Raw genomic sequence first — 240,191 nt, forward strand, 5'->3', positions numbered from 1 at the left:
GATGGGTAGCACAGGGTCACGGGCAAGAGCATGGACTCTGAAAGCCGTCACCTGAGCTTGAATCCCAGCTCTGCAATGAACTAACTGTGTGCACTTGAACAATTTATTTAATCTCTCTGTGCCTCAGTTTCCTCTTCTGTAAAAGGGAGACAATAGCCCTACCTCATAGTGTTCGTAGGAGACTTTAAGGAATCAATATATGTAAAACTCTTACAACAGTCCTTTGCACTTAGAAGTGTTAGTTTTCATTATCTATTAATAGGATCTCAAAATCTTTTGTAAGCATTCAAGCCTTTCTTCCTCATTCTCTCCTCCTCGGTAATCATGATGCACAGCAAACATTATGGCTAAATGTACCCACAGAGCATCACCCTCCTCAGGTGGATGCGAAAAAGGAGCATTTGCCCCCTTCACCCAAAACACATAGGAAGAAAACTGCACAACTTCTACATTTCCTAAGCCTTCCCTGAAAGTGCTCTCCCTCTCTCTGGTCCCCTTCCCTTTCTCACAGCATCTTCTCCAAATCTGGATCTGACCTTCTTGAACTAAGCTGCAGATACCCAAGCTCCCCAAGTCTAAGGTAAGCTCAAAGAACAGACTAAATATTAAAATGGAGTACTTTGAAGAAAGTATCACTCCCAACCCACTCTAACTGATGGGATCTGCAAGATTTGGTGGCCTCAACTGTCACATAGTGATAATAGTACCTACCTGTAGCAGACAAAGCTGGTGTTTCTGTCCCACTCCTCTCAGTGCACACCTGACGCAGTCCCTTCACAGATCACACGTACACAGTCCTTGCCATCAGGGACTGTGCTGCAGGGTGGATGCCACACTCCCTTTCCCAGCCTACACCCCAGACTCGTCCTATGGAACCAGGCTGAAACTACCCCTGAGGGACTCTGGCCTGAGCTAGACCCTTGCTTGGCAGCCTCTCTTTCCCTGCCCTACTTTTCCTATCCTATTACTGGTCTCTCCTGGAACCACCTCAGGGATGCATCTCTTGCATTTGAACCTCATCCCAGTGTCTGCTTCTGGGGACCTGGGAATTAACATTTAGCCCTTTTAGAGCTCGGAAAGAATGGATTGTGATCAGACACCTAAAGCACCTAAAGCAGTGCCTGGCATATAGTAAATGCTATAGAAGTGTTAGCTATTGTCATTACCTCAAGTTGGACCTACAGTATCAAGGAGAACCAAAGGAGCTCTACAGGGACTTCAAACAAACATAAACCACAAACATGCAAACTCTTGAGAAATGTTGAGGGAACTGAATACTCCATTTAATTGCTTCAGTTCACATCACTGCTTGCACCCTTGGCCTTAATTACAGGGAATAAATGTCTCTGGCTGGGCTATAATATGAAGAGGCTGCTTCTGTGCACTTCCATGAGGCCCACCGCAGGCATTTGATTTAGTTAATAAGTATGGGCCTTGGAAGACTTGAGTGTTCTCTCTCCCATGTGCTTTTTTTTTTTTTTTTAATAAGTGAAACTCTTTGGTTCGTCCTTTAACGGGGTTTCACAGAGTAGTTTCAAGGTTGCTTGTTTGAAGATAAGCAGCAGGAGTCTTAAGAACTTAATTTTAAGATATTCAAAGAGCAAAGAATGCACTTTGTTCTTTGAGTTTCTTAAACCTATATTTCACATCCTTTCATAATAATTTGGCTTTTATGGATAAAATGTACACAAATCACTTAGAAAAAAAGACATGTGAAATGACCTTGGGCGACCAAGTTCTTCTGTTTTTAAACGGCATGCACAGAGTATAATATTAAGATTTCTATGTGGTAGCATTGTTCAAGCACACAGAACAGCTCAGAAAGAGAATTTACTATTTCTTTATTTTTCAGTTCAAAAATAAAGGCAAAGAAACTTACTCATAGGATTTCTTTTTTTTAAGGTTTTCATTTATCAGTGTCCGGGGGAAAAAAAAAACGGATATAGGCAAAATCCCAACATGATAAAACCAGAACGAAAGTAATAGTGGCTGGGGGGGAACTGCTAAGTGAATTATTATGATCCTGGGTCCTACAAAAATTATTCTTCCCTGGTTCTCTCATCTGACCCCACTACAGACTGGCTTTTGTCCACTTCACAGCACTTGAGCCATTAATGATCTCCTCCAGGCCAAATTGAATGTTCTCCCTTCTGTCCTTATTCACTTTAATCCATTTGTTGCCTTTGTTCGACTCAACCACTATCTTCCTCCTCCTCCATAAGCCTCTCTTCTCCTAATTTTGTCTGATCTTTTAGTATGTCTTTTCTTTTCAACTTTATCGTATATTTTAAAAATAAAAATGAAAATGGTAATTAGAGAAGAGGGAAAAAAGAACCCAATCCAAACACTATTATTTTATTGTATTTTTCCTCCGGTTTTTTTCTTGCTGGTTTTTAGATATAATGAATAGGGTTTTTGTATCTTTCTTTTTCTTCTGATTTTTTTTAGTTATTTCACATGTTGCTGTATAAGTCTTCATAACCTCCCTTCTTAATTCCCCTCAGTGTTTTGCTCTCTCTCTCTCTCTCTCTCTTTGACTTTCTCCTCCTAATCTATTCTCTTTCCTCATGGGAATTCACTCCTCTGCAACCCCCAACAAATCAACTAATGAGCCAAAAACTATTTTAGATCCCACACTCTCCTTTTATGTTTAAGTATCCCTTTTGTTCTAATGATATGAATATTATTTAAAAAAAAAAACAAATAAGTCTCCAGTGTTCTCCACCAAAATTGTCATACCAAAATACTACTTACTCTGGAAGTTAATCTGGCAACTTAGATTGAAGATGTATTCTTCTGAAATGCCTAAAACATATCTTTCCTCTAAATAATCCCCACGATTTTTCAGAGTTCCTAGAAAAGTAACAGGTAGATACAAACATTTACTTAATTATTTCATAGTAGTTTTTCAACAAGATTGATACTAGATTAGAGTTTTTCAAATTCTCTTCCAGATAAAACTAGCAAAATATTAGTAGATACTCTATTTTTAAAAATGGGTGGTTCCATGATCAAAAAAGGTTGGGAAACGTTAAGCAGAATTTTAAAAGTTTTTTTACTGTAAGAATTCTGAGTCATTAAAATATTAATCCCAGCACCTAGCGTAGTTGGTACGTAGTCAGTAAATATCCACTGATTACATGAATGTACATTGTGAAGCTCCACGAAACAATACTACCTGGAACATTTCCCAAAAGAAAAGCAGTTAATTTATTAGAGATATTTAAACAACTATTTAAAAGATTGTTTATTGCAGTATTGCTTAGACTAGTTAAAAACCTCAAGCAATCCTAAATGTCCATAAATTTGGGGTTGGTTAAGCAAATTAAAGTACAAGACTATGTAATCATTGCAAACTATGATATAGGTCAATAATTGCTGACATTAAAAGATGTCAATGACAGTTGGGAAAAAGCAGATTATAGAACAGTATGAAATTTTGTATGCTATCTCTCTAGATACATAGATCATATATAGTTTATATATGTATAAGACAACATGGATAGATATATACCAAAATAGTAATATAATGTAATTATCTTTTGTTGGTGGGATTATATATGATTTTTACTTTGTATTTTATGTTTTTATTATTGTTTATTATTGTTTTTACAATGAATATGTCTCATTTAGTTAGAAAAAACAAAGCTATTTCCATCTTAAATAAATAAATGAATATAAGCAGCATGGAGTAGAATTATACAGCACTTGGTGGCCATTGGTATAAGATTACAGATAATAAAGCAACTTTTTAGAAACCTTTTCTGAGCTAAGCATTTTAATCACAAAATAATTTTTAAATATTCTCTCTTGCTAATAGCATCAACAACAAAATTAAGGGTGAGACATGTCTTAGAGTCTACTTAACATCTGTGCATTCAAATCCTCAAGGGTTACTTGGATATTTAAAGAACAACTTGAACTTCCCTGAGCATGTTGCGAGGAGAAAAGAACACCTGCGTCCAGGATTGGACTAGCTCTGCTCCTTGGTAGCTATGACTATAAACAGGATACACAATGACTTCGGCCTCAGTTTCCTCAACTCTAGAATAAAGCTTGTGGACTACATGATACATAGGATCCCTTTATCCAAAATTTGATGATTTTATCTAAAATGTTTCATATTTGCTAGGATGAATTTTTTTGAAAATTAAATGAAATTGAGGGAGTGATATGCAATGAGTTCAATTATTCTTTCTGGTCTATAAACATTATAATAAATAAATATGCAGATAAATAAATGCATACATTTTTGTATCAGTTCCATATAATGAATGTATCAGGTTTTACAAATTTGTATACACTTTACTTAACCATTCTAATTTCAGGACTTACTCTAATGAATTATTCATGAATATAAACAATTTCATTTAACTTGACAAAGATGCTTATTTCAACATGATAATAGAAAAAAATTAGACAAGGAACTAGTTAAATAGATGATAGTACATTATAGAATATCACAATATGAAGCCACTAAAATGATGTAGAAAAATATTTACTGTCGTATAAAGAGCTTACAACCTGTTTTTAAGTTGAAAAAGCAGGTTATGAAACAGTTTGTACAATATAATCCTCTTTTTGTTGTAAATATATGTGCATAAAGAAAGGCATAGAAAGATCTACAACAAAAACTTCACACTAGTAATCACTGGGTTTATATGTGTTTTCTAAACTTTGTAAAATTAATATACATTGCTTATAGAGCAATAAAATATCAGTGGCCTTGTGGATTTTTTCCATAGTGTGTTTTCTTAGCACTCTGGGTAACATAAATAAATCATTTATAGTCAAAGAAAAAAGTAGGATTCAATAAAATTACATCAGTAAATGCTTGTTTAATATGGTAGTGTTAATAACACTGTCATCAAAGATGTCTAATCTCTTTTCCAAAAATAATGAAATAATGATAAGGACAGAAATGAATTATTTAACTATCCTTAAAGAAATGACAGTTTTCTATTTAACTGCATGCCACTTTATATTTCTTGATCCACAGTAGTCTGGTATATTAAACAGTGTAGACATGCACTAATGTCCATGATCAAGACCTAAAATAAATCAAGGTGTCATCATTCTGAGCATTTAGCATAAATTTATTTGAAGACTCAACAATCTGTGTTAAGAAATAACTCCCGAATAGTCTCTGTAATGACACTGTAACGCTATTCATAACATTCGTGCCTCTACATGTCAGAGACTAGTACAATGTTTTTTAAAAGGTAAGGGGATGCAGAAAGAATTGGCAATTTTTATTTTGCCCAGAACATTAAAAAGAATACCACCTACAGCCTCCGTTGTTTAACAAGAAAAGATATACTAACCTTGAAAATGTCCTGATCGCAGATTTTTTTTAAAAGCCCTTTAAGATGAGTCAGTTTAGCCTTTTAAGTAGCGCATTGTTCACGTTTTTCTCATTTTGCTGCAGACAGGTGAAAACTTCAGCAGACACTGGCACGACTTCTTAAGAGACACAGTTAGAGTAAAGGGATCTCTGTAAGAAAACACCCCAGGACAAATAGACACTGTGTGTATTTAGTCAAGCATCCGGAACGTTCTTGGAAAAAAATTCAGAGGAAATAAGAAAGTGAACTAAATATAACATTATTTTGGTGGGGTGAAGGCAATTGTTTTTGGTTGATGCTAATTTAAATAATAAAACATTAAAACCCAAATGACCTTAATGATCTGCCTTGCCATGTTTCCCAAACTTCATTTATGTCTTGTTTTTACAGTTTTTGGCATGTTTGCATAACATCTTTACTATTATTTATGTACTATTGTTCCTTTAAGTCTCCATCAAAGGTAATAATAATTTATGAAATCAGGAGTTTGATGGGCTAGTGGTACATTTAATCATTCCACTACCCAAAAGGACCCCACAAACACACATCTAGTCTAACTTCCTTGTTTCACTGAGGAAATGTGTTAATCACATTGAGTAGTGTGTTCATGATCCGACATGAAGAGGATGACAGAGCCTTTGGTGGATTTGAACAATAGCAATGCACAGGAGCTTCTGTTTACAGCCTAAGTGCCGGGTTATTTATCTATAAATTACATTTATAATTTCAAAGATGCAGGAAGTTACCTGTCTATTCTAATAGTGATTTTACTTTTTTTTTTTTTAATTCTAATACAGCTCAACACTCTGCCTTATATTATCCCTTCATCCAACAAATATTTACCGAGCACCCACCTTGCAGCAGGCATTGTCTGGGGCTACAGCAGTGAGCAAAGCAAACATCCTTGGCCTCATGAGGTTTTCAGTCTAGTAGATTTTTTATAGTGCTCTAAGTATAGGTCATGTCTCCTCTTCTAAGAGCCTGAATTCCTAGAGGACAAGATCTGACTCCAATTTAATTTTGGCTTCTCCACATAACCCAAGAAAGCATTTTACACAGTGAAATCAATAAATGACTAATAATGAAGAGATGGGAAAGGTTTTCAGTTGGTTTATCCTTTGGCCCTGAAAGCTACACTTATTAATCATTTTTTCCCACTTAATCTATATTTTTCAGTATTCTTTTGTCTGATTTCATTTTACAAAATGCTGATGATAAGAGAAGACAGAGATGTAGCTTGTAGTAAAGGAAAACAAGCAATTGATGTGAGGAAAAAATTTCACCTGCTGCATTCGCAGAGCTATATTTCAGAAATACAAGCCAGCAAAATAAAAGCCCGAATTTTAAAAATTTCATAATCAGACAAAATATTTGTTGGACATCTCAGTACTTTCCAAAACATTTCCAATGGGCCAGTCACAGTGGCTCATGCCTATAATCCCAGCACTTTGGGGGACTCAAATAATTATCTGGGTTTTAAATTAGCTGTATTTACAGATAATGTTGTACAAATTCATTTGTTATCAAGCAAACAAGAAATTCTCTTTTTCCAGATTAAGAAAATGTGTTTTATCTAGCTTAAATTTTAATTATTTCCGAAATAACAAACATTTAATGTTACTAATTTTTAACCCTTATTAAGAAAAAAAAATAACTAAGCCAAAAAAACTTTTTCCAAGTGTTGCAATAGCTCCCACTTGAGATGACAACATTTGACCATGTTCAGCTTGCATGGATTCTTCCTCAACTCACAGCTATTAATAACTTTGTCCCTCCTGTGTTTTTCTTCTCTTTGCATATAAAAGAAATAAACTTTACTGATGTATTCAAATTTTATGTAAAGATTAAACCTATTTTTAAAAAGATAGAATAAGGCTTTAAGGCTTCGAATATCACTTCTCACCTTTTTTTGGTGGAACTTCTCTGCCCTGGAATAAAATCAGTGGGGATTTCACAGGAGGTACAAAGCACTGAGAATCTGGCTCGATGGCAGTTGCTCAAGGTCACCAGCCTTTGGGAGCAAAGTCAGATTCTGCACCCAGCCCTCCTCCTTCCACCACTAGATGACACCACTGCCTCCCCCCAAATAAGAAAGTTGTCAGTTCTTAACAAGATGGAAATATGCAAGATTTCTGAACTTTGTTCCATTTGCTATTTTTTTTTTTCATTTTTGAATGGGGAAAAAATATAATGAGACTTTCTAGAGATAAAGCTTTAAAAGGTTACATGTCTAGTTCAGGACCAAATAGCAGCGCTGGAGCTTTTTCTTGGGTCTTTGTTGCCTCTTTATTCAATTTTTAGTATCTGGTCAGAACTATTACATTGCCTGAATCATAAGGACAAAGTCAGCTTAGGCTTTTTCTTTTTCTTTCTTTTTTAACCTCAAACACAAGGGAACATGGTTGGTAGTTTAAGAATTGATCAAATCTGACCCTCAATGAGTTATTTATTCACGATTTCTTTGGCTTTCTTACTTCTTGCACTGATATAAATAGCTTCTTATTCTGGAAGAACTGTGCCTCTAGTAAAAATGCTGCAATGCAGCTCAGATGCTGGTGTTAGGACTGTAAATTATGCATTAGGGAATTTTGCTCTTGCTGCACTTCAGCCTGGAAGCAGAGGTTTATTTCTGTTGCAGTCCAGTGAGACGACGGAGCATCCCTTACCCTAACCCTGGAGAATCTTTTCTGGGCAGAGGGAGTCCTTGCTCCTGCATCATCATGAATTTGCTAAGATTGGAGTCCTGAGTCCCCCGAGGCCTCAGGCTTTTGCAATCTAAAACCCTAGGCTTGTGAAGCCCAGGAGCCTTTTCACTCCTACCCTGCAATCTCCTTCTTCTCCAAGTCAATGCCACTGACTAAGTGGGAGGTAATGGTAAGGGGTGAAAGGAGAGGGAGAGCTGGATGCATGATCCTCGGCCAATATCTCAAAGTATCACCCAACCAGTGCCTGGCCACAGCTGCTGGTGTCTCACTGGGTTGTGTGCACCCCAAGTCCACTGGCTCTGAGCCAGCACTGCCACAGAAATCACCCACGGACTGTAGTCCTTGTGGCCCGACTGCCTTCGAATTTAGTCCAGGGCCCAGGCTGCTTTTTGTCGGCCCGTGGTGGGGTTGGCAGGATCTTGCACTTCTGGGCAGAGGATGTCCCTCTGGCCGGGCTGGTCCAAATGCTCCCTGCATGGGCACCAGCAGAATTCTGCCCTGTGCTGTGTTGCCCTGTGCCAGGGCGGCCCTGAGTTTCCATGCAAAGCCCCACAATCACTTCACTCTCCCCCGCCAGGCTCACAGATTCTCTCTCCACTTGGGGCGCTGGCGAGGCACTGCCAGGGGACTGGGGCAGGTGGAGGGTAGCATAGGAAATGCAAGACTGTTTTCCGCACTCTTCAGTGCCTCTTTCCTTCATGCAATGTCAAAACCAGGGAGTACGATCACTCACCTGATTTTTGTTCTCCTCAAGGCGCTTGCTGGCTTGGAGAATTGTTGAATTATGTGTTTGTGCAGAGGGACAACTCTTGAAGGTTTCTATTTGGCCATCTTGCTCCGTCCCCTCAGGTTCAAGTTATTCCACTTCTGTGATTCAGTGTCCTCATCTATAGAATGCCGTTAGGAAGATTAAATGAGAATAGATTTTAAAGGTGTGTCTGGTATATAATGACAGCCATGTAAACATTTGTTTAAAAAGTTCCCTGAATTGTCGAATTCTCTCCTACCCCCGTGAATTTGTACCTTAGTGTCTTAAACCCGTTTTGGGAGCCCCTTTCCCTTGGTCAATCTTTACTCTTCCTTCTAGAAGGAGCTAAAACGCCAGGTTCTCTGTGAAGGCTTTCTACTGCAGTTTGTTCAGCCCCCTATTCAAATTTTATTGTCCTATAATTTGTATTAGTGTCCGGTGGCTGCTGTGACAAATTGCCATGGACTGGGTGGCTTGAAACAATGTAAATTTATTCTATCATCGTTCTGGAGGCTAGAAGTCTGAAATCGGCAGCAAGCAGTGGGCTGAAATCAGGGTGTTAGCAGGGCCACACTCCCTCCAGGGGCTGTAGGGAAAGGAAGCTCTGTTCCTTCTTGTCTCTTCTACCTACTGGTGGGTACTGGCATTCCTTGGTTTCTCACCAAATCACTCCAATCTCTGCCTCGGCGGCCTCCTGTCTGTGTCAAATCTCCTAATACCTCTCTCATAACAACACTGTGACTGTACTGAGTGCCCAGCTGGCTAATCCAGGCCACCCTCACTATCACAATGGAAGCACATAGTATGTACTCAATAAATGAAATACATGTAGAGGAATTGCAATATAGGGTATAGGTCCTTTGTTCATGTTCATTGGTATTCCTTCTTTGCTAAGGTTTTATTTCCCTGGGCCAGAGCTATTTCTTTCATGTGCTAATCTGTGGTTGGAAGGATATTTTACTCACGCGTCAGATCAACCTCTAGGCTAGAGAAATTAAGCAAAGGGCGGCCTTTGTCCTTTAAACACTTCTTTTCCTGAGTTTCAATGAGACAAAGTAACCAAAACACTCTTTTCAAACTCTATTCCTTCCAAGTTATGGGGCAGAGGGAGCGGAAAAGGCCGATGGGCCCTGGAAGCTCGAAGACTCCTTTCACGGAATGTGAGAATGCAGAGTGGCCGAGTGACAAGTATGAGCTTCATGAAGAGCCCTGTCATCGGTCTGCCCCAGCTGGCTTGTTGCCATTTCTTGGCTGTTTATTTTAAACACAGTTTTCTTTGTAATTTAAATTCCTAAATTTGTGGCCATTGCTTCACTGACCATTTCTCCATCTCGAGTCACTTAAATTCAGCACAGGGATTTTTCTGAAATGAAGCTGTTTCTTTTCCAGTGTTCTCAAATCAGTCACCTCTACCCTGGAGAAAGTCTCTTGCAGACACTACTCATCTGGAAAAACATCTTAGTAGCTGTGCTATTGTTTTATTTTATTTTTTCTCAGCTGTGGAAATCTTTCCCAGTGAAAGAGAATATTACTTGTAATTAAAAAGATAAATAAATAGATTACTCACACAATCCTTGAAACAGCAAACTTCCTACTGTATTATAATTGCTTCTTTATTTCTCTCAGTCTTTTCATCTTTGTACTTGGTTAGAGGCCCCAGGAATCAGAACGTTAAAAAAAAACTAGAGTTCAAAAATGCATCCAAGATTTGCCTAGGTAGGTGGGTATTCAGAAACGTCTAAGGTTTGAGAAAATTCTTTCCTTTACATGTAACCATCCACCTGTAATAAAACACAATTGTCAGGGTCAATTTATCTAACACAGTAGTCTGGAACCTGTCAGCAGCTTTCTGTTGCTCAAGTAAACGCCTGTAGCCTGGCCAAGGGGACCTATTATTTCCAAACATCATCCCGAACAACGCTCTCCTTCCAGCTCTGTCCCGTCATTCTGTCTTTTAGCCTTTTATACATATGTCTTACAAACAATGGAACTTTACACGTGCTGTTCCCCCTGCTTAGAATGCTTACCCTACCTCCCCTTCTCTTGGTTAGGTTCTATTCATCCTATAGAGTGTAGGTCAGGCATTCCTCTCTCAGAAAAGCCTTCCCAGACTAGGTCAAATCCCCTAAGCGCTGCATTAGCACTTGAGACCACTGACAGTTTGCATTTGTTTGTGTGATGATCTGATCAATGTCTGCCTCCTCGACCAGACTGTCACAAAGCTCTGTGAGGGCAGGGGACCAGGCAGTTTTTGTTACTGTTGTATCACCAGCTCTTACCACTATTCCTGGAACACAGTAAGTTTGTAACAAATAAAGGTTGAATGAATACATCATGGAATCTAGAGCTAGTTCTGCCCTTGCAGAGGAATGCCTGACCTACAATCTAAAGGATGAATAGAACCTAACCTCACGTTGCATTGTTAGGCAAGGTATTTAACTTCATGGAGCCTTGCCTTCCTCATTGGTAAGAAAATGCCTCTTTCTTTCCAAAAATTCTAGGATATTTATGGTTCCTGCACTTGAACCTAAAAGATTGATCAGGCTAAAGCTAGAAAACCAACACTATCTGCTATCTCTGCCTGCCTTACATCTTCCCACATAGAGAAACTAACTACATGCCCAGGCAAGAAATTGGAGTTACCCAATTGGAGTTACCCTTGATATCTCCCTTTCCCTGATACTACTGCCTCGATTCCAGCTTTCTTCACCTCTCCTTTAAGAAACTGCAAATGCTTCCTTCACTGGTGGTCAGGTTCTGTCTCTCCCCGCTCCAGTCCACCTGCAATGCTGCCAGCAGCAGTCAGTCTAAAACACTGGACTGATCGCGGTACCCCACTGCTTAAACACTTTCAGTGGCTCCCCCACGGCCTCTAGGACAAAAGTTACTTCTGGAGAAGATGCCCTTCCACAGCTCCTGCCTGACCTCCTGTCCTCCCTCAAGAACCCACACTCTACTCAGAACTGCTAAGGGGGCCTCAACTACACGCTTTGTAGTTCTCCCTGCCCAGAAAACTCTCTTCCCCTCTTCCATTTGCAAAGTTCTGTCCATCCTTCAGGCTGCTGGAATGTGACGCCTACCTTGACAGTTCCCTGGGCTGAATTTGTCACTTACTGCCTGCATTGCCACGGAAGATTTTGTATAATTACACTTATTCCGGTGAACTGTGCTTGTCTGCAGCAGAACATTGTGGTTAGGAGCATGGGCCTCAAATTCACACTGACTTTGAAATCAAATTCTGCAATGTATTGCATGACCTTGGAAATCATTCTTTTTGATCTTAGTTTCCTAATGTTGGGAATGGGGGACACAATGCCTAATTCATTAGGTTGTTGCAAGGATTAAACAAGATAATGTGTTTAATGACTTAGCAGGATGCCTGGTCCATAATACTCAATAACTAATGGTAACTTATCAGACTTGAATGTGTCAAATGCAAGGACCTGGGGATACATTTTATCCATCTTTCTATCCCAGTGACTGGCACAGTCAATGCTTCTTAAAATGCAAAAATGAAATAGTATCCATATCTTCCTTGAAAAAGGGCTAGAGGCTTATTCATTTTGCCACTAATAAAGAAATTTTATCGGAGTGCCACATGTTACATTGATCTAATGACACACTCCAAAGCATCTTTATCTTTCCCTTTGCTAAACTAGTCCTGAACTTACAGGGGTAATATAGTAGTTTGAGATCATAGTTTGAAGTAGTGTTTTCTGCTAAATTATCTATACTGCACGTACAATTTCAGTTTTTACATAATCCTATGTGAAACACAGATCATATTCTTTCTCATATGAAAAGCAATAGCATGCATGTGTCTAGGGCTTATGTTTCGGGCTTTAAGCGCTTGAAATCCTGTATGTGACTCACAACTGAAATGATTTTTCTAAGATCACAGTTGGTGGGTGGTCAAGCCTATTGACACCACTGCAAATTCTAGCGCAGTGTTCTTGCCACGGCATCATTCGGGCCGCCAGTAAGAGTCTAAGTTCCTTGAAGGCAAGGTTATCCCCTGCTTCCTCTTGTCCTTCACAGCACGCGAACTCTGGGAGCTGCGCTGAGCACTGCATTTCCTCTTCGTCCATGTAACTAACTTCCACTAGAGGAGCAAAGGACAAACTACGTTCACGTTAAAGCCTTACAAGGTTTAAAAATCTTTAACCTTGGAAAAGTACACTTTAACCCTCAGCTCACCAAACTTTTCTACCCTGGTTCCCAGTCTGCCAGTTTCTCTCGGCTTCCCAGATCATTCCCTCCAGGGTCCGTGACAAGGACATAAGAACACAGGGTGGAGAGACGTCTTTGCCCCCTTCCATTTGCCAGGGGTGGGTCACCCTTCGAGCCAGGCCGATCGGCCCGGAAGGCCCTGGGATACCTGGCCCCCGGGCGACACCATCCCCCGCACCGGAGAGGACAGAGCGTCCCGCTCACTCCGTGGAGACGCCGCGGAGGCGCAGACGTCTCACGCCCTCCTCGCAGGAGCCGCCAGGGCTGCAGCTCTTTGTTGCGGCCACACCGGAAACGGCCCCGAGCGCGTGCGGGGCGGCCACCGCGGGTCCCGCGCGCGGGGCGGGGTCGCCGGGTGTGTCCCCCTCCCCGGGGGCCGCGCGAGGCCCGGGCGGGGCGCCGTCCCTTCCGGGGAGCGGGCGGCTTCCCACCCCGCCCCCCGCAGCTCGGGGTGACGCGTCTCCAATAACAGCTCGCCGGGAGCCGCAGCTCCGGGCACGGCCGCGCCGGGCGCCCCGCCGCGCGCCGCCACCATGAGGGCGGAGGGCCACGGCGGCCTGGAGCGCTTCTGCAGCCCGGGCAAGGGCCGGGGGCTGCGGGCCCTGCAGCGCTTCCAGGTGGGGGACTTGCTCTTCTCCTGCCCGGCCTACGCCTGCGTGCTCACGGTGAACGAGCGGGGCAACCACTGCGAGCACTGCTTCGGCAGGTAGGGCGCGGGCGGCGCGGGGACCGGGGGCCGGGGACGCCGGCGGCGGCGACCGCGGCGGCAGGAAGAGCGCGCGGCGCGCGGGGTCCTAGCGCCGGCGGCTCGGGCGGCGGCCGTGGGCCGGGCGGGGAGGGGACCCGCCGGTGCGCTCCAGCCCCGCGCCGGGCCGGGCCACGTGCGTTAGGAAAGAAGAGCCGAGTTCCCGCCGCACGCCCCGCGCGACGCGATTGCAGAGTTGCTTACGCAGGATGTGCAAACCCAGGAGCGCAGGTCCCTGCCCGCAAAGTCGGGCTCGGAGCCAGGCGTGTTCCCAACCTGGGCACGCGCTGTCCACTAGCGCGCATTGGCGACAGGGCCCGGAATTTAGGCAGCCACGGACTGTCACCTTTAATTTGTGCTTCCTGCGGTGTGTACTATCCCCCACGGCCCAGCCCTGCCCCAGATTGGCCGTTTCCTTCAAGGAAGTTAATGACTTAATATGTCATGTTAAAGTACTAGAGCCCCTCTCTCCTCTCACTCTCTGCAGGGGGTGTTTGGAGAGGAGCCAGTGGGCACAGACCCCCACACCTGGGGTTCTGAGGCGCTGCAGTGGTGAGCCGAGTCTAGCCCTGGCTTGGGATTAGGAAAAATGGTCGCTGGGGAGATCAGGCGAAATGTATGGCTGGAACCAGCGTTTAATTGTAACATGTCATGTGTATAGATGTCTATATTCATATATATGCTATATAATATCTACTCACACGCACCCAAACATAATTGTATCCTCAAGTCTTGCGACAGTTGCAGAGCTGAAAGGCACCTTAGAAATCACCAGTCCAATCCTGTCTTCTTTCACTTTATGGATTAGAAAACTAAAGCCCAGAGAGGAAGTGTGGTTGTGTATATCCATCCATTCACCACCAATAAGGAGGGAGGGAAGCCTGGCCTCATTCAGTTCTGCCGGTTTCCCACCTGGTCAGGTGCTCAGTAAATTTACTAAGGCAGGAGGTATGGCATTGACGTTACATTTATACCAGGCCTTCCCCTACTCACTGAGGAAGGGACTGGTGTCTGCTGCTTTCTTTGAACCTCAGTTTCTTCATCTTTGAAATGGAGATTCCTGGGCTGGATTAAGCCTATTGGAGGTCCTGCAGGTACCTTCTGAGTACAGGTCTCAAGTCCAGCATACTTAATCTCCGAGACCTGCGTGCCTCATTCTACAATAAGACATAGCAAAAGAAGGGACAAAGGCTAAATATTATAGTAATCTTGCCCAGACTCCCTGCCAGAACTGTCTTCCGCTTAGGGGGACCTGGAAAGGAACTAGACACGGAATCATGCCGTGGGCAGCTTAAGGGCTGTATGTGATGTGGCTCTTTGAATTGGCGAGCCAAGAGCTAAAGGGTCATGGCACCACTTTGCAACGTTTGAGTGAAGTGAGCATTGGGTTTTCCCAAAGTTAAAAAGGCTGCTGTGACTGGTCCCTTGATCTTCTGAGCCTCGCTGTGGCTCGGAGTCTGCAGCAGCGTGGGTGTCTGCAGTGGCAGGAGCAAAGCAGGTCACGCAGCACAGAAGGAGCCTCTGTCGGGGATCCTGGTGATTCCTGGAAGCCATCGCGTGAGATGAGATCGGGGAAGCCAGGCGCATAGTAGGTACTCACATGGTAGTTGCTAGTCCTCTCGCTCGTCTCCAGTGAATTAAAGATCAAATCCCTCTGGGTTTAGAAGGGAGAAGAGGAACTGAGAGATGCTTCTCTTTAGCTGTGAATCTCTTAATTGTTTCTACTGTGTGCACCCCAACCTTAGAGCATTAACGGATGGTCACATGCAACTTCACAAATCATTCAGCTTCAGTTATTCTGCCATATGTGACAAAATTTGCTGCCCTTTTTTTTTTTTTTTCGGTATTTTTCTTATTGACATTCGTTAATGTCACCAGCCGTTGGCTTAGGCCCCTCACCAGGGCTGCCACCTGCAATGAGGTGGTGCTACTGCACACACACACCCCTTCTCTGTTTGGCTTAGGTGAACTTCTTTCAGCACTCATAGTTCATTTCGGCTCTCTCTGCAAAGAGTCATTTGAAATCAACTAAAACAATACTCAAGAAATAATACTCATGATACCCATGCAATTAGAAATAGCTTTGTATTCCACTTTATGATTTCTATTAAATCCGATTAATTTAAAATTAGTGCTTAGATCATCGTTCTGATAGATTCAGCACCAGTTTCCTCTGTCGGATTATTTGCATATGACCTAGGACAAATCAGCCTGTCCAGCTGTGCCAGGGGACGTCTGTGTGCTTGCGTATGCCTCCGTGGGGCATCAAAACAGTAGGAGTACAATTCTGCAAATGTTGATGCGTACAGGTCAAAATCTGCCTCCTCCTGCCTCACGCACCCAAAAGAAAGCCAGCCCCTTATCTTTTCTTTTGCCAGAAGTTTACTGTAAACAATATTAAGATAAATAAGCAACCCAAGATTGTTCTAAGTCCTATTAATTGGATCAGGATTTCACTTATTTTGGAGGAAAAAAAACTGATTTCTTCAGGAAGACGTATACTCTATAAATTGACAAATAATGGGAAATTTCTTAAGTCTCAATAGAATGGGATTCTTTCGTTAGGGCAATTCAGACAAAGGTTTATTTCTGGGAGTTTTAAATTTACGTCACATTTCTCAGCGTGGTGGGTGACACTTGGAAAGATGTGTACCTTGCCTTAGCTGCTAGAAGACAGCTCCTAAAAATATAAATGTCTTCCAGTAGGGAGCTGTCCCTATTAGACCTCTTAGATACAGTTTATACACACACACACACACACACACACACACACACGTTGTGGCCGTTTATCAACTATTGTGGCAGGGTATTTTTTAAGATATGTGGGTACATTTCAAACTGAGTATTGAACATATTTTAAAGCTTGGTATTATTTGCCTGGGAAAGGGAGAAATCTGCTATAACCCGGTGTTCCATCTGAATATTCATTCTGTGTGCGGTTCCTAGGTGGGCAGATGTCTCCCTTTTGATCTTTTATTCTCTTTGCTCATGGGTCATTTAAGAGTGAGGATATTGTCTTTTCTTTGTTCTGGGTAGGGGGGAAAAGTAGGAAGGCCCACTTAGCCTCTTTGGAACAGAGCTGTTAGAACCCAGTTTCAGGGAATTTGAATCATGCCAGGTTCACGCAACGTGGTTGTTTTAAAAATTTAAATGTTTGCATGAGCCAAACACTGTGATTAAGATGTCCTATTTTAGACATGAAGACTTTTTTCCTAATGTCCCCTAGATTTATTATTTAGCAGTATTCATCTTGCCTTTCCTGTTGTTTCACCAAACTGGCAAAATAATCTTTAATTGATCTTAGTCAGTATCAAGGACCATGAGATCTTGATGGCGTTTTGCAAAAGTTCTCTGAATTAGCCCTGGTCCTGGCTGCCTGAAGTACATTAGAAGGGGACATCGTCACCAGGGCTGCTATGACTCTGGTTATGCTGAGAATGTTCTCTATGTATTGTCTAGGGGGATAAATGGTTTCAAAGGTTCTTAAATTGTCATGTTTTCTGAATAAAAAATTGGACACATGCTGTGATAAGGGGTTCCCCCCTTCTTTTTGGATGCATTTTTAGAAAATGGGTAATAAGATTAAAATACATAGACAACAGATTGCCTCTAAAAAGTTACATTAAAGAATACAAAATTCAGCTTTCTGTATATTAGGTAAGGAGATACTGTGTTGTCACTTTGAACATTTCAGAATTTCAAGTTTTTCATGTACAGTCATGCATCGTTTAACGATGAAGATATGTTCTGAGAAATGCATCGTTAAGCAATTTCATCCCTGTGCAAACATCATAGAATGTACTTACACAAACCTAGATGGTGTAGCCTCCTACACACTTAGGCTCCTGTTGCTCCTAGGCTACAAACCTGTACAGCATGTTACTGTACTGAATACTGTAGGCAATTGTAACATAATGGTAAGTATTTGTGTATCTAAACATAGAAAAGGCAAAAATATGCTATTATAATCTTATGGGACTACTTTCTATATGCTGTGATTGACTGAAACATTACTATGTAGTGCATGACTGTATTTAGATAGAAACAGCAAAGCAGAGACTCTCCCAGATTGACTGGGTTTGAATAATGGCTTTATCCCCTCCTGATGACTTGTCTTTAGGCCAATTATTACTTAATTTCTCTGAACTCCCAGGTTCTGTTATCTGTACAATGTGCATACTAATACCCACCCTACCAAGCTAGGCCTGAGAACTAAACCAGAGAGTGGAAGTCAAGCACTCAGCACGACTCTAGCCCGTAGTAAGCTGTCAACATCAACCTGGTCTCTGACTCGTACTTGTTTGATGAACTCTGCTGGCTGAATGTTTCTGACTTAATTAAATTGTGTGATGGAATATTGTAATTTCAGGAAAATTTTTATGGAGGTGGGGTTGGGGTAAGGAATACTGGGAAGGAAATACTGGAAATTGTTAGCCAGTGGCGTCACAATTAAGATGGGACGTTGACCAATAGCTAAAACCAGCAGTTCCCAACCTTGGATCCCCCAAAGTACTAATGACTGTCTGGGATCAGTGTTCAGTATTTTTCAAAACCTAATGGAAATGATATAACCCAACTACATAGGTAAAGCTTCTTTGTAAAAGAGCCTTTTCCAACTCCAAAGTGCTTAGATACTTTAATATTCTTTTAACGAGATTAAACAAGTATTTGTAGAGAGAAATGTAAGAAAACAGAAATTTTCACAGTACTAGGATTCGCGGCTCCCCTCTGCTTTTTACCTTCGACACGATTGTTTCAGCTGCAGCAAGGAGCCGTCCTTTAAAACTTCAAATGCGCCGGGTGCCGTAACGCGCATATTTTTCATATGCGGAGAACATAATTTCTGTTCCAGCTTATAGGGGCTCAGTGACCAAGCTGCACGTTTGGAAACGATTTCAGATGAAAGAGACAGAATAGCAGCAGGATATCCTGAAGTGAAATTCAAACCCTGGTGAGTTAAAACCACCATCTAACACCTTTCCCTCCCAAAAGCAATTGCACAGAATCCTCTCACTCAAAAAAATCTGAAGATCCCGTATAAAATGACATTTCTTTAAATCATATGGCTTTTTGCAGCTCATAAAGTATTTCCAGATACATTCTTATTTTGATCCTTCTAAGGATGGCTGGTATACACAGGGCCTTATTCCATGTTACCTGGAAAGAAACTGAGTATTGGAGAAGTTAAGCAGTTTTCTTGAATTTCATACCTTTTTTTTTTTTTTTTTTTTGTCAAATATTTATTAAGTGTCTCCTACGGGCCAGGCTCTGTGACCCCAGGGTTGGAGCTAAATCTTCCTATTCCTGTGACCTTCCTTCCTGAACCCCTTCTGACTTCAACCTACCTTGCGGTTTACCCAGGCATTTAATCCTACTTACACCTACTGTGTGGTTCTCTGGGGACTTAATCCCTCTAAGATATCTCCTAGAGTGAATATAATTTATAATCACCTCTTTTCTGTCCATTCCCAAACAGATAATTCGACAAACTAATATGTTGTTTCTAAAAGTTTAAAAAATAATTCATCCTGCTGGCTTTGACCTGTATCTTATGTTACTATGGACTCAGACAGATTGGTTTTATTATAATGCTTTGCAATTTGTGTAAGAGCTACATATATTCCTCTATATGTACCAATTATTACATAATAAAACGTAAAAAGAAATAAGGCTGGTCCTTTTGTGGGTTTGGAATATTTTGAATATTTTGCTAGAACTAAACCAGAGTTTGCCATCTCAGTCTTTATACCCATATATACAGAGTTTGTTTCTGTCCTGATAGCCTGTAACCGCTGTTCTTTTTCTTAAACAAATCCATTCTTCAGACTCTCTCTCTCCAAAAGTTAAATTGGTGAGGTTTGGAAATGTAATTTATGGTGCAGCTGTACTAGGAGGCCCCTGCATGGTATTCCTGTAGGACAAGCAGGCGGCATATTCCCTGTCAGAAGGTTCTTTTTAAAATGTCTTACATTTCTTTGGAAAGATCCAGGGTTCAGTGCTACAGTTTTGCAGGATCCTGGTTTTCAGGAAAACTCAGAATTGGTGAGAACTCAGGACAGCAGAGTTGTCCGTTTGATAATTTGATATGGTGAGAGAATTGCAAAGGAAGTTTCTACTTCATTTGGATGTGTTAGGCTTACCTCTTTGGACTCAAGTTAATATCCCCTTTCTTTTTCCTGTCAATATAAAAACTACAATAATTTTATGCACTTTATTTTTGGCTTCCAAGGAGGCAATCAATCTTTATAAGTATCCTTTATAGTCATGAATGACTAAACTCACTCCCCCACCACACACACCTTTGTTTTGGACCTCAGATGTACAGTTGAGGTAATCATACTTCTGAGTTGAAAGACATGCTTTTATCTTGCATGTGCAAGGCCATTTGATTTTTTAAAATGTTCCTTCCCATTTCCTGTTCTTGCCACAGATAGTCCCTCTATGGATTTGGCTACATGTGTTTGAATACATATATATATGGGGGGGTATTCGTATATATGAATATGTATATATGTATTCATATGTGTGAATATATGTATTTATATATACCCAGAAGATCACCAGGGAACTAGACAGACCTAGAACCAGGGCACCCGGATTGCACTTGGTGGATTCTGAACTTGAGCAGATTTCTGTAGCTATATCCGAGGTGGGAGCCCTCCACTCCGGCCCTTTCCCCCTGGCAACCAGCCTATTCTGGGACTAGAGGGAGGCAGGGCACTGTTGAGGTCTCCTTTCCCTCTCAGGGACTTGCATTGTCAGCCCACCCACATCCCCGACCCTCACATCTTTGAATTTCCAGCAAATCTGCAGTAGTTTAGGGGTGCAGTCCTCTGGCAGGGAATTGACTGAAGTATCTGCCTTTTCAGGGTTGAACCCGCGACCTTGGCCTCATTAGAGCTCTAACCAGTCACAAAGCGCACACCTCACTTTGTGTAACTTCTGCTGACTCGGTCCTGCCACCCTCCGCGGCTCCCTTTTCAATTGCAAAGGCGTTCACACCTACACAATAGAACAGAAGGAAATCAGATCGCTTCAAGACTTCTCTGAAGGACAGAAATATGCAATTTAGCAGGAAAATAATACAAAAAAAGTCTTGAAGGTTCAGGAAACAACTTATCTTTCTAGCCCATGCCTTCGCCCAGAATCCAGCTGTGTCTCTCGGATTCTTCTTCAATCAAAAATTTAAAAATAGTGTGGCACTTCTTGTGCTAATTTGTTAACGTATAATTTGGTGACTTGTTCATAAAGTGGAAGGTTTCAGATGACTAAGTAGAAATATTACATGGATATTATTAAAATGGATGGAATTAGCTTTTATAGGAAAGAGCAGATCTGAGAATTCGTAAGTGCTTATCTTTGGCAAGTTCATAGTCCCTAGAGACCAAATTGAATACTTTCTGTAGTAACTAAGACACTGTTGTGTATCAGCTATTGCACTAGGATACTCAAGGTGTGTCGGTTCCCCGGGGGATACAGAGTCGCCATGGAGCAGAGGACAAACAAGGACAACTCACTGGAGAAGTAAATTTCATGCCAAGGCTTGAAGACATGGGCATATCCTGGGGGAGGGACTGGGAAAGAAATTCTGGCTGCCCAAGAGATGCAGTTGTTCATCCAAGCCAAATGAAAACCTCGAGGATTTTATATCTTGGCACTTGAAAGGAATTATTTTGAAATCTGTGTTCTCTTCGATCTGTGAGTACCCAGACAGACTCTTCAGGGATGTGAGTACTGGCTCATATTTTGGTGATTTTTCTCACTCTGGTGACAATACACTTGTTTGTGTAAGAAACACCTGCCCGTTTGCCATCTGAAAAATCTCTTACCTGTCAATTCTGCCGATCTGTATAGTACAGTGACAATTGCTGTTCACAGTAACAACCTTGCATGTGCTTAAAATCTCAGCAGTAAGAGACATTTAATTGTGAGTGGATAGTAAACTTCTTAAGGGTAGGAATTCTAGTTTTTAACTTATTCACAAAATATGTATGTTTAGGGCGCACTTATTCGGCTCTATATTTCTGGGAAACAACTGTGAAGAAAAGGAGCAAACATGCCTCGCACCATGGAGCTTATTTTCCAGTGGATTTTATTCATCTTTATTTTACCCTCAGTGCCTTGAACTTCGTAAGGCTTCACCAGATGTTGGGTAGAAGCAGTAAGGTTTGGGGGTTCTTTTCTTTTTCTTTCTTTTATTCAATTGAAAACTGGTAATCCATGGATGCCTTGAAGAACAACATTCTGTTAACCAGAATGTTTAACCCTATTGGGACTCAGAAAATGACACCCCAGGGTCTGGTGCTTGGCAATATTGACCCTTTGAACTGAGGGTCTTTGGAAGGGCTCAGAAGCAAAGTCTCCCTGACGTGACGTTCTCCTGCCCTCCTCTCTCCTACTCCCTTTGTTCGCTCAAGGCAGGTCATAGAAACTAAACATAGTACCCTAGGCTTCCTCTGCCTTTCTGTGTAGGAGCTGGCCATGAATTCTCTGGCCTCCCCTGTCTGACAGTAGGTCGTAAGACCCCCATTCTAGAAGGGGTCCTGCCCTGGGCCCAGGAGGAAGGAATGCCGCACAGTAAGATCAAGAAGAATCTGAACAGACAGGCCTTGCTGGGTCCCCCCCTCCCCAAATCTATTATCATTAGCTGATATCTTTTTGTCCATTCTTCATCGAACCTAAGCATAAAAATAGACAGCTCTCCCTGAGTCTTTGGGCCTTCATTCTGAAGACTCCCATGTCATAAATTTGTTACACTTTTCTCTTGTTAACCTGTCTTTTGTTATGCGAATGTCAGCTGTGACCCTTAGGATGGCTGAGGAAAGGGGTCACACCCCTCCACCCCTGCAACCCCAACACCCTGTCTCATGACTTATACAAACTAAGAGAGAGCTTTGGCCAGGTCATACTTAGGGCTGATGAAATGGCAACATTCCTACACTGTGTGAAATAGCAGCAGCTCTGGGTAGACATCTTTTGGAAGTTAATGAGATGTGGCCTACCCATACACGTGAGTACATACCTCTAAATATCACTCTATAAAAACCCTGTAGGGTTTTTTTCAACCTAAAAACATTCAGGTTAACAAAAAAGTAGGGATTTAAAAACAATCTACTTATTTTGTGCAATATTTAATTGATTTCTGCACATGTTCCAGTTTTACAAGACAGCCATCTACTAAGTATTTTGTAGGTGCAGAGAGGGGGAAGGAAGCCCACCTTCACCTTCTCTGTCCTTGAATCTGACAATGGCCCTGATCAATTCCATTGCAGAGTCAGGGCTTCCTGATGGGGTCCCCTCACGCTAAGCCTCAGCAGCCCTGTCTGAGTGCGGCTTGTTCTGCCAGGTTAGTTTCTCGGCATCCTAAATTGCTGGTACTGATGCACACACACATGCACACACCTGCAAGCCCCTTCTCTTGTCCATTCGTCACCTAGAATGCTTTTCTCTGCAATATTTCCTTCCTTATCCTCAGCCTTCTTCCCAGGTAAGGCCTTACTCTAAGTTTGTTCATACTCAAGAAAAATCCAGCTCAAATTGCATCTCTTTGATGAAGCTTCTTAACTACTTCAGTCCAGAAATCTCTTCATTTATTTGCTACTTTATATTTATTTTACGATAGTTCACTATTTACATTTATTGAACATCCTACTATTCCAGGCATTGTGCTCTAACCATGAGGTTTCAAAGACGCATAAGACAAAATCCTCAGTAAGTGCTGTCGTTCTAACTTCTGTGTCTTCAAAGAGCTCAGGCCTAGGCATAGCTTCCTGTTCTCAATTCAGTGTCATCTGGGCCATTTGGATGCTGAATCATTTTGCCTGATATTTATATTTGCCGTTGTCACGTAGGCAGGGCTTATTTCCCCAAATAGCTCGTTTTTTTACAAAAATATCATATCCCAGAGCCTAGCACAGTACTTTGTACATGGAAAATAGTACTTTTTTTAATAGAAATTACTTGGCTATGGTAGATTAACATATCTCCTTACTGCCTCATGTGCAAGCTTTTATAGTATAAAAAATGTTCTTTATTCAGAAATATAAGTGAACCCATAAGGACTGAAAGAAAAATGTCTGTTCAATCTGTTCAGACAATATCTGTTAAGTTCAAATTCTCAGGGTAAAGTCCACAATTGCAGTGATTCACCTAAACAAATAAGTAATTCAATTTTTTATTGTTTGTCTACAGGAAAATAAACTGAGGGGATGAAAGAGTGTAAACTCTTTAAAATTCTTCTGTAAGCATTTAAAAGGTGCATTTTCCTGTATGTGAGATTCAGAACAGTCAGTCTGGCCAGGGAGTTAATCCCATGTTTGGCTGCAGAGGACCCGACCATCTTTTGGGAACTCACATTTAGCATTTAGGTTATAAAGGAATTTTTACCATGGTTTATTTCTACTTTGTGGACAGAATGTTGAAGGGAGAAATATCGTTAGGAGTATTTTAAGTTCTAAAATAGTTTAATTTATATTACTTTGGTTTTGTCATTTTCCTTGATATTTAATCATGTGTGTTGTACAACAGCAGTCATAGGGGAATTTTAAAATATCGGTATTCTGTACTAAGGATGACATCTATCATTTATTGTACGATTGGAAGAAGTGATATTTATTGTCAGTTCCCTTACAAGAAAACTGAGTAATAAGATAGGCATTAGTTGTTTCTTTCCTTTTGACTTCTCAATCAGAAGGCATTAGAGAAGTAAAGATAAAAGCAACAAGGAAGTGTCATTCTGATCTTGCACAAAAGTCAAGACAGTATTTTCAGAAGAAAAATGTGAAATTTTAAAAGTGCATACCTTCATTCCTCGAGAGAGCTTTAGCTGTTGGAGATTGTACAGGGCCTACAAGATGAGGTTTGGATGTAGGTGTCATTCAGTGCCTGAAGAGAGTAATTTAATGTTCACTGTTCCATAGACGAAATAGCTCACTCCTATATTCATAGGCTAAGTGAATTTTTTTTCTTTCTAAGGCAAAGGTAAATTTTGTCTCAGCCAGAGGCTGCATGAAAACAAATCCATGTCATCATTTTATTACAAAGTCAGCCATTGTTAGCCCAACCACCAAGCCCAGCTTCCTCTTTGCAAATCACAGCTCCAATTCCAATAGTTGGGAAAAACCTATTAGTTGCTACCTTACTGCCCTAAATATTTCCCGCCTCCCCTAGAGGACATGGGCTCAAACTTTTAACAAGCCTCAGAACAAAGCCTGGTGCTAAGGCGAAGAAGGTTCAACACAGCTCTGGGAAGAAGCCCCCGGCTACGTGTGGGTCCAGTTTCACTGTTACATTGTGGATTAAAGTGACGATACATGGAGCATCTTTCACTGTTACACAAAAACCTGTAGCCTGAGTATTATCCTTGTCCCCTGACCAGGGTTATAATAGGGTTCTGCCACAATTCCTCCAATTTTTATTTCTCTTAAACAAGATTGGAGGCCTTGCTAGTGTAACCGCCCTCGCTGGGTGGGAGGCTAACTTTGTTTCTGGTTGTCTTATTTCAACCTATGGTGAAGTTATGTTGCGCTGCTGGGCTTTTTTTCCTTTCTCTTTTTCATTTGGCTGGGGCTGCCTCTGTTCAACAGAGCAGCATCCTTGTCACTTCTTCTGTCCCCGTTAGTTAAAAGTAATTGTTATTGCAACCCCCCCACGCCAGTGTCATTTTCTTTCATGGTGAAACCCACTAAGCATTCATCGCAGCGGCAGAAAGTAGGGAGCTTACAGAATCCAATCCTTTTTATCTAGACCGACAGCACCTGCGGCAATGCATTAACTAGCAGGAGTTGTTAATTACATTTCTAACTTGTTGATCTTCATGGCTTGCGATTCTTAAAAGCAGGGAAAATGATCACTGTGTGTGTCTCCTCCGGTAGGAAGTGACAGGAGCGTGTCTTCTAAGTTCTGTTCCAGTCACTAACAATCAAATAACTTGCGTTTTTCCTGTAACATTTCTTTTCCCCCTTTGTGGCTAGAACCATTTCTTCAGTTCAAAGAGCCCTTCTATTCACAGCAGGGTAGATATTTGCCTGTAAAACAAAAGCTTTAGAAACATAAATCCTCTAGCTGTGAGTCCAAGTGAGATTGTACTGAAGGTATTTCAATAGTTGACATCATTTAAAAAAAAAAACAAAGGCACAGAGACTAATTAAAAGTGTAATGGTGGTACCCAACATTTATTCAATATTTACAGTGTTCCACGCAGTGTATTAAATGCTTCGCTTGTATAGTCTCATTGAACTTTCATAGCAAACCTATGAGGGAGAAACTATGTCTTTATTTTACAGTGGAAGAAACTGAGGTTCAGGAAGGATTAATAACTTGCCCAAGATCACGTGGCACACGAGAAAGACAAAAGGATTTGAGATAGGGCACGTGGGAAGAGTAAGTCATCATATTCATCCTAAATTGCGAAACGGGAATCAGAAAGGAGCAGAAAGAAAGCTTAAAACTTGCACCTGGCTTCTAGAATACTTTCTGGCATAGTTAGAAAATTCATGTCAACCACTTTTTTCTTACTGAAGCATGCATCGTCAAGGTGGTCAAACAACCCAATACATCCTGTGTGTGAAGAATCTCAGAACAATTGAAACAATCTGCCTTGCCAAGTGCTTCAACACTATACAACCATTTCTGCACCAACAAAGCCACTCAGCCCGAATGTCTTACTGTAAGCCTGTAGCTCTGCATTCTGGAGCACGTGAGAATCTCCTGGGGAGTTCTGAACGTCCCAGTGGCCTGGCCCAACACATACCAGTCAAATGAGAATTGATGGGCCCCCTGTCCCAGGCAGCCAAGGTTGAGAACCACTGGGAGAGGTTATTAGTGATTCACTTCTAACTTCCCTTTTAGTTCCAATTCCTTTTGGGTTATTTCAGTTCTTGTTGGGAGGGAAATTTTGTTTTCTTTATTTTGTGCAATCTTAACCCAAACCTCCTGGACAATTCAGATCAGGTTATATTGCAAATGAAAGATTTACGACTGTGTCCTTTTGTAGGAACAGAGTTTATTCCAAATGCCTTGTATATTCCTACAGTGAAAATGGATAGCCCATATGAAGTTTCTCTCTGGCTATAACTCCTCAGTCAGCAGTAGTCAAACACTCACAGGATCTCTCTCTCTCTGTCTGTCTCTCAGGCACACACACACACACACACTCTCTCTGCAGGTCTCGGCTCAGCAAATTTTAGTTTGTGTTTCAACCGTGAGACTTATGCAGAGTTTATATCTCTCCCTAGCTATGGAACGAATGGAAGCATGTGACTGAATATCTTAAACAGAGCTCCCCCGCCCACCCCTACCCTACGCCATCTAGAATTGCTTCTACCAAAATAGATCAAAGTAGATTCTTACGTTATTTACAATCAGTATCAGTAGCTATCAAACACTGTTAGCTTTTTGCCTTCCATGCGCTGAAGGCAGGTAGGCTCAGGAGGATCTGTGTTAAGAAAATTCACATTTAACAAGGTAGTTGCTTCGGTGAGCATGAATATAGTAAAATCTGCCCTCTAGCCAGGCAAGGCTTTTGAGTTTTTAGGGAAAAATGCAGCTAGAGGTTTCTAGAGGACATGATCCAGCTTGGACTCCCCAGGTGTCTGTCTGAGAAACATGCAGGTTCACCACTCTGAATGGGAGGAGGGAACCTTCTTTGTATGGAATCAGTACAACGTCAGTCTTTGTTTCTTTCCAATCTGTTTCAAGTGAAATGGATTCCTATGTCACGGTTGGTTGAGACCCCTCTGTGGGAACACTCCTTCCCCAAATCCCATTTTGAAAAATGGCTCTGGAGCCCCTCCTTATGGCATCCTTTGAGGCAAAGTGACATCGGTGGGTCCCCACTGGAGCTGGGACATAGGCAAACCAGCGTCAAGAATGCCTCTACTTCGGTTTTGTTATTTCTATTAGCTTATCCAGGTACACAGATGATTGTTGCTGCATGTAGCCAGTCCTCCTGGACAATCCTCGTGGTACTCAGAGAAGGATGCTCTTGCATTATGAGGACAAAACGTGTGAATTCAGATTCCGCCACCTATTTCCTGGGTGACCACATTGGATTAGTTATTTCACCTCTATGATCATCATTATCCTCATTTGAAAAGTAGGAATAATAATAACTTCTTCATCGACCTGATGGGACTATTAAGATAGATGAGCAGTTTTCAGACTTTCCATTGTCAGGGTCCCTCTATACTCTTAAAAATTATGGAGAACCCCAAAGAACTTTGATTCATATGGGTTATATCTGTCAATATTTACCATATTTGAAATTAAAACAGAGAAAATTATAAAGTATTCATTTTTAAATGAGAGCAACCATTACTGTTAATATTTTTTAATGAGAAATATTTTCCAAAACAAAAGAATTAGTGAGAATAGTGGTATTGTTTTATGTTTTTGCAAGTCTCTTTAAAGTCTGGATTTATAGAAGACAGCTGAATTTTCAGATATGCTTCTGAATTCAGTCTGCGGTGTTATGTTGTTTTGGTTGTAGTGTATGGCAAAAATAAAACTTCACACAGATGTGGAATCGGAAAGGGAAGAATATTTTGATAGTCTTTTCAGTTAAATGTGGCTATTCTTATTTGATTCAACACTAAACCTCGACAAGTATCTTAAAAGTTAGTTTTAATGTGTAATCTGAAGCCATGTTAGTGAACTCTATATACTCTATTACATTAAAATCCATTGGATTATCTTGCACTTTGAATGACTCTTTTAGCCATGCATAACTTTTACCATATCATACATTGGTCATTTGGAAAATATTAGATCACTAGATTATACAGATCTTCTAAAAGTTGACTCATTTCATCAAACCATATCAAAAAAATCATAATTGTTAATATAACCACCAGTCTCATCAGGAAGGTCTTAAGTATTGAGAAGCTGTCAAGCTCAAGGATGCCAGATACATGGTTTCCAAAATTCAAATTTCTGCGTGAAAGCTCAAATTTTATCAGTGGCAACAAATAATTGTTTCCTTGAAAGCGACAGGCTCACTTAATTCATTTCAATAATATATCTGAAGCAGGCACAGTGGCACATGCCTATAGTCCCAGCTACTTGGGAGGCTGAGGAAGGAGGATCACTTGAGCCTAGGAATTAGAGGCTACAATGAGCTATGATTGGGCCACTGCACTCCAATCTGGGTGACAGAGCAAGACCTCATCTCTAAAAGAATAATAATAATATATCTGCCAAATGCTCAAGTATCAATAGCCATACTTTGTTTAAACCTATTCTTTCAAGTAAAAATATGGTATTCCAAGAAAAAGATGACTTGTTCAGTTTGCAACACCAGCAATCACACGAGTGCTTTTCCATGAGATAGCCATTGTACGTCGACATGAAGCAGAAATAACTTTCTGTGTTTTCCCCATTTCACCATACGATGTCATAAAAATATGTACTTAAGAATTGAGATGTGGCCACACCACCGGGGCAGACGAACCAGCAGAGTGGTCCCCCCACCAAAAAAAAAATAAGAAAAAAAAATTAGAAAAAGAAAAAAAAAAGAATTGACATGTAATAAAATTAATATTTGTTACTGCTTCATCAGGGACATTGTTACATGAAAGTGGCTTTCTGCCCATGTTACTGTGAGTACGTCGCAGTGAAGACTACAGTGACTGCTCGGTCAGTTTGGTGCCACTGCTTTGATTCGTGCTCAGGCACCTTTACCCCTTACGCCTTCTGCAGTGCAGATGTCAAGACTATGGAGAAAAAAAGGAAATAATGTCTTAGTATTATTTCGAAAATAGTTTTGACCTCCCCAACTCCCTGAAAGGGTCTCCAGGACCCCAGCAGTCAGCAGACCCCAACTTGAGAACCACTGAGGTAGACAGTAGAAATCACGTAACATACCACCAACACTGAGAAGTTAGCCTTTTCTTCCTGTTCTTCATGGTTTGTGGCTGCAGACTTGGTGACTAGCTGGTCCAAGTGAAGGCTGGCCTTTGGGAGATGTATTATTGTGACGAAATCCCACTAGAGTTCTTTCCTAGTTCCCTAGAGCCCGGTTGTTTTTTCTGTCCCTGGGCTGTTAGTGGAAGCTGCAAAGAAGCCTTGGTTGCAGGTTCACTTGACTGCCAGCTTCTGTGTGAGACCTGTGTAATCCTTGCTTTTTTGTATGTTGTGGAGCTAACAGATATATTTTTAAATGTGGTGATTTCCTAATCTTTCACATTAGAGGGTCTTAACACTGATTGCAGAGGCTCGTCAGTGGTCCGTGTGTGGGCTTTAGGTGGCACATGAGCCCTTGAAATTTTACAAGCAAACTTTTCTGTTATTTCTTTGGGGGTGGGGGAGAAGGTGGGTTGTGGGGGAAAGTTAATGGCTTCAATCAAGTTCTCAAAGAAGTCTGTGACCCGCTTTCCTGCAAAAACAAATGTTTAAAAATCAGTTTTCAGATTGACATTCTTAGGGGGTGACATCTCCCCATGCATTGCCCATTTTCTGATGCACCTCATTTTGGAAAGAAGTTTGGAAGCTCCCTCCCTGGCTCTGCTCATCCTTGGTTATTCCCCAGGGCATTTCTTCACAGTCCAGGTAGGTCTGTGCCGGCAGGTGCTTCACTGTTGTTTCTGAGTGCACCTCCTGAGAGAGGGGGAACTGGGCCTCCCGTTTCTTTCATATTCCAAAATGCGAAGCTGGAGCTGGATCCCTTCAGAGGGTGGTGGGTATTTCAGGCCAGAGATTACACTCCGCTAAATTAGTGGGTCCCTTCTTGAACTACTGAAATATGCAAACTTGGAGTGTTTATTTATGCCTCAACCCCAAGATGTGTTTTTCGCCCACACATTCTTCAGTCTGCTTCTTGGAATCCAAGCGCTGTCATGAAAGCTGCAAGGCAGTCTGTTTAGTTCCAACAGTAGCATTTTTGGAAGACTTTCTCGATTCCGTGGGAGGAGTGTGGTGACTACCACTTGCTGACAAGAAGCAGCGGAGGATTCTGCGGCGTGACAATATGTATCGCCTAAGCTGTCAGCCCCGCCACGTGCACCGCTCTTTCGGCGTCAGCTCTGCTGGGCTGCAGAGGAGGTGAGACGAGGTGGCACCAGGTGGCTCTGCAGCAGTGCAGAGAACGTGGTGGGTGAGAATTAGATGCCCAGGTCTACAGATCGTGCTCTGACTTAATAATTCAGTTGTTCCTCACTTCAAAAAAAGTTAAGAGTTTTGTAGTATGTGGCCTAATCCAGTGGCTTTACAGCTTCTGAAAGAGCTTTGGCTCGTCTCACACAAGACGTACCCCGGCACTTAATAGCTGGGAAGCAACAATTTCCTCGTCCTTTATGGGAAGCAGGAAAATAATACAACAATGGACAAGTGGAATTGACCTCATTATGAAGAGGCAGAAGAATCACTAACTAGCACCCTGACAAAACAGGCGTGTATACCAACCAGATGCAATGGTATTGTGTTCAAGAATCTATTCTCCACATGCTAGGTTGTGTTATTTTTAAACAGCTTACAGCTTTTTGGACATTTGAATAGTACTGGCATGCTAAATTCGATCGGCATTTCTTGCAGTCTCTGAGTAATGAGAGTTGTCACTCACATTGTGCGTTCGCCGGTGTAGTTGTACCCCAGTACTCCATCTTCGTGGGGTCAGCCGACACTGTGGTTTTGTTGATTTCTGTGCCTCTTTAGCAGATGAGAAGATCAGAACGTAAGAGCCTTTGACTTGCTCCACACTACTGACTAGAGTAGCACAGATGATGTTAATAGCCAAGTGTCCCCAGGGTCACTGAGTTGGGGCGGTTGTCCCTCCTGTCTTGGGACAGCGCCCTTCACAATGGGGGGGCTTGGTAAATGTCGGCGCATGTGCTGTTTGACTCACTCACTCCTCCTCAAGGGCCGAATCTGGTCAAAGTGCCCTTTGGGAGGATGCTACTTGTCGGTGGGAGAGTAAGGTAAGGTGGACCGTGGCTCTGCTTTCCAACCGGATGGCTTTTGCGCTTGCATGACAAAATGCGCAGCTTCGCGTTTCTGTGCCTCTCGCCACTACAGTGCCCTTTCTGTTTTTAAGGAAAGAAGGCTTGTCCAAATGTGGAAGATGCAAGCAGGCATTTTACTGCAATGTGGAGTGTCAGGTAGGTGCTGGGCCAGCTGGCAGGGAGGGCCAGCTCTGAAGGAGGTGGGACCAGGTGGCACCAGGCAGCTCTGAAGTCCTCTTCCTTGTCGTGGCAGGGCCCTCCTGCAGCCGCAGCTGGGAAGTTTAGTTGTGGTGTAGGAGGTGGCTGAATACCCTTGTGTGTGTGCTGCCCCCGGGGCCCGACAGGCAGCCAGGGATAGGCGGTCACAGTGTGGGGCCACAGGCAAGGTGCAGGGGAAACAGGAAAGACAAGGGGAAGCCATGTTAGATACAGGCAGGGATACTAGCAAGGTTGAGAGTTTGCCCCACAGAATCCCAGCAACAGATGGAAAATGCAGAGATGACGAATAAAGACTATTAAAATGCTGTCTTTAAAATTCTTAAATTTTTACTGTTTGGGCCTGTGTTTTTAAGAATCCCCATAGCAGGCTACACCTCAGTCTTGGACTGCTTGAACCCAGCCTGGTGGCAGCTAGACTTGGGTGAGCCCCGGCCCAGCCTCTGCACAGCTAGAGGGTGGCTGCTCTGAATGACCAGTGCTGCAGAAGCCGCCAGGGCCGGGGGGCTCCGGATGGATGTGTCTCACGTCGGGGTGGGAAGTTGATAAGGGGGATGTTGGAGCAACTCTTGGCAGGCTCTCTGAGGGCCTAAGGATGGTGTTTCCCAAACTATTACAGTAAACACTAGTTCCGTAAGACATGGATAGGTATTCCGCAGAAAATGCATTTCACATTCATACAATCTAGGGGAACGTGGTCTCTTTACTTCCTTTAGAACCTTTCATAGTCTTTAATATGCTAGTGTGCATTATGAATTTCTAAGTCTTCTTATTTGACCTCTGGAAACCCTCCCTGGCATTTTTTTAAAAAGGGAACCTATTAGTACGCCTTAGGGAAATGCTGATGCTACGAAAGGGTGGCTCCAAGGGACGGGGAGGATTTTCTCCACCTCTGCACCTCTTTGTGTCGTTATTTTTCTTCCTGTACGTGGTGTCATCCTCCCCCTGCCTCCCAGTCCCACCTTGGCCTGCCTCTGATTACCCACTGTTTCATTCTTGTTCCTTCTCACCTCCCTGCGCTGTTGGCCTCTGAAAGGCCTCAGAGAGCATTATTTAGCCGTGGGAGAGATTGCTAAGCTGGTGTCTCATGTGACCGGAGCACTCCCGTGACATTGGCTTGGGAAGCTGAGACTCTGCCTCGGCTCTGAAGACCACCCACAGACCCCTCCCCTGTGCTCCCCACGGCAGGCTTCCTGAGGCTGTGGGCCCGCGGGGCAGTGAGAACACAAACAGGGCTTGTCACGTTCCAAGTTGGGATTTTGAGGTGCCCATTGTGGTTCCTTGTCCCCAGGACCTCATCTCCCAGACTTGCAGACTCAGAGACCTCATTTGTGAGCATGCGATGAGGGGGGTCCTCCCCTGGGGGAGGCTCACATTAACCAGACCCCCCAACCTGTATGTCCCAGAGCGTCAGGTTATTACTTTGCAGCAAGCAGTTGGCCAGTCTGTGGATCCTCCCCATGAAGACAAGCTATAGGTGCTCGCCACATAATGAGAAAATTTCTTGGGGAGCAAGGAACCCCCGGATGGAGGAAGGAGTTACGGGGTTCTGCTGCTCAGAGGCTGCAGGCCAAGAGAACCTGCTGGGTCTCTAGCCTGGAGATGGAGAGTTTTTCCTGCTAGTCACTCAGTTCCTGACCAAGGGCACCCTGAGCCCTGGGGGGTGCTTCTGCAATTCTATTTTTCTATGCTTCTGTTAAGTGTCCGGTGACCAAAGTCCCCTCCTAGGAGGCAAGCTATTGATGACACACCTCCCGAAGCCTCTTGTTTCTAGAGGTGACAGGCTGGATTTGACCCTTAAGTTTCCTTTTTGTTTCATCTCTCTGCCATTGCTGAAGGAAGAGGCAAATGGCCATTAAGGTTTTTCATCCTTTAGTGTGAAGAACTAAGTGTGGGGCAGTGTACTGTAATGAGATAGAGCGGGCATGAAGGCTTAATAAAAGTAAGTGTCTAGAAATAAAGGCTGGTACAGGCGCTTCATGTGGGAAATCATCAGGGAGGAATCTGGGGCATTTGCTCCAGAGAACAGTGTATTCGGGGTTCAGCTTAAGGGAATGCTTGGGTGGGATCAAAGTGGAGGCTCCACTAAAGGGTAAAACATGGCGCAAAACAAGGACAGCAATGAGGAAGGTCATTGAGTGATTCTCCACCTAAGAAAGCATGGTCCCAGTGGCTAGTAATGAACTTGGCCTTCTTCAAAGGTGGACCCCATGTCCCCGGAGTCACCAGGGGGTCAGTGCCACACAGCAGATGCTGCAGTTGGTGTGGAGGCTATCAAGTCCAACCTGTCTATAGATAAGAAAACAGTGTCCCATGTGGTTGGGTGACATTTCCAAAGTCCATCAGTGGCAGAACCGGGGCAAGACTTTACAGACTGCTTGAGGAGAGCTTTCACCCTTGACAACAGGGTGCTTGGGAGACCCGAGGGCCCTCCAGGAGAGGAGGCACTGTGGGAATGTGTCAGAGAAAGACAGGTGGCCTTTAATGGATGTGAAAAGGAAGAGCGTCCATTGTTGTCTTGGCCAGACATCTGTCCACGAGTGCTAAGGCACGTTGCTTCCTGAGAGTTTCCTCTTTCCATGGAGTAAAGCATTTTGGGGGATCCTAGCCACTGTGTATAATCTCCCCAGTCCTCCTCCATCTGCAGTGCTCTGGGATTTTGCTTGATTTGATACAGTTTGGTTCTATCTTCTCCCGTTTACATCACACTTGACTCAATGTGATGGTGCCAGAGGAAAGGTTTTAATTGCTGTTGCATGAAAGGGTAATGGGAGGAAATATAAAAGAAATAGAATTTCCTTTTTAGTTAGGTGTGTTATTTTGTAACCTGTATGTATGTTTTAATGAACCGTATTTATTTTTATAAATATGCCTGGAAAGCGAAGTATGTTATTCATTCACTTAGGTTAAATCATACCATGATATTTTCAAGTGAATAGTTTTAGAACGTTATTATATGGAGTAATTTTTGTGCAGCAGAACATTCTAGGGTATATTTCTTTATTTTAATGAATATAGGAAAGAAAAACCTCTTTGTGTTTTGTAAATGGAGGTGGCGGGGTGACATGCTTCCGCAAGTAGGAAGGGATTTCAAGAATGTATGTGAGGAGCATGTGGGAAAATTCTAGACTTTTATCATTGACTAGAAAATAACTGAAGTATAGAAAATGCCTAATCAATGCTTGGCAGGCCCTGTCATGGGTGATTAGCGAGTGGGGCCAGAGTCCGATCCTGGTTAAATTTGCCCTGGTCACCCATAGGAAGCATCTTAAACTTGGGACACTCTTTTTTTTTCTCTAAATGCTTAACATCACCAGCAGGAAAAGATGTGTGTGAGTGACTAGTGCCTCTTATCACTCTTGTATTGAGAATGCATGAAAATGTCCCAGGGGTGGTGGCTCAGCAGTCTCTGTCATCTTCGTGTAGGGTAGTCAGTATCCACCTGGGTGCCTCTGTCGTCTTCCTCGCAGAGACATGTTGGTGGAACGCAGCAGTGCTGTGACATCTTCTCCCTCTTCCACATTTTAAGAAATCGCATGTGAATGTGTACAGGTAGGCTGTGCTTGTTTTGAAAGCTCCATTAGAACCATAGAAACACCAAGTACTGAAGGAGGCTTCATGTTGGCAATCCAATCTCCTTATCCAGGAAGGCAACGTAACATTTGCTCAGCAGAAAGCAGGATACTGTAACAATCACTCTTTTCTTCCAGTGTTGGAAATGCTGGTGCACCATGAGACAATTTAACAACTCTTTATGCATCTTGAAGCATTTTTGTCCTTACACAGAAAGGAAAATCAGGCCCAGCAGTTATTATCTTGGCTGAAAATGAATTAGAAGTTTAAAAAGAGGATCATCAGTACAAACACTGCCATATCTTACTTTTATATAGATTTGATTGCTTACATTTATTACACCAACAATCTGTGCTCACTAAAGAAAAATCAGAAAGTACAGACTAAAAGAAGAACAGAACAAGTATTCATAACCTTATCCCTCGAGAGAAAACCACTAGTAACACACACTTTGGTGTTACATGTGTCTTTCTGAATCCTTTCCATGCATGTATATGCATACTATTTTTTTGAAAAATGGGATCCTAGTTCACATAAAATTTTATAAGGATTGCACTCAGGGCAGGACTACCAGCTTGAATTTTAAAGAAAAATAGTGGGAAAAGTTGTAGAGAAGCTGATAATGTTTTTAAAAGCATAAAAAGTTGCAGAATCATTGTGTGTACAACAAAAAAACTGCTGATATCCCAAAACAAAACAATTAACAACATTCAATGCTACTTATCAGGTTAGCCTATTTTTTTTTTAAATTTTATCCAATCTGGTTGTTTATAATTTCTTAGGAGCAAAATTAGGGCAGTTGCCTTTGTCAGCTAAGATATGTGGGCCATCTCTATGCTAGAAGAGAGTATCATTGTATCAAAATATGCTCAAAACCTATCATTTCTAGTAGATGCTATTGCCCCTCCTTTTTTAAATTTTTTTTTTTAAGAATTAAAGCTGAGAAGTACCATTGTGGTGCATCTCTGCCTTTCCTCCTTTAATCCAGGTCTCTCACCACCTTCAGAAAAGAAAGTGAAGCTGATCATTATTATGATAAATTTTCCCTTATGAAACTTACTTGATTCTGCATTTCCTCGAATTTATCCAGCTATCTGATTTAACTGCTGTGTGTGGGACTGTATCTAACTATAGTTGTTCTTTTACCTTGTGTTCTGACATAGTCATAAACTTCTTAAAGTCAAAAACGTTTATCTCCCATCCTTGCCTCTAGGGTCAGTTGTGGCTCTCCTTGAAGGAATGAATGAATGAATGAACGAATGAACAATCACCGTTTGTTGAGAGTTCACTAGGTGTCAGGCACTGTCGTAAGTGCTTCATGTGGAGTAGCTTATTGGATCCTTTGTGTTCATATGAATGCCTGATTATTCCTATTTGGTCTAGATTTGTTGGTAGTCTTCAAGCTTGGTATCTGATTATCACTGTTGGAAGGTGTAAAATCATAGACTCAGAATTCTGGAGCTGCTAAGTAACTTAGGGATCATGTTATTTACAGCCAAGGAGACAGGCGCGAAGGGATTAAAGAGTCCTGCGTAAGGGCAATTAGCTGCTTCACTGGAGAGCGGGGACAAGAATGCAGGTTCCCTGAGTCGCAGGCCAGTGTCCCCATGTCCCTCCCAGTTGACAGCACTCTGCTTTCCTCGCAGAGCCTTCCTTGTAGTTAGGTTCTCTTCCCTTTGAGGACACTTACATCAATACATATCAATATTATGTATTATTTATAGTAACATTGGTTTTAAAATCAGTTACATCAATAAATTGATTATGTGAATAAATAATGTGTAAATTATGTTAATATCGAACTTCTTTCTCCCAGGAGTTCATTGTTACTGGTAGATACCAAAGAACCACCACCTACAATTCAGAAAACCAACAACTTAAAGACCCATCGAGGACAGAGATCATGTCTTAAATTGGACTTCTTTTTTTTAGAATTCTGGGGTCATAGTGGACACTTGTCTATGGTTGTTAATTACCCATCTGTCCCCAGCTGGTGGTCCCCATTTCCCCCCAGATGTCCCGAGGGCCTGCTCTGCCTTTTCCTCTTTGCTTTGCAGCAAGGAGGGAACAGATTAGTCTGCAGGGAGCCGGACCCACCTGTTCCCACCTCTCTGCCTCCTCACCCGGCTCTCTCCTTTTAGACTTTGGCTAAAAACAGATCCTCTTCTCCCTTGAGTGTATCTTGTCATTTCTTTTTCTCCCTGCTGTTAGTTATATTCGGCATGGTGTTATTTAACTCTGCAGAACATCTTGGCACAGAACTTGAGCTAAGGGGCTGTGCCACATACTGCATTAAATCATGGAGTGACATTGTGTGCTTCCTTCTTGGGACTGAAGCGGAGGGAAGGGGATAGAGACATCTTCATTCCTTTAGCAGTTTATGGAGTGTCTAGTAAATTCCAGGTGCTCATGTAGGTTCTGGGTTACAGCTATAAATAAAACAGACTAAGTTCCTTTATTTTAACAAGGGGAGATAGATATTATACTAAGCAAAAAAAAAAAAAAACAAAACTAATAAATATGTAACATATCAGGTGGTGAGAAGTACCAAGAAGAAGCAGAAAGCAAGGGAAGGGAGGGTATGGGAAAGTGCTATTTTTGGCAGGGTGACCACAGCAGGTGTCTTGGGAAGGTGACTTTAGCAGCAGAGGCTGGAGAGGTGGACGGAGGGAGAAAGCCCTGTGGATCTCAGGGGAAGAGAGCGCCGGCCAGGAAAGAGAGCAAGTCAAAGGCTTGGAGGCAGGAGCATGGCTGCTCGCTGGAGTGTACTCTGTGGGGCCAGGGCAGGCGCGGGCATCTAGCTAGTAGGCAGCAGCAGCCATCACTGGAGAGACGTGGGGGCTGCAGCGGGGTAGGCAGGTGGGGAGGTCAGGAGTGATCCGTGTCCAGAGGGCAGAGCCTGAGGATTTGCCAGAGTTGAATGTGGAGTGTGAGAGAGAGAGCCGTGCCAAGGGGGACTCCAGGTCTCCGTCCTGAGCATCTAGAAGAACAGACCTGGCCGTTTTCTGAGCTGGGGAAGGCTGGGCAGGACAGTACCCACCTCCACTGTGAGAGATGTGGTGTCTCAGGGCTCCCACCGGTAGCAAGAGCTCTGATATTTCCCATGTAAAGAAAAAAATCCCCTCAACCCCTTGTGTCTCCAAGCCTGGGCACCTTCCTCCCAGTTTCCGTGTCTCCTCTCACTCTCTCTCAAATCCACTCCCAGCGGCCTCTCTCCTGCTCCTTCCACCAGAATGATTTCTACCAAAGTCAGTGAGTCTTCCCTGCTGCCAAGTGGCTTCTTGGTCGTGTCACACAAAGCCTGTCTCCAGCACTCATTTCCTCCCTAGTCCTCAAAGTACTTTCTTTCCTTGGCCCCCAGAACACCCTGTGTCCTTCTCTTCCCTCCACCTTCCCATCTCAAGTAATGGCATCTGCGCCCCTCCAGGGTGCAGAAACGGTTCACCCCTTTCCCTGGGGCATAAAAGCTTCAAGACGCGGGACAGCAAGGAATACAGTTGTTTTAGCAAATGAATCTTTGGGAAGTCTGTTTCCTAAACATCCCCAATAGTTGCCCTTGACAAAACCCTCATGTATGCTTTAAAAAAATTTTGTTTAAATCATCTATGAAAGGGGCCTAATTGCTGTATAAGTCACCTATCCCGTATTTGCCCTGCTGTGAGAACAGAGCCCAGGCAGAACTCGGAAGTAGCAGAGCCAGATCGATGGCTGGTACCCAAATCGTTCACCCCTGCAACTTGACAACCTGCACAGAGAATGGAAAAGGATATGTGTTGTTTGGAATAATGAGTACCTGCAAAAGGCCATGAGATGCTTGATTAAAAAAAAAAAAAAAAACAAGCAAATTTTCACATCTAAACAACCTTGACCAGGCCCGAGTGAAGGTTCTGCAATCCTGTCTATCTTAAAAGATGTTTTTATCTCTAGCATTTGTGAGCATCCTCATGTTTTCCAAAAGGAAACATATTTTACTTGACCTTCACTAGGGGGACTTATTGCATCCTCTCTTCTCACACTTTATTGCAATGTGTGGTGTTTTTAATAATTTTTTTTTAATCTTCCCAGAAAGAAGATTGGCCCATGCACAAGCTGGAATGTTCTCCCATGGTTGTTTTTGGGGAAAACTGGAATCCCTCAGAGACTGTAAGACTAACAGCAAGGATTCTGGCCAAACAGGTGAGGAAATGGGACAACGTTCAAGTGCACTTTATTTTTATTTTGCTCTTAAAGGTCAGAAAGATGAGTAACTGACTGTCTCTCATTGAACCTCCTTAGACTCCTATTTCCTGTCATATCCATATGGACAGGGGGTGGGAAAAATGCTCCAGGCACAGTCTGGTTTGTCGTGTGCCCTGTGCAGTTACCTTAGACCAGGAACATGGCCACAGCTATTCAACTCCGAGCTTTCTGCGAGACGGGTTTACATAGGGAAACACAGCGTGAAAAACCTGACCAAAAATAATTAGAGCCTCCTGGGGAACCAGACTGATCGGAGCAGCATTGAGAGTTTTCCCTCTTTGCTTTCTGACGTAGAGAGTGCACCCCGTTCCCCTTTCTTCTGCAATATTCTGTTCTCCTCTGTCTTGTTCTTGCCCGTGCATAGACAGGCAAGGAATTGGATGGAACAACCGGGATCATGGCGTATGCAAAGAAGAGGAAGAGTGGAAAAATAGAAACAGAGGAAAGGGGAGAGGAAAAGAGAGTAAACAAGGGGGGACAAAGGAAAGAAAGAGGTGCCCCTGGTGGGAACAGGTGATGCCAAGACTGTTCTCACCCTTACTTGGTCGGTCCTTCCTGACTGCGTGATAATTAGACATTTGATCTATGAAGGCCCAAACTAAAAAGAGGACAGGAAAACACCACAGGACTTGTCCTTGTAACCCAATTAAATTGACAGAATGGAGCTTAGAAGGCATATGTCCACGCTGGTAAACAAGTTGGTGGCAAGACCTCTGGCCTGGAAGTCTTTTAAAGCTGGAATTTTATCCACATCTACGATAGGCCTACTAGGTGCCCCCCCACCTTAAAATTTTCCTATGTCTTTATCTAGGCCAAACGTGATTACAATGATTAGCCCCCGAACCGTGCTAGGATCCAGGCCCGCATAAACAGGACTAGAACGTTTCTGAACTCTGAGGTCATCTTCCCACTATGTTCAGCTTAGGTCAGGTGCCTGCTGAAATGCCACCTCGGCAGCTCAGATTCACCAAAGCCATTCAGGGGTTGCCCGTAGAGGGAGATCGAAAAATCAGAATTGTTTTCCCCTAGAGAAGGTTTTAACTTTTGGATCTTTACCAACAGTTATCTTTAAATTTATGCAGAGTAGTTGGGCTGAAAGACAGCGTGGGAGGAGACGGTGTGACTGGGGGAGGTGCCAGGGTCAGTAAGCTGTCACCTTCGATCTGTGCACATCTCGGGAGGACTGGTGACCAGTCTGCTGGTTTATTCTTTTTTCCTCCTGATTATTGATGTCACTTACAGGGTTGTGTTAAGAGCTCAGAAGAAGCTGGTATACTTTCCTGAATGAAAAGCTCTCCCAGGCGAGATGACTTATTAATCTTATAGAAATGCATCCTGTGAATGGAAGATTTCTGCTCTAAAAAAGAACGATTGAAATATTTTGGCACCAGGAGGGTCGTCTGAACGCTATGATGAGTTTATTCTAGTTTCATTCAACTTTTATTATAATTACTGCTACGACTAATAGTGTCTTAAATGAAAGTTACCTGCCCATCGTTTCATCTCCCTAGGAGTTGATGATTAAAAAAACAGACCATTTGTATTCTAGTAGCTTGCAAAGGATTAGGGGAGACAGGCTACCAAACTACCAAGGGGAAGCTTAACATGTTAACTAGGGAGGTGAGAGCGCCCTGCTAGACCACCTGTATCCCCAAATTGAATAGCCAGATTACAAAGACATGGCCTCAGGCCAGCTCCTGAGCTCTGCCTTTGAACTCTTGTCAACACCAAGTTTATTCATGTTCTCAAAGCCTAGCGGGTTTACTATTGTTAGCTCCTCTTGGGGTGTCTAGAACAAAGCCAGCAACACGTTTAAAGTGAATCTGGGCTCACAGATTCAACCAAAAGTGTTCTTTTTGAAACACAGAATTTGAGATCATTTTAGCCTATGCTTAAAGAAAGTGTAAAATGGATGGGGGGTTTGATTTTGTTCCTTTTTAGAAGGAGAAATAATAAATAGGATGGTTTGTCTGTAGACTCGGCCCTTTTAAGTAAGGGCCCTGGAAAGTTGTTTTCTGGCCCTGTTCTCTCCCATAACAAGCATTTTTGAGCCTACTGTGTGCACGGTAACCATCAGGGTATTTGGAGCACGGCAGATATTTTAAAAAGCTCTTTAAAAGAGTCTTTTGGATTTGGATGTTAGTGACCCCAAGAGGGGGACTCCTTGGGTAGTAGCTTTCTCTGCTTCCTTGGGAATCGTTGCTCTCTCTTCATGGTGATGCGAAAGTAAAAGCACTCCTGTTTACGCGAGTTGTTAAAATCCGTATCTGTGTGATTTCTTCCCCAATTACTAGAAAATGCACCCGGAGAGAACACCTTCAGAAAAATTGTTAGCCGTGAAGGAGTTTGAATCACGTAAGTGTTTCTGCGACCGGCCGGGCTGCTCTTTCAGCCACAGGTTTAGTGTGGATTAGGCAGAATAGAAGAAAGGAAGGTATGCCTTGTGCTCTTGGTGGGGCTGATGGCTTTTTAATTACTAGTTTTTATTTTGACAGGTGTACTCTTTTGAAAAATGCTTTTTACCTTTTTTCCTGAGTTGACAGGATTATTAGGAAATAATTAGGGGAGGTGGGAGCTCACAAAATGGATTATTGCATCCGAAGCTGTCTCCCGCTGCCTCTGCTGGCATGCTGAATATTGCTGCATCTTTGCTGAATTGCAGAGCTGGGGACAGCTGGTGTCCTTACAGAAGGTTGTTCCATCAGGGGCCTATCCAGTTGCTTGACCATGACACAGAGTCCAGGGCCAACTGGGGGCCCTTGACTATACATTGGCTGGTTTTGTGTCATTGCCACTCATTCCTGACATCATTGCTAATGGTCAGGTGAAATCCCACACCCTAAGTGACTTCCAGTTGTCCAAGGAAGAGGAGAAGAAAGGGCATGCTTGCCTTCCCTAGCGTTTGTCAGGTAGACAGAAGGAGGAGAAGATGTTCTCTGGGGGCTCCACATGTTGGCTTTCTTTTCCCTCTCCTGGTAAGAAAAGGGTGTAGCTGGAAATCCAGAATTTTCTGCAGGGTAAATACTGGATTGTGTATCCACAGATCTGGAGAAGTTAGACAATGAGAAGAAGGATTTGATTCAGAGTGACATTGCTGCTCTCCATCACTTTTACTCCAAGCACCTGGAATTCCCTGACAATGACAGCCTCGTAGTACTGTTTGCACAGGTAAGGATGGCAGTGGCAGGTGACACTTAGCCTGGCCTTTCCCTCCCCAGCGCCCTGCCCCCAGCACACACTCAGTGAAGATGAATGGAAACAGGACGATGGCATCTACCTGACCACAAGGCTGTGGACCAGTTGGACCCTGTGTTGCCGTAGCCTTGTTGAGTGACCTGGAGCAGATCCAGGTCCTCTGTGCACTGGCCCTCCTTAACGGGTGGAGTGTAGGAAATCACCTCTGCCTCCGTCTCACAAGGAGTTCATGAAAACAAAGGGGTTACCAGTGCCCTGGTACTCTGGCATACTTTAAGCTCTTTGCAAAGAAAAAAACATTTGAAGTTCTTACATTAAATTTTACTTTTCTTAAACCTTCTATTCCGACAGGAAATGTCTTACTATCTGTGGTGGTTTTTCACTCCTACACTGATAAGAGCGAGGCACGGATAAAACAGAAGTGTATACAGGTGCCCCCGAGAGGGAGGCCTTCTCTGATGGCCCCAGGAGGGCCGCCAAGAGGAGCCCACGTGGGTCTAGGTGCGAGAAGCCTTTCCTGACAGTCACTAAGAAGTCTTGTTTAGAGGAGCCTTGGTTTACCAAAATCAGATATAATAAAAATATTCGAGAGGCTTCTAAGCCAGAGCAACTCGAGAGTGATTAAAGCATTGGAAACTAGGCCACTGGCAAGACAAAGGCGTGGGCATGGCCGAGACAAAAGAGGAAAGGTACAGCCATGCTTCAGGGAAGGCACAGTCTTCCCATTATTGCAGGGGTGGCTCTTCCTGCCCTGACTTGCTAGACTGGATCTTTCTCTCTTGTATCCCCTTGAGTTTTCCTCTACACGCTGGGCATCTAATTGAAGGTGACTTTCCCAGAGAGGGAAATACTATTATATAATTCTGCTTCATGGGTGCAAATAGCTGTATGTTCCCCGACCAGTATCTAGATGTGTAAAAGATACATCGATACTTACATGGTTTTGTCTTAGAATAGAGTGAGCATCACCTATACACCTTGTACTCAGTAATTCCATTTGCAGGAATCTGTCCTAAGGAAATAATCAGGGATTATGGACAGAGATTTATGTACCAGTTGTTTATTGTAGGATTCTTTTAAAAGCCAAAGGAAGGAAGGAGAAAAGAAGGAAGGAAGAAAGGGGAGGAGAGGGCAGAAAGGACAGAAGGAGAGAGGGAAGGGGGAGAAAAAGGAAGGAGGAAAAAGGAAATACTACAAATGTCCAGCAGTAGGAGTTTGGTTAAATAAGTTATGGTATAGCCACGTGATCGAAGGTTATTGTAGCCTTTAGATAATTCCTTTACACACTTTATATTTGTCGAATTAGTTATCTATTCCAAGATTGTATGTGTACACACAAACATACGCACACACTTTTCTCATATGTAAATTTGAAAAGTTTGGTATTCTCGCTTAGTTTTCCCCAAAAAACTCTAAAGCAAACATGGAAAGCACCGCTGAAGCCCCATGCCACCCGCTAGTACCCCCTCTCAGCCCCCAGCTGCAAGTCTGCTGTCCCAGCCTCTGAGCCCTTCCTCTGCCTGGTCCGGGGGAGGCTATTGTGGGTTAACTTGTGGCCCAGCAGCAGCTGGCAGTGGAAGGTGACTGCACTTTTCTGACAGCATCAAGGTGCATTTTAATCACTGGGAACATATGCATGGTTGGGAAGCGTATTTTTGGTGTGCAGCCTACATCTAGTCTAAATGCTAATTATAAGAATAGCTTTAGCAAGGCACTTACGCCTGATTTGACTTGAAAAAAAGGACTATGGCCCATGCATTTTTCTTAACATGCAAGTTCACTTTTCTTCTCTAGGGATATTTCAGAAGGGAAAGAAAGCTGGCAGGAAAATTGCTATGCAATTTGGCTTAAACACCATCACCGCCTCCCTGAAAGGAGCAGTAATGACTCTTTAGCTCCTGGGAGCCTTAGCTTATGAAGAAACACACGCACTCGTCCACAGTGAGAGGAGGAGGAGAAGGGACTGAAGAAGGGACTGATGGTCATGCAGTGCTCAAGCCTGGAGGAGTCTGGAGCCACAGATTGGTCTGATTGGGCTTGCTGCAGAGGAGGTTCGAAAAGCAAAGAAGCAAGAATCCTGTCTCCCAGAGTAGTCAGGAGCTGTCTGTCCCTGGGTCCCTTTTGAAAATTGTTGCTAAATTCTCTCATTCATCCTTTCATTCTGCAAACATTTGTGGTCCTTAGTGGGTACCAGACACTGCTGAGGCATGTTAATATCCAGTCTGAGATTATGTATAGATCATTAAGTACCTAGTAATGTACAGGACACAGGGCACGCTCCAGCACGTTTTGTTGAATGAATGAAAACCTTAATTTACTCGTATCTAATGTTGGCTGATGGTCATTGGTTAAGAATTGTTGGTTAATGGCCCTATGGCGGAATTGGTCAGGTTACTTGGAGTTGGCACAAAAATTAGTATGCTAGTCTTCTACTGAGAAATGCCCAAGCCTGCAGGATTTCAAAGGCTATGTATTGTTTTACTAACCCACAGCACCCTCCCATTTTCCTGTTTCTGTTTTGAATTATAAATACTACAAGTCAAACCCATTGTGGCCCTTACTTCTGTGTGTACCAAGATCTCCAAGCCTTTGCCATCGGCCCTTTAATTTTAAGTAAAATTGCCACTTTAACGTTTAGTATACCTGACCAATTTTAGAAGAAACATGGTATAGTGTGAAGAAACCAGACTTTGCTGTCAGAATGTCTAGTCTGAATTCTGACTCCTGCCACTCACTGCTTCTATGTCCTTGAGAAAATCACTTAATTATCAAAGCTCCCTAAGCCTCAGTTTCCACATCTGTAAAGTAGGTTGCTGTAATGGTGCTGGAGTGATACTGCAGGTTTATGAGATGGTAAATGTGCAGTATCTAGCACAGTGCCTGGCCCAGAGCCAGTGCTCAGAGGATGCTGGTTTTACGAAGCCCATCTGTTGGCTGGAATTACAGCAATGGGGTGTCTCCAGCTGTAGAAGAGAGTGGGGTGAACCATTCAGTGTGGGTGCTTCACAGACAGAGCCTGCAGAGCACTGTGGGATGAGCAGGGCTCTCAGCCTTTGTTACCAACTGGCTTTGTGACCTTGGGTAAGTCACTGCACCTCTCTGACCTCAGTTTCATTATCTAAAAAGCGAAGAGACTGAGTTTTCTTCCAGTGCTGAAATTTTAGATGCATATGAAGCACACCCACTGGATTGTCTCCCAATAGACTGGATGTTCTTTGAGGCCACAGATTTCGGCTATTTATCTTTCTGTGCACAGAACCCAGCACACAGGGCTCTCAATAAATGTCTGGAAAGAATGAATTTATAGGACAGGACAGAAACTGGGCACACACAGTCCTCATTTTCAGCCTGCTTGCTCTAAGTTAGACTTCCTGAATGGTGAGCGTTGCCCTTGGTATTTTTCGAGGCAACATTTCTTTTAAAGGATGAGAAAGTGGCCAGCAGTTGGATTTGGCTGACACATGAAAGGCAAGTTCCTGGTCCCTTAGCTCCAGGCCCTCGATCCCTCTGCCTCTCAAGTGGAGGGACAGCCATCAGAGTAGATGAATAAGGGTTATATTAATAATATTTACCATTTCACCTTATGAGGCTTTGGAGGAAGTGATTCCTTTCTCAAGGACAGAGGGACTCAGTGATGGGCTCAAGATCACACAACAAAGCTGTGGCATAATTGGGATCAGATTCCAGGTATCCTAACTCCCATGGAAATATGCAGACTCCAGTCCATGGAACTTGGGGTTCTGTGGCATTCTTGGGCTACTGTATTTAGATGATAGTTAGGCTACACTAAGGAGTGCTTCAGCCCTAACACTTTTGCTTTTATTTATTTATACATGGGGCTGTAAATAAATTTTTTTTAACAAAGGATACCATGGCCAAAATGAAGAGTTTAAAACCACTAAAACTAGAACATTTTCCTAGTTAATTTGTTAAAGGTCAAAATTAAAGAAATGATCAGTATCCAGAGAGAAGCTTTAGCTCATTTTTTTTCTTTCTTTCTCCCCCTTTCTCGCTGCAGGTTAACTGTAATGGCTTCACAATTGAAGATGAAGAACTGTCTCATTTGGGATCAGCGATATTTCCAGAGTAGGCTGAGTTTGACTTCGTTTCTTTCATTTTTACTTACTTAACACTAATTTGATTTTTTTTTTTGATTTTTAAATAACCTACCTAACTGCATGTGGCAGACATGAAACTCCAAGTGAATTAAAACAGCTTTTTAATCTGCCAGATTTCAAAATATTTCCCCCACACTTAAGGATCCGAAGGTAGTAGTTAAGAGAACAGTTGCTTGTTAAGTCCTGCTAGGCAGAGAGCTGTTATTAAAGAATATTTTACAGTGTGCATGGAAGGAACAGCCCATGCCCTGCTGAGAAATTTGCTTTCTGCATCTCTGTGGTTGTGGAAATCTTTGGGTTTCTCATGCTCAAAGTGAAACATTAATTGCCAACCAAGAATTGGCCATAGGCTTGTGTAGAGAATGTATGAGCTGCTTCTCCATCTGTCCTTTTTGAAAAATCCCGGAAACAGCACCATTCGGAGGGAGAATATGCTAAAGTAGTGAACTAGAGAAAAATTTCGAAGAACTCTAGCATTTTTCTCTCTGCTTCAGGATTACTCGAGTAATTCAACAAAGGCTAGCCACTTGACAAATGGAGATCTTTCTGGATCTGACTTTAATAGCAAAGAATGGCTTTGCCATTGTGTCTCTAATGGAGTGGGTATTTCCAAAATGCTTCAGTCCCCTGAAATCAAACCCTTGTTTCACAGATAGAGCCAAGGAACCCTTCCTGTATCTCTGTCTGAATTAATCCACATTGGAGATTAGTTCCATCTAGAGGGAGGTTGCTTAATATATACTACAGGGGCCTTCGGCTTTAGTTTGAAGGACACGTAGGAAACCCTTAACAACTCATGCATTTGCCCTGAATGATGGGCGGCCTCCTGGTGTGTGTGTCGCTACCAGGCAGTGTGTATCGTGTGGGTTAGAACGAGAAGAATCTGCACAGGCCTGTGTCTCATGAGCAGCTGTTTCAGGCTTAGTTGAACCAGAGAGACAAGAAAGTTTACTCATGTGACATTACTGTCCTCGAGGCCAGAACGGTGACATCTGCAGTTTGAATTCGGATAGTGAGGAAAGAAGCATTTTTTGAGAGAGGCTCTTTTAGACTTTTTCCCCTGGGAAAAGGAAGAAGAAAAAGAGAAAGGGCACATTGGACCCTCAGAAGAGGCTCGTATTGACACCTGCAGAACTGAAATGAACTCTGGAGTGTCTCTGTTCTCTGTATCTTAAAGACTAAAAGAAAGATTAAAAGTGCTATCGTTTGAGGCTTCACCTTTTTCAGTGGTTGCCAAGAGAATTACGATACCACGAACATGAGTTGTTTTAGATTCTTTGCTTGAGTGCATTTCCCCCACCTCCATTAAAAAGGTATCCAAAAGTCTGTCTTAAAAGGAATTCTTTAATACTTTTTCTGCAAGATGGCTCTAGAAATCTGCTTTTCTTTTAATACAACTACCCTCTGGGTGCATTTGTTTATCAGATTTCCTAGGGCCCGGTTCCCTTGCATCACTTGCCAGGAAGCGGGTGGGCCTTGGTGCAGGGCGGAGGTGGCCCTCCCCAAGGACAAGAGCAGGAAGTGCCTGCATGTTTGTCCAGGGCACAAGGCCAACCGCACACTTCGCTCAGGCCTCTAGCTGCCAGGAGGTGGAGGAGGGCCACTCCCCGTGGCCACAGCAAACCCAGAGCAGCTCGTCCTCACCAAGCTTCGAAACCCCTTTGCTTTTTTGTATTCTCGGTGGGGCAAGCAGCAAGAGGGGTTGTGGTCTCTGAAGGGTTAGGCCGGTGACACTGGCCACCAGAGCAGTGATACACATGGCTGTGAGTGCCCATAGGAGAGCATGAGCCCCAGTTTCCGGGCAGTTTTAATTGGGGGAAAAATCCCTTTGGGCTGAAATCATATCGGCATTGTGATTTCAAAGGCAGCATTTTCAGAGATCAAGCACTTTTTCCCTGTAGTTTAGAAATTTCTGTTCTCAGAACTTTGACCTTGATATAATCAGAAAGCTCAAAGCACCTCGCACAGGTGAATCTCTCTCTCTCTCCTTCTCGCTGTCCCTGAAAAGCAGACAGTGAGCAGCAGGAGCAGTAATGTCCCAATTTTCCAGATGAGGAAATTGAGGTGCAGAGAAAGGCAGGCGTCTCTGGGTCTCTCGGGGGACCACACGCCCTCCCTTCCGTAGGAAGCTGGCATTTCTCAACATCTGAAGAAAACATGTGAGAAATAACCCACGAATACAAAAAGCTGCTTGAAAATGACAAGCTATTTGTCTTTGACAGAGTACAGGGGAGTCGCAATTAGCTGGGGGCCTTGGGCTCTGAGACCTGCATCCATCAGGAGGGAAGATCTAGCATTTGTTGTTGTTTTTATTGTGTGTTTTTTGTTTTGGGCTTAGGTAGCACCGTTTTGGATTGTGGATTTCTGTTTTCAATATGATTAAAGTTTTAGATGTTCGATCGGATTATAAGTACATGCAGAGCAACCTCTTAGAATATGTTGCCCAACTATTAGATTTCTTTTTAATGTCTTGCAAAGATCCAGTTCTTTTAACGTAGCAAATTAGTAGCCAGGGTGACTAAACAGTCTGTCAACCTCATTAAGAAAACTGGGTTTTTCTCTTCTGATTGACAGTGTCGCATTGATGAATCACAGTTGTTGCCCCAATGTCATTGTGACCTACAAAGGGACGCTGGCAGAAGTAAGAGCTGTGCAGGAAATCAACCCAGGCGAGGAGGTGAGTTCGTGTCACAGGTGGCTGTGACATTGGGCTTCAGGCAGCTCTTTTAAAAGGCAGTGTAGACACATCCACATGGTGTCACTCGACAGTACTAGCGGTGAATGATTCCAGTGGTCACACCGTACCTGCGGCTTGGAGTCCCACACTTTGGGGCTCCCATTGGTGCTTACCGTTTCCATCTTTGGTCAGGAAGAAACAGGGAAGGATACATCTGAGTTCAGTTCCTCACAAAGATTTGTAGAGATTGAGAGTGAAAGGAGACAGTCTCTGTATCCCTAGTGCCAAACGATTGAGTGTGAGGGTTTTTTTTTTGGTCTGTTCCTTTCCCTGCAAAAGATCCACAGTGAAGGGGAACAAGCAACCCAGCGGTAGCTGCAGAGCACCCAACCCAAGTGGCCCATCAGCCTTCACGCCATGTCAGTTCCACAGCTGAACTTCAGGTTGGAGGTTACTTTGGAGGAGTGTCAGACATTGGCCAGTTGTCAGCGCTGATGGGAGAAGTAGTGGCAGTCTGTGGCCCTCCCGAACTGGGGGATGTGGAGAGAACTGGGTGTCCGGTCACCTGCTCAGTGACGCTCTTTTCCTTTCCCCACGATTCCGTCACTGCCTTGTAAGACGTCTCATCGGAAAAAGCCTGGCCTGGCGAACTGCTGTCCTGTGCTCTGTGCTCTTAAGTAAATCCCTAGTAAGACACAGGAATTTTTAGGGACTGTAATCACACATTTCAGGTTACATTCCAGGTTAATAATTTGTAATGCTCTTTTAAGATGCATGTCTGGATATTTAAAAATTTTAATATGATTATCCGTGTGCTAGATGCTTTGATTTCTCTGGAAGGTGGTACCTAGTGCACAGCTGAGCTGGGAGCCGAAGCCCAGTGCACGGGTTGGCCTTTCTACCCCTCACTAAGTCTGTCATGACGAGGGGGCGTCCCTCTGGGGCCAGGTGTCTAGGTTTCCTGACGCCATGCAGAGCCTAGCCTGATGCCTCTTGCCGAAAGGACAATTGCAGTGTGGTCACCAGGCCCCAGCACTCCGTGGGCTGGCTGGACAGAGGAGAGATTTGTCACCTAGACTGGCTTGGTCTGGGCCATGAGCAGTGGTACTGGAGTGGCCTTTGTCGCCATCTTCTGGAACCTTCTGTGTGTTGCACTGTGTGTCCCTCAGCCCTGTTAGAGACGATCAGACAGGCTCTCGCCCTGAGGGGCAGGGCAGGGCTGGCTGCTGCCTCCCTCTGCCCTCGTGTTCCCGCACGTCTGAAACAGTTACCTCGTTTGGGAAACGTCAGTGCTGTGGGGGTTCCTTGCCCTTCAGAGCGGAAGGGACCCGTTCCCCAGCTGTCAGAGTGAGCCACGACGTGGCCGTGGGTCGGGGAGAGCTTGGCTGCCCCCGCCGCACGGAGCCCCTGGCGGTGCCCGCGGTCACTGGCACGCTGGTGGCTCTGCGAAACCCATCTGTTCAGTCAGACGTTTGCCTGATTGTGGGGGACGAGCAGCCAGTGCTGTCCCCGTGAGTGAGATAACGGACATCCAAATGCCGGTCTCCTCCGTATGCTCCCAGTCTCAGTTACGACCCCGGTAGGAAAAGGCAAGGACGGGAGGACCCCTGGAGCCAGAGGTGAGCCTGTCCAAGTCCCCAGCCCCGCGGAATCGGGAGCCGCCCCCTGGGCCAGGCAGCAGCTCCGCGTGCCCTAAAAGCTGGGTGTTCCCTCCGCCGCCTGCTGGCCCACTCGGGCTGCTGGTCCCAGCCTGCGACGAGCCGAGCTCCTTGCTCTGTCGCCGGCTGATGTGGGAAGAGGAACTCAGTAGCAGCCTGTGTACGTCCATGCCCCGCCTCGCACGCACCTGGCAATGACCACCTGGCAATGACGGCAACCAAAGCACCTGAGCCATTCCAGGTTGTGAAATAAAAGAGGCCAAACAAGGCCAGGCAGAGGCAGCACAGGCCTGACCCCGAGGATGAGTTGAATCTTTGCCCACGGGGCCTTTGCTTTTGCATCGGAGACCAAGGCATCTCCTGCTGGGACAAATCCCCAGCTTGCTGTCTTTGGGGAGGAAGGAGCTGGGGATCCTTTCAACCCCCCAGGTTCCTGTTTCAGGGACTCCTGGATTCCGTGGACTCTTTTCTCTGCACCATGAGGAGGTGGACAACATCCGGGGGCTGCTCAGTTTAGGAATTCAGTGTGTTAAAGTAAACAGCACAGTTCTCAGCTGTGGCCCTCCTTATCCTCTGTCCCTGCAAGGGGACTGCCACAGGTGACTGCAGAGGCACAGCACGATAAGGATCAAGTTTACCTGCAGCAGACTGAAGCTTCACCTTTTTGGGCCCCGTAGGTTTTCACCAGCTACATCGATCTCCTGTACCCGACGGAGGACAGGAACGACCGGTTAAGAGATTCTTATTTCTTTACCTGCGAGTGCCAGGAGTGCACCACCAAAGACAAGGTAAGGTCACTGATCTGGCAGGGACATTGACTGCACGCTGCTCTCAGGACCTCTCTGCTGAATGAGCTTCCCTGTCTGACGTGCGCTGTCTTCTCATATGATATTTTTAACCCTTTAAACCCAACATACAAAGACAGCCAGAAAGGAATCCAGTTTGACCAGGTCTCTGTTCAAACCTGCTCCTAGTAGCCGATGAAAACATTTCCATTACACCGTACAAAAAACAGAAGGAGCTGCCAAATGACTGTTTCTTGAAAAAAAAAAAAAAAAAAAAAAAAAAAAAAAAAAGACTGCTCTAAAGAAAGGGAGAAGGAAAAAGAATTTAAAGAATTTTCAGGCTTTCTAACCTGTTCACCAGAATACTTAGACGTTTCCTTGGCATTGTCCAAATGGTTGTTTTGGCAATGCCACCGCTCCTTGTTCTATCCTCTTGATTAGTAGGTGTGTGAATATATGTATCTGCCCATAGCAAACACATTCTGGGTAAAGATTGTCTAGAAAATTAATGCAATTGTTTTTGTTTCTATAAAAAGGCAGTGGAGTATTGAATTTCTTTTAGATCCATTGCCTGGTTTCCTTTCATTCTTCTGTAACCTTAAAAAAATGGGCAAGCCTGTCCCTCTGCATGGGAATATGTGTTATTTAAGAGGTTTTCCCATCACCATGGTTTCCGTGGGAGGTAACTGCTTACACTTGTGGACATTTCCTTCAGGATAAGGCCAAGGTGGAAATCCGAAAGCTCAACGATCCCCCAAAGGCAGAAGCCATCCGTGACATGGTCCGATATGCACGCAATGTCATTGAGGAGTTCCGGAGGGCCAAGCACTATAAATATATCCTTTACAACCGTTCGGGCAGTTTATCAGTCCCTCACCAACAAGACGTGGTGGGAAGTGCAGAAGTGGAGCAGGAGAGGGATGGGCTTAAGATTCTGAATATTGAAGGAAGAATGTCTTCTGGTAAATGCATGAAGACGCTGACCACCCGTGATGGGGTATCAACGCTGTCAAAAGTTGTATGATGTTGTTCTTGTGTCTCCTTATTTGCCTGATTTGGCTGGGAGCTCCATCTGGTGGGAGGTTGAGAACAGAACCTTGAAGACCCTCATGTGTTGGGTATTTTACTTTGGGCAAGGCACAGTGCCAAGAACCTTGCTTATTTCAACTCTCTTCACAAGGACACGCTGAGTGGGGACTGTTGTCATTCCCATGTAGCAGATGAGGAAACAGCCTCGTTGATGTCAAGTAATTTGAAACCCAAAGGACACAGCTGATGGTGGCAGATCTAGGATTTGCCCAAGCTCTGCTATCAGAATCCATGTGCTTAACTACTACATGGTAGCATTCTCTTGGGAGCTGAAAAGGGATTAGGTTTGAACCCTAAAGGGTAGAACTTTAAACCAGTGAAAGGAAATTAGAGAAAGGCACACTGCTTCTCAACATAAGAAATAACTTTGCCCTGGTAGGAGCTGTGCTCAGGGTTCTAGCTTGGTGAGGATTTGGAGACTGAGGATTTGCGATTCTAATCCACAGTGTTTACATCAGAACTGCGGGTGTGCACCCTGTGGCTAACATTTTTTAGTTTTATTTAGCAGTTGAGGTCATCAAGTTTTCCCAGTTTGTTTCTTCGAGAAAAATGTCATTCCTTTCACTTTTGCCTGGCTTTCTGTAACTTACTTTTTCAGGGGGTGAGGGTGTGAGCGGAGTGGACAGAGTAACTCCTTGAACCCTGTCCGGGGAAGTCTCCCCGCAGCCTGGGCCCCCTCAGTCATTTCCTTGACTCCCCAGCACCCCCTAGTGAGCTGCTGGAGATCTGCGAGCTCAGCCAGGAGAAGATGAGCTCCGTGTTTGAGGACAGTAACGTGTACATGTTGCACATGATGTACCAGGCCATGGGTGTCTGCCTGTACATGCAAGACTGGGAAGGAGCCCTGCGATACGGACAGAAAATCATTAAGCCCTACAGGTGATTGCAATGGCTGTTCTGATCGTCCTAGCACAGGATGGAATTTGGTAGCTCGGAATTCGTACAGTAGCTGCGCTGTTGTCCTCCTGTCCCGTGTTGGAACATGCCTAGGACAGCTGCCTCTTCTCTGCACCTGCATCTGGAGGTACAGGGACAGGCACGGGGCACCGCTCCCCTGAGTCAGGCCTGTTCTCGCCACCATCTCGAGGAGGCAGGCTGAGGTTATGCTGGGGGCACTGGGGCCAGGTCCCTCCCAGGTCCCCCCCAGGGCCCATATCCATAGTAGTTACCTCAGGCTGGTATTAGAAAGCCACCACTTTGCTGCTTTTCCCACACACTTTTCCAAGTTAAATGGCACCTGTGAATCGGTAGGTGGTCGTCTCAGAAACTCTGCTTTTCATCATTACTCACACCTTTCCCTTCTTTTGCTTTTTCAATTGCAGCCCCAGTTTGCAAATGGGGAAACTCTGGGACCAATGGTTATACCTAATGTCCTCCCACTCCAGGTTTGAAAAATACAGGTTGATACGTAATTTGTAGTAATAATGATTAGCTGCGGGCAAGTGTACTGTCTGAGAAGGTTATTAAACCTTCAAGTGGTGACAACAGGAAATCGTGGCTCTGGCCACTTCAGGGCTGGGATGGTCTAGATCAGATCACTGGGGCCCTTGTTAAAGGCATCGACTTTATGCATTTACAGCGTCTGCCCAAGACCAAGTGGACCGGTAGATCAGAATCTCTGGGCATTAGACCCAGAAATGCCTGCGTTCCAGAAGCACCCAGGTGTTTCTCATAAGTTTGAGAAACCCTCAGGGCCCCTTCAGGTTCTGAGTTCGGGGGACGGTGAAGTTCATCTGGTCTGAATGTCCACGGCCCAGCCCACCCTCCACTTACCCCACTGTGCCCTGATTGACCAGCAGGGGGAGCCCAAGGGGAAGCCAGCGCCTAGACCTGCACTTGGACACAGACTTTGTTAATTCGGGGATGATCTCCAAGCCTTCCCTTCCTCGCGGAGTGGGTGAGGAGGTCCTCTGGCCTCATGCAGCTTCCCTGTGTGAGATCTGTAGGGGGACAGACAGACGGACGGACAGACAGCATTCCAGCCTTGTGGGGGTTCTCCCGGCGGGGCCCTGCTGTGCTGGAGCCTTCCTGAGCTCAGGGAGCCCCTCCCGGAGGCCCAGCCCTGGCCTTCCGTGGGGCTGGTCCCAGGGCCTCTCCTGAGCAGCATGTGGCCTCCCGCCCGGGAGTACGGCCAGGACGTGTCTCCTTCGGACTGACTTTCAGGATAGACAGGGTGGCGCAGCCCAGCGTGTAGACAAACAGCTCCTACACAAATAAACACACACACTTGCTCACCCGGGAGCTGCTTCTTGGGGCCTGTTCTTAGAAAGCAGGGGTCTTAAAACACATTGGGGAGTGTGCGTGTGTGTGTGTGTGTGTGTGTGTCAGTGTGTAAAAGCACACTGTCTTTCCACTGTGAGGTGACAGGCCTAATCGCTGCCCTCACAAGTGGGGCATTTACTTTAAAAGGTGTTTTCCCAGGGCCTTGCTTTGGGTACTCCTGAAATAGAAAAATCCAGACTGGGATTGAATGTTATGTTTACAAATGCCTCCGTATGGGATTTCTCCTGCGGTTTCTTAGAAGCACACACACTGCACGACAGTGACCAGGCAGCGTTGAGCCATCCACATGCTCCACCCAGCACTCTTCCTGCTGCCGCGGAGGCTGGGCTGCCCCAGGGTCACCGGGAATGCCCGGCACCTGTGACAAGGTGGCCTGTGGTCTCTTCTCTCCTTCCACAGCAAGCATTATCCTTTGTACTCGCTCAACGTGGCCTCCATGTGGCTGAAGCTGGGAAGACTGTACATGGGCCTGGAGCACAAAGCTGCGGGAGAGAAGGCCCTGAAGAAGGTACGTCTGTGGCTCGAGGTTAGGGCCCCAGTGGCTGGACGGCGTCCTTAGCTCACCTCCTTCATGCCCAGCAGGCTGAATGGCTGAAGTAGTGGAGGGTGACCAGCTGTCACCCACCCTGTGGCCATGGGAGCGTCAGGGGGTGGGTTCAGCAGTGGGGGAGGGAGTAGTTGAGCCTGTGCCCTGCCTACGCCCAGGCCCCACTGTAAGGACAGGGCTGTGACAGCAGCGGGGCTGGCCGGGGAGAAGGGGCACCGCCCCTCGCCTCGTGAAGCCATGGAAGTGGACGGAGGCCACTGGCGAGCGGTTCTCCCACTGGCGGTTTAGGAGACAGAATTACGAGCCCGATTGTGGTGAAATCAAGGCGGTTGGATATTGAGAGTTGCTCCATGTTAGGATCGTGCATTTGCTGCTTCCAAAATGCACTTAATCATGATCGCAATTCATGGAGTGCCAGTTACATACGAAGACCCTCTTGTCTCTTTTTCAATTCTCACAAAAATGAGACAGGTTGTCGTGATGAAGAAAGCGAGGTGCGAGCAGGTTAAGTGAGTAACGAGCCCAGGGTACGTGGTGGAGCCTTCGTTCAGGTGCAGGGGCTTTCTAAATTGAAAGCTTCAGCTCCTCCACGTGTGCTCTGAGCAAACTCCAGGGGGCCGGGCCCCTGGGCAACACTTGCCCTCAGTGTTGGAGGGCTGCCCTGCACTGCCTGCGGGCCGGGGTCGGGCCACCACCCTCGAGTTTTACAGCAGTGCAGAACCATCATCCTGTGTGTTGACAGTTAATCCAGTGTCATTTGGGGGACAGTCCTGTTTGTAAATGTTGGGGCCCTGGATGCAGGCTGCAGGCCTAATCATCCCCATTCTCTGAAGCTTCCCGATAGACGGTTCGAGAAGATGGAGTAAGGCCCCACACCCCAAAATAGAAGGCTCAGGGCCCAGCCAGGCTGGAAGTGAGAGACAGCAACTTTGTTTTTTTTTTCTTCTTGAGACAGAGTCTCACTCTGTTGCCCGGGCTAGAGTGAGTGCCGTGGGGTCAGCCTAGCTCACAGCAACCTCAAACTCCTGGGCTTAAGCGATCCTCCTGCCTAAGCCTCCCGAGTAGCTGGGACTACAGGCATGTGCCACCATGCCCGGCTAATTTTTTCTATATATATTTTAGTTGGTCAGATAATTTCTTTCTATTTTTAGTAGAGATGAGGGTCTCACTCTTGCTCAGGCTGGTCTCAAACTCCTGACCTCGAGTCATCCACCCGCCTCGGCCTCCCAAAGTGCTAGGATTACAGGCGTGAGCCACTGCACCTGGCCCAGCAACTTTGTTTTAAACCACGGAGTCTGTCTTCTAAGAGAACATTAACTACTGTCTTAGGTTGGAGGGAAAAGTAACCAGGTAGGTCACAGTTGTAAAGTGCTGGCAGGTAATTCACAGATCAGTGACGGCTGGAGCAGATCTGAGCAAGGAGCATGAGTCTGGATGTTCATGCCGAGGGCAAGGGCAGGTGTCTGAACCGTAGTGAAGGTGTGCGCTGTTGCTTGGCCTGCCTTCTGTTGGTTTGAAATCTAAGAGTAAAATGTATAATGGAAAGGAATGGCTGTCATAGTCACAGGTCATCAGAAACTCCCTGTTTGGGAAGTGACTTAAGTTTTTCTATCTGTGCGTAATACAGTTGAACCAAAAAGAACAAATACATCCTTATAGATTAGATTTGATATATACTTCCTATATGCTATGCACTATTTGAAACACTGTGCATTAACAACCCTGAGAGGTAGGTATTATTCCAGTTTATAGAAGGGGGAAATGAGGCACAGAGTGGTTAAGTAAATTGTCTAAGGTCACACAGCTAAGAAATGATTGAGCCACCTTATACTGCCTCCCTATAAAGAAACCTTATTAAATATGTTCTCTCTAGCATCCCCCCATGAAACCTGCACCTGCTTTTAAGTTTTTTAGAATATGTATTAAAAGGAAAGAATGACCAACCAGCGCAATAGCGAGACCCTGTCTCTACTAAAAATACAAAAACTAGCTGGGCATGGTGGCGTGTACCTGTGGTCCCAGCTATTGGGAGGCTGAGGCAGGAGGATTGCTTGAGCCCAGGACTTTGAGGTTGCAGTGAGCTATGATCACGCCACTGCACTCTAGCCCAGGCAACAGAGTGAGACCCTGTCTCAAAAAACACGAAAGAATATACTTTTTGAACAGGAAAGATGGTTTAGCCATGTCTTACAGATTAGTACTGTAAACTAAAATGAAGATAGGTTTGATGTAAAGTTCACTATGGACTTTTCTTTTCCAGTATTACCTGTTTTCTTGGTTGAACATAGTCAAATTAGTCCTTAAAGCATTTTTGACTGAAATACCTAGAACCCTGGGGCAAAAGAATGTCATGGAAGTCAGTTTCTCTACATCATCCCTCCAGCTACTACCTGGATATTTTCACGGATTTTTTTACTCAGCAATAGAGACTGGGTGACTAGTTGGTTACCAGATGATCTTGTCTCCTTTTTTTAAAAAGCCAGATTACAGAGAAGAACCTAGGCTCTAAAAGCCGGTTTGCATCTGTGCCGTAAAGCGGAGAGGTTGACCTTGAACGAAAGCAGGGTGGGGGCGTGCAGGGGATTACCTTCCAGGCTCATCCTTTATTTGTCTCACTCTTTCCTAGGCCATTGCAATCATGGAAGTAGCTCATGGCAAAGACCATCCATATATTTCTGAGATCAAACAGGAAATTGAAAGCCACTGAAACTATGCACCATTTTAGTTTTCATTTAAATACTTAGCGGAAACCTTAAAGACTTTGCATATTTCAAATCGTGCACTTCACTCCAGCAATTCTGTAAAATAATCGGAATGAGAACACTTATTGCACTTAAACCTTGCTCATGCCATGCTTTGAGGTTGGTCTTAATCTTGAACTTTAATATCAAATTAATTTTGAATGCTTTTGTTTTCCTAAGAGATTATGGCATGGTTTCATATATAAAATACTTTGGACAGAGTTTTAAAAATGCAATTATTTTTCCCTTCATGCCTCTTGTACTGTTCTGAACAAACTTGAATGATGAAAGAGAATAAAAGAGATAACCATATATGAGGTTTGTGTATTCTGTCTGTGGGGAGGGTTTCGAAGTGGTGGTGAGAGCCCCGGTCTTGGAGTGGACGTGACACCTGTTTCCCATAATTCACTGAGCCCAGGTTTCCTCCCTGGGAGTGGGGTCAGGCAGCCTCTTTATTCTACAATTGCTTTCTTGAGACAATGCCCATGCAGGAGGAAAATGGGGAGAAAAGGGAAAGGTGCAAGATGGAAAGAAAAGTCTCCATGGTGGAGAACATTCACGGGCCCCGAGTGTCCCTCCCGGGCAGGAGAATGTTTCCAATCTTCTCTCTGGTGCCTGCTGTCCCTTCAGGGTATAAAGGTGCTCAGTGCATGCTTTGCTTTCTTGGCCTTTTTTTTCCTCATCCCTCTGACAGCAGAACTTTCCATCTCTCATTCTGTTGATTATTCTCTGTCGTGCTCTCCTTTTTTGGGAAGACTCCAGGGTAAGCTTGAGAAGGAAAAAATTTTTTCCTTACCAACCAACCCTGTGTTGTTGAGCAAACACTGATCTCTACCCACACGGGCAGCAGGAATCCAGCTTTCTGCAACCCCGCAGCCCTGACGGCAGCAACCTGGGGGATTGTTTGTTGGCAACCGCTGCACAGAAGGGCCCAGACGCACTCCTGAGCGCAGGGATGTTTCTCTTAGGAAAGTGGCTTGGAATCCAAAGACAGGAACTTCCCCATTGGTTAACAAGGGAAGCCTGTTGGAGTTTACATGTCAATTAACATGATCTGAAAACAGCTAGAATAGCTGTAAACCTGGTGTTTGCCTCCCTTTCTCATCCATACACATGTGCACACACACACACACACACACACACACACACACACACACACACACACACCTTTCACGCAGTTTTCTGCACACAGTGGGATTTAGCAGGTAGAATGCTTCTCTTGTCCCGTGAGACACTGATTGAACATCAGCTACTGAATATGCAAATGCTCTTCGTGCATAGGGAGGAGTAAGGCATGGTCTCAGGTAAGGGGAGCTTAGTGTTTTAAGAATGCTAATTTACTATATATTTTGTGGCTATGCCTAAAATAAGCCTGGCCCACCATTTCTACAGGTTCTATAAAATGGATGAAAGTAATACTTGCTCAGTAAATTCAAATAATACAAACGTGTATCTAAAAGGGGAGCTGTTCTTTCTTTCTCACTGCCCTACTCCACGGTGGTAACCACTGTAAAGAGATTTCTTTACGTGGTCCCAGTGTTTTCCATGCCTGTGTGATGTATTAACACCTATGCAAACAGATTAGAAAAACAAAGCCAGAATGGTAACAACATAACGATTTTTTCATGTGCTTCTCTGACTAAACAATGTGGATCTTGGTTCATTCCAGCACTTATAGATTAGTCTCTTGATGTTTGGAGGCAGAATATTGCATTGAATGCATATGTGATAAGTTACCCTTCTCTTATGGATGTGTGGCTTTTCCCCTTTTGCTGCTATTACAAACAATGCCACAGTGAATAATCTTAAACATAGAACTTTGCTGTCATGTTGGTAACATTTTTGAGAATAGATTCCTAAAAGTAATTTCAGGATCAAATAGTGGGAACATTTTTTTTTATTTGAATAAATATGGTCAACTATCCTTTAAAAAGAAAACTTCATTATATACCACTAAGATATAATAGTATTTGTTTTCCTCTCCCTTAGAACACTGTATTATCATTAAAAATATTTTTTGACAATCTGTGTGAAATATTTTGCTTTATATGCATTTAATACTGAGGTTGGATGATTTTCATACACTTGGAATTATTGTTAATGCTTCAGTGAATTGATATTCATGGTTGAGCTGTTTTTAGTCACAACAGTTCTTACACCAAACCACCCATTTTCTAACTCTTCAGACACCAAGTGAGCACCCTCTGATTCATTTCGGTTCTGACACTACCTGCGGTTAGCGTCACGCTCCGTAGGGTTAAGGGTTCAGTTTCCCAAGACTGTCCTCACTTCAGGATGCCACTTGCAAGTAATTAGCTCCCCAGGTCACCCAATTTCTGTCCGACTTGGCTGCAAAATCAGGGGGTTCCCATGATCCTCTCCCCCTCATATTTGATCATTTGCTAGAATGGCTCACAAAAATCTGGAAAACATTTTACTTACCAGTAATAGTTTATTATAAAGGATACAAACGAATAGGCAGATAAAAGGTACATAGGGTCAGGTCCAGAAGGGTCCTGAGCACAGGAGCTTCTGTCCCCATGGAGCTGGGGTGTGTCACCCTCCTGGCACACAGGTGTGTTCACCAACTCAGAAGCTCTCCAGACTCTAGCATTTAGAGGTTTTTAATGATTGATCATTTAATGATTTAAATGATCGTCAATCATTAAATTAAATCATTGGTTATTGGTGATTAATTCAATCTCCAGCTCTTCACTCTTCCCCAGAGGTTGGGGAGTTGAGGCTAAAAGTTCTAAGCTTCTAATCAAGGCTTGGTCTTTTGGGAGACCAGTCCCCACCCTGAAGCTATCTAGGGGCCCAAGAGTCACCTCATTAGAACCAAAGAGGCTGCTATCACCCATGTCACTCAGGAAATTCCAAGAGTTTTAGGAGTTCTATGCCGGGACTGGGGACAAAGGCCAAATATCTTTCCATGATGCCACAGGGCATCACAGATCCCTCAGAGCAAAAGGATTATGACAGTTAAAAGTTACCGGCACATTTCCAGATTCCCATGCAGTCACTGGTAGTCTAGTCTATTGTCATGTTGCTTGAAAATGTCTCCCAGGCTGAAGGCCACTCAGGTTTGTGGGCTTCCGTGTGATCGTGTCAGGTTCCAAATGCAAGAGTGATCTCTGCAAGGTACGTCCTCACCCTTTCAGGCCTCTGATATGATTGAGCTAAGAGACAGTATCATCCCTTTCTCTGAGCCTCTTTCAAGATCTTATTGTAATACTGGATTTCCCTTATTCCCTAACTCATTTACTCATTCCTTTGCCTTCAGCTACTATTCCTCCTTCCCTCCATTCATACTCTAACTTTTTCTACCATTGCAAGAGACATTAGGTTCCACCACTGTGCTGGTCTTAGAGGTACTCTCTGTTGTCCCTGCATAATTCTACCCTTTGCGGGCAGGTTCGAGGCTAGTGGCCAAAGCTCAGACTGACCAAAACCAGGGACCATCCAGCACTCTCATTTCATTTCATTTTAGCTATTACAGATAGCAAAGCCCAAGGGATGATATATTTTGCTTTTTTCTTATTAGTTTTCATTTCCTTATGCATCCAGTGAACCAGTTCCTCAGGAGTTAGATCCAACTCCAAATTCCATTAGTAGCTTTCACATTCAGTCACTGATCACAGCCTAGCTGCCGGTCCATGTGACCACCCAGGAATCAAAGTTTCTGCACCACCCACCCTTCCATCCTTTCTCTGTCCAAACCGCTTTTCCATTAGCTAGAGCCATTCCAGTGAGTCCCACATTTTCTGACACCAAATACCAGGTTCTTTCAAATCCCAGTGACACCAAAATAAGGTGTTTTTACTCACAACAGTTCTAAAACCAAGTGTGTCTGTTTTTTTTTTTTTTGTTTTTTTCCGCCCACTAACCAGTTTTGAACTCTTTGGATGCCAACTTTTGTGTCCTACAATTCAATTCAACTCTGACACTGACACCTAGAGTTAGTGTCACACTGCATAGGTTTAAGGGCCCAGTCCCACAAGACTGCCCTCACTTCAGACAACAGTCACAAGTATCGGGTTCCCAGGTGACCCACACTTCTGTCTGACCTGGCTACAAAGTCAAGGGGTTTCCACAACACCCTTCCTCCCCTTATTTCACATTCAGTAATTTTCTAGAAAGGCTCACAAAACTCGGGAAAACACTTTACTTTCTATTACCCACTTACTATAATATAAAGAATACAAATGAACAGGCAGATGAAGAGGTACAGAGGGTGAGCACAGGGTGAGGTCTGGAAGGGTCTGGAATGCAGGAGCTTCTGTTCCCATGGAGTTTTGGGGGGCTACTCTACTTGCATGTGGATGTGTTCACCAACTCACAAGGTCTCCAAACCTCATTGTTGTTTTGTTTCATTATTTTTAGAGACAGGGTCTTGCTATGATGCCCAACCTGGACTTGAACTCCTGGGTTTAAGTGATCCTCCTGCCTCAGCCTCCCAAGTTGCTGGGACTACAGGCATGCACCACCACACCCATCTTTGAAACTCATTGTTTAGGAGTTTTTATGGAGGTCCCATTACACAGGCATGATTGGTTAAATCATTGATTGTTGGTGATAGCTCGATTTCCAGACCCTCTCCCTTCCCCAGAGGCTGGGGGTGGGGTTGAGAGTTCTAAGCTTCTAATCAAGGGTTGGTCTTTCTGCAGACCAACCCCTGTCCTGAAGCTGCCTAGGGCCCTGCCAACAGTTGCCTCATTAGAACAAAGGAGGCTTCTATCACCCTTATTACAAAATTCCAAGGGTTTTAGGAGCTGTATGCCAGGAACTGGGGACAAAGACCAATATCTTTCTATGACACTGCAATGGCCACTGCCCATTTTGCTGTTTGTTCATGTCTTACAATAATTTATGAGCTTAATGTATATTGGGGTATTAGCTCTTTGTCGTGTATTGAAAATATTTTTCCTCTGGTTGTCCATTAACTTTACTATTTATGACACTTGCTGTACAAATGCAGACTTTTCATCTTTAAATGAAGAAATATTTTTAAATCTTTGATCTGGAATTGTTTAATAAGGTATTCCATTGTACTCTAATAACTTTAATTTTCAAAATTGCTAGCCATCTATGCTAACATCATTTACTGGATGATTTATTTTCCCTGGCTGATTTGAAATAGTGCTGTTATCATTCCCCTAATTCTTTGGTTTATTTCTGCATATTTCATGCCATTGAGCTGTCTATTCTGGTGCCAGCAGAATACTCCTTTAATTATTGTTGCATTGCAAAACTTTTATTATACACTAGGGCTAATTCTTGTGTTCCCTTGAATTTTTCTGACCATCCTTCCATGTTTAGCCACCCAAAGTAACTTCAGAATCATTTAGACAAGTCCCCTCGTCACCTTTTCTTACCTCACCCAAAGTGCTATTGTGATTTTTATGGGACTCGCGTTAGAGTCAGTCGTATACAGAGCACTGACCTCTTCGTGAATCTTCCTACTCAAGAATGTGGTCAGTTTTGTCTCAGTTTTGCTTCAGGAGGTGTTTAGTTTATGTTTACACAAGTCTTACACATTCTTAATTCCTAGATTTTGTTTTTCTTTAGCTATTATGAATTCTTTTTTTTCCCATTATCTTTCTTATTATAACTGGTAAGTCTGGTTTTTTCCCATTTTTATTAAAGAAAATATAAAATCACATAAAATAGACATGTTTGATCCTGTTGTCATTTTATTGTATATTCTTGTGTTCCTTGTTACTGTTTCTTATATATATCTTTAGTTTTGGGGGAGTTTCTTCTGTTTCTAAAATTTTCTTCCCCAGCTCTGTTAATAGTGTATTTGAAGATAAACAGGTCTCTTAGCAGTCACTCTTTCATCTCTAAGTTATACGATCTCTACTTTTTCTGTCAACGAAAGAAAATAAAATGGTCTATTTACTCATGAATGAGAAAACAAATCAGTGTACCTATTCTCCTGCCATTCAATCTTTCTCTCCAATTTCCTTGGCATTATTTTATCTATTCTTTTTAAACATTACGTAGTCTTTCAAGAATTGTAATTGTTGCATTGCCGCAGGATTATTTATATGTTTAATGAGATGTACTTGCCATCACCTTTCACTCCAGATTAGCCTCCAGTATTCTCACTTTTATGATGTGACACTAGTTGGGATCTCTGGTAGTCACAAACCCCTTGTGTAGTGACAGAGGTAGTTCCTGGGTTACTGGTAGAGTTGTTACATTTGCCTGCTACATAAAGAAAGTGTCTACCCACATTACAGGGGGCTCATGGTGTACGTGCTATGGCAGATACTGGGTGAACCTCTGGGACAGGGCAGCAACCTTAAACCTAGACGTTAGATGAGCTGCTAAAAGGTGAAAAGACAAAAGCAAGAATTTGGATTTTCTCTAGCAGCCCGGTGCCTGCCTTTCCCACATCAACAGTTTGGTACTGGAACAAATGACAGTGGGGACGGGGGGCGGGGGGCCCTTGGAGCTTAACGAAGGGCTACCATTGCACTTGTGAAAAAGACCCATTTCTATGTATCCTTCACTCTACTCACCTAGCGATCGCCCCCTTTCAGGTTTCTTCCAACCATGAGGACTTTGTAAATTTCAAACCAAACCTTCAGTATGATCGTTATGTGGGACTAAAAAGTGGGTAGCAATAAATGGGCTTTAGAAAATTAAGAAAGCAGATTTTCCTAGTCACTTTCGCCTAGGAAAATAATCCTAAAAGTAACGGATATAAGTGCTTTCAACTAATGCAAAAATATACAGTGAAGAGTTAGAAGACATGTTTTCTCTGAAAAAAAAAACTGGTTTATTGCATATGGAAATCAATAGATATCTTTTACAAAAAAGGTTAGAATAAAGATCTCACATTTGGAAAGGCACATACGAAACATTTTACAGAAATGACAAGGGCAGTGAGAATATCGACTCAGACCAATATCTAAATAAGACTTTATAAAAACAGATAGGAAACAGTGCAAAAAATACTGTCAAAGTCAGTTTTATACACCTCATAATTGTGTATAAAGCTGGCAAGCATAAGCTTATTTACTGATATGAAATAGCACATAGAATAGCATGCATAGTTTTATTTAAGGCTTTTAATATTATTAAATTGATAGGGAGTCTATACCAAAGTACAGTTGACATGAAGATTGATAAAAGTCACTCCCCAACTTAGGGAATGTCCTATAAACCTCTCATCCCTCTCCCCCCTTACAACTGCAGTTTGGTAGTTAAGAGATTGGGCTTCCATCTTGCAAGGTAGCAAGTGGCCACCATAAGGAAGAAACTGTATTCTCAGGATCCCAAGTCCCAACCTGGAATGCATTTCTTACAGCCACAACATAACAGGTGGTGGTTAAATTTCTAGGTCAGCCGACAAAAGCCAACCAGGTCTGACTGACATAGCCCTACCATTCGGCTATGTTGGAGGTCAGTCAGCTTCTGTGGGCTGACCCAACAACCTTAAGAACAAACTGGTTTTCTAAGGTTGGGACTTGTCTGTGCATCGTTTCAAAACAAAACCTATTCAACATCAACTGTTTTGAACGACACCAAAATTCACAACATTTTACAAAACATAGAACAAGAAAAGCATCAAAATACTGAATTGAGTAGCACAAAAACAGTCCAGTGAAACAAACTAGGTTAGTTTGATGTAACCTAAGTTACATAAGGCTATACATTTAATAGTCATCTGCATATGTAAACCTTTTTTTTTTTTTCCCATTTAGGTATCCTCTAGCAGGTTACTTGACTATTGAAGGAACAAAGGACATGCACAGGAAATCATCTCTAATGAAGAGTAACTTTATGTTCGCAAGGATAAAGTTAATGGATTTTTAAGATTCCAAACAGTGGCAAGAAAGTTCAAAGGAAATTGCAATAAAATTTTACACTGTTCAAGTGGGGGGAAGAAAATGGCTCCGATTTATAGCTTTCCGTTCTACGCTGAAGGTATTTACTAGATAACCCTGCAGTTGAGGGAGGTGGGAGGGCCCCTGAGAAACACTGGGAATGCCAGGCTCTGAGGGCCACCCCAGCTAAACTCAAAGCAGCATTCCTGAGATTTTAGCAAAAGGTTCCACCCCGCAAGGCACAAAAAGATCCCAACCCAATCTTTTCAGCTTTATCCTCAAAACCTTTTGTCAGATGAGATGGCATCTGTTTCCCTGGAGGAGGAGGTTGGGGAAGAAAAAAGAGGATAACTTACATGCAGATCGGATGGACAGCTTATCCTACCCCTTCCTAGGGACGTGAAAATGGATCTAATGCAATGTGTAAAAGCTCAGAGGTTTACCTGCTTCACCAGAATGGCCAGACCGTTCCCTGTGATGAAGGGAACGTGGCCCAGCAGGAAGCAGCTAGAAACAGCTCAGTCTTCAGTACACGTCGTGACGCCAAGTGCAGCCCTTGTGAATCTATATAAATTCACCTTGAAATAAACAACAAGTACTCCCGCAATCACCGTTTTAAACAGAACCGATACTATCTTTTCTTTCATTTCTTCTAGTACTGAGTGACAGTTTCTATCAGCAAGGGAGCAAAAGGCTAGTAAAGTGCAGCGTCCTGGTGGTTGACAGCTTTCCAGCTATTTTTCATTTGCCAGATCTTATTCCTTGAAACGCTACACACAACTTTTTAAAAACTAAAATTTCCTGATTACATATTTTGGTAAGGTTTAAGCTAGTGATTCTCTATGACTAGATTTAATTCTTTTTGCAGGGGTTGCACTAACAGGGTAGGTAAAGAAAAAGTGTGCTGTTGAGAGTTGACCCATAAAGCAAATGAAAACTCATGACCAGTCGGCAGAGCCCTAAGGCACTGAGCTGCTCCGGTAATGCAGACGGCGGTCTTGAAACGGCCCAGCCCACTCCCCCCAACAAGGCAAGGAATGCTATAATCGCTGTAAGTGCATTCCTCCCGGTTTTTGTGCCCCAGTTATAAATGTGACTTGCTGTAAGGAGAAGACGCTCTCTAGCACCCGAGATCACAGGCGAGAGGAATCAGGGTGCGCAGGAGCTGGGTTGCGAACTCCAGGAGCCACGTGGTCAAGCAGAACCCTCTACGGACAAAGCTGCAAGGCAAGGAAGGGCAGCAGTAGCTGGAGAGGGGAGATGGTGCAGGAAAACCAGGCAAATACGATAAACCAGGTGCCATAACCCAAGACACGCATCAAGCCCCAACTCAACAGTGAGGACACAGTGTAAAACTCGAGCCGGGGAGAAACGGATCCCAACACTGCAGCCGTCTTTCCCAGCGGGGCCACTTCATAGTTTCCGTCACTCTTAAGTCACAGAAAGGGAGGGAGTAAGGAGACGTTCCAGAGTTCAGAAAATCATTTGTGAATCAAAGAACATTTAGATAGCACTTAGATAGCAACTTCAAGGCCGATCTAAAAGCCCTTCCTCTCCCCTTGTATAGGTCCTCTCTGGGCCAGCTTAGGGCACTTATGGAAAAGAATGATCCCGGTGGCCCGAGGCGTGGCAGGAGGAGCGATGACTTTCTACGCAGGCTGCCGTAGTTGGGCTGCCCAGCAGCTCCAGCCCTCCTGCCTTGTAACTCAATGTCCTTGAATTTACTTTTAACATGGGGAGGCTGAACAAAGCTCTTAACACGGGGACCTGAAGCACATCCTCCCCTTTGCTGTATCAAGCAACAATAACTTTTCCAGTCTATGAAATCGATTGGCGGCAGATATTTAATGCCAGGTTCATGGACATTTTAACAGGGAACTTCTTAGTTTGGCCTGGAGAAAGAAGATGTAGCTCTATTCAGCTAGAAAAGATAATAAAGGTAGCCCTCGGGATAAAAATTCTCACCTACCTGAGTTTATAATGAAAACACAAAAAGCGGAGAGCCGGCAGGATGAAGGTTGAGTACTGACTGGGCAAGCAGGTGGTCAAGTTTCATAAAACCACCCAGAGAGCAGTGACTTCTAGACAACACATTTGGGTTGGCAGGAGCTGCCTACGTGCACCCTTCACGTTTCTCCCAGGCAACTTGCTGCCACTTTTGACAGAAGCTTCAGTGGGGTCTTTTGCCCGCGAATGTCTTAGAAGCTGAGGTTAAGGCAAGAACCACTCTGCTTCTGTGGCTCAGAATTCAAGGGAATTGCCAAATGCACTTTAATATCTTAAGAACTTTATTTTCATCATATAGGGCCAACTAGGATTATTTCTACTGTATGGGGCCAACTAGTTTGTCCCCCATAAAGCTGTAGGGCCAGAGGAAAATTTGTGCAGTTTCCATGGGAGACCCAAATTGCTCCCTTTGGAGGCAATGCTGGATGCGTTGTTATTCTGCTCGTGAAAAGAAATCACCAGATAAGAGCATGATGAGTTAAACCCACTGGCAATGAAATAAAACACAGCAGCAGCAGCAGAATCTTTGGTAAAACGTGGGGAAGCTGCATTATCAAGAAGGGCCAATGTTGAGAGCCCAACAGTGATTATGTGGTGCTTCTGGAAATGTCTAACTCTAAGAGCCGGAGAGAGTTATTCCTAACACGGAGAAGGAATGACAGATTATCACCAACACAGGGCTAACTCAATCCCATCCCTTGAATCCGTGCTCCCTGGCACACATCTCGGGATGCCCCGTACTCTCTCCTGCCCACCTCAGAGGATTGACATATCTTCCCCAAATGAACACCAGTAACTATACAGCCGTCCCTTGGTTATCTACAGGGGACAGGTTCCAGGATACCAAAATCTGTGCATGCTCAAGTCCTTTATATAAAATGGTGCATTATTTGCATATAACCTATGCACATCCTCCCGTATACTTTAAATCATCTCTAGATTACTTAAAACACCTACAACAATGTCTACACATCACTTCATTCATGTGAATTCAACGTCGTACACAGCAAGCGGCAAATTCCATTTGCTTTTTGGAACTTTGTGGAAATTTTTTTTTCTCTGAGTATCTTTGATCTGCGGTTAGTTGAATCCATGGATGCAGAAGCCACGGACACAGAGGGCTGACTGTACTCATTTTTACTATTAAACACCAGTGGAAGCAGGAGAGATTGTTTTTTGACTGAGGACACCTTTGGGACCCATACGTTATGCTCTGTACCAAGGCCGAGGTCAGCTAATGCAGACTGTTCACCAAGAAAGGACGGCTGCTGAAAACCCCACAGCGACGTGCCTGCCGGCCAAGCCAGCCTGTGAGAGCCAACAGTGCACTGTCACCTCTGTGACTTCTAAGTCCCAGAAGACAGCCACTCAGCAAGAGGCAACGTTCACTATAACAAGGCAGCAGATTCATAAAAAGAGCCACGTTGCCCACTGCAAATGCTTTCGTGTCCACTGGGGTGTTGACATATGGTGTTGGGATCCATACTACATCAGGGGGAAGAAACAAACTACATATTAGGTTGATCCACGGGAACCTTCTATATATGGTCAGTTGTTGGAAATTTCATAGGGGTAAACCTACATTAAGCTGGAAAAGATAAGTAGTCAGCTAGATAAAAATGCTGACCTACTATACTCACCAGAGTGTTTTTAGTTTTTTTTTTTTTTTTTTTTTGGTAAACAGGGTCTCACTATGTTGCCCAGAAAGGAGTGCAGTGGTGTCATTGCAGCTCACTGTAACCTTGAACTCCTTAATCCTCCTGCCTCAGTCTCCCAGGTAGCTGGGACTACACACAGGTATGTGCCACGAAGCCCGGCTGATTTTTCTCTCTTTTTTAGAGAGGGGTCTTGCTCTTGCTCAGACTGCTCTCGAACTCCTGTCAGCTTATAACTGACAAGCCAAAGCTGAGAGAAGGCAGGATGGGGCTAAGTATTAGCCGGGGGTAAAGTCCCTCAGGGCCGTGCCCAGCAGAGTCCACAAAAACCCTCTACTCAGGCTGATGGAGGAAGGGGCCATTGATAGCCCAGTGACTCTTAGGCAAACAATGACAGTTTATTTATAATTTAAAAGGTAGTTCCTCTTTTTAATTGAGAGCCACAAAGGTTGTAAAGGTTGTAAAATTCTCTCAACTTCCTCAAAAGCTTATTACTCAAATATTCCATCTTCCCTGATCTTGTTGCTCACCTCCAAAGAGTAGAGAAGCCCGTTCTCCTTTACTCTCATGTGGAAAAAGAAAAATCAGTGTTTGACATCTCTAATATAGGTAAATCCTCCCTTACTTCCTATCCAAGGAAAGGGGTGTGCATAAATGTCAATGGTATCTGTAAACACTACCAGAGACTCTTACTAGGGTGGTATCTCCTTAGAACCCAAGGAAACCAAATGAAGTTCAGCAGGACACACCTCTGAACTGCTCGGCCAGCAGGTTCATCTCATCTCGAGGATAAAGGTATCAAATTCAGCCCCATGATCCAGGGACCACAGTAAACAAGGATGAACACCTTGGGTCGGTATAGCCAAACGAGTGCAGGCGAAGGAAACAAAATAGTTCAACTGGAAAATCTCAAAACCAGAGGCCGGAAAATGTTTGATGACTTTGTTGAGAGATGGTATCTTTTTTTTCCCCCTCCATTTTTAATTTTCTCCCTTCACATTCAAACTGCAGCAATAGACGCTGACAGCTCTAGCTGCAGACTTGATACATCGTGGGGAAATCATTCCAAAAGCTCTAACTAGGTAACTAATTTAATACACTTTGCTTCAAGGTTTATTTGTTGGCTCGCTTCCCAGATATAAAGCATCTCTGGGCAATTATTATGCAGATGCCACTGAAAGGACTTTCAATGGCTGCTGCTAATTTCACAGGAGCTATGTTGGCATTTACTGGAGATGTGGAAAAGAATGCAAAATGCGCTACAAAAACCAAAAGCATTTGTTTTTAAAAATGAAGTATGTGGAATAACTTTTCAATGTTTTCCTTTGGGTTTCAATACAAACTTTGGCTAGGAAGTTGGACAGTTAACCTACTTCCTCCCTGCATTTTGTGCATTAACCAATATTCCCAGAGCAAACAGTGGGAACAGTGGATGAGTTAAAAGGAAGCCCATGAGTGATGAGCTCAAAGAGATACCAGATCTACACGCTGCCCACATGAGACATTTAACAGCTCCCACGCCGGTGCTCAGAGATGACAGATAAATAGTGATGTTCTTCATTGTGCTACAAACCAGTAACCGAGACCAATCATTAAAACGTCCCTAATAGTAGAATATCCCAAGGATGAAAAAACTCTCTAAGGAAAGAAAACAAACACCTTTTTGCCTGTTGATGAGCTTCTCATAGTAACGGTTAAGGACTCTGCACTGATCATAGATGTGATACTAATGGTTTTCTTTCAGAACATACACGAAAATTCCAGAGTCTACAAAGCTCAGCTGAAGTCATACTCCTTGACTGATTCTTCACACCTTGAAGTGGGGGGGGGGGGGGAGAGAGAGAGAGAGAGGGAGGGGGGAGAGAGAGAGAGAGAGAGAGAGAGAGAGAGAGAGAGAGAGAGAGAGAGAGAGAGAGAAAGTCCTCCATCCTTAGATATTCTGAGTCTAAATACAGAGTACAACCACCACGACAGCTGGCCAGATGTGAGACTGGGTTGATTCATATTCGAAAGGAGTTGATGGGGAATCTACTTTGATAGGCGTCTGTCGGTACTTGGTGACAAGAAGTCACAAAGGTGAGCTCTTCCTGGTTGATGTGATACCATGCCTTCTTTGTCTTTTCAGCTCAGGGAAAAAAAAAAAGGCAGCAATGGAACAATAATTAAAAAGTTATAGTCAAGAAAAACTAGAAGTCGAAAAAAAATTTAATTGTGGTTTTGTTCTAAGAAGTGAGCACTGCAGGGTTCCATGTATCCTCCTCATTGTCGCCAAATAGACCAGAAAGAGCTTGTCTTTGTGACTTCCCGTCACCATCCACCAGCACATGTGTACCAAAGCTGTACTCAAGAAAAACCAGATGTAAAAAGGACATTTTCCAAAAATTCAGTGGAAGAGAAACATGAAGAATATGATTTATTGTGTATGAACCTAAGAAATTCAGGCTGGGCACAGTGGCTCACACCTGTAATCCCAGCACTTTGGGAGGCTGGGGCAGGAAGATTGCTTGAGGCCGGCATGGGCAAGAGTGAGACCTGTTCTTAACAAAAAATAAAAAAATTAGTTGGGCATGGCAGTGTGTGCCTGTAGTCCCAGCTCCTCGGGAGGCTGAGGCAGGAGGATCGTTGGAGGCTGCAGTGAGCGATGATGATGCCACTGCACTCTAGCCTGGGTGAAAAGAGTAAGACCCTGTCTCAAAAAAGAAAAAAAAAATCAGAAGGACATCAACCAATGAAATCACAAAAAGAAACTAAGAAATAAGCTTCAAATTGAGGGTAAGGAACACCAGAACTGACCAGAGAGTGGGTTATATGGAGCAAAGGACTTTGTGAATGACAGACTCTACCATCTTTCATCGGTAGGCCAAGATCTGGACTACAGCGTCCTGAGTGGGATGAGTTCTGCTCTTGCAGACTGAAACCTGAAGATGACACCAGCACAGAGTGGGGGTCACACTTTGTGTGGCTCCCGGACAGGGCCCCCCTCTGCCTAAGTGCCAAACAGCTCCCATAAATCATCTTCCCCAAGTGCTTCCTTTGTAACATTTCTCATGACTTAGTGACTGGAGGAAAGATGGAACACACCCAGCCCTTTGACCTCAGGTCTCAGTCCAGCACATGCATCTTATTTAACACATTAACTGCCATGTGAGTTGTATTTAACTCACGCTAGTGAGCGCAGGGCCTTGTGAAGCACAGGTAACTCACACGTCCCTTCACCTTGGGAGCCGTGAGAACTATTTTTCAAGTTGCATATAACTCATGCACAGAAAACAATAAAAAATAACAAATTTTTCATTAAATTAGAAAGGATCATTTTGTTTTCAAAGTTTTTATTCTATTTTTGTAATAAAACACCGTGGCCCGCAGGAAAAACATTCTTTCTTTTCTAGCATGGCAGTCAATGTGTTAAATGAGACCCACTTATCACAGCCCAGCCTGACTCCTTTCTCTTCCCACTCTGGTCAACTGTCCCCTCTCCCAATCAGTCAAGAGGCTGAGCTGCACAGACGGCCTGGCCCAGGCCTCAATGCCACCAGACTGGGGGTCTATGGTGCAAATGGGGAGAAGTAGCGAATACCCAGGAGACAGTCCCAGCAGGAATGCACAAGCTCCAGGGGCCAGAGAAAGGGGAGGTCAAGAAAAACACAGCACAGAGCTCCTCTTGCAGCCCGAAAGACGGCAGCTCCCGCATTGTAAAGGGAACATGTTTTCTTCATCTGTTGCCACCTTTAACTCAAGCTTGCGGGGAAGTCGGGGTGGGGCAGCGGGAGAGGAGGGAAGAGAGGTTACTGAGATGAGGGCAGAAAGGAAGAAGAGAGGAAACCGGCTGTCCACCAAGTTCATGAGCCCCCAAATATAAAAGAATAGTGGTTTTTCCTTCAGGAAAGAGTCTTGGCCCTTTGCTTTACATTTCAGGACGAATTCATTTTCTTGCCATCTTTGATCGGGACATAAGCAATGAAACTGATTAATTTCAGGGCTGGTTACAAATGTGGCTGCAACTTCACTAGAGATGTGTTCCCTTATGCCTCTGTCCCCAAAATGATCCACCGGGCAACCTTCCCTACTGACGTGTTACAATGCAGATCAGTCAAAACGTGGTTCAAATGGAAAGTACTACATGAGCGCAAAAAACTGCATTATAATAATTCACAAAAGTTATTCCGAAGGGGGAAAAAAATAAATTATCTCATATAAAATAATACATGGGTTGTGTGAATCATCTGGGCTCCTGCCTTCAGAGAGCCGTGGCCTGCCTGTCGCCAGCCCCCTGCCCCCCCGCCAGGAGCGCAGACGTTGTCCGGAGGGGCCTCTCAGCCTGCGCCGTGAGGCTGGGCCCCCTCTCCGTGAGCTTAAATGAGTCTGGAGTTTTGGAGGAACTGGATGAGGACCTGGTAGACGAACTTGTACTGAGCGATGGTCTGGATCATGAACATCCTCTGCTCCCGGAGGAGCCTCAGCATCATGGGAACTTCCACCTTCTGCAAGAGAAGAGAAAAAGCACAGGCCCCTGAGACAGGAAGCTCCCCCTGGGCCACACCCTCACGCAGGAGTGGGCATTCACCCTCCACCCATGCCCGCCAGAGAAGGACTCTGTCCCTGCTAGTGTTTGAGAATCAAAGAGTCTGAACCGGCCACTGGAGAAGCTGGTCGCCGTGTGCCAATGGTGTGCTCTTTTAGACACAGCCCAGTCTGCTGGATAAAACAGAGAGGCTGGAGTTAAACCCGCCTGGGACTCTCAACTCCACTACAACCCAATGACGGGACTGAAGACATCTAGGGAGCCTCAGTTTCCCCATCTGTAAAATAAGGATAAGAATGCTTTCCTCTAACAGCAGCGTGGCCTTGCCCGAGTTAGTTACCTTTCCAATAACATTTCCAATAACTGTTTCCAATAAATAGTGCCCACCTCGCCGGATCAAAGGATGAAATGCATGTAAAGCATTTAGCGCACAGTGAGTGCTTAATAAAAATTATTCATTGCTCCTTTATTAACATTGATAAATATGTTACTAATGCAATTATACCCCTCCTGCTATCTCACAGTATTGTGGTCATGATCAAGTGAGATAATTTATGTGTAAGGCTTTAAGACATCAATGCATGATCTCTGAACACCAATCACATCTGGAGTAAAAACCTTTAACTGAAAACATCTTGAGTGTCAGTTAAATGAGATTGCCTATACGTGAATTCTTGGAGCATATATAACTGTCATCACTGGGAGGACATTAATATGGTGGGTCACAGACAGGTGCTTGCACAGCCCAGAGGCTATCTCGGCGTCCCCTCGACCTCACTGTGTCCGTCCCCCCTGGACCAGCAGCACATGCGTGGCTGAAGCACCTCCATGCTGCCGAGGCCCTGGTGGCTTCAGGACACTCACTCTGCTCCGGGAGCTTTTAACCCAGGGCAAACGATGACACCCACGAAGTTATCGAGGACTGAGCAAGCACTTAAAGTAAAATAATAAAAACTAAGCTGCACACCTTCCTTTGTCATCTTCAAACCTTGAAAAATAATGTCGGCTATTTCCAAATTCTGGGTAGCTATGATACAATATGTGCCATCCCTAATAGTTGCTCTTTTTCAAAAACAACTAAGAAATGCACACCACAGACTTAAGAGGGGCAAAGTCAAAGTCCCTTGGTAATAAGAAGAGAAAAAAGGGCAAGTGAATCTTCAAACTACGTCAAAATATGGAACCCAGATTATAACAAGTGGGTCTTTGCCTGAATTATATTCCAAAGTGACAAGCATCATGACATAAACTTAGAGCCACATAATAATGAACCCTACACCATGTTTGATGAGCATTACTCTGTGCTGGGCACTAAAGACACAGGATGGAGGGAATGAGGCTGTTCTCCTCCCACACCGACCAAAGGCTTTAGCAAAGAGAGGCAGGATCGCACAGGAGTTAAGAACAGGCTCTGGGTCAGCTTTCATCTGCTGAATCTCAGCTCCCCCACTTCTGAGCTGCGGGACATGGGCACATTACTTCATTCCCCGGTGACTCAGTTTCTCTTATGTTGTACAAGGGTACTAACAATAGGACCTATCTCACGTGCTATTGCGAATGCTGCTTGAGTTAATAGTGCAAGGCTCTCAGAAAAGTACTTATTACATGATAAATACAAAATACAGGTTAGCTGTTATTATATTATTTTTATCTTTGTCACCACCACTACCCCACCACCATCAGCCCTCTGCATCCACCACCATCAGCTCCCTCTCGGTAACCTACAAGACTCAGTCCAAATTACAGCATATTATTGTCTGATATGGAGCAGTTTGCAGACAAGGCAAAGAAGCTTCCCCTGGTCCTCAGTGCAAGGGTCCTAGCTGCCTTAAAGATTCATGCCCACAGGCTCTGCTGTTAACTCCCCTAAGCCAAGGATTCACGAGGCAGCTGACACTTGCTCAGTCTTGCCTGGAAGACATGCTCTTCTCCCCACTCTAGGAAGGAGAGAGAACTTACTCAGAGAAGCGGCAAGATCAAGACTTCTGCTCTTTGGCTAGTGAGAACCTAACCATTTGTCATTAGCTATAGCTGGGACAGCTACATCCAGGCGACCAAGAGTTTACTGCAAATCATAAAACCAGTGATTTCTGAAAAAACTGTACGGGCCATTAAAACATTCCAGCTAACACTCAGTGACCAAAAGTGCTGGGCCTTTGGGAGCAGCCGGGGAGAGCTGTCCCCTCCAATCCTCCCTCACTGCCACCAACCTCACCGCAGGCATCTTCGTTTCATTGTTCCTGCTCAACTTGTCTGTGTTTAGAATGAGACTAAGAGGGAAGAACCCGGGAAAAAGAAAAGCCATTTCACTACAAAATTAAAACTGCATGAATTACAGACTAAAATATAAGTATGCTGAATGCAGAAGCGGTGGAAAGAAGGCAGGGAGGTTTGGACAGGAGAAAAACGGGACATAAGAGTTTCATATTTATTTGTCACAATCTTTGTTTACCAAGCAAACTAAACATGTCCCACTCTTCTCCTGAAATAGGAGCTTGAATCTTATAAGCCAGGCCTGCAAGAGCATCCGAACAAAGCAGAGAATCCCCCCCCCCCTCCCCCGCAACCACCTACCCATAGCAACCATGGGAAACGGGGCAGATAAGGCTGGCTATATTTGTGCTGGGCTAAGGGAAGTGAAAAATATGAGTCATCTTGCTATCTTTGAATATCAATGGGAACAGAGGTTCTTTTTGGACTGACCACGTTCCAGCAAAGAATGTTCTGGCGTGCAGTCGGGCATTGAGGAAATCCGCTATGTTTGGACACACGTAGAAAATATGACCAATCTGAGCCTTCACCAAGTCCACTGGAGGCCCTGCTGGCCAAATTCCTCGCTCCTACCGTTCTGGCTGATACGTGTCACCTGTGTTCCACTGGACCAGTGACACCTGGTGTTGAGTGGGCCCCCACACTGGCACCTCATTGAGGCTCAGCCTCCGATGGGTCTCCGAAGAGCTCAAGAACCACCTTCCATGTCAGATGGGAGGGACAGAAAGGCTTCTTGAGTTGAAAAGGGGTAAAGGGGAACAAATGAAGAATGAAGAAAAGAAAGAAAATTTGGTGACAGAAGTGACATGACAGGGAGGAAAAGACAACTAAGTGGGGAGGTGAAGAGGAGGGCCTCCTTCCTCCCCGGAACCACCAGTGTGAGCTCGGATATGCGTGAGCCACGTGCAGACCGATTCCGCTCCCCTTATTCCATCTTCCTAGCTCTGAGTAGACTGGGACATGGTGGGCAAGTTACTCACTGTACTAGAGACTTCTTTCTCATAGTGACAAGGCACAGGAAAGCAAACAAACAAGAAATCCCACGTGGGACAAAATGGTCAAAACTCAGAAGACTGAAATTTCTGTTACATCATCTCAACTGATTCCACGATGGGCATTTTGCTCCAGCTTTGTTTTTTGTTCTTCTGTTTTTTACCATTAGGCTACGGTTGGGATAACCCCTCTTCTACGTTTTAGCAGCATAAACATTCCCATGTACAGACTGAAAAGTTTCCAAAGTTAACTTTTTATAGGCAGGGCATTTTTAAAAGCCTCTGAACATGTTTAAACTTAGCATTTATTGTTTTCCCGGAAGTTTCAATATGACAACCTTCATGCAGCAATATTTAATCTGATTTTCAAACCATTGACACTATCGAGTAAATACATACATTAGCATGTAAATTTCTCCAGACAGTTGCATTAAAACACCCTGTAATTTAAAAACTATCAAACTACTACAAAAGTTTCTTTTCATTTTCCAGGCAATATAATTTGGCAACTGAACAAGAACCAAACTGCATTTGGTATGTGGAGACAGAGTAAAGACAGGAAATATTAATAACTCTGGAGCAGGATGTGGAAGAACCTGCTTCTTGCCTTGGTCCGCTGCTTGAGAGCCACATGGCATTAGACAATTCACAGAACTGTTTCTGGGCCTCAGTTTCCTCATCTGTAAAATAGGACATGTGCACAGTTCCTCTGTATGGCTGATATGAGGACCAACCAATGAAAAGGAAAAGGGGAAAGCCCTTTAAACCAAAAATAAGATTAACAACTCTACAGCCCAATGTAAACAGAAGGCAGAGCTAACTATTCTATAGCCTTTGGCTGGTGTTTGTCTCATCAACACAAAATCAAAAGTCTCTAAGAGTAACTCCCTAATCTTATCACAGCAGCAAAGGAAAGCCACGCAAACACTGGCTCAGTGGTGGCCACTTCTGCAGGGAGACGGGCTAAGGTGGCAGCTGAAGTGCATATAGGAGATTCTCGTGTGTATGGAGTATTCACCCTGCTCTGCCACACCACACAGTCGCCAGTCCAGACAACCCCTTCAAATAAAAACCTGACCCTGAAGAATGAAAAACATTTTCCAAGATGACACATTTTCACATAGGATTTAACCCAAAACACATCCCGGAAATGCCAGACACAGCTAAACTATAGGGGACCAAATAACTCACCATGGAAAATTACCCACGATGAAACCAGACTATCTACCAAATGCTGTGGACTTCTGGAAGTAGACGCCAACTAAAATCAAATTTTCTAAGTGATTTCTATTGCACACTCTCATTTCTTCTTCTACGTTATCTGGGTATCTACACGGAGCAGTGAGAGGCCAAAGATAAGGAAGGATGGAAATGTCAGGGTCGCACAAGGAACCAGGGCTCTGGAAAACCCTGGTCAGGAGAGAGGAAATTAACCACTGAAAACGAAAGGGCACCGGCAAAGGTTTGGCCTGGGTGTAGATTTGTCCCCAAGGTGGAGTTTTTGGAGAGAAAACCAGAATGACTCACTTCATTATGCTCCAGGCAGTAGATCATCAGCTCAGAGAGAATGACCACGCCGGTCCTCCCCACCCCGGCGCTGCAGTGGACCACGATGGGGGGGGTGCCGGTTCTTGGTGCCTTCCAGCATGCTGTTGGTATGGCGACGGACCGACTGGATCTCCTCCAAGTAGGCTGCCGGACAGAATGCAAATCTCGTCACCAAAGTCCTACATGGCTTTGCATGCGCACGCGCGAGTGTATGTGTGTGTGTGTGTGTGTGTGTGTGTGTGTGTGTGTGTATGTGTGTGTGTGTGTGTAGGTGGGTGATGGTGAATCATTTCTTTTTTAAGTGACAATAATTTATAGTTCTTACAAGACACTAATTATTTGGCTGGTACCCACTGTACAGTCCTGGATGCAGAGAGGACCAGCTGGGAGTCAATTAGTCCACGGGAGAATTTGTTCTTTAAATTAAATAGGTCTTTTTTTAAAAATTAAATTCTGTTTTCCCCTCTGCAAATCCCTAAGTCCCCCAAGCAGATGATTCTAGACATTACTTACAGCAATTCCTACTATTAACAGACTGGGATCAGAACAACAGCTCAGTCCCCTTGAAACGCCCGCCTGTCGGAGCCAATTTCTGGTGGGGAGAGAGCATCCATCTGCCCCTTCTTTCTTCCCCTCGCTGATGAGTGAATGTCAACTGAGGCTTGACTTCATTTTTGGATTTTAAAGTAGACTCTGGGGAGCCTGCTCTTCGGCATGGATTCCAGGGGGTTATGTGAGTAACTCAAGATAAGCCCCCCTTCTGGAGGCGATGTGCATGTGAGGTGGAGGGGGTCACCATAGCTCCCCTGCACCCCACAATCCCTTCCAACATCTGCCCAGCTCAGCGGGGCTGCGCAGGGTCTGTGCACAACACCAACTGGGCACAAAAGAAAAATTACAGCCCTACAAGCCGTGATGACTTTTCTTCATAACCATGACAAAAAATTGTATAAATGTAGTTCTCAGACAGTCCAAAAAAACCAGAAAAAGTCAATCAGCAATTTAGATTTTGCAGTAGCTCAGGGGAGAAACAGGTTTAAAGGTTCTATGATGCTTGAAGAACCTCCTCCTAATGCAACAGTTTAAACAAGACGAATAGGGGAAATGCTTAAATTGTTAAAGAGAAAAGCACATTCAAACCATTCCATTAATTTAAAAGCATTTGTTTACATATGCTTTTAATAAGAAGCTGTACTTTCCTTTATAACCTTATCTACTTACAAAATAATCTGAAGTAGCTTACCAAATAAGCAAACTACGACTACAATGATGACGACTACTAGTAGTAATAATAGTACTATTAGCAGTACTCACAGCAGTACTACTAGTAGCAGTAATGTAAAATGAAATAGAACAAAACAAAAAAGAAAGAAGAAACCCAAGATGAATAGAGTAGTTACTACAGGTAACCAAGATGAGCTAAAAACTGTGCACGGAATTCTCTTTACAATTTTTCTGCAGGGGAAAAGGCATTAGGAAACTGAGTATTCTGCCTGATAAAAGGCAATGTTCACATACAAGAGACAGCTTTACTTGAGCCAAATTTAAGAAGAAAAATAAAAGGAATGTTGGGCAATACAGCAGATGCCACTTTCAAATGGAGTTTTTCATGTAACGCTGAGAAAGTGGATTCAGATAGATGCTTCCTCTGTCAGTCATATTAACACAGTTCCTTAAGCTGTAACTCCATGAAGAGTTCTAGAACGTGGGAGACAATTTGGCTTAGGTACTCTGCATCCAGGTAATCTAATTTAAACACGTGCAAAAATCTTTAAAACCTAGAAGAGATGAACAGCCAACATTTCTAAGGCCCTAAGTAGCATACTTGTATTGAGTTTCCTAAAAACATAACTTAAATAAATCACATTCTTTAAAAAATTATCTCTCTATATTTTTTAGTAATTCAGACTGGCTTCCCTCCCTTAAATCGGTTCTGATTTAAGACATCTGACTTGCAAGATGAAAAGTGTTCTGGAGAAAAATGGTTGTCATGGTTGCCCAACAATATGAATATACTGAATGCCCCTGAACTGTACACTGAAAAATGGTTAAGACAGTAAATTCCATGTTTTACAATAAAAAAAACTGGAAAAAAATAAAATTAAAAAAACACACTTGACTATACTTTTAGACACTTTATAAACTCAATCTTTCATCAGTGCTATTAGTCAATCAGTAAACTGATTTACTTTTATTGTTTCTGTTTTCTGCTTCCTGGAGAAAATTTTAGTAAGTCAATTAACAAAAGAAGAGCTGAAAGGATTAAAAAGAGCACTGTTAAAAGGAAAGAAAGTTCTGCAAAGGCCCCTGCCCTCCTTATTAATGTTCTGAACTAAAGATAACTGGCCATTTGACCTCAGACAAATCACTTGATCTCTCTGGATCTTGCTTGAGATCCTTTGGTTCTAGTCATCTTCCTATTGTTCTCTATTTTGAGTGTCCAGCCCCTCAAGGACCATCATCACTGTCACGGAAAGGAAATGCTTGTACTGGTAAGAAGTAAGCATAACGATCCTTTGTTGGAACTTGTAAATCAGTATCTTTTAGGTCTTGAAAACCTCTTCTCTCTCTCCCCTCCTCTTCTCCCATTCTAAATAAGTATAATAAAATCAAGGTTTTGACATCATCCAAGGTGTGGATGACAGTCCCTTCGTGGTGGTCACAGGTCTTCCGCTAGCAAGCACAGATCTGCAGGGAGCCCCGGGGGGACTCCTTCCCAGTTGGGTCAGTAAGGAATGGGGTTTTCCCACGAGCACAGCCACCACTGAAAAGCAGAGGACAGTGTCAGATCTCATCCCTGGATGGTAATGACTGGCCTGTCTTTCCCCTTAGGCCGTGAATACCTTTAAAGCTAAGACTGTGAACTCAGTTCCAACCCTGCAATCCAGAGCCCTGCCTGGCACATGGTGGGCCCACACCCAATTTTCAGCCTTTCCAATAAAATACTGCGTATGATCTTGTGAATTAGCTTCTTAAATAACAACAATGTGAAAATATATCTATATAAACTAACGAAATAGTCTTTTGAGTACATTTCAGTTTCAAAAACTGTAAGCTGATTTCAGTAATTCTTAGTTATCTTAATCGAAGGTATGAGAAAGTAATGAGATTTACTGCTGTAGGGAAATACAGGCCTTGTGAGTTATAAACTTTCATGAGAAATTTAAATAAGTTATTTTTAAATTTTTTCTGTTTTTTAAATTATTGTAACATACACACAGTATAAACTTTACCATTCTAACCATTTTTCAGTGTACAGTTCAGTGGCATTAAGTATATTCACAATGTTGCATGACCATCACCACTATCCATGTCCAAAACTTTTTCATTTTCCCAAACAGAAACATCGTTGGTACTGTTGTACCCATTAAACAGTAACTCTCCATTCCCCTCAGCCCCTGGTAACTTCTCATCTACTTTCTGTCTCTCTGAATTTGCCTACTCTAAGTACCTGGTATAAGTGGAATCACACAATATTTGTCCTTCTGTGACCGGATTATTTCACTCAGCATAATGTCCTCAAGGTTCATCTATATGGTAGCATGTGTCAGAATTCTTACATGAATGAGTAGCTAAAGGTCTAAATCAAGGGGGAACCAATTAGTTTATCATGGTCTTAGCTTGTTTGCATAAAAGGTAAACAGAACAAGTGACGTGTATCAGTCTTCTCTGTTCTACATAGTAACGAAGAGACATATACTTCAATGTTATAATACTTTTGCCACTTAAGAGACATCATCCTCTCTCTCCATTTCATCTCCAGTTGACAGAATGTTGATCCAGTTGGTAAAACCTAGTCTAGTAAAACGCAGGCGGGGAAGAAAAAACTTACACAAAAATCCTTGGACATCTTCTGGGCAACCGTGATCTGGCCAGTCGGTATACTGCAAATGCCACACCGTTCTTTCCTGACCAGACAAAAGGTGCTTGACCTTTAAGCCTGTGGTTGCATAGCAACCAGAATCCGTGCGGAACTTTGTGGTGACCTTGAACTTGCCATAGGTGGCCGAGCTGTGCTTGGAACCCAGTTTGGGCCAGTATCGGTGGCTTTTGGTTCGTCCGCCCTCCTAAATCACACACAAAAGCAAAATTGGAAATAAGTCGGGGGAAGCTCTCATCTTCTTAATCCTAAAATCTGAAGACAGAAGAAAACACAAATAGCTTCTAAGTCACTAACTCGGTAGCACTGCGCACTGCCTGTTACAGGGTGGATCCTATTCGTTTTAGCTGAGACCAATCATAAGATTTACCACAATAGTTACATGAGGTGCAGTTGAATATTAGAAGGAAGAGCAAGTGCAAAGTCCATAGGCAGGAACAAGCTTGGTGCCTTCAAGAAACAGATGTCTTCAGGGTGGCTAAAATGTGGCACATGAGGGGGGCGGCAGCTGGTAGGAGAGGAGGTCGGGAAGGCCTCACAGTCCATGGTAGGGAGTTTGGATTTCACTCCACGGACGATGGAAGCAACCCTTAGGTTTTAAGCCAGAGAGCAACAGATGCTAATAATCGTTCTAGGTCACGCTTGTCCTTTCTGATGTTCAGCCCAGAGCTCCTTGTACTGTAACACGCTGACTACCGACACTGCCTCTGTCATCTAATGTCAATCTCACGTTTTTCAGCCTGACCAAACTTTTTCGGTTCAACCTACAACTAAAATCGAATAGCTGGTTACACGACCCTTCTTTCTTCCCTGATTTTACAATCTTTTCTGAGGATATGCATGTTCTCAACCATTTACAAAAGGTCTGTGTTCACCTTCTGCACAGTTTTGGAGTCACTAGAGTGGAGGGGGAGAGTGTGGAGGAGGTGGGTGCCGTGGAGGAGGTGGGTGCCAAGGAGGAGCTGGGGGGAGGGGACATGGAGAGAGACAGGGACCACTGAGCATGCACAGCCGCAGTGGTGGGGACAAGCTCTGGGAACCCTAATGGCTGTTTGGAGGAACCTAAAGGCCTGCCCACTTGGAAAGCCGTGCATCTCTTGGGAATACAAATCATCCTGCCCAGATTTATTGGCTTAATTGGGTCTCCTTAAGTTTGAAGCACACCTTCTCATTTATTTATCAATCCTGTGAAAGTCTGACGCTTTGCATTTACATTCCTGCTGAGTGTCTAATTCACCTACGGAGTTTAAGAGACTCTAAGTCCTTGCCTGACCCACGGATCACTAGACTCTACTTTGTCTCGATAAGGCTGGCCCCTTCTTCTCACTCAGGTCTCGCCTCAAATGCCACCTCCTCAGAGGGCCTTAACTGTCACCCAATCTAAAGTGGCCCCCAATCCCACCTGCCACTCTCCTTCCCATCACCTCGCTCTGTCTTCTCTGTGGCACTTAACTGCTATCTGAAATTATTTTTATTTGTTCACCTTTTACTGTCCCTCCCACAAGGATGTAAGCTCCATGGGGACAGGGATAGTGCCTGTCTCATTCATCACACACCCCTGAGGTTAGCACAGATGGGATGTTATATTTAGTTAAAAGAATCCCTTGCAATCATGTGATTCAAATAAGGTGATAAATCTATACATCTAGAGGCTTTAAGGAAGATTTATTCTCCTTGTGTGAAGGTCAAACAAAAGGTCAGCCCAGGGAAGTGCGACTGCCTTTAAAGAGCTTCAAGTCCCTTTCACCTCTGTCTTCTAAGGGACTGTTCTGGAAAGAGCAACTGCTCAGAACAGTAGTGAAGGGAATATGATTTTTCCCCCAATTATCTCTGTTCCCAACCCCTTTAACATAGTTAGGAAAGGAGTACTGTGATACCATGGATATTGGTAAAAGACACGAAGCTAGTCCCTCAAATGACTTTAAAACATAAGCTGGAATTTAACGAAACGGACAAAACAGGTGGTTAAAAAAATTTTGAGAATGCAACGAGAGAAGAAACAACAATAATTCTTTCCCCAAAGATAGGACGCTCAGAGCTGAATGGATGGACTGGCAGCCTATGCCAGTTTTTAAAACACTGCATAGAGTTCTCTAGTTACAACAGAAAAACTGTGTTTGGTTTGGCAAAAGAAGAAAAAGATGTTTTTTTTTTTCTCTTCCCCAAAGAATAAAGGTCTCTCCAGGAACAACAGCTTCTGGTCTCTTTTCAGCTGATAAGCACGGTGGCATGTGGAACTTGCGTGCCCAGGGTTGGGGATCTATGTCGACTAACCCAGAGCAGTCTGAGCTTCTCAAATTCCAGTGGAAAGATCACTGTTTTGTTTGGCACACAAAGTCAGCTGGCTGAACTAAAGTTTGGTTGTGTTTGGTTTTGTGTTGTTTTGTTTTGTTTTCATTTCAGTGCATGGCAATCCAAGGAAGAGAGTTAAAAGCCAGATGAAAACAGGAGAAAAAGGCACAACAATAAATTATCTCTGGGGGGAAAAAAAAACCTACCTGAAAGTAACAAGAGAAAATAGATGTAAGAGAAAAGGATTTTCAGAGACACAGTACTGCAGGAAGGAGGATGAGGCTACAAAGTTGCCAACACAAAGCCCATCTTCCGGCCACCTTCACCCGCCCCCTCCCCGGGAAAGGGACGCTGAGGGCCATTCCCCTTACCTCTTCTGCAGTGACCATGGCGATCACGTTCACTCCCTGCTCCCACACCATCTGCCAGAAGTCATGGCACGTGTGTGGCAGGGGCCCCTGGGTGGCTATGTAGTGCCATTCTGCACCACCAACCACCACCTGGAAACCAAAGAAAGCATCGGTAAATGAACCCCAAGTCCAAGACAGAATTACCTGCTGACTGTATGTCCACTTGTATCTACCTTAAAACCTTGGATAGTATTTTGGGGGCCAAATGGGTTAGTGTAATTAAGAAAAACCCCAAGACCATAAATGGCTAGTGATATATCAATGAAAACACTTTTTGTCACTCAAGCCTATTAAAAACATTTACCTGATCTTTTGTTTTTGTCTGCAACTCACATAGTATGTGCAAACTAATGCACATTAAAAACACATGTATATATGCATATATATACACACACAGGCAATATTGTATGAACATGTATATGTATACTTAGGATTTGTTACAAAAACAGTAGTTATGCTTACTATGTGCAATGCATTCTGATACTTTCCATTCTTTTCTCTTCTCTATTCTAGTCTATTTCATTAAAAACATACACACATACACAAGTGGTCATGACTGCTAAATTGATGTCACACCCCACCACCGTGTTGCGATTTATACTTTGAAAAACAGTGCTCCATGGCATCCTCTTCAACAATAAAAAAATCTACCATGGATAAACATCCCCTTTGGAGCAGTATCTTTGTCCTGCTGACCTAATATGAAGTATCATAAACCTCCATTGTCATTGCTGCTCTGTGGTGCCACCTTTGGCAGAGATGTTATGAATGCAATATCGACAATACATAATATTTTATCAATAACGTCACCTTGCACAGTACCCACAGCACCCAACTGAACTGTGGAGTCATGAGATGATTTCAGATGATAAAACTATTACCCTACGTAGCTCAGGGTGATTACGGGAGGGTAATTCTGTAGCTATAAATTACAGCTGCAGAGAATAATAAACAAGTTGTATCCAAAGTGCTGAAGGTCATGCTATCAAGGTGAAACGGAGGCCTTTGCAGGAATTCTTTCTCTTCTCCTTCCTATTCCTGTGCCTTGATATTGCAAAGTCAGGCCCCTTATACATCCATGCAATGCAAATGTCTAGAGAGTTCTAGGAGCAATGAAGTGATCATTGTTTGAAACTTTTTTTCCCTCATTTATTTTATGAAACTATAGATGAACTTGATTCAAAACAATGTCGGTTATTGTCTCATTACACAAGACATGTTTAGGTCAAAGCTGGCAAGAAAAATCCATTTTCCAAGTACTGGCGGGAGATAACATTCATACATTTGCTGGCTAGGAGTTTGGTTTATCTGTGGAATTGTGATTTTAAACATTAGCCTCTCTGGCACCCAACATATAGGAACCATAAATACTTCCAGAGAATGCTGTTGCCTAGGGCCTTTCAGCATATTCCAAGTATTGACAGGAGGGCATTAAACACTGCATTAAAACACAACAACTAGCGCTACTGAGGCAGATTTCACAGATGTGATTCCACCTCTGGAGCAAATAAATCTCTGTTCTGTGTTAACAGCTGCTTGGAACCCGGGAGGAAAACATTGGCAAAACATACAGCTCTATTCCAAAAACACAAGGACAAGTTCTCGCAAGCTCTGTGGGTCTATTAAATGCACCCATGTCTAACCCGGATCCACAAGATGAAATGTGGGCCGCAGAGAATACTCAGGAAGGGAATGCTTCTCAGTTAACAATACCCAGTGGGGCACAGTTTATGCAGAGTGACAGCTTTTTCCGGAGAGCAGATGGAAAATGGTGGAAGAGACTAGGCCAAAAGAAGAAGATAGCATAAATAGCGCGATGTAAGACTTCCAGAGACACTATTGAGAAGCAGCTGTGGGATTGGCATCTTTGTTGAAGTGCGTCATTTTGGTCATTATTTCATCACCTAAACAAAGCCTACGAAACACCATCGCCAGTTTACTCAAGAGTTTCCTGGGGTTCGTTTCTTGTTTTAGTTCTCACTCTCAAAAATAAGAGTAAAAATGAGCGATCTGATCTATCATACTGGTTCTTTCATATTTCTTTTGGGAGCACTTTCCAATTATTAAAATATAAATATATATGGTTATCTATGCTCTGTGTACAAACACACTATACCCAACCATGGTATCCTTCTCATATTCTGTATCAAAATTGGCTATAACTGATACACAAGCCTAGATACCTAACTATACTATAGGGACTTCAAAGGAATGTACTAATAATTCTGCTACCGTTTCTTTCCTATTTCCAGTAAGGAAAGAAAATAATTCTGGACTAGACCAGAAACAGGTTTCTAAGGCTATTGATCACAATGGACTATCAATGTGAACCTTGTGTTATTTAAAAACTTCCTGTAACAATTGCTTTAACATTACTATATGAAGAAATGCTCCCACTTCAGAGTTCAAAGCAAATGGTGACGTTCTAAATATGTATGCTCTGTTCTTAGGGACACTGAAGAAAGCAAGCTATTTAGGAAACATTTAACTGTATGTACACGTTTCCATAACTAAATTTTAACTAGTTTAAAATTTAGAGCTAGGCTATGAAATACAGAGCTATGAAGGTCTGAAGTATTTGGAACATTAACAAAAACTTAACCACACTAATTCATTGCCTAACGTGGCAAATCTTGTAAGATTCGATGCTAACCACACTTTTATAGTTTCAGTGTAAATTATACCAACTCTTATAAATATCAGGCAAACTTGGGGCTTTAGCTGTAAAATGCATAGCCCGTACTATTACCAGGGAGAAACAATAGTTTCTGTTGCTATGCAACATGCTAAAAACTTCAATGACAGTAATATAACACCTGTGACTTCCAAAGTCTCCTCACCTGCTAATCACAAACTGAAAAAGACAATTCTTAGTTTCTCCCATGAGTTTAGGGAGAGTTGCAGCCCACAGAGAAGAAAAAGCTAAAGTCTGTGTAATGAGCAAACTTCAGAAACCGCTGACCTGAGGTTTTTCCTGAAGCTGCCAGACTTCCTTCTCTCTGCAGTGACAGACATGCCCTTCCACTTGAATAAGAAAAGCACAGGAGTTCAAAAACACCCCCTGAGGGACTGGGGACAAGCCAAGAGGCACAGTGGCGGCCTATACATTGTTTTCTCCCTGCATTTTTACCTTCCACCCAGCAACCTCCCAACACGCTCGCCTCCTTACCTTGATATGGGAGGCATTAATGTATCCTGTGTTATTCTCTTTGGTTGGGATCAGCTCCACCCGATTCTCCTCGTAGGGGACCACTTCTCGGATTCGGCTGCGCTCGGCATTTTCTGGCAGAGCTGCGGTGCTGAAGATGCCATTCGCCTTTTTCTTTGGGATTTGCTCGTATTCTGTGAACACCATTCCCTCTTCTAGCTTCTTCTTCAGGGTTCTGAACTGCAGCAGAAATTGACCTTCAGCTGTCTGAGTTATCCAAAAACTTCGATACAACCACCAGATTTCTTTACATATTGACAGTGCTAATGTTAATAAGGGGTGTCGGGATGTACAAGCAATATTTGATGATGTGGTCTCATCATGAACCATACTGCTAGTATCTCTTAACCATTTTCCTTGTCACTCATACTATAAATAGAACAAACCTTCAAGAACTGGCAGCAGTTTAAATTCAAAAATCAATATTTTTGCTATTAACACCTCCGTTTAAAGTCCTAATGATAAGGAGACTGTTAATCTTAATTATCCAAACATCATTTTCTCCACATACATCACCGTTCTTACTGAGCCAAACTTTAAGATGATACTCGTCCACAGTTCTACAGCTCTGAGGATGAAATTCTTTCTCCCCCCCTTTCTGGCCAAACCACTAATTACAATAATATGGTATTAATTGGATTAAATGATCCCTCTAAATTCCCTTCTGGCTCTAAAAACCTTCTAATACTGGATACAGACCAGCAGAAATGGAACACCCTAATGCTATTACCACTCTATTAGTTTTACACAACCTATTCATTAACCTTCTGACAGCAATTTCAGGAACTAATGGGACACCTTTTTTCACCTCTAAAACATTGCCGTGCAACTTCTGCTTTGCAAAACCAAAGGCCTCACAGTGTGCTATCCTAATAATTAATTATGAATCAGTCACATTTTACAGCCATATAAAGGGACTGCACATGAAGAGAACTCTATGAATGCATGGATAAAATAACCACTCCCTAACAAGTGGTAACTGTTCACAAAAATCATAGAAACTGAGAGCTATATAGCAGTTGTTTAACTTCCTCCTTTTAACTTGCAAAAAGAGGAAACAACAGGCCCAAAGAAATCGAGTGACTTGACCGAGCCATCAGGCTTGTCAGGGGCTGGTGGTTTCAAGCAAGCACCGATCCCCACCAACCTGACAAAGTGGGGAAGACGAAAATGAAGAAACATTAGATGTTGCAAAGGATTAATTTAAGATAACACAGACCAGATCTTCCTAACCTCAAAACTGAAGAATCAATGCACCCAACAAACCTTAGTGCTGGCATGTCTGGGCAAGGAGGGTGCTTTGGGATTTTGAGACCACAGAGAATGAAGCACGTTTGACAAGTTTCGCACTTACCCTCTCGTCCATGGGAACGCGGGTGGCATCAACGCGACTCTCTTCTCGCCCCGAGACCCGAGCCACCGAGAGCCCATTCAACGCTGCCAACATCAGCGGCCTCTTCTGTGCCTCCAGGCCCGCCATCTTCTGCTTCTCTAGATTCTTGTGGCAAGAAAAGGCATGTTCTCATTGTTTATAATACCAGTAGAATGTTGGAATGTGTTTTAATCTCCCCAAATCTGCAACTCCCCCGCCAAGGAATGCAGACAATCACCCTTAGTGGGGCAAATTCAAACACAGCCTTCTCGGTATTCCCACTGTACCCATGTGAGCCAGTTCCTACAGGACTCCTCAGCTTTTATGTTTAATTAATCCATTCATTAGCTAGATAGGTACATAAATAAAGTAAGAAAAAAGACTTCCTATAAATGCACTTTGCCATAGGGCTAAAAAAAAAAAAAATTACATGCAATACAGTTTAGAAAGCTAAGGGCTGCAGGAAGTTAGGACGAGGAAAAGAGAACCCGTTACAGGAACCATCTTATCCAGTCACAGTGATGGGCCTTTCTGCAAGGTCCATGGTGTAAAACTTGCAAACCAGTTTGTGGTGGTGTTGACTGAGAGATCCGGACACGTGAACTGTAGAGAAAAATCTTCCTAAGTTTCCATCGTGAGGAGCTAAGACTGACTTCCCCGAAACCGCCTGCAGTATGAAAAATGTTTCTGTCTACTCAATTCAGGCAAGCCACAAACATTTGCCAAAAGTAATTTTGTCTTAGATGTTAAGGGAAGAACAGAGGGACTCCCAAAAGCACGGAAACAAATGAGTTTTACAGAGTGTAAAATTCTGACCCAAACTGAAGTGCAACCAATTTGCAGATTCATTTCACTGCCACAAATGAAGGGGTCACATCTTATCCTGGGTTTCTTTTCAAAGCTCTATAATTTATAAATTTACGCCCCAGGAAGATGTCCTGATGGAGCCATGACACAAGGCAGTGGATTATCCTAACCGTGGTGGAGGGGACTGTGCCACACCCTTCCATGGGTCTGTCACCGCTATGTCCCCTACAGTCAGACTGGGGCCTTAGTGAGTGCCGTTGCCAGTAGGAGGCTTGTTCCAAGGACAAGGCTAACCCATCACACAAACCAAAGGAGCGGCTCAGAGTAAGAAAATTACTCATTGATTCACAGCCAAAAGGTATAACACTCTACATGGCCTCGGTTTCTCAATTCCAGGTATTACAGTGAGGGGTGGGGGTTTGGATTTAAAAGTTTAGGTTTTTTTTCATTTGTTGGCTTATAGTTTTTGTGAGAGAGATTCCCCTCCTCTTTCAGTTGGGAATCTGTTTCCCTCCTCTCTGAAGTTTTGAGAAAGCAGCAACTCTGGAAAAATGGTCCTGGGTCCCTCTCGACAGTGTCTGTTTTCTTCCTACCTGCACTGCAAGGTGACCCTATCTGGGCCTAAGACAAAAAGCAACTAACTTGTCCTTCTTGGGAAAGGATTATTGCCTACCTAGTGACACTGAAACCCAGTGATAAGTCAAACTATGTCTCTCAGCTCCTTCTAACTCACCCTATTGGCTTTTTTTTACCAGAGATAAAAAACCAAATGACTCAAAAATCTGATCTGGCTTTTTCTCCTCACTGCATCTGACTTCTGGTGAGGGGCTACAAGCAGTGAAGTGTCTTCAAGGCAGCAGCAGGAGCCAGAAGGAGGAACCATAAAGGCAGTAGGCCAGGATCAGACATCCAACAGACAAGCAGCTCAGAATTACCAAGAGGTGCCCAGAGGGAAGGTTTTCAGAGGGCCCCAGGATGGCCATCCCCTCCATCCATTCCCACCACTCCACAAAAGGTGCCCATGGTGAGGAGGGCAGAGGAGTATCTGAGACATGGGGATGCTGCTTAGACCAGGGGCTGAGTTGGACAGTCATCTTGAGCTCAGAGTCACTGGCACTGTTACCATCTTGCATGGCCCTCCGGCTCACCAAAGAACCTCCTAATCTTCCTCTAGGGTCTGTTGCTGTCCTTGAGCTCCTGAGTATATGGGATTTCAGGAAAAAAAAAAAAAATCGATGGGGAAAATGAAATAGAAATGGGGTAAATCACTTTCCTGAACTAAAAGCTAGCCACTATTATCCACATGGATGAAAACGAATAGCATATGGAGGGAAAATAGCAGTCAAAGAGCCCTTGCTCCTTTGTGATAATTCAAGGAGTTCTAAGTAGAGACCAGTGCCGTGATTTTGCCTATAGGCTATTTGTTTCATGTGGGTAACAAGAGTGATGAATATGACCAAAATGAGGTTATGGGACCATGTGGAAATCATTAAGTATCAAGTTGGCAGAGGAAATAGCTAAGCTGAATGCTTAGACTGATAGGTTCTTGATGCTAATGTTGCTTTTAAGAGGCCCAGGGCCAAGAAGTGTTGAAAAATCCTTTTCTACCAATGAATGACTTTTTTCCATACTGGGGAAGCTCTCCCCCACCAGCGTCCACCCACACATTTCCCTCCATTCCCAGCCAAAGGCTTTCTTTGCTAGAGGCACAGGTATATCTTTCATAATTTCCCTGTAGGAGTGCAAAAAGTAGAAAAAGTCATGTCTGTATAAAAACTCTTTTAACACTTTCCTGACCCAAAAGTGTTCAGGATATCCAAAACTGTGAGGTTGAGAATGGAGAATGTTCTCAAGGTTTTTCAAAAGCAACAAAGTTGTTACAGATTGGATTTCTGAACCCAGGAACTTGGCTTCCTTAAAACTGTGGCCTCCATTGTTCTTTCCAGGCTGATTCCCAATGAGGTGAAGAAGACCTATGCATGAAGGGAGGCCAATGAACCCCATCAAGGCAAATGTTAAGTTACAACTGTCCTGGAGTTCCTAAAATAAGGCCCAGCTACCTTATGGTACAGCTATGGTGAGTGAAGAAAAGTCAATCTGCATTTGATTAGCTGTAATTAAATGACTTTTTTTAAGGCAGTGAAAATTTCCAGGACAATTAGCAATGGAGATTTGGAAAAGTTGCAACAATCCAACAACGTTCTCATTAGTAAGAGGCAGATTCGCTTTGTTGCTCTATATGGACATCTCTTACCTGCACAGCCTTGCTCTGACAACATAACTGGGCCCCCTCCAGATTGTATTTTTTTTTTTTTTTAAGAGACAGAGTCTCACTATGTTGCCCAGGCTGCAGTGCAGTGGCTAATCACAGGCACGCTCTTGGCACACTACACCCTTAAACTCCTGGCCTGAAGCATCCTCCTGCCTCAGCCTCCCAGGTAGCTGGGACTACAAGCATGTGCCACTGCATCCTGCTGGGGACAATGCTGAAGATGGGTTATTCATGTCTCATGCTAGGATGTACCTTCAAATATAATAAGTATGCATATATATGTGTATATATGTGTGTGAATTTTTGATAGAATAAGTTCAATGGGAATTGAAGCTCAATGGTAAACTTCTGAGTTATAAATTCAATGACTCTAATTTTCTTGAATTTGTGTTAAACATCTATTGAAAGAAAATCTGAAACTAAAGCTGGACATACCCCAGTCCAGACAATACTAGCCAACTATCCTGACATGTGGATCTAAACAGAAAGCTGCACAGGGATATTGCTCTTTTAATATCTAATGTGGGGGTTGGGGGAAAGCTTTCCCCCCAAGAAAACAAAACACTAGGAGCTGTAGGGAGGCGAGCTCCTAGCAGCTCACACAATTGGAAGTCTCAGCCTTGAATAAACAGCCAAATGCTGGCTGAAGCATTGACCTCAACACCGGACCAAATATAGTATTAGCAGACACGAACAAGAATGGCACATTTACGTGAAAGGGCAAAACCCAACATTTTGTGCAATAAAATACTACCTGTGTAAATGCCCGATAATCCTTTAAAAACCTACCACATGCCCCGATTGAGCCTTGCACCTTTTTCAGCGCCTAAAGCACGTGCGCCTTCCGGCCAGAGAAGCCGCGGGGGAGGAAGCCACTCACCCTAACCATCATCTCCCTCTCTATAATGCTGTCCTCCAGGGAGAACATCTCGGACACAGGTCTCTCCTTCACGGGCTCCTTTTTGACCCGCTCCTTCACGCTGGTCAGGTCGGGTTCGGAGATGGACGGGCCCAGGGAGGCCCCGTTGACGGCGGGCGGGTCCGCCCGGGCCACGCCGATGGCCTTGGCCGGCGCGAGCCTCGGCAGCCGGGCTCCGGCCGCGGCGGGAGGAAGGCCGGGCGGGTCCTGCCGGAGCGCCCCGTTGCTCACACTCTTCCTCGGGCCGGGGTACTCGGGCGGGGGCTTGTTGGGGATGCGCGCCAGGGCCGCCTGCAGCTGCGCGCTGTACTCCACCTTCTCGCGGAGCCCGGGGATCCGGGGCCCCGACTCGGGGGCCGCCTCCTCCTCCTCCTCCTCCTCCTCGCTCTCGCTGCTGTGGATCAGCATGGTGGCATCGGAGAAGGTCTTCCGGTGGTGATACCGGGGCAGCTGGTGGAGCTCGCGGCTGCCCGGCCCCTCCTCGGGCGGGCCCTGCTCCCGCAGCGTGTTGCGGCGCGCCATGGGGAGGTGGAGGGACTTGAGCGTCATGGCCTCCATGCCGCGCACCATGCTGTTCATCACCTCCAGGCTGTGGCGCTTGTTCCCCGTGCCGGGGTGCTTGGTGGCCGTGAGGGGCTCGCTCACCTCCTGCAGAGACTGATGCACCACCGGGGAGCTGTCCTCCTGGAAGGTCTTCACCGAGAGCTGCACCTTGCGGGTCACCAGGTCCGGGCTGCTGCCGCTGACATACTTGTGGCGGTGGCTGGCGAGGTCGGGGGTGCTGGTGGCAGGGCGTGGCCGTGGGTAGGGGGGCGGCGGCCTGAAGAGATAGTTCTTGAGCATGTGCGCCGTGCTGTAGCTGGGGCCCCCCTGCAGCTGCATGTTGGCCAGCTCCGGGGTGCTCACCGTGTGCGAGATGGCACTGGCCCCCGGCTTGCTGGGCACCACGGTACTCTTCGGGTTCATGTGGTCGGAGGGGCCGACCAGCTTGTTACCATAGCCTCCCTGGGGCCCGTAAGGGACGGTGTAGGGGTGTCTCTCCCGCATCTCCGGCTGGCTGTACACCAGATCCTCTGGCTGGTTGTAGGCGTGCGTGTTGAGGATGTTGAGGTTCCGCAGAGACTGGCTCTGGCTGTCCGTGTGCACGACGCCCCTCTTCATCTGCCGCATGACCGTCTCGTAATCCGGGGTCGGCCTGTAGGAGGGCACGATGATGGCACTGTGCCGGTGGCTGGGGATGTAGTCAGCCCGCATGATGTCGCTCCCAGGGATGCTGAGGTTGGAGGACACGGGGGAAGCCTGGATGAAACTCTGTGAGCAGCTCAGGGAGTTGACGCTGTGAACGCTGCACACGCTGCCGTTGGTGACTGTGCCGTTCACGTAGTTCAAGTCCAGGCTGTTGTGGGAGTTGCAATACAAGGCTTCTTCGTTCCCGTGGAAAATGCTGTCTACGAGAAGTCAAACAAAGGCACGTGACCCTCCAAGCCATCCTGCCCCAGGGAAGTCCATCCTCACACTCATGAGTTGACTTTTAATATAAATAAGTCACAAAAAGGGAAACCCCATGGTCTCCACCCACACAGTCCACAGAAAAACCATAAATATCTTGGAGGAGATGCCAATATACAGAAAGAACACTATAAAGCAGACTGAAAAGAAAAAGGAAACCAAGACAAAGAAAGGGATGCACATGTGCAGTTACGTGGGGCCTGGGTAAGTTCTCGATTTTTCCAGGAGACTTGAAGTCAGGCACCAACACTGGCCCTCGTGCTGGGGAGACCTGGATTTCTGTGCAGGGCTCAGAAACAGGACCGGATATTTGGGCCAGGAAGTCAAGAACTTTAATAGGGCGACAGATTTAAATTACTGACCACTTGGAGCTGCTCTTCCTGATGGCAGCAGAAACGGTCCTTTTACTCGAGGGACCACTGAGCATTCGTAAATAAACAGGACAAATGATGCAGCCAGGACGTCAGCACGCCCAGCTCGTTCTGAGCAGCAGTGGAGGGCAAAATTAGAATCAAGAGTTCTTTTTAGCCGTTTCTAAAATCCTTCTTTAGATCTGGTGACATTGAGTTCAATTCAAGTAAAAATTAATTATGGTTTAAAGAGGTACCTAGAGAGATAAAAAGTAGATTTCTAAAGTCAGGCCCATTCTAGGTGTCTAGCGCTCTTTTAAAACATACACACACACACACACACACACACACCCTGAGAAAGGCAACTTTTTGCCAAAACACTTTTCTGTGGCCAAAGTCTATTCATTTTCATGCCATAGATTTAAGCTGGACAAGAGGAAGACAAAGTCAGAAAAGGTGAAAAACAGAAAAGGTGACCGAAAATATTCAACTACCTGAAAAGGAGGAGTGTGGACAAAGACCTGATGGGATGAGATAGGCAAGAAAAACCAGGCGACAGAGACATAAACGTCTTGCAATTTATCCACCTTTCATGGGGTTTGCTGCCTTCCCATAGGAGGAGGGTGACTTTGGTACTCTGTTTATAAAAAGTGCTATTTCATTAAGTTAAATGGTCTTGATCGTCTTAGTTTTCATGCTCATACTTTTATAACACAGAGGTCCCAAAATAGCCAGGAGTTCATAACCTAGAAACTAATTATCCACTTAATATATTGCCAACATCCAAGGTTTTCTACCATCTCCTTTTTTGAGATGCAGTCAGTATACGATGACTAAGAGATACTGATTTTCATATCCAAGCACCACCACTAACCTCTCTGTATCCCAAATTCTATATACATAAAATAGAAATAATAACAGTAGTACCCATAGGTTTAAACCCATAGGTTTATTTTGAGGATTAAATGAGACAATATACAGTGAGTACTTAGAAGAGTACCATAATTACTCTAAAAATGTTCACTGTCATCATTCTCATTGTTATTGCTATTGGAATGGGCTTTTTCACCCATTTTGCATGGGAGATGTTGCAGGAGAGAAAGAGGAATACAACAGATTTCCTTTATAAGCAACATGCAAGTGTACTGAGAAAGGGGCTGGAGGGAGGGGTGAGAAAAACACTAAAAGAGGCTGAGGCTGTGCACTTCTCCCGCTTTATTCTGGATGCCTGTATTCACTGTCACCATGAACACCTCACTGACCTGCTATGAGCTTTCTGACAGTGGCCATGACAGTGAAGTGCACTCAGCTGGTCTGGGCTGTCACCCTCCTCTACGCTCGCTTACGAAAGGGAGGAGAAAAGGACGTGCTTGCTGCCTTGGCCCCGACTCCCTGAGCAGCCAACTCTGGGGACATTGTCCTCTCAAGGGTCACCAACACTCGATGCCTTTCACAAACGAAAGCTGCTGGCTGCTGTCATTCAGTGACAAAGTTAGAACGAAAGCATTACTGTCATCTTTAAAAAGAAAAAGCCCTCTTTACTGCTCCCTGGTATTCAACCTTTTGCCTTCAGGAGGGAAGACGGAAGCCCGAGTTACCTTGCGAGGTGTGTGTTTCCGAGTAGTGCTCCCCACACTGGACGTGCACGGGCGGCAGGATGTACGGCTGCTGCCTGGGCTGAAACAGAGAACACGGCAGAAGTTGGGGGGCCTGGGCAGAAACAGCTATCAGCCCCCCACACACACACACAGAGCCAGCCTGAGCACACGGCAGTCCCCACCAGCACAGCGCCAGGGAGGCACGGGGCAGCCGCCCTCCCAGCCACCGCTCTGACCCAACCCTCTCCTCCCCATCTGTACCCTCAGCTCATCGCTACGTCTGGGACTGAAAAAATGACAAGGGGGAAATGAAGTTGGTTCAAGGTCAGAAAGAATCAAAAGACTGAATCCTGTTATCTGTTATGTTCTAATTAATACACCTGCAAAGGTCTCTATGCCTTCCTTTACAAGAACCACCTAGAACAGGTACATTGTTATAACCCATCTAAGAAATGAGAATGAGGGGGACGCCTGTTTTGTTCTATTCAAATTCTGTTCGCCAGCTCCTACACACCTGCGCAGCTGTGCCTGCGACCCAAGTTCATGGCTCCAAGTCAGCCTCAAATGGGAACAGGGCTAGTGTTAAGCCGGGCCCAGTGGCAACCAATATAAATATCTAAAACATGACCTACAGTGAGCCATGTGGTTCTCTCCAGACCACTTACTGACCCACCCCACCGCAGAACTAAATGTGGAAAGGCCCCCAGGCAGGGAATCAAGTTCAACCGTCTACCCCCATGTACCCCCTTGCCCTCAGGGCAGAGCCTTTGCCATTAGTCTCCTAAAGTTGGCCATTTAGACCCAACCCGAATAACTTCCTGCTGCAGAAGAGAGTAAAACTTTTAGAGGGAAGAAAAAAATATTTCGATGAATTAAACATTTGAACAAAGGCAGTATGATGATTCATGAAGGTTGATCTAAAGCAAGTGATTTAAACCTCAGTAGGTCTCAGCTTCCTGCCAATCAAACCAAACTCCTCCCTGCCCTCAAGCATTATCCATTTTATTTCTATGTTGGGGTTGCAGATAAGAGTTTGTTTGAAAAAAGTTTTGATATGGGAAGAAAAAAAAAAGGCCCTTAAGTTTATAAGCCACTAAACAGGATGATATTTCTCTTAGGCTTTCAGGTATTATTTTAAAGGTTACTATTCTAGGGGATCAAACTAAGAAACCAAAAGCCAGCAGGGGTCACACTTTCTCAGCATCCCTAGATGGAAAAAGAGCACTCACCAAAGCTGGATATCATTTTCTCTGCTACAAACAATGCTTGGGCATCAAGAGGGCAAATAAAGAAGGTAATAAAGGCAAGGGATCCCCAAATTAAAAAGGAACCAAGAGAGTGGAAATAAAGAATTGAAACTAAATTAACCTAAGAAAGCAGTTCAGGGTACCAAAGAGAAAGTGCTAAATCAGTTCTAAATATCCCTAAGTCTCCCTTTGCCTGATTTTTGAGTTGCAATTTAAAAATATTTTCCCTTTTCTTGGCAATACATAATTCAACTCAATTTTTCCAGAGTAGGACTGCCAGTTTTAAGGGTTTATAAAAAATAGTGGGGAGGGATTTGTATAAGGGAAGAGAAATACATGGCAAGGCAAAGTTGGTTTACTGCCTTTTCTTGCTCTTATTAAAAAAAAAAAAATCAGTGACTATTTATGAACTGGCATAAGTGTATAGGCAAAGGACAATAACAGCTAATCCTCTGAGCACCATTTCAGGATTATATTATTTATTTCATTTTTTTTTGTATATTCTAATATATGATTTCATTTCTTTCCAGATTTGCTGATGCAGAAACAAATTATATAATAGATGCCATCATATAGGCAGGAGGCAGGCAAGAGAAAATCAGCACTAGGCAGTCCTGTTTCTAGCAAGGAAGCCAAGAGACAATGTTCTCTGGTCTTACTCTGGTTCACAGTAAGGAACTCCAGGTGAAACCAAAAGGGCAGGGGGGAGGGGGAAGCTTCCTGCAGACTGTCTTCACCCAAATAAAACAGGTAAGCCTCTGCGTCTTCTCTAGATAATCAGGACAAGATCAGACCATGCGAGAGCCATTTTGTCTCCCATGGTGTTTCATGGCCACAAATGAAAAATTATCTAAGTAAGACATTTCAACCCTAAAGAAAGGAAAAGGAAAATAACACTAAATAAGGAGAAAAATAAAGAAACCAGCACCACGAACAAAATCTACTGGTGTTGGGGGAAAGCCAGGGCAAAGTGCCACATGGGAAATATTATGCATAATATTGAGGTTAATAATAATCAAATGGGCACCTCAGGAATTATATTATGTGATAACAAAATGGTTCAACTCAAGAATTCTAAGAGTCCATGTCTATGTATCTTTCAGAAAAAAAAATTTCTCAAAAGTTTTCTTTTAAAAGACAAGTTAAAGACATGCTATAGGGCAGTGGTCCCCAACCTTTTTGGCACCAGGGACTGGTTTTATGGAAGACAATTTTTCCATGGATTGGGAATGGGGGGAGCTCAGACCTGTTCCTAACAGGCCAGGGACCGGTACCTGGCCGTGGCCTGGCGGTTGGGAACCACAGCTATAGGGTGTACATTGCATATGAAGAAAAATTCAGTTGTATTCTATCAACTTGAAAGAAATGTTCATCAAGAAAAATTAAAAAACATATCTCTATTTTGATTTTGTGTAAAGCACTCAGTTAAAACAAGCAGAAAACTTTAAAGGAAACCTACTCTTCACATCTTTGTACTATATTATCCTTGAGTAACCTTCAAAAGAAAACTTAGCTAAAGACAGAACACATGTATTAATATTAGAACGGTGTTTCCTTATTCACACAATGAGGACAACAATTAAAACAGAAACAGCAGCAGCTAAGGCTAGGTAGAAAAGTGGGGCCAATTAAAATTTTGTTGACCAATTAAAGCCTTCAAATTAGAAAATGTGCATTAATTTTCCCCATTGGATACTCTACCTGAGACCGTCAACTAGACTCATTCAATTTTTGCTCATTTAAAAAGCATTTTCTGACTAGTTTATTAAGCTCCATCTATGGTACTGAATACAAAAGAATTTGTGGAGCTTATAACTGAAGACATGTCTTCACACAACAACCAGAACAGAGGAGCAAGTGGATAAAAACACAGCATAGGTTGCATGTATTCTGAAGGACCACGGTCTCATTGGCCTGGAATAAGAGGTAAACCTTAAGCCATGGTTAGAGTCATGATGGACATGGATGGGTACAGGGGACAAGGGGACAAAATGAGTGGGTGGCACACCTGCTTGGCAGAACCATGTTCTTCTGTGTTCTCTCTCAAGATGTCACCTGGTCATGATGCCCTAGTCGTCTCTCCTCTCAAATTAATAATAAAGAATACTCAACAGTCAGACCACGTGATGACGGAAGATTCTATACATACCAGAGAGGACCGGCTCCAGGTGGGCTGGCGTCTGATGGGGGGTGGAGAATTTGACTGTCTACGTGAAAAGTTGAAATAATGAGAATGGTCATTATTATTTATCAGATATGAAAAGACCAGATAGACAAGGAGGGAGAGGAGAGGAAAATAAACAAGACTGGTTAAGACTTACACCAAACATAAACATCGCTTACTTCTGGATGGTGATGCTAAGAACAGTTTTGATTTCCTTTTTTTTCTTTTTCTTTTCAAAACGTTTGGAAAATATAATAATTTCGTAATAGGTTTCACAAAGTAATATTAAAAGAATAAGGCTTATTTCTGTACAAAGATTATGAGGGAAATAAGCAAGACTGAAAAATATCACCATTTTTAAATATTGTATACTTTGTACTCTTGTGTATGTGTAAAATCTTTCATAATTAAAAAAATGCAAGAAAAAATATTTTTAAAATGCTTCCAGTCCAATGAAAATCCAAAATAGATAAAATATTTGAGTTTGACCATATAAAGATACCTTTTATTAAGATAGCATATCTTACAAATATTTATCTGATCAGATCCTTTCCAGACTGAGAACATAGAATTTTTTTTTAATGTGGAGATAAAAATCAACTACAAGTATTATCGAATTCTCGAGAACTGAAATCAAAGTTGCTTTTCAGCAATGGTTCCCAAATGCCTAACAATGTTTTCCCTAGTCCTCAGTGTTATCATTAAAAAACAAAACAAAACAAAAAAACCCAAAACCACGACAATATATAAGTTTTTCGTCAAACTAAAGTTCTTCAATTTAAAGGACTCTTCATAATCTGAGATTTCATCCTCCCTATTTTTTTGGTGATAAAATTTCTTTTATGAAATGATGGAGACAATATAGTTATGTTGGGTTTTTTAAATGATTGGCTAAATATACAATCTTATCAGATCTATGTTAAACACAATCCCCCCATTTATTCTCCCGGGTCAAGATGTCCAGGAACCACTCCCTGGGGCTACACCTCCAGATAACAAGCAGTAGCTCTGCAGGAGCAGAAAACCCAGTGATGGTCTTTTAGAGGTCAGAGAGTAGAGACCTCTGGAGAAGGACGCCATTAAGGTGACACTAGTTTTGTAAAGCTCCAGAGGGATACGCAGGTCTTAACATAGCGCTGAGCCTCTGAAACTGTGTACAGAAGAGTGTGTGCGTGTGTGTGTGCGCGTGTGTACTTTTTAGAGAGTGTGCCCCAGGTTTTAATCAGATAAGAGGCTAGAAACCTCTGATACCTCATCAGGAAGAAGAAAGGAATAGTTATTATAGAAACAGTAAAATGAAAAATAATTTCTTCTTAATTTTCAGTCTAATATGTGATGCTCACTATCATCAGAAGGAAAGACAAGAGAAATATAAATACTCAGTAAGTTTTATAGTAAAACCATTGGCTGAGAAATGGCACTTCTCTGACAGTTTTTTATTCGTCCTCCAGTTTTTTATTCACCCTACTATCGAATTCTTGTTACCATCAAAGACACCCCCACAAGTCAAAAGCAACAGCAGAGCAGAACTGCACAGAAACAACCTACGGGGAATCTGCTCAGAAGAATGGCATGTGGGGTTGCAGGAGAGAAAGTGCTAGAAGAAAGCTACGGCTGCTTAACTTGCCACTCCTTGCTCAGCCCTTCCTCTGATTTCTATTTGCAAACTTTGCTGGTAGACCTGATACTGTGCAATAGACTTTCAGACCCTGACAGTGACTAATTGCAGCGACTGGTTTGAAAGAGCTTCCACCGCATGCAGAAAAAAGTCTGCCATGACCCGGGGCTCCAGTTTTAAAGCAGCCGCATTCTTCAGCGGGAACTGCTCTAGGACAATACTCTGCATACTCTTGGATGTGTCCACGGTGGGAGTGGAAAGGCAGTTCTTCTCTTGCATTGACAAGCCTGGCGCTCTTTGAAACCAAATTAAACACATGGGGCGCCCAAACCGCTGAATGTACTCTGCTCAGGAACGTCTTTTGAAGGCAACCAAGGTAAAGACAAGCGGTAGAGTGAGCCCCAGCACGCCGCATCTGAGGTCAGGCCCCATTTAAGTGCCCTCATCACACTCCCCTTTATCACTCTTTATCTCCAAATTAAATTAAAAAAATACACACGGATCTGTGACATCTATGGGTGTCTTTCCAAATCGGCCTCTAATTACCCTGGCCTCTCATTTGTAGTCAGGTGACATGACCCAGGAGCGCACACAGGGTTAGCCAACTGTGTGAGCGAAACGGGGCTGAGGATGACAGGAGCTTCTTCTCTTTCAAGTTGGCTCGTCACTCTGTTACCCACTTCTGAACACACTCCACATCTGACACGAAGGGGCACCCTGGCAAATTGGGAACCGCTCGGCTCCTCCAAACTCATAGCAGAGGGTTGGAAAGGCACTAATGTGGGCCAACCCATCCAGGCAGTCAAGCACGCGCAGTCAATTTGTGAATCCTTTTCTCTCTAGGCACACGGACTACGCTAGACAGTCTTCATCATTAAAGTTCTTTCATTCCTGCCCAGCTTTAAGTTACTTCTTTAGCCTCTACAAGGAACAAGGAAAAAGAGCGAACGGAAATAGGGATCTACAACATCCCTAAAGCACACGCATTGCATCTGCCCAAACCATGTAGTGAGAGGGTGGACTCAATGTTTACTTACTCCGTGCAGATTTTGTTCTGTTTGTAAAACTTGTGCCGTGTGACAAACAACCGAGAGATATACTTGGCATTTTCGATATCATCCTTAAAAAGAAGAGACAGAGAAAAAAATAAACACTCGTTTGACTAGATGTACATTTCATTAAGATTCCTCTGAGCTGGGGGATACAGCCCTTCCTCCCTTCATCTCAAGCACAAAATGACACACTGGGCCAGTGAGCAAACCAACCTGCCAAATGGCAGCGACAGCCATGCCTACAAAGCCTACCAAAGAATGGCAGAAAATGCTGTCTGCTAAGGAACCCTTTATGTCCAAAGTGCTGGGGTCACACTGGTGAACCGGCATGTCTGTACATAATTCCAGATCAAGTGCTTTAAAAATAAATAACTGAATCGAGGCAGAGTGTAGAATAAACAGCAGACATCATTAGATTGGGGGCGGTGAGGTGCATGAACGGCCTTGGCTCTGGAGGAGACACCCAGCAGAAGATCAATCGCTCAGCTTACTTCAGATTAAGCTGGGGCTATGATGGGGAAGAAAATGCAGGTCAGCCAGCAAAAGCAAATGCAATGCAATGGCATCAGGGGTGACGCGATGAGGGCTGTAACCAGAGCGCAGAGGAGCGCGGCACGCCAGACAACGTGATGCACTGAAAGTTTAGAGTCAAAAGTCAGCTTGGAAACCTGGTATTGTGAACATGGTAGTTTGCCATCGCTATCCCGAAATGAGCAATAGCAGCACTGGGCAAATACTCAAAAGCATTCCTTCAACAGCACATTGATTCTCTCAAGACAGGAAGAGCAAGGAAAGGACATTATGAGTGGAAAAGTCCAGCAGTGAAGCTGCTTGTCGGGCCCGGCCTGTGTCCACCCACGTCCCCCGCGTTGCTTACCGTGTGAAAGAGGGCAGTCTCTTCCTTGTTGATGAGCTCCACTAGAATAGCTGACTTGTTATGAGTGATATTCCCAATATCGTTCCACCTGGTCAAAAGAAATGCAACCGTGTCTGCCCAGAGGTGGCCCACGCATTTACAATCCGGCATGGGAGTTCGTCTGCTACTGTCGAGCTTCACTTTACAAATTAGGATTTAACTACTTTTCAAAAAGCTCAATGTTTCTTCTCCAAAGGAGAAAAGTAAAGAAAATGCAACATGTATTCAAATATCTAAAAAATTCTATGTAAAATGTCTAGATATTGCTGTGCATAAAGTATAGGTTCTCTTATGATCGGCAATGAGGAAAATTTGCAAAGGACTTTTGCTGCCTTTTCCCCCCTCCATTTCCAAACTGACAAAACATTTCCCATGACCCCCATTTTTTAACGATGGAGGAGCATAGATTATTAAAAAGTCGTGTGTTTCCAGGAATCTAGGCGGAAGAATTCACACATTCTGTGTTGTAATGTGCACTACAGATTAATTACGTCATCTTGGAAAAAACACCTAGGGACTATTTAATGTGCCTGTGCTTTTGTGATCTAACATACGCACACAGAAAAACAGATTTTCCTTTCCTGTCCTCCTGGAGACCTTATCTAAAATGAGATACACCGAAATCAGCACTGGACGAGGGAAGAAAAGCTACTGCTTCCCATTCTACCCAGAGCCAGTTTCCAAGCTCTGGAGCCACCACCTCCCCTGCTCTCAGTGCCCCGACCCTGCCCACTGCTACTTCGCTCCATCACACACCTGCGAGTCACATTTCCAGCATCCCCCGCCTGGGTAATTCCTTTGAGACTCAGCTCAAGAGTCACCTTCCCTAGGAAGCCCTTTCTCATCCCCCCCTCAAACCACATGCGAGAAGAACCCACTGTCCTCCTCTGTCGGTCACCTGGCTGTCTTTCAATTTTTACTTCTGTGACTAGATCTCTAACTAGACCAACTAGACCACAGGCCCCACACCCTGTGTAGAGTTCTACTCTCTTGATCTCTGTATTCCAAGCACTGAGCCAAGTGCCTGGCACAGAGCACTGCATAAATGTCTGTGGGAAGAAGGAACAGTAATAATATCGCCTGTCGTCTGTACAGAGTACGATTCTTGTATCAACTGTCTAAGGCAGAAAAGACAGCTATTTTTGCTCCTTCTTTAAAGAGGAGGCAATTCAGACACAAATGACTACCTGATGTAGCCACATTCACTCTGTTCATCAGGGATGGATGGATTCTTTACCTGGGCTTTCCAGACTTTCCGCCAATCAACTTTGCATCACACCAGTCCCAGATGTTTTTAAGACCATCTGCTAGTGCAATACTCTCCCCATGTGCTCCGCCCAGCTTGCTGCCTGACTCTCAGCTCTACCAGATTAACATCTACATGGACTCATGGCTACATGCTCCTCAGTGAAGGTCTCTCTAGATAAGAGGTATTTGGTTTCCTGGCTCCATTCCTTCAAATCAACTGCCAAAACCCTAGATACACTCGGAGCCCCACAGCATGATTTCACCCAGTAGCATAATTAACACGACACTGGAAGTAAGTTCCCATCTCGTAGGGGTTTCAAGATAAATGAAAAGGTCTGGAGGCAGTTCCTAAGAAAACTGAGCAAAACCTGTGAGTGCCCTATGCCCATCAAACCTGTAAAATGCTATTTTCTTCTATTCCACCTCTACAGCTGGTAGTAAGACCTGTTTACTTCTCTTCTGTAGGCTCGAAGAGAAACTCAAACATCGATTTAACTGTGTGGACAAAAATGCCTGGATAACTTTGAATGGGCGTAAAGATTCATGGTTACAACTCTGCACACATTTACATGTTTTATTCGGTTAATTTACACTTTGTGGCAGGTATATGGAGTTGACTCCATGTCTAAAAGTCAAAAAGTTCATTCTATAGACCCAAAGATCTCGCTCTCTACTGCTGTGCTCCATACTGTCTCTAGTCAAAGAGCAAGGGAAAATCATAAAAATAATGGCAGGGTGGGGACCTAGGGAAATAAAAGCCAACCAGGAAGCTTTTGGTTGGAAAACCGTCTCAAAATGACCTGCAGTAACTGCTGATGCAGAGAGTACACGGCTGGCCAAGATTCACTTCCAGAAGGTGGGCTGTGCTTGCCTCTGAGAGCTGCCTGTGATCACCTGCCCCGGATGCACAGCTCTTCCTATCAGATGCACACACAGGAAAGCTGCTCTTCTGATAAATAATGAGCGACACTGCCCTTGGAAATGAAAGCAGGCACACAGTGTTTCAGATCACTGACATGACGATGGAATCTATGGGCACCAATACAAAGCAAGCGTGTGGACACGCAATGTTGGGGGGAGACTTCCACATCCCCCCACCAGTACTATTCCTGTTAAATGGTTAAAATGTCAAAATAATTAAAAAGCATCAGAGTCCTTTAATTTATCATAATACAGTGAATGCTTTTTCAAAACACACTTTTTCAAATAATCATCTTTTGTTAACCTAAAAATCAGTTTGCCCTCTCGTGGTACATGCATCTGGTTAGGCAGAGGGTACAAGACCATGGAAAGAAGCCAATTTGGATTTAACAACTGGCTGGAGAGCTGGTTTCCAACCAGACTCATAGAGTTTAGTTCCACTCTTCTGACTCAATGGGGTTCAACACACGTTTCCTGAAGTCAGGTGGGAAGCAAGGATTTCCTCTCCCCCATCAGGCCTCCAAGAAACGTGAGATGAATTTCCCCATAACTTCTTAAATCCCGAAGAGGGCTGGCCTTATCTGAGTTGAGAAAAGCTCAACTCTGATCCACGGTCTGGCTCTTAACTCATGTGGGTAACCTTAATACTCAGTGTGGTTTTCTGGAGTCCCTCAAGGGAAAAAAAGAAAAAGAAAAAGAAAAAAAAGACAAATAAGACTACCTGTATATTACTGCTTGTCTTCCAATTCTGTTTCTCACGAAAATCCCCATAAAGAAAATGCCAAGGTGCACACTGTTTCCATGATTGTCCTGCAGAAGATCAACAAAAGATACTTGTGATGACCCAGGTTTGTTGCAGCACTATTCACAATAGCCAAGACAGGGAATCAACCTAAGTGTCCATCACAGATGAACGGATAAAGAAGATGTGGTATAGGTGTACAATGGAATACTATTCAGGCTTAAAAAAGAAAAGGAATTCTGTCGTTTGAAACGACATGGATGGAGTTGGTGAACATTGTAAGTGAAATGAGCCAGGCACAGAAAGACAAATACCACATGTTCTCACTTATATGTGGAATCTAAAACAACTGAACTCATAGAGGTGGAGAATATGATGGGGTTATCAGAGGCTAGGGGGCGGGAAGAATGGGGAGATGATGGTCTAAAGACACAAAGCCTCGTTAGGGGGAATAAGTTCAAGAAATCTATTGTATATCGTGGTGACTATAACAATGTATTGTAATCTTGAAAATCACCAAGAGTAAATTTTAAGTGTTCTCACTGCAAAAAAAAAAAAAAACCAAACCAAGTATATGGCATAATACATAGTTAATTAGCCCAATTTATATATGTATATGTATTTCATAACATTTTGTACACCATAAACATGTACAATTTTTGTCAACTAAAAAAATTAATTAAAAAAAATATTTCTGATGAAAGAGATCACCAATGGGTTTACAGCATTTGGCTATAGCTCACCCATGGGTCCCATACCCTGTTTCTCATCCATAAGTGGAAGGAATCACAGCCTCAGGGCAAGGAGACAACGAGCTGCCTGGGGGCCGGGTCCTGAAGGAACTAACCCACTGCACATCCTCGTGAATTTTTTATATATATACATAAACATATATATGTAAATTTTTGTGTCAATTTGTCACGACACATTTCCAGTTTAAAAGTGAATTTTAAGATTTTTCTCAGATCCACTGGCCATTTGGATTTTCTCTTTCCTGAATATCTATTAAACTTCTTTTTAACCTTATCAAAGTTTTTGCTGTTTAAATCAAAGTTACACAAGCACATAGTTTAAAGGGTTGAATATTCTTCAGGGCTTGCTTAAAGGAAGCCCATAGCAGACCCGGCCCCACCATCTCCTCTCCCCAGCGGCGGCAACTTTCACCTCTTAAAGCCCTAGTATGTGTCTCTTTATAGCCACTGTGCACGGCCCTTTCAATGGAAAACCACATGTTCCTTAGCTTGGGGATATTTTCTCAAATTACTATTCTCCTGTTTTCTTGGTTCACTCTTTTTAGAACTCCCATTATTCAGATGTTGGACGTCCTGAACAGGGTCTATCTCCCGCCCCGCCCCCTTTGCCATTACTTTGGTTTTTTTGGTGAGATTTTATCTAACCTGCCTACTAAGTTTTCCATTTCTGATATCATACATTTAATTTCTGAAAGTTCTTTTTCATTTTCTAAATGTTCCCTTTTTATAAGCAACTTATTCCTTTAAGGAGACAATTTTTTTTTTTTTTTATTTCTGAGACTCATCGGATGGTGTTTTAAGCAGGTGGCTCTCCCTGCAGAGTCTCTGCACCTTCCAGTTCACTTTGTTTCCATGGTGCTGGTTTCTGTCATTCCTACTGAGGCACTGGGTAGGGTGTCTTGGCAGTTCACATTCGAGGGTGGGATGCTAAACGCTGGTTGGGAACTTCGTGAGCACAGGAGGGGCTTGGGGACTTCACTGTCCTCTGCTGGGGACTCCCAGATGACTTATCTTCAGTCTGGTCTCTTGGTCGAGTCAGGTGCTTTCAACCTCCTGCCCGGGAGAGCATAACCTGGCTGCCAGGTTCTGAGAGTGGCGTGGGAATAAGACAAAACATCTAGGAGATGTTCAGTCACTTGGTCCCCAAAGTGAAGTCCTGTTTTCCCTGGGGGCAGATTCTCTTCCTGAAGTGAGAGGGGGCCATACACGACCAGGACTAAGATGGAAAGGAAGGACTTCTCCATTCCCTGGAATACTTGACCCCATTCAAGAAACACAGATGGGGCCCCTTCTCAGTGACCTCTTCTCAACCCACCCACCAAAGTTTACATTAGAATAGGAGTCTTCAAACAGGGACAGAGAAAGGGTAAGTCCACTGGCTGGTGGCAAAGCAGAAAGAGTGTTAAGAGAGAAAGAACTGGGTAAGAAGGAGAATGGTCTTGGTGATTAGGAGAGGTTGAAAAGGTAAGTTACAGAAGTTATACGTGGGAAAAGAACATAGGAGATAGAAAGAGAAAGGAAAATGTTGCAGGGAGACTTCCCTGGGCACTCTGCCAGTAGATCTGTGCTGATGGGGATTGGGGAGAGTCGTTCACCAGGGTGGAACATCAGAAAAACACAGAGGAGATGGCTCCAGGTTGCCATTCCACCCCGTGTGCTGGGGACCGTGCATTGGTCAAACCTTAAGGGTTCTACGTCCAATCTTGCAACAGATCGAGGTTCCAGGTTCCAGAAGCACCCTCCCCCACGTCCATGTGCTCTGACAGTACAGAAGGACTCAGGTAGCAGCCACACCTGTGTACGTGGAGGAGGAGGGGCACACCTGCCAGGAAATGGATTGGTATTCTTCCAGTCTTGAAAATTTTTGAGGAACCACTCATGGAAAAGCCCACGCTAAATAGAAGGATTCTTCCCCAGGGTATATCAAAACTTTCACCTTATTTGATCAATAACGTCCTATATGAACCCAAAGGGGCTTTTCCACAGCCTTTCCCTGCATACTTTCCTGTCTGCTTTGTCACTTATCTCAGAGCTGATCGCGCCACCACCCCCACCGGTACTGCTGCTCCCACCCTCATCCTTGGGTCACCAGGCATCATGTGCTCTGTAGGTGGTCGCCTTAGTCATGAACGGATACACGAGGAGAAAGCAGCAGCCCAGCTCAGTTGCACCCTCCCAGCAGTGAGTCAGCAGTGCTTGTCTTCCCACTCAGAGGAAGGTATAATACCCCCTTGGTCCCACTAGAACATCCTAAAAAGTGCATCAGAACCAAGCACAGCAGATTGCAGCATTACCTCAATTGTTCCTATTTCCCCCAGTTCAGAAATACTAAAAACAACATAGGCAAATCGCCACCACAACAAAACCCCCAACTTCCAGGGATGGAGAAGTCAGTCTTCTAGAAGTGGAGAAAAGTTTACTCTGATTTTTCAATGACCCGAAATATCATGACTATATATGGGCTGCCGAAATGTAAGTGGGATGCAGATGGCTTCATAAGGCATTATTGCAAGGAAAATGGATTACAACCCTATGAAGGGCAGCCATTAGAGAAGCAAAAAAAAATTAAACAAATCTAAAAAAGAGCCATTTAGCCCTTTTCACAAGCTGCGGCCACCCTGCTCGCTTCTCCTTGATGCACATGGGCAGTTCTCATTAAGGCAAATTGCAAACGTGCAACACAGGGGGAACCGAACACTTATAAAACAGCCAGTGGAGCCAGTCTGGAGTGAAATGTTTGCGCGGAAATTGCAGGCGTCTCCCAAATTGCTGAAATGTGCCATTTGCTTTAGGTTTCTGACAAAACTCCATTTTTTTGTAAAGTTGGTCATCAGAGAACAGAAAATGAGTTTGGATTATGGGCTCAGCTCTATAAATGACCATGCACCATGACCCTCCCCAACCACACCCACTTCAGAAGGTGGATTTGGTGCAAAGCATGTGATATGCTATAACAGTTTCCCAGGCATAGTTCCTTGCAAAATCACCAAAGGGGCCGGAAACCCACCGTGCAGGGCCCCACAGAGCTGGAGAAATAAAATATAACTGCATGCAAGAAATGTTTCATTCTACCTCACAAACAATTATCCCTGTATCAGCTCAATGACGAGAAAAGAGAATAAGCAAGGGGAGGAAAACTCCTGGCTAGAGTCTTGATTAACCCACACAGGGCATTAGCTACCTGTCCTGCCGTAAGACCAGATATGAGCTTTGATACCTCCAAGGCACCAAATGGGCTGGTGCGAGGCACTCACTTAGATGGCGGTCTTCTGCTGAAGACCACAGAAAGCCTCAAAATTTTCTAGCTAAGCAAAAGCATTTGTTTTCCCTAAAATCAGCTGGACTTGCCAACTAATGTCACGTAGCGATAAGAAGGCCAAGCCATGCTGGCCCACTGCGACTGGTTCTCTAAATGCCTGTGCTGTTCTGAGACGGCTAAAGCAAGGACAGGGCACAGCACGTTACCTTCACAGGGAAGATTTCCTGTCCAAATCCATCCAAACGTTCTACTTCGTTGATGTACATAAGCTCGGCTTCGGCTGGCAGGATTCCACTAAAACCAAAATAGCATCAAAGGAGGAAATGGTTAGGGGACAGCCAGCGGAAGAGCCTACCCTCCTGATGGCAAATTCCAGAGCTGTGGTTTAGCTCTGGCTTCTGGGAAGAGCAATCATTACCCAGCTGTGAGGGTACGGTGTGTTACTAAGTAATTCATTAACATCTTGCCCAATAGCCTTTTACTCAACAGGGAATAATACGAGGAAGGTAAAGCACTGAATTAAGAGCCACAGCCCCATAAACACTAAACAATTCTTCCAGACATCCCTGTGAACAATGCTGCCTGCTTTAAAACGAAGTTATTCTGCTCCTACCTGGGAGAAAACTCAACTTGAAAAAGAAAAAATTAAAAAAAAAAAGAAAAGGTTTATTATAATACGAGGACAATATTTTGGGAGCCAACTGGCCACATGAGAGCGCCTCAGATCTTGCAAAGATCCTCCAAGGCTGGACAGGAAAGGTGTCTGTTTTCCACTGGTACAAATCAGCCCAAGTGGCTCTGATCAAGCTCTCGGTGCTTCCTTAAGTGAAAATCTCCCTCCTTTTCCCACCTTCCCACCCAAGGCAGCATCTCAGGGCTTCACTCTTAGCATAGGCTGCCCAGATGGGAGGGCAGTTTTCAAGGCCAGAAGTGCAGAACTGAGTCAGATGGTGGAAGACACACAACTGTGTTGACTCAAGCCAGGAGTTGGGAGTAGGAAGATAAATGCCTCCTGCCCCGTGGACACCAGATAGCTGCTGGCCAGGCTTGCCCTGTGCCTGCCTTACCTGTGGGCTTTGTGTTCTTGGGCTACCTTCTGGGTCAGCTCCTCCAGAACAGCCTCCTCCAGGGCCAAATCCTGTAAGAACGAAAAGCACTCAAGGTCAAGACTGTACGGGCATTTGCTATCTCACTTGCAAACCTTAAAATCTCCCTTGTCCAGAAGATGCTCCTCATTAGCCTCACGTCCTCGTCTCTCCTTTACTCTTGCAGAATTAATGGCTGTAATTTTCAGGACTGAGTTCTGATTTTTATTGTTATGACATGGCTCTCCATTGTAACTTAGGTTATTTCAAGGTATATTTTGTGTCGCTACCTAAATTCCGTAGGACCCAGGAATAGCTCTGTTTTCATTTACCCTCTGCGCTATCTGCTTGCCTCAGATGCACTTTTACCAGCAATGCTTTGCATGTACTTCTATATTTTTAATGATCGGGTTATAGGCCAGTGAGTTTCCAGGCCATCACCCCTTCAAAAGTTGAGCCTGGGAAGGGATATGCAAGGCTTTTTTGTCCACCTGCACAATTCCAGGAAACTGAAGCCAGAGCAGACCCATTCTGATGTCACCTTATGGTTAGGGGAACAGAGGAGGCCACAAAGGCTAAAACATCGAGAGAGCTCTGTGAGACAATAGCTATGTAAGTCACCAGTTAGTGAACTGACCAACGGTGAATCAACCAACCGAATCACAGGGCCCTGGGACTGTGGACCCTTCCCAACTCCCCTTCAGGGATACCAGGGGGGGAGGATTTACACCATGGCAAAATGGAAATCGGGGCTTGTTAGACATTTTCCAGGAAGCGCTATTTAGGATGGTAAGATGGCATCTGGAGAAATAAATCCAAGATGAGGAGACCCAGGCAGTTCCTGAGAGCCTGACGGATGTAGTGATTCTAGAACCTGTCTCGTCCCTTTGGTGACCTGGTGAGGCCTGGGGAGGGTCAGGCCAACAGGCCAGCTGCCTCTAAGCTTTCCCAGGCAGCAGATTCCACATATCCCAGACCGGGAAGCACCCAGGTGGGCACAGGTATGTACCGTCTTCCTCCGAGCTCCAGACAGGATGGCAGGAGGGACGCTGGGCTACATGAGGCTGATGTTTCGGTGGAAATCATACTGAGCGCCTCATTCCCTTGCTTCTAAAATACCAGTTATATGAAGGTCGACCTGCAATTTAACAACTTTTCATGGACGAAACACTGTCCTCCAAAATGTACACCTCAAAACTGTAAGAAACATGCCATCTCAAATCATCAAAATATGAAAAACCAATGTTTTTTAAAACTGGAAAATGAGGCCAGAACTATGCACTAGACATCCGATAGCTCTGCCGGTCCTGCTGACTTCATAGTTCATGAGAGATCTCTGAGAAGACACAGTGACTTATGGCCACTCCTATTCTTCAGGTGTTAACTGAGTAATTTGCTGTTTCCTGTGTAGCCATCCACGGAAATGACTCCAGTCCATGAGAGGGAACAAGTGCGACATTTTCAGTTTTACGCTGTGGAGTAACAAAGATACGTGTGGCTTAGAAACTGAGCTACGTGTGCACACCTAGGTACTGAGTAGTGGTAATAACCTGACATTAATTTTGAAAAGCTAATGAAAGGCAAGTGACAAAAGAATAAAATAAAGATAAGTGAAGATGGAAAAGCGTTCCATTAAACCTCTGCATCCTAGTTTTAAAAAAGGAAAAGCCCAAAGGTACTCCTCTGCTATTGTACTCAGCTCAACCACCTCGGTCCGCGTCTGGGGCCTCCCTCAGGTATGCGTCCTGCCAGAGAGACATGCAAGAGGGGCCCCACGCGAATGAAAAATGGCAGAGTGCGTGCCTGTACACAGCCATGCACCTGTGGAGCGTCCTGTGCACTTGACTTTGTTCTTTTCTCTGCTGAAGAAATGCCATTTAACAAATTCAGTTGCTTTATAAGATCAAACGCAGCCATTCATCCCATCTTCCCTCCCCCGCCAAAGGAATGCATTCTTCTCTTTGAAAGCTCTTGTGGAACCAAGCAGAAAGTTTACAACCTTCCATGGCTCCCCACTGCCTACTCAGGTAGGTCAACACCTGGGCCTGGCATTCAGGCCATTCTTCAAGGTGACTCAGACTTCCCTCGGAGAACTGCTGTCCTAAGGGCCAAAGGTCTCGGTAAACTCCTCTTAACACAAACTGCTTTTACACCTCCGTTCACACTCCCGCCCAGCCCTCCTGGAAGAACCCTGTCCAGTCACATTACACAGTGTGAAATGTCACAGCATCCTTCCGGGCTTATCTCTGCTACCATTTTTCCCCAAGGGGCTGTCCTATTCCCTCAGCTGGACGTAAGCCCTTCCTTCTCTTGACTAGTAATAGCTCTTCTGCTCAGCGTGTGTCTCCTAGAGCCCTCCTCGTGGCCTGCCCACTGCATTTCTTACATAGTTATGTGTATACTCATCCTTTATCCGTGCCTCCCTCCCTCAGTGAGATTACAGGCACCAGCAGCAATTCCTCTTCATATCACAGGGCTCTTATGTAATGACAGCTTGTAAGTTCTCAATACATAGTAAGTGACCAATAAATGTTCATTGACCTGAACTCACAATGCAACGTGTAAGTTTCATACCATCAAACAGGAGTTTTTAATTATGCAGAGCTGGTTAACAATCATTTATACCTTCTGCCTGTGCTCTGTCTGCATACATTTCAAAATGCGTAGAGTGATGTTACCAGGAAAGCACACAACTCAACGTCCTTATGTTTGCATAAGATAGAGACACGATCATAATAACACAACTAAACAAACAGTTATTGAGAATTACCATGTGCCAAGTCAAATACATCACATGCATTATTCTCCTTTAATGCTTACAATGGGATGAGGCTTGTCATCCACATTTTTAGATGAGAAAACTCAGGCTCAGAAAGGTTAAATAACTTGCCCACGGCGGTACAGCCAGTAAGGTCACAACCAGGATAGGGACACAGCACTGCTTGGCAACAGTGCCGTGACATTTCCAACCACAGCCACGGTGCACCCAGGATACGATGTGGCAGAGGTGAGGGCGATGAATGTGGATGGCTGATGGCAAAAGCCTAGGAATGAATATTCACGACTCAGATCCACACGCCGACAACGATCAGCTCCTGCCACGCCATCGTCAGCACTGTCCTTTCCAGGATGACGGAAATGGTCCCTCTCTGGGCTCTCTCACACAGCAGTCAATCGACACATGTGGCTGCCGGGTACTTCATCTGCAGCCAATGCAACTGAGGAACTGAATTTTTAATTTTATTTAATTTTAATTAATTTAAATTTGAATGTAAATATCTACACATGGCTGGCGGCTACCATCCTGAAGAGAGCAATTTTAGAGCCAAGAATAACAATGTCAGTACTTGTCTGTCCAATGGTGAGATTTACATAGTCTATGCTGTTTAAGTACCTGATGTGCCTAGAGCCCAGTGGGAATATAGTCTCATTCTGAAGAGAAGCACAAAATAACTCCTTTACTACTCCACAGCACTTTAACCTGTCAAAGCATTTTACCGTCTATAAACTTTCTAACACCATGCAGGTAATCACCTTTGAAAACTCTGACCGGTACCCAAAGCTGGTCCCTTCCTAAAGGCAATGGGATAAAGGCCATTCATGAGAGTAAGGTAAAAAAAAAAAAATGTGGGTAGTTATCAGCCCTCCATTTTTCAGCCACTCCTTTTGACCCAAAAATGCACACTCTCTCAAATCCTAAGGTTTGAGCTTCACTTTTCTCCCACCAAGCACACTGAACAACATCCTGACTTCGGAGATATCAGAGATGTTGATTCAAGCACATTAACACTAAGCCCTAGGAAGAACTTCTCTAAGTAACCTGCTAATCCCTGAATGGAGTTTGAGTTAATGGGTAGAACTAATAAAGTATAAAGACACTAGTAAAGTATAAAGACAGCAGGCACAGCGGATAATATTGCTGTTTTCCTTTTAGGGAAGAAAAATAAGGATAAAGTTATTCATGAAAAGTCAGAGACTTGTATTAATATTATTTCCCCAGCCTCTAAGAACAAAGTAAGCTCTGGACCAATATGGATTTATCTCATGCACTAACATAGATAATTCCCACCTTACTTATACTAGTCTCTCAAAACTTAAAACCTTTGTCATCAGAGACTCCACTTTCTCCCATGCAATAGCTAATAAGATGCTGAGTTTTGCCTGTTTTACTTCCAAAATATCTTTTGCTTTGCTTTCTTGTTTTTATCTCATTGCTAACACCCATATGATATCTCTGGCCCAAACCACCACAACAGATTCCCAGCTGACCTCCTCTTAAAAATGGTCTCATTGCTCAAATCCAGCAGTTCTCCAAGTGTGGGGTTGGCAGAACCCTGGAAGGAGAACATGCATTCTACTAATTCCTCAGAAGGTCTCAGTCTCATCTGCCACGATTCCCCTTCCAGCACCCGAGTCAGTCAAACTGGCCAGATGCCACGTTTCCAAACACCCAGGCCACCGTGCCCTGTTGCTTTTCTCCCTGTCCAGATCATTCCTTGCTCCCTACTTCTCTGCCTGGTAGAATCCTGCCCATCCTTTAAGACACAGTTCCCACTCCATTAGCCTTGCAGCCTTCCCTGATCCCCTCCCCCACAGCACACGTGACCTCTCCCCACATAAAATCCCGATCATACTTAATTATACTTGGCTTTGCATTCTGATTTTGCAAACTTCCTATTTACCCAACCTCACCATAGTCTCTTTGAAAACAAGCACCATGTCTTGTACAATTTCATCCCCTGGGGGCTGGTTACCCAGGTCAGTGCTTGGGGCAAAACAGTTGATCAAAAAAATAAGTGGTGATCCTAATTTCTAAAACCAAAGTCAAAATGTTGACTGGTGATAGCTCTTCTCTAAAATGGCTTTTAAAATGTTTTACTCCTTTCTCATGAAAACTCTTCTCATTTACCCTGAAGCTACCAACCAACCAACCAACGAAAATTCTCCAGGGGTTAAAATCTAGCCTCATCCCTACTTCAATCCAGGAAGCAGCATTTTTCTTCATTGATTCTTTCTATGAACTTTACTGAGCACAGACTGTGCCAGACAACAATGGACAAGACAGGGCCCCTGCTTAAGGACCACAGAGCTGACATTCTAGCTGACAGTAACACATACACAAGAGTGCACAATTTCAGATACAGAAGCGCACACACACACAAGGTGATATAATAGGAAGCGGTTGACAGGGTGTATCAGATAGGTGGTCAGAGAAAAGGAAGACCTCTCTGAGGAGCTGATATTTGAGTCAAGACCCGAATGACATAAATATCTGGGGTACAGTATTCCAGGCAGAGAAAGCCCAAGTTCAAAGGCTCTGGGGTGGGAACCAGCTCAGCCTGTTCAGAAAGGAGCCAGCACACCAGGGGCAGTGACAGGACTATGGAGGGAGGGGAAGGCAGTGGCAGGTAATTCTGTATTTAGTTTTTTGAGGGACCTCCATACTGTTTTCCAAATGTTGCTGCATTTATTTACATTCCTACCAACCATGTACAAGGGGTTTCCTTTTTTCCATATCCTTGACAACACTTGTTATCTTTCATCTTTTTGATAATAGCCATTCTAACGGGTGTGAGGTGAGATTTCACTATGCTTTTAATTTGCATTTCCCTGATGATAATGATGTTGACTACTATTCACATACCCGTTTGCCTTGTGTGTGTCTTCTTTTGAGAAATGTCTATTCAAGTCCTTTGCACATTTTGTAATAGGGTTATTCATTTTCTTATTATTGAGTAGACTGAGTTCCTTATATGTTTTGAGCAAATATTTTCTTATATGTTTTGAGCAAATATTTTCTCCCAATCTGTGGGTCTCTTCACTCTGTTAATTGTTTTCATTTGCTCTGCAGAAGCTTTTTAGTTTTATTACAATCCTATTTGTCTATTTTTTCTTTTGTTGCCTGTGCTTTTGGGGTCATATGCAAGAAATCATTGCCCAGATCAATGTTGTGTAGCTTTTCCCCTAGGTTTTGTTCTGGTAGTTTTACAGCTTCAGACCTTACTTTAATCCATTTTGAGTTGTATAATAGGCAAGATAAGGACCCATTTCGTTCCTCTGCATGTGGACAGCCACTTTTCCCAGGATCATTTATTAAAGACACTGCCCTTTCCCCATTGCGTGTTTTTGGCCCCTCTGTAGAAAAATCAATTGACCACAGATGTGTGGGTTTATTTCTGGGCTCTCTATACTGGTCCACTCATTGGTCAATGTGTCTATTTTTTGCCAGTACATGCTGTTTTAATTACTAAAGCTTTGAAATATAGTTTGAAGTCAAGTAGTATGATGCCTTCAGCATTGTTCCTTTTGTTCAAGGTTGCTTTGGCTATTTGGAGTCTTTTGTGGTTCCATACAAATTTTAGGGTTGTTTTTTCTATTTCTGTGAAGAATGACACTGGGATTTTGATAGGAATTGCATTAAGTCTATAGATTGCTTTGGGTAGACATTTTAACACTATTGATGCTTCCAATTCATGAACATGGGATATCTTTCCATTTGTGCCATCTTCAATTTCTTTTGTTAGCATTTTCTAGTTTTCAGCATACAGATCTTTCATTTCCTTGGTTAAATTTACTCCTAAGTATTTTATTTCCTTTATGCTATTGTAAACGGGATTGTTTTCTGCCCACTCTTACCTCTTTTATTCAACACAGTACCGGAAATCCTAGGCAGAGCAATTAGGCAAGAAAAAAATAAAAAGCATCCTAAATAGGAAAAGAAGAAGTGAAATTGTCTCTGTTGGATGATGACATTATCATTTATAGAGAAAACCCTCAAGACTCCATCAAAGAACTGTTAGAACTGATATATAAATTTAGTAAAGTTGCAAGTTACAAAATCAACATACAAAAATCAGTAGCATTTCTATATAGTAACAAGGAACTATCTGAAAAAGAAACCAGGGAAGTATTTTGAGGCAGAAGGAGGCATCTGTACTTTCTTAATGTGTTTTTATAAAACTTATCCCTACTTTATAAATGCATGCACTTTTCCCCCCAGGGAATATGTGTATGTAAAATCCTCTGAGCTTTTCAAAGGAAAGAATTAAATGTCCAAAGAAAATTAATTACATAAAAAGGAAATTACACTTACCATAGGAAATAGCACATACTCTCTGAGGAAATCTTGAGAATCGAACTGATGATAGTCTCCAAAATCAGCTGAGAAGAAAAGAAGGCAGAAGGGTGGTGTTTATTATATGAAATTAAAGATGAATTAAAACAGGGTAAACTTATCACCACATTTACTCTTCCCACTTCATCCTATTTCTGCACTATTATTAAACAAAAATAGTGCCAAGATGTGTTTGACATAGTTACCACTTTTACCTAACAATATGATAAATATCAACATGTAAGCACCAACGCACAATTTTTTAGGAAGAATGGGGAAATTTGAAAATGATTCTAAAGGCTATTTAAAAAATTTTAAACAAACCTATGTTTGTTAAATATACGTCAATTCATATCGTAGCAATATCTGCCAAGGGGACTTTTTAACTCAAGGTCAATTTGGAACACTGAAGAGCCAAACCCATGTGCATCTTTTCATATATTTGCAGCTGGAAATTCCCACTACAAATCACCCTTGGCAAGCAACCTCAAAAATCTTTACACCTCCTAAACAACTTCACATGTTACAAGTTGCCAAAAATTCTGTTCCATCCTGTTTTCATCTCACGATGGTATGTTTGAGCACATGCAAGATGAATACAGGGAGGCTGTGTTACAAATATAGAAATGTTTTGCTTCTTATCTCACTTGCTCCCACAAAAACTGAACCTGCATGAAAATTTGACTTCAGGTAAATGATTTAGTATCAGATAGAAATGGATTCAGGTATCCTTGAGGCAATGATAAATACAGAATGGGAGGACAGACAGACAGACAGACACACACACACACACACACACACACACACACACACACACACGCCAATGTTAAGAAGTTGCTGAGAAGGTAAACATCAACCTACAAACTCAGCACATAACTAATTATCAATTAGAAGCAGCAAACAGGAACAGCAAAAATCACTCACTCTGCTTATTTTCAAGTTTGATCATCGGTCACCACATTCCATCACAACTTACATTTCTGTTGATGTGCCCCTTTCTAATGATCCAATAAAGGTTCTCAAAAAAAGTTATTTTAAAAATATTACAGCTAGTGGAGGTTTCATCAGACTCAATAGCTAGCTTCAAGGACCCAATGAAAAAAGAACCCATAATAAGTCACTAACTTCCTCCAGGGTCCTCCAATACCCAGGATACCAATAATAAGCCTAATGATTGAGTAGTGAGAGGAAAAAGAATAAATACAGTAAAGAAAGCAAGCTTTTTTAAAAGAGAAAGACCCAGTTTGAAGTTGTGGGTCATACTGGATCATCTTTCTCCTCTATCTGTGAAAGGTGTCTTCTCCATTATTTCAGTGATGCTACCAGGGACTTTTCTATCATAACTGGCCATCATTTTGTCCCCTCTGGTCTATAAGTAGACAGATGTGATACATCAGAGTTCACCCATTTCCATCCACAGAGTAACACAGGAGCTAACTATATAGGAACTGCATGTCTAACAGAAACTGCTAAACCACTAACACCCAGGAACGAAGGAGGTTAAAGGAAAGCTGCCTCTTCAGACTTCAGTCCTAAGCGTGGGGTGGAAAGTGTCACCTCACGGTTTCTATGACAGCAGTCCCCACAGCCAGAACTCAGCTGCCGGCTGGCTCACGCTTGGATATTAGCGGATTTTCAAGAAAATAATGACCAAAAGGAAAAGTTTCTTTTCAAAAATTATATTACCCTCTTCTTGTTTTCGACACAACTGAAGGCAGTTAAGCTACCACCCAACAAACAGTAATGTATAAAATATAAAGTACCCACATACAACAATTTAGAGAAGGTGAGAAATGGCCGTCTGATAAATTTAAACAGGACAGGTTGAAAGATAAATTTAGCCCAATACACATGTGTTGTTTCACATTTGTGGTTACAGAGATTTTAATTTACCTCTGTAACCGCACTGGAATAAATTATACTATAATGTTTAAAGCTATCACACTTGAAGCTGTTGTGACAGTAACACATTCATTGCATCAAGCCACACAATATGACCACATTGTGCGGTGGAATAATTATGAGAAAATGTTCCACAAACCCTGAAATGTAGCCCTAAATAAAAGCAGGAGAAAAGCTGCTATTTCTTCAAATAAAACTGTAATTATACAAGCAGGAGCAGTTTGCAAACAGCTTTGGGAAATCTACCATCCTGCCACCAAAAATCACTAACTTTGCATTTTTAATGCAAGATATCTTGAAATGAAAAGGGAGCATTACTGAGCGGGATCATTTAAGTAAATCTAACTTTTTACTCTGAGAGGCTGACACCAGCATAATCCAACAGAGAAGGGGCTTTCACAGCCTGGTCTTACCTTGCACAGCTAAGCCGGCCAGCCGAATCACCTGTTCCAACGTGCACCGTAATCGCCCTTCGAGCACATCTTTTTTCACTTGCAGGTAATACTGATATCTGTTCGTGGGAATAGAGGAACAAACAACCTTAAAAACACATACTTGGAATATATTCCAACCACATAGATGTCTCTAGACGCAAAACCTTGTGTATACAGCAGGATATGCAGGTGAGGTTGATAAAGGTCATCTCTATAAAAGATGGAAAGTGACCTCTGCCTGTGTTTATCTTTGTTTGATGTGGCAGGTGCCACATCCTGTTCATTCTGAGCTTGAAAGCATTCTCATCAAGTCCCTTATTTGCTGGCCAGCAGGATGAATTACTGATAAGGACCAGTTCTTCACAACAGGGATCAAGAATGAAAATGCTCTCCTACACCTGGACCCCCACAACAATAGGACTGCTAAAGCTACACTCAATAGTGTGTGTAGCTGAAAAAATTCTAGAAACACATCATCTTTCAAACTCAAAAGTTTGGTAGGGCAGATCACAGAGAGGCCAAATAATTTAGAATTCTGCTACGTAACAAACAGGATAAAGCTTCTCAGAGCCAGGCTTCACCTTACACATCTTTGACTCATAAAAATCTGATCGGATGGAACTTTTCAACCTGAAGTACATTCTCAAACCAGCCAAATGCAGATGGACAGAATGCACCCAAACACAACACCAAGTCTCAGACTAGACCGCCGTTCCCAGCAGCTAATCCACTGTATTGTTTCATTGCCGATACAACAGAATTTTCTTAGAATAATAAATAATTAGAATTACCTAAACATCCAGAAATTTCCTCACTCCAGACTTTCACTTCCTGGGACTCCACTTCCTTCAGCCACACTCTTCACACATAGTCACCAGTACAATGGTCACACTTTTCTAGCATTTATTCCTGACAAATGCTGACAACCCTTTTGCTCCTGGTAACTGTAACTCTACTGTAACGTAACTTTGACATCTCAGTCAGGGGAACACAGGTGACCCAAAGCCCAACTCTCCTGGAGAGAGACGGTTGGCGACGAGAGCAAATCACCGCTGGCTCTTTCCACGATAGCACAAGCATCGCTACATTTCAATCCGACACCCGTTGGAAGGAAGGAATTGGGCTCTCTGCACACTCTAGCAGGGGCCCCTACTTCTCTCCTCTTGGGTCTACTGGACAGGATAAAGACACCATGTCACTCTTCAGCGAGAAAAATCCCATACTGAAATGAGAAGGGCAAACATTCGGAGTTGCTTAAAAGTCCTTTTTGGTCAGACTTAACGTAGAATAGAAAAATAACTCTTTTTCCTACTCCCATTCTATAATTCACATGAGAATTCACAATCATTGTACAGGTTCCATTCTTCGATTAGTAATTTTACTTCCTGCTCACATCATTTGACTCAATGAATGAATGTATATCACAAGTGTCTCCAGTGATTTTTAGAGATTAAGTCCCCAATATGTGCAGAAAACCTTTGTGCTCTGAGCTGGGGTCACTCGCCACTCTGAATGCAGTGGACACTGCTCTATTCCAGCCTCAGACCCCGTGAGCCCTCTGACCAGCTGAGTCCCAACGAGCAGGAACACAGGCTACAGATAAGAGCTTGCAGTTAACACTGAAACATGAAATTATATGAACTACTTAAAAGTTCTGTGAACTACTTCAGAATTGCTTTGACTGAGAACAAACATGCATCAGTGAAAGCACTATGCAGGATAAAGACGACTCAAGAAGATGTTTCTGAGAGATTACATTTTGTTTATATCCAACTTACAAAATTGGCCAAAAAATGATTTAAAAAACTAACACTGTAAATGAAATCTCATAGAATTTCTAGATGTTCTGGCATGGAAATAAACTGGGAAGTGATGAGTTGGCTTTAAAAAAAAAAAAAGAGCTTGTGATTGAAAGTCTTTTGCTGGTAGTGAAGTGGCACTTCTGCCGGGGCTGGATGAGCACAAGCTAATATGGAGGAAACATTAGGCGGGGTCATTCAAAAAACTGTGTGAAATCAAAGGTACTCTATGCATGTGTGTGTTTATTTAGGAAGTTCTGGGGAACAATATATGAAGGTAGGAATAGGGGAAGTCACGACCTGCCTCTGCATTCTTCATAGGAGAGAATCAGAGAACATGAAAATGTTTTTGAAGCAACAATTTTATATGAATTTCACGAAACATTACAAGAGTAAATCAGAATATCCAAGACTAAAGAATTCTAAATGGCTACAGTAAAATATGCCACATGAGTATCTTCCAGCTCCCTATTTTCCCCCAGCTCACTATAGTCAGGTACCCAGCTCAGGCGTATTTTCAAATATTTCACTCAAGGTGCGTAGACGTTACAGAAGGGTGGTCCCACGGATTCCCATGGTCCCAGTGCCTGCCATCCGCCTGCTTGTCTCCCATTCCAGGGGAATAGGAGCCGAGAGCACGTCTGCACATAAAGGTTACATAGTTTCATGCAGCAAACCAGGATCTCCAACGAAAATGCCTTCCATTAGCACCTTTGCTTCAAGAAGGGTGAGCCCCATCGATCACAAGCAAAGCTCGGGGTTTTATGGCCTTATTTACAATAAATAATTGATGCATGTTTAAAAACTAATCTAATGATACAAAGTATTAGCTTACTTCCTGGGAGACAGCTCAGTAAAATCTGAAATAGGAGGGAAGATGTGGGCTCTAGAAGATTGCGTCTCCTTCCCGTCTGCATCCTTCACCCTTCCTTTGAGGCTTTTCCTCCGCACCCTGTGCCATGCATGGTCTTTCCTTGTCACCAGCGTGGTTCTTCCTAGTTTCCCTCGAACACCCATCTTGTTCTCTGGACCAGTTCTCAAGGAAATGGTACAAGATCCACACATTCACGCAAGTAACCTTCTCTTCAAGAGACGTTAGGAATGGCCTACAAGCTTTTTATGAAAGATCTTTTATGTTTATAAACTACTCAGTTCTTAGATAGGAGGAACCTAGGCAAGTAAGGGGGTCCCTAAGTTATCAAAACCTCTTTTAAGTGCCCAGAGTTCATTGTGAAAACAGATACATCTTTGAATAGGAACCACTTGGAATCTGAAGACCACACTTTGAAAACTGGGGGAATAAGAGCAAAAGAGTGATGAGGAAAATTGTTAACTTCACCCTCTTGCCAGAAGGCCCCACAGTGCCTTTCTTCACTAAAGTTAAAGGATATCAAAACAAACAAGCAAACAGAAAAGCCCTGAGACAATCTAAAAGCAGAATCTCAGGATAGGAAGGAAATATAAAGCTTAGTAAAGAAAGGTACAACAGGATTCTTAAAACACAACAAAAAAACCAGAAAACAAAATCTCAAGGTAGGAAAGGCTGGGTGAGGTTCACCTATTCCTATTCATTACACAATGTTTGAATCTCTCCTACATACCATTAATTCCTCCCCATCTTGAGTGGTTCTGGCTTATTTGCCGCTGTACAAGCCAGGGAGACAGATGCATATTTTAACCCATAGCTATTAATATCATGCACTTCTTGTGAACATACATCAGCTAGATGCCAAGGGGCACCTTGGAGGGCACTAAAGCACATTCTCCGCTTTACAAGGACGCACATCATCTCTGACCACTGTGGTCATCGTTCTCTAGCGCACTATCGAAAGCAGTGGTCCCCAACCTTTTTGGCACCAGGGATTGGTTTCATGGAAGACAATTCTTCCATGGATGGGGGGTGGGGAATGGTTTCAGACAAATTCTCATAAGGAGCGAGCAACCTAGATCCCTCACATGCACAGTTTACAGTAGGGTCCATGCTCCTATGAGAATCTAATGCTGTTGCTGATCTGACAGGAGGTGGAGCTCAGGCAGTGATGCCAGTGATGGGGAGCAGCTGTAAATACAGATGAAGCTTCGCTGGCCCTCGCTGCTCACCTCCTTCTGTGCGGCCCAGTTCCTAACAGACCACGGGCTGATATTGGTCCACAGCCCAGAGGACTGGGAACCGCAGATCTAAGCGTTCAACAATGTTTAAGAACCAAGGAGTAGAACATTCGAAAAGGTGTTATCCTGGCATTATCTGCCAGAGCTAGAGCCTTTTTACATGTCAACTTGGAGGTGAACATGATCACCGAAGATTATCAACAGATACCTTTGGGAATAGACCACAAAGCAATTGATCCACAGGATCCAGCAAAACAGTAGTTCAAGTTTTTCTTAACCTGCTGCTTCCAACTTTAATCTACAGATACCACTTCTATATCGTATGAGCAAGTTGTATTTACAGATCCACCCCATCCTAGGAAACACTGAGTCACAATCCACTAGCAAGGAATACCAGTACTGTTCCTGGTCATCGAGGTTGTGCGTAAGCTTGTGCTGGGATATAAACCCAAGGAGCCGGAGGAAGCAGTGCTCTCTCCTGGAAACCGTCCAGACTACAAGAGAATCTGAACAGCAGCACTGAGGTGGTGCTACCCCCACACGAGACTGCAGCTATTACCACATGAGATCACAGAAATGAGAATGACATTCACGCCACTTTGGACATTGGTTGGTACACTTTGGCTAAATAGCACTTTTATAAAATATAATAATTCTATCCAATTTGATGACTAAATTAGACAATATAGGAGCTGAAATTTCTAGAATGCTTGGTTTTTGCTTATTTTTTTATTAGTGATTCGGTTACAACAGCCATAAAAATATAACAGTGAATCCTATTTTGGAAACATGCAATTTCATGGAAGTATACTCCACCCTGTCACAGCTTTGGGTGGAGGGGAAAAGAAAAAAAAAAAAAAAAAACCATTCCTTGTGCCAGGAAAGTAAGTATTTGCCAACTTTCCAACGAGATCCTCTTTGAAAACCCAAGCTCACAAGGAAAATTTTTAAATATTTTTCATATTCAAAGACCCGAAAATAGTCCATCTAACGATTGAGGCCCAGTGAACAGTTTTAGGTTAGGATTCTGCTCTCCCTCTAAGAATTAGTGAACATAACTATATGCTTGTTGAATACAGGTAAAATTTTTACTTTTGTTTTTAAAGGAAAGATTAATTTTTTTATTAAAGGCAGGTTTCCCTGTGTGAAATAGAAAAGGCTTCCTGATACTCAGTGCTATTAGACATTACAACTGAAAGTTGACAGATGCTCTGAGCTCGTCTCTGGGGGCCTCATTTATTTGGAATGTTCCCATCCAATGGCAAGAAAATAAATGACTTTTCCAACTCACTTCCTCCCTTAAGATTTTGAAAACAAAGTTTCAGAAAATGCCACGCTGGGTCAAATCAATAGAGCATTCAGTACTTCTGACGGAGGTATCAAAGAACTCTTTCAAACTTATAGCCCATAACATTATCCTCAATGTTCACAGATGCATTGCTAAGATCTTTAAGCTTCCTCTTCAATTCATGTATGAGGAATTTATCTAAGCAACTTCCGCAACTGTGTTTTACTGGCAGGTCTGTGCATTCTCCTCGGAGTGAGCAAGTCCATGTGGCATTCTGAAAAGTATGGCCTGTAGCACCACAGAACCACAAAGAAGGCACAAGGAGCTCAGAGGCGGGGTGCATGCTGCTTTTAAAATATTTCTCCCAACCCTCCCCACAAGGGAAATCTTTGTTCCAAGTCCAGTTCAGCAGACATGTCCGGTTGAACGGCTAAAGCCTTAGGGTCTGATTTTGGTCATAATTCCACCCAAGGATGCAACAGCCTCAGCACAAATCACAGGATGGTGGTAGGAGGAGTGTAGACCCTTACTACTGTCCCAGTGACTGCTGCTGGTAGAGCCCCCTCCAATAGGGTCACACCTGCCTGCCTCGTTACCACTGTGCCTGGCTTTGGGGCCAGTGAAATGGGAGTGGAAATCATTGTTGCTCCCAAGTAGAAGTCTTCAGATCCAGTGCCTAGTTTCTCACCTCCGTTTTTCCCTTTGCCCTGAGACCTGCAGTGTGCACAGGTAGGGTCTGCAGCTGCGTTAGCCTGAGCCCCGGCAAAGATGGCAGAGCACAGAGCCCCAGACAATGCACAGTGGGCAGGTAAGGCGGGCAAGAGATGAGCCTTCGTTTTTGAAAGCCACAGAAACTTGGGGCTCATAGATCACTGTAGCGCAGTTGAGCCTACACAACTTAATAAGGGAAGCATTTTTAAACACCAAGTCCAGCCCTTTCATTTTTTAGAGAAGGAACTGTGTTGAGGGAGGAGTATGACCTGCCCAAGGTGACACTGCTTTTCAAAGGCAAGGCCAGAACCAGACCAGAGCCTGGACAGCCACAGAGGTGACGAGGGCAGGATCTGATTCCCCGCCGTTCCCGCCAAGCCATCAATTTCATTGAAGTCTAAAAATAAAAGCAAAACAAACAAACAAAAAGATACCACTACATGGTGATTTTTATGATCCCATGTTTCTAAGGAAGGGCTCTGATAAGCCAGCTCTCCCCCACCCCCAATGAGACAGTCTCTGCCACAGCGTATGAGGCAAACACTGAAATGAGAAGCTTTTCTACAAACTCTTATTATAGGACATGTCTCACAGCATGGCCCATGGATTATCCAAGATCGGTTTTTCCTCCTAGCAGCAGCCTCTGGGATATTTCACTTTCCTCCCCCAGAGGTAGAAGGAAGAGAAAGAAGACTGAGCTATGCATTTTAACTACCTGTTAACAACTTTATAAGCAGCATGGAAGGAGTAAAGTAAAATCTGTAGATCAGGGTCTCTGACTTCGGGCTCCCACCTGGAAAGGGGCTAGCTCCTGCAGCAGGCAGAAACCGGACACTTAAGTGCATGTATTTCTAAATGCAAATTCTTTTTTTAAAAAAGAAAAATGCAGTTTATTATCAGTGTAACGCACAAGTCTTTACCAACCCTTGCATTGAGTAGTTTTCACCTTATGGATCATAAAAAATCTTATCCAAACTGAATTCTGTTGCCACACTGGATGAAGCTGCACGAACAGCGCGTATTACCCATGGATCACCCTTTCTACCCCCACTGCCAAGGAAGTCTGGGACAGAAAGAAAAGGTTCTTCCACAGTTAAAAACAGGTTAGTGAAAGCGCTCTGCCCGCTCTAACTACCAACCTGCAGTATCACTATTATCATCACATGGCTCCTGACTGCCCTTTCCTCCTCTCGAGTTCAAGTTCAGTCAAACCCATCTGCATGGTCAGTAAGGATGTGACAATTTGGAGAGAAGGGACACCCTTAAATTCCTCAGTTTTTGAAGCCTTTCAATAAAACTACTGGGGTGGTGGACCAGAGAGAAAAAGACTGATAGCTTTGTCATTGCTATTATTAAGAGCAATGTAAAACGTACAATGCCCTTTCCTCGCAAAAAAACTTTCTTTACGACTCGCAGTACCGCAAGAACCTTGTCAGAACGTACTGGAACCCAGTTGTCCCGGGACAGTGCAGTGTGTATCAAAGTGCCAGGCAGCACTGCTTTCTTGACGTTATATTGTGCAAATAGGAGACAAATGTAAAAGTTTCTCTACTATAAAAGACAAAAAAGAGAGACTGAGAGCAAGTTGTCCTAGAATTCTGGGGTACAGGAAAGCAAAAGAGAACATAATTTTAAATCTTAGATGGACAGAGATAGTGCAGGAGAGAAACAGCACATTCCATCCATTCCGAAGGGTGTTCACAGCTGTAAATCCAGATAATGGACGGGGTGGCCCACGCCGTTCTCCGTCTGCCAGGACCAGATAAACAGTATGTACACAGGCATGCAACCCAATAAACCTGAATGCCTCCCTCCCTCTGTCCCTCTGTCCTCAAAACCCTCGAGAAGAATGTCAGTTTATGACTACCGAAGTATAATAACGTGTTTGGTACCTGACCCAGGCACTATCTAAAAAGATTTTACACTTAATGAGTGTTTGAGTTGACAGTCAATTAAAACTCTGCACTAACAGACTACAAAGTCGATGCTTCTGAAACTATGCAAAATTGAAATGACCCCAAAGAAAAAAAAACAAACAAAAGGAAAAAGCTAAAGCTAAAACTCTGACAAAGATAACCTTAAAAGGGAAGGTTTTTCTTCTAGCCTCTTTCACACAAGCTAACACATGTACATGCATGAATGTAGAAATACATGCATATACACAAAGACATACACACAAGATCTTCTTGGCAAAAGTTCAAGTCTAGATGTTTTCAACATTCACTGATCAATAAATACCATGTTTTGCCAGAAACACCTAACTTCTTACTGAGATTCCTCAAGTTTCAATGAGTCAAAGGATTGCAATTCTTTCCCCAAAAAGGACAATGTTTGTTTAAATGCACACAAACACATACAGGCCTTAACTACTAGTGAAAAAAGGCCAATGATAGCAAAGTATTGCAAAAGAGAAAGGCATGCCACAACCTGATCCTTGCTTTCTGCTCTTGAACTCTTGCATTAATTATAACAAATTACAGGGAATCCAGGTACTGTTTATAAGTACAATAAATTCCCTAATAATAGCCTATAATTTAATCAGAGGTTCTGTTTTAAAGAGAAAAACTCATTTTCTGCAATACATCACAGAGGGAGAGAGAATACTCTGACACCATTTCTTTCTGTCCCATTTTATGCCATCAGGTACAGATTCCTTCACAGCAATCATATCCATGGAACTTAAAAGAGCCAGACAGGGCTCCTCGCTGTTGGGCACAATGCCCTGAACTAGGAAAACGTGACAACAGAAGTAGAAACTCATTCTCAAAAGAAAATACTGTGCTAAAGTGTTTCATGTTAAAATAAAATGTGAGTCTATTTTGATCAGCCTTAAAAATCTCCAATGACTTGGAAAACAGTTTTGCAGTTCCTCAAAAATGTTAAACATAGAATTACCACATGGCCCAGCAATTACACTCGTAGGTATATACCCAAGCAAACTGAAAACACATGTCCACACAAAAGTTCATACATGAATACCAGCATTATTCACAAAAGCCAAAATGTGGAAACAACCCCAACGTCCATCAACTGATGAACAGATAAACAAAATGTGGTCTATCCACACAATGGAATATTATTTACTCATAAAAAGGAATGAAGTATGGTGCATGCTACAACATGGGCAAACTTTGAGACACTGTGCTAAGTGAAAAATGCCAGACACAAAGGGCCACATCTTGTAATGATTTCACTTATTAATGTATGAAATGTCTAGAATAGGCAAATCCGTAGAGAAAGGAAATAGATTAGCAGTTGCCAGAGGTTGGGGGAAGGGAGGACAGGGAGTGATTGCTAATGTCTGGAAATCAGATGGTGGCAATAGTTGTACAGCACTGTTAATACACTAAAAACCACTGAATCGTAGATTTGAAGTTGGTTAAAATGGTGAATTTATGTTACATGAATTTTATCTCAAAAAACAGAGTAAAATGCCCAATGATTCTAATAAGGAAAATGTCCAAACTCCTGATACAGCACACCAGGCTCTTCATAATCTGGTCAAAACCACTCGTTTTCTAACTTCACGTCTCACCACACACCCTGTACTTGAGCTGCAGTAAGTTTACGGAGCTTCCCGATAGCTGCCGTGTGCTCTTCTGCCTCCTTGCCTATCCTCCTCCATCTGCACAACGACCTACTCACCCATCAAGGCTCAACTGAAACCAATTTCCTCTGCTAAAGCTTCCCAAGCCCTCTCAACAAGGTAGACGACCCTTTTCATAGCACCCCCAATGCCCCCCAGGTCCCTCCTGCACGGGCACCTGCATCTCCCCCACTCCATCAAGACCTCCTCACAGACCATTTAACGGCACTAAATATATAAAGGTTTCTGAGTAGATGAAACACTAACAGAGAGACAAAGGCAGACAGAAGAAATGAGGGAGGCAGATTAATCACCCTATAGTGAGTGTGCTTAGATGTTATTTCCATGGTGTGAAAGAGCACCAGAAAGTTTCAGAAACGTAACCCAGCACATAGTAAGCAGGAAGTCTTAAGATACGTGTCTTTATGCAAAGGGCAAAAATACTCCTTCAGTGTGGACTATTTGTTTACTTGTAAATGATGTAACCAGCTCTCTGAACTCCCAAGCAGCAAAGACGACACTCCGGGATGAACCACAGCAGGGACCAAGAGCATTCACTAAATCCTCACGGGGGCAAAAGGAGCCCAAATCAGGGAGTGACGAGGCTCTGTGCCAATGAGCCAGCCAAAACCACTTCTCTACGTTGCAGCTGTCAAACGTGGAGCCATAGGCCTCGTACACTAGTAATAAATATGTCTTGACTCATCGGCCCAAAATACACACCTGCCTGCCCTGAAAATCATGTGTTCATACTATTACCTACAATTCCACTGTGGGAAAGTGAGCTTAAATTACATCTGGAAGCTGGGTGAGTCAACTGCCCAAAGATTTGTCTTCCTGGTAAAGAGCCAGGTTCCTGGCCAAGAAGTCTGCATAATATTCCTGAAATTTTGGTGAGCTAGCAGATGGAAGAGCAATACTGTTGTCAACAGTATGCCTGGACTGAAGGATAAAAATACATAAAAATCATCGAATACGGGGCAAGAGGATCGTCTCTGCAGGTGGGCGTGAGTTCTTCCTTAGAATCCCTAATAAAAGGTAGCTCCTACCTTTTCACAAGCGAGCAACTGCTAAAAGATGTCAATTCTCTGTGGATGAAGTAATGTCCCAGAAATGAGTAGGAAATACTGACTGGAGGCTTAATGAAATGTCTGATAAACGAATGAGGCAATGGAAGTAGTTAATTCATTATATGTCCCTAGAGACATGATAAAAATAGAAAAATACAGGAATTCCCAGCCCATATGAAGTCACATGGCTAGGCACACTGCTGGTGACCAGAACTCAGTGTGGATGAAGGTGAATGAGAAAACCACCAAGTACCAGGATTCTATCTTCTTCAACCCAGTTCCCTGCCATCAGAGCAGGACAAGCATGAGGATTAGGCCTCCTTCAGCTCTTATAAATGGAATGTGCTGGTCTACCAACTCTCACGCACCTGCCTGGACCACCTCTCTTTGTTCTACGCAGTAGATGATCCCAGACTAGTAGTTGCACAAAAAGCATTATGATTATTCCCTGACTCAGGGAAACCCAGTAGGTAAAAAGAATGTTTTGGAAGTTAGCCAGCCAAACAGTTGGCATAAAACAGTACTCAGCAGCAAAACAAAAAACCAAAATCACCTAAACTGCAGGTATTACATAATATAAAGCCTTCTCCCATCACTGAATTGGAACCATTCATTAACCATGCGTGTTCCCCATTACATTTTGTAACTCTAACATGGTGTTCATCAGTCAATTTGTTTAATTTGTGTATCCATTTTTGCCTCCTCAGCTATTTTATAAGCTTACTTCATTCGTCTTCGTATTTCCCCCCAAATCTAGCACACAGTAGGTCTCTACTGTACATTGACATTAGAGCAGGACATCATTATAGTCACATATGATGTGGCCTTATTTAAAAGACAGTCGATTACAAACTGGTGGAAAGAAACTTTGTGTTGTTCCTAGAGTACTCTGAAAGAAATAATAAAAACACACTACATATCTACCAAGTGCTATGGAAGACTTGAATCTACCATTGGAATTTTAATTAATTTCTCTAGATATTAAGAAATCAGGGCATTCAAACAGTTATATTAACAATGATAGTGCTTTACATTTGTGGAGTTGTTTTCCAAGCATTTTCATGTGTAATATTTCCTATCATTTCATATTCAAAACCACCCTGCAAGACAGCCACCATGCTTCCCATTCACCTGGGAGGCAATGGAAGCTCAGTGGGGCGGGGCTGACTTCTCAGTCTTCCGGTTTTATAGTCAAGTGCTCTTTCATTACAACATTGTGCCTGTGGTGTAATCTGGAATAGTCTGCGGTTTCTGTAAGTCTGGAGCATAAAGTCTCAAGAAAAAAAAGAGGCGGGTGGGGGAAGGAGGGAAGGAAGAAAGGAAGAGAAAAAAAAGAAGACTATAAACACATCCCGACGTGAATCCACTGACCATTGGCTGAATTTTTAATGCTAGAAATGAATCATTTTCTCTTGTAGAATCTTCAAAAGCAGCTCAAGATATCAAATGTGGCAACAACTGCCAAAGATAAAATACCAAACCGGCAAACATCTCACTGCCCAAGAATCTCCTATCTTCCTATGCTGCGATTTCTGCCAAAATTGTACTTCGCTATTTTCAAGCATGGAAATGTCTCTCTACAATTCTTCCTTTCAAATCCCTTTTGAGGCTCTAGGATTAAAGGAGGAGATACTTCACTTGTTAAACACAATTTTAAAATAATTTTGGATGTCTCTTCTTCTTTTAGAGTTTTTAGTTTTCTAACTGCCTTGGTTTCTGCAAGACCATCTTTTATAAACCTTGATACATAGTAAACTTTAAAGCAGAAACTGTAATTTCCTAGAGAAAAAAATGACCCAAAGTTAAGGGAGTACATACACTACACACAGATAGAAGGAAACCCTTTATTTAGGGACCTGGGGACAGGGATGGGGGATAGTCAAGCAGAGATCTGTGATTCCCAATCAGATAAATTTCCTCATTTCTTCCATTCCCTGGAGGTGGGCTGCATTCCTCATCGCTGGCCCTCCTCTTTTCACCTGCTAATCTCCCACTAACTGGAACTCTGACCTTCTTCTGAATTTTTCCCTCTTTATATTTTGTCCTATGATAGAGCTTAATCATCTTCAGCCTTTAGAAGTAATTTTTGACAGATGTGTTTATTAAATAATAAAGTGTAATATGTAATCTCTCTCTTACCATTGGATGTCTGGGTCCCCCTCCCTGCTTTTGGCTTGCTTTCTGTTTACTTATTTGTTGCTTCCATCACTTTCAAGGACTCCTTCTTGAGTTCTTGAAAAATTGTGCCCATCGTTGATTTTGCTCACATTTGCCTCTTGAAGCTTATCAGAGGGCACCTCCATCCCCAAACCAGTGTCCTTTTCTCACTTCTAGACAACATTAGACAAGGACGGTCCACTCTGCGAAACCCTCTCCCTCCTTGGCTTTTGGTGACCTTCAACTTATCTCATCCATTCTGTTCATTCCATGACCCCCAGGAAGATACTCATAATTTTTCTGCTAAATAAGACCACACCATCTATCCTCTAAATTCAGAAGCCTGAACCAGATGCTTCAAGCTTTGCAACTCTTTCCTTCCCAGTTCCCCAAATCCATCTTGAGAGTCTCCAACATCCATCTACTAACACAAAACACCAGCAGCTACAGCTGAAAGGGCATCAGGATGTGGTTGCCTTCCATTCAGCCAAACTTAAATAAGTGAGAATCACCTGCGGCACTAAATAAAAACATGTTGGTTCAGGAAGTCAGGAGTGGCGTACAAGAACTTACATTTTTTTAAATGCCACAGGCAACTCTGACGAATGCCGTCCAAGCACCACACTCAAACAACCAACGGGCCCCCAATTACTTAGTTTTATTTTTTAATAATTTTCACTCCACCAAGAGTCCATCAACTCCTTAAATAATCTTCCACTGGAATCTGGTTCCCCCTCCCCTCCCCAGACTACACCCTCTTCAAGTTACAAGTCCTGGGAGATCAGCGTCGGGGCAGCCTGGCCCACCGTGTGGCCGTCCACCTGACTCACTGTCCTCAACAGCTGCTCCGGCCATCTGGGAAGCTGAGAGCCAGGCCCACCTTACCCCGTTTCCTCGCCCAAGCTTGAGAACCCGAGACTCCCCTCGCTCCGCACAGGACGCACGACCAGCCTGGGCCCTCGGCAGCGCATCTGCGCCCCCCCAACGGGACTGGGGTGAGGACAGAAAACCTCCTTGGGAAATAGACATTTATCATAACAACACAAAATCTTTGCTTAAATTATTTCTTGCAACTCCAACTTTGAGAATTGCCTGGGAGAATAAGGGACACATTTGAAGTATCTTCAGTGCTATCAAATCCTTTGTCTTTGGGGAATAATTCTGATTTCTGGAATGCGTGAGTCAGTACCAAATTTATACTCAACAGAGTTTCTACTAAAACAAAGTTTATAGTGATTTGGTTTTTACTAATCATCAATCATGCACTACGCCCCGTGGTGGCACTGTAATGTCTCAATGTGGCTAGGCTGAACTAATTTCCCAGAATGTTCTTCCCGTATGATTCTGGTGAGCGGGGGCCACAGAGTCTACTGCCAGGTGATTGATACCTGCATGGCTTCCTGAAAGATGCAGCAGTTTTTTGCTACTTTCTAGTATATAATCTTTATTTAAAAAATAAACATTATTTGAATACCTACTATGTGCACAGCATAGTGGTAGGTGCTTTCTGGACTAATTCTTACAATAGCTATGCTAGTATCATCTCCTGACTAATTCTAAACAATGGACACTGAATTTTGGGAGGTTCACAGAGCCTGACCAAGAAATAAATACCTGAGAGTGAGGTCTTCAAGTCTATTCTCCTTCTACTATAGCAGAATTTTGTTTCTGTAACTATGTTTAATTTTCCAACTATTATTTTCCTTGAAGATTAAACCAAAATACTAGTTCTCTGCTCATTCAGCAATGATTCAAAATACACAACAAAATTCTAGCAGATACATAACTTGCATTCAAATTTTCCATCAGCATCCTCACCAATACCCATCTTTTCAAAGTTGGTCATATTTATTTTCAGGATCCACATCACTGCCTTCTTCAAGTTTTCCTTAGACCTATGGGTTTCTCACTTTTGTCATCATAAACATCTTTTCTAGCTGCTTTAAAACATTTATGCTGGCCAAAAACATTTGCTTCTAGCATTGCTTCATCTCCATGATTTTCTATTAAAGTATCGTGTGTCTGACGTGCATTTCAGTTAAACTTACGTCAAATTCGCTGGGCTTTGTTCTGAATAACGGTAACTCATTTTGATGCTGGCAGCAGACATCAGGCCAACCGTCTACTCACTCTCGCCAGCTGCAAGCACAAGATTGACGGGCTGACCTCGAAAGAGAGTTCGGTGGCTGTAAACCGACACATGTTGCAACACGTCCCACTAGGATCACTCCTCCTCTGCTTTTTACAAACTATACCAAAAAGCGGTACCCTTATTTCAGAGTCACACCTGGAAACTTGACACTGGCTGACACCTTTCTACTGTTTATTTCCAATGTCTCAATTTTCCACCTTTCTAAAGGATTGAGTGTCATCTGAAATCTTGGCACTTTCACTATGTGCCAGGGCTGGTCCAATCTCTACATAATGCTCACTATTTAAAGGACTCCATTCAAAGAAGTGCCTGTTTGCCTCTACCCTTTGTTTCCTCTGTCTAAACTACTTCCTTCTCCCTCTTTGACCAAACTCATCCCCTCCAACTCCACAGTGTGTCTTGGCCGCTGCAGCTAGGGGGGCAGGGGAGGAGAGGATTGGCAAAGGCTTTTTGAAAGTTTAAATAAATCCTATCTAAGGGCTTCCCAATGTCAGCATGCTTGGTTCACCTAAAACCATCCCAGGACCAGCCTAAGAGCCAGGTTTCCGTCACTACACAGCTGTGTGACTGTGAGCAAAGTCTCTTATCTCTCTGGTTCCCCGTTTCTTCATCTGGAAAATAAAGCAACTGGCCTCCATCATCTCTGGGATTTCATATTTAGATATAAAAACTCTTATGATTCTGGTAAAACTAGATCTGTCTTGATAGGAGGCAAATTGTTCTTTCTCTAACAGGCTATGTTGGTTTAAGATCTGGATGATCACTTGGTACCCCTTCCTATGCGCGAACCTTTTAGGGGGATTAATCAGAGATCAGACAGATATTGCAAGCAATAAAGAGAGAAAATCTGAACATTGTGAGCAGCGTAGCTGGATCTCTGCAACAGGAAGTACGGGGACATATAATCTAGCACCCTGGAGTGATCCTTACATAGAAACAAAGTTTTCAAATGAGCATTTAAGGGAAGTTATGTTCTCACACTCTGTTCAACCACCTACAGTCTCTCTTGTAGGGGGCTGAAGAGTTAAGGCAGCTGGACACTGAATGGCAAAAAAAACCAACTGGGCGGATGAGGAGGTATGGGCTGACCCAGGTATTGAGAAGCACTTCAAGTGATATGCAAAGTATCAGCAGTCAGGACCTAATGCCTGCAGGGCCAGACAGGTCACGTGGAGGTGTAGATGTTGCTGACTCTTAACACCCAGGGGAACTGGGCCCGGCTAGACAGCTATGCCTCTCTGTTAGGGCATCCCAATTCAATTCTTTCAAAAACGACCCTGGTGAAACAAAGCCCACCTCCAGACCAGAATCAGCCTTCACAGTACCAGCTTACAATCTCTGATCTTACTGGTACTTCAACACCTGGATTTCTTTTGCTGGCACTTCAGTGGAAAGTAAATTCCCTGTTGCGCTGGCAAAGCTGGTGAAGGGAGGCGAGGACAGATTAATTTCTCTGGCAAGGTAACGGAAAAGATTCAATTTAGGTGACAACCAAAATCTCCACTTGTTTGGAATAAAACTTCTGTTAGTTAAAAAGCAAACATTCCTTTTTCGGGAACTGACAATGGTGCCCAATTCATAGTGTTCTAGTGAGGACTGAAAAAGATAATCATTTAAGGCACTTAGCACAGCACCTTGCACAAAAACAGCAGCCACTATCATTATTACTACTGTTACACTGCATGCAGCGGTGGAATGCAAGCGATTCCTGCACAGAATGTCACAGAACTGTAATATCCTCAGTCTTCCTAGATCCTGCCGCCACTCAGACACCAGGAGTCTCTTTAACGTGTAGATACAGGGCATCCGTCATGTCCCTCCTCCCTCCCCACCCACTCCTTTCCAGTTTAATGTTCTCACACCGATATTCCAGGAAAAAGGTAGAGCAAACAATTCTAAAACATCTACTCCTTGTGCCTCCCTCCACCCCAAGATTTTTTTAAAATCTATTTTTGAAATTAACACACCATTCCCAATCTCATCCACTGTAATGATACCCCTAACAAATCTTGCAAATCCTTTATAAGGAAGTGGATGTCTTTTAAAAATTCATAAAGCAGAGCCTGCATGCTCTGACATGACAAAACACCTCTTCTCACAGCTTCTGTTTGTTTTTCCCCTTTCTCCACCCCTTCGTGAAAGGTAAACACTGCAGCGGGGCATCATCATAGTCTACTCACAGCTTTTGGAAAAACAGAATATTTTAACATTTTAATCCAGGCTTTATTACAAACCTTTATTTTTCACAGGTTGCTCAATCGGTCTCAGTTGTGCAATATAACACAATAAAGAACAATCTGGAATGAATGAATGAATGTATCTTTGAAAATCAAGGAATTCACGAAGGATGAAATCAATTCTCTGCTTAAGAAATTAAGCTATTTTCAAAACAGCTCGACAGAAGCATTATTTTTGTTTGCTTTTAAGATGTTCCAAACAGACCCTCAAATACTAATAAACACATGTTAACTATATATGATAAAACCTGTGATAATAAAATTATCACTTTAAAGACAAGGGTTCTTTAAGGAATACCATATAGATTGAATATTCCTCATCCAAAATGCTAGGAACCAGAAGTGTTTTGGATTTCAGATTTTGGAATATTTACATTATATACTTGGCCTATAGAACATCCCCTCATCCAAAAATCAGAAACCCAAAATGCTGATTCTTTAAGCATCACATCAGCACTCGAAAAGTTTTGGATTTGGCAGCATTTCAGATTTTGAATTAAGGATGTTCAACCTGTACTTATTTTCTGCAAACTGTGCTTTATTAATGGTTAAATCATATGTATAAGTGTATCTTGCTTTATAGAGAATCCTAGTCAGACGTTTCAAATGCATTAAAGACTAACATTACATGAACACTCCTTTTGAAATATGAATGATGCCTGATTTATTTCCTTTAGAAATTCTGATTTTTCTCTTCATTACAGGGTACTTACAATGAATAATAAATCATGCCAAGTGATATTACTAAAGAACACTGATTTATTATTTGCTTTCTGTCCCCAAAAGGGAATGAATATCAGAGAAACACCTAGATTATGTTTACAGTTAGGTTAACTCCATTTTGTAGTGGCAGTGAGTTGCCTCAATAGCTAACTACCTACCTGCATATCTTGCAAACCCCATCTTTTTCTTGAGTGGCAGGGGAAAGAAAAAACCAAGAAGCAACTCCACACATTTGGAAGACTTGTATAATGAAATAGGCACCTACAGTGCACTCTGGATTTAATTAAGAAAAGTATAAACTTTCTTAAGAAAGAGTCATCTTTTTCACAGTAAAACATGAGGAAATCTTAGTTAAGAATCAAGAAAAGCCAATCAATCAGCTTCCCTAAAGGAAACTAAACTGGCTTTATACCATCTCCCTAATCTCTGTGAGGATTTCCCAGGGACTCGGGTCCGGGAGCAGAAACGGTTACCAGGGCTACATTTCTATTTTCATACTTGCATAGATGGTACAAATTTCATTTTTGTTCCCCAGAGGAATTTTTAAATTTGCTTTTTCTCTTCGATCACACCCATCACTGCAGACTCAGATCCACCCATACCCAAGAGCAAATCGCAAGGTAACAACAAAACAAGCAGAGGTGGATGAACAGAGACGGACGTATGAGGAACAGGCAGCAGTCCTGGCTATTTAATTTGCAGAATCCAGTGCAAAGTGAAAATGTTGTTCAAAAATTAAGGATTTCAAGATGGCAACGGCAGTAAACCAAGTGTGGGGCCCTTCTGTGCACGAGGCCCTGCGCAACTGCACACGTCACAGACTCATGAAGCTGGCCCTGGTCCTGGGAGACATTTGCCCTGGCTTTCACCAAAGCAGTGACAAAGCCTTTTCCAGGAAGTAAATAAGGTCAGCAATGTAAGCTTTAAGGACAAATTCAAATAAATCTCCAGTAAATTAAATACATGGAAATGAAATAAAAGCTGCTTGGAGTTAGACCTCTTTGGTGGGGATGGAGGGTGAAGGAGTTGAGAACTATTCATTATTAAACTCCTAACTGACTAACAAAATGTCAAGGAACAGGTACTTAATAAAGGTTGAAATGCAAAACAATGCAAATGACAACATTTTAATCAACTAGTCTCCTTTTGGGAAAGCAATTCTTCTTCCCTCGGAGGCTGCTCTGTTTGTTTATAGACAGGCATCTTCCTCTCTCATCTCATCATACATTATAATAACCATACAAAATATTTGAGATTAGATCCCAGTATCAACTGCATCTTAAGATATCTAAACTATCTGGTAGAAACAACTCCATTGTCAATAATCAACAGAAAGAGAACAAGTTCCCATTCACCAGCTAGAGCTGGCCAGGAGAAGGATTTGCCGTTCTCAGCAAATTGTATTAGCCACACGGAATTCATGCTGAATCTTAAGTCTGACTTGAAGAAAGTCCCTATTTCCCAGCCCAGGGGTAAACTTTAAATATCCATTAAAATGACATTTCCAAATACTAAAAGAACTGAAAGAACCGGAGGAGGAACAAAATAAAGGGTGTTGTAAAAGGAAGTGGAAATATTACCATAATTAGAGTTTTTAAAAGAGACAGTTTAAACACTGGTTGAATACTAACTTGTTTACAATAGCACACAAGGCAGATTGTAAGCGCCTAAACAGCGTTGGTATTTAAAAGCAAGAAAAGGTGAAGAAAGTTTCTTGTAAGGTTACTGGAACCACTTCCTGAAACCTAGTTTAAAAAACATACACCCACAAACAAAACCCCATCTTCACCATTACAGGGATAGAGATCTTCACCTAATCTGGGTAGCCATCAATATCCCATGGTCCCAAAAGTGGAACTGGAAAAAAAACGATCCCTATCACAATCTCAAAATGTAATCACCTAACTCCCTTGTCATTCATCATCACACACAAAGAATGTACTTACCCTCTTTCTGGTACCTAAACAGCACAGCTTTAAAAGCGGGCATTTATTCTCAGTTGGTTGAAAGACTTGCCCAGTTAGTTCTTCCTAGGCAGGAACTACCTTTAACATTGAAGAATGCCCATACAAGCCCATACAAAGATGAAGTATTTTAAAAATCCTTCTGGTGATAATTGCTAGGCAGTTTTACCTAGCAGACTAGAATATGGTCTCATAACCTAGCACTTTGCAGGATTTAGGAGATGTACAGCCAAACTGTGATCCTAAAAGTAAGGGAGGCCCATGTGGCTGAGAAGTGCAGAAAACACAGAAGCAGCACCCACCAGACGAAGGGCACTTGGAACATGTCCCGTGGAGCTGGAGTCTCCTCCAGATGGACAACAGTGGACTAAGACTGTCCTTGGCAAATGGAGCGATGATACTGGCTACAGCAGTAGCTGCACCATGTTAATTCTGCTGTGTGCTCACCACTAACAGGGTGGACAGCCCCACCTGAAAAGACAAGCTAAAAAGAAGTCCTGGAAAAGGAGGAAATGCTATCTGACCTCATTAGGACAATTAGAAGTTGCTTTGCACTATGCAAACATACCATTGGAAGGTGAGTAATGCAAAGACAAACATGTTTTGGTAAAAAGAAAGATGTCCCAGAATATAAAATTTTAGAAACCATGCATGTACTCAGCAACTTCGAGTTTGAGACCTCAATTCACTCTTCAAAAATTACTTTTTCTTTTAAAAGTTTTCTCCTTAACATCGAAAAATTAAAGAGGGACTTCCTTGCCTGGGGAAGACTTGGAAAAACCCCAGACCTAAACTAAAAGCAGTGATCTTGGCCAGCAGTTTTCTGGCTTCCCCTTGCTATTATTAAGTATCCTTCTGTTTGACTAAGAATTTCTCCACCTCTCACAAGCCATCTTTTTTCCTTCTGTGTCCAGAAAAATCTGAAAACCATGTGTTTATAATGAGCCTGTTGCTATGCAAATCATTAAAACACATTACAAAAATCTTTCCTTTGAGTCAAGAGAACATAACGGGGGAAGATGAACTGCTACCAAAAGTCCCTTTGCTGAACAGAGAAGCGGGTGGGCAGAAAGGAATATGAGAACCAAAGCAAAATGGAAAAAATTATGGTGGTCCCATCCCCCTGAGTCATTTTAACCAACAGGGGAAAACAAACAGTTTTAAAGGCCCAAGGTAATATATCTTACTGTTTGGAGTGGGGTTAACACATTTAGTGGTTTTTAATCTCTTTAATTCCTATGGTTTCATGACTCACCCCCATCTGTCTACTAGTGAGTCCTTCTTTTCACCAGTTTTTTCATACTTCTGTAATAACATCAAGGGATTTCTTCCCCCCACTCCCTTTTTTTTGTACTTCTGTGTGTACTCTTCTTTTAATATCTTTTGTCTTCTCATTCAATTTTCACCTCAAGGCAGGGACTGAATTGTCCATTTCTTCTCCAACACAATCACAGTATCTTGCAAGTTTTCCTTACTTATGAAGAGACTCGCTCCTCCCCTAAAGTCGTATCTAGCAGATGAGACACATGTGTCAAATTAATGTCAAAAAGGCAGTGCTTTCCAACGTTCTAATTGAAATCAATTGGACTTGATAATTTTAATGAAGTTATTCACTTTATTGAACAGTTTGCAATCAATATTGTTCTCAAATTTTTGTTGTTTTGTTCTGGATGTACTATTAACCTACAAATTTCCAAGGATGGGATTGTTTGGAGACAAGAAATGAAATATACCTTTTAAATATATCTTCCTTTTACCCCTATGTGTCTTCATATATATATACATATGTTCACATACACACCCCCCAAAAAAACCAGGGTATTAATCTAGACTCTTTGTCCTTATTCAGAGAAAAAAATGGCTGTTCATGACTAATGCTATAGAACCTGTTTTACTCTCAAGCAGAAGTAGCCAAACCATTGCAAACATGTGTTGGGTGAAAACAAGTTTGGTTGGCTACAGACAAAGGCTTATTTTTTAAGCACAGATGGTTGAATGGTTGCCTCCTCCAACGGGTTGCCTGCAAATGAAAGACAGATTTCTGTTTCTAATCTATGCAAATATCTTACTCTGCAGGGCATCACAAAGACTAACTGTTTTGTGTCTGATACTGCAGATCCCAGGTGCTCTGAGAGATGCCAAAGCCCATCTCCACCTGAGATGCCTGGTAACTCAGATACCAGGCTGATGACTGGAGAGTTAGTCATTAACCCGCTCCTAATGAATGCTGTTGGGCCCTTCTGTGAAACATTCCTCTGGAATCCTGCCCCGCCACCACCGCTTCCCCTTGGCTGCTCTGCCTGGAAGGCAGTTTCAATATTCAGTTCAGACTTCAGATGCTTCTAAAACCTCCCAAGAAGGCTCAGATTCCCAAAGGCTCCTAAGTAAGGACTGTTAGTAGCATTCTTCACCTTGTGTGTTCAGCTCATCTATTCATGCCTAACACCAAACTCATAAAACTTGATCATTTAAAAATATTATCCTGTCCAAACCACATCTCCTTTATACTCCAGTCCCTACACCTACGACCCACGGCACGTCCCGATGAATCACACCTGGGTCGTTGTTGGTGGCCCTCAACCTTCCCAGGTACATGTAATTCCCCTTTTCATTTCCTTCTATCAACTTTCCTTTCTATACAATACTTCTTTCTCTGATTTCTCCATCTCCCCAGCTTAAGTCTTTCACTTGATCTGACACTCCTTGGCACATTCCAGCTTGAGGGGCCCTTGGGGGCAACAAAAATTTCTGCAACACTGAAACAAACACACACACACACACACACACACACACACACACACACACACACACACACACACACACACACCCCTTCTCAATGCTAATCCAGCTCCTAACTTTAAACAGCCTTTGCCATAAAGAGCAGGTTATACCTGAAATCTACATAGTTTAGTTCCAATGTTTAAGTCTAAAAACATCTTTTCAAAGCTTTAAAATTTTTTCTTTGTTAGTGTTTCTGACCAAATTGATGGTAACAGAGTTTGCTTCAAAATCCTTTGTTGGAAAACACTTCTTCCCCTCCTTATTAACCTTTATCTTAAATGAACCAGACTACCTGAGCAAAAAGAAATTCTTAAAAAAAAAAAAAAAAAAAGGAAAGAAGTTCTTCCTGATCCCCACGCTTAATAACCACAACCACTAAAACTTCTTACTCTATGCCTCAATCTTGGAGATTTAAATACCTGCTGTTTTAATTTATGAATGCAAATATTGACAGTGAAATACTGCAGCTTTAAGTTTACTTACCTGGAAAATCTAAAAACTGTAAAGAGTTTTAGAGGTTAACTATTTCATGGATTCCCAAGTTTGGATAAGTATCAGAACCACCGGAGTAGTACTATTTATTTTAAATACATCCTCTTGATCCACAGCCCTAAACACTACAATTCAGACTTCTGGTATGGCTCTAGCATCCATATTTATCATAAATGCTCTTGTAAGTATGACATGGCAGGCCCTGGTCTGTCTGAGAACCAATGATGTATTCCAACACCCTATGCAATATGGCGGCCTCCTCTACAGGGCACCACACAGGCTACCTAGCCTACATGACAACATTCGGAGACCAGCACTCTCACCCTTTTATGTCTTGTTGTTCCATTTTTATATGGCTTTTAAGTTACATGGAGACTGTGTTCCTATGTTGAGCCAAAGTCTTTCAACTCCTTGAAGCTTCACTTACTGTAGGCTCTAACTTTATGCTCCAGAGCCAACACAGAATTCCCCCTCCTACAAAAGTCCTCAAATATCTAAAGGCAGCTATGGCGCCCCTACAAGACTCTATCTTTCTAAGCTTAAACAACCCTTTTCCTTTAACTTCATGCAGTACAATTTCTGAGTTCCTCTCCATTTCAACTACTCTCCCTCAACAACAGGCCTTACAAAGTTAAGTCTGTCTAAAGTAACAACACTTCATTTTTCTTACAGACTCAACTTTTTTCAATATGGACTAATTTCCAGTCCATGTTTCACCCTCATCACTCATCTTGCACTTAATGGTCCGAGAGCCAAGAATCAGCAAGTACTTATTAACCCAATGCTGTGTTCCTAGCACTGTGTCCAGTACCCAAGGAGGATTTAAAAGCCAGCGGAAATTGTCCCATTTTGAGGAGTTAATAATTTCTTATACAGGAAGGACTTGGAGAAGTGAAATAACTTGAAAACAGTGCACGATAGAATGCAAAAGAGCACTTTAAATGAATATCGCATGAAAGACTGAACACCGGGTTTTCAGGGTCAGACTGTGAGACAACTCGTGGCCTCTGTTTGCAGATGCACTATCTATGGAAAAGCAGCTTTTAATTAAAAAAAAAAAAAAAAATTACCATAAAGTGTATATCAAAATTTCAAGAAATTTATCCTTATTTCAGAAATTTAAAATCTAAAAAGTACACAAGTGAGAATCAAGTTGAATACTGTTCCTTCTTCTAAGCATGTCAGGGGCATTGCTTCCTAAGCATTCCGAGTGCCAAGCTCTGAGTAAAAGGTGACGAGTAAAGGGTTTATGTGATTCCCTTTCCTACTGCAAATACCCATTTGATGAGGAGACTCCCTGGGGAGTTTAATGGAAAACTCCGACCGATAAGTGAACTACACTAACACCAACAAAAATGCACTTGTTTCATTCACTGAATCATACTTTATGAACTGATAAAAATCCCTCACTTACAGATGAGAGGGGGGAAACATCGCTTCAAAGGTGACAGGTGATTTCTCCGAGGTAAAGCAGCCTAGGAGCAACTGGGGGGGACCAATCCCCAGGTGTCCTCTTATCTAACAAAGGACAATCAAAACTCCTGCACTGTCACCACTGTCCTCCTCAAATTTTACTTCCATCTTGAGTTACCTTCCCAATCCTTAAATACCAAGTTTGATGGTACTCTGTGTTTGGGGATATTTTGAGGAAAAGAGTGGACAAAACAGTATAGGTGAATGATTTTTCATTAAATTCTAGCGTACCTAATTTAACCTATAGTCTCCAGCTAATATTTCTATGCCATCAGACGCGAAATTCTGCCTGGTTCGGGATCACTACTACCTTACCAGCATTACAGGGAACTGCTGGAGTTGGCTGCATGGATTCAACCAAAATGCTAAGCGGCAAAGCAACTAGCAAATAATCTGCAACTATTCCCTCCTCTCCCTCAGTACACACACCTCTCCCCCCCAACACACACCCTACATCAACCAGCTCATCTACTTCACTGGAAGCCTCACAGTTAGTCCACACCCTTATACGGAACACAGGAGGAAAATGCACCTACCTTGTGGCCTCCTGCTGAAGCCATGACACATTTGGCACATAGAACATGACTCCGAAGAAGAGCAGAGGCTCATTAGCGAATTTGTCCAGATGTTTCTTCAGAGGTTTCTCCAGCTCCACCCATCGTGCTTGCTGGCTCTTGCTGAGAAACCAAAGGCCAAAGTAGTGCGTCTAGATGAAAGGGGAAAATAGCATCAGTTCATGCTTACCACAAACATCCTAAGACCACACAGGAAACAAGACTCCAGCACCTCGTGTCACCTTTGCTTCCCCAGCCCATACACAAGGCTCCAGCTTTTCCCTTTCTAACTTTGGAACACATTAAAAGAAACCGTATCCACACAATCCTGCAACCTACGTTGAGTATCCAAGGCAGTATTTGTACCCACTGCTGCTGTTTGTGTCTGTGGATACCAATGCACCCACATTAGGCAAAGGGGAGTCATGCAGGGTGGGGGGACTGGGCTATTTTTCTGAGATCTGAAGGCTGACTTTCCTGTGTGCCTTCTGAAAGCCTCACGATCCCACGTTGAGCATTCTGGCAGAAGCCAACCCAGTTCTCGCACCTGCAGCGAAGTAACTTATTACTTAACACTTAAGACAAAACTTTCTGCCAACTGAAAGCTTGTGCATTGTAGAACATTTTCATACAGTACCAGATTTTAACCGAAGATTTTTTTCACTCTTTGTGAGCTTTAGTGAAGTATCATACTTTAAACAGCATCGCCCTCTACCATTTTATTATACATGAACTGCAGCAAATCTCTCCCCGTCCCCAGCTCTGAGCGTGGAAGGCGCTCCCCTCCGCAGCTGCCACCGGAGCCCCTGGTGGCTGCTCTTGGCAGATTATGGTGGGATTTGATAGATGAAAGTAAGATTTTCACCCTTAGACTTGAAGCCTCAACCAGTTTAGTTTTGAACAACATGCTAAATGATTAAAACAGGTACTTTTATGCACCCAATCCTGTCTTTATATTAATTCATGCTAGGATTTCAGGATTAGCACAACAATCACCAAAAAATAGATCACTGCTTTTGAAGATTCTTTTATATTTCAATTACAGCCTAGAACGGTTTACAGCACACCTGGAAATCTGCCTTCAAAAGAAAGTTTTCATTGCAATGTTTAATTTCCAAAGGCATTCTTATGCTGACGTTCCCGCTCCAGCTGGCTACTCACTTCAACATCACCCCAGAGCCATCCCTGCCACAACCCAACCAAACTCTCTAGCGAAGCTGTGACTCCGACTTTATTAGAAAACCAGACGTGCCCTTGCCTACATAAAGCTGCAGACCCGGATGCTTTAAAGGATATTTTAAATGGATTTACTTTCAGAGCAGGGTAATTATTTAATCAGCTTTCCTCCACGATGTTCCAAGGGGCAAGTTCCCATCCGAAATCTACGCATTTCTGGAGCAACAAAATGCCAACAACCAGAGCCAAGGTTATACTAAACAACTTAGATGAACTTGCTTGAGTGAATCCTGACCCTGTCGTTCATTTCCCAGCCTCAGTAGTCCATGAGTTGTGCTGATATGATACAGGAGAAATGAATTGTGGCTGAACAGAAAGAAAACAGGCTTCAAAGTCAGTTCACCTCCCAGCTTTTGCCCTCACTCGCTGTCTCTGTAACTTTACACAAGTTACTGGGCCTCCCAGACTTGCAGAGATTTCTCATCTGTAAAATGGGGAGGATGATTACAACTCTCACCCACAGGCTGTAGGGGGTGTGTGAGGTATCGCCCGTCAATCACATGCATGAGACACGGTAAGTAACTACTTTGTAAACGATGCCGTCTGCTGCTGCTGCTGCTGCTACTGCTGTAACTATCATCATCATCATCGCTAGTAAATGAAAAGCAGGCAAGCCTCGTGAATCTTTCTCATCAGTGCTACTGGCATTCCTACGAACCCTCGAATTAGACAACAGAGGTTATTTGGAAGATAATGAGAACAAGCAGGCAAAAGAAGCTGGAATATCCACAAGTAACAAATATTTAAAAGATATAAGAAAAAAATAATCACAAAGCTGTGCCTCCCCTAAGATTCTCTTGAGAGTCTCACTATAGGTATTAATGGGACACTGAACATCACTCTCATGCTGTCCTTGGGGATCTACGACAGAGGCTTAAGCTGACGCTAAAATGAGGTAATCTGGGTACTTAATTCAATGAACTTGTCTGAAAAGGGTCCAAGGCAGTTCTGCATTACACTGAATTCCTTTAGGGAGCACAGTGCCGTATTAGGGTATCCACTGTATTTTGGATGACGAGGAGTGAGTTTGCATACAATAAATTAGGGAATATATGTAAACTGTCATTTGCTACATGATTATCATAGTTAGAAAAGAGCCCTCTTATAAGCATGAGTGGAGGAAGGGAGGGCAAGTTTCATGATTGCTTAACAGGCTAACCATGATTTCCTTTTGACATTTGGGAGATACTTCATTCAAATTAGTAACATTCGAATTACAGAGAATCCACAGTAACTGCATAAACATGCTACAATTGATTTTCAGAAAAAATTAAAATTCTTATTGTTCCTGTGCCTTGAAGGCTACTAGTTTAAATTTCCTTTTCTCATTCTCATCCATCCAGATCATTTAACCAGGCCAGAACTCCTCTCCAGAAAACACCCAGAGGAAGAATATAAAATACACAGACACGCAAATGCATGCACATGGACACAAACACTCCCGCACACACGTGTGTATGCTGAAAAGAAAGATGTTGAGGTACAAGAGAAATCGTGGTCAGTTAATAATCTTGAACCATAATTAATTTGATACAGCTTGAAATAACAAAGTAAACCGCTTCTAATAGAAAAACCTAATTGATGGCATAAGTTTTTTTTGTTGCTATGATGCCACATCTTCCACAGGACACAGAATATTTCGGAGTGACTTACCATGCCATGATCCAGTGAAAAATTACACAACTACTCAAGAAATGGGGTTTCCCGTGCAGGTGGAATTGGCAGAGGCAGGTGATCTGGAGGACACAGTTTCGACCTACTCATGGCCAGAATGTCCTAAGTTTAGAAGAAGTTCTGAATTCAGTTATCTAGCAGGAAGGAAAGTCCATTCAAAATGAGATCCCTTTGCCCACACTGTTTTTTGTTTGTTTGTTTGTTTTGTTTTTTTATTTTATTTATTTATTTATTTTTTTTTTTTTTGAGACAGAGTCTCCCTCTGTAGCCCAGGCTAGAGTGCCGTGGCGTCAGCCTAGCTCACAGCAACCTCAGACTCCTGGGCTCAAGTGATCCTCCTGCCTCAGCCTCCCGAGTAGCTGGGACTATAGGCATGCGCCTCCATGCCCGGCTAATTTTTTCTATATATATTTTTAGTTGTCCAGCTACTTTTTTTCTATTTTTAGTAGAGACAGGGTCTCGCTCTTGCTCAGGCTGGTCTCGAACTCCTGAGCTCAAACCATCCACTCACCTCAGCCTCCCAGAGTGCTAGGATTACAGGCGTGAGCCACTGCGCCCGGCCCCACACTGTTTTTTGAAGCTACACCCAAAGTAACCTCCGTTCACACCCTACTTCTCTCACTGTTCCTCTAGCTGTATCCCTACTCTGGAGGAGACAGACCCTGCCTCAAAGTTCCTACACTGCTCTGTTCAAGTTTACAATACAGCACAAGTTTATTCTGTCGTGTCTATACAGTGCCTCTCAGGAAACGGAATCTGAGCCTAAGTGCTCATTTCAACTAACATGTGCACCAATCAACTTCCTGTGTATTGTCCAAGGGACTGTTAATCCCATCAAGCCCAGCTGAGACCACACCAGGCTGGTTCATAATTAACTTGCCAGTTGAAACTAGCTCAGTCCTGGAAGCTGAGCTTCACTGCTAAACACTGCCACATGGCTGAGGAAAACGTGGTGCATGATTCCAAGTAAAAACCACCTTCTCCATGACCAAGACAAGAGGATCTCATCACCTTACCTGAATAAATGCCTGAAACATTTGTTTTGTTTATGTCTGAGGCATCAAATGTAAGCCAGGCCCATCTCATCCTCATGATACCTCTGGGCAAGATATAAATTTCTTTTTATTTCTCTAGTTTTATTAAGAAAACTAGAGCCGACAGCTCTGGTGCCATGAGTTTTGCAATGAGTGTACTGCCATGATGAGAAAAGATGACAGAAGAACCAGCTCCCAGTGGCAGGAACCACCTCTGGACTAATTTTGAAAAATGCACTACGATGAAACAAAGTAGGGAAAACCACATTAAAATGTCACCTTTATGTGAGTAGTTTTCCCCATTTATTGGGTTTAACAGAGGAAGCATAGATTTATGCATGTACTCAAACATCGCTAGTTTCATCAGTGACAGATTGGTGTGTGAATACTTTAGTGTCAAAATGTCCATCCTTTGGGATTTTGAAAAGATTCTAGGCCACAAAGGTCCTGAAAAAGTTTCAGGGGTGGTGGGGGGGACATATATGGGAAATCTATGTACCTTCTGTTCAATCTTGCTGTGAACCTAAAACTGCTCTAAAGAAATAAAGTCTACTGAAAAAATAGTGTGGGATGTTTTTCATTGGTTCACCCCCACATTAGCTATTAGCAGGAAAAGATTTTTTTGAGGGTTTTGTTTTTCCAGTTTTGTGACCAATGGCATAGCTTTAATGCTAACTATTCGTAAGGGTTACACACACACTTTTGGCAATTACTAGGGATTAAACCCATGATCTTATCGCCAGCATTTTGAAGAGTTAATCATCCAGAAGCAAAAGTTTAAAATATCTTGCATTAAGTTGTAATGGGTCGCCTGTCTTACCCGGTATTTCAGTGGTAAATTAAGAAATAGTTGGTATGCCTCCACATAAAATATGAGTTACATATAACCAGGGAAAGTTTCACTGAGGCATGGAAAGTACTTCAAAAGAGGACTAGAAGCAGACTCCGAAACTGCACTGCATGCAATTACATTCCAATGGCTTTGGAAAATAAACCACTGTACCTCAGTTGGATAACTGTAAAAAACAACTTGTGTGTAATCAACCTCTACTCTGGGTAGGTCTGAGATTTCTATAACTGACACATCTATAATTAACAACTGCCCCATCTTAATTTTCCTGGCCAATCTCTTCATAAAAGTACAGGAAAAGAAACTGCAGAGTAACAGATCTAAGAAGCAAACCTCATAGCTAAGAAAAACCACTCTTCTGAGACTGTACAGCACACTCAGGATATACAGAAAGATGAAGATCTGCAAGTTAAGACTGGGCAACATTTTACCCACAATCTCTAGACCTAGAAAATGGAGGCACAAGTACCAATACATTTGAGGACTGAAATTAAGCTAATAAGATTTCACATTGTAATTTTTACAAAGACAAACAGCAATACAAAATTCAAAGAACAGAAATCTCTCCCCAACTGTCTACTTCTAGCAGATGGTTAATCAGTGTTGATTATTTTAATCTTCTGCAAATATACATACACATAGATGTGATTAAGCAAGCTCTAAAATACAGGAGAATTCCACCGTCACCTGGCAGGACCAGGGAATGAGGTGTTCCATTTAACAGAGAACCCCCAAAATCACATATAAATTACCAACTGCCAAAAGATGAGCATAAAGTTAAACCACAGAAATATCTTTAATGTTAGTTAACTTTTCTTTGATAGGAAATACATGTTAAGATTCTGTATCTTTATAATCTGTAGCCATTATGAAAATAGCAAAACGTGGAAAATTTCTACTGTAGTGATAGCTTTAGATAAACAGCTCTTAGTAAAGATGAAAGTATAAATTTGCAAAAGACAAAGGAGATAAATTAAAGGATAACCACCTACCCTATGAAATGATTACAGATTTTTTGCTTTGTTTTGTTTTGTTTCATAGGCTCCTTTAAAAACCAGGGCTCCATAGTCTATCCTTAGGAAAGACCCAAGAGTTATCAAATTTATCATTCTCCAGGACTCTGCATTTCCCAAAGGCAGTTCTCTACCTCAAATAGAGTTTAGCAGTGAAGTGTATATCTCCGGGACCTTGTTAAATCATTTATCCCTCCTCCCATTGTTTTTATATTAACAGTTGAGTCAAGGTTATTCCTAAAAGAAATCATTCTAGCATATTTTTGCATTTTATTAGAATGCTTTATATTATTACTGTTAACATGGTCCTCCTTGCCTTTCTTAGAACAGCGCTCTTTAACAGAGATATAACGTGAGGCACATATTTAATTTTAAATTTTCTAGTAGCTACATTTAAAAAGAACCAAAAGGTGAAATTACTTTTAATAAATTTTATTTAAAATGTTACGTTCAAAATATCATTTCAACCCATAATCAATATAAAAATAATTAATGAGATATTTTAACTTTTTCCCATACAGTCTTCAAAATCTGATGTGTGTTTTACACTTACACACATCTCAGTTGAAACTAGCCACATTTCACGTGCTCAATAGCTACATGTGGCTACCGTATTGGACAGTACAATCTTAAATTAAAAATAACCATTCAAGGAATTGAAAGACTTTGCCATTTTGGCTCAACATAAGATCCTTGTTTCTAATAATTAAAGCCATTGAAAAATGGAACAAGTAGACTTATAAAAAGGCAAGCGCCCAGTCTCTGGAAGTGTCATGGCAGAGGCTGGAGAGCCTGAGTGGTGTCATGTGAAGCAGGCAGCCATACTGAGTACTTCCCATGTGCCAGGCACTGTGGTACTGCACCAGCTTTGCAAACTCTTTGAATCCTCCTGACAGCTCACAGAGGTGGCTACTGTTACCAACTATCTAAGACTACATAGCTAGTTAGTGGCACAGCCAGGATTCAAACTCAGGTAGTTTAGTCCCAGCTCACATTTCCCAGGCACTAAACTCTGCTGCCTCTCCATGAACTTATTTTCAAAACCTGAGAATTAGTCATAAATAGTTTTAGCTATTTCTCTCTTAACCTAGGTCAGTGATTTTCAAACTGAGATGGGCCTCTAGATATCCAGTCTCCTCTGTAAACAGAACAGCTCCATGCTATACGTTGATGTGCCATCTAAGATTTCATTTGGGGAAAAGGATGAAACCCATTGATCCAAATATAACAATATTATCAGAATTCTGATTTCCTGAGCCTTGTATATCTCTTGAATGTCTTTCTTAATAACGTTCCCAGCCAGAAACTCATGCCTAATTTTTTCCAGACCTTTAAAACAATTGAAAACAATTTTTTTCTAAGGGGTTCACTTTATGTCCTTTTGCCAGGATTATTACTATATCCACTGGTGTCCCAGTTCCACCTCTCGCTCCCGCCCCATCCCTGCTCTTTTCTCTATTGGTTTCTTGTCCTAATAGGCAAGGTGGTCATGTCATGCTCCTCCTAGGAGTCCTCTGATGACTTTCTACAGCACAGTAGTGTTTTATTCCCCCAAACAATTCAAAAGAGTATCTACTAGAAGGCTAAGATAATTGTGAAACACTTCGTGAAATGCTTTTTTCCTTTCTTTTACTATACAACTTAGGAGAGTGTTTCCCAATGCATTTTACCACAACCTCTGTCCTCCCACTGCACACCTCTAGGAACTAGAACAGTGCAGTCAGCCTGCCGGGGTCTGAACCAGCCTCACAACCCGCCAGCCCAGCTGACTGCAGGCAAGTCACCCCAAGCTGGGGTCTCCCCACCTGTAAAATGGAGACAGCAAGAGTAGCCGCATCACAGACTTGTTATGAGAATTAAATAACTTGATACATGGAAACTGCTCAGCACGGTCTATGGTACATTAAAAGGCAGCGATTATTTGAATTATTTATTGTGACCTAGTTTAGGAACACCATCCTATAGGACCCAGTTAAAACTCCCCCGCCAGACACACCAAACCGTTCAAATGCAGGCTCCAGCCTTCCTCTCCACACTCTTCCTCTGCCCCTCCTTTTTTGCTATGAGCCCCTCCACACACACACAGATGCGTGCACACTGAACTCTGCCCTTCCCTGAAAATTCCATGTTCTTTCCTGCTTCTGTACCTCGGCATGAGCTCTTCCCTTTGTTTCTTGTTTGTCCTGTTCTCTAAACTCCAGGGTTCCTGGGAGCAGAGACCCTATCATATTCAGCTTCCCCAGAGCCTGACTGTGTTCGCTGACCATGTGAACCAGGCCTGGGCTCTTCTGAATGCCACGTTAAACAGCAGCACATCAGTGCATTTAAAACAGGTCTGATTCTCAGAAAGTCCACCATACAGATCTATGTCATTATACATCTGTCCAAACTTATAGAAGGTACAACACCAAGAGTGCACCCTAATATAAACTCTGGACCTTGGGTGACAATGACAATAACAAATGTACCACTCCGTGGAAGGATGTTTACAGTGGGGAAAGCTGTGCGTGTTTCGGGGAAGGAGGGTGCATGGGAAATCTCTATACCTTTCAATTTTGCTGTGAAACTAAAATTGCTCTAAAAAAATCAAAGCCTTTAAAATAAAAATAAACTGTATTCAAAATTTTTCTAATAAAGGTAAATGGCAAAACAAATAATGTAAATCAAAGATCCAATCAAAATGATCTTTTTAAAAAGTCTACCATATAGCCTTTCCTAAGATAAATCTACTATAAAATTTAGGATATACCTGAATGATTTCTAATGGCAAAGCCAAATACCCACCATAATCTGGTTTCCAAGCCTTGATATGGATGAAACATTTTGTTATATTTGAGATCGGTTTTCACCTTGTCCTCTAAAGTATCATGAACTCTATTTGGAAAATAACTGAAATACAAAGTCAAGGTGTGAGGAGCAGACCCTGCATTCACCCCTCCTACTTCTGCATTTGGGTGGAGAATGCGTTTCTCCTTGAGGTGCGCACGTGCAAACGAAGAGCCAAGTATTACTCTATTTTATCTTTTAATTCAGGAGTATCTACAGGATTGATTCACAAAATTTCTTCAGTGTTATCTGTCACAAAATGACAGCATAAAATTCAAAAAGAAAGTGATTTACTCTAATGTAAATACACCCATTTAGGGCAAATAAAGTCAGCATCAAATGCAAACCCCACCTTAGTAGTGGAAGGTCAATCACACCACAACACACATTCGATAGGAGAATCTGGATGGCACTACTTTATCCTTTGCGGCAATGTAGTTGTGGGATAATCCCGGGTTGACTTTTGCCCTCTCACTGAGACAAACAATGGACTGTTGAAAGTACTTATTAACCATCCACATCTCCAGATAGCCCTTGCCTCTCACCACGCACTCTAGCTCTACCTGGTGATTCGCAGAGGTGCCTTCTCAGCCCCTAAGAATGGTGGCTGCTCTTTCACGTCCTTGGATCCTTGAAAATCCAGCTCCCCATGCTAAAGATGACCTCGCCTTCTTTTCTACCTGCTGAACTCATATGTATCCTTCAAGTCCTGATTCAAAGAGTAAAAGCTTTATTCATCTTTCCCTGAGTCTCTCTCTCCCGCTGGCAAGGCTACGGTGTTCAGTGGGCCAGACTGCACACTGCACAACTCTGAGGAGAGCCATTGCCTGCCTTTCAGGCCTGCCCCTGCATTCTATTTTAGCACAGATCACATTCAATTTTAACTGAATATTTAAAGGCTGGACTCCCCTACTGTTCTGTACATGTCTTGAAGACAAAATTGTACCTTATTTATCTTCATTTCACCAAGTCCTAAAACAGTGCCTGGCGCAAGGTAGTTGCTCAATATTTTCCTTAATAAAAAGCCATTTTTGACGACTCTCAAATTTGAACAGTTATAAATGACTGGACACAGCACTACACGTTTTCCATACAGTATCTCTTTTAATATTTACAACAGCCCTATGCAGTAAACACCATTCTTCCCACTTCACAGGTGGGAAAACTGATGCTCAGAAAGATTCAGTAACTTTCCTAATGACACCCCGCTAATAAGCAACAGAACCACAATTGGAACCCAAGTCTTAGACACTCCAATGTCTGCACTTGTAACGACTTAACCACAGGCTACACTGGCCCTCAATGCATGCAAAGAATATTTAGTTGCTCTAATTTGAGTGACTGAAGTACGTAAAGGTAAAACCACTGCAGATCTTTGTAAATGGTCTATGATTAAATTTTCCATAAGAATTTAGATGAATCTCTTGCCCAATCCCAATCTAAGGTATTAAGGTTTTCCCTTTATGCCCATGTACGTATGCACGTGTGTGGTTAAATATGTGCCCTAATGTGCCATTAACACTCATACTAATAAGACAAAGAGAGACCGTTACCAATCAACAAGGTTGGAGCCTTTCACACATTTACTCTGCTCTATCAACTACCAGCTACATACACGTGTAGTCCGGGACAGTCTGCAGCACAGGAACATGAACCTCAAAGGAATATCTGATCACTGAAACCAAAGTACGAACAGGAACAGCAGGGGACAGAAGGGTTTCAGGTCAAACAGTCCCCCAGGGAAGAACAGCCAGCCTGTGGAAGGCACCAAGGGGAGAGGAAGACCCTCCCAGACCCCAATTCCTTTGCAAGTCAGTGGAGAGAGGCCACACACAATCACTTCCAACAGTGACTGCCACCCCTCTTCTTGTCACCAGCGATGCTGGGTAATGCTGACACATGGACCCTACAAGAGCCCAGGGCCCGGGACAATGACACAGCTTTTCCTCACCCTCAGGAGTGTGTGAACCTCAGAGACTTGCAGTACTGGCGACCACTGGGCCACACCACCTTCCCCCTTAGCCAGTGCGACATGTGGCTCTCTCAAGACACAAATGCTCAAGTGTGGGTTTCTCACAAAAGTCTCTTGTCCTGAATGTCCGTTAAGACTGAACGCAGCAGGGCTTGCCTGTCATAAACGGCATACAGCTTGGAGAATCTCTTCTAAGAGTAATAACACGACTGTCTAAATGGTTCACCCTGAGTTTGCTTAAAAGCAGTCTCACAGACAATGCAAAGAAAACGAAGGCCGTGAGGGAACTTAAAAGGAATAAAACACCCTGTTTTACACAAGCTCCCACAAAAAGCCTCACTGGTCACACTCACTTTAAATGCTTTTTGTCTTTTGCTTCTTTTTGAAGAGGAAAATATAGAAACAAACAAACAAGAAAAGCAGCTACCTCCATCTGCACGTGGGCATTTTCTCCTTGACATGCAGCCAGAATGCGGAGATACCAGCTACCCACTCCATTGTTTTAAAGAGAGAAAATGACTTTGGTGGGGACAGTCTCTCAGTTTCAACTCCCCCCCAAACCCTCCTCACTGGCTGAAACAAAGGGGAACTGCCACCCCGTGCAAGCTCTAGGTGTTGTCCTTACTTGTCGTAACATCAGCTCAGGTCCCCCGATCCACTGAAGGTTAAGATCACGCCCGTGCTAAGAATAACAGGATTCTTATAAGCACGTTGCATAGGCTGAAAAATACACAGGTGCACCAAGAAACAGATGGCTGGTTCCTTTGTTGAGTTCTCCCTTAAATACCCAACACACACACACACACTCACTCACTCTCTCTCTTCCTCTCTTACCTCCCGCAGCTCCAGCCTCTGGGCCACAGCCTCCAGGCACTCTTGCCCCGTGCTTTCCACCGACAGTGTGCACTCGATAACATTGCTATCCAACAGGCGGATACGAGTGACGAAGCAGTTCTTGCTCAGGACGTTGTAGCGCCGTGTCCGGCGGAGCTTCAGACCGAAAGGCATGGCTCTGTGGCCCTCGGACGCCGCCTTCCTGTCCTGGCGCACACGCCCCTGAGATGGCCTTAGCAGGTTCGTGACCGGATGACAACACTATCACCCGTGCTCCTCCAGGTAGCGAAAAGGGTGTCCATGCCCGGTGTGGCCCTCTGGAAGGTAGCTGCAGACACAAAAGAAACAGCATGGTCATGCACTGGAAGGGACACTGTGGATGGCATGGCACGCATTGCACACACGTGTGTGCACACACGCACACAGCCTCCCGACAGATGAACACCCAGATTCGATGGCCTGCAAGCTCTGTAGCTCCTAAGTGTCTCGGCCATGTGACCTTAGAGGGGTGATAATGATAAAAGCCACTTTACAATGGAAGAAACAAAGGTCCAGAGAGATTAAAGAACTCACTTACGGATGCACAGTGTAAACAGCAAATCCAAATTCAAACTAATGTCTATGCAATTTCAGTTCACATGCTATTTTCACTATATACAATACTATCTGTAGCATTTTTCAGTATATACAGTACTATCTGTGTTGTACCTACAATCCAGTTTTTCAGTACATACAATACTATCTACTCAAGAAAATACTAGGAATAGAATTTGAACACTGGTGAGCGTTCTTTAATTTCTAGATATATCATTTCAACCTCATGGACAATCCTGTGGTGTTGATGTCATTATACTTACGTTACAGATGAAAAAAAAGTGAGGTTCAACGATTTAAGAGCCTTAATGAACTTAAAATTTGATCTTGTTCCCCCTCACTCTTTGCAACACTGCTTCTTTACTTTTATTAACATTATTTGCTTTTTCATATTTTTTATAATTTAATTTACTTAGAATGGATGCTATAAAATGGTGGGAATACACATTTAATACAGTTAGCTACTTTCCACTTTTTAAAAAAAATGGAACTATATCAATTATTCGATGCGCTTAAAATTACAAATTTGTCCTTTTTTCAACAAATACTTAGACAGTTAGCTATCATCCTGTTCCTTTACAAAATGCTTGATGCAGAAGCCATGTCACCACACTACAGACAATTTAACTTCCCATTAGCTGACACCCTGATGTTCCACCAAATGAAAATGATGACATTATTGCCATGGAGAACACAAGAATGAAATAACAAAAGTGGCTTTACCGTTCTACCCTGAGCCAGCAATGCTCTTGCTGGGAGGTTCATTAAACTTATCTCTCGAAGAAGCCAGAAACGTCCAGAAAGCTCTGCTGTCCGAATGTTCTGGTCTCCATTAAGCTCCAAGGACTATTTCCTGATCATCTGATTGTTTTGTTAACTTGATTCCCTAACTGGAGCCATCCACCCAGGCTTTACGCCCTTCCTCCATCTGCCGACACAGAATTACCCCTGAGGCCCAGGACACTTGGATATATACAAATAGGAATAACTACTCCTTGCAGGAATTCTTAAATTAATAAATAAAATGACTTCAATATTTATAAACCACTCCCTGCCAGTACTCGTGCCTCACGGAGGTTGTCAGGGCATAACCCTACAACACAGCAAAACACACTCCCCAGCCTCCCACAGCCGGTCTTTGATACTTGCCCTTGGCACATTCCTTAACATGACAGGTATATGTTTTATGATGGCTTAAAATGCATGTGCTAGAAACTCTGGCTTGGTAAAATATATTAACATTTCTAAATCACTTTGTGTTGGCACAGGATCATGTTTACCTCCAAGGTAGGCCAATCTGATCTCTTGATATGTACGGAAAAGATATGAGGGACCCACCCAAAAAAAGTAGGGATGCCAGGTGGGGGGGGGGGGGGCGAGCCAAAATTCATACACAGAGTGCTTAGGTGTTTACTACTCACAAATTCCCCTCAACTTATTAAAGCAAAGGGCAGAAGTGGCCAAGATTCAATTCCTACATTAACCAGAGAGCCTCAAACAGAGAAAAATATTAATATTTGCTCTGTGGGCAGAAGCGGCATTTCTAATCCTGGGCCAGGCACTTTACATTTGGGCGTGTCTTACCATAAACACCTAGGAAAGAATGTGGCTGGCTTGGTACACATTTATCCCAACAAAAACAATCTCTACTACATATTCTATGGGACACTATTCACAATGCATAGCTAGTGACAGAAAAAGCAAACTTCACAACCATGTGTATAGATGATCAGTTTTTATAACAAACAAAAACACATAAATAGGAAAAAGACTATAAGTTCAGCAAAATTATTATTTCAGGCAGGGCTATTTGATGATATCAAATAAAACGCTAACTTTATACATTTCTACATTGTTCTAGCATTTTACAACTGCCTTATATTATTTTTGCAAATCAAGATTATTTTAAAGTTCTTTCTCTACTGAAAACGGTGTCAGGAGCAATGTCTTTATATTCATGGCTAACAGACAATCTGGTAATATATCTCCTAGAAAATACCTATTCTGAGTTTTAGAAAGCTTTTTAAATCTGCAATTTGCACGAAACTTGCAAGATATGGGATCAACAAAAAAAGTTTTAAGAAAACTGGTCTGGTCCTTCTACAAGTCGATGTCATGAAACAAAGCGAGGGAAGCCATCTGGATGGCCCTAAAGTAAGAGAGATATAGGAATCAGGAAAACGAAACACTGTGAGTGAAACTTGATTAAATCCAGGTTTGAAAAAAAAAAATAGCTATAAAAGATTTAGGAGACAATCAGGAAAATTTGAAACAGAGAATAGAAATTAGATGATATTGACGTATTTTTGTTAATTTTCTTTGGTTTTTAATAATGGAATTGTGGTTCTGTATGTAGGAGAATGGTGTGAGGAGGTGTCAGTGGATTTATTAGGGGTAAAAAAGTCATGAAGACTGTAACTTACTTTCAAAATGGTTAAAAAACCATCTGTACATATATAAACACATCTACAAATTCAGAGTCGAAACAAAGATGACAAAATGTTAACAGCTATTGAATCTAGGCGGTGGGTACACAGATACTCACTGCACTGTTCTATTAGCTTTTCCGTAGACCCAAAAACGTTCATAATCAGAAGTTAGAAAGACAGCAACCCTCAGTGCAGGTACTAAACATGCTCATACCTACCCTTCGAGGCTCAATTTAAATGGTGCTGGCTCTTTCAACAGACTGCTCTGATCCTTACCATCAGAGGTAATCTTTTCTGCCTGAACTCCCAGTCATCTATGCTTATTTTAATATATAAATCTAACTTATATTTAAGATATTAGCATACTTTGACGCTGAACTTCCCCAGAGCCAGAAACACATTTTTTTTTTAATCTCTAACATACACATCATTTACCTACATTAAAAGCTCATGACATTTACACCCAAAACTTGCATAGCCACAGAGCTATGCTTCTGGAAAGAACTTTCAGGCACTCGTTTAAGACGTCCCTCACCTTCAGGAAGGGCTACGTCTAAATTATCCCAGGTGAACAATCTGCTCAACACTCGCCTGTAACAATACAGTTAGAGAAGATCTTAGTCCCTTTCCGTTTTAACATCTTAATAGTCTGTGAATTAACCACTACTTTTGAGAAGCCATAGTACATGTGTCAAAATTCCACCTTTTAACTATCCACACAGCCAAATAGCTCCACCTCAAAGATAACTTAGCTCCCTGCTGTATTTTTCCTTTTTTCTTTAAATTGAGCCAGAAACATCCATCCCTGCTATATTTTACGCCCAATTCCTCTCCTTCATCCTTAGAGCAAGGATTTAAAATATCCCACCATAAAGTGGCCTTATGTGCAATCCACTCCAAGCATCTCCTTTCTGTTAACCAGTCTGGCTCCTGGCACCATTCCCACTTTCCTCATGCGGCTCTCTGGGGCCTCATCATAGTCACTGGATCACAGGGACATTATAAACCTAGAACTAAATGCCACAGGCTCATAGAAAGGTCACATGTTTATGACACCTGATTTTCCTGATAAAATTGCTTTTCAGAGGAGAAGGAATTAGAGAGTCCTCATTCTATTTACTATAAGATTCTTTTTAATAGACAACAAGAAACATACAGTTAGTAACTTATTTTTTTAAAAAGAAGTTTTAAAATTTTTATTTGAAAATAAAAAGGCAAAGAATGAACCCTAATGTAAACTGTGAACTCTGGGTGATGAGTGGGTTCATCAGTTATAGCAAAGGCACCACTCTGGTCTGGGATGTTGATAGCGGGGGAGACTGGGGTGGGGGTGGGGTGAGTTAACACCTATTGTAAAAAAAAAAAAAAAAAAAAAAAATGCAAAGTCACTTAAAGTATATAATTTTATCTACTCAAGAACACATCTAGTAAACAACATTAAGCTACAATTGTTGCAGAGACCCACTCATAGAAATTAAAGCAACTTTTAAAAAATATATATAGATGGAAAAAACAATGCTGATTCCTAATTTTTTTTCCCCAAACAGTAATTTTTTCTAATTTCAAAGCAATCTTCTAATCCTCTTTTTCCTAGGTGCATTTTAGGAAGAGAAGTAGCATGGCATAAAAGAACTAGACTTTTGCTCTTGAGAGACTAATTTGGAATACAAAGCACTGGGGGGAAACGACAGGCAAAGTGCCTCAAACTGTCTGAACTCCCTAGTTTCCGGGGTCTTTGTCTCAGTAAAGCTATTTGAAACTGAACGTTAAAGAGGAAAGACTGAGGAAAGAAGGCTCACTTGAGTCAAGGAGGGAGAACCGCAGCTTCAAGAACCAAGATCTACTGTCAGGGAGAGAAACACGTGCAAACACTGGCTCTAACCAGAGAAGCCTGGACTGAATGGCAAATGACTTATCTTCTCTCAGCCCTCAGTTTACTCATCTATAAAGATAACATCTACCCCACCTATTCCCTTCCTATTCCTCTCCTGGGATGCTAAGTTTGCTCAAAGGATAGCCACGCGGTTGTGTGGAGGAACTTGAATACCTTACCACCTACTGTGGAGAAAGTCTTTGAAAAGGAAAACAGGCAAAGAATACAGAAGTTTAACATGAAGCTATGACAATCCCATGAGAAAACTGACCAAGGGCAAAAAGCTGAAGCATGCATTCTCCCAGCCCAACCACTGCTACCTGGTTATCCCCAGAACTGACATCTGAAACACAAAGGAGACAATCATGGGACTAAGAGTCCCCTAAGAACCCACGCTGAGTGGGGACGAAGATTTCTCATGTTAGCCAGTAAGATGTGTATACAGTCTAGTGCTGCCAGTTGTCCTTTTTCTCTAGTGGAATATTGATCCCAAATTCCTCTGGCCGTATAACCCATAAGGCTGTGTCTCTACAGCTTCTGGAACATCACAGTTCCTCTCATACTAAAGTAATTCCCGAACATGTCTCAGCTCCCCGATTAGAACCCTGAAGGGAAAGATCTGGCTTTGTGGCCTCCCATAATCATAAAATGGGGCTTTATACATGGCAGGAAGCTAAATACACGTTTGTCGTTGTGATGACAGAGAGAATGAATCCTGAGACAGTTGAGTTTTTGACACTAACACAGGGCAGGAGTTGCCAGGGTGACCTCAATGACTCTTCAAATCATTTGAGGAATTTGGAGCCTTAGATGGGTCTGACTTTTCAGTTCTTAAGAAAGGGTTAAAAATTGGGTGTGGTGGCACATGCCTGTAGTCCCAGCTAGTCAGGAGGCTGAGGCAGGAGGATCACTTGAGTCCAGGAGTTCAAGACCACCCTGGGCAACATAGCAAGACCCTCTTCCCCATCCACCTCTCCCCACTCAAAAAAGAGAGGGTTAAGCTATTGAGAGTAGGCAAGAGAGGAAAGTTATTCAGCTCATTAGAGCTTTTCTAGGGAGAAAAATAGAACCGGATTTCCAAAAGAACATCCAAGCTTTCTTTTGCCAGCTCTTGGGGTAGTAGTCTCACACAGTAGAGAGAGAGCTCATCCCATGCAAGTTCCTTGTAAAAAACACAATGGAACTACTGATGTGACAAAAAGGGTCCCAGTGTGCCCGTGACTGCAAAAGCAGTTCGTTGGGATATTTGCTCTGTAAACACTACTACACTTTTAAAGGCCTTTTGTAGAAGAATGGGCTACAGTGGAAGAAAACATACAGAAAAGCTTCAAAGTTGTTTCTAAAATTCACCCCTAAGTAGTCAATCAGCTTCCTAAAATAGAAGCTCTAATATGTAAGTTTTAATCTTTAACTATGAGCTATGGATTCCAGTATTTCATACTCTCATTTTTAATTTAAAAGTCAATAAAAACTATCAAAGGTGAAAACACAAAGCACACAGTTTTCTCATAACACAGAAAAGGTCACTTGGCTGATCAAATAAGTTTTTAAAAACAATGGGTAAGAAGCAAAGAGATCTTTCACAAGTATCAACCAAATACAGTGTATTCTTCTTTACTGAGTTCCTTGCACAGTCTGTATTTAGTCTTTTATTAAATTACCTGCACAGGGCAATGCAGACAGACATTCAAATCCAAATCCTAAACATGGTTACACTTCCTTTTTATTTCCCATGCTATGTTATGTATACTTGACTTCCCCCCGGCAAAGGTAAGTTCTGAAATCACCAAGACAAACTGCTGTTCAGCTGTATTCTACACTTACCAACAGTCTCTGCAATTCCATACCTTTACAACTCCCAAGCACAACTCACAGCACTACGTAACCTTGGTCTGGGTGTAAGAAAGGAAAAATTGATGCAACTAGTCCATCCCGTGTATAAACCGGCATAAAACACAGCTCAGTTTTGATAACTACAATGTCATTTTCCTAAGGAGAAGTTAAAAAAGAGCTGGGATTGGAGGGCATGGGAAAGAAAAGAATTTTGAAAATGTCTCCTCCAGTTTCCCCTTAAAGATGGGCAGAAAGCAAGTTAGTTTTTGTTTGGTGAAAAGTAGATTATTAGTTTCCTCTATCAGTTTTAGAGCTACCTAACAACAAAATCATATCCCTGTATCAAATTATTTTTAGCCAAGTAAAGTTTTTGTACAAGGTTTAAGACAAAAGCTCCCACTTTTAGTTGCTAAAGAAAATAACTACAACAACAAAAGCTGTAAAAAAAAACGTTTGATCCTTGCTATGTAAACAGAAGTGGGGAAAAAAATTTAAAAAGTATAAAAGAAAACTTTAAAAAAACATGTTTGGAAATTCCATTATTTCCCTCTAACTCACTTTCAAACATCCAGTGTTGAGATGAAAATTTGTCCCAAAAACACATTTTCCAGCTTTCCTGTGCACTAATCATGTAAAAGACCTTTAAAGCCTTTTTAAAGGTATATTTGAACTTATAAGAGCGATTCCTGCTATATTATTCTCATTTACAGGGATCCCTCACCTACATGAAAGGTGGCCACACAGCAACCTCATCGACGCAGAACACAGCTGAAAACCAAGAAATGGAGCCACTCAAAGTTCCTTACAAGCTCCTCGACCTTGCCTCTTAGCCCTTAACAGATTTCAAAGAGACAAGGGGCTACTACAGACAAGCACACTGACATGGGATAAAACTGGCAAAAAGGGAGGTGACAGGTAAACCATGAAAATAAGCACCGTATAGAAAGCTGTGTCCCTAATACCCCGTAGTAAATAGGAACAATTAAATAATAGCCAGCATCATCCGCTTAAGAAGGCAGAAAAATAAAATTCATTTTTAAGTAAGTCCCATCCACAGTGGTTAAGAACAACAACAAACATGCTCTTGAGAGGGTGAGGCCCCAGTTACCTGGAATCTCTTTTCACCTGAGCGGTGGTTCTCTACCCTGCACTTCTCTAATACTCAGCAGCAAACCTGCTCTATGAACTATTAGGGTGGGGTGGGGGGACTGCAGGAAACAAGCCTCTGGGACAACAAGCTAGTTTGAAAAAGCCTCCCCAGCTTCCTGTTCAAAAAGATCATTTCCCCACCCTCTGCTTTGAGGATTACTGCCTGGAAATTTCTAGAGAGACATGACTTTTCCACAAGAAGGAACTTAAAACGTGCAAGTTTTCATTTTTGACCTTACCAAAACATTTCTCTTAAGGCATTCAGAGTACGTCTTGAATATTTATGGATCAAATAATGTCTGGAATTTGCTTTAAACAATCACAGGGGTGGGGGAATTGGGAGTGGGTAGAGATCAGGCAATACTGACAGTCCTTGAAGGTGGGAGACAGACATGCCAGGGGTCATACTATTCTCTACAGTTTCGTATGGGTCTGAAATTTCCATAATAACAAGCTGGATTTTTTTTGAATAAAAAATATTTCTCAAATGATACCTTGCACAGTAACCTGGTAAAATAGATAACAGTGCTCACTTTGTTACAGACAAAAAGGGGTCGGAATTTTCCCTCCAACCTCGCTACCCTATCCTTCCAAAGTAAAACTTGCATTTAACTAGATCAAACTGACAGCAATAGCATTTTGCTTCATTTTTAAAACATAGCAGGAAAAATATTTCTTTTTGTCGATAAAACAACAAGTTATTTAAAATGTAAAGACTAATCAATCAGGCGTAACTAAGGGATGCTTCGCCGGTCCGGCTTGCATAATCAATTCCATCAGAACACCTGACTCCGGTTTAACTTCTCAAATGAGCTTTGTCTATTCACGCCAGGAATGCTTTGTCCTAAGACGCTCCACCCTTCTGTGAGAGACGTGGAATCTGCAACTCTCCAGTTCCAGTCCTTTTTGCTGTCAGTATCTACAGCCACAATGATACGTGTCCCGGAATGCAAGAGCTAATGACAGCCAGGAACCAGAATGGGAGACCCCCGCAAGTGTCAGAGCACTGAGGAGGTGTGATCAACACCCACATTTATGAAGCAGACAATGATGGGGGCACTCTGCTGGCCGTTATCTTCAAAAGCGCCGTGAGAAGGCTGTTCTTGTTATCCCATTTCACAGACTAGGGCACTGAGGCTACAGAGGTGAAAGAACTTACCCAAGATCACACAGCGACTAAAGACAGTCAAATTCAGAATGCAGAGCTGTCTCTGACCCTGTGTTCTTACCCAGTGAGCCATGCTGACATTACACAGAAAGGTAGTTAGGAGCTATCACCTAGTGATATAAAACTAACAGTGACAGCAGCAAGCAGCCACACTCTACAGGGAAGGCTATGGACATACCATCAGCAGCCTATCTTTGCTCGCCCACAGTGGACGTTACTCACATATGGCAAAGATGGACCCTGAATCTGGGACCCAATTTCAGCCCTAGGATGCTCTATCCAGAGGGCATGGTGGCAGAATCAGGGGCCCATCCCAGCACAGCACCCCCCAGTGCCTCTTACCTAGATGGCTCTCCGCCTACTGCACCACTCTGTTGCAGAGTGGGAGAATCCGAGCATGTTGCATAGAACCTCTTCTTTAAAAACCGATTTTAAAAACACAATCACAAAAGCAATTAGAGAGCTTTTCCAGCCTAGGCATATGGCTCACTCGTCAAAGCAAAAGAAACTTGCTGAAGATAAACACACGTTTAATTTGCTTCACGCTTCTTCTCTGGAGATGCGAGCCCTGCAGGAGCAGAACTGGCAAAGAGGGGTGCTTCGTGAGAGGCGGTTGCCTGGAACCTCCCTAAGCAAAGCTTTCCACACCTCCCTGTCCCCTATTTCCTTCCTACGCATGCCTGAGTGAGCCCCTTCAACTTCCCTCTCGGGTCCAGGGTGACACTTCCTATGCAAACATCAAGTAACAGTGGCCAAGTGACTCTGCCAACTCTCCGCCTGGGTCTGAGCATCCCGCCTCACCCCCAGGTTCCTCCACCCCACCAGCGTGCCCCACCCAGATGCAGACTCACTTCCACGCATGAGCCACGTGACAGGCTGCACAACCACAGCTCCATTTCTAACATGGGGACATTAACAGTATCCACCACCCAGAGTTGTTAGGAAGATTAAATGAGTTAATAATACATAAATTCTCAACAGATGGCAAGCACTATTTCTGTGTTTGTTCTCACTGCCGTTATTATTGTTGCTATTTCGCTGTACACTGCAGGAAGCCCAAGGAAACACATTGACTGCTAAGTACCACAACCATAAAAACTTCTTCCCAACAAGCCAATAGTTACAGTGCAGAGGATTTTTTTAAGCTAAGGCTATTTGTTTGCCATAAGGACAAAACGTGCAAGCAAAACAAGCAACTACAGGTCCCACTGACTTGGAACCATGAGAGGTAGTGGGTTTCAGACATGTGACCACTCCGGTGAATCACGAGTACAACCAAGCAGGTTCTAAAGTGTTATAACAGGCAGGGCATGGTGGCTCGTGCCAGTAATCCTAGCGCTCTGGGAGGCCGAGGCAGGAGGGATTGCTTGAGGGTCAGGAGTTCGAGACCAGCCTGAGCAGAGCAAGACCCTGTCTCTACTGAAGACAGAAAAATTAGCCAGGTGTGGTGGTGTACACTTGTAGACCCAGTTACTCAGGAGGCTGAGGCAGGAGGACCGCTTGAGTCCAGGAATTTGAGGGTGCAGTAAGATAAGATGATGCCACTGCACTCTAGCTAGGGTGACAAAGCAAGACTCTGTCTCAAAAAAAGAAAAAAAAAAGAGAAGACAGTGTTATAATGCAATTGCTTCTCCAGTGCCAAGAAGCTGAATCAGACGGGAGAAGGAATGAAAACAGGTATGAACTAGCGTCAGCTGTTAAAGAGTTGTATAATCCCAACTGATGTAATCAAATGTTAATTACTAATGAGGGAAAACAAAGCTTCTAAACCGAGATGGTCGTGCTACTTACTAAAGGTAGACTACATGCACACACATGCACCACAAACTCACCACGACTGTCCTTTCTTCTCTGTCCTCTGCCTTGTAAAGACAAATACAACACACACGTACCCCACACGAATTAAGTGGGCACTTGGAACAACTTACGTCGTACGAAGTAGCTCTCAGTGACACTACAAAGAAAAAAGAACCTGTCTACCACCAGCACAGTAACTTTACTGTTGTAAAAACAATTTGTTAGCATACTATCATTCCTGTTACCATCGGTGACCTCAAAAGATTTGCTCAGCTGGTTGCACCAGTGCCGAGCAAGCCTGGGCCTCCGGAGACGAGATGCTGCGTGTGGAGGCGGCTCTGCCCCTGTCTGCAACCCTGTAGGGTGTGCACACATTGAGGAACAGGAGGGCAAATGTCAAGTGCTTCAGTGTGCAAGTGGGGCTCTTAACTCTTGAAAACTCAAAGACTTCAACATGTACATTTGTTTTTTTGAGACAGAGTCTCACTCTGTCACCCCAGCTAGTGTGCAGTGGCATCATCACAGCTCACTGCAACCTCAAACTCCTGGGCTCAAGTGATCCTCCTGCCTCAGCCTCCTGAGTAGCTGGCACGACAGCTGCATACCATCATGCCTGGCTAATTTTTCTATTTTTTGTAGAAATGGGGTCTTGCTCTTGCTCAAGATGGTCTCAAACTCCTTCTTCTGATTTATACCTATGTTTCAGATTGCTAAGGATTTCAAACCTCTCTGGAAATAAACACCATTTACTAATATTTGTGTACATAAGCAAAGAAATCCCTGGGAAAATAAACACATACCTGTTCAAGTAGGTTGTAAGAGGGCAGAAACCAACAAAGTTTTGTACAGCTTTTGCAAGCCCAAATCCCTTTGCACTATAATTAGCACATACTGTGACTCAGCGATGGTACTTTGGGGAAACTTTCAGTAGAAATAAAAGCAACAAATCTTAAAGATATGTATAAGGGGCCGGGCGCGGTGGCTCACGCCTGTAATCCTAGCTCTGGGAGGCCGAGGCGGGTAGATCGCTCGAGGTCAGGAGTTCAAGACCAGCCTGAGCAAGAGTGAGACCCCGTCTCTACTAAAAATAGAAAGAAATTATCTGGCCAACTAAAAAATATATATACAAAAAAATTAGCCAGGCATGGTGGCTCATGCCTGTAGTCCCAGCTACTAGGGAGGCTGAGGCAGTAGGATCGCTTAAGCCCAGGAGTCTGAGGTTGCTGTGAGCTAGGCTGATGCCACGGCACTCACTCTAGCCCGGGCAACAAAGTGACACTCTGTCTCAAAAAAAAAAAAAAAAAAGATATGTATAAGGATGCTGCAGGAAACATCGCCTGTTAGTTGAGCGTGGAGACTGGGGCATTCTAAGTACCCATAATACATAGTTCAAATACGCTTTGGCATATCCACATTACCCAGGGTACTATATAGTTATTAAAACTTCATTAAATCTATATTGACTCTGAGCACTGTTCATGGTGTGCTGCTAGTTAGGAAAAGCTGCAGAGTAATATACAAAGCAAACCCAGTCATCCTGCGTGTGAGCTTGGATAAAGAGAAGTCATGGCGCATTTCATCCTCAGACGAAAGGAGGAGTAGAGAAGAAACATATACTTTCTCTTTTATACGATCTTTGGATTATTAATGTTGTATTAGAAAAAAATTTTAAACCACTTAATAATGTCTACCCCTCCTAAATACTACATATAAGGAAACCTGGAAGAAGTGTTCCTTCAGCAGTAGTATTTCAGCAGCTTTACTTACCATTTCAGCTATGGTGGCATTTAAATGATTATTACTGTGTGCCAAGAATTGTGCTACAGATGTTTACAAGCATTATCTCATTTAATTGTCACAATCCCAATTTATAGGAAAAGAAAGAGAGACTCTATAACCTGGCCCAAGTTCCAGAGCTCACAGCTCCAGAGCTCAGTCTTTTACCCTTAGGTCATACTTCTGCAAGATGCACATTCACAAATAATAACATTTAGCAAACTCTGTTACCGTGTGGTTTTTGGCATCATATACAATCATACGTCGACTAAAAGCAAAATGCACAATGCAGTGTATTTGCTTTTTAAAAAAACGTGGGATCAAGCATTCCTTTTCAAAATTAGAACCGATTAAAACCACTTAAATCCTGGAACATGCATGAATTTTCATTCTTTTGCATTACTGGGGTTAGAAATGTCACCCCCTTTTTCTACTTTAAAAATTTTAATAACCTTTAATATTTTCTGATTGTAAATTCATTATAATATTGGAAAGCATAGAAAATGAAAAGGAAAAACAAATTGCCCATGTCACCACCCAGAGAGAACCAATGTTAAAACTTTTGCATATTTTATCCTATGCTTTTAATACGTTTTAATCATTTATATAATTGAGATTATACTACCTTATATGCTATCTTTCATTATTTATGATTACTATTATTTTCTCATGTTACTGAAAATTTTTCAAAAATTTTGAACCGTTATATAATATTCTACATATAGATCACCATTTATTTAACCATTCTTTATAGTTGAAACATTAGGTTGGTTCTAATTTTTTGCTATTGTTCAAGGAGTCGCCTCTACCTCTGATTCCTTCTTTAGAGTAGATTCTTCAGAACTCTTATCAAGTCAAAAACTACACATTTTTAGAAGTCTCTTATTGCATACTCCTAAAGGGCTTCCCAAATTACTGCCAAATGCAAAAGCTATGACAAATGCTATGACTTCTATTTCTTTACCTATAAAACAAGTGAAATAATGTGTTTTCATAAGAACTTTAATATAAAGCTGTACAGTATGAGACAGAAAGGAATCACACTTGGAGTCAAAAAAAACCAAGTTCATGTTACAGCATTTTTCTCTTATTGGGTTTACCATAAGCATAATTCCCCCAAGATGGCAGAAAAGCTTTAATAACGGAAAACTTCAACCCAAAAAGAAAGACATCAAAGTCTCAGTGTCCGCATGTGACGGGTCTAAGAAGCAGAATGCCTCCCAATACCCAGCTTGCAATAAATAGAACTGTGAATCTCGGCATGGCCCTGGGTATGATCAACCATCAAAAATGGCAACAATTCCTTCTCTCAATAGCTACAGTGTCACGTCACAGTACCTCGGCTTCAGAAGCAGCAGTCCCAAGGTCAGCTTTTGAGAAATGTAACCAAGTGGGAAACTTTACTTGGGTCAAACAGCAAATGACTGTACATCCTTGTATTTGTATACCATTTCCTCAAAAACTATTATTCATACGGCACATAACATTGATTGCGATATTTCCCTAAGAACAAGAAGAGACACCCTCTCTGCCTACCAAGTCATATGAAATTCACGGTAAGGGTGAAAACACAAAGAGCTGCAGATACACCAGGCAGCTGGGAAGAGATCAGGGGCAAGAAAGAAACCACTGGATGAAAATTCACAACCATGATCTGGAAAATGTTCTAGGTTCAGGATAATCTACAAAAGGTGTAAAGTAAAAAGGAGAAACGGAGATGGCAAAGGTACATAATGGTTCAAAAAGAAAATAAGAGATTGAATTATGGACAGGGTTTGGGGTGAAGATTATAGCCAAGCTCATTTTATTTCACATAAATGCAACATTTGAAATAGAAGCAATGGGAGGTCCAAACAAATACAGCACAAGAATAAAAATTTAAATATTCTATTATGTTATGCTACTATTAGGTATGATTTCTGAAAACTGCTCCATTTAATCAATCACTGGAGCCTTATGAAGTCATTAGTTTTCAAGAGTATTGCTGCACTTAAGTCAGATTTGTAAATGAGGATCCTAACATAGCATTTAAATTAGATAAGCAGTGAAGAATGAAAATTTCTTTTTACTACCTGTGCATGGACACTCTCAAGTGAGAATGACCTGATTTGGGAAAAAATATAGTGGCACTTATTTACGTGCTAAATGAGCACTTTTAGACGATGGCTAAACACACACAAAAAACATTCAAGGTGACCATATCTTAATAACTCATTCCAATAACAGTCTTCACTGTGTTAAAATTTCTTCTTTGTAAAATACACTTACTCTGCTATTTTTATGCTCTATTATTTACATACTCTACTGCTAATTTTATCCATTTTCTCCTAAAATCTTTCACTCTCTTATCATGATATTTACTGCCTCATATTCTCCAACATAAATAATCCTACCTTTTTTATTAATAATTTTTCTTTTTAAGTACTATTTCTCCATCCTTTATCTCTATGGTTCTCTATTAACTCTAAATTCTCCTTAAGTTATAGTACTAATATGAGACAAGTTACTTTTACAACCTAACTGCTAGAGATGGGTTTATTATCTAACAGAAAACAAAGAGCAGACAAGTTGGACTGTCCTATAAAATCGGCAATTGAAGGAAAAGATCTCTCACTAGAGAAAGACCCCTCCCCTAAAAAGAGGTAAGCACGCTGTCATACGTATCAGTTATTGAAGGACAATAGGACAGACAAAAAGAAAGAGAAAACATAGAATGGGTTTAGAATACCTACTTTTATTTAATTCCTTGCTCTGCCTGGTTACTTTAATCCAGTCAATCATTAGGAATTTGGAGCTAGAAGCTGAGAGATGGCTGAGCTGACGTGGCAAAATATAGACATTTCCACCCTTTTCCCCAAGAAAAAAAATCACTTCAGATGGATGAGGCGAACAAGACAGGCTCAAAGCTTCATGTTGACGAAACAAGGGGATTTCAGAAACCCCACACCACAAAACACAAACACAGAAAGTAAAAACCTGGCAGAACAAGCTCAATTGGTCCTCTGTACGCTGAACTTCAGAGGCACAAGGTACCAGGTATTCTGTTTTGGAAGGGAAGTGAGTAAATTGTGGGTAGGGAAGGATTTGAAAATAGGAGAATTGTTTGAATGTCTTTATGAGGAAGTGTCACTCTTCCCAGAGCAGATGGGAACAGGAAGTCCAAGGGCTCCAAGAGGGATGTCTTCAAGCAGAACGAAGGTAAGGAGGAGGAGGGGTACTGAAATAACCTGACAAGGTTGGACCACGTAGAAAATTATATGAGAGGCATTTCACAAAGCAATCGGAGGTGTGTGGGAAGACTGTCAGATGTCTTGGTTCAAAGACAACCAAGCAGATCAAAGAGTGAGGCATTTGCTAACCCAAGGAAAAAAAAAAAACGTGGTCAACGAAGACAGTACCACCTAAACACCACACCTGGCTTAGCAATAAACAATACTTACATAAATATATTGAATAGAAAGCAATGAACTCAGTCTAACCAGAGTATTAATGCAGCTAATGACAATGGAAGGATGGTGGAGAGGAAGATGGAGCATAAATGAGATCAAGTCCTTTATCTCCCACCACCACCATCATCCTAGCTAATATTATCGAGTGCTTACTGTGTTTTATATTTTTACTCTGAGCACTGATAAATGGGCCTCATGTCCTTCCCGGGAGTCAGGAGGCTGCCACAAGACAAAAGACACCAAGAACCCTCCCAGACTCAGAAAAGAGGAATGCTTCTCAGGGAAGGAAGGTCCCCCCTGAAAGCCTTGTAAGCAGCCTTTGGAATTCTTTCGGCAAGGGGAAAAAGGGGAACATTCTGATTTCACGAAATCTGTGATAACCACCAGGATCGAGGCCTCATTAGACAAAGGGTGTGAAATTCTCTTTCATGTAATTATTGAGAATAGATGAATAAAGAAAAGCTGATGGACACTGAGTTGGGGGAAGCAGACCTAGAAAAAAGTCCAAAATAGACTGACCTAGACCTCCAACTCCCCACCTCCACCATGGAATAACATAGAAGGCTAATGCAACTACAAACATAGTTTCTATACTGAACCTAAGATTCTTCCTCCGTAAGATGAAAATAATAACTATACTTCACAGGGTCAGTGGAAGGATTAAATGAGAAATGCACGTAAAGCAGTTACCAGAGTACCTGATCCACAAATAAATGCCTAATAACTTACCTATTTATAGCTACTACAAACATGAGAAAGGTGGTTAAAAAAAAAAAAAAAAATCAACACTCAAGGAATAAAAAGATTTGAAAAATGATACTAAGAACTAAATTTAATTAAAATCTTCTGAAAAAAATACCATTAAGGTAGGGAATAACAACTGGTCAGAAAATCTGCAGTAATTCCAAAGAATCTAAGTAAGAAATAATGTGCTATTAATTCACTCCAGGAGAAAAGGAATTTGGACAAGACTGCAGTTATCAAATTAAGGTATGGCAGGAAAAAAAGCTTTTCTAAATAGTTATCAAGGGCTATTTTAATATACTTTTCACAACACACAAACAAACAACACTTCATGTTTCTTTTCTAAACATAAAAATAAAACTCTTCTGGCATTCTTGGTCTTAAGCTTATAATGTGCTCAGTAATTTTCCATTTCAGTTTGTGTTCACAGATTTAGAAATATGCTTCAGTTCTTAACAAAAGTATTTATACTCTGCCATATTTATTGCTTCTGCATAGCTGGATCCCAGCGAAGGGATGAGAAAGGTATCCAAGAGGAAATGTGGAATAATAGTGTGCAAAGTGTTCTAGTGCAGAAGGTCACACTACGGAACATACTTTATAACTGTAACAGGATAGGGCTGGAAACTGAGTTGGGCTTAGCCCAGCCCTGTCAAGGGAGCTCAGCCAAGGTCCCCAGGGCAAGGAATTCTAGTTACGCCCGCACACTGACCACGCACTGAAACTCCTGGGGGAAAACAGATTACTGTTACCTGCCCCACTCCCAAAACTTCAAATAGATTAGCAAATCATTGGTTTTCTGTTTCTTGTTTTAAATAGCACCTTTATTTTCAAATGAAATATTACAAATAGGAGCAGAACTGATTTGATGACACCTAGGTATTTTTTACGACCCTTCCCCCAAGTCCTGGGATTCTTAAGAGGACCAGGCAACATTATTAGAAAAGACTTGGCTTGGTGGCTCATGTCTGTAATCCTAGCACTCTCGAAGGCTGAGCTGGGAGAATCACTTGAGCTCAAGAGTTTGAAAGCAGCCTGAGTGAGAGCAAGACCCTGTCTCTACTAGAAATAGAAAAATTAGCCAGGGGTCATGGAGCATGCCTGTAGTCCCAGCTACTTGGGAGGCTGAGGCAGGAGGATTGCTGGAGCCCAGGAGTTTGAGGTTGCAATGAGCTATGATGACACCACTGCACTCTACCGAGGGTGAGAGCGTGAGACTCTCTCACTGGGGAAAAGAAAAGAAAAGACTTGAACTAAATGACAAATTGAGAGAGATTTGAAAAGTCCTGAAGAACAATTTATCTACAATCTGTGAATTTCCATGATTTAGTTTGAACTTAACATATAATTTACATTACACAGAACTGCTTTGCTAAACCTTAACAATCCAACATAAAAGTACAGCAATTCTCATGATTTAACTAGAGGAGAAAGGAACAGTAGAACTCAATCATTCAGTCATTCAATCTAGCTCAGTCTTTTTAAGAAAAAAAAATTATAGAAGTGCTAGAAAAAAAATAAGAAAATACATTATAAATTGGAAGGTCTTTGCTAAATAAGATCCAAAACTGAGAAACGATAAGATTTTGCTAAATAATTTTAAACTCTTCTATGGCTAAAGATAATATAAAGCTGGTTAGAAAACAACCTGGAAGAAAAGACTTCCAACATATGTCACAGGTAGTTAATATCAAAGAAATCCTAATAACCAATAAACTAGAAAAATGGACAATTTATAGCTGAGAGACACACAGCCAAGAAACATACGAAGGCATTCGACCTCACTAATTATCAAGAAAATGTAAATTAAATTTGTATAAGAGGCCATGTTTTTACCTACCAAGTAAAATTAAAGAGATTGATCACTTCCAGGGCTGATGAGGATATGGAGGTTATTATTTACTGGAATGCATACAGGTAAAATATTTTTAAGGGGGAAATTTGGCATTACCCGTCAAAATTTAAGTGTACACGATCTTTAACCCAGTCCTTCCACTTCTGATCTATACTACAAGATTCTACATGCATCTATGTAAAAGGATGTTCACTTCAGCACTATTTATAACAGGAAAAACCTGATATAGCTGGAGCCTATGGAACCTGGTGCAAAGGTACAAACGTTCATAAGTACTAGCTTGAGCTACACATACTCCTATGACAGGGACCTTACCACACATTACTGAGTGGCAAAAGCAAGCGTTATGCATATAGTATAATTTTGTTTCTAATTTCTTTTTTCAAAACTTTCTCTGTATTTCATATTATGTACAGACTGGCACAGGAAAAGTTCTCGAAGGACATACCCCAAACGGTCAGTTGTTCCTAAGGTGAAAAATGGAGAAAATAAAACTACATCGGCATGCTGCTCTCCATTTAATTAGAAACATACACAAAGAAAAGGACGAAAGAAATGATGGCTGTGATTATTCATTCATGGCTAGTAGGGTTCTGGGTGATTTTTATTTTCTGCTTTGTAAAATTTTCTATATTTCTTACATTTTCTATAATGTTCATTATTCCTTTTATATTCAGAAAAATAATTAGAGTTATGCATAAAATGTTATAATGAAGTACTGGAGGAGGTTTTTAAAAACAGGAGAAAATAATATTTTTTGAATGCTATTGTTTCAGTCCCAAAGACTAGATAAAAAATCACAGGACAAAGCCAAGAGTTAAACCCCTCCTTGCTCTTTCCATTCTAACACTGTGATTCTCCTAACATGGCACACAAACATGACACTGCACAGATTAACCTCAATAAGAGCACATCACTGAGTACAGGCGCAAACTGTTGTCCCAGGTAATAAGAACTACAATAATTATAGGAGGTTTCATGGAAGAAGGTGAGATTCTGCTGGATTGCAAAGAATTCAGAGGCGCATAAGAGAGAAAGAGAGGACAAGAAACCAAATACTCCTCAAATCACCTTGTTATTCATATTTTCTCAATCTGATAGCTCTCCATGTTTGAAAATTGCCACATGAACACCTACCTTCCAAAAAGAGGCTCAAATATGATTCCTCAGTAACGAGATATATATTGAAATCTATATAAATGCACACACATATCTAAAGATACGTATTTCTTTTTTTTTAATTTTCAAATAGCCTTCAAAGGCAGTACTCTATAAGGTATCACAATATATCACTGCTGGTATAATTTCTGTAGCAGGACATTTGTCAATATCTATTAAAATTGCAAATGCCCAAACATTTACACCCACCAATTCCACCAACAAATTTATTCTACGACTCATACAGGTATGAAAAAATTCTTTGTAACTGCACAGTCCGGAAGCAACCTAAAAACTCCACCACCGACAGGCTACATGGACAGTATGTATAGGTAACAGAAAAATGAATGAGGCAGCTTACAGATACTGCAATGAATGGCTCCAAAAATAAGAGACAATACTGGTATCTGACCATAGACTGATCAGTAGAGAGAGTATGTGGGAAAAGAAGACAAGGATATATAGGCTGGTATACATACAAAATATCTCTGCAGAATATATTACAAACTATCAACAGTTGGCCTCTGGGAAGGGAAGCTGGAGGCTATAGAACAGAAGCGGAATAAAGACTTTTTACTGGATCCTCTTTTGTACTTTTAAGATTTGCATCATGTTCATCTTTCACCCATCCAAACAAAAATAAATATAATTTGCATTTTAAATTTAACACACTTTATCACTGCCCTCAAAAGAAAACTTCAAAGCCAACCCTTTACATAGTGAAATTATTTATGTGCATTCAGAAAGTGTGCCCAAGTTCACAAAACTGCGATTTTTTTTTAATGGTTAATCTCTCCATATAAAGTTGTTATTTCTAATTTAAGTATTCTTTTTTTTTTTTAAACTGCCTATGAGACAACTGCTAAAAAGAAAACCATACTCAGTTTTATGTCTCAAATACAGAAATCCTCTTCGCATTACAGGAAACTCAATTTCAAAAGCAGTGACATTTCCTACAGGAACTCTTACCCCTGTGACGCTTCTGTGCCAGCCGCTTGGAAAAGGTTTCATGGAAAAAACCTTTCCCCACGAAAGGGGCGAAAGGGCAAACAGTGTTTCTGGCAGCTCCTGGTGTGTGATATTTTTCTCATTCTAGGCAATGAATCACAATTCCAGTTTATGGCATTTTTGCTTGATACTTGATTCTAATTCCTCAATGAGGATATGCCCAAGAATCAAAGTTCTCTGCAGAATATGCCCCCAAATACGTAAGACACACCCACAATGTGTCCATATTAAGGTATATTTGTGACAATTAGCAAAGACATTGGAAATAAAATCTTAGCAGCCCAGGACAAAGATGGACTCGGGTCACAGAGCCCCAATTAGGAGCCAGAGATCTGCTCCCTTCCCTTCCTAGACAATGCTGCAATTTCCTCTACAACATCCCACGTCAATTCAAATGTTTAAACGCCCGGCTTTCCCAGTTCTTTCACTCAATGTGGATTCAACTCTCTACTTGAGAGACTTCTTATAATCAGATCCATCCTTTCAGCAACAAAGAAAGCCACCAACACCCTCCTCCTTCAACTGGGTAAACAACAACTCTTTTATGGTTCCACGTACAAGTGGCTCGAGACCACTGGCTCACTGAAAAAAGTGCTGAAATTTCTCTTAAGTACGACGACATCCTAAGGTTTCAGAACCACGGAGGGGCAGATACATAATCAATTCACCACAGGTCTCACCAGATTTTAATGGATATAAGGAACCTTGGCTCTCACAGAATGGGATAAGGGTATAATTTGTTACAAACTTTCTAAGGACTGCATAATAAAGTTTGAAAGGAATCTGAAGTCAGCAGATGACGGCTCTGGAATGACAACATCCATGGGGCATTTGGAGCCTCAGGTTCCTCGTCATTAATGTGAAGAAAAGGCAGATTAATTCGGAAGGACGGTTGTGAGCATTAGAGGAAAGACTAAAAAAAATCTGGTCCTTGGTGATTATTCATTGCTGTTAGAAACTATGTAGGAGTAGGATGATGAAAAGAGTCACCATGCTCAATAGCAGCTTGAGAAAACTAAATACAGCAAAGATAAAAATGTATTCTAAGTTGATATGCTGTGCAGTTTTAAGTTAACACCAAAGTTCAAGGAATAATGTGACAAACAGTAAAATTCACCCATGGACCTTCGTAAAAATGTCAAAGTTGTCTTTTCAAACTTTAATAATATTACAGTGTGACCGTTATTAAGCCATATGAGAGTTGGTTAAACACAGAAAACTTAGTGAAAACATAGTAAGTATTTTATGAATGAGAAAGGCACAAACTCCTTAAGAAGTAACCCTATGCTTCTCTTATCCCCGTTGAATTTCCACCTAATACTGTGCCTGGAACAATATTTATGAACTCAATAAGCACTTGTTAACGAAATGAATTAGGATCGCCGGGTGTAATACAGAGAAAAATCAACTTAAATCCATTTTTCATGCCATATACTCAATTAATTCCAAGAGTTATTTTTCAAACCACTTTATGAGGTAAGACTGACATGCAAAAAGTTGCACATATTTAATGTACAGAACTAAACTCCAGAGCTCTCATAAAAATATTGTTCATCAATGGATGGTTGTTAAAACAGGTGCTTTTATGGGGCAGGGGAGACAAGGGCTGGGACCTCTGATTCCACCATCTTGCTGATGTCAGTAGGGCCATTTTGAAAAAGTTTTGCCATGGAGTTAAGAGCCCAGGATTTAGAGACACAGAGACCTGTGTTCACTGCAGTTCTGTTCTTTACTAGCTAGGCAATAATGTGCATTTTATAAACCTGTTTTCCCATTGTGCAAAATAAGCCTCATCATCCTACAATACAGCTCATAGAGTGATGAGGATTAAACAGGAAAAATATATGCAAATAGTGCCCAACACACAGTAGGCCTTGAAAAATACTTGTAATACTGACAAACATTTTTGCAAGTTTAAAGTTAAGAAAAAATGACAGGCATTTTAATTTAAGCTTTGAGGGAAATATAGTACCAAATGTTGAAAAATTGGAAGAAATTATCAAAACAAAAGCAGAGTGATTTGGTTACGTAAAAGTATTCCATATTAAAATATAGGACAATGTTAAAAACAATATCACGGAAAAAATACACATAGAAAACATAAATGAAACAGGGTTATTCTTATGTCAATGATTTCCATAGGATGTAACCAGATTTCCCTCAGTTTTTAAAGATAGTAGAAAAATTAAATGAAAAGTTGCTCAAATCTTTAAAAAAACTATTAGTATTATTTAAAATATACATTCAACCTAACCCTATGAAAGTAGACCAACTATCTCAAAAGAAAATTCCAACCAAAAGGGTAAAATCCAATTCATTGAGGGATTCTGAGTTTTAAATTCAAATTGTGAAAATTATATTAGTATGCACTTGGAGAAACATACCACTAGAAGTAAATCTGAATACAATTTTGTTATAAACAAACAATAACAATACAATGGCAAGGAGTATTTACTGTTTATTATGACAAATACTATTCTAGTTCTTTACACAAACTAACTCATTAAATCTTCAAAAATAATCTCTAACGATACATAAGAGGTAATCTGACCTAAACACATGTTGAGTATTGGGGTTGAAGTGGGGAAAAACATTGACTTCTTTTTTAGACATGGCATCTTTGATGCAGCTCAGTAATCAGGAGGACTGAATCTTATTTAAACATCCCACTATTATGTCAATGGATGTCGGTCGATGAACTGGTCGGTGCAATTAGGGAAAATCATGTGACATATTTACCTGCAGGAAGAGCACAGGCAACGTCAGCAATACATGAGCCATTTTATTATGTTTCTATCCGTTCGACAGCAAACACACCTGATGCCACCTACTTCAATGAGGTTTGCCTGATGTCTTTTCGTTTATTTATTTTAGATCAAAGGTGAGTCTCTGGTCTGCCACAGTAAGGACGAGCTTGGAGAAAATGCTGGTGCCTGGGACTCCGATCATTTTGTACACAGAACTTTCTTGTTATGGAGAAGTATGAGAAACCATCAGGAAACTCTGGTACCTTCCTCAAACACACCTTTCCTGCGGAACTAGAGAACGGTCATCAGAATGCTGCCAACTACCTCATCACTTCCCAATTCCTCCCCCACTAGTTATGGGAATGTGGAAAACTCACCTTAAGACTAAAGAAAAGTCTTTCAATTTATATTACAGAACATTAAACAATTGCCAACTGCCTCCCCTTCTGCCCTATCTCTGCAAAGACCTTCACGCTGCACTCGAGGAGTCAGAAACACATCAAGAAGGTGACTCACGGTCAGACACCACGTAGCCAGACAGGGGAACTTTTCTGTCATGGTTGCATCCAAGCACCTGGCCAGCCCCTGGCAATGGGCAGCCTCCTCCAACACACTATTCCTGGGAACCAACCCTGCACCAGCTGCTTCTGATGCATCATTCTCTGCTCATCTTACAGCAAAGTCCTGGAAGCCTGTGCTCTTCCTGCGGCACCAACACTCCCTCCTGCCCTCGATCACTTTCCCATAGCTGTCAGATCCAACTTCAAGCAAATAAAGACAGACACCAGAAACAGAAGTCCAGAGTGATGTTCCTGCCTCATCTCTGAATGGAAAGAGCAGCACACCCATCAGCCATGGTATAAGACTAAGGTACTTCCACTAAATTACAGATTTCCAAGGCGCCAGCCTGCTAGGCCCAGGGACACTATGGTGAATGAGTCATGCCACTGGCCTGGCTGAGCTTAACTGAAGGGAGACCGATCCCAGGGTAAGGGGCTGGGTGTGGAATTCTGAATGTGAACAAGTAGGACTGGCTTGGATCAGGAAAAAGTAGCTACCTTACAGTACAGGAATAAACTTGGTACTGCATAAAGAAGGTAGAGGAGAATGAGGCATTTAGGTTGACCCAGCCCCCAGTTTGTCAAGCAGAGGCGACAACTCTCACCAAGGTAGGGAATATAGGAAAAGGGACAGGTCTAAGAAGGCAGCCAATGACTTCTGCTGAAGCAGTCTCACTTTAAGATAGCTGTGCTCAGTCACATGGAAAGGTATCAGCAAGCAGATGAAATGTGGGGCCCCCACAGGGAGAGGCCTTTGTTACAGACAAGCTCAAGGCGGCAATCGTGGGTATGGCTGTGAACACCGCCCGAGAAAACAGTGACAGAAGGACAGAGGACCAGACACTAGAGGACACCTACATTCAGCAGGTGACCAGCAGGAGAAGAACCCTCAAAGGACAGTGAAAGGGGAGGAAGAGGAACATCAAGAGCACTCAAGATGGTAATTTAGCTTCAAGGAGGAGGATTTGGTCCATACCAAATTCCAAAACAAGGTCAGATAAGGACCGAGAGCCATGCACGTAGGCACAGTGTCTGCAGAGTGCTGGGGCTGCCAGCCAGGCTGCGGAGCTGAGGACTGAATGGAGATGCAACCAGCCCTTAAACTTTCTTGAGAAGCTTAGCTACAAGGGAAAGAGGGGAACATGCAGCCTCAAGGCCACACGTGGCCCTCCAGACCCCCAATGTGCCCCCATACACGGAGGGAGACTTCAGATTTTCTTTGCTCCCGTTGTTTATTTCCATTATTTAAGCTTTTTCCAGTCCAGAAAACTGGTCCCCATAAATAAGAATGTCTCACTGTCACATGCAGCACAGCAGACCAAAAGACACATCTGCTAACAAGAGCTCTGGTTTTGGTTTTTTTTTTTTTTTAATTCATGTTTTGTACTGAGGAAAGGACAATTTTATATACCGACTATAACCACACAGCTGTATTCAATAGCAATCATTCTACTAGTCTCTAAAAGACGGCAAACTATTCAGGGATACCACCTGCTTTCTTTGCAAGGAATGAGTCATAAAACTTCCGTGATATGTAAATTTTATTTGCAAAAGAAAAAAAAACAAACTTCACAGTCCCACAGATTTAAAAAAAAAAAAAAAAACCCATGAAAGGTATATATGGTCTTAGTCAAAGGTAAGGAATGGTTAACCATTATTCATTCTGAGCAGTAAGTCTCATCAAAGATTAGGTGCATGTCTGGCATGCTGCAGGGGTTAACTATTAACCAACTGACTAACAATCTCCCCTCCCTCCCAATCTTTCCCATCCATCCAGGTCTGCAAGCCAGAAAGGCAGGAATGCCTGGCTTCCTGCAGGTAGGGTTAATCCTACACCAATGCTCTATCGGTAAAGGACATGGCAGAAGTCAAGACCTCAACGTATATACCTTTTTTCAATTAAACCTGAGCCAGGAGGGGTTCATCCTAGATTAGTAAATCCTAGAATGACATTTTCAAGAGATATATAAAACACCTTTTAACCCTGAAACTGCAAATTAGCTGTCACCAAGTTAAATTTACTTTTCTCTAGGATTTAGGGGTTTTAGACATTACTAGTATTTGCACCAGATTGATTCAACCAATTTTGTTTTGTTCCAGTCAGTACCAACTACAGAAATACCTAGGAGACATCATAGGTTCAGTTCTAGACCACCGCAATAAAACGAGTACCACAATAAAGCAAGTCAGACACATTTTTTGGTTTCCCAGGGTACATAAAAGTTATGTGTATACTATACTGTAATCCATTAAGTGTGCAATAGCATCACATTTGAAAAAGCGATATACATACCTAAATTAAAAAATACTTTATTAAGCTGGGGGTGGTGGCACATGCCTATAGTCCCAGCTACTCGGGAAGCTGAGGTGGGAGGATCACTTGAGCCCAAGAGTTTGACACTGCCGTGAACTATAATCACGTCTGTGAATAGCCACTGCACTCCAGCATGGGCAACAGAGCAAGACCTTGTCACTACAAAAAAACCCAAAAATATTAAAACAAAACTTTATTGCTAAAAAATGCTGATGATCATCTGAGACTTCAGTGAGTCATAATCTTTTTGGTAGCAAAGGGTCTTTTCCTTGATGTTGATGGCTGCTGACTGATCAGGGTGGTTGGTGACTGCTGAAAGTTGGGGTAATGATGGAAATTTCTGAAGACAATGAAGTTTGCTGCGTCAGTTGAAGATTTCTCTGTAGCATGCGATGCTGTTTGATAGCCTTCTACCCACACTAGCACGTCTTTCAAAATTGGAGTCAATCCTCTCACACCCTGCTGCTGCTTTATCAACTAAGTTCATATAATATTCCAAGTCTGTTGTCATTTCAACAATGTTCACAGCATCTTCAGCAGTAGATTCCATCTCAAGAAACTATTTTCTCGTCCATAAGCAGTAACTACTCATTCTTTCATGTTTTATCATGATATTGTAGCAATACGGTGCCGTCTTCATACTCCACTTCTAATTCTAGTTCTCTTACTATTTCTACCACATCTGCAGTTAACTTCCTCCACTGAAGTTTTGAATCCCTCAAAGTCATCCACGAGGGTTGGAATCAACTTCTTTCAAACTCCTGTTAATGTTGACGTTTTGACCTCCTCCCATGAATCACAAATAACAAATATTCTTAATGGCATCCAGAATGATCAATCCTTTCCAGAAGGTTTTCAACTGACCTTGCCCAGATCCATCAGAGGAATCACTATCTGTGGCAGCTTTAGAAAGACATTACAGAATGTATTTCTTAAATAAGACTTGAAAAACAAAATTATTCCTTGATCCATAGGTTACAGATGGATGCTGCGTTAGTAGGCATGAAAACAACACTCATCTCCTTGTGCCTCTCCATCAGACCTCTTGGATGACCAGGTACATTGTCAATGAGCAGTAATCTTCTGAAAGGAATCTTTTTTTCTGAGCAGTAGGGTTGGTTGGACAGTGGGCTTACAATACTCAGTAAACCACGCTGTAAACGGATATGCTCTCATCTAGGCTTTGTTCTTCCATTTCTAAAGCACTGACAGTGTAAGAGGCCGAGGTAACATACACAAATGCAGAAATAACTTCTAGCCCCATCAGACTATCCTTTGCAAGGACAGCAGTGACCACTGAAATACAATGCTGTCCCCACTGGAATATGTTTAAAAGAGTCATCAGTGTGAAATGCATGCCAGGCAGATATCACATTTGCCCATAAAACAGATGGTTTATTAAGATATGTTGACTTTCCTGCTGGACATCATTCTTGCCAGATTAGCACCCAGGCAAAACAAACACACAATGTGGTTTGGCGATGTGTGTTTGAAGTTACCTATTAGTAAAAGCTTACCCAGGCAATACATAGTACTACCAGTACTGTAAATATTTATTTTCCTTGGGAACAGATTCAAAGGAAATAGAAAGGCAGCTCATGTTTGAAAACACTGGATTAATTTTGATACAAGGAAAAAACCTCAGAGAGACAGGCAGGCACTAAGCATCCCATCTAGGCAAATTCTAATCTTTCCAAATAGAAAAGGCACACACATTCCTTTGTTACCGTCATTTTGCAGGCAATTCCCATTCTCTACCCTAAGCACCAGCCACACTGGATTCCTCCTGGCTTCTTGACTATGCCTTGAACTTTAAGGCATCTGCTCTCTACTCCCTCACAGCTCGTGTTCCCTCTCTCCTCCTGGAGACATTCCTTCTTGTCTTCCCACCAAATATGTCCTTATCCATCCTTCCAGGCCCAGCTATATCCTCCTCTGCTAAGGTTGTCTCCTGCCATCCAGGCAAATGTAATCGGTCCCACCTCTACGTCTTCACAATATTGTGTTAATATCATTTACGGAGCCAGCATCAACCCTGCATATGCACCTCCTTCTGCCTCAAGGGCACAGCCATCTCCATTTCTCTGAAAGCATGGGAGTTGTGCTATAAAATTTTCTTCATAAGTCAACTTTGTGTATGTCTTACAAAATGCATGATATGGGCCGGGCGCGGCGGCTCACGCCTGTAATCCTAGCCCTCTGGGAGGCCGAGGCGGGTGGATCGCTCGAGGTCAGGAGTTCAAGATCAGCCTGAGCGAGACCCCGTCTCTACTAAAAATAGAAATAAAAATCATCTGGACAACTAAAAATATATGTAGAAAAAATTAGCCGGGCCTGGTGGCGCATGCCTGTAGTCCCAGCTACTCGGGAGGCTGAAGCAGTAGGATCGCTTAAGCCCAGGAGTTTGAGGTTGCTGTGAGCTAGGCTGACGCCACGGCACTCACTCTAGCCCAGGCAACAAAGTGAGACTGTCTGAAAAAAAAAAAAAAATGCATGATACGTCCTCCTTTCTGAAATGTTTATTGCACCAAAACTTAAGGAACCGACATGGAGAGGGGAGAACCCTTCCTCGAGTATGTCTCACTGGCACACCAACCATCAAGGTTAAGATTAGTTGAAGGCAAAGTCCACGCTGAATCGGAAGAAGCTTGAGGACATGCTGCTAGGTCCGTGAGCCAAATTTAATGAAGATAACATTAAAGAACAGCTGAAGAAAGAAATACCGGCTAACCACTTGCATCCAAAATCTTATCACAGCACTAACCAGAGGCCATAAATGAAAATATGCAAGAACACACCAGCAAAGTGAAACTTACCTTTCTTTGGAGATGAAATGGAAAGGGGGAAAAAAAGACAAAAATTGGAGGCAGGGCAAGTGGGGAGGGAACAGATGGGACTTAAAATACAGAAAGCTTATAATAAAAGTCCTCTAAGGAAAGGACTTAAAAGGTAAAAGGAACTTAGAAAATCCTCCAAAGAAGGAACTATGCTTTGGTACTTTTTCATAACTCTTCAGCAACCACCTCTACTTCACCTAGCACATGAGAAACAAGAAAAATGTGTCGAAAGATTAGACTGGGTACTACAACTAAAAATCCGTCACTAAATGGAAGTTCCTTCAACTTAATCTGGATTGTTAATATTCACAAAGAGTTTAACCCTCTGACCCCTTGAAATCTTTTATCCAAAATATTAACAAGCAGAGCCATCAGGTGTGAACTAAAGGCCTGTCTACCCATCACTTGGTGTAGACACAATGAGAAGACCAACAGCAGCCAAGATGGCAGGAAGACCAGGGAATGACTATCGACCCCAGAGCTTGCTGTATGGCAGGACTTCTGGGGAGAAAACGTTACGGACCTCTGATCGAGAGGTGCTGTCCTCTTTCCTCTCTTTTGATTATCTATGAAATGCATCTAGTAACAATAAAAATGACAAAATTGAGGTGATTTTGGAATGCTTTTGTTTTAAGGCTGTGGTAAGCAATGAAATCAAGTCACCAACTCCAGCACAACACAGAATAGAGAAAACACTAGGAACGATGCAAGGCTAAAGACAAAGAATGAAGAATCTTCAGCAAAATAGAATTCAAATGCTCGAGGATGCCTGGAACCTGTAAGAAAATGTCAAGCAGTTCAGCAGCAGGTGGGAACAGAATGGACCCAATTACATTCCTCATCAATCCACCCATGACCCCTGCACTAATGACCATCCTTTCTCAGTGGGAAGAGAGGCACAGGTTTAATGCAATCTACAGGCCCCTTCTAGCCCCCACGTTTACTGTTCTGCATGCCCCATATACTTTCCTCCACCACTTTGACTTGTTGAGTTTATGGGGATCAGTCTTGTGGTTAAGGACGTTGTAAATAAATACAAAACATTTCACCAGTTCACTCAAATGTTTTACTGCCTGACCTCCTACTTGGAGGTTACACACAGAGCTGATGAAAAGAATGTCATAAGCATTCTTTTCTACCCACCTGGACTAAATTGCTATTTACCCCAGGCTGATGTCTCTGTAAAGGGGCTAACATTAGCCTTCCTTCTTTTTTGCAACACAAGGGTAAATAAAACAGATGCACTACGGCTACCAGGTCCACATGCCATTTCACAGAAGGAATTTCAGGGAAACAGTCATCTGTTTTCCTAAGCAGAAAATGAAATTTATCTTTGGAAATGACAGGTGTTTTGTGTTTTTTTTTTTAAAGCAGCTTCATGTAAGTGAAACAAAAACATGTTTTGTTGAAAAGGCATGAATCGGTGAAAGGGCCATGGTACACATGGCATGTTAATAGCTTGAATAAAAAGACCTCTCATATAAATGCATACGCACGTATGTTGTTTTCATAACGTATTTGACAGTCCCTTAGTTAGTGGCAGAAAGGACTTCTCAGCTACCGACTCTAGCCCAGGTACAGAAGAGAGCTTTCTGATATAACTGTACAATTAAAACAGCAGATCTCTGCCTTGGGAGAAAAAGACGGATAAATACTAAGCTGATGAAAGTATAAACAAACACAAACAAGAAAAAGCAAGAAGAGTTCGATAAGAAAAACCACTCACGGTACGAAAATAAGCAGTTAGGAAAAGTAGGGGCAACACTGACCCAGCATATGATTCCCCAATTATTTGTCAGAAGACACCTACAACCATGTTTCATGAGATCTTTGTTTTTATTTTTATTTAACCTGGTAAGAAAACATAAATTAGAAGCTTCTTATTCTTTTTCACAACTATGAGAGATTTCCTATCAGTAATAGAGCATCTTAAAGATTCAAAAGTAGCTTCAATGGGACATGGAAACCCACAGCCACTTCGGGGATTGGTATAATCACTACCAAGATAAGCTGTAGATTAAACTAATATCTCCTTCTCAAAAGCGATAGCTTGCAAAATGACCCAGGGACAAATAGCTAATTCAACTAACGCAAATAATTATCTGTGCTCAGAAAAGGAACAAGTAGGATACAAGCATCCAGGCCAGGAGAATGTAAGGAATACACATATTTTACATCAGGTGCTGAAATAAACTAGCTGTCCTAATTACATTTAGTTTAAACCAGCATAAAAAAATACTTAACATTCCCCGAGTCCAAACCAAACAGTGGTCGATGGAATGGGTTGCTGAGAAGTGCAATGAGCTGATTTCAGGCTACTTTAACAAAGGACAAGAAAAGCGTTAAGTGAAGACCACCAGAGGGAAAAAACAGAGTGCAAGTTTCACTCGTAAACAAAAGACAATCAATTGTGAAAATAAATGCCGCGGTGTTTTTAAGGATTTAATGTACAACTTCATGTTTAATACTTCATAAAATTTTGAGTCATATGAATTACATTTAAAATGTTGGCAAGATAAAGCCGAGGAAAAAGAAGACAGCCACTGGGCCTAGTTCCCTGCCATGCCCCTCAACCCCCAGACAGGGTCTTGCTATGTTGCCCAGGCTGGTCTCGAACTCCTGGCTCCAGCGATCCTCCTGCCCCAGCCATCCGAGTAGCTGGGACTCCAGGTGAATGCCTGGCTTGCACTAGGCCTATTAAGAAGCAGGGAAACACCAACTCAGGGTCTTCTGAAAATTGCAATGGTGATTAGGAGCTGACTACAGGCAAAAATAATGAAAATTATTCTGACTTTTAAGACTCCATCATACTTAGGCACCAAAGATTACAGGAGATTAATATGATATTCATTCTTGGGCAGTTTTTACATTGTCACAATATAGGAGGATCTACAGGGATAGGCCAAATACATCGTTATAGAGGTAGTGCCCTTGAACCTGACATTCAAATGTCAACACACTCTGTCACAGGAACATATCTGCCTCCCCACTCTTCCCCATATCTTTCCATTTTCCCTACACACTCCTTATGGGTAGTTCTTTCTAACCAGGAACGTGCCCAGAGTAATTACAATCACGGGCTATATAATGACATTATCAGTCAATGACAGCACAATGCAGTGGTCCCATATATAAGATTATGATTCATATTTTTACTGTACCTTTTCCATATTTAGATACACAAATACTATTGTGCAACAATTTCCTACAGTATTCAGGACAGTAACATGCTGTACAGGTTTGCAGCCATAGAGCCTACGTGTGGAGGAGGCTACACCATCAGCTCTAAGTACATTCTATGGTATTCCCACAAGGAGGAAATCGCCTAGTGACACATTTCTCAGATGGTTAAGTGACCATGGATTTGACAACTGGGGGCCCTGAGGGCAGTTTCAGTGAGCCTGGCTTCTGGGCTATTCCCCAGGCAGCTGGCCCAGGAGCACTGGCCACTGCTACAAAGCCTGGAGCCCCTACTTCTGCTGGGGCTGCCCGGGAGCGACACTGAGCACTGGGGCTAGGAATCTATTTTTGCATTAAAATAGCATTTGAAAGAGTAACTAGATTCTATAGATATGCTACCTAAGAGGCAAAAGGGCTTTTGCCAGATAGCTGAGAACTTAAGAACCAATTTTAACAACATTCTATAGAAAAATCAATTCCTCATTCTGAGCTGATTTACAAACTTCCAGAACCATTTTTTTTTATATAAAATTGACCTAGAAGGGGAAACAGTATGCATGTGTCAAGGCAATAAAAGCAAAGAAGCGATTTGTATCAATAAAAACCTAGAATGAAAAAATAAAGATTTTTGGTTAAATTAAAATCCAACTACTTAGAGGAGAAAGTAAGCAACACAAAGGTGTGCTTTTAAAAAAAACATCAAAGGACTCAAAATACAACAGGATCAAAGGAAAGGCAACACATGGACTATGAGATCTATTTTTTCAGACCATGCTCCTCTCCAACAGCCCTTGACACACAAGCCATGGATCCTTGTTTGGAAACCCTTTTGCCCACCTCCCAATCTTCTCTTTTCTCTCTTGTCGATCATGTCCCGCTCTCTAGACTGGAGATTTTCAGCCCAGAATTGGAAACACCCCAAGTGTCTCAAATTATTTCAAAATAAGTTACGAAATTCTCCAAACAAATCAATGTAGTAAGTGCATGCTACAAAGGAATCTGCCACAGAGGGTGTCAGGAAACCTAAAACCCTGCAGATGATGTTTTGCAATTCCCAAAAGGAAACAAATCACAGCTCAGGAGAGGCCAAAAAGGCACATAAATATAACATACAGCCACCCCACAAACACTTTAAAGAGCTACACAGAATCAGCGCTACCAAGCATTGAATGTCTGGGGAAGATCTGAAGATGCAAAAGACTCGAAGATTCTGCCGGCAAGTGTGGTAGAAGGTAATGTTTTGCAGAGGGCAGTGCAGGTACAACAGGATATCGACCTTTTCCCACAGTACAGAGAAACTTCTGCTAAATTCCAATAACACTCTCACTCCGGTGACTTCCAACCTCTGACAGGGCAACACCTAACCTAAAATGACCTCAGCAAAATGAACCTCTGAAAATATAAACAAATGAAATTAACATTAATGTAAACAAATGCAAAAACAGATCTACTGCATAACTCATAGCCCCATTTTTCACGGGAAGGGTCAGAGGTAAATGCCACTGCATCATTCAAATAAAATGAACTATCACTGCAAAACAGAAGTTTAAATTTACTATTTACATTTGCTACTTGAATCTTTCCCTAGACAAAAATAAATCGGGCAACTAGGATTTTCTTCTAAGAAGAGTAACAGCACAGAGGTTTCCTTCTGTGCTCTGTCTACAAATGCAACCGCAGAGTTAAAACAAAGTTTTCTAGAATTAGTAAATTTTCAGAGAATTGTAGAGCTGGGAAATCTGAGGAATCATATCCCACTGAATCAACTAACTCAGGATGAAGACAAGGAAACTGAGTCATGACTGGCTAAGCAACTTGCATAGAACCAAAGTAGCTAAAGTAGTGGCAGACACAGGACTCGGGTTTCTGAAATTCCACAGGCGTGCACTTTCCACCAGACCACATGGGTGATCATGGGGGATGGTTGGAGGGTTTGCAAAAATCTGCAATGCACTTGGCCCATTACACATCTGCACAGCGTGGTTTCATCTTACATGGCCTAAGGGACTCTCCTGGAACAAGCTAGAGTCACTTCTAAAGGTGCCTGGGTAGCTTTTTTAGACAACAAAGTGATTAGAATTAAGCTGGAGTTAGAGTGTACACACACCAACAGTAATTCAAACGCCATTCCCAAAGTCACTATTTGATTTTCTAAAGGTCAGATAATAATTTATGGAAAAACAGCATATGAATGTATTCAACCACCAGTAAAATACACACTATAAGCAGACTACCTTTAGAATCTGTTAAGTAAGGAACTCACGGTCCCCAGACAGCTAAAAACAATATATAGAGAGAAAGAGAGAGAGAGAGCGAGCGAGCGCATGCTTTGGTGGAAAAGCAGCAGTTCCTGGAGAGCCACAGCCAGAAACAAAACACAGCAATGAAAGGAACCCCAAGATTACCCGAGTACTGACTGACCCAAACACAAGAGCGAAGGGCTATTTTGATTGACAAAGTGTTTGAAAATCCAGGTTTCATTTTTTTTCTTAAGTCTGAGATGTATGGAAGAAATGACAGGAGACAGAAAAGAGGGAAAAGTAGAAAATCAGAGGCGAGGAGAGACGTAGTGCAGTGACAGAGAGAGCAGGTGATACAAGCAGGGACGGGGGAGAAGGTGCAGCTGCCTCCAGCAGAGGAAAGCTCTGGTGAAAACAGAAGAATTGGACCGGATGTTACGGGGTATCTGGGGGTTTCTGTCTGGGTGAAGACAGAGGTTTCTATCTAACTCACTGGGTCTATTCTGCTCTGCCAGTTCCAGAACTTGATCTTACAGGTTCGACTAGGAGTGACCAATGCTAACTTAGACATTTATATCAAGAAGCCTAATTGTAAAAAGGATTCAGGCATTCTCAACCCAAATGGACTAATTTCCAGACAACTCAGTTTAGAATTCAAAAATTCCAAATGGGCCGGGCACAGTGGCTCACACCTGCAACCTTAGCACTCTGGGAGGCCAACGCAGAAAATCACTTGAGGCCAGGAGTTCAAGATCAGCCTGAACAACAGTGAGAACCCCGTCTCTACAAAAAATAGAAAATTTAGCCAGGCCTGTTGGTGCATGCCTGTAGTGCCAGCCACATGGGAGGCTGAGGCAGGAGGATCATTCAAGCCCAGGACTTTGAAGTTACAGTGAGCTGTGAGGACGGCACTGAACTCTAGCCCGGGCAACAGAGCGAGACCTTGCCTCAAAAAATCTGAATAAAGGAATGTTAATCACTCTAACTATAGTAATACCAGTCACGCAGTTAAAACATGGACTGGATTTCATAGTGGAACAGAAATGCATGCTGAGGACTAGCTAGCCAAACACAATCAATCAAGCAGGAAAATCTAAAAGGCAGTAGGTTAAGCTGAACTTGCAGTCTGTGGGCCAAATGCAGTCTGGTGTTTTTTTTAATTTTTTCTCTTGATAGATTTTTATTAAAAAACTATAAGGAACATTTAAAAATCAATAAGATATGCAGAAAAATGAATAGTTACAATATTGGAAATACTAACACTGAGAAGGCACTTCTCTCTAGAGCTCAATTAATCAAAATTTACGGAGCACCTACCCATGGACCAAGAATGGAACAAAAGAGCCTCACCTTCAAGTCATCCATATCTTAATAAGAAATATTTACTAATAATTTATAAAACAAAACAATGACTCATAAATATGAGGCTTATAAATTACAAAATCTAGCAGTACGTAAGTTGGGCAATCCTTAGAGGAGGAATTTCCCAAAAAAGAACATAAAAATCTATATGTTATTTTCTTTGATGCATTAAACCTACTCCTGGGAATTCAACCCAAACGAATAATTTGAAAGAAGATACTATATGTATAAAGATGTTAATGACACTTCATTTATAGGAGCCCTCCCCAAAAAACCTGAAAATACCAAGTAGTCAACAAGTGAAAATTGTTAATTATAACATACTAACTCAATGAACTATATAAACATTAACATTATAAATATATGAAGAATATGCAGAAACAGGGAAAAGTGTGACTAAAAAGAAAAATGAGAAGAAAAGCAGAATAAAAAGTCTCACAATACATTTGAATATTATTCTAAATATATGGCACTATTGCAATAGAAAGTTTAGAAATAATATATAAAAACACAATGGATATACTTGGGTGGTGGGATAATTGGTATGAATATTCTTGAGATACTTTAAGAACTGAAGTATGGTTGTTTTAAAAAAATGGGTTTCAGTGTGATATCCACAGCCTAGAAGTCAAGAAGATGGGTCTTAATCCATATGTCTGGATACCTGACCAAAAGTATGTGTTTGTGAGACCAAGATCCTCAAAGCAGCAGACTGAGGAGGGAGAAAATATAATAAATAGGTCACAGATAAGATGGCTACCTAAAAAATGCATTTGTATTTGAAAACGAAGCACACCAGCAAACCAAAGTGTGCTGAAACTGCTTTCCTTGGGGACAGCAAGGAGACACGGGAGACATTAACACGGTTTTGGCCACTGTCCTTATAAACAATCTCTAACGCAGGGACATCAACAAAACATGTACTCATTACTTACTATAAGACACACAATGGGTTATAAAGAACCACAAATATGCCATATGTTTAAAAAAGCTATTCACTGCATTGAACATTCCATGTTGGTGACGGACAAGCCTACTTACTTAAGAAAAACAGAGTCGGATGAATGCAGGCATGTAAAACAGTCTAGTAATCACAGGCCTTCTTAGGTCAACAACTACAACTTCTCACCTGCCAAACACCCATCAGGGTAGGCCACGTAAGTGGATTCCACTGGTAGGACAACTCACAGGCCAGAAGGGAGGAAAAAAGAAAGGGAAGGAAAAATGCAAAAGAAAACAGAAAGTACTAGAGAGAGGACATGATAACACTGATTGGGGCAACACAGTACAATGTCCCCTAGGTGATCAACCCCAGACCAAAAATGTCTAAATGTATAATACAGTCTACACCCTTAGCCTCAACTCTCCCAAAATAAAGAATTCAGTGAAGCAGAACACATTGCAAGGATAAGCACTCCTTTTGTTGTCAAAACTATTAGCAGCTTAAGAAAACATTTACAGTATGACAACCTTTAAGGAGAGTTTAGTAGTAAACTTCTTTCTATAAATTCAGCCAAGATGTATTACTATTCAATATAAACAAGCATCCTGTTTTACTGTACTTATATTAAAAGCTTTTATCCTGTAATTAATTGGTTTCTTCTATATTAATACAAAGCAGCTTCATTCCCATTTACTCTGAGCCTCAGCACCGAGTCTTCCCAAAAGATTTACCCATTCAGAAGTCAAAACTTTACAAATCAATAGCTTGCCATCTTTCAAAGAAATTTGCACCAACTTCCAGGAAGAATGACACAAAATGAACTGAAATTGAAATAAAAATGCATTTCAGGAACAAAAATCCAAAAACTTCCATGGCAAATCTATTCACATTCGTATTGCTTCAGTGCTAATCCAAATCTTAATAATGGCACCATTAATATATTCTTAATACTCACACTTTTAACATTGTGCAAGCCAGGAACTGCTACTGCTCAAACTCTGGTTCACATCCTGATATCTGGTTCAGGCATCACCTTGCTTCCCCCACACTTGCACTTGCTTCCCACAGAGCTGTAATACTTCTTACAAGTTTAACCAGGCTGCGTCTCAAAACAGAGAGAAAGGATTCCTCAGTTCAGAGGATTTTTGACATTCCTCCACTAAATGAGGTGGGAGGCATTTGCACTCCAATGGTAGTTTCAAGATCCAACTGTCATTTCCAAAACCCCATCCCACTTCCCTTACACACACACACACACACACACACACACACTTTTTTTCTCTCTCTCTCTGCCTATTCTGCCAATGGGCTCTGGATCAAGTGGCCTAAAGATTCCTCATATCTGCCCTGCAAGTCTTCTTGCCTTTGCTGTGAAGTCTCAGAATTTTGCATGAGGAAATATACCCAAGGATATTTATGGGTATGTCTAGACACCAGTGTTTCTAAGCAGAAGCCCAAGACAAGTGTAGCAGCAGGCAACATGACACTGGTAAAGTAAACCAAATGAGAGGATACAGTTGGTAATAAAAAGTTTTCACTTACAGTCGGGGGCTGGGGGAAGCTGTAGGCAAGACTGGTTCTTATGTTTCAGGTGGTATTTTCTGCTATATAAACCATTCGGCAATAGGCGAATCTGAAAACCATGGAATTAAAGCCATCCAATGTCAGGCAACAGGACAATAAATCAATCCACTCTCCTAAGATTTTAAAATATGCAACAAAATTCAGCAATTTGAGGAGATTTGGCCATTTACTCAGTTCCATAGTCATAATTACTATGATTTGATGCAGATAAAGGTTATAAAACCTCATGTCAACTATGTTTTGTTTTTACTTTTTTCCACTGTTTTAATACAAGGATAAAGATGTATTTAAGCAATAGTACACTGAGAAGAACATGGGGCCAAGAAAAAAAAAAGGATGAAAATGAGTATTTTTTAAACAATGACTTTCAGAAATCAGGAAAGAAATTATAGGTGGCCTACCTTTGTTTTATCCAATTTAACAGATGAATAACAATACAATTTGTTCTAAAAATTTTTTTTTTAAATACAATCATCCGTAATTACAAAAATTAAAGTGTAAGCAATTATGAAACTAACAAAATGAAAACTGCAAAACCCAGCACCGGCAGGATATGAGGAAAGTTGTAAACTTAAATACTGATGATGGCGCTATAAACTGACAGTCCTTTCGGGGAGCAATCTGGCCGTATCCAACAAGATCTACAAGCAATTCACGTTCTCTGACCCACAGAGCCTACTTTGGGAACCATATCCTAAGGAAATACTCTCCAAGTAAAATAAATATAATCTGTTCAATATTCAATAATGTTTATGGCGATGCTATTTATAATTGTTAAAATTGGAAATAAACCAAATAACCCAAACCTCAAGAGAACAGTTAAATCAACTATTATAATAAAACATGGAATTACTGATCCCAAATCTTTGCTCCCTTCCTGTAATATATCCCACCTATTTCCCTGTGACTTGCTGGGAACCCTGTGAGATGAGTGTAGGTCCCCAACTTAATGATTTTTCTCTTGGCAATGGGATATACTTTGGCCGATGGGATGTGAACACTTTTGCATAGCACCTTTAAAAGAAGTTAACATGCTTCTCACTAAGCTACTGCCCTCAGCCATGGAATGGCATGTCCCAGATAGGGGCTGGATCCCTGAATAAGCCGCCATGTGGAGCTGAACTGAGCCCAGTCAAGCCACCAAGAGCTGCAGCCCACCGACAGCACACATAAAATTGCTGAGAAATAAATGTTTGCTGTTGTAAGCCACCAAGATGTTAGAACCTTTTTTGTTACCATAGTACAAACTAACAATAATAGTTACTTTTGATGACAATAATTGGTCCTTAAAATATGGCAAGTTATACAGTAGCTGATATAAGCAAATATATATTTGAAAAAAGCTCATGAAAAAGTAGAATACAAAAATAGGGAGATACCAATGACATCTATGGAAGGGAAGCCAACAGGCACCCAAAATTAATAAAGAATGTCATTATTTATAATTTCTCAATGAGGTACGTGTTCATACTTTATCTATATCTACACCTATATTTCTATGTCTTTGAATTCCCATTTAAATGCCAACTTATTATAAATATATTTTTCAACAATTCTACACATACCATATTCATAACAGAAATATTCCTACTTGACACACTTTTTTCTGCTTCACATGATGTAAGGATTAGTGGACACTTGTGGCAAAAGTGAATCTAGCACGAGGGTTATTATTCAGCCTATGATTTAGGGTTCAACTATTCTTTTGTCAGACTATAAAGAAGGAAACTGTAAAAAATAGACAAAAGCAAGAGTTAGGAGAAAGTATTTGCTGGGATTATCCACTTCCTCGTCAAACATTGTGCAAAAGCAAGATCTGAAAGACCCTAAGCTACCTGAAAATAAAGCTATGTTACCACTGAATTTATCTTTATGACCTATGTTTGAAATTCCATTGCATATGTACGATTCAAGAATCATAAAAATGGTCATCATAACAATCAATCTCACTTATGGGAATCTATCCAAAAATAAATTCAACAACAAAAAAACTACTAATGTGAATAATCCTCATTATCATCTTCTATGGAATAATAAGAAACAAAATGTATTTACTTTCAATAATTTTTAAAAATAGATTTATAGTATATCATATGCAGACATACTAAAAATAGTTATTAAGACTATGCAAAGCATGCATGCATATAGGTGAAAGAGTATATAAAACTACAACTATGAAAATATGTCTGCACATGAACATAGACAAGAATATGAAAAAAATTGTTAAATAGCTTAGAATAGATTTGTGGGTAGACTTTTACCAATTTTTTAAAAATACTGTTACACTGAGGGAAAAAAGGGCTAATGCTTGTATTTACAAAATCTGTACTTGCTATGAAATACAGCAATGCCTCTCATTTAAAAAGGAATCTGAAGTATGCTTTAAGTTTCTAAAAACAATTTGTTAAATATCTTTCTAATTAAGATAACCTTGGGTTAGTAAATGGAGTATATTAAGCATGATTTCATCATTACTTTGATAACTTCAGGTCTTTTTTAGAAACATCAATTATTGTGTTATATTCGCTAATTCAAAGTCGCTATCTTTCCATACTCAGGAGAATGGGTACCCTTGGTCGATGCTAATGAATAAAAGGACTACTACAGATCGGTTCTAGGTAATGTGGGTTTTTTGCCTTTAAGAAGTGATGATACAGAGTGGTCACAAGTACAAGCTCTGGATTCACACCCAGATTTGACACTCTGGTCTGTCATTTACTACTATTTGCACACCAGTGGTGTTACACAGTAAACCAGTATTTATATACTAGCTGTAGGATCTTGCGCAAGTTACTTAGTCTTTCTAAGCCATGGTTTTCTCATCTATAATAAGCCAATGATAGTGCTTACTTCACAGGGCGGTTGTAAGGATCAAGAAAGATAATCCACTTAAAGTGCTGGACAAAGTACTTGCACAAGTACTAAATAAATGCCAGCTAATAGTAGTTTCTCTCTGCCAGTCATCTACGGTGTCATCAAGCTTGCTTCTTACAACAGAAAATACAATAACTACTCTACTTTCCGTCTCTAACCACTTTTCCCCCAGTCCTCTTAGGCATCACCGAAGGACTAGGGCTCCTTGGGATAGTTTGATAACCATCTGAAACACTGCTGTCCAGAAGAAATACAACGTGACCCATAAATGCAAGCCATATATGTAATTTTTAATTTTCTAGTAGTCACATATAAAAAGCAAATAAAGACAAGTGAAATTAATTTTGGTAATAGATTGAACTCAATATACCCAAAATATTATCATTTCAACATGTAATAAAAAAATTATGATGAGGTATTTTACATTCTTTTTTTTTTTTTTCCTCCATACTAAGTCTTCAAAGTCCCGTGTATTTTGATACTGGCAGCAAATGCCAACTCAAACTAGACACATTTCAAATGCTGAACGGCCAGCCACATGGGGCTAATGGCTACATTGCTAGTTGCTGCTTCTTTTAAAGATTATGGCCATAGAAAAACATCTCCACCTTCAAAAACAGCAAAATGCATTTATTAAACGAACTGATGGATGGACAAGAGGAAAGAAAGGAAGAGGGAGGAAGGAGGGGAAGAAGGAACATGTACTTGCCCTGCAGACTCCTGAGCCTAAGCAGTGGTTAAGAACTTGGGCTGTGGAATCAGAGAGAACCGGAGGTGCAAATGCTACTTATTCCACTTACTACCTGTGAGACTTGAACAAATAATCTCTTTAACTCACATATTTCTCAAGGATAAACTATAGATAAAAATAACATCTCTTTCAGAATGTTGAGTTTAAAGGCTGTAGAAGAAAAGAGATCTCTCTACATAAAGCTCTGCTTTGTAAAAGGCCAGAGGTGAGTGTGTGGAAAAGTGAAGTGAATGCTGAGCAAATTACCCTGACATGAGTAAAGAGGCCACAGTGGAGAAAAACTGTTCATGTTATACTCACAATGCCTTTGTTACGTGCTCAATTACACAAAACAATTTAAACAGAGGCAACTATTAACAAAATAATTGCAATGGCATTTCTAAAGCCCTCAAAGGCTTACACCTCCCCAGCCTGCCTGCTTGCTCTTTGGAAGCATTACTAGCAAAGGGGGAGGAGGGCGGCTGATGGCCAAAAGTTGTAGAACGAAAAGATTTTTCCGTAGTGTATATATTAACCACATTTTCTGGCCTCAATAACACAGAACACTGAATATATCTGAATCTTTCTTTGAAGGATGAGGTTCCTGGGGTACCTCGAATTAATCTGAACATTATTCTCACTGTATTGTAAATACAAAATTAGTGTAAATGTTTACTGCCCTTTAAACTTTTCCTGAAAGTTGGTTGCATAAATAAATTCCGGATATTTTCCTTGAAACTCCTGTGTTCTAAAAAAAAAAAAAAAAAAGTCCAATTATTTAAAAGATTAAAGTTAGTTCTGGTCCTTTTTTCCTTTTCTGTTTTTCTGTTGGGCTCCTTGATCTTCGATACTTTTTTTTTCTTAGTACTGGTCTGATAATGAAGACTTTAAGTGTTTAATTGTTGTAACAATCCAAGCCACTATACTGTCTAAATTATATGGTGAGTTTCATAAATACAACAAACACATCTTCTCTATTCCAGGTACTTTCTAAATCAAGTACCTCTAATAGGTATTCCATGTAATATTAGTCTCCTGTGAGATTTAAATAGAATTTAAAAAAAAAAAAAGATCCTTACTAGCAGGGCATAGTGGCTCATGCCTATAATCCTAGCAAGCCGACGAGGTTGAGGTGGGAAGATTGGCTGAGGCCAAGAGTTCCAGACCAGCCTGGGCAACATAGCATGACACCAGCTCTAAAAAAAATTTAAAATTTAGCTGGGCGTGGTGGCATGCACCTGTAGTCCCAGCCACTCTGGAGGTTGAGGCAGGAGGATTGCTTGAGCCCAGGAGTTCAAGGCTGCAGTGAGCTATGATCACACCACTGCACTCTAGCCTGGGTGACAGAGCAAGACCCTGTCTCCAAAAAAAAAAAAAAAAATCCTTACTAAAATGAATTTAGCTTTGAAATGTTTTCATTTGCTGCAGGACTTCTCAGAGTCTTTAATATACTAATGTACATAGATTTCAGTCATTATTACAGTTTTACCAGTCTACAATGAGAAAAAATAATAATGCAAACTGAGAACCAAATGATAGGGAGACAGCCTAATTACCCCGTGGAAATAATCATCCTTTGTAAACTTCTGCACTGCGTTTCTGGCCTGAAATTTCTCTCTTTTCTCATACCTGAGAAAGACATTGACTTTGAATACATATATGGTAATTAACCAATCAGAATCCTCTAAATGGAGATAATTTATTCCAAAGGAAGAAGGAAGGGGCAGGGGAGAGAGGAGGGAGGAGGGAAGAGGGGAGAAAATCTGTTTGAATAACTTACTAAATACCACTTCATATTTACAGGCAAAGCTAAAATTCCTAAACGTATTCATAAGGATGAAGCAACACAAAGTACACACTTGTACCTAACCTGGCACTCAGACCAAACAGCTGCTCAGCAGCAGCTCAGCACAAATCATCCTCCCCTGTCTTTATTTTTAGATGCCTCTTAAGTGAAACAATCATTTTCTAAAGAATATAATTAAGATCAGTAGGTGTCATTTCATTATTTTGGAATTTTAATTCATTTCACATCAGTTATACTTTTTCCCCCCTCATAAATCACATAATTATATAATATTCCATAACAAATTCCTTACCTTTGAATAAAAGAATTTATATGATCTTTTAAAAAATATACCGATTTAAAAAGCACAAGGCACCCAGAATGTTAGTTAGCATAACCCATGGATTTAAATGCAGGGAGTCTAAAATTAAAAGTCAGCCCCATTTTTCAAATGATAATTTGGAGACCTGCTTATGGCTCAAAAAATGTGTACTTCATCATGGACGGCACATTTCACAAAATGTATGATGAAAAAGGTGCATAATGAAATATATGCCTAATAGGTCCCAGTATTTCTTTGGCAGAAGGGAATGCCAATTGCCTGGAGTCTTAAATGAAACCTAATTGCTGGCTTGAGCTGTCACCATTGACCCTGGTAACAGACTGGTGCACCCTTCATAAACCTAATGCAGCATAATCCTCCTTCATTATGGTTATTACAGCTCTGCAGTGGGACACGTCTGCCACAAAAATAAACTACGCAGCCTCTGCTCTAAATGGATGTGCCGCTCCTCCATCCTAGTGCAAGTGGCACTAATGGCAGAAGTCACCCTTTACAAGTGATACCATTTCACAGCCTAGAGCTATTTCCAAACTTAGATTCACACACACCTGGGGACACTATACAGAAACCACAAACACACTCCATGGTGATGGGGGAAAGGAAGGGAGAGGGAGCATGAATGGCTATTAAAAAAAAAAAAATCCACCACCATAAAGCAAATGCGAAAAGCAGAAGAAATAGTATCTAAAAGAAACCATGTGTTTGAATTAGGAAATCCATGGATAAATCCATTAGATTTATAATCGAAATTTCAGATACTGAGCCCAAAGGATATTCCCTTTCATTTGTTTTGAAGTGTTTATGGGCACGCTTTAAAAAAAATTACTTCAATTAAAAATATTTATCTTACATCTACTACTCATCAATTCCCCAAACATTTATTGACCATCTACTCTGCCATCAGGTGTCAAGAACAAATTACGAAACATGTCCTCGAAAAGTTCACGACTTTGGTGAAAGAGAAGCACAAACGACTATAACCCACTGTGAAGCATTCCACAGCAAAGGGTGTGTGCAGTACGACAGGAAGACAGATAAGGCAACAATGAATTACCCCTAATAATGAGAAGGGAATGTCAGATAAAACACCCAAAAAGATGTAAACATCAGCCTAAGCATTAAAGAATGAGTAGGAGATTATGTGATCAGATAGTAAAAGGAATTCAGGGGAGAAATAACAATAACAGCATGAGTCAAAGCAACAAAGTTTCAACACTGAGAAATGCTTGGAGAAAGGTGACAGGAAGCCAGGGGAGGCTTAGGGGAGTGGCCAGACGAGGCTAGGAAGATAGGTAGGACCGAGAGCCATCCAGAGCCTCGAATGCTCTGCTGGAGAGTGTGCTCTGAATCATGAGCAATTTGCTGAATTTTTAAAATTAAATATTGTAGACCTAAAAGAGAATGTAAGAAACATACGTGCTCCCATCACCCAACTTAGGAAACAACATCACATCTCCATCGTCACCGACACCCCTACCCACCACGCTCTGTATTTAACGTTTGCCCTTCTGGCATTTCCTTATACTTTTACTCTCTATCTAGCTGTCCCTAAACAACATAAAGTGGCAAGAAAGACTTAAAGCAGGAGAGTGAAGGTATCAGACGTGTCTTAGAAAAGTCTGTAGTGGAGAAGGTGGACTGGCCCCAGCACTTGGACAAGGGACGGCTAACACACAGTGGTAACTGTTGCGACAGCTGTCTTCACTGAAGGACTGTCCTAATGAAGAAGGAAGGGCACCTGAGCCTCATTCACAGCGCATGCCTGAGACACGGGGCAGCAGACCTGAATGAGCAATTACAGGGGACCCAGTGCAGAAGAGAAGCCACGACCTACGTGGAGGAGTGAGGCAGGTGGCCGTTATGAGGCAGCTGATAGGCTAATGAGGGGGATGAGGCCGGGGCACCAGGACACACCAAGCACAGCGAGGTAGAGAGCAAGCACAGCATGGCAGGAGAGCCTGACCCAGAGGGAGATCAGGGAAAGCTGCCCAGAGAAAGTGCTATTTAAGGAGGACTTTGAGGGATGGCTCTGATAGGCAACGATGAGTGTTAGGATTCTTGGGCAAGGAAACAGCACGACCATAGGAGGAAAATTACTGGGCCTGTTCAGGAAACACCTGCAGCTTGGCAGAGCCCTGAGGAATAGCGGAACATAAATCTGAAGAAATCAGAGGTCCACTTAGGGATTATTTGCAGAGAACCTTAAATATCAAGCTGAAGTATATAGGTAATTCATGACAAATTCACTTCCATAACCATGAAATCTGCCTTAATCCCTTTTACTTGAGAACTAAAATAACAGGGAGAGCCAATCTTGTGATTTTGGGGGAAACATCAATGATATCATTGCTGCTTATCATAGTTCTGTAAGCAAAACAGGCCGTTTTGGTTATGTGCAAGCTGGCAAACATCTTGGCACAGTGTCATGGAGTCTTGTCTCTCACTTTAAAAACTAATCACTTAGATTCTGAATAACAAGGGATTCTGCCTTTTTCTCTTTTATGTAAGGTACAAAAGAAAACAATGCATAGGAAAGAAATTAAGCATATTCTAATCAATATACCAAAACCTACAAAAACAACTTAGTTTTAGGTCTTAATCCTCCAATGTTCCTACTTCCTAATCTTTCTGTCATATTTATGCTTCCTTGATTTACAATATTTCCTAGGCTTAAAAATGAGAAAAAAAAATGTTTTTGAAGTATCGAAGTAAAGCAAAACATTATGAACCACAGCATTAGTAACTTCAGACAACAGCTTAATTTTTAAAAAATCACATATAGTCATTAACAAGATGTAATTTTCCCAGAGCATAATTATTTATTAGAGAATAAATAATAAATTCCAAACTAGGCTGGGCTCTCAACCCTCAGGTGTTTCAAAAATGCATTCATTCACTGATTCTAAACACTTTTTTAAAAGCAACTTCATTTCATTATCTGCAAAATGGCAATAACAGCATCATCTTGGCTACTGCTATCCAACCTCTGCGGAGTGAACTAAGATCCCTACCCAGAGAAGAGGAGACAGGGAGATAAACAAGCACCATACGGTGAACTTACTAAGGTAGGTAAGTTCAAAGCGCTATGGGACTATAAAGAAAAGAATACCTAGCTGGTAGTGGGGAGGAGTAGAATGAAGGCCAAGCTTTAGCTGAATGCATAGTGGCCAGCCAGGTAGGAAGGGGAGAGGCCACTCCGGATCTGAATGTAACAACCGAGAGGGGAATTAAACATCACCCAAACGTCAGGGGCGCTGGCATAGACAGAGAGGAAGGTCAACAGACAGGAATGGGAAAGTAGTCAGGGGTCAAGAAGCCATTTCATAAAGGGAATAAGAAGCAAAAGACTTTAAATAATATTCAAAACCAGATTTTTTTAAAAATTTGTTTTCAAAAGTCCTTTTTGTAGTGCTGAAAGAAGAGATGAAGACTATATGGAAGACAGTCTTTAATGCTTATCTTTGTCTATTTTCTGCTGCTGTAAGAGAATACCACAGACTGAGTAATTTAGAAAGAACAGAAGTTTATTTAGCTCACAGTTCTGGAGGCCGGGAAATCCAAGAGCATGGTGCAGGCATCTGGCGAAGGTCATCCCACGGCAGAAGGCGGAAGGAAGTGAGCATGCGAGACTGAGAAAGGCACCAGGGGCTGGACTCACTTTATAACAACCAACTCACCTGACATTAATCTCCTCATGAGGGCCTCTCCTAATCACATCTTCAAATTCCCACCTGTTAATACTGTTACAATGGCAATTAAATTGCAACGTAAGTTTCAGAGGGGACGTTCAAACCATAGCAAAGCTCTTGGAAAATCCCAAGAGGCAGTGGGGATGGAGGGAAAGGAACAAATTGAAGATATTTTAGAGACTCCAACTCAAAGGACCTAATGACTGATGGGATTTGTTACTGGGGTTTGAGAAAAGAGGCTGAGGGTGCAAAGAGAGAACGACACATGGAAGAAAACTCCAAGAGCCTGACTTGAGCAGCTCTTAATACGTGGCGACATCACTGAGACTGGAAATACGAAAGCAGCAAACCTTGTGGCAAGAGACTGGAGAGTTCAATTTGAGACAGGCAGGATTTTTTTTTTTTGGCACGTACGTCAGATACTCAGACAGATATAAGCATGAAATAAACCAAAGTGTTTGAGAGAGGTCTGGATTGGAGATGAGAGCCAAGCAGATCCACTGAAATGCATGGGCCTGGATAGGCATAAGTGGCCATTAATTGACACCCAGCCTCTCTGCAGCTCGAAACAACCAGGAACAGAATCATTCAAACCAATGTGGTGAAAAAGTTAAGTGACCACCATACCAAGCCTGAGAAACAGGGGTGGGTGGATGAAACAAGATTTCTTAGCCCAGTGGTTGTCAAAATGCACTTCGTCAGAACCAGGAGCAACATTGGTATCACCTGGGAGCTCCTTGGAAATGGAAGTTCTCAGGCCCACCTGAAACATACTTAATCAGAAACTGGGGTGGACATGGCAGATGCAACCTGTTTAACAAGCCCTCCAGGTGATTCTGCTGCTCACTGGAGGTTGGGATCTACCCTTTTAGCTAATGTCCCAACTACTTGAGAGGAATGGAATGTGAAATAACCCCCACAGGCAGATTTCCAAAGACTCAAAGAAATTAAGTATATAAGTATGCACAGCTCACACAAAGATATGCATTAGGAATTTTTGCTAATTTCAACAACCAGTAATTTTTCCCTGTGAGTTCAAAACTTGTAAGGCAAAGTAGATCAAGTCAGCGGCCCACACAGTAAGGCTTCCTAACTTAGGAATGCAGTTCAACACTAAAATCACAAACATTACAAACAGGAGGAGGATATTCTACTACTTAGAGGATGCTACACCACCAAAGGATCCCTATCTCATTTTCTTACCAGACTCCTCCCCATCGACTAACATCAAGCATTTATGGGATGGCCAACTAGGGTTACAGGCTCTCCGGATATGCAATAGTCCTCTGGGTCAAGCTAATTGACCAGGCTCAGGATGAAACTCTTGACTTAGGCCTAATTGAGCCCCCTAAGAAACTGAGCTAAATCACTCACATATCAAATTTTACACGTAAGATGGATCCAAGAATGGCTGCTTTTTTTCCCCAATAACAAGAACAATGAAGAAAATCAAACAAAAGCTTGACAGCAGAGAGAAAGTCAAGAAATAGAGAAGCAACAGGAAAAAAGAAAAGGAAATTAAAACAATGTTAATACACTATTTATAATCCAACTAGACCCATAACCACCCTTATCGCACAAAAAGGCACTTAGTCACTATTACCTTTTATCCTCGGCTACCCTTAAGTCCTTCATCCACAAACACTGCATCATATCCTTTAATTCTGAATTATAAATAATTCCAAGATTATTTTCATAATTAGCATGCATGCAATGTATGGCAAAGACATCACTGGTCTGGTCCAGATGCATTTCCTCCTCCCTTCCACTGTAAAAATCCCAGTCAGACCTGCATTTTTCCTAGGCTTTCTCCCCCTGACCCTGCAAAGGGGTAGGGTACCCTCATATGACCTCAGGCCTGCCTGCAATCCTGCATGCAAGATTTAACTAATTCTTGGCCATCCATTCTGCTTCAAGAATACATACTACACACCTGTCCTTCTTTGAGTTGTTCCTTTCTTCTAACATTCCCTCCCACTCGCTGGGAGGCTGATGTGAAGATCAATACGTTAATGTTTGTCAGATACTTTAGGCTTCTCAGATGAAAGGCAACATTAAAGTTCAAGCAACCCGTGGCTGGCATTATACTAGAGGTGTTGCAGTTGATTCTTTATATTTGGGTTTCAAAGAAGGAAATCAAGGCTGCAAAGATACATAAGCTAGTTTTTGCACTCTTATTAAAGACAGGCAGAGTTAGCCTAACATTACCAGATTTCAACATTAAAAATACAAGGATGTTTACATAATACACTGGACCCTGGTTATAATAAGAAACATACAAGGAAAAGGATCTTTTTCTCTGCCTTTTTCTCAAAGGGTGGCTTTCCCTCCCCAAACTTCCCTACTGCCTGGCTCTGGAACTCTCAACCTCCCTGTATAAAGGGTCACATGGCAGCTGCCAGCTAACATGTTTGCTTTGAGCCAGTAGACTTTAAAAAAAAAAAAGTCAAAGACAAAGCTTTATGTGTATGTTGGCACACATGTGAATTCAGGCTGCTGGAAAAAAATTAAAACACAAAGAGCACATTCATGGCCACATACAACTCCTTGAACATTATAAATGGCCATCCTCAACCTACTCTGAGTGAAGTGCTGTATACCACACTACACGGAATTCTCCATAAATATCCCAGCAAGCTAGATGCTACTGGCTCACCTTGCAAATGAAGAAACTGAGGCTCCGCAAGGCTACAAAGTTCATCCAACATCACACAACTAAAAAAAATGGCAGACCTGGAATTCAAACCTAGCTATATTTCAAACTCCCAAATCTGGCCCCCCTGGTGCTACATTCTGCAGGAAAAGCTGCAGAATTTGCCACACACCACTCAAGCCTTCCATGGGATACGGACAGGGGAAGGGTAAACTAAATCAATTTAAATCAGTAAGGGGAGATCAAAAAGCTTATTTTAGGCATTAACTTGGAAACTCCTTCCTTACCAAAGCTTTTGTGTTTGTTTTCCCTCATTCCTTAATTGGTTAATTAAGTATTACATCTTATCTCTTTCCCCTGCCTTATCTCTAACAAAGTGCATAGCACTGTTTTGAGGTTTAGAATGAATTTTAAAAATACACAGCACTTAGTGACTAAGTAATGAGGTTCAAATCCAAGAATCTGATCAAAAAGGGCAAGTGTATGGAACCCAGGAAGGCTGTAATATGCAACCAAAGGGTTGAAGTTTACGTCTCTGCAGAAAGTTTAAACTCCTAATAAGGCAGGCAGGCATTGGGGAAAAAAAAAAAAAAATCCTCATAATTCTTGACATTTGGCTCATCCATTCAAGGCAAGTAAGAATTATTCTAAAAATTCTGATCTTTTTTCTCTGAATTCTTTATGATTCTTCCATATTAAAATAGTCTCCATGTTTGTCCTATGACAGCTGTCCATGGGACAAAGTATGCATAAACCCGAATTACTTTAGTGTTAATAATAATTACGTATTTAAGCCAATGGTGGAAACTAAGCAGCTACCTGTGATTACCAGGAAAGGGCTTCTCTTCAGCCATTTCTCTCATGCCGGTCCTGTAACTTCAGGAAAACTCCTGTCAAGGGGCTGTTCTTGAGATAAGATGCCAGTAGAGGGGCTTAGATAAATACTTAAAGTTGTAGGAAGTCAGTGCGCTCTTCCCACTCTGATGTACTGGCCTGAGGTCACCAAAAGCTGGACATCTGCCACTTCCGCCAAGGCTCAACCACTATGAACAATACTACAACGCCACTTCAGCGCAGTGGAGAGGCACCCTTGAAAGGCAAACTATGTATAATACAAAACACTGCTGTACTACAAGGAACTTTTCTAGGCAGCGTTTGCTGAATCCTGGGCCATTAGGCTACAAGGAGCTGCAAGAAGATACAACATACACCCAGTTTTCATAAAGGTTCAGAGAAAGGAACACTATTCCTTACAACCCTGCTAAAGCAATAATCATGACTTTTAAAAGTAGAGAATACTCTAAAAAACATAGTGACACATAAATAAATGAGTTCTGTGCATCATGGCCACCCATTCAGATGAGGCAAAAGGGCTATTCCAGGTGTCATTTCTATGGCACAAGCTTTTAACCCCATCACTTAATGATAACTTTATAACACAAAGTCTGTAATGCTGCGGTATTATCATCACCTACTGCTGTCAAGGAACTCTATTAAAAAGGAATCAGTACTATTTTAATGAAACCCAGCATGGGCCAATTAAAATTTAGATAATCATACAACACAGGTGCTTGTGGAAAAAACAGCATCAGGCACTGAATGGTATTCAAAAAGGGAGATGTTTGCTTCTCTGGAAGCTACCTGTGGTTCACATAAGTGGGTAAGATGCTTCCAGTTTAATTTCGGATGGGCGGAGGGGCTAGCTTAATTTCTGATGAGAGGGGAGGGTTAGGGGTAGCCACACTGCACCGACCTGGCCATAAATCCTCCTCCAGCCCCCAGATAGTTAGGTATGACCTTTCTCTCCTTTTCTGCACTGACTTTGCACCAGATGTTTTCCTCTACCTAAAAGCCACTCTCCTAATCACTCCTCCAGGTGAGCACACCTGAATCTACCCTGTAAGCCCAGATCACAGCTCACCTGCAGGACCAACCCTTCCTGAGGCTCTCACAGGAGCCCTCTTCCACTGCACTGTAATTCTTGATCAGCCTTCGGGTTTCCTCCACTAAGCTGCAGATTCCTGCACTGTGATCGTGTTTTAGCATCTTTCTATCCCCCTGTTCCTAGCAGAGTAGAAGCTCAATACTGGGTTCGTCGAATGAATGAGCGAACCAATCCATTTCAAGACATTAACACATCGGTGGAAATTAACACACCGGTGGTAACTGTATGATGCCGCCCGCAGTTTAGAGATTCCTCACCGTCACAAAGAGCCTGTAACAAACAGGCAGTCCCTCCGACAGACTTAAGTCAAAACCCTACAATCTCTGTAAATTGTAGGTGGGGATGGGGGAGGGTGACAGGAACTGAAGGAAGTGTGAGGGAAAAGGAGATAGGGACAGAGCTACCGCACTGTTCCCTCCAGAAGAGAAGGTTTGAAAAACCTACTTACAAGTATTCAAATCCGAGAATGTGGGGGGTCACGTGGAGGTTGTTAATACTCAGAACTTTTTAAAGTTTGAGGTGGAGACCTGGTCTGAAATTATGGGACCAAAGCTTTCCCCAAGAACCAGCTCGACCACCCAAGTAGGAGCCTAGACGCCCAGGAGTTCGGTGGCTCGGCCAGGGCGTAGAGGGAGGGCAAGAAATCTGCCCGCCCTCCCAAGATCCTGTCCCCGTGGGGGGCAGACGGGGCGACGGGGAGTTGCATCCCCCTACCGCGCTGCAGTGACCAAAACGTCGTTCGTCTTTCATCCTCCTCGCCCCCGCGGTCTAGGTATCGCCAAGCTGCCCTTTCCGGGCCCTCTCTCGTTCCCCAAGCGCAGGAGGGAATGGAAAGGGGGGCGAGGGTGTGAGTTTAACCACAAACTCCCCAGACAGCGCTCACCTCCCGGCTCACAACCCGGACAGGCCGTGCGCCTCACCGCGGGCAGCGCGCACAGGGAAATAACACCCCGGCGGCCCGGCCACCTCGCGCCCCCGCCGCCCTGCCAGGCGTCCCGGGCCGCCAACAGCAAGGTGGCGTTGCCAGCGTTTGCCCAAGTCATCTGCGAGGCGCCCGGAGCGCCCCGGCGGCCCCCAGCCTCGGGCCCGACTCCCCCGGCTCGGACGGGGCTTACCTGCTTACATGGCCCCCGCCGCGTCCCGGAGCCCCGCGCGGAAAGGTTGTCCTTCGCGGCTGCGGAGCCCCAAGTCCCCACGGAATTGGCTGGCGGAGGAGGGGCGGAGGGAAGGAGCCGGCGGAGGCGACAGGGGAGCGAGGTTTCCGCCGCGATCCCGGCGCGATCGTCGGCGCAGGGGCGCACCGGAGGGGACAAGGAGAGAAACCCAAGCACGGGGTTGTCCCGCCCGAGGGGCGCCGGGGCGAGGAGGCCGGGGAGGACGGCAGAGGTGGGAGGGGAAGGACCGCCAGCGGCCACTCTGTGTCCACTGCTCCCGGAGGATCTGCGCCCGGAGAGGGGGCAGCTGAGCCCGGAGGAGCGCAGCGACCTGCCCCCGAGCCTGCGCCGGCTGCGCTCGCCCGGCGGAGAAAAAGTTGGGAAGAACTTTGAGGGGCCGGGAGAGCCAGAGCGGCAGGAAACGCGAGCGGCAGGGAGAGGAGGGAGGAAGGGGCCGTGCGAGTGGGAGGGGACGGAGCAGGCGCCGGCGGCCGGGCTCCCCCACCCCCGGGCCGGGCTCGGTGGCGCTGGGCGCCTGGAGGCGGGGGGAGCGCGGGGCGCGCGGCCGCGGGCGGGGAGGAATGCGGCCGGAGGGCGCGCGCCGGGGACGCCGCGGGGACGCGCGCGCGATCGCCGAAACGTGGAGCCCGAGCTCCCGAGCCGGAGGCGCGCGGTCCTCGGGGACGTCACAGCGCTGGAATCTGAGGAATGCCGGGCTGCGGGAGCTCCTTCTGCAGGCCCGGGAGAAGTCGCGCACTTTTCACGGGGTAGCTTTGAAAAAATGTTTTAAAAGGTGGGAGCTGAGGACAGAAGACGGGAGGAAACTCCCCGGAGTAAGAGACGTGGGAGTGGAGGCAAAGCGACCGCAGCCGACCCAACCCTGCGCCGCTCGCGCCGCGGGGGAGACAGCGGCAAGGAAAGGAAAATCCCACCTAGGTTTCCGAAAACCACAGGGACCGGGCGGCGGCTGCAACTCGCCCACTCTGTCCTAGCGCAAGGACAGTCCACCTTGTGTCGCGGGACCCTCCGAGCAGGACGATCCCGGGTAGCCACCACACAGGGCAAGACACACCAGGGGAGAGTAAGGTGGCCTCACCGGGTATGCGGTCTCAGATATCTCTCCCCAGGACACCCAGACCTCCAGGTACCGGACCTAGTGTCTGAGCACCCTTGCCCCCTCCCCCCGCACCCTCACCCCCACCCCCACCCCCACCCCCCGCAAGGAATGGCAAAAGCAGCCTATGTGTGCTGAGAGTTGGAAAATGCCGTTTTCCCGGTTTGTTCCATGCCACAGAATCGCCCCACCCTGCCCGGGTAGGCACTGGGAGGGAACTTCCTTAGCACTTTAGGAGGTGGAGTTAATGAGACGCAGCTGGTACGATGGAAAAAGCTCGGAGCCAGACCAGGGAACCTGAGTTTTAGGCCCTGCCCTGCTACTGACCGATTGGATGATTGAGAAGTATCTCAGCCCCTGGGATCCTGGGTTTCTGCAGCTGTAAAGTTAAAGGCTTTGCCTACATTTCTGTTGTCCTTTGCATTGCTACAGACATGTCTTGGGATCTGTTATCCCCCCAGGACTCAAGTCTAGTCCTTCCAAGCTTTCTTGGATTGAAAAGGGACCTTGAAGCCATTGTCACAGAAGGTATTATTCCAAATTAGTTCAGTGTCCGACAAAATTTCCCGCCTTTTGGGGAAGAGAACTCGATACCAAAAAGCAGAGCCTTATTGTGCCCACCATGTACAAACCTGTAGGGACTGACTTCTCCGAGCATCTGCCAAACTCCAGAACTGTAAAGAATTAAAGACGCTAAGTACAGAGCAAAGGGGATGGAAGAAAAAGGCTGAAAGGAAATCAGTTTTTCAAATTTTCAAGGAAATCGCTGTGCGGACTTGCTGGTTTCCCAAAGAAAACACTAGGCATTGCCTTACTGTGTTCCAGGAAGTGTGTCAAGCGCGCTATGAGCTCGTGTATTATTATCCCCATTCCTAGATGAGGAAAGTGAGGCATGAAGAAATTATGTATCTCACCAAGGGTCATGCAGCTAGTAAGATATGATAATGGGCCCTCATCTGTCCAGTCCAAAGTGCATGCTCTTACTGTCCTTGAAATTTGACCCAAACGGGATTAGGAGTAAAGATAAAGAAATGTCTTCAGGCTCTCAATGTAGTAAGACTCAGGCTTCTGCTCTTTCCTACTAGATGGGAGCCCTCTGGGTGTCTTTCCCAGTGAAAAGGTGGGAACATGTATATTGTTGCTCTAAAGTCACTATGATACCAACCACAGCACAGTACCCTGAGGCTGCCGTGGCACGGAAGGGGCAAAAGACTTGCATGCAGACACAAGAATTCCAGTTCTGCCTCTGACCAACCATGTGACCCTGAGCAAGCCACTTCACCTCTAAGCCTGAGTTTATTTTTTAATTGGAGTGTGACAGCAGACCGAGTTGGGTTGGATTAGTTCATCTCTGAGGTCCTTCCCAGGTCTGAACTTGCATGAGCCTATACTCCTCCAGACAGATGGCATGCCTGGGGACGAAGCTAAGCGATAAAGCCAAGGGAAAAAAGCCCATGTTGTAGGGAGAGGTCTGTTTTCACCTTGCCTTCGGATCAAAATGAATGTTGAAACTCCAAGGAATGTCACTGAGTTTCCAATGGTAAGTAAAGCTAAAATTTCGCACTAACCCTGTGGATTCATTTTTTAAATTGGAATAATTTTACTTATAAAAAGAAAAATTACATTATTAATTTAAAGCCTATAAAGTGCATCTAACCAGCCACATTTCTATTTCTTTAGAACAGATCACAGAAAGGCAATACAAATATTTTTTTAAATAGAAAGTACAACTTGAGGTTAAAAAAAAAAAAACTTACATTCTTTGGATAAATATATAAAAGCTGGTCACAAGTGTCTTTCAAAAAAGAAAAAAGTAACCCGTTTCCTAAGTCTGTGTCACACTCAAGTCTCCTTACTCTGCATCAGGGTGAACAGGAGTTTGGTTAACGAGATTGGCCCAGAACACATCACTACACATTTACTTTAAAGCTTTGCAATTTTAGGAACTTGTCGATGTTAACTTTCCCAAAGCAATATTTCAACTTCTAAGCCTGCCTCAAACTATAAATACCAAGCAGAATCTCTTGGGCCTCCACCCACCTGGATCCAAAATGTTCCTCTCATTAATGTATTTTGTACCTTCAAAGACATTGAAATCACTGAAAGAACAAGGTCTCCAATCAAAGCAAACTGGAAAGTAAGCAGGCTTTGTTAAGAAAACTTTGATGATGTCTAGGGGCTTTCTACAAATTTTAAAGTTATATACAGGGGCTGTCTGGAAAGTATCCAGCCGTTGTTAATACAACAAGAATGGGTACATGGCTGGATACTTTCCCGACAGGCCTATATATCCCCAGCCTAATTCCAATTCCTAAAAGGATGTTTGGCAGCTTAGAGTATTGGAGGGAAGTGGGGAGCTTTTTCAAAACACTCATCCTCTCTGAATCCCCTGCTCCCATATCTTATTCCCTGAGGCTAGGGTAGAGACGGGTTGGGAGGTATGTATGTATAATATTTTTAGACACTATTTTGTTGAGATACTATTCACATTCAATAAAAACAAATCTGAGTGTACATACAGCTTGAGGACTCTTTCATATGTATATATCCATCTGACCACCACCACCCCAGGTCAAGGTACAGAAAATGTCCATCACTTCAAGAAATTCCCCTGTGTGACTTTTCAGTCAGTATACCCCCTCCCCGCTGATTTCTACCATCATAGATTTGTCTTGCTAGTTCTCAAACTTCATGTAAATGGGATCATATAGTATTTCTATATGTATATAATATAGGGGGGGAATCTGGCTTCTTTAATGGTCTGAGATTCATGTTACTGAATGTATCAGTTTATTCCTTTTTATTACAGAGGAGATTCCATCGTGTGAACATGTCACAGTTTGTTTATCTATACTCCTGTTGATATATCGGGCAGGTATATTTTGAAAACACTTCCCAAGTAATGCTATTATGCCTTTCCCCCTCCAATTCAGATCCACTGGCTTTCAGAAAATATAATAAAATAAGCCTAGAATATTAATACCTGCAAAAAATATTAAGCAACAGAAGAGGACAGGAAGAGAACATTTTAGAGCAACCACACTTAAAAGTGCTTTAATAGTAGTTACATTCAGAGCTTCCTTTTAACAAAAACAAGTTAGGGAATTCACTGCAATATGAACTTCTTGTTATCTAGTGATTTTTTTTTAAAGCTTTATGACTAAACAGGTATCACGTACAACTGCACACATGGTGAATGGAGAGAGAAAATGCGGTATATACATAGAGTATGGTATTTTTCCACTTTTAAAAAGAAGTAAATTCTGCAATATGTGAGAACATGGATGGACCTTGAGGACGTTACGTTAAGTGAAATAAGCCAGTCACAGAAAGACAAATACTGCAAGAGTCCTCTTACATGAGGTATCAAAAATAGTCAAACTCAGAGAAGCAAAAAGCAGAACTGTGGTTGCCAGAGACAGGAGGGACAGGGAAATGGGGAGTTGCTAAATAATGTTATACGTGTAAAGTGTCAGTAATGCAAGATGAATAAATTCTAAAGATCTGCTCTACAACATTATGCTTATAGTTAACAATATTGTAGCCCGGCACAGTGGCTCATACCTGCAGTCCCAGCTATTCCAGAGGCTAAGGTGGGAGGATCGCTTGAAGCCAGGAGTTTGAGACCAGCCTGGGCAACATAGCAAGTCTCTCTCTCTCTCTCTCTCTCTCTCTCTCTCTCTCTCTCTCTTTCTCTACATATATATATATATATATATACACACACATATATATATGTACACACACACACACACACATATATATAGACAGAGTACATTTAAAAACCTGTTAAATAGCCTTTTCACAAAATGGGATCAAAGGCAAAGAAGGAAGCTCTTGCCTCTCCCAAAGTCAAAGCCAAAGCTAAGGCTTTGAAGGCCACAAAGGGAGTCCTGAAGAAGTCTACAGCCACAAAAAAAAAAAAAGAAGAAGAAGATCTGCACTTCACCCACCTTCTGGTGGCCCAAGACACTGACTTTTGCTCTGGAGGCAGCCCGGATATCCTCGGAAGAGCGCCCCCTAGAGAAACAAGCTGACCACTATGCCATCATCAAGTTCCTCCTGACCACTGAGCCTGCTATGAAGAAGATAGAAGACAACACACTTGTGCTCATTGTGGATGTCAGAGCCAACAAGCACCAGATCAAACAGGCTGTGGAGAAGCTCTGTGACATTGATGTGGCCAAGGTCAGCACCCTGATCAGGCCTGATGGAGAGAAGAAGGCGTATATGTTCCACTGGCTCCCGATTACGGTGCTTTGAATGTCACCAACAAAACTGGGATCATCTAAACTGGGTCCAGCTGGCTAATTCTAAATATATATCTTTTCACCATAAAAGTTTTTAAAAATATGTTAAATAAAACCAAAAAATTTAAATAACTAAAAGAAACCATTAAAAATTTAAAAGTTTAAAAACATCTCTTAAGAGATTTAAATTAGAAACAAAAAGGAGGGGGGCCAGGTGTGGTGGCTCACTCCTGTAATCCTAGCACTTTGGGAGGCCAAAGCCACAGGATCGCTTGAGGCCAGGAGTTCGAGAACAGCCTGAGCAAGAGTGAGAACCCCATCTCTACCAAAAAAATAGAAAAATTAGCCGCATGTGGTGGCATGTGCCTATAGTCCCAGCTACCCAGGAGGCTGAGGCAGGAGGATCACTTGAGCCCAGGAGTTTGAGGTTGCTGTGAGCTACGATGACACCACTGCACTCTAGCCGGGTGACAAAGCAAGAAACTGTCTCAAAAAAACAAAACAAAAAAACCACTAGGGGTCATAATCAAAGGACTCAGGAACCACCTTGAAGAGACTCTCAGTGGCTAAACATGGGCCAATTTTAGCATCAACAAGAAAAATAATGGCAATTAGTTGAAACATTTCAACTGTGTTTAAGTCTTTAAGTTCATGATGGTACAAGAAAGAAAATATAATTAGTCACGATTGGAATCAACTCATTACTTTAAAAAATGATAAATGAAGGAATGGAAATAAATCATCTTTTTCTTAAAAAACTGTTAACAAAGTAGTAGATGAGGATGGGTTTTTTATTATGGAAATAGTCTAGATAATAAATAAAGGGGATGATAAAATAGAATATCACCATTTCGTGACCTCAGGTAATGGCTTTAGGCATGAGCATCAGTGTTTGCCAACATGACAGAAACAGATGATCCTTACACTATTGCCATTTTGCTTTGACAAAGATAACCTGAATCTGACCAAACCTCTAGAGTAGATTCAGCTACCAGTTTACAAAAAACACAAGCACAGAGGAACATGTTCAGACTCACGGATGCAATCAGCAGAATCCAGGCTGTGGGAAACTGTAAAAGAAAAAACCAAAACAAATACATTTTAATGAGAGGGAGAAGAAATAGGAGACATCTATAGACTAAAAGAGTCTTAAAAGACATCAACTATCCATCTTGACATGTGACCTTACTTGTAATTCAAATAAACTATAAAACAAAAAAGTCATTTATGCCACTTATGAAGAAATTTGAACACTGCTTAGATAGATATTAAGAAGTTATTGTGAAATATTTGAGATGTGATAGCTGATAATTGTGTTTATGTAACCTTAAAGAGTCCTCTTCTTTTAGAGATACACAAGGGATGCCTGGAAAGTATCCAGCCATTGTTAATATAACAAGAACATACTACATGGCTGGATACTTTCTGGACAGCCCTTGTATACCAAAATACTTATGGTTGAGATGTTATGGCATCTGGCATTTGCTTCCAAATAATACAAGAGGTGGCAAATGGATGACAGTGTCAATACAGCCAGATTGGCAATGAGTTGATGATTGTTGAAGCTGGGTGATGGCCATGTAGGGGTTCATTATACTATTCTATTTAATTGATTATAAGTATGAAATAAATAATATACTACAAAATAATATATTCTCTAATATATTCTCATTTCAAACAATATTGACGTATAGAATTAAAAGATGGGTTGTCTGTTTTCGCATCCCATTTCTGTCTTCACATTCCCTGGAGGTAATCACTTCAATTCTATACTGTGGGTCATTCTGCATTTTGGATGGGATGTACATGAGATTTTTTTTTTAAAAGTCTGGATGTATATATACCAAACTGTTAACAATATGGGGAGAAAGCGACATTTTCATTTGAACCAAATTTAGGATTTGAACCTGTCAGAGTAAGTTCAAATGTGCCTCACTTTGGAAAAAACACAATATAAAAATTTCAGACCCAGGAAGCAAATTTGTTTTGGGTTGACTAAAAGTAATCTTCACTAAAAGAAGTAGTCACAGGTATAGCTAAGGACTCCTTTACATTGTGAACATCACTATTGAGTCTGATTTTTACATTATGTTAAATTTATGTAACGTTTTTTTTCTAATTTATATAACTTTTGAAACACGTACACACTCTGTGGTTCGTGATCTGGATTTTAAGTTGGGAGACCTGAGTCTTTATACAGGTAACCTTTCCACAGGGCACAAAAATTACTGATCAATCCTGTCAATTTCTTTTTTTAAGCATATGTTTCAACTGTAATTGTTCAATTAAAAGAGCAGATTAGTTAATCACAATAGACTTGTCCAGGAAATAGAAGGAAAGAAGAAAGCTCAGCAAGCATAAAAATATAAATAGAAACTAAGTATTATATCACATCGACATGAACCTTATTTAAAAACAGACAGAAACACTTAGTGTGTGCATGGATCTTATTATTTCTCTTCTGACAAGAAGCTGGAAGATGGATTTGTTGGGCCCTTCTGCACGCAGGGAACCACCTACTCCCACCCATCTGTTAAGCCAGCTCCATATGTTCTATAAAATCAATGTACTCTTTTTGTGAAAATTTCTCTAATTAAGAAGAGCATGTTTTCTACCTGATTTTTCTGCAAACTCTTTATAAACACTTATATGATTATATTTGTGTAAAATTTAATGTATTACAAACCACATGCAAATTAACATGGACTAATCTTAATGATTCTTTTCTATGTCAATAAGTTAACATTAATATAAATTCAAAAACGCTTCATAAGCCCCTGCTGTTTGCTAAGTGCTGATAATACACAGTTGAGTAAGACATGTTGGGGGTTGAGTTTTTTAAACATCTTCCACATTTAGACTGCAGCAGAACTTTGCTGTCATCTTTTGATATCTTCCTGTACTTCCTAATAGCATTTTGAATAAATACATGCTTTTTGAAAAGGATGAAGAATAGGATTTTTTAAATATAATATTGGGAAAATGTTCAATAGCTAAGTTTTCTGGAAAGAACATTATTACCACATTTTTTCTGTATTCTTTAAAAAAGAACTGATCAAATTAAATGATACTTGGCATAACACTTCCACAAACATTATGACATCATCAAATCATGAAAACAGGAATAAGATTTAGCAAAACAATCTTCTGTAGGAACACTGAGCGCCATTCCTGGTTAAAATAGCATTTTGCTGTAAGAACTATAAATGAAAGACATAAAAGGATTTTAATTTCATGAGTCCTAAAATGTGAGAATCATACAAAGGAAGAAAACAGTGCTAAAATAAGGACCAAAAACTTGAATTGTAAATAATAGCTGTTCTGCAAAGTGAGTTACATCTCTATGTGTGTTTTATATACAACTGAATATGCACCTTTATTGATTTGTACCCAGCAAATCTATTGGTACCAATTTTAGTGTAGAAAGCAATTACTCTAGAAAAAAAATTGAGAAACTCTTTATAGTTGTGAAGAATTAGTTATTTCTTAAACAAATTCTGTTACCAAGAAAATAAATGTTAATATATGATTGTACGAAACTATCAGTTTCCTCAAACATGTGCAGAAATAAGTGAGTTATAAAAAAATTTTGGCAGGATAGGGATTTATGATTCATATATAAGAGACCCTCCACTTCAGCTGTTAGTAGCCTCTCTGTTGACACATGGTGAGCTCACTACCGTGTCTCAGCAAGAGTCTGTAAGGAGAGAAAGTGACATTTTCGTTTGTACTAACATTGGAATTTCATCAGAGTAGTTTAGCGGTGTCTCACTTTGGAGAAAACCTAATATAAAAATACCAAACTTATGAAATAAATATGTTTGGGAATGGTTTCTCATTCAAGGTAAATCAACACAGCTGTAAATGTAGGCACTTTTATATTATGTGCACCAGCATTGATTATAAGCATGAATTCAATACACAAATTTTCACACTCACACCCATGATTTAGGATTTGGACTTGAGGGCTAACACATGAGATTATTGTAAGAACTGGCTGTGTGACTCTACGATTCACTTATAGGCCCTTATTTCCCAAACTATACAGTAAGGGGAGCTGGCTTAAAGACTCTTAACTCTAAAATTGTACGATTCTCTCATTCGTCTACAATAAGCATTCTGCTGCATTAATGAGGTTACAAGTTCATAGTTCCTTTATATGTTTCTTCTGCAAATGTCCTATTTTGAAGAACAGTAGTTTGGGCCAATACTCTAGGAACTATATCAGTAGTGGACTTTTCACAGTTCTAGAAAAAAGGCTACCTTACCTCTGGATTTTTTAGGACATAGCAATAAAAAAATAACCTTTCAGTCTCCCAACACCAGCATAGAATTCTCCATAAGTGCTGAAGTAGTCTATAGCTAAAAGATAATAATGGTTGTCTTTTCTAAAATCTCCAAAAAAAATAATATTAATACATAAAATTTTTCTCAATTTCTTGTGTTTCTCCCATGCAATTTCTTAAATTTCTAATACCTGTTACCACTTGTCTAGTAGTGGAGGATGATGGGATAAACATGTAAAAAATGAACTTATAAATGGAGAAACCCAGAAGATCACTGACTTTTAATTCACTAGTTTATTTATGCCTATAAGCTTATGGTTATAATTTTCTTTTCCTACATATGCTCTTGTCATTTATTAACTCAACAACTGTATCTTGAACTTTTACTATACGCCAAGCCTTGTGCGGGACACTGGTTACAAGTGGATACAACCAGACAGGCTCATTGCACCATGGAAGTTACAATCCAGCGTGGCCATGGATGTCAAATAAATTATTATAGCAAAGAAAATTACAAATTGAGCTAAATGTCATGAAGGAAAAAAGAATAAAAAAACAGTATTAAGAGAAAAATAAATTTCCTAACCCAGAACGTGGGATACTTGAATCTTTAAAACAGTTCATCTTTTATACAGACTGCCTCCTATAGATAAGGCCTGGTCTCTGAAGTGTGCCCCACATCTTCCCACACTCTGCCAACACACTGGGCCAAGCTCTCATCATTTTCCACCTGAACCACTATATCACCTTTTAAGGGTTTGTCCACTTCCATTCTTGGTCCCCTCCCTCCAATCTCTTCTCCACGAAGCACCCATTTTTCTCTAGGTTAAAAACCTTCCATGGCTTCCAATAGTGGTTTGAAAAACAAAGCCAAATATTTTATTATGAGTCCTGCATGATCTAACCTCTGAAAACCTCTCCAACGTCCTCTTGAGTCATTTCTCTTTCACGCACTGTACCCAAGACATCCTGATTTCTTTCTCATGTCCTTATTTATGCCAAGCTCTTTCCTGTCACGGGGCCTTTGGGTATGCTCTTCCCTCTGTAAGGGACGTGGTCAACCTCTACTTTTCACATATTTGGCTTCTTGTCTGTTGAAGGTTCAGTTTAAACATCACTTCCTCGGGCCTTCCTGATCACTCTGTGTATCAGGGATCTCCAGGGAAATGGAACCAGGATGGATGGATGGATGGATAGATTGATAGATAGATAGAGGCATACACATTGTGGGGCCTCACAAGTGTGACATTCGTGAGATAGGTCAGCAGGCTGGAAGTTCTTGGGCAGGAGCTGATGCTGCAGTCGGGAGGCAGAGTCTCTTCTCTTCCTCAGGGAAATCTCAGTTCTGCTATATCATGTCAACTGATTGGATAAGGCCCATTCACACTATCCAGGGTAATCTTTACTAAAAGTCAACTGCTTGTAGATGTTAACCAGATCTACAAAACACCTTCACAGCAATACCTAGATTAGTGTTTGATGGAATAACTGGGTCCTGTAGCCTGGCCAAATTGACACATAAAACTAGCCAGTCCCACCCTGCTAGAAAGAGTCAACTCTTTTCAATCTCTGTGTTGATGAAGTTGGCACATGCATCTTATTTCCTCATACCAGTACCTTGATAAGGGCCTAGAATACTTTCCTTATTACTGTTCACTAGGCTGAACTGAGACACTCTTGATACATGATAGAATTTCTGGGCCAGGGAATGCTTCCATAAACTCCCCCACACCCGTATCTTTCCAGTGCAAAATGTTACCAGTTAGAGATAACACTTAAGCATCAAACACAGTCAAAATGTAAACCCCACAAGTAGTAGTAACGGTTATCTTGTTATTGGAAATTCTAAGCCAGTAAGGAAAAGAAAAGGGGAAGATGAAGTTAGTCTAGTTCACAGTTTTGAATCTGGCTCACCCTGACTCACAGAAAACCACCTTCTCCCACTGCTTTTCCTTTTAGTCTCACTATTTATATCTTTGCTTTAATTCCGTTCTTTCTCTTCACCATGGATTCCTATGACTCTGAATGGTCTTATTTGAGGCTAATTATCTCAGAATAATTAATGTCGGATGTTCCCCAAATTAGTAGCCAGATGTGTTATTTAGTATTTGTGAATCCTGAAATTTTCCCTGCAAGAAAAAAGCTTTTCTATAATGACTTTTAACAGTGAAGCACTCTCCTTCTTATACAATAATAGGAAGAGTACATATTGTAAAATGACCTAGGACAATACTATCTGAAAGAGACTGAGCCTCAATTGCTTTCCAGTGTAGGCAATAATTAATAAGCATGTCCTACAGAAAGCAATGCAAGGTTCTCCCCTTACCAAAGAATGGAAGAGAGAGTGAAAATACAGGTCACTAACCATCGTCAGGTGACTTCTTTAGCCATAATTATGATGAAGTTCCCAAACTCAGCAAGATCTGGGGTACTGACAAATTGGAAGCAGACCAAGACTAGTCATAATTTTCATAGTCATGCTCATCGGTATTAAGTAAGTGACGTCTACCTGCAAACTTTGCACAGTTAAGTGATGGCAGGAAGACTAGCTGGGCCGTGAATCATGGGAGCCGCTTGCTTTGCCTCCTTCTAATAACGATCTTCCACCCGACTGATTGAACGCCTCGGGGGTGGGAGAAGGCAGGAGTGGGGACAGGATATTATCTTCAATTTGTTCTATTTTGCTTTTCTTTAGAAGTACCAGTAGAAGGGAACAGAGGTTGAAATTAATGGGGTGGAAATGAGATTTGGAATTATCAGGGCATTTCAGTTATCTCTGCTCACCCTTGCAGGTTGACTGCACTCAATTTCCTTTAGGCTTCCCTAGGTAGAGACGTCTACACTCCCAAGAAAGAACCACTTCTCTTTTATGGAAGCTCTATGTCCTGTATCCACCTCTATTATTTTTAAGAGTGATTTTAAAACTTAGCGAGGTCTAAGCAGAAAAACATTTCTACTATTTGTTTCTTATAAAAAATCTCTAACACAATTTTTTTTTTTGCTGGTAGGGAAAGGGTTTTCCCTAGGGTCTTTGGAGCATGTTTCTAAAAAGTCCCTCTATGTTATTTCTCTGCATATGTCGCCCAGAGTAGAGCAATGTAAGTAACATAATATACCCTCCGTGTACTGATTTCTTCCCTGGTTCAGCCTGTCCCTGTTGGAGAAATAGCTTCCATTCTTTTGGATTGCTTTTAAATTCTAATGTCAGAGAACTGTGAAAACCAAATATGGGCTTAGGTTGATGCAGTGGATTGAGAAGTCGGAATAACGTCCCGCCTGGGTGCCACAGCTTGAAAAATCCATCCGTTATGTTCTGTGGGTGCTGTAAACAATGATGAAAGTCAGGCAGAGAGATCATAAAATTACTATTTTTTTTTTTTTTTTTTTTAAGAAAAAAGAAAAGTACAGCCAGGAAAGAAAAGACTTTTGTCTCTAGTTAACCAGCGAGCTCACAGCTTTTCTGGGAAATAGTGAAAATGGTGGCAAGTGGAAAGGAGAGGGTTGTGTGAGTTGAGGTCTTTTATAGAGTAAGGCTTTTTGGAGGACCTGGGGCTGAGCCTGGAAGGAGGTGAAGGGCTGGATTCAAGAGAGGAGAGGGAACGAGAACTCCAAGCTGAGTTTGAAAGAGGACCCAGAGTTGGCATGAGCACAGTAGTGGTGGTGTTGGTGGGAAACTGAGGAAGACTCAGATGGTTCAGGTAGGGAACGGCCCTGCCCAGGGAAGGGGCTGCCTCAGAGGAGATGGATATAAGCCTCCTCTTCTATGAGGGAGGGTCAGCAACAGGCCTCCGCAAGACCCGGTAGTGGCCTGTGCTGGTTCTGTCTGGCAGAAAGCCTTCATTAAGAACTTTGCCAAGGAAATGAGTCCCCAATTCAGGCGAATTAAAATTCAACTCCCCTTTCCCCTCTGTCCTCCCATCCCCACCACCCTGCTTCAAGATTCTGTTCTTTTGCCATAAGATCTTTAAAATTGCTGGAAGATACATTCGAGAAATATGTCACAAAAAAAAGTAAAGAAAAGAAAAAAGTTGCTGGAATGATGGGCTAGACAAGAAAAGTTTAACAATTTTTCCCAAGCAACTAATTTGGGCGTGCTATTTGAATAACTAGGGTTCTAGTATTCTCTTAATTTGTTTTCTACTTAAATTTCAAAGCAGACTCATAGCTACTCCATACAAGGACACATTCTGGAATTCTCTCTCTGTCTCTCTCTCTCACACACACACACACACTCACTCTCTCTCTGCCAGAGTTACAACATGTCTCTGTCACCCACAGTTTCTAGTAGGTTCTGACCTGGGGCCCATTTAATATAGGTCTATCTGGAGAAGGCAGTGTAGAAAACCTAGCATTGACTTCCAGCTCATAATAAACATATGCCCACGTATATAAGCCACATGGCAAAGCACAGAATTATATCACTTGAAAAAAAAACCTGCCATTTCCTCCAGAAAAAAAAAAAAATCATGTTGGTCCATGCATCTTGCCATCTTCTTCTTCTTCCTCTTTCTCTTCCTCTCTTCCCCCGACCCTCTCCTTAATTTCTGAAATTTACCAAGACTTCATGGGAATGTCTAAAGTTTTCCAAGTTTGGTTCTCGGTTATTCTGAGACACTCCTTTTTGGGATATACATGGGTGTGTGGGTCTTGGTTAGATATGATCTTTGCTCTAGATCAGTCTGTGCTCTTCCTGCTCTGTTATCTTCACGTGAAATCCAAATCTCTCAGAGGAACCTTTTTTTGTTTTGGTTTGTTTTGTTTTAAATAACACCTGGCCTGGCACTCAGAGGCTTAAGGGCCAAAAGCCATGGCAGATTCTCCAACTATAAGAATCAAACCATTGATCGTCTGGCCTACGGGCCTGCCAGCCAAGAAGGAACAGAAAGTTTGCTTGTGAGTTGCAGGAGTATGGAATGCAAAACTCCAAGCAGTTACTTGCTTTGGTTTTAAGTGTTGTCCTGGAAGTTAAGAACAATGTGAGCCTCTCTTCCAAATAGCATTCTAGTCAATAAATACCTGCCTGGCACCTAAAGTCTTTGAACCCACTCTAGTATGTACTCTTTACACAATATTTTAACACCATATTAGTTTTTCAAGCAAATCTAATATGGGAACTAGTGCACAAATTGCCCAGATTGCCTGGCTGATTAGGTTGCAATTTAAGACTGAGCAGATCAAATATCGTATCTGAAAATTCTTAGTAGGCACTTTCATGCCAGCTACTGGACAACGTTTCTCATGGGTCACACTTGATTTCTAGTTTACCAATTTGCAGAGGGGCGTGGGTGGGGTGGCAGTTGGAGAGGAAGGGTCTGAGTTTACCGTGGTTAACACATATGTGCATTTAGACTGTATGCGTGCCGGCAATCCAATTTACTAGCTCATTTTCAAATCCTTTCTTGGAAAAGGAATTCAGATTACATAATCACGAAAAACAAACCTTTTGCCACCCAGCAAGAGCCAACACGTTACAGTAGTTTATGGTCTAAGGTTATTAAGCCAGCACCCAGTTTCACGCACCGGGGCGAAGACTGAGAAAATTAAAATCTGCTGGTTTTGTTAAAATTATGCCACAATAGATAATTTGCCTTTCTTGAGTTGGCTCACAATACCTTAAGACTTTGGGCTGATTAAATAGGCACTTTTTTACTGCTAATTAGGGCTTTATGATCATTAGCAACCTGGAAGCCTATTAGAGCGCTTCTTTAGATGAGTTCTTCTTAGTTGAGAGACCACTTTGGCTATTCCTAGCTATCCTCAGTGCTCCCATCAGGTGTATCTCCTGCTGTGAAGCTTTCCCTGACACGGGCGGAGTGAAGTAACGAACTCTGATCTGGTGTAGCCTCCCACAAGCATAAATTGTCTATTAATTCAACTGAAGAATTCTTGTGTCCTGGGTTTTATAATTTGTCGTTTCAGGTGGGCTTTGCCATAAGAGACTCTGAACTAAAATCTGATCTCTACTGCCTGGGTTAAGAGCCATATGCAGTCTCTGTCCTAAAACTCCTACTTCAGGCCCCCAAAGGAAATCTATAATCATCAGCCGTGGGGCCAGATAGGTGTGCAGACAGTAAGGGGCCTAACTCATCCTAGACAGGTAACCAAATGAGAAGGCTTTTCTGCCTCAAGCAAAACATTGACCTAAATTTCTATTTGCAACACAGAAGTGAAAAAAGAAAACAATCTGACTCATCAAGTTAAGCAACAACCGACCCAGCATACAACCTTCCCTGTGGTTAATATAACTTACAAACTTACTCTGAAGTGTACAAATCACCTTCATTTTTCCAGCAAAAATTACAGGTGATTAGATGATACAACCTGTCCGGAACAATAAGTGCCAATGGCTATCTTTTGTGTATTCACCAGGTGACATGGTGCTAAGAGCCTTACACAGATTATTTCACATGATCCTCATAACAACCCTATTAGGTGGATACAAGTGAAAAGAGGTTGAGTAATTTGTCCAACAGCTCACAGCTGGTAAGTTGTAGTGTTGGGACCTGTTCTTTAGTTTGATGTCTACACCTCTGGGTTCTGCTGCTTCCTGGTTATCAGACTACACAGGGACCCAGAAGGTAAGAAAAACACTCATCAGCTGCTGTGGTCAACAGATCACCTTTACATATCCTGAACACATACCCTGTTATATTTGACTTTTTCATGAAACAATACCTTTTCTCTTAGTAATTAAAGAATCATAGAATCACATACAAATCTGAAAAGTGTTTGTTAACCATTTTTTAAATACTAAAGTGCTCCTGTTTTCTGATTCTAGAACCCCAGAAGCAAGTCCTCCTGGAATGAGGCATAAGGGGTAATTTTATACCCTTTATCTCCCCAGTATCTGGTCAGCCGATACCAGCCAAGAGAGAAAAGCTAGGTTCCTTTAGTTACTCCTTTTTCTCCACCTTCCAACATGCAAAAGAGACAGAAATAAAGTTTTCCTCAGTTTATTCGTGGTTCATTTGCACTTCACCTTGTCCACTGAGCCCTTGGCGCTGGCAAAAGGGAAATGGTTACGGTCCAACTTTTTCTTCCTCTTCCTCATCTGACAACTTTCTTTCACCAGATAGGTGGGAGAGTATAGCCAGATGGTTTCCACTAGTTGGGGACCGTTTGATCTAGCATTCCCAAATTCTACACGTGTTTATGGAAAACATGCTGTGTGTCTGGCGTTGAGCTAGGTGTTAAGTTTCAACACTCAGCCTTTTTGATGGATACACCAGGAGCTGGGGAGCTCTGAAGTGAGGCAGGCCCCAGACGCTGTTCAAATATTGCATCTACTCTCAAAGGCGGGAGTAGTTTTAGGGTTGGAAGGGTGAAGAAGCTGGAGTCAGGACTCCCCTGGAGACAAGGGGGAAAGAAGCGAATTATTGCAAGATATTTGTCTAGGGTTTTTCTGGGTTGAGAAGTGAAGGCTGGAATCTGACGGAGTCATGGAAGTTTCTGTCTGTTACTTTAGCGATATACTAACAGTGAAGAGCACCTTTTCTGAAACCACAGCCTGGAGGCACAGCATTCATGGTAGTCCTTCCCCACAGCCAGCCAGGCCTGTCCTAAACACACAGGAGTGGAATTCACGTAAGAGATGGAGGGAGATCAGCATCCCTGGCTTGTTCTTTCTCGGTTTCAGCACCGGAAGTCTCAAGTCCCAGGAAACCCCTCCATCCAGGGCGCAGATATGGCAGATCAATCACCCTAACTGCTCCTTAAAATTCAACAAGCTACACCTGTGCAACCTTAATGTGTAAGGTTGTACTTTGCTTAGAATCAACTGAGACAGATTTAAAACATCACATTCTCTGGTGGTTTTTTCAATGTCCTATACCCTAAAATAACAGCAAGAGAACCTCCACCCAAATCTATTTAAAAATATTCCAGAACTATTTTCACCCAATTTAGGGCATGATTTAACTTTTTAAGGGCAAATTTGAGCTTACAATAAAGAGATCGTGCAATTTAGCTGTTGAATGAAGACTTTTCAGAATAAAAGGGGGAACTAAAATTATTAAAAATTTACAATTTATTAATTAACCAACAGGTTTTTAACATTGTTGGAGCTATAAAATAGTTCCATTAAAAACCATTTTCAAAAATGCAAATCTTTCTTAAAGACATATAATTCATCTATATTAAAGCAAAATTATGAAATATTTATATTGATTATCTGCATATAAAAATAATGTAACAGAATAATTATTGGTACATACTTTTGGGTTTTTCTTTTCTTTTTTCTTTTTTTTTTAGCAGTAGGGGGTTGTATACCAACTTTTTAGTGACACTAATGTTAATAAGTTCTGATGACACACTACCATCAGACCAGCATATTCATATATTTTGATTCTGTTCCTTAGCTGTGCTTTTTTGCTAATACTCTGTTTTTGAGATATTTTTACAGAGTATGTTTTTTTCAATATGGTCTTATTATTTTAATTTTTTGCCGTAAACCTGCCACAATCTTTTTCAATTGACTCTGTTCTGTAGCTCACAGTATTTTCAGCTGAGAAATTACTCAGCTGAATTACCTTACCATGGTTAGGCTCATGGTAAGCTCAGAACAAATTCTGCTAAATGGAGGAAATTCTCAATGCTATTCTTTTTATTTTGACAGGTCTGCCTTTATTCAGAACACATTTCTTTAACAAATACTTTTACAAGACAAAACTTGTCAGTAAGTTGTCTTTATTTACACTTCTTTAAAATCTTTTGTAAATAGATGTCTCATAATTGTTAGTGTTTGTAATTTCATTCCTTTCTGATACAGAATACAAATTTATGAAACAAAAACAAAGAGCTTCATCAAAATATTACTCCACAAGTCTAGCCATTGTAAAAGATAATTATAGAATTTCAACATTATGTATTGGAAACTGATTAAGCTCTCTTTATTTCTTCAACTCTTCCTTTGCTTATAGGATAAATTTTCATATCTCCTTGTTTCCAAGTTTTGTTTTTAATAATTGCAATTCTCTAAAAGCTTCTAGAACATTTCTGGTTTATAGATTCCTTATTTGCCAAGAAATGTATTGACAAGAAATATAATGTGTGCACCATCACAATTTACATTTATACAGTCCTCACAAAACAAATAATTTTACCTTTAATGTTAAAATTTTGCTACTGAATTTGCAATGACAGTCATGATAAGGTCAGATGAACTTTCAAAAGCTTTGAGTCCATGAATTTCATGAAAAAATTTGAACAATTATTGGAATTAATTTTTAATTTGAAGCATCTGGTCACACATTAAAACAGGAATCATTAGCTGTTTGCTGAGTTCTGTTAATTAAACCAAACACATTAACAGGTATTGCTTCATATTTCATACCTATCCAAGAAAATCTTAAAATAACACCCACGGTTTGAAGTAAATACTGGGGCCTCCTTAGCATATTTCTATCTTCTGATTTCATTACTATAGGCCCCAGGGAGGATGGTAAATGTTGGCAAATATTTTATGCACTTTATATGTTCATCATCAACTTTACTGAGAAATGAAAATTCTGACTTAATTTTTCATGAAACATGCATGTTTGTTTTGTTTCTTGAGCTCTTTGCTGCTGAGAGAGTCCATTGCGAAATTTTTGAGAAGTGTTACCAAACAATGAATAGTTGATTTACCCTGTCTAGTAAATGACAAAACCATTTTAGCAGAATCATTCACACCACTTTATGTAAGCTTTACGGGTAGGTATGGTTAATCTCCATTTCACATTCACCTAGTTTCTAATTTCCCATCTTCCACACTGACCCTACTGCTGGCAGCCTGGAAGCCTTGTGGTTTCATCATCTTGCAAGACCCACTAGAGACCAAGGCACAAGTGACGCATACACCAGCTAGTTGTGAGGGACAGCAGCAACAAACATTTCTCCCACATCCCTTGGGAGAAGTCAGTTGTCTCAAGCCACCTGTACGCAACTGCACTTTGCTTTTGTTTGGCTAGCACGCTGTAGCTATCCTTAAAATGAAGGAGCTATTACATGTGTCAAGAAAGGTTTAGGAAAAGTGAAAGGAGTTATCACCAATAGTTCAGATGTAACCGCTTGTTAAAAGTTGAACTCTGTTTACTGCACATGTATCTCACACACTGCTAGAGGAGACCATGGTACGACATAGAAATACAAAGCAATCTACTAAACTGGCCCTGGCTTATTTTAATGCAACTATTTTGTTTTCTTTCTTTCTTTTTTTTTTTTTTTTTTGGAAGATAACATTAATGCAACTATGAATGATAACATTTTGTTAAAACAACATGGCAACAACTCTGGGACACATATTAAATGAAAAAGGTGTAAGGAAAATAGAGGTCAACCTGTCAGTAAGTACACGATATCTATTAACCACGTAGATGCTTCATAAAATGAATTTCTGTAATCTACCCCAAATCTACTATACCAGAACTAGGTATAGCTTCAAATTAAGCATTTTAAAAAATATTTCCATGTTACTCTTAGGGATACTAAAGTTTTATTCCTGGTTTAGGGAATTCCTTCACATTTATTCCAAGATGTCACACCACTTGGTTACAGAGGTCAGGAGAACATGTACTTAACTCCATGGTTAATCTAATACCTGGATCAAAACTACAAATGACATAGAGACAAATTGATTTCTAACTCAGTCACGTAATGATAAAAACTGTTATCTCCTTGAGCAAACTTGTCTTGCAAGTTGAGAGGTTTATTTTTGGCTATATCATCTTTTTGGAAACTTGGGCTTGCATAAGCCACTGTCTTTGAGGATCAAGTTTCCAGCCAAGGAAGGGAAAAATATAATAAACATTGATTTTTAACACTTTGGAAGAAAGAAGCACTAGGGAAGCATTTTTTTCCTAAGAAATGCTACTGAAATTTAAAAAAATTATAAATTATTTCACTTCATTCATAAAAATTACTATTGCAAGAATCATAAAATGTGTTTTAAATTTCTGTAAAGTAATTGACTCCAGAATGATGATGTTTTATCTTTCAAAACTTTTATTTATTTATTTATTGCCATTAACTGGTTGTGTGAACTTTTAGAAATACAAATGATCCTTGAACAAGACAAGTTTTGAACTATGCTGGTCCACTTATTGTTGGATTTTTTCAATAAATATATTGGAAAAGTTTTTGGAGATTTCTGACTATTTGAAAAAACTTACAGACAAACCATGTAGCCTAGGAATATATATATAAAAAAGAAAAAAGTATGTTATGAATGCATAAAATGTATGTAGATACTAGTCTATTGTATCATTTACCACCATAAAATATACACAAATCTGTCATGAAAAGTTAAAATTTATTAAAACTTATGCATACAAATACTGGCAGACTGTACATGGTACCATTCCCAGTCAAGAGAAATGTAAACCAATGTGCAGATGCAGTTTTAAATCATAGCTGCAAAAAATTAACGAGTATACGCTGTACTGCTGTAATATTTTTGTAGCCACTTCCTGTTCCTGTTGCAGTGGGCTCAAGTATATCCAGTGCCTGCTTAAAATGCCACGTGATGTTAATTGTCTGAGTGAGCAGTGCATCTTTCCAGTAAATTGTGCGTCACGGTAGAAAATGATCTCTCGTGGTTCTCATGTATTTTTCATTGAGTTCTGTGCAATACCATAAACCCTGAATGACACCATGGGACCCATACGAAGTGCCACTAGTGATGCTGGAAGTGCTCCCAAGTAGAGAAAGTCACAACGTTACAAGAAAAAGTTGAATTGCTTGCTATGTACCATAGATTGACGTCTGCAGCTGCCATTGCCCGGCACTTCAGACAGATGATTCATCTTGTAAATAGACAACATGAGCTTATGGTATCAATACAATACAGTGCTGTAAATGTATTTTCTCTTCCTAATGATTTTCTTCATAACATTTTCTTTTCTCTAGCTCACTTTATTGTAGGAATATAGTATATAATACACATAACACAAGATGCATGTTGATTGACTGTTTATGCTATTGGTAAGGTTCCTGGTCAGCCGTAGGCTCTTAGTAGTTAAGTTTCTGGGAAGTCAAAAGGTATATGCAGATTTTGGACTGCACATAGATCAGTGCCTCTAACCCCTGGTGTTGTGCAAGCATCAACTGTATCTTAGTCTCACTGACTTCAACTATAAAAAGAGGATCTAGACTAGGAGATGTCCGATGTTCTTTGTAATTTCCCAAATTCGTCTTTTATATCTTTTCTGAATGTTTGGAATTTCTTATCATGTGTATTTTATGACCTTGTTAGTAAGAAAGATTATAGAAGCAGTAGGATTATGTGCCATTATTTTTTCTTTTATTTTCCCTACTTTAAACAAGAAAATGTTATTCTAAAAAGAGAGCGAATAAGAATATTAGATATACCGAAGGAAAAGACAGAAAGGTAGAAAGAAGACAAAATGCAGTGAGTCAGGGTGTGTGGGCCGGTGGAGGTTATTTTCAAAGACTTTCTTAGGTATAGAGAATCACCTAGTGGTGGGAATAGAAAAAACTTTTTAAAAGCTTAAGATCCTTTTTCTTATGCTTCAGTTCATATCACTGAGTAGTATTCATATGGTTTGCAATCTATTTATTTAAAACATGCTAAGATGTTGAATATTATTTTTGTAATCAACTTTATTTAGATTATACTAATATGTTGAATTTTTAGTATTTATCTCCAAGTCTTTCTGTCCTAGAGGGACTCAAAATCCCCTGTTGTCAAGCTTTGAAAATTAGTTCTTGCCCCAAAGAATGTGTTAAATTCATCATTCTATAGTCAAAAGAAGTCCAGATATGTATAAAGCAAGCATGAAAACATGACCATTATCTACCAGAAACCCCTGGTCTGGAACCACCAGTGCCAGGCAAATCTCATTATGATTATACTTTTAATTTCACAGATAAGGTAACTGACGTTCCATCTCCATAATAGAAGATTTTGTAATATTTGGGACATCAAGATGGATTTTTCACTTGTCAAAAATAATACATCATGTATACGGCACCTTGTGTTTAGTTTGGGTTCTTCCAGAAGCAGAGACCAAGATAGACTCAGTGGATGTAGTTTATTTGGGTGATGATTTCAGGAAGCAAAATGGCGGGGGATGGGGGTGGGGAGAGTGAGGCAGGGAGGGAGGAAAAGTTGACGTGAGAGTGCAATATTACCATTTGTTGCAGTAGGTACCAGGCGCTTGATTCTTCTGGATCTTTCACAATTGCCCATGTGGAGGATGGAACCCTGGGATATTAATTCACTGACTCCTGACCCCATTTGTTGAGGATTGCCATTGGAAGCTGTAACCGCCCCCACACTTCCAGGCTGTGGCTGTGTGCTGGCTAAGCAGGCTTCCCTTATCTTCAGAGAACGTCCTGGAAAAGAGACACCAAGAAACCTATGATTGCACTGGAGGTGGAGTCTGAGCCCACACAAAACTGTCTGCCGCATCTGTGGCTGAAATCAGAAATGCGCCAAGTGGATGTCATAAAGTATTTGCTAGTCTACCTCTTACCCTCCTCAGATCAACTTGTCCCCATATTAAATTCAGTCTGTCATTGTATTTTCACGTGGAGGCCATAATGTCTATAAAAGACTTTATACAGGAGAATTGATGGAATAAGCTGTGGTCCCTGCTATCACAACTGGTCCCAAGGCTATGACTGATATTTATCAACTGTTTCTTCCACCACCCATTCTAGATTTCCCCATCCTTGACCAGCATTAGTTGGTCTAATTTATTTGCCTGATGGGGAATCCCAGAACTTCATCCCAGAGGGTCTGGTCTTTGGTTGCCTTTCCCTAGTTGGGCTGTGATGGCTGCATTTGCTTGTTCACTGTCTTCACCAGCCATACAAGCACATAGAGGAACCCCCAGGAATGTCCTGAGTTCCAGACGTATTCTTCCCTGTCGCTTTATGTAGCAGCAAGCTTAACTTCTCATGACAATCAGAGTTGATTAACCTCACTAGCATTATAACTCCTTTTGTTGCCTGCTGGTCCCCCCACATAACAAAACCAAAGAGACTAGTTATAGCATAAGGTTTTGTTTAACCCTTATGTGTCACTAGGGATAGTGTTCCCCACATCCCACTTCACCAGGTAGAGCCTAAAACAGAAGAAATGGGAAATACAAATGTGTTATTTGGAGTGATAGTGAGAAGGGCAAATTAGTCTTCCTTTTCCTGACTTCTGAACTTGGACATAGCTCGATATACCGGTTCAATGCCGATAGTGCATTCTGGAGAATAGCTCCCCCATCCTAAAGGATGAACTTGTGCCTTAGTTAAGCCTTTAATAGGTATTCTGATAGGTATTGTTAGTTTCCTTGGGTTGTTATAACAAAGTACCAAAAACTGAGTGACTTAGAAAAACAGAAGTTCGTTGTTTCACAGTTCTGGAGGCTAGAAGTCTGAAATCAAGGTGTTGGCAGATTTGGTTCCTTCTAAGGGCTCTGAAGGAGAGGAATGCCTCTTCTTGTAGCTTCTGGTGGTTTGCCAGCCATCGTTGATGTCCTTTGGCTTGTGGCAGCGTAACTCCCATGATGTTCTCCCCGGGGCTCTGTTCTGTGTCCACATGTCCCCTTTTTAGGACATTGTCATATTGGATTAGGGTTCATCCTAATAATCTCATTTTAATTTAACCAATTACATCTGCAACTCCCTTGTTTCCAGTTAAGGTCACTTTCTGAGTTGATGGAGATTAGGACTTCAAAATATGAAGAATTCAGAATATGAATTTACTGGGGACATAATTCAATCCCTAACAGTGTCAGGTCAGCTACTTTCAGGAAATAGGTAGGATGTGGTAGAACTAGTAAATCTCATGGTCATGTACACATTTCTCAATTAACTAGGTCCCTTGGTCCAAAGCATTGTTATACAGGATACCACGGATATAAATCAGGTATTCTGTAAACCCTCAGAGGCCAGTGCTGCAGAAAGAGTATCTGTTCCTTCAGAGTGGAAAAGATCCAGTGCAAGTTTCTTGCCTCCAACAAGCTGGTTGTTTCTACTTAGGATAGTTCCATACTAGTTCAGTCTGCTGCTGTCAGGGTGGCTATTTAGCAGAGATAGTGGCTAACTAGGATGTTCAACTATTCTGTTTACAGCTACTGCCACCGGAATCCCCCCAGAGTGTGCTGTGAGGAGTGGCAGTCTGTTTCAGGACATGCCAACACGTTAAGCCAACCCATCTGTGAACCAGAATCAGGTGTTTTTCACCTCTGTGGGCTAGTTTTGGGGAGCCCACCATAAGGCCATAGATGTGCACTGAGAGAGAGCCCTGGTGAAACAGAGTAGGTGACATATGGCCGCCAGTTTATATAATTTATCTGTGGCTTTTGGACCTGCTTGGACCTCATGATAGAATGGTCTGCTGTTGCGTCCACCAGAACCTCTGTCTTGGTAGATCTGACAATACTTAGATAGTGATGGACTGTTCTGGTTACATACCTGATGTTCCAAGGTCAGGTGCTCAGTCTCTACTAAGGGCCAATAGCCCAATAGGAGCTACTTTGCAATGTTAAGTCATTTTCTCGTGGAGAAAACATGGCCCTATTCCAGAATGTTAGGGATTCTGTGTGATGAATCTCTCATTGAGGCTTGCCAGAGGGTTGGCCTTATTTGCCATGGTTATCTCTACCACTGATAGACCTGCCAGATGATACAGCCAAGTGCAGGATGCTCGCTTAATTTTGCACTGTAGTAGCTCTTAGCTTTCTGTGGGGCTAATGTGTGAGGTTTTCTGGTTATATAAATCAGGCAAAACCCAAGTGTGCTAACCATCTATCTCTCACCCAGGAACATAATAGTCTATTAGTCATAGCAACAGATCCCTGAATTCTAGTTTCTACTCCAGCTGTGCTGCCCATCACAGCAATTACTTTCACCTTGCCACTGACAAAGTGGTTAATTTCTGGCCCTGGCCCAGGCCATTCTGGAATCCTGTCCTCCACACTGATGCCATAGAGATCGGTTCCTTAGCAGCATCTCTTGCTGTCAACCTTGGCCCACAGAGGTCACTCACCACTGACCTTCTTAAAGATGCTGGTGTCCCCTTTCTAGAACATTATTTATGGTCTTAGTGGAGGCAATAGCCTCTGGACCCTTCTAGAAACAATAATCAGGTGGTGGTCTTAGGTAATAAGTCCATTCTAACCTTCTGACCTTCTTAAGACTTCTAATCTTACCCTCAATACTCTTAAATAGGGTTCTAGCACATCAGCCCCACTTGCTAAAAGCTGTCATTGTATTTAAACTTCAGGGAGCCATCTCAGTAGTACCAGCTCCAGGTGTCCTTGCAGGATGTTAAATCCCAAATCATGAGCAAGTGCTCCCATGTCAGCAAGCCCTGGTCTGCTCAGCCTTATGTTCTGTAACCCCTCTCCTCCCAGCCTTCCCGAGATCTACTCCCAAACATGTTTCCTTGATTCCTCCTGGTACACATTAGCCAAGTCCTGCAACTCTTTGGTGAGGAAACTATTTCCTCCCAGAGTAGGAACAGATGCAGAGAAAATTAGGGGAGGTGGAGGTGGGGACAGCAGAGTCTTGACTGGAAAATTATCATGCGAGCATCTGCCTTGGGTGGACCCACCTGAATATCCTCATCTCAGGTCTCAGAGTTCCATCCTGTCCTTATCAAGGCCCAAACTTCAGCAAGGAAACCTCTACCATGAGACCATTTAGGAGTCTATTGCAGTAATGAAGGCAAGAATTGATGGTAGGAAGGACTAGGTATTGGGTCGTGAGAATGGAGAGCACAGGACAGATTTGGGAAATCTTTGTGGGAGATAGAGTTGATAGGACATAGAGGAAGCTGTCAAGCCGGGTGGGGAAACTTGGGGCCACATGTGGCCTTCTGGATCCTTGAGTGTGGCCTTTTGACTGAATCCAAATTTTACAGAACAAATCCTTTTAATAAAGGATTTGAATAAAGGAGATTTCAATGTTCCTCTTCTTTTAATAAAGAGATTTGTTCTGTGAAGTTTGGGTTCGGTCGAGGGGCTGCACTTGGGGATCTGGGGTGCCACATGTGGCCTGGAGGCCACAGGTTCCCCATCCCTGACTGGGCATTTGAGTGAATGGGGATATTATTTACTGAGATGGGGAAGTAGAAAGATGAGCAGGTGTGGAGAGAATTCTTATTAAAAATGTTGAGTTTGAAGTTTCCTTGAAGCATTCATATATAGATATCCAGAAGACAGTTGAATACACAGGTGTGAAGCTTGGAAGAGAGAGAGAAAGAGAGAGAGGTTAGAGATACAGATAAAAGAATTTCTTCAGGCAAAAGTAAAATTATAACAGATGGAAATTTGAAAGGAAATTTGCCAGAAACATGGTAAATGTTTAGGTTAACATAACATTTAATTTCTTGTAATTTTGAAGATTTCTTTAAAAGACAATTAACTGTTTAAATAAAAAATAATAACAACATATTAAGGAATTTATGATCTATGAAGTAAAATGCATGACAACATAAACACAAAAGTTGAGGAGAAAAGAAAACATATAGTTACATTATATGTGAAATGGCATAATATTAT

The 240,191-nt window shown here is 42.2% G+C and overlaps 2 protein-coding genes, 1 long non-coding RNA gene and 1 pseudogene across 5 annotated transcripts; 2 read left to right on the top strand and 2 right to left on the bottom strand.

Annotated features, from left to right (window-relative positions):
• Positions 1-5,339: 5,339 nt before the first annotated feature.
• Positions 5,340-13,199, bottom strand: LOC123627089. The gene is made up of 4 exons (XR_006731130.1): positions 13,177-13,199; positions 10,366-10,579; positions 8,784-8,937; positions 5,340-5,494 (listed from the first exon to the last, which is right to left on the bottom strand). It is a non-coding gene; the product is annotated as an uncharacterized LOC123627089 (long non-coding RNA).
• A 203-nt stretch (positions 13,200-13,402) lies between these two features.
• SMYD2 (SET and MYND domain containing 2) lies at positions 13,403-66,695 on the top strand. 3 transcript variants are annotated; one of them, XM_045536501.1, is made up of 12 exons: positions 13,403-13,734; positions 31,799-31,862; positions 39,561-39,671; positions 42,029-42,089; positions 42,778-42,902; positions 46,948-47,015; positions 49,622-49,724; positions 52,060-52,170; positions 52,883-53,003; positions 53,961-54,135; positions 55,939-56,047; positions 66,543-66,695. In XM_045536501.1, the coding sequence occupies exons 1-12, from the start codon at positions 13,562-13,564 to the stop codon at positions 66,570-66,572; spliced, it is 1,251 nt and encodes a 416-aa protein (XP_045392457.1). In that variant the 5' UTR covers positions 13,403-13,561; the 3' UTR covers positions 66,573-66,695. The 3 variants fall into 3 exon arrangements, with proteins under 3 accessions (XP_045392457.1, XP_045392456.1, XP_045392458.1); XM_045536500.1 differs by lacking the exon at positions 66,543-66,695 and adding an exon at positions 58,713-59,133; XM_045536502.1 differs by lacking the exons at positions 13,403-13,734; positions 66,543-66,695 and adding exons at positions 28,891-30,810; positions 58,713-59,133.
• Positions 66,696-73,672: 6,977 nt separating this feature from the next.
• Positions 73,673-213,449, bottom strand: PTPN14 (protein tyrosine phosphatase non-receptor type 14). Its single transcript, XM_045536503.1, is given in 20 exon segments — positions 73,673-74,808; positions 79,640-79,732; positions 79,734-79,804; positions 83,493-83,727; positions 86,204-86,332; positions 89,412-89,630; positions 90,805-90,948; positions 94,782-96,268; positions 98,278-98,356; positions 101,674-101,731; positions 104,344-104,426; positions 105,236-105,323; positions 108,165-108,253; positions 112,403-112,490; positions 113,264-113,334; positions 120,375-120,442; positions 122,711-122,808; positions 147,810-147,979; positions 159,267-159,594; positions 213,002-213,449. Coding segments are annotated over 19 exon segments (3,573 nt in total). The 5' UTR covers positions 159,441-159,594; positions 213,002-213,449; the 3' UTR covers positions 73,673-74,679.
• A 4,514-nt stretch (positions 213,450-217,963) lies between these two features.
• Positions 217,964-218,446, top strand: LOC123626864 (annotated as a pseudogene).
• Positions 218,447-240,191: the final 21,745 nt, after the last annotated feature.

The sequence above is a fragment of the Lemur catta genome, chromosome 23, assembly GCF_020740605.2.
Source record: "Lemur catta isolate mLemCat1 chromosome 23, mLemCat1.pri, whole genome shotgun sequence".
Lineage (NCBI taxonomy): Eukaryota > Metazoa > Chordata > Mammalia > Primates > Lemuridae > Lemur > Lemur catta.

Excerpts from the sequence above, each read along its gene's own strand:
- SMYD2 (XM_045536500.1), top strand. The coding sequence starts at position 13,562 with ATGAGGGCGGAGGGCCACGGCGGCCTGGAGCGCTTCTGCAGCCCGGGC. Across the intron at positions 47,016-49,621 it reads GGATCAGCGATATTTCCAGA|TGTCGCATTGATGAATCACA; the intron begins GTAGGCTGAGTT and ends TCTGATTGACAG. Across the intron at positions 54,136-55,938 it reads AAAATCATTAAGCCCTACAG|CAAGCATTATCCTTTGTACT; the intron begins GTGATTGCAATG and ends CTCCTTCCACAG.